This window comes from Talpa occidentalis, unplaced genomic scaffold, assembly GCF_014898055.3.
Source record: "Talpa occidentalis isolate TD23 unplaced genomic scaffold, MPIMG_talOcc4v2.1 talOcc4.10, whole genome shotgun sequence".
Lineage (NCBI taxonomy): Eukaryota > Metazoa > Chordata > Mammalia > Eulipotyphla > Talpidae > Talpa > Talpa occidentalis.
Genome location: NW_023600993.1, coordinates 55,066,137 through 55,353,718, shown reverse-complemented (window position 1 = coordinate 55,353,718; position 287,582 = coordinate 55,066,137). Strand labels below are relative to the sequence as shown.

At 44.4% G+C, this 287,582-nt stretch overlaps 6 protein-coding genes and 3 pseudogenes across 12 annotated transcripts in view; 5 read left to right on the top strand and 4 right to left on the bottom strand.

Moving 5' to 3' along the window:
• Positions 1 to 147, bottom strand: part of ZMIZ2 (zinc finger MIZ-type containing 2) — an 18,178-nt gene extending 18,031 nt beyond the window's left edge. Inside the window, exon 1 of one of the 3 annotated variants that reach the window (XM_037493119.2) lies at positions 108 to 147. The gene's annotated coding sequence lies outside the window, so the exon portion shown is untranslated. The remainder of the gene's footprint in view (positions 1 to 107) is intronic. The other 2 variants (XM_037493110.2, XM_037493092.2) reach the window with 2 other exon arrangements.
• Positions 148 to 18,622: 18,475 nt separating this feature from the next.
• Positions 18,623 to 96,692, bottom strand: OGDH (oxoglutarate dehydrogenase). 2 transcript variants are annotated; one of them, XM_037493072.2, is made up of 23 exons: positions 96,597 to 96,692; positions 84,580 to 84,830; positions 70,632 to 70,823; positions 68,980 to 69,070; positions 54,762 to 54,877; positions 49,076 to 49,230; positions 48,747 to 48,893; positions 46,501 to 46,591; positions 45,983 to 46,162; positions 42,212 to 42,340; positions 26,850 to 27,029; positions 26,417 to 26,569; positions 25,572 to 25,674; positions 25,244 to 25,372; positions 24,761 to 24,911; positions 24,078 to 24,205; positions 23,755 to 23,933; positions 23,277 to 23,348; positions 22,291 to 22,419; positions 21,668 to 21,740; positions 20,168 to 20,331; positions 19,881 to 20,035; positions 18,623 to 19,739 (listed from the first exon to the last, which is right to left on the bottom strand). In XM_037493072.2, exons 2-23 carry the CDS (start codon positions 84,799 to 84,801, stop codon positions 19,619 to 19,621), a joined length of 3,060 nt encoding a protein of 1,019 aa, XP_037348969.1. In that variant the 5' UTR covers positions 84,802 to 84,830; positions 96,597 to 96,692; the 3' UTR covers positions 18,623 to 19,618. The 2 variants fall into 2 exon arrangements, with proteins under 2 accessions (XP_037348969.1, XP_037348960.1); XM_037493063.2 differs by lacking the exon at positions 68,980 to 69,070 and adding an exon at positions 68,755 to 68,857.
• A 12,886-nt stretch (positions 96,693 to 109,578) lies between these two features.
• LOC119253164 (glyceraldehyde-3-phosphate dehydrogenase-like) lies at positions 109,579 to 111,361 on the top strand (annotated as a pseudogene).
• A 1,131-nt stretch (positions 111,362 to 112,492) lies between these two features.
• On the top strand, positions 112,493 to 115,568 carry TMED4 (transmembrane p24 trafficking protein 4). Its single transcript, XM_037493052.2, has 5 exons — positions 112,493 to 112,696; positions 112,871 to 112,971; positions 113,128 to 113,253; positions 113,510 to 113,656; positions 114,072 to 115,568. The coding sequence occupies exons 1-5, from the start codon at positions 112,537 to 112,539 to the stop codon at positions 114,219 to 114,221; spliced, it is 684 nt and encodes a 227-aa protein (XP_037348949.1). The 5' UTR covers positions 112,493 to 112,536; the 3' UTR covers positions 114,222 to 115,568.
• Positions 115,569 to 118,854: 3,286 nt separating this feature from the next.
• On the top strand, positions 118,855 to 130,736 carry DDX56 (DEAD-box helicase 56). 3 transcript variants are annotated; one of them, XM_054695587.1, is made up of 14 exons: positions 118,855 to 118,926; positions 119,037 to 119,198; positions 120,891 to 121,051; positions 121,173 to 121,343; positions 121,466 to 121,556; positions 122,438 to 122,682; positions 123,272 to 123,391; positions 124,012 to 124,125; positions 124,231 to 124,334; positions 125,932 to 126,005; positions 126,143 to 126,232; positions 126,852 to 126,957; positions 128,601 to 128,671; positions 129,076 to 130,736. In XM_054695587.1, the coding sequence occupies exons 1-14, from the start codon at positions 118,867 to 118,869 to the stop codon at positions 129,148 to 129,150; spliced, it is 1,644 nt and encodes a 547-aa protein (XP_054551562.1). In that variant the 5' UTR covers positions 118,855 to 118,866; the 3' UTR covers positions 129,151 to 130,736. The 3 variants fall into 3 exon arrangements, with proteins under 3 accessions (XP_054551562.1, XP_037348928.1, XP_037348937.1); XM_037493031.2 differs by having other exon boundaries at positions 129,073 to 130,736; XM_037493040.1 differs by lacking the exons at positions 126,852 to 126,957; positions 128,601 to 128,671; positions 129,076 to 130,736 and having other exon boundaries at positions 126,130 to 126,210.
• A 15,067-nt stretch (positions 130,737 to 145,803) lies between these two features.
• NPC1L1 (NPC1 like intracellular cholesterol transporter 1) lies at positions 145,804 to 173,598 on the top strand. The gene is made up of 19 exons (XM_037501588.1): positions 145,804 to 145,899; positions 146,802 to 148,324; positions 150,817 to 150,917; positions 151,340 to 151,512; positions 151,745 to 151,873; positions 152,288 to 152,470; positions 153,015 to 153,129; positions 153,297 to 153,424; positions 153,853 to 153,990; positions 154,280 to 154,369; positions 167,455 to 167,645; positions 167,825 to 167,934; positions 168,469 to 168,589; positions 168,734 to 168,789; positions 169,480 to 169,630; positions 169,822 to 170,053; positions 170,208 to 170,321; positions 170,397 to 170,559; positions 172,656 to 173,598. The coding sequence occupies exons 1-19, from the start codon at positions 145,804 to 145,806 to the stop codon at positions 172,829 to 172,831; spliced, it is 3,990 nt and encodes a 1,329-aa protein (XP_037357485.1). The 3' UTR covers positions 172,832 to 173,598.
• Positions 173,599 to 182,800: 9,202 nt separating this feature from the next.
• Positions 182,801 to 277,583, top strand: NUDCD3 (NudC domain containing 3). Of its 2 annotated transcripts, none has more exons than XM_054695577.1 (6): positions 182,801 to 183,049; positions 188,268 to 188,578; positions 233,173 to 233,305; positions 252,990 to 253,133; positions 268,620 to 268,808; positions 274,124 to 277,583. In XM_054695577.1, exons 1-6 carry the CDS (start codon positions 182,858 to 182,860, stop codon positions 274,148 to 274,150), a joined length of 996 nt encoding a protein of 331 aa, XP_054551552.1. In that variant the 5' UTR covers positions 182,801 to 182,857; the 3' UTR covers positions 274,151 to 277,583. The 2 variants fall into 2 exon arrangements, with proteins under 2 accessions (XP_054551552.1, XP_037348904.1); XM_037493007.2 differs by having other exon boundaries at positions 272,340 to 274,166.
• Positions 210,918 to 211,751, bottom strand: LOC129146464 (60S ribosomal protein L37a-like; annotated as a pseudogene).
• On the bottom strand, positions 247,162 to 247,588 carry LOC119231279 (28S ribosomal protein S18c, mitochondrial-like; annotated as a pseudogene).
• Positions 277,584 to 287,582: the final 9,999 nt, after the last annotated feature.

Below are 287,582 nucleotides of genomic sequence, written 5' to 3'. Positions count from 1 at the left end.
GCTCCCGGGCGACAGCACCTGCCCGCCGCCCGCACCTGCCGCCCGCCGGCACCTGCGCACCTGCCGCCGCCCCCGCCCGCCCGCACCTGCCCCCCAGGCCCACTCACCTCGGCCCGCCCCGGCCCCTCGCCGCCGCGGCCCCCAGCCCGCGCTGCTCCATGCACTCAGCCCGCCCTCCGTGCCGCCAGCGGCCCCGGGGTCGCAGCCGCCCGCGCCATCGCGCCGCCGCCCGCTCGGAGGGCACAATGGAGCCTCCGCGCGCCGTTCATGCATATGCATGACGCCGTGCCGCCGGCCCCGCCCCCAGGCCAGAGCAGTAGAGCCCCGAGCCGCCGCTTCGGGCGGCAGCGCCTGCCACCCTGCGCGGGCCGGGCTGGGGCGCTGGGGTCCGGGAGGGTGGGGTGGGCGGCTGCGCGGGCTGGGGGCGACCTGCACCCCATCCCCTCGCCCCTGCACACCTTTCGGAACGCGGCGTTGGCGTAGCCACCTGCGCTTCCTGCTCGCTCTCCGCCGGGCGGGGCTGGGGGCGCGGCCTGGGCGGGGGGGGCGGGCCGGGCGGGGTGGGCGCGCCACTTCTGGGAGGGGGTTTTGTGGAGAAAACCACCCTGAACAAAACAAGTCACTTCCCTCCCTGCTCTTCTAGCTTCGCAGAGCCGCCCCCATTAAAGCTCTTACCGTCGCTGTCGGCTTACAGCCAGATGAAGCGGCCTCTCTGATCAGATGGCACCTTTCAAAAGCTATTGTCACCCTTTAAGCTAGGCTTCTTCCCACCTCCGTTTAGGAACACCACATTCTCTGATTATTCACTTTTTTAAATTGTGATAAAACACTTAATATTTACCATTTCAATAATTTCTCAGGGTCCCGCTGAGTGGCACTAAATACATTCACGCGGATGTGCAGCCATCACCACCATCGAAATCCACAGTTTTTCATCTATTAAACTAACTCCCTCCTGGCAACCATCCTTTTACTTTCTGTCTATGAATTTGACTACTCTAAGTACCTCCTATGAGTAGAATCATACAGTATTTGTCTTTTTCATAGCTGATTTAGTTCATTTAGCTTCGATGTTATGGCGCCTTTCAGAATTTCCTTCTTTTTAAGGCTGAATAATAATCCATTTTATGGATAGACCCTATTTTGGTCTATCCATTTTGTAGGGTAAATGATTTTCAGTCTTTTCTGCCCTCCTACTATTAGGATTGCCCTGCCTGATGGGGCACCTACATTTGTTACATTGTTATAAGTTGCGTTGTTTACTTCTGTGGGCCATGACTGCAGTTTTGATATATTCTCCAAGAGAAACAGAGGCAGGAGACAGAGGCAAGAGAGGCAGGAGGGAGAAGGGGAGAAAGAAGCCCAGAGTGAAGACTTGCGGGAGGCTTGGAGGCCTCCTGGCCTCCTTCCCCCACCCTCCCAACCCCTGCCTGCCGTGTACCTGGTTGCTGCACTACATGTAAAAGCTCATAAAAGCACGAGCAAGCCGGGCTTCCCCGGGGGCCCGGTGGTTGAGCGCTGGATTGCGAGGCTGCCTGCAGCCTCTGTAGCGCCAGTTTGATCCCCGGCTGCTGGGCGAGGATCCCACATGGCACGCAGACCTCTCCTGCTGCCCGCTGCTCCCCTCAGCAGTGTACTTCGTCGGTCTGCCTGCTCTGTTCCCCGCACTGGCTCTGGTGAATTCTCTCTCCCTCCTGCGCTTCTGACTGTACCCAGTGCTTGCATAAATAATTAAATCTTAAAAAAAAAAAAAAAGGAGGCATGAGCAAGCCACCGAGGGCTCCAGGACTCCTCCTTTACCTGGTCTGCATAGGATCACAGAAAACCAGCTCTGTGCCTTCCTGGTGCTACACATTTATTGGTCAATGAATGCGCTACAATTAAATTCTAATATTGCTACGATTTCTTCCTTCAAGGTTGTCTGAACCCTATGTTCTGTTTTGCTCCAGAACCATTAATTTATTGAACTGTATGGCAGGCCTGCTATGTGCCTGGGATGGTATGGGCTCTGAACATTCGTCTGTCTCCAATGACTGCAACATAAGGCCTGTAGAGAAGAGAGAGGTCTTACTTTACTCACCAGGTAGCAATGTGTCTATCAGGACAAGTTGGGAAGAAAAGTAAAGCAGGACTAGAGGGTAGGGAACAATAGGCAGTGAGGGAAGGATTCCCTGGAGAGCTAGCCCTGCAGAAGTGGGGGTGGGAGGCATTACTGGACTCTGACCCTCTTTTTTTTTTTTTTTTAAAGAAGCAGAACAGGCAGATTGACTGAAATACACTGCTGAATAAGCAGCAGGTGAGACAGGAGAGGTCTGCTGCGCCACGTGGGTTAGCTCCCTGGTCGGGGATTGAACTTGTTCTACTTTGGTTGTCAATAGCTTCATAGCGCTGCGTCTTAACCCCTTGTCCTACCAGGGAGGCCCCTGACCCTCTTCTACCTCCAGGAGCCAATAGTTTGGGGTAGCTGTAGGCAGAGTCACATAGGAGGCCAGAAACTGCCACACCTAGTTGTCAAGTCAACGCAGCAGGTAGCCCTGCCCCTCAGTGCAAGGCCTGCCCCAGTTCTCCTAGGAGACACCATTTAGCGCCTGCTCCCTTCTAGACAGTGTTTTCATCTTTGACTATATGGATTATTAGAAAAGTATTGCTTAATTTCCAAAAAAAGATTGCCCTCACGAAACCTTCCTTTAAAGTTGAGTACATGAGGGGCCTCCCTGGTGGCACAACAGGTTAAGCACAGCACAGTGAAGCAATCTGTAGCCTCTGCAATAAGAGTTTGATCCCCGGCTGGCCAGGGAGCTATCCACATGGTGCAGCAGACCTCTCCTATCTTGCCTGCTGCTCCCCTCAGCAGTGTGTTTCAGTTAGTCTGCTGTTCTGTTCCCCACTGTATATGGTGAATTCTCTCACCTCCCTCACCTCTGGCCTGTACCCCAGTTCTTGTATGCACATATAAATAAATCTTTAAAAAATAAATAAATAAATGAGAAGCTCATCAAGTATTGGAAGAAACTTCTCATTCCTTTTGGATGTTCTGTCAGAAAGAATAAAAATGCCCAGTTCAACATGATTGTGAGAAGTCATACTGGTGGGCCACTCTCATTTAGATGCACACAGGTTAGAAAAAATGTAACATGGGGCCTCCCTGGTGGTGCAAGAGGTTAAGCACAACACTGCAAAGCTATACGTAGCCTCTTCATCAAGAGTTCTATTCCCAGCCGGCCAAGGAGCAACCCACATGGCGCAGCAGACCTCCCCTTTCTCACTTGCTGTTCCCCTCAGCAGTTTATTTCAGTCAGTCTGCCTGTTCTGTTCCCCACTCTGTCTCTGGTGAATCCTCTCCCCCCCACACACACACTTCTGGCCTGTACCCCAGTTCTTGTATGCATAAATAAATGAATCTTTAAAAAAATTAAAATGTAACACAAAGAAGGTATACGACATGCCAAATTTGCCTGCCTAGCACAGCACCTTGGGGCTTTTGTGAATTTAGTCTCTCTCTTGCAGGTGATGTGGCCTAAATTTGATTTTTAACTGGGACCCCCACTTAATATGAGTGACTTAAGTGATACAGGGCAGCAAGGAGCACTAAAACTGGCCAAGGACAGTGCCCAAATAGTTTATCGGTACAAATAGTTTATACTTGTGCACACAACTGCAAGACTACTCAGGTTCAGAGAACAACAATAATGGGACTTATTTAACAAACCAGGGAAAAACAAAGAGTCACTGAGGCCAGAAATGGCCACTTACCTCACCTGGAGCAGTGTCCAGTGTTTTAAAGTCCTAAACACAAACGCTCCCAAGATGGCATCCTCCTGCCACTGAGGACCTGGAGCACGCGGCAGCCCAATTATAAACTGGGATCCAACTCATGAAGACAGCAGAAGATACAACAGGAGATGCTCACTGGAGCTGCCAAGATGTGCCAGTACAGCACCAGACAAGTGACACTCAAAACAGCAGCTGCAGCAGCCAAACTGTTATAGGACAGCCCCGATATTGAACGGGTTCCTGGCTGTGGGTCCTCACCTGCGCGCTTAAAAAGGAGTTATTAATACTCCACTACAGGCACACACAAAAGGTTAATAAAAGGTTTATTTACAAGGGAAAAGGAAATAAGGAAAATGTACAACTCAGGGAGAAAACAGGGAAATAAAGTCTTTAATGCGTCCTACCCGATCCGCCGACCTGGAAACCCAAAGTCACTCTCAGAGCTGGCCGGACGCTGCTAGCTGGTGGAGAGCCAAAATGGGGGACCCCCCCAAAGCCCACGTGTCTGCCTTTATATCAACCTGGCTGCTTAACCCCACCCTCAGGTCCCAGCCACCTTCCCTTTGGTGGTGATGGGATTTGGAGATCCCAGTGTCTTTTGGCTTTGGCCTGGGGTGGGGGTGGAGTCCACAAAGCCTGTATGGAATTAGCTTTAGGACATCCTTTTCCCCCTAATAAAACTACTCCACAAACGGCCACACTTATGTAGCTCAGGGAGGCGCCAGGCTCTGGGTCTTCACCTTCCCTGCCAGACTGTAACAGCAGCAAAACTGGGAACAATTTTCAGTCACTCAACTACTTGCAAAGCCTCCGAACTTTTCCTCTCTGAGGGTGGCTGCTGGAAGCCTATGTTCTTCAAAGGCCCACGAGAGCCTTCTGGAAGACAGGCAAGGTGGGGACAGAAATCACTGACACCATAATCCCTGAAGATCTGAAAATGCTGAAATCCAGAACTGTATCCCAAACATTAGATAATGAGGGCTGCTTCCTCAGTCCCTTATATTTCTTATCAGGGTTTCCACCCCACTGATACTTTGTTTGCATTTTCCCTGGGGCTATTCCTCCTCACCAGCAACCCCCTCCAAGGGGTACCACTTGTAACAGTCTTTGGCTTAAGACCCCCCTCTACCTCTCCATTACATAATTACACATAGTTATAACTATTTTCTCCTTGCAAAAACTAACTTTAAAGATTTATTTTAATTTATTTATGCATAGAAGAACTGGGGTGTAGGCCAGAGGTGCAGAGAGTGAGAGGATTCACCAGAAACAGAGTTGGGAGCAGGGCCTCCCTGATGGCGCAAGGGGTTGAGTCGCAACACTGTGAGACTATCTGCAGCCTCTGCTGCATGGGTTTGATCCCTGGCCAGCCATGGAGCTGCCCACATGGTGCAGCAGACCTCTCCTATCTCACCCGCTGCTCCCCTCAGCAGTGTATTTCAGTAGATCTGCCTGTTCTGCTCCCCACTTGGTCTCTAGTGAATCATCTCAGCCTCTGCACTTCTGACCTATACCCCAGTTCTTCTATGCATAAATAAATAAAAATAAATCTTTTAAAAAATAAAATGAAAATGCTTCTTTATGTACAACTAATATCTTCTAATTGTAGGAAAATTCAGAGTAAATCAAAACCTTCCACTATCCAAATATTACAAGATAATCCTTATTAGTTCTTGGTTCTATTTTCTCCCAGATGATTCTCTTTGCATATTTTTATGGTTTGGCAATTAGCATATACATGGTTTCCATATCCTTATTCTTTCACTCTATTGACATAAACATTTCCCTTCTTATAAACATTATCCTCATAAACACTGTGAAGATTTGTATGCAAGGATGTTTGCTGTGGCATTATCTGTGAGAAAGTTTGTTCAATAAATGGTGCTGGGAAAACTGGGTCGCTACATGCAAAAGAATGAAGCTTGACCACTACCTCACACCATACACAAAAATCAACTCAAAATGGATTAAAGAACTAGACATAAGACCTGAAACCATAAAATACATAGAAGGAAATATAGGCGAAACACTACATGATTTGCATATCAAAGACATCTTTACAGACACATCACCCAAAGCAGTGATAGTGAAGGCAAAGATCAACAGCTGGGACTACATCAAATTAAAGAGCTTCTGCACAGCAAAAGAGACAATAACAAAAACAAAGAGAAACCCCACCAACTGGGAGAAAATTTTTGCACACAACACTAATGATAAAGGACTGATCACAAAAATCTGCAAAGAGCTGATGAGACTCAACAACAACAAAGAAAATAATCCAGTCAAAAAATGGACAGAGGAGCTAAAAAGAAACTTCTCTGAAGAGGAAATGCGAATGGCCAACAGGCATATGAAATGTTCAACATCACTTGCAATCAGGGAAATGCAAATCAAAACTACCATGAGATACCATCTCACACCAGTGAGAATGGCACATATTAAAAAAACTAGCAACAACAAATGTTGGCGAGGTTGTGGAGAAAAAGGAACTCTTCTGCACTGTTGGTGGGAGTGCAAACTGGTCCAACCACTATGGAGAGCTGTGTGAAGATTTCTGGACCTACTAAACATAGAGCTTCCACAGGATCCAGCAATTCCACTCCTAGGTATTTACCCAAAGAACACAGAAACATCAATTCCAAAGAACACCTGCACCCCTATGTTTATAGCAGCACTATTTACAATAGCTAAGCTTTGGAAACAGCCCAAATGCCCAAAAATAGATGACTGGATCAAGAAGATGTGGTACATATATACCATGGAATATTACTCAGCATTCAAAAAAGATAAACACATGCAATTTGCAGCAACATGGATGGCGCTGGAAGGGATCATGCTCAGTGAAATAAGCCAAAAAGAAAAAGAAAAATACCGGATGGTCTCACTCATAGCAGGAATCTAGAAAACTTAAATAAGGGACCAGGAAAATGAATAACTATAAGAAAGTGAAAATCAAAATCAACAAAAACTATGAACCAGAGACACTTTTTGGGGGGTGGGGGGCGGGAGGGGAGGGATTGGGGTCAGAATGGGGGGATTGCAATTGTATGGGGAATATAAAAATAAAATTTATTAATTAAAAAAAAAAAAGAAAAATTAGACACATACTGTATTCATTCATTCAACAAATTTTGGTTGTACTTGTGCCCTTTGCCAGACACTCTTCTCTGTGCTGGAAATATGGCAGCAAGTGCAACAGACCTAACGCAGTCATGGGGCTTTCATTAAAGCTAATGATTTAATTCTGTAGTTGACAGTTAAGAAAAATACAATTGTAGGGTCTCCCTGGTGGTGCAGCGGTTGAGCGTCGTGCTGTGAAGCTGTCCCCAGTCTCTGCAGTGCCGTTTTGATCCCCGGCCATGGGCGAGGGTCCCACATAGTGCAGCAGACCTCTCATGCCACGCCGGCTGCTCCCTTCAGCAGTGTATTTCGTCAGTCTGCCTGTTCTGTTCCCTGCTCTGGCTCTGGTGAATTCTCTCACCCTCCCGTGCTTCTGACTATACCCAGTGCTTGTATAAATAAATAAATAAATCTTTGAAAAAAAAAAAAGAGTACACCTGTAGGTAATAATTTATACAACACCAAAAATTACATTTTTGAAGGATATTTACTGGTAAAAGAAGATTTTTACAACTTGTTAAATGAAAAACAGGATAGAAAGTTGTATGGTGCTAACATAGTTACTAAAATATATATATATATATATTTATGGAACAGATGGTTTCCCATTAGGCCACTAACTCATTTCAAGCTGGGAAAGTTACCATTACAATAAAGACATCAGTTAGATACCACCTTAAACAAACAACAAGTCAGTATCACCAATCACAGGACCAGACATCCTGTGCCTGTTGTGTGATGGTCAGAAAAAGGACACAGAACTCCCCCACATGGAAGTTCCAGACAGGAATGTTGGACCAGAATCTAATCATGACAAAACCACCAGATAAATTCACACAGGGTGTCCATCTCCAGAACTGACTGCTCCTAGAAAACACCAGGCCTGGAGAAATGGTCTTCATTAGAAGAGAACAGAGATAGCGAGAGAGAAATGCAAAGTCCTGAACTTGAGTGGACTTTGGGTGGGGAAAGACAGTTTTGGGCCATGGGGAAATTTGCATACAGGCTAGAGATGAGACAATAGTATTGAATGGGTGTTTAGTCTCCCAAGTATGATAACCACGTGTTGGATTTGGTAGAATGTCTTTGTTCTTAAAGCTGTCAGAAGTGGGACTCCCTGGTGGTGCAAGGGGTTAAGACACAACCTATGAAGTGGTCTGCAGCCACTGCAGCACAAGTTTGATCCCTGGCCAGGGAGTTACCCACATGGTGCAGCAGACCTCTCCTGTTTCGCCCATTGCTCCCCTCAGCAGTGTATTTCAGTTGATCTGCCTGTTCTGCTCCCCACTCTGTCTCTGGAGAATCCTCTCAACCCCCACACCTCTGGCCTGTACCCCAGTTCTTGTATGCATAAATAAATAAATCTTTAAAAAATAAAGACTGTCAGAAGTATTTAAGAAGTGTGTTGTATGTGGTATGTGTGTACATATATGTGTGGATACAGGGAGAAATAAGGAAATGTGTCAAAGCATTCGTAGGGGAATCTTAAAAGTAGTTTATTTATTTATTTTAAAGATTTTTTTTTTTTATGCATACAAGAGCTGGGGTACAGGCCAGAGGTGTGGGGGTGAGAGGATTCACCAGAGAAGAGAGGAGAGCAGAACAGGCAGATTGAGGAGCAGAGAAACAGGAGAGGTCTTCTGCGCTATGTGGGCTGCTCCCTGGCTGGCCAGGGATCGAACTCGTGCTGCAGAGGCTGCATATTGCTTCACAGTGCTGTGCTTAACCCCTTGTGCTACCAGGGAGGCCCTTAAAAGTATTTTAAAAGGCATTAAGAAATGATTGTCAGGAAATCCACCAATTCACAAATAAGAAAACACTATTTGTAGATTTGTTACAGGGCAACCCCACTCTAAAACTGATTGCCTGACTGTGGGTCCTTACCCACGTGCTTAAAAGGGACTTATACCGCAGGCACACACAAAAGTTTAAGAAAGGCTTATTTACAAGGTAAGGGGAATGAGGAAATGTACAATTCAGGGAGAAAAGAGGGCGATAAAGTCATAAATGCCACCTACCCGTTCTCCGACCTGTAATCCCAAGTGACCCGCTGTGACCAAACCTGCCAGGCCAATTGCCTGAGACTCCACTAACACGGCTGGTTTTTATTTACTAACAGAGAAAATGGCTGCTTAACTCTGCCTTAGGTCCTCGCAACTTCCCTTGGGGGATCATGGGATTTATAGTTCCCAGTGTCTTGATGGAGTGGGGGTAGCATCCACAAAGCCTGTATGGAGTTTTCTCAGGACATCCTTTCTCCCTAACAGAACCACAGTGGAAACTTTTTTTAATAAAAGATTTATTTAATTATGCATACAAGAACTGAAACTGGGGTATAGGCCAGAGGTGTGGGGTGGGGGGTGGTGAGAGGATTCAACAGAGAGACTGGGGAACAGAACAGGTGGATCTACTGAAATACACTGCTGAGGGGATCCTCAGGGTGACAGGAGAGGGCTACTGCACCACTCTAGCGCTGTGTCTTTAACCCCTGCACCACCAGGGAGGCCCCACTGTGGAAACTTATTGCCTATTTGAACGTGACATTCACATTGATCTTTTATAAATATTGATCACCACCAAGTAGAAAAGAAAAGATTTATTCTTGGAAGTCAAAATTGATCATTGACCCAGAAGGAACAGATCAATGGAAGAGGGGTCCTAACCATCTGCTTCTTGCCTGCGCCCCCACTCACCCAGATAGGGTCTAGTTATCTAGCACTAGGAGGGAGGGGGTTCTCAGTCATTAGGAGGAGTTGCATTGTTACATTTAAGGCAAGGATATTATAGAAACAAGGAACTGTTTATAGGGCATCATTTTTCACAGATACATTTTAATCTCCTAACAGAATGTCTGCATACTTTAGACTCAGGAGATCATCATCTCTGGCAAATAAAATTTGTATGTAATAAAGCCAAGGACTTAGGAGATAACAATCTATCACAAGGAATTGCTCATTCGGTTGGGAACAGAGGGTCTGTGGGTCATGGCAGGGGGGATACTCCTGACTTCTAGCCCGGGATTCCCTCTGGTAGATGACATGAGGCTTATCACTAGGGCTTATGATAGTAGCGCTCTTCACAACAGTTCTCTTTGTTCTATTGACACTGCCTCTGCAAGTCCATTCTCCTTTGCCCCAAACTTGATCTTTTTTTACCCTGGTGGGAATACGTCTTTGTTGTTGTTGGTGGTTTTTTTGTTTTGTTTGTTTTTTAAGATTTATTTATTTATGCATACAAGAACTGGGGTACAGGCCAGAGGTCTGGGGGGTGAGAGGATTCACCAGAGACAGAGTGGGGAGCAGAACAGGCAGATCTACAAAAATACACAGCTGAGGGGAGCAGTGGGCAAGGCAGGAGAGGTCTGCTGCGCCATGTGGGTAGCTCCCTGGCCAGGGATTGAACTCGTGTTGCAGAGGCTGCAGATTTCTTCACTGTGCTGTGTTTAACTTGTTGTGCCACCAGGGAGGCCCAGGTGGGAGTGTGTACTTGTAATACAGGTGTTTGGATGAGCGAGTATAGACACCATCTCTCCTGCACCTGTTGAAGTTAGCTCACCGAAAGATCCACATTCTGTGGATGTGGGTGCCTGTGGCCAAAAAGGGACTAAGGCTATGGGGAGTGGTTTTTCCCTTCTGTGACCAGTAAACAATATCTGGGACACAACTGACTTTTGTCCTCAACCTCCAGATGTCAGCACCCTGACTGACCCTAAGGGTCAAGGGCTGTGGAATCATTTTAAGTGTGCTCCCAGGTCCTTTAAGTCCCCCTCCACATGATGACACCATCACCCTGGCTCTTGCTTATACCACCAGCTCTGTTTACCTTCTTATCCACAGTGACACTCTTGGCCCTGTTCTAGATATCATCCACTGTCCTCATCTCTTCCTCCATCTCCAGTGGCTTTGCTCCTGATTTCACTGAGAAAATGGAAGCTATGGGAAAAGCTTCTGTAGGTGCCCATGTCTGCCAACCTGTGCTCACACCATCCTTTGCTGTCTCTTTTTGCCCCCGATGTTGTCCCATGCACATAGAGTCTGTGACTATCACTTCACGTCATGCAAAAGGTATGACTGAGTTATGGACTGTGAGAGCACTTTATCCTGGATTATCTGGGTGGATCCTAAAAGCATAGGTGGGTCTCCCTGGTGGCACAGGGGTTAGTCTCAGCACTATCAAACTATTGCCAGCCACTGCAGCATGAGTTCCATCCCTGGCCAGGTAGCTACCCACACGGCACAGCAGACCTCTCCTGCCTCGCCCGCTGTTCCCCTCAGCTGTGTATTTCAGTAGATCCACCTGTTCTGCTCCCCACTCTGTCTCTGGTGAATCCTCTAACCCCCAGAACCTCTGGCCTGCACCCCAGTTCTTGTACGCATGAATAAATAAAATAAATCTAAAAGTATAGGAGAGAGGAAGAGGGATAAGAGATGTATGCAGTCAGCCATGGGCCCACAGAACAGCCCCTAGGGAGACAAGGTCACCAAGCAGGAAAGTTGGACATGCAGGGAGGGATGCTGCCTTGCAGCCTCCAGAGGGAATGCGGCCTCTCCACAACTTAATTTCAGATTTTTGGCTTTCAGACTGTGTAAGAGTGTATTCCTGTTGTTTTAAGCCAATTGGTTTGTGGTAATTTGTTACAGCGCACACTCCTGCAAATGCTTGGTCTGGTTTTCATTATATCAAATGTTTCCTGTCCTGTGTAGGGGCATCAGCATCTCCCATCTAGAGCATCCAGACTACCTTCCCTGGACTGCAGGTGTTTTGGGACCACTGCCCCTCCTCTGTGACAGTGATATGCTGTCACTCCTTCCTGGACACCTCACTCACTCTGCATGGAACAAATCAAGGGCAGTCGTGACCTTCTGTGAGGCCAAGCCTCCACCCTGAACTGTCCTCCTTGCCTTCTCTATTTGGGCTTGGTGGCCAGTGCTGGACCTCTCACTGTCCTCTTTCTTGAAGTAATGCTCCAGCAGCTGGTGTGGTCCTGTGTCTCTGTCTATGTGAAAGGATCTCACACATTCCTCCCCTGTGCCCTGGCTTGCCTGGCCTGTCACTTCTTTTTTCTGATACAAATCTCAGCATGTTCAAAATGGAATTCTGGGTTCTCTCCCAGGTCTGCTGACCCAGTTTCTCCTGTAGGCCTCCCCTGGTGTGCTAGCAGCCTCCCCTACATCTCCTGGACACCACTCTCCTCCTGCATACATTCCTGTCCCTGACCTCAGCCGACCCAAATTCAAACTCTTCTTACCACCAGCTACTGCTGCGTGGATCCCAGCCCTACCAGCTCTTTTTATTCTAGTAGTATCTTAATTGAGAAAGAACTCACATTCCATACAATTCACCCATACAAAGTGAGTAACCAATGATGTTACATTTATCTAAAATCATGCCAGGCCTTCCTGGTGGCACAGGGGTTAAAGACAGCTCTGTCAAGCTATCGCCAGCCATTGCAGCACTAGTTTGATCCCCAGCTGGCCACATGGCGCAGCAGACCTCTCCTGTCTCACCCACTGCTCCCCTCAGCAGTGGATTTCAGTAGATCTGCCTGTTCTGTTCCCCACTCTGTCTCTGGTGAATCCTTTCATTTCCGCCCCCTCCACACCTCTGGCTTACACTCCAGTTCTTGTATGCATAAATAAATAAATCTTTAAAAAAAAATAAATTATTGGGCCTCCCCGGTGGCGCAGCGGTTGAGCGCTGGGTTGCGAGGCTGCCTGCAGCCTTTGCAGCGCCAGTTCGATCCCCGGCTGCTCCCCAGCCACCAGAGGAGGGTCCCACATGGCTCGCAGACCTCTCCTGCCGCCCGCTGCTCCCCTCAGCAGTGTACTTCGGTCCTTCTGCCTGCTCTGCTCCCCGCTCTGGCTCTGGTGAATTCTCTCACCCTCCTGCGCTTCTGACTGTACCCAGTGCTTGTATAAACAAACAAATGAATAAATAAATAAATAAATCTTTAAAAAAAAATAAAATTATTCACCTTCACCACAATATGTTTGTGTTTTCATCACCCCCAAGTGAAATCTATACCTTAACAATCACTCCCCATCTCTTTTCCAGCCCCAGCAACCAATAATCCACTTATTATCTGTGTGGATTTGCCTATTCTGGACATCTCACATATTTGGAATCGTAAAATGTGTTTTTTTTTTTAATCTAGCTGCCTTCACTTACAGGTTTTCAAAGTTCATGTTGTAGCATGTGTGAGCACTTTGTTCCTTTTTTATGATTGAGTAATATTCCATTATATGGCTGTACTATGTTCTGTATGTTTATCCATCAACTGATGAGCACTTAGGTTGATTCCAATATTTTTTGCTATGTGAATAATGCTGCTGTGCAAATGTTCATGTACAAGTTTCTGTTTAGACATATGTTTCCATTTCTCTGGGTATATACCTAAAAATGGAATTACTGGTCATATGATAATGCTGTGTTCAACCTTTAAAGTCATGCCAGGGCCTCCCCGGTGGCGCAGCAGTTGAGCGCTGGGTTGCGAAACTGCGCGCGGCCTCTGCGGCGCCGGTTCGATCCCCGGCTGCTCCCCGGCCACCGGAGGAGGGTCCCGCATGGCGCGCAGACCTCTCCTGCCGCCCGCTGCTCCCCTCAGCAGTGTACTTCGGTCCTTCTGCCTGCTCTGCTCCCTGCTCTGGCTCTGGTGAATTCTCTCACCCTCCCGCGCTTCTGACTGTGCCCAGTGCATGTATAGACAAAACAAACAAACCAGCAAACAAATAAATAAAAAAAAAAGCATGCCTCTATTAAAAAAAAAAAAATAATAAATAAATAAATAAAGTCATGCCAGAATTTTACAAAGCAGCTGCACTATTTTATATTCCCACAAACAATGTGCAAGAGTTCCAGGTTTCCCACATCCTTTATATTTTTTATTTATTATAGACATCCAAGTGGTTAAGCAAAGAGATTTTAGATTGGACAGCAAGAACTTGATTCATATTGATAAGTTATACTTTATCAAAAATAAATTTTTTTTGTCTATTGAAGTCTGGGTTAAGGGGATAAAAAGACAAACTGTAGCTATGGAAGATATTTGCAAATGAAAATCTCAACATGATTTTTTTTGGGCTGTTACATTAATATCTTCTGGTGTGTCTTGCATTGTAAATGCATCTTTTAACACGTGCACTATTTTGTAATATCATATATTGGTCATCTGCGATACGTTGAGTTATATAAATCATTTAAACTTTGGCACACTTCCACAAATGATCAAAAAATTACATGTTAATGTCAGAAAAGCTGTAAATACTGGGAAACTGTCAAACTCATGGTGACAGATACAAGTTTTCCAAAATTCTTTTTAAAAATTTAATGAAATTAACTAATATATTTATTTTTAAAAGATTTTTTTTTGCATAGAAGAAGTGGGGTGTAGGCCAGAGGTGCGGGGGGTGAGAGGATTCACCAAAGACAGAGTCGGGAGCAGAGAAGGCAAATTTACTGAAATACACTGCCAAAGGAAGCAGCAGGCGAGACAGGAGAGGTCTGCTGCACCATGTGTGGGTCAGCTCCCTGGCATAGGATTGAACTCAGGCCATCATGGTGACAGTATTGAGACTTAACCCCTAGGCCACCAGGGAGACCCCAAGTTTTCCAAAATTCTAATTTTCATACAAAATATTTTTTATCAACGTATCATTATTAATATCACAAATACTAACAATTGCAGGTTTACTTCTTTTAGTTTAGACTGATGGCAAAGTGCCCTTGTGTGAATATGTGTAGTTTGTATATGAGTTGTTCTTTCAAGTCAGTGAGATGCAATGTGAGAAAAGTTGCAAATTCAAGACAAGTAACCACACCAGAACCTTTCCTGGAGGCAATCTTCATGTTTCAGTACAGGGCATTTGTCATGTAGAATATTAAAAGGACATGTCCCTAAGGGTAGAGATTTAATAAAAATTAATTTTATTGCTTCATCAAGGGCATTCTTAAGTGAACTGGTGGTTTTATTTAACGTTCCTTGAGGGCAGGGCTGGCAAGGGCGATGGGGCAAAGCCAAACTGTTTCAGTTTGGCGTCCAGGGCCAGGAGATTCACTACTGTTGTTTTGTCACTATCAAGGCAAATGTCCACACAGACCAAAAGGCAAATATGGTTTTTTGTTTACAAAATAGTTTTGAGCTCACTGATCCCTAGTCGGGCTTCAGGGAGCGCTGAGGGTCTGTGACCCACACCTTTGAGAATCACTGCTCTGGGTCTTAGTTTCACTGGTAGGATCAGGGCCGGGCCTTCCCTAGCCACCTCAGGTGGGAATGCTCTGGGCAATCCCAGGACAACTGCACTTTGGTGTGCAACCTGGCCGCCTGAATCCCTGTCCGGCCCAGCTGTATACCTCCCGAGGACACAACTGCTCTCTCCACCCCTCACCTGCTCACAGCGGAGTGTGCAGAACTGTCTGACTCAGACCTGTCAACTGCTGGGCCTCAGGCCAGCACCTTTCCACAGGGCATAGCCCTTCCCGACCTCTGACCTCTGATATTTGTCTTCCGCAGCCCCAGGTTTAATCTCACCTGCCTGACCTGTTTATGCTCCAGGAACTTCCAGGGCCTTCTGACTTGCCAGCTAGTCACACAACTGCCTGGCTTCTGGGATAAGATGTCACCCTGTAGGAAGACCTCTGGACTACCCACCTGTTATCCTGCACTTCTGACACTCACATCTCTTCTCTGGAACCAAGTATAATGCACCTGGATCTGGGCCTTCCTGGTGGCCTAGGGGTTAAGTCTCAGCATTAGCACCCCGAGGGGGCCTGAGCTGGATCCCAGCCAGGGAGCTAAACCACATGGTGCAGCAGACCTCTCCTGTCTCACCCACTGCTCCCCTCAGCGGTATATTTCAGTAAATCCACCTGCTCTGCTCCCCACTTTGTCTCTGGTGAATCCTCTCTCCCCCCACATCTCTGGTCTACACCCCAGTTCTACACACAAATAAATAAAAATCTTTAAAAAATAATGCACACAGATCTATCCAGTATCCTTCATGGAACTTAGATACTAACTAAGCGCTCTTTTTTTTTTTCTTTTTTTTTTTAAAGATTTATTTATTCATGCATACAAGAACCAGGGTACAGGGCAGATGCGTGGGAGGGTGAGAGGATTCACCAGAGACAGAGTGGGGAACAGAACAGGGAGACTGACTGAAATACACTGCTGAGAGGAGCAGCGGGTGAGTCAGGAGAGGTCTGCTGGGCCATGTGGGATTCTCGCTTGCCTGCGAATGGAACCAGCACTGCAGAGGCTATTGCACTTCACAGTGCTGCGCTCAACCGCCACCAGGGGAGGCCCTAACCGCTCTTCTTAAGGCTAAACTTAAAGGAGCAGAGGAAGCAGCAGGGCAATCAGAACCCAAAGTCAGGAGAGGAAGGGCCTAGCATGGAGAGGGTTAATTTAGCTACAACACCCCTTAGGTGGTACACCTTACCAGGGTGAGTTGGGATATTGAGTTCCCTGGGTCTAGGCACAGATGGTGTTGGGGGCAGGGAAGGGATACTGGGGTCTGCATGTTTGGGCAAAAGGTCACCAAGGGCAGGGGACCCAGACTGGGGTCCAGCTCTGGGCCGGGAAGATAGGGCCTTTGCTGTTCACTGGACTTCAGCAGGTGGGCAGATGGAGGGGAAAGGTATTCCAGCTCATCCGACACAGGCATTCAGGGTTAACAGAGGGGCTTGGTGGGATGGGGGTGGCTGGGAAGGTGGTGTAGGCAAGATGGGGCGGGATGTCAATTGAAGGAAGGAGTTCCCCTGGGGGTGAGGGGCAGGGCAGCGCCTGCTTGTCCCAGGAGGGTAACGGACTCTCCCACCCTCATGTCAGGATGCCAGGAGCCGGGTGTGGTAGGTGGACTCTGAGGGGACAGCAAACTGTGGAGTTGGGAGTCCCTGTGTGGAGACTGTGGAGGTGAGGTGTGTGGCTAACACCGAGGGGTTTTCTATGGTCTACTATGTTCAGTGTACTCCCAAATGAATACCCCAATAGGGAGCTCATCATTCCACCTCATTTGGGGCAGAAACAGGTTAGATGTTACTTCCAATTCTATTTTCACTAGAGAATATGGAGTTCCCCAGTGGGCGCAGCCTTTTCCTCCCACATAGGACACCTGCCCCAGGGCTTGCCCACAATGGAGGGAAACTTGAGCCTCACTTGAGCCCTGCAGGGAGGTGGGGGCATGAGAGATGGCCAGGGTGGTCAGGGACCCCTGTTGCCACTCCTGGGGCCTGCAATCTCCTTGTCTTGGTCTCTCTGGCAGAGTCGGCAGGCCCTCTCCCAAATGCTTTCATAGCTGCTTCTATGTTGAATGGGTTTTACATCTGGAAAAGACCCCCAGAAACTGCATCGTCCAGCACACAGGCTCAGGTGCTCACCCACTCGTATCCACAAGCACCCATTCCCACACCCATTGGTTGGGTCAACTGAAGGCACATCTGGGCACACAGGATGCTCTCCTAGACCACGAAGTGTCTTCCTTCTCATAGTTGTTCTTTCCCACTTTCAGGAGAGGGGCAACTGCAAACTGAAATGTAAAGCAGCTAACCAGACAACCATCTGCTCGGCATCCAGTCTGAAATCCATTCTTCTTGGATGGCACATGGCTGCAGACCCACACTCAGAGCAAAGGGAAAGGGAGAGGCCTCTGCGGCTGCCTCCCAGTTCCTGTGGCCCCAACGCCCAAGGGAAGGGCTGGTGCTGGATGCCCTTGACACCCTCAGGTACTTCAGGACCTAACTCGAGTCTGGCCTCCACTCTCAGAGTGTGTCCCCAACTTCGGCTCTGTCCATGGGTAGAGAGGAAGCAGTCTGAGAAGAGGTCCTAGCTTCCTTCTCATATCTCACCCCAAATGATCTCCAGATTGGGGTAAAAGTGGACCCCTAACTCAACATGTAAGTGTAGAACCTGGATAGCTGCCCAGATAGAGCCAGAAATGTCTCCATGAAAGGTCCTACCACTAACTTCTTGCCTTTTAGTTCTACTCCACCCTGGCCGACCACATCAGATACAGTGAGGGCAGGTGGGACCGGGAGTAAGCACACACAGAGCCCCCCGCCGTACCCGACCCACTTGCATGATGCCCCTGCACACCAGACTTGTGGGGAGATCCAGGGACCACACAGGACAAAATGAAGAGATCCTGAGGCTTCAAGGACAAGGAATCCAAATGTGTGTGGCCTGGAGGACAAGGAGATGACCATCAGGGTTTGGGGGCCCCTCCTACTAGAGGGTACTCCATCTCCACCCCCTGGTCTCTCCCTGAGCTCTTTCCCTCATCACTGGGATCCACTGACCCCCAAGGACGCCAAGGCGGTGAGGCTTTTGGCCAGAGGGTCACTGGGCTCTAGGGGCCTGCCAGTACGGTAGGCTCACCTCCAGAGGTCCAATAAGCTGCCTGAGCTTTGGGGTGCTAATCCACCAGGCACAATGGTTCAATATAAAAGCAGACTTAGAGCCCTTTTTAGGTGGAGTGGGGAGTAGGACCTAGGAGCAGGGGAGGCTCAGAAATTAGCTGCACCAGGGATGATCTGCAGAGATGGCAAAGCCAGGCCAGAAGGAAGTGAGTACTGCACACGGGGGCACTGCTCAGCAGAGCAGGAAGTTATCCCACTCCCTCCAGTGAGAAGGGGCTGCTTCCCAGGCAGGGTAAGTAGGGAGAAGCCTAGGCCAGTCCATTTTTCTCAGGGGAAAAGGTAAATGGGGAAGAATGACACAGCAGACAGGCCCATGGATAACTTAGTTTATGGGTCAAGCCAAATGCAATGCAAAGTTGTTTTCGTTCTTTTTTTTTTTTTAACCAAAATAAATAAATCAGATCCATCCCTGTGACAAGTGTGGGGAGCTGGCCCCGCAGCCTCGTGTTCTCATCCTCTTCCCTCCTCTCCTCTAACCAGCTTTGGCACAGCAGAGAACGCTCAGTCTCCAGTGTGTGTTGAAGGGAAGCAGGAGAGAAGAGTGGGCTGGGCAGGGTGGGAGGCCAGAGGGGGATGTGAAGGGAGAGCAGAACCCAAACAAGCAGCTGGTATACCAGCCGGGAGCCTGGAGATGTGCTTCCTGCCCACAAGCACACCTGGTGGGCCCCAGGTGGGTGAGCATGTACAGCCCCCACCACGGCCTGGGATCCTTTTGAGATGCAGAAGTGGACACTGCAGAGAGTGAACCTGCCATCTCTGCCAGGTCAGGCTAGGGCCGTCTCCTGACAGCCACCCCTCAGTTCAATGGGTACTAGGGGCCTGCCAAAGCCCCATGCACCCCACAAAGACTCTGATGTCTGCTCTGAGAAATCTAGGGCTCAGCCCAGGAAGACAAAGTCACCCTAGTCCAGGTGCAAAAGCCCCCTCGATGGGTGATGAGGACTGCCAACATGCGGGGAAGCCACATAAGGCTGGTCCTGTGGGGTGAAGCTGGTGGGGTTGCGGGATGGTTGGGGATGGGGCAGAACCGACTCTCCCAGGACACCTTAAGGGCTCCATCTCCTCCTCCCACTCCCACTGCCTCCGAGAAGGCTGCTGGCCTGACAGACATCACAGAGCCCGGAGAGTGTCTGGCATGGGGGCAGTCAAGTGCATGGGGAGAAGAGTAGCCTAATTCCTAAGCGAGCGAGGGGGGAGTGTGTGGTGCAGTAGACGGGCAGAGGTGTGGGCAGCGCTGAGGCACGATTCTTTAGTTGAGAAGCGAGGAGCAGTCGTGGATGAGGGCAAAGGGCCAAGAAGCCCCAGGCAGCATCTACGAGAAGTTCTTGAAGGCGTCTAGGTCGAAGGCCGTGTCCAGGAGGCGCTGCAGCTCGGTGAGGTGAGTCTTCTTATTGCCGGTGGCTGGAGCTGCTGCTGGGTCCCGACCAGCATACCTAGGGTGGCAGGTGGGTATGTGTAGTACTGAGTGGTGAGCATCAGTGAGAAGTGACCGTGAGGGTCACCGAGAGGCTCAGACCTCATTTTTCTCCCTGGCCCCCAGCTAACCGTCCACTAGGCAGGGCTGCAGGTCTTACCACACGGGCTTGGCGCGGTTTATGGTGGTCCGAAGTCTTGGCTTCACATAGTCATAGTAGCCTTGGTTCTTGTGCTCTTCCTGGCACCAGGCTAGTTCGGCATTGGGGTACTTCTGTACCTCCTGCAGCAGGAGGTCAAAGGGGAATGGGGACAGCTGGGGAAAGAACAGGAGTCTTGTTAAGAAAGGACACTCAGAGCAAAGGGCCAGGCTGGTACCCAGAAAGGAGTGCTGGAATCTCTGGGAAGGAGGGGCTCCACTGTACAGTTACATGCCCCCTGCTCTCACCTGCTCAATCCTTGTGATGGCCACCTGCTCCACCATGTCCCGTGCTTTGCGCTCTCGGGTGAGGTCATAATACACCTTGCCAGTACAGAAGAGAAGTCTCTTGACATTTTCGGGGTTCTGAGCTGCAGGACCATCTTCTGGGATCACCCGCTGGAAGTGGGTTCCTAAGAGGGAATCCCCAGGGCCGGGGGTTCTCTTAGTGCTTGGTTGAGGACACCCAGGGCCCTCCCACTGCTGTTGTGCACCAGCCAGAGTCCCATGAGGGCTATAGCATGGCGGACACCAGAATGTACAGTTTCTGAGGGTTAGAGATGCTGCTCCTTCCAGCCAGCCTCTGATGCCCTTGAATTCCTCCCGAGAGAACATGGTATGCAGCAGGCACAGTAAGCACGTCTGCCTCAGAGAACAAGTGACACCACTTCATTCTTCAAATCAGCCTGTGCCAGATTTCAGGGGCAACTAAGTCTACTAAAGCATCTATGACCACTCTGCTCTGACTCCTCATGAGTTTACAAATAGGAAAACCTTCCAGGCAATGGAGTAAATACTCAGATGCTTGTGGTTGAAGCTGTGCCTCCAGGAACAAGGCTTCCCCCAGGAAGCCATGTCCAAAATGAGGGGGCTCACTTCATGAAATGAATGCAACATCCAACATGCTTACATTCATGACACACAAGCAAAGCACTAGGATTAGGAGGAGCAACTTCAGGAAAACGTGTCTAAAACAAGGGTTCAAATTAATGATAACACAACTCACTCACATTTGTGACATATGCATATAACAGACTCACACTCATTATAAACACACACAACACACTGGGATTAGAAGGAAACTGCCTCTACAAGTTAAAGCTGTTGTGAAAAACCCAGTGAACATCATTCTTAAAATAGTCAAAGACTGAAGGTTTTCTCAATGAGATTGAAATAAAACCAGGATGCCTGCTTTCAACATTTCTTTTTTTTTTTTTTTTTTTTTTTTTTAAAAGACTTTATTTATTTATACAAGCACTGGGTACAGTCAGAAGCGCAGGAGAGTGAGAGAATTCACCAGAGACAGAGGGGAGAGCAGAGCAGGCAGAATGACAAAGTACACTGCTGAGGGGAGCAGCGGGCGGCAGGAGAAGTCTGTGCGCCATGTGGGACCCTCGCCTGGAGGCCGGGGATCGAACCGGCATTGCAGAGGCTGCGGGCAGCTTCGCAACCCAGCGCTCAACCGCTGCGCCACCAGGGAGGCCCTGCTTTCAACATTTCTATTCAATCCAGTGCTAGAAGTTATATCAGGAACAATTAGGCAATGGAAAAAGGCACATAAATTGGAAAAGAAACAAAATTAACTCTATTTGCAGATGGTAAGATATAAGCATAAAATCCTTACAAGCATACAATCCTAAAGATTTTACAAAAGAGCTGCTAGGTCTAAAAGGGTCTGAAGGCATACCCAGGCAAAAGTCACAGACACTGGGCGGAACATGAAACATGGCGTTTCACACTCATACCTACCTGGAAGCATCTCATCAAAACTGGTTCTGGCCTCAGGATGCCGCAGCAGGGATTTGGGGGTAAAGATGATTAACTGAAATACAGAACCACAGGCTCATGATGGACTAGATTCTATGGAATCAGGTAAGAAGTTTTATAGCAAGGGCCTCATCTTCAGGTGGTGCCTGGTGCTGCCTTCTGAACTCTGCAGTCAAGAGCCTCACACTGGAGGCAGAAAGAGGAGAGTGGGGATGATGCCAAGTCTCCCCAAGTCCACTTCTCTGTACAGAGAAGTTGGGCCCTATTCAGGTGGGCATCCACACATTCCAGCCTGCTATGAACCCTAGGTACCCTAAGTCTGAACAAATGCCTCTACATCCTGTTTCTGCCCCTAGAAAGGGCTGTCCAGTCCTGTGCTCCAGATGGCCGTTAATGGGCCTAGGCCCTGCAGAGCGCTGTTCCCTGGACCTTCACACTTACTCCTACTTACCCTTCAATACTGGCCCAGGAACCCACCAGGGCTCACCTCTCTTTCAGTGTGCTACCTACAGCCACCCACTCACATGTCTGTCCTCCCACTTGGCTGGGGCCCTGGACTCCTCAGATCATGTAGGCCTCTCTGAGCAGGGACACCCCCAACTGACCGGCTTCCTGAAGGGCAGGAGAATCTGGCGGCGCAGCACATGGAAGAAGTTGCCAGGGGAGGAGCAATTGACAACCACCCAGTTGCAGTCATAGAGCTGGTTTATGTCGAAGTTGGCTTCTGCTAGGTCCTGCAACAAGGGGAAGATGGCCAGAGGCCAGGCGGCACTGAGCACTGCCATGGGAGGCGTGGGAGCAGAGGGCATCAGAAGGCACTCCTGGCCCTAAACTCGGTGCCACCAGCGTCACCTGGAGATGCAAATATGAAGGGACACTGACAAGAACTAAAGCAGCCCCTCAAATGCTGTGCATCGGATGCTTAGTTCCACATAATCCCTCCCATTTCTCTGTAAACCACTGCCCGGTTGGGACAGACACGTCTTATCTAAAACCCATTCTGATTTTCCTGAGAAATGGACTTCCAGGAAAGAAAAAATGCTGCCAATTACAGCAAATGGCAGTAGTTCAAAGAAATTATGTGTAGTAAAGCAAGTCAGATTGATAAGCCAAATAGTGGACGTTCAGCAACATATAATACTTATGAAAATGCGTGGTCACAAATAAACAAGGTGAGGGCTTTAGGATAAGAGGGAAGGGGAGGGAGAAAAGGTCAAGGGGATACAAAGGATGGTGATGGGGGGTGGGGAAGAGCATTGAGTTCAAGAAAAGAAACAAAGTTGATTTACAGTAAAATTCTTTCAGCTCTGAAGTTCATTAAATCTCCCTGGAGCTCTTGCCTCTAAAATATTTACCTGAATCAAAATACAAACAATATTACTTCTAAAAGTTTTTGCTGCAGCTTTTACACTGCTCCTCTGCTTTCACAGCAGGTGTCAGGAGGCATCATGTACTCTCTCCTGTGCTCGGAAGGCCCTTGTTTTGGGAAGAACCGCAGGCTGTGGCCTACCCATTCAACCCTCAGAGAGTCCCCCTCCCTTGGCAACTCCTGGGAGGGACCAGAGTACAGAGGGGTAGCTGCTCCACTCACCGGCAGGACATCTGGGTCATCATTGCACATCTGCAGGAAGCGCTCTGGCCTGGCAGAGGAATGCTCGGGGCCCTGGAACCAGACATACCAAGTTACATTTCAGGAGCTTCAGACTCAAGGCTTTTCTTCCTGAACTCATTTCTTGTTTGAAAAATGCTAATTATCTTCTTCCCTGATGCCAGTTCAACTCCTTCCCTCCCACCCAGTGTGGAGGGGCACTGCTCACATCAGGACAGGGCTCTGCTCCTAGCTCCCTTCTGGCTCCTCATGGAGGAAGGCAAACAGGGAGCCTGGGAGCATCTACATTAGCACCACTCACTTCTTGAGGAGAGGCAGGATGGAGGGATAGCACACTGGCTTCCAGACAACCTGCCATCTGCCTTCACAGAAGGGTGCACCAGCAGATCTCTGCTGTGCTAGTTTGGAGCAGGTGCTTCCCCTGTCCTAAGTGTGGTAGGGAAGGTGGGTGGGGGCTCACCATGCCCTCCATGCCATGGGGCAGCAGCAGCACGATACCATTCTGCCGCACCCACTTGGCCTGTCCTGGGCAGATGAACTGGTCAATGATGCACTGGGCAGTGTTGTGGAAGTCACCAAACTGCGCCTCCCACAGGACCAGGGCATTGGGACTGGCCATGGCGAAACCCAGCTCAAAGCCTACAGAACAGAGGGAGGGAGAAAACCACGTTCTGGCAGGTAGGGAGGGCAGGGGGAGCAATGGGAAGGGGAGGCAGCAGGGGCAGAACATGTGCAGGGTGGGGACAGTGAGCTCAGAGGGCCTTTCAGGCTTTGGGCACTCACCTAGGACCCCGTATTCAGAGAGTGAGCTGTTGCACACCGTGTAGGGGGCCTGGTTGGGCCAAAGGTGGTTCATGGGGATGCAGGTTCTCTTGTCCACATTCTGATCATGCAGCACATGGTGGCGGTGGCTGAGGCAGAACAACACACATTGGTAGGTCCTGTGTTCTGCTCCCACAAGCAGATCCATAAGGGGAGAGGCAGAGCACAAAGGTCCATTTTTAACAGAAATGCCCAAACCAGGGAGGGGAGGGGCTTCTGGGTCTGAGACAGCAGAGGCCTAATCACTATTTTCTGGAAGTGATTTTCTTCTGGAAGATAAACACCAGAGCCCTCCCTATCTGTCTCCTACTCTTTTTTTTTTTTTTAAAGATTTATTTGTTTATTTATTTATACAAGCACTGGGTACAGTCAGAAGCGCAGGAGGGTGAGAGAATTCACCAGAGCCAGAGCGGGGAGCAGAGCAGGCAGAAGGACCGAAGTACACTGCTGAGGGGAGCAGCGGGCGGCAGGAGAGGTCTGCGCGCCATGCGGGACCCTCCTCCGGTGGCCGGGGAGCAGCCGGGGATCCAACTGGCGCTGCAGAGGCTGCGGGCAGCTTTGCAACCCAGCGCTCAACCACTGAGCCACCGGGGAGGCCCTGTCTCCTACTCTTTAGACGGTTAACAAGAACACAAGAGCGTTACCTAAAAGTGCCCCGCTCCACATCCTGACCACTCAGCCGGATATGGATGCCCTCCTTCAGAAGGGAGCCGAAAGCCATGTACTCCGCCAGAGCCCAGTCCACTGTCCTGTTCTTCACCAGCTCTCCTCGGGTTTTCAAGATCCGGCTCAGCCCTGCAGAAACAGGGTGCTCACTAAAGACCAGCCTGGGTCTGTAGGGCCACCCTGCCCTACCCCCTGACAAGAGCAGAGTCTTCTTTGGTCCTAGCTTCTGGGTGTCATGAATAACCAGAAGGGTGGAGACCAAGTCAGAGAAAGGTGGTGACAGCTCATCCTTTCCTCCGCTGCTTGGCCAGCTGAGGATCACATCGGGGTGAAGTGGGGGCACACAGCGGGAGGCGAGGTAGGCGGGTTGGAGGGGAAGGATGAGGAGACCACCAGGTCCCAAGCAGGAGCAATGTCATCACTGGACTCGCCCATTTCCAAACGTCAGTGCAGCTCTGTACCTCCGTGAATGGTGAAGTTCTCCACAGGCACGGAGCTGGCCACGTTCCCAATATGTGTTAGAATATCTTCCTCCAGACCCGTGGAGGGGCAGGACATGCTCCGGGGCTGCCCATCCAGGGTGAAAAAGCCTAGGAGAGGAGGGACAGGCTGAGCACGGTCACACTTTTCCAGGAACCAAACTGTGGCCCGCATGAATCATGAAGGGTCAAGCAAGACTCAACCCAGCCTGGATTGCATCCCCTAGTTATTCTTAGTTCAGGATCCGAATCCAGGTCCCACAGAGGGGGGGTTGTGGGGATAGAAGGAGTCACTTTGTCCCTCACTCACCAGGCCAGGGGGAGTCCAGCCAGTGCTTGATGTGCAAGATCTTCTCATCCTTGGACCTGGTGAAGGCCTCCTCGCAGATCTTGTCATACTTGGAGATCTCCTCCTGGGGGACAAGCACGGCACAGGTCACGATGGCTGTGCGTGCCCCACTCCTGCGACTGCCAAGCACCTCAGACTCTATCACTTCCAAGCCTTTTCCCAACATGCACAACCTCTCTGAGAACTGAGAAGACTACCACATTTTATTTTAAATCCCAGTGTTTTCTTCTCCTTATTCGCTGGCTAGAGATCCTGCTCAAAGTTTGAGCCCATATCCCTGCCCATCCTCTCCCTTATTCTTTCCTACAAAAGGGTCTGATTCTCTGATCCCAGTACTGTCCCAAGGAGGCTTGATCCATAAAGTTCCACGGCCAGGGCTTGCACCTGAGCTTGGCACTACCCCCCTTCTGTACTTCTGATCAGCCTGTCACAACCAATCCTTCCCTCTACTTTCCATCTGAGCACCCTGCCTGGCCTTCCCACTTGCAACAGCCAGAACTGACCATTCAGCTCACACTAGGCCATCACCAAACTGATTCTTCATGTGCCTTTCACCCCCTACCCTGGACTCAGGAGAAAGCCTGCAGGGTGGCAGCCGCCTCATACCAAGATATGGTCAGGTTCCCTCTTCAGCATGAACCTCTCAGTAGCTGGCTCCACCAAGGAGCTGTGCATTGGAAGTGCAATGGTGGTAAATATCTCACCCATTCTACCCTACATCCTACTAACTGCAAAAGTGAGAGCTGACTCTGTGGCTGGCCTTCTCTCTCTGAGAGACCTGCTGGGATGACAAACTCAGAACATACCTCATACTCAGGCTGGTTGACCACGCCCTCTGACACCAGCAGCTCTGCATACTTCTGCAGCACTGGCTTCTGCTTGCGAATCTGCTTGTACATGAGTGGCTGCGTGAACATGGGCTCATCCATTTCATTGTGGCCATTACGCCGGTAACACACCTGGGCATGGAGGAAGACATCAGTATCAGGGGCTGCGCTGGCCAGACTTGGGATGCCTCAGTCTACTCTCTCTAGAATTAGGGGCCTATTTCTCCTTTACTATTTTTCCTTTACTATATTAAAGTCACTAGAGTGACCTGGGGATATTCCAGAATGGGGCCCCAAAGATCTTGACCATGGTTCACCCAGGCCCAAGCACTCAGGAGCTCTCTGGAGGAGTGAGACCCTTACTAAGGAACCATGAGGCCCTCTCACTAGGAATAGGACTGAGGTCACTCACCAGGTCCACGACCACATCCTTGTGAAAGGTGTTCCTCCACTCAGCTGCCACCTTGCACACGTACATGACAGCTTCTGGGTCATCTGAGTTCACGTGGAAAATGGGGGCATTCACAACTCGAGCCACGTCGGTGGGGTAGGGAGAGGAGCGGGCCATGCGAGGGTCCGTGGTGAAGCCAATCTGCAAGGGACATGCAGTTCGGGCATGGGGCTGGGGGGTCCGAAGACGAGGGCAGGGCAGCACTGAGAGCCACTTGCTGGGTCCCTTGACTGCACTTGTCCCTCTGAGTAAGTCTCCAAGTGACTGTTTCTAAAAAAAATTTTTTTTTTCCTATTCTGGTAATAAAACTGTGCTAAACACAGAGGATCTGGAAGATAGTATACAAAATTAGTGACCTAAAATTCCACTGGGTGCAGTATAAATATGATGGTGTCATCCTTTCCAGATGATTTTCTTTGCAAGCATCTACATGCAATATATATTTGAAATTTCAGATTCTATTACTTATTTTTGCACTTTATTCACTTAACATTATAAGTATTTTATCTTTGAAAAGAAACTTTAAAGAATCCATAATATCCTTACTATTTAGATGTTCTAAAACTTAAAATGAAAATGTATTCATTATTTTATAACCTGCGTTTATTTTTATGACGTACTTCAAGCATAAAGTATACCACTACATATGGTTACTCATGGACTTTTAACTCAACAGGAAAAAACCTTAACAGTTTCAGGCCCTCTCACATTCCTCTGAACAAAACAACACATTTTTGCCACAGCAGGCCATCACATGAGGAGGAGGCAGAGGACAACATTTCCAGGTGTTGCTATGTACATTTGTATACAAGATACAGCCTTCTGAGGCATGCCGGTAACTTTAAAATTTTGGTATAATTTCAAACTTATGAAACGTTGGAGGAATACAAGAATGCCCATGAAATCCTCACTCATACGCATCAGTTCTTCACATCTGCCTTTTTTGTTATTACGCACATAAATCCTTTCCTTAACCATTCAAGAGTAGACCATGCCTACTTTTTAAAATGATGACATTCCGGGCCTCCCTGGTGCCACAGGTGGTTGAGAGCAGCGTTGTGAAGCTGTCCACAGCCTCTACAGCGCGGGTTCGATCCTGGCTGGCTGGGGAGATAGCTATACGGTGTGGCAGACCTCTCTTGTCTCACCCACTGCTCCCCTCAACAGTGTATTTCAGTCAGTCTGCCTGTTCTGTTCCCCGCTCTGTCTCTGGTGGATCCTCTCACCCTCCCACACATCTGGCCTGTACCCCGATTGTTATGTGCATGAATAAATAAATCTTTGGGGTAAAAAAATGACATTCCCTCACTAGCCACAGTACAATTCTCAGCTTCAAAGCAATTCAATACTATAAACTACTGTTGTCTAATCCACATTCTAGATGCACATTTCATCAATTGTCCTAATGATGTTTGGTCTTTGTATTTAATGCAGGACTTTACGTTGCATTGTCACTTCTCTCTAGTCTCCCTTAATATGGAAGGTTGCCCTGCCTCTCTTGGTTTTATATGACATTGATATTTTTGAAGAGCATGTCCATGATATTTATTTATTTGTTTGTTTGTTTGTTTATTTATACATACATACAAGCACCGGGTACAGTCAGAAGCGCGGGAGGGTGAGAGGATTCACCAGAGCCAGAGCGGGGAGCAGAGCAGGCAGAAGGACCAAAGTTCACTGCTGAGGGGAGCAGCGGGCGGCAGAAGAGGTCTGTGCGCCATGTGGGACCCTCCTCCGGGGGCCGGGGAGCAGCCAGGGATCGAACCGGCGCTGCAGAGGCTGCGGGCAGCTTCGCAACCCAGCGCTCAACCGCTGCGCCACCGGGGAGGCCCCTGTCCATGACTTTTAAACCATGTCAATAAACACTCTATGATATGGTACCATACTCGAAATACCCTGCAAATCCTTTGCAACTTTTTTTTTTTGTTCAACATGTTTTTAGAGTTCATCCAGATTGAAACATGTACCTGTACTTCCCGTAGTACCACCTAATAGTGAAATTTAAGTAGCAAGTAATATCTGTCACAGCCCTTTTATCCATTCTGTTGGTGATGCAGTTACAAATAACTGGTCTCTAAGAATTAACAAGTTTGTCTTCCCCCATCTCTTGCAATTTCCCCCTTATTTGACAAGTTTGCCTTCTTTATGACGGTCTCCCAGTTAAGCATTAACAAGTTTGTCTTTCCCAAATTTCTTGCAATTACCCCCTTGTTTGACAGGTTTGTCTTCATGCATTCTAAGGAAAAGTAAGGATATCTCTAAGAGGATAATAAGGAAGCTAAACATCTAAGGAAGTTAAACATCAGGTGTTAATAAAGCAAGCTGTTTTCCGTGTGTGCCTACATCAAAAGGACATGCTGACCCTTTCCATCTCCCTTTTGTTTTACTCCTTTGTATAAATACCCCTGCCCTCTGCCAAAGAGCAGGATGGTTGTCTTTCAGACATGAGTCTGCTGCCCTTCTCATTTTTTGACAAATTAAACCACTTGCCTTTTCCTCAAACTCTGTTTCCTTTTATTGGCTGAGGAAAACTGAGGCCAGCATTCAGTATCACTGGTGGACATTTGTTTCTAATTTGTGGTGAATACAATGTTACTGTATACATCATTATACAGGTGTTCTCTCTGAAGCACTAAATTTATCACTAATATATGCCTAGGAAGGAAAAACTCAGTTATAAGCTACAAGCATCATCAACTTTTCTAAATTCTAGCAAACTGATCTCCGAAATGGTTGTGCCACTCCAAGGAGCAGTATTTGAGTCCCCTGTATTTCTATTGACCATATTGTGACTATTTCCCTGGGATTTAAAATTTTTTTTTTAAGATTTATTTATTTATGCATACAAGAACTGGGGTGTAGTCCAGAGGTGGGGGAGGGAAGGGGGAGAAAGGAAGGTGAGAGAATTCACCAGAGACAAGAGTGGGGAGCAGAACAGGCAGATCTACTGAAATACACTGCTGTGGGGAGCAGTGGGCAAGACAAGTAGTGGGCTGTGCCAAGTGGATTAACTCCCTGGTCTGGCAGGGATCAAACTCATGCTACAGTGGCTGGCAATAGCTTGACAGCACTGTGTCTTTAACCCCTGCATCACCAGGGAGGCCCATATTTAAAATGATTATTAATACTACATTAAAAAAAAAAAAAGATTTATTTATTTATTTATATAAGCACTGGGTACAGTCAGAAGCTTGGGAGGGTGAGAGAATTCACCAGAGCCAGAGTAGGGAACAGAACAGGCAGACTGATGAAATACACTGCTGAGGGGAGCAGTGGGAGTGGCAGGAGAGGTCTGCGCACCATGTGGGACCCTCTCCAGCGGCCAGGGATTGAACCGGCGCTGCAGAGGCTGTGGGCAGCTTAGCAGCCCAGCACTCAACCGCTGTGCCACCAGGGGAGGCCCTAATACTACATTTAAAAAAATATATATTTATTTACTTATGCATAGAAGAACTGGGGTAAACGGCCAGAGGTGCAGGGAGTGAGAGGATTAACCAGAGACAGAGCAGGGAGCAGAACAGGTGGATCTACTGAAATACACTGCTAAGAGGAGCAGTGGGTGAGACAGGAGAGGTCTGCTGTGGCATATGTGGGTTAGCTTCCTGGCAGGGGATCAAACTCAGGCCTTAGTGGTGATAGTGCTGAGACTTAACCTCTACGCCACCAAGGAGGTCCAATAATTGTTAATACCCCTTCTAATGGTTTTGCCAACACTTGTGCCAAGACTCTTCTATTACTATTACGGGCATTAGGCTTATTTCCTAATTCCTTAGTAGTATAAATATGGTTTTGACAAACTTTATTTTTTAAAGATTTATTTATTTATGCATATAAGAACTGGGGTACAGGCCAGAGGTGTGGAGTGTGGGGTGAGAGGATTCACCAGAGACAGAGTGGGGAACAGACCGGGCGGACTGACTGAAATACAATGCTGAGGGGAGCAGCAGGCAAGTCAGGAGAGGTCTGCTGCACCACGTGGGCAGCTCCCTGGCTGGCCAGGATATCGAACCTGTGCTGCGGTGGCTGCGGATAGCTTCACAGTGCTGTGCTTAACCCCTTGCACCACCAGGGAGGTCCTGGTCTCAGTATTTTCAAGCTATCGCCAGCTACTGTGGCATGAGTTCTATCCCTGGCCAGGGAGCTGATGCACATGGCACAGCAGACCTCTCCTGTCTCACCCATTGCTCCAGTGTATTTCAGTAGATCCACCTGTTCTGCTCCCCACTCTGTCTCTGGTGAATCCTCTCACTCCCCCCACCCCCATATCTCTGGCCTATACCCCAGTTCTTATATGCATAAATAAATACAAAATAAATCTTAAAAAAATAAAAGATAGCTGCTACCCCGATGTTTATTGCAGCATCTTTTCAATAATCAAGACACAGAACCAACCTGTGTCCATCAATATATCAATGGGAGAATATGTAATATTCACATGAGATATGTAATTTCACAATGAGATATTATTTAGCTATAAAGAAAATAAATTATGTCATTTGCAATACATGGACGGACCTTAAGAGCATTATTCTAGGGCCTCCCCGGTGGCGCAGCGGTTGAGCACTGGGTTGCGAGGCTGCCCGCAGCCTCTGTGGCGCCGGTTCGATCCCCGGCTGCTCCCCGGCCACTGGAGGAGGGTCCCACATGGCGCGCAGACCTCTCCTGCCGCCCGCTGCTCCCCTCAGCAGTGTACTTCGCTCCTTCTGCCTGCTCTGCTCCCCGCTCTGGCTCTGGTGAATTCTCTCACCCTCCCGCGCTTCTGACTGTACCCAGTGCATGTATAAACAAAACAAACAAACAAATAAATAAATAAATAAAGCATGCCTCTATAAAAAAAAAAAAAAAAAAAAAGAGCATTATTCTAAGTGAAATAAAGCAGACAGGGACAAATACTACATGATCTCAGTATGTGGAATCTAAAACAAACAAACCCAAACTCACAGATATAGAGAACAGACTTGAGGGGCAGAGGAAATGGGTGATGGTGGCGAATAAAAAAAGATTCCCCAAATTCATCAAAACATAGAAATCTACAATACCAAGTCAATTCAATGGGGAAAGATAGTCTTTTTCCACAAATGATTGGGACAATTGGTATCCATTTGCAAAAGAACGAAGTTGGGCCCTTCCTTGCATCACGCATACACAAAAGTTAATTTAGAATGGTTCATAGATCTAACAACTAAAATCACAGAATGTTTAGAAGGAAAGAAGTAAATCTTTGTGAACTTGGATTATGCAAACCTACTTGCATATGACATCAAAAGGATAAGAAACGGGGCCTCCCTGGTGGCGCAAGAGGTTAAGCACCGCACTATGAAGCAATCCACTACCTCTGCAGCACAGATTCCATCCCCGGCAGGGCCAGGGAGAAACCCACATGGCGCAGCAGACTTCTCATGTCTCACCCGCTGCTCCCCTCAGCAGTATATTTCAGTCAGTCTGTCTGTTCTGTTCCCCACTCTGTCTCTGGTGGATCCTCTCACCCCTGCATCTCTGGCCTGTACCCCAGCTCTTGTATGCATAAAAAAAAACAAATCTTTAAAAATAAAAAAGAAAGCACAAGAAAAGAAAAAAACATAAAATTGGACATCGTAAAAATTAAAGATTTTGTGCTTCAAAAGACAACATCAAGAAAGTGAAAACAACCTGTAAAAAGGGAGAAAATATTTGTGAATTATTGTTTAATAAAGGATTTGTGGTCAGAATAGAGAGAATTCTTACAATTCAATAGTAAAGAGAGGGACTCCCTGGTGGCGCAAGGGAGTAAGATGCAACCTATGAAGCTATCCACAGCCACTGTAGCACTAGTTTGATCCCTGGCCAGGGAGCTACCCACATGGCACAGCAGACCACTCCTGCCTCGCCCACTGCTCCCCTCAGTAGTGTATTTCAGTCAATCTGCCTGTTCTGTTCCCCACTCTGTCTCTGGTGAATCCTCTCACCTCCCCCCACCACCTCTGGCCTATACCCCATTTCTTGTATGCATAAATAAATAAATCTTAAAAAAAAATAGCAAAGAGAAAAAATCAATTAAAAGAAAGGGCAAAGGATCTGAACAGATATTTCTCCAAAGAAATACAAATGGTCACAATAACATTAGTCATTAGGGAAATGTAAACCAAAAATGAGGTACTACTTCACACTCACTTTGATGGCTAAAATAAAAAAAGACAGACAATAACAAGTGTTAATATGAAAAAACTAGACTATTCATACAGTCCTGATGGGAAATGAAAGGGTGATGCCACTCTGGAAAGCAGCCTGGCAGTTTCTCAACGGTTAAACAGAGTCATCATATGATCCAGCAATTCTACTTTCAGGAATATATAATGAGAGAAGTAAGAATGTGTTCACATAAAAACTTGTACATGAAAGTTCACAGTAGCATTATTTATAATAATCAAAATGCAGAAACAATCCAATATCTCTCAATTGTGAATGGGTAAATAAAATGTGAAACAGGCATATAGCAGAATATTATGAGCAACGGGGCCTCCCTGGTGGTACAAGGGGTTAAGATGCAACCTATGAAGCAATCCGAAGCTACTGCAGCACGAGTTCGATCCTCAGCCAGGGAGCTACCCACGTGGCACAGGAGACCTATCCTGACTCATCCGCTGCTCCCCTCAGCAATGTGTTTCAATCTGCCTGTTCTGTTCCCCACTCTGTCTCCAGTGAATCATCTCACCCCCCACACCTCTGGCCTGAACCCCAGTTCTTGTATGCATAAATAAATCTTTAAAAAATATTATGAGCAATAAAAAGAATATTATGAGCAATAAAAAGAATGATATACTTGGGCTTCTCTGGTGGTGCAGCGAGTTGAATGCAGCACTGTGGAGCTGTCCGCAGCCTCTGCAGCATGCATTTGATTACCGGCCGGCTAGGGTGATACCCACATGGCATGGCAGACCAGTCCTGTCTCGCCCGCTGCTCCCCTCAGCAGTGTTTTTGATCCATCTGCCTGTTCTGCTCCCTGCTCTGTCTGGTTAATTCTCTCACCCTTCCACACTTCTGGCTTGTACCCCAGTTCTTGTATAAATAAAATAAATCTTTAAAAAAAAGATATATTATAACACTGAAACATTATGCTAAGTGAAAAAAGGCCTTCCTGGTGGGTTAAGACTCAGCACTTAAGTCTCAGCATGTAGTGTCACCATAATGGCTTGGGTTCAATCCCCAGCCAGGGAGCTGACCCACATCGCGCAGCAGGCCTCTCTTGTCTTACCTGCTGTTCCTCTTAGCAGCTCCTCTTTTAGTAAATCTACCTATTCTGCTCCCCACTTTGTCTCACCAGGTGAATCCTCTCACCCCTTCCTGCACCTCTGGCCTATACCCCAGTTCTTCTACAAAATAAACAAATACTAAAAAAATCAACAAAAAAAACCCCATTATGTTGGGCCTTCCTAGTGACGCAAGGGATTATGTCTCAGCGCTACAAAGCAATTCGTAGCCACTGTAGCACAAGTTTGATCCCCAGCCAGGGAGCTGACCCACATGGCACAGCAGACCTCTCCTGTCTCACCCGCTGCTCCCCTCAGCAGTGTATTTCGGTCAAGCCAACTGTTCTGCTCCCCATTATGGCTCTGGTGAATCCTCTCACCCTCCCGCACCTCTGGCATACATCCTAGCTCTTGTATGCATAAATAAACCAATCTTTAAAAAAAGAAAACATTGCTAAGTGAAAGAAGCCAGTCACAAAGGATGTTTTATGTCACCCAATTAATATAAAATGTTCAAAATAGAAACCTTATAGAGACCCCCGGCCACATGGCCAGTTAAATACTCAAACAGAGAACATAGCTGCTCAACTCTGCCCTCAAGTCCTCGCAACCTTCCCTTTGGGGATCATGGGATTTGTAGTTCCCAGTGTCTTGATGGAGTGGGGGAGGAGTGCACAAAGCCTGTATGGCGTTTGCTCAGGACACCCTTTCCCCCTAACAATTCTAAAATATATAAAAAGCAAATGAATGACCAAGGATAGCTAAATAATTTTAAAGGGCCTCCCTGATGGCCTAGGGGTTAAGTCTCGGCGCTATAACTGCTATGGCCTGAGTTTTGGCCAGGGAGCTACCCACATATGGTGCATCAGACCTCTCTTGTCTCGCTTGCTGCTTCCCTCAGCAGTGTATGTCAGCAAATTCGCCTGCTCTGCTCCCTACTCTGTCTCTGGTGAATTTGCTCACCACTCCCGCCCCCACCTCTGGCCTACATCACAGTTCCATATAAAAATAAATAAAACCTTAAAAAAATCTTTTTAAAGTTACAAAAAAAGTTTACTTGGAAAAGTAAAGTTTCCTGAGATTTGACACTAAAACCATGACCTAGAAAAGAAAAAATTCATAAACAGAACTTTATGAAGATGAAGAAATTTTAATTCATGAAAGATACTGGTAGGAATAAGATAAGTTATAAAATGAAGAAAATCTTCATAAAACACATCTCTTATAAGGGACTTGATCCAGAATCTATAAAGAACTCAAACTTTAATAGACAATCAGCTATCTCTCCACCCAACAAAGCCTTCACTAAGATAATATACAGTTAATATGCCCAGTAAAAGATGTTCAATACCTTGAGTCTTTAGGGAAATACAGAGTAAGCCACATGAGACACTATACACATATTAGAACATAAAAGTTAAAATGCAAAAAACACAGTATCTTGAGCTAGCAAGGAAGAGGAGCAACGGGAACTCATTCACTGCAAAGTAGTATAGACATTTGGGGTAATAGTTTGGCAGTTGTTTTTCTTTCCTTAAGGTTTTCTTTCTTTCTTTATTTTGAAGTAACAATGCAGAATATTATGTAAGTTTCAAGTGTTCATTGTTTCCAATCAACATGTGTACATGCTACATTAAGTTCACTGCTAAAAGTCCAAATCTATTCTTTGCTATACCATTGTTTCTTCTCCCTCCTCTCTTCCCTTCCTTTCTGGCAACCATTAATTAGTCTGATAGGGCATATGAAAAAATGTTCAACATCACTTGTAATCAGGGAAATGCAAATCAAAACTACAATGAGATACCATCTTGCACCAGTGAGAATGGCACATATTAAAAAAACTAGCAACAACAAATGTTGGCGAGGGTGTGGAGAAAAAGGAACTCTCCTGCACTGTTGGTGGGCGTGCAAACTGGTCCAACCACTATGGAGAGCTGTGTGGAGATTTCTGGACCTACTAAACGTAGAGCTTCCATATGACCCAGCAATTCCACTCCTAGGTATTTACCCAAAGGACACAGAAACATCAATTCCAAAGAACACCTGCACCCCTATGTTTATAGCAGCACTGTTTACAATAGCTAAGCTTTGGAAACAACCCAAATGCCCAAAAATAGATGACTGGATCAAGAAGATGTGGTACATATACACCATGGAATATTACTCAGCAATCAAAAAAGATAAGCACATGCAATTTGCAGCAACATGGATGGCACTGAAAGGGATCATGCACAGCGAAATAAGCCAGAAAGAAAAAGAAAAATACTGGATGGTCTCACTCATAGCAGGAATCTAGAAAACTTAAATAAGGGACCAGGAAAAAGAATAACTATAAGAAAGAAAATATCAAAATCAACAAACAACTATGAACCAGAGACACTCTATGGGAGGTGGGGCGGGGAAAGGAGGGCTTGGGGTCAAAATAAGGGGGTTATAATTGTATGGGGAATATAAAAATAAAATTTAAATTAAAAAAAATTAATCTGAAAGTCCAAAAGTTAATTTTTGTTTTATTAGGTTCATCTGTATGTTTATTTTCTCTATATACCACATGTGAGTGAAATCATATGGTGTTTATCTTTGTCTAGCTTATTTCGTTATATGCATAATTCCCTCTGGATCCATCCATCATAATGCAAATGGCAGGAATACATCTTCAATAGTGCTACAGTAAACATGGAGGTGTACAGATCTCCTCCAATTAGGGTTTTGTTTTTAAATTTTTCAGGTAAATACCTCAGAAGTGGGATAACTGGATTATATGGGACTTCTATTTTTAATGTTTTGAGGAATCTCCTGCTTCCCATAATGCCTATACCAATTTACATTCCCACCAATAGTGCCTAAGAGTTCCCTTCTTTCTACATTCTTTAAAAAAAAAATTATTTATTTTTGCATAGAAGAACTGGGATACAGGCCAGAGGTGTGGGGGAGTGTGAGAGTGTGTGTGGGGGGGGGGAAAGGGGGGTGCGGGGGCGGGATTTACCAGAGACAGAGTAGGGAGCAGAGGAGGCAGATTTACTGAGCTATACACTGCTAAGAGGAGCAGCAGGAGAGACAGAGGAGGTCTGCTGCACCATATGTAGGTTAGCTCCCTGGCCAGACATCAAACTCAGGCAGTCAAGGTGGGCCTTTGCCGTGATAGAGCTGAGACTTCACCTCTAGGCCACCAGGGAGGCCCGCTTTCTACATCTTTTCTAACTAGTTGTTTGTCTTTTGGATAAGAGCCAGTCTCACAGAAATTAAGTGATATGTAATTGTTGTTTCAAATTGCATTTCTTTAATAATAAGAGATGATGAGAAACTTCATGTGCCTACGAGTTGTCTGTGTCTTTGGAGAGGTATGGCAGTTTCTTGTAAAGGATAACATATAGTTAACATACAGAACAGTTCCATCTCTTGGTATTTACAGGTATTTACACAGACTAAGAAAAACTGATACATGTACCAAAATCTGCATGGGGAGTTTTCCAGTGGCCTTAATTATAATTGCCAATAGCAGAAAATAACCTAAAGTCCCTTCAGTGGGTGGATGAATAAACAAATCACAAGAATAAAGATGAATGCAAGTGGGAAGCCAGACTAAAAAAGCCACAGACTGGTTTCTATATATCAGAGATGGTGTTTTCCAGGGAGTTTTTTTCTGTAATGATTAAACTCACACATTGATGATGGTTACATGATTGCATGCATTTGTGAAAATTTAAAGAATTACATCCAAAATGGGTGAATTTATAAAGTATAATAAAAAAATAAAAATTTTATAATAAAACAATAAAAATAAAAGTCCTGTTGATTGTACCTCAACCTTCTGGACTGAGAGTTCTGAATCCTGATTCTAAATGTGCATCTCAGCTCTCCCTCTAAACTCTGGGTCATCTCTAAATGTTACTTCCTCAGTTTCTCCTTCTGTCACTGATAAAAGTGTGAACCTGACAGTGTATGCTACTATCACTAACTCATTAACCAGGAATTTCTGATAGGCATGTTATAATTAAGAGTCACACAACCACAACATTGTTCACATTACACTTCTCAACCAAGTGCACAAAAATGAAGGACTCGGTCAAGGGCCTGGGTGGCATACTATATTAGTGACATGTCCTTTGTTTAGGTTAAGAATCTATTCTGGTCTTTTTAACGGACTCTCCTTTCTATGCCTTCAAACAAAAATTTAAAATGTCTTTGGCACCTCATCTGGTTGCCATGATTTATAAGCCATTACTATGTAGGTTCTGCCATCAAATTAAATAATCTACGTATGACCCTTAGATTGAATTCACCCAAGTCTAGATATTTTACTTGTGGGAAACTGTTTTCTTGAGTCTGGGAGTCCAATTTCTCTGAATGATTTCTGCTGGCCCTTTTCCAATGTTAGTTCTCCTGCTAACATTTCAGTTCTACCCACAAGCACTAAGTCCATTCTGTACTTAGTCACTGATTTAAAATACAGTAGTAGAGTAATGGTCTTTTCTTTATTTTTAAGGCTTTTCTCCTTGGCTCTTTTTTTTTTTTTTGAAAGTTTCCCATAATCACTTTTTTAATTAAAAAAAGTTTTTTAATGAAAAGTATGAAGTACCATTGTTTACATCCTTGTTAATTTTTTTTAAAAGATCCATCTATTTATGCATGCAAGAGCTGGGGTACAGGCCAGAGGCGTGGGGGGTGAGAGGATTCACGAGAGACAGAGTAGGGAACAGAACAGGCAGACTGACCAAAGTACTCTGCTGAGGGGAGCAGTGGGCGGGCCAGGAGAGGTCTGCTGCGTCATGTGGGTTGCTCCCAGCTGGGAATTGAACTCGTGCTGCAGTACTGCAGACAGCTTCACAGGTTGCATCCCAACCTTTGTGCCACCAGGGAGGCCACTCCTTGTTAATTTTTTTTTTTAATTTATTTTTGCATAGAAGAACTGGGGTATAGGCCAGAGTTGCAGGGGGTATTTGGATTCACTAGAGACTGAGTGGGGAGCAGAACAGGCAGATTTACTAAGATACACTGCTAAGGGGGGAGCAGTGGGTGAGACAGGAGAGGTCTGCTGTGCCATATGTGGGTTAGCTCCCTGGCTGGGGATCGAACTCAGGTCTTAGAGGTGATACCACTAAGACTTAACCCCGAGGCCACCAGGGAGGTGATGACATCCTTGTTAATTTTTGACAGTACAGGATTTCTCACCTCAGGTGTGGTCACCTTACTTCACCCAAAGCACCATAATCCTTCACCATATTCCACTGTGCTGTCCCCCCATTCTGTTCACAGCCCTCGCTCTCCCACTCCTTCTTTCTCTCTTGGATGCTTCAGATATATGGTCAGCTTTCAAGGGTTGTGTGGTTTTTTGGTTCTTTTTTTAATATTCAGAAGGGCAGGTTTATTATAAAAAGGGAAGGGAAGTAAAGGATGCTTGCACAGACATAAGTGGGCAGAAAGAGCTGCCTCTGCTGCTTTGCAGAGGGAAAGGTTGGTGAAGAAAAACACCTGCATAGTCACAGGTGGGCAGGAGAGATGCTGCTGAATGGTTAGTTTTAAAGTTTGTCTTTGTGTGAGTATTTGTTTAGTTTCTCTATATTACACATGTACGTAAAACCGTTCTGTATTTATCTTTCTCCTTCTGGCTTATTTTGCTTAGCATAATCCCTTCCAGCTCTGTCCGTGTTGCTGCACTATTGTGCAAGTTTCTCTTTTAAAAACTTTTTTTTGGTATATATTTTGTATGAGTTTATCTTTTTTGCATTACCAAGTAGTATTCCACTGTGTATACACCACAGCTTCTGTTTTTTTTTTTTTAATTTTTAAATGCCACATCTTATTGAACCATTCATCCGTTTTGAGATATTTAGGTTGTTTCCATATCTTAGCTATTGCATATAGTACTACAATAAACATAGGAGTGCAGGTTTCCTTTTGAATTAGTGTTTTTGTGTGTTTTTGGGTAGATGGAATATTGGGTCATATAGCGGATCCATTTTTAGTCTTTTGAGAAATCTCCATTCTGCTTCCCACTCTGTCTGGAGCAGTCTATAGTCCTACCAACATTCCTACATTCCGGTGTAAGAGGGTTCCTCTATCTCCACACCCTCACCAGTATTTATTGTGCGTTTTTTTTTTTTTTTTTAATATGGCCATTTTCACAGATATGAGGTAGTATCTCATTGTGGTTCTGATTTGCATTTCCCTAATAAGTGATGAACATTTTTTCATGTCCTTGGCACTTTTTCAAAATTCTTCTTCATATTGGGCCTACCTGGCACAGGGGTTAAAGTCTCAGAGCTATCAAGTTATCACCAGCCACTGCTGCATGAGTTCAACACACAGGGTGCAACAGCCCTCTCCTGTCTCCCCTGCTGCTTCCCTCAGCAGTGTATTTCAGTAGATCGGCCTGTTCTGCTCTACTCTGTCTCTGGTGAATCCTCTCACTCCCTGCACCTGTGCCCTATACCCCAGGTCTTACATGCATAAATAAATTAAAAAAAAGTCTTTCAAAATTCTTCCTCATATTATGTGAAGGAAAGATGATCAAACACTGGTTCTCAAGCAAGTTATTCACTCTGCTCAATTTTCTGCTCTGTAAAATGGGAATTAACACCACCTAAACCATAGGTAGCAACTGGATTAAGTCTGGGAAGTACCTAATTTAATGTCTGACACTTAATAAATAGCTGTTATACTGTGTGGATATCCATGCTTGATACTATTCTTCACTCTTTTGTATCTGACCAGATTCTTCAGCAGTTACTATACAGTGAAAACCACACTTACTTCAGTGTTAACAATTTCCCTTCTCTACTTCTTGCTGGGATAGGTACAACTGTTTCTCTGCCCTCCTCATTCTGTAAGTGGCAACCAATCATCTTTATAAATCAAACTATTTCTTGTCCCCTTGCTTCAGTTTCTCTGGATTTGGAACAAGATCCTCTTTACTTGGGGGCCTTGCAGAAGCTGGCTGATGAGGGCTGCCTCTCATACAACCTACACATTAGCTGGGATGACCTTGCCTCCTCCTTGGACACAGGGACCGTTTCCTTAGCTTGATCCATGCTCCCTAATATTTGTTCACTTGACCTTTAATCTTCATTTAATGGTCAAATCTTCAAAGAAACATTTAACCCAGTATCTCACAGACCCCTTCCCCTGCATTAAACTACAGACTTTGTGAGGGCAGGGAACACACCCTTTCTTTGGTATCAAGTGCAATGCCTGTACTTAAAAGGCACATGAAAGCTCACATAAGTTAGTGAGATGTACCCTAAGACACCTTCAGTTGACTGAAGATATAACAGTGACATGTGTCAGAGATGGGCAGAAGTATTAACCTATAAGACTATATATCACAGCATTATTTAAAACAGTGAAAATGAGACTCCTAAAGGTCTAACAACATGGAAATGTTTATTTTCTCAAGTAACCTATAATGGATATTTCCATTAAAATAGTAGTTGAGACTATGACATGAAAAATGATGTGGTAAGGAAGCAATGGATATGAAATAGTTATGTAGAACTTGTTTCTTAAAAAAGAAAAGTTATCTATATGTTCAAGAGAAAAAGTTCTAAAACACCACCACTACCTGAAGTGATGTAATTAAAATCTCTCTACTTAAAAAGTTTCCTGTGGGACCTCCCCTGGTGGCTCAGCAGTTGAGCGCTGGGCTACCAAGCTGCCCGCAGCCTCTGCAGCGCCAGTTCGATCCCCGGCCTCTGGCGAGGGTCCCACATGGTGCACAGACCTCTCCTGCCACCCACTGCTCCCCTCAGCAGTGTATTTTGTCAGTCTCTCTGTTCTGTTCCCCGCTCTGGCTCTGGTGAATTCTCTCACCCTCCCGCGCTTCTGCTGTACCCAGTGCTTGTATAAATAAGTAAATCTTAAAAAAAAAAAAAAGTTTCCTGTGTCCATATTATTTATAATACACATAAAAATTATATTTTTATAATTAAAAAACTACAAATATTTTCAATAACTAAGAAATGTCATTCTTAAGTAAGAGTGATATGAGCATAGAATCCTCAAGAGAAAAAGTGATCAGGTACTGATCTGATTCTGTGGTCTTGGCCTTTCACAACCAAAAGACCTCATGCCTGCCTGTTGCTGGAAAAACCCAGTTACCTGGTTGTTGACAACCACATGGACGGTGCCGTGAGTTGTATAGGATGGTAGGTCACTCAGGTGGAAAGTCTCGTACACGATGCCCTGACCAGCAAAAGCAGCGTCTCCATGCAGAAGGATGGACATAACCTGCAGATACATAAGGGAGACCCTAAATCCAACACAATCTTGACTGCCATGCCCATAAGGTACACTAGTGATTAAGTCACAATCTGCTTTCAAAATCTGTTCTGAGATCATTTCAAATTTAGAAAGTGACAGGAGAGCACAAAGATGCCCAAACCTGCCCCAGCCCCAGACTTGCCAGCAGCCCAGCGTATCTGCTCCATGTCTACACACCCACCATCCCACTATCATGGTCTGCTCAGAGCCAATGTCCACCGTCCCTGAACACACCACTCGGGACTCTGACCAGGAAAGTAGTGCTGGCTCAGACCTGCACCCACCCAAACCCTGGATTTGGGCTGTGGCGTCATAGGTTCAAGTCTCTTCAGTTCCTTCAATATGGAGCAACTCCTTATCTCTCCTGTCTCCACATCCTTGTGTACTGAGACTCAGGGATGGTGCTTGAGCTGGCCTGCCCCATGCTGGTGAGGTTAACTTCAGTTACTGGTGTAAGTAGCTGTCTGCTGTTTCTCCTTTTAAATTCACTATTTTCTCCTTGGTGTGAGATCAGTGGTAGTATTTATGAGGAAAACCCCACCAAACCTCTGCCCACGAGCCTCAATGACCACCTCCTGCATGCTGCCAGGTGTCACTCCTACATTGATTTGTTGGTGTCTTCTGCAAGGAAGAAACTTCATTTCTTTCTTGCCTTTTATTTATTTATTTATATTAGATGTACCTGTGGATCCCATTTTACTCGACAGGTTATAACTGATTCATGACAGTAGTTATTTTGGTGCTCACATATCCCAGATGTGGTTCAGACTCATCACTTTCTGGAACAACAGATTTCGGCCTCACGTTGAGCTTATCCTGCCCACTCCTGAAAGCAACCATTTCTCTAAGGGGGCTAGTTCCTTCAGTAGAGAATGGCACTTATCACCAGTATTTGGGTGCTCATCACTAGTAAGATATTACCACTTCCAGGACTTTCAACATTAACAAACTGAAAACAGATGTATATCCATTCACACACATAGATGTTTCTGTATCTTTGAAATATAGCATAGCTACACCTTTCATTCCAACCCAACTTTTTTCTGTTTTCTTCCATATTTATAAACACCTCCTATACTGTGAGATCCTTAGTTCCCATTGCCTTCAACACATTATACATTTGTGCAGTGTCCCCCATGTCCCAGCCACCCCTACTCATTGATGCCTTCTTGACATGTCTCCTTGGCTCCCCACGTTTCCAGTCTTTGATGGATGCAGGGACATTCACTAGCTCAGATGGACAGTAAACACAAGTGTCTGGTCTGTTTAGGGGCCTCCTCATGGGTGGTCCCAGCCAGGTCCCAGCTTGGTGCCCTGGTGGGTGGGAAAGTAACTAGAAGATAGGCTGTTTCTTTCTGATTGCCATGGTGTGTCATTTCCTTCTTACAGAGCTGTCTCTGCACAATCTTCTGTTGTCACGTGCACTTCAGGGTGGCCTTTTCTCTTGATCTTTCTGTGACGTCATACTGCCTTCATTACAAGGCTGCACAGCTGTCCCTCAGGTTCCTTCAGCACAGGGCTGGCTGCTGGAATCATGTACTCCTATGCTCCGTTTGTCTGGCTTACTCCAGTGGCCCGGCCTGAACCCTGGCTGGAGCTGGTCTCCATCTGCTGCAGGTCACCCTGCCACACCGGGGAGCTGCTTGCCCACATCAACATCCCAAAGGCCACATTACCTCAGAGCCACACTAGGTCAGTTTCAACCTTGCACAGGGTTACTGAATAACCTCAACCACATTTATAAAAATTACGTAATTTTCCTTCAACACTAAAAGTTATGTAACACATACTCCAGTTCCCTAAATTCTGGGTTGAAGAGAATCAAATTACCTGGGGTTTTTGTAAGATTACAGAGAGGCTGAGAGAAGGGTGGCCTGGGGGTTTTGGGCAGTGTGACCACTCTCTACAACAAGGTGGTGACCAGAAGGCTAACGAGGTTCTCTGACTTCACAGCTCGCAAGACTAGAGTGATCATTTTAAAGCACTTCATATTTTTTACTACTTTTTCAAAATTATTTTATTTCATTTCAGGACATTTACAGCATTCTAAGCAAGCACTGCTTGAGTGACCTTTCTCTATAATTTATGAATGTGGATGTCACATAAAGTTTTTGGTAATCTCATTCCTTCTTGTTCTACTTGTCTCAAAATGTCCACAGCCAAGCATCTTAACCAGGAACTTACTAGCTCAAGTGGATGGTAAACACAAGTGTAAGGTCTGTTTAGGGGCAGAAGTACTGGAGTCACTGGTCACCAATGCTGACTTCCTCCCTGTCCCATCCTAGCCATCCGTCTCACTGGTGAAGGTACTACATGGGCGGCCCCTTTCCATTGACCTGGCGTTTCTATGGCAATGTCCAGCCTTCAAGTTCATGCAAATAACCTCCACTTCCTAACATCTTCCCCAGCAGTCATACTCTTTCTTTACTGCAGGTGTCAACTAACGCAGGAACTATGTTTTGTTCCCAACATCACCTCTGGCCCAGACTCTATCACCAGCAGTTATCTTCATCTTCCATGTATAACTGCATAGTATCAGTAGACTTACAGAATTTTTAAATTACAGAATGCTGTAAACTAATACTTGGTTCCACCTCTAAAAAGTCTGATCTTTGTCCAGGGCATTCGTGGACCAGTTCTCTCTGCCCCAGCTTCTTTTCTGCTCTGCCCACAGGGCCTCCAACCCATCCTCCAACTTTGCTCCTATCTTTCATCTTCAGAGTACTTTCTTTCCTTCCCACCTACCTAAATCTTGCTGCTCCTTCAACAAAATGTGATGACTGCCTGATGTCTGAGGCTTGACTACCTTTAGGTGCATTGCCAACATACACCCGTATAAATCTGCCAGTAACTAGCAGATCTATTATCATACTGTGTATAGTCTATCAGATTCATTACATATGGTCTTGTTTCTAGAAAGTGCAAGAAATCCATAAGAGGAGGGTGGTGAAGCTGATGTCACAGACACATTACAATAGCTTATGATCTTTCTGATAGTTTAGATTTGATGTCATCATTGAGTAATAAAAATTATATAACTAGTTTCAGACCTCTATCCTCAGAGCAGGCAAGGACAAACAGCTGTAATCAACTGAGGATTTCTAAACACATGCAGGCTGGCCAATCAACACCGAGTGTTTACCATCAAACAACTGGAAAATGCCAGCTCCAGGGCTCTCTGTCCTCCATTTCTGAGAGTGCCATGAGCTTACCTCCCTTACAATGATGAGGGAGCTATTCTCACATCTGCCAGTTTTACAGTTTCTCCTTTAGACTTACCCACACTTTTTCCTTAAGATTCTCTCCTCCTGTTCAGTGACACATTATTTGGCTTTTCCAGAGATGTGGTTATGACAAAAGCAAATCATTTTCTGCCTAGCTCTGGTGGTCACAACTTGGGAGAAAGCTTATATGTAATAGCGACTATTTTATTATTGCTATTATTGTATTTCAAAGTCTATTAGAAACTTTCTGTTAGCAACTGTTTGAAATATTTTGTTAAAATTGGGGGAGGGGAGAAAAATCAAAGATAAGAATATTTTGTTAAATTCCAGAAACAAAGTCTGAGACATGCCAGGACCTTCCCTGGCCAGGCTCCAGCAAACTTACCTTCTTCCCCTCGGTGTCCCCACAGTAAAACTGCTCAGCTTTGGTCTTGCCCATTACTACAGGGTCAGCGGCCTCAAGGTGGGAAGGGTTTGCCACTAGCGACAGGGTGATGTTCCTGTCTGTCACACGGTTGATTCGCCGGTGATACATGCCCAGGTGGTACTTCACGTCTCCAGAACCCTGGCAGCACAAACAGTGTGTCTTTATCCTGGGCAGGGGGAGGCTTACTTTGCACAACAGTCCTATTGTGTGTTATTTCTACTCCCAGAATTTCCATTCCTGGAAGGATGGGAAAGCTTCTTCCCAGAATTGCTCCCACCCAAAGCACAGGGTAAAGGTTCTGTGGTCAGAGGGACAGGTCCTCACTCCAGTGGGGAAGCCTCTGGGGGTGGCCAGGTATGGGGGTGAATGGTATGGAGGATCCCAGCTCCTGATAAGTATTTCCAGAGAAGAATGTGGGGTCAGGGGTCTTGAAAGGATTGAAACCATGCTGGAAGTTTCTAATAGAAATTAGGTACCTCATCAGCTGCTTCCAGCTTTGAATCGAACTGACAGAAAATCTGCTCCAACTCCTTCCTGATTACATTTGCAAGCACGTTCAGCCGCCCCCTAAGATGCACAGGGGTGAGAAGGTCATTAACGTGGCACTCTAGATAGCAGGATAGCTGGTCATGTTGTTCAATCTCCCTTCCCTGTGGTACAAGGCATCTAGCTTCTTTTCATCAGCATCCAAGGCCACATGAGGTAGGAGGAAGAAAGGCGAAAACAGAAAACGCCACTGCCCCATAGTCTCTGTTCTGACCTCTGGGCTAAATATCCTCTGTTGTGACCTGATAAGACATTGGGCTTACTCTGCATAGTGAAAGAAACTATCGATTAAACAGAAAGACATCCTACTAACGGGAGAAATTATTTGCATATATCTGACAAAGGGCTGATGCCCAAAATATATGAAGAACTTATACAACTCAACAAAAAGAAAACAACCCAATCAAAAACTGAATAGAAGAGCTTGCTAAATAGCCATCTCCAAAGAAGACAATAGATGGCCAGTAGGCAATGAAAAACTGCTCATCACTTATCAGGAAAATGTAATTCAAAACAAAGAGCTACCATCTATGCCATGAGAATGGCCCACATGGAAAAAACCAGAAACAACAAGTCTTGGCAAGGATATGGGGGGTGGGGGGGAGGAACCCTTATAAACTGTTGGTGAGAATGTAGACTGGTTCAGTCCCTATGGAAAACAGTACGGAACTTTGGGCCTCCTTGGTGGCCTAGGGGTTAAGTCTTAGCACTATCACCTCTAAGGCCTGAGTTTGATCCCAGCCAGGGAGCTAACCCACATATGGCGCAGGAGACCTCTCCTGTTTTGCCCGCTGCTCCCCTTAGCAGTGTATTTCAGTAAATCTGCCTATTCTGCTCCTCATTCTGTCTCTGGTGAATCCTCTCACTCCGTCCCCCACACCTCTGACCTATACCCCAGATCTTGCATGCATAAATAAATCTTTAAAAAAAAAAAATATGACTCAGCAATTCCACTCCTAGGTATCTACACAAAGAATACAAAAGCACTAATTTAAGGGATGTGTGTACTCCTATCTTCACTACAGCCCTATTTACAATAGCTAATTAAAAAAACAGGCTAATTGTCCATGGATAGGCGTGGATCAGGAAAATGTGGTATATGTGTGCTGTGTATAGATACACACACACACACACACACACAATGGAACACTACTCAGCTATAAAAGAAGATAATTCTTGGGCCTATAGCTAAGCTTTGGAAACAACCCAAATGCCCAAAAATAGATGATTGGATCAAGATGTGGTACATATACACCATGGAATATTACTCAGCATTCAAAAAAGATAAACACATGCAATTTGCAGCAACATGGATGGAGCTGAAAGGGATCATGCTCAGCGAAATAAGCCAGAAAGAAAAAGAAAAATACCGGATGGTCTCACTCATAGCAGGAATCTAGAAAACTTAAATAAGAGACCAAGAAAAAGAATAACTATAAGAAAGAAAATATCAAAATCAACAAACAACTATGAATCAGAGACACTCTATAGGAGGTGGGAGGTGGGGAAAGGAGGGCTTGGGGTCAAAATAAGGGGGTTGTAATTGTATGGGGAATATAAAAATAAATTTAAATAAAAAAAAAAGAAGATAATTCTTGTCATTTGTGATAACATGAATGGAACTGGAAAGAAAAATGCTAAGTGAAACAAGACAAAAACTGGGTATTCTCACTCATATGTGGTATATAGAGAAACAAAACAAAGTGTCAGTCTAAAACAAACCAATAATAAACCCTTGGCATCTGACTGCAAAATTAAGGCAATCAGAAGGGGAGGGTGGCAGGGTAGGAATGGGGGAATAAAGGAAGGGCCAAGAGAACATGGTGGAAGATTATTAGGGCATTCACATTAGATGTGAAACCACACATTTGTATGGGTTTAAACCTATAACCCACAAAGCAGATACACCAATGTAAAGCAACTTTACTTCAATAAACATTATTTGTTTAAAAAAAAAAAGGGAGGGTATTGGGCTTAATTTTTGTGAGGCTGAGCACAAGACCTAGATGCCTGTCTGAAACCACTTGTGGCCATGGGTGGGACTGTGCCTGTGGACTGATGCTGTGGCAACAGTTACCTGGGGCAAGAATGGCACCATTGCATGCAATGAGAACCCAGTTCACTGCCTGCTCAGTGTCCTGTCCAATATGAACAGGTGGGAGGGCCAGGCAGGTACCTGTGTGGCATCCCCATGATCACATAGTCTACTCCATTCTCGCTGGACTTGTCGATGATGGTCTTGAGGGCAGGGATTAGCACCTCACAGCCTTCCAAGCCAAAACGCTTCTCAGATGACCACTTCCGCTGCAGAAACTCCTCAAACCTGGATGGGAACAATGACACCTTCTAGGGCCATGTCACCAGGACCAATCACATAATCCGTGAGGGTGTGCTCACACCCCAAACACCCACCCATGGTGGACAGGCCGTGCTCAATAGACATTGGAATCACTTTTTCCCTGGAAGTGCACATTCCATATCCCGCACCCTGAGTGCAGCCTGTACCTGGTAGAGCGCACAAGTCTAGCCAGTAGAGTCCGCTTCTCCTCATTTGTGAACTGCATGATCCCAGGGGTCTCAAATTTCTGCCGGATCCACTGGCACTGCTCCAGGTCATTGATGAACATGAACTCCACCCCAATATGCTGACAGTAGGCCATCTGTTTCACACAACAAGCAGGAGGATTTTCACCCAGATTCGCTGACTGCCACTTAGGAGGCTGGGGACTAACAGGTGGCCTTCATTTCAAATGTACCAAGAGCTACTGTGATAAGGGTAGAGATCTAGTATGGCAATCAGGCCTGGCCCCTCAACCTTCTCTGACTCCCAACACAGTCATGAAGTGCTTCCTCCAGGGACCCAGGTTGCACAAATCCCAATGGACAAGGAGAGGATGGTGAGAAACCTGGGCTGAGGCATGACCCACATGTTTAATCCATTACTTAACAATGGGAGGATGGACAACAGCAGCTGGGGGTCTGGAAAGCTCCCAAGGGAGGCAGCTGCTCTGACGTTAAGGTTAGACTTTGTGCCCCACACTGTGAGAAAGAAAAGCCCAGTGCTGGTAGGAGATAACACAGATCAATGACACTTAAGGTTCGTTGGCTTTTAGATTATAAATTATTCATTTTAGTAACAGACTACTTTTAGGAACTTTAGGTCCCACAGAAAAGCACAATCATATATATATAATAAAATAAATGGTCCTGAATAGATCAGATGCTTCCTAGGTCACCACTATCACAATGAGAAGTGGCCATGTGTCCTGTCAAAAGCTTAAGGTGAGAGGGCAGTGTGTGGGTCAGCTCTGATGAGCAGGAGAGGCAGGTAGGGCTCAGTGGAAAGAGAGGGAGAGACTAGATAAACCAGAGAGTAAGGCAGTCAACTCTGTGGACACCCTCCTGGGTTCCAGGCAGCATTCTGTAGGAGCCATGACTTTCCTGAGCCAAGTGACCAATGCTCACCTTCCTCTTCCATCTGCCAGCAATTCTGGTATCAGAACAAGAAAGCAAAACTGAATCAGCAGTGGAGTTAAAAGCTGAACAAGAATTTAAGAGTCTGTGGCCTCTGGTTCTCATAACAGACATGGAAACCAGCTGGCATAGCACAGAGAGGGGATGTGTCCACAGTCCTGGCATCAGGTTCTGGACCTGACACCAGATCCCTCTTCTCCCATTGCCTAAATCCTGAAGCCGGAATGGGTATTATTGTACCTCTGCTCCATAAATGTAAAATCTGCCAGAACTCAAAATAATGGCCAACAAAAATATTGTCATCCTAGCCAAGAGGAGGACAATCTGGCCTAAGACAAAAGGGAAACTGGAGCTCAGAAGGAACTTTGTATATAATTACAGTTCACCCTTAAATGACATAGGTTTGAACTGAGCAGGTCCACTGATATGTGGATTTTCTGGTAAACAGACAAATCAAATTTATGGTTTTTATAAATATATTATGTAGTGCTATAAATTTTCTCATCCTTATGATTTTCTTAATAACATTTCTTTTCTCTAGCTTACTTTATTGTAAGAATGCAGTATAAAATACATAGGATATAAAAAATATGTGTAATCAATTGTTTATGCCATTTGTAAGGCTTCTGGCCAATAGCAGGCTATTAGTAAAGTTGTTTTTTTTTTTTTTTAAAGATTTATTTATTTATTTATACAAGCACTGGGTACAGTCAGAAGTGTGGGAGGGTGAGAGAATTCACCAGAGCCAGAGCGGGGAACACAACAGGCAGACTGATGAAATACACTGCTGAGGGGAGCAGGCGCGGCAGGAGGGGTCTGTCGTGCCATGTGGGACCCTCGCCGGTGGGCAGGTATCGAACCGGCGCTGCAGAGGCTGCGGGCAGCTTCACAGCCCAGTGCTCAACTGCTGCACCACCAGGGGAGGCCCTATTAGTAAAGTTTTTGAGGAGTCAAAAGTTATATGTGGACTGTTGACTGCTTGGGGACTGGCACTCTTATCCCCCAAATTGCTCAATATTCAACTGTATTTTCATTAACTCCACCTACTATTTCCCTAATAACATCCTAGATGGTCAAGCTGGAAACTTTTAAATCAGACACACAAGCAGCCCAGGAAGGGCGTGCAGTCTGCCTGCCTTCCCTTCAGCACCAACATCTACCTGCCATTCCTACCTCAGCACTACTGCACCTTGATCCACTGACCTGTAGAAGACAGTACATTTCTTCATAAATATGCTTGAGAAACATGGTCTGGTTATAGTGTGTGCTAACAATCACTTTCTTTCATTAGCTTAAAAAAGGACACAAATTCCTTGTGGCCCAACTCTGGCTGCAAGTCTGGTAGAGGGGACAGGAGGTCTCTCCTTATGACACCTCACACCTGGAGGTTAGATAACTTGAGAATGCTCCTTGCTCTCTGCTCCTGATGCAGGCAGGGGCAATGTTTCCATTACTGAACAATAAAAAGCTCAGTGGAAACTATTAGGTCAAAATCTCTAGAAATCAGTCCATCTCCAATCTTACCAGTACTAGTTTAGCTATTAACTTGGACATGGAGTTGTAAGGCATTGCATCATGTTTTGCTTTTTCTGTTCTTGGCTCAATCCCCAGGAGAAAAGGGCAGTGAACTTTAGGCTGACTCATCACTTCTCATTCTACTGGGATCAAGAGAATCTCTAAAGCTCTATCAGGTCACACCAGCAATCTGGCGTACACATATCCATACCAAGTTAATGCAGCATTATCAAACAAGTTTACTCAAGTATCTGTAACCTGCAAGAATGGGGTATTCTCGGGCCTCCCCGGTGGCGCAGTGGTAGAGTGCTGGGTTGTGAAGCTGCCCGCAGCCTCTGCGGCACCGGTTCGATCCCCGGCTGCTCCCTGGCCACTGGAGGAGGGTCCCACCTGGCGCGCAGACCTCTCCTGCCTCCCGCTGCTCCCCTCAGCAGTGTACTTCGGTCCTTCTGCCTGCTCTGCTCCCCGCTCTGGCTCTGGTGAATTCTCTCACCCTCCTGCGCTTCTGACTGTACCCAGTGCATGTATAAACAAAACAAACAAACAAACAAACAAATAAATTAAACATGCCTCTATAAAAAAAAAAAATTAAAAAAAAAAAAGGGGTATTCTCAGTTGGGACAAGGAACGTTGACCCAGAATGAGTGGCTCTCTCTGAAGAGCCCTGGACACGAGACATTTTGGGAATAGAGGTGCTATGGTTGGGACCCTTGGAATGCAGATTCAACTGTCCCAGACAACTCCTGGGCTTCAGCATTGGCCCCGACTGAAAGTAAGAGGCTTGGGGCTCCTTAACCCTATTCAAAGGCCAGGGTCAGTAAGACTTCAGATTCAAGATTCAGAGAAGTTTACGCATAGGAAGGCTTTCAACAGCCCCCCGGCCTTGATTCTGCTCTCTGGAAAGAATAATGCTGAAGGGTGAATTTGAGAGGAAGAGGAGATATTTGCCGTGGAAACAATATCCACTGGGAGTTAGGGAGGAAGGTTTTACTATGAGAGGCTGAGCTCCTCACTGGACAGTCACCTGCATTGAGTAAAAGAGGTGCTGGCGCCCAGAGTAACCTCTAGTGCAGACAGATTTAATTCCACTGCTGTCCAGATAGAGAAATCTGAAAAAGCCGAGGGAATGGGGTGGGATCAGTGAGCCTGGGTACTTGGCCTGGAGGTCTGACAAAAGGAAGTAAAGTAACTTTGGGGCTGGGTGATCTGGAAATGTTCTAGTCTATATGGGGTACCATTTGTGGATCTAGATAACATGAGAATGCCTAGACCAGCAGCATCCAACAGGAACATAGTGTGAGTCATATACATAATTAAAATTTTTCTAGTATAAATTAATTCTCATATTCTGTTTGATCCAATATATAAACACAGTGCCTTTTCTATACTTAAAAAGTTATTCAGATACTTTGTACATTTCTAAGGCTCTATGGTCACGTGTAGCTCCCTGATGCCTACCTATCCCCTACATCTACCCCCCCACTGTCACTGATGCCCACTCCTCCCAAAAGCTCTCCCCTCCTTGCCTAACCCTCCCAAAGCTGACTCTTCAACATGCCCACATCCACCTGATGCTAGTACCAGGTCCCCAGATTTCCACACTTTTCTTTCCCCTCAAGCTTGAAAATGAGGAAGGGAGCACACCAAGTTGGACGCTGACAACATTGTAGGATATATGACACAAATTAATGCCAATTAACAAATGTTGCCAATAGATGATCAGATCTTTTTACTCCACTCTGAAGCCAAAAGTGGACCATTAACAAGAGAATTTTAAAACAGACTTCACTTACTGGAGCTCTTAGTTACACAACTTACTCCCTCTTAGTTACACAACTTACTCCCTCTTAGTTACACAACTAAGTCACAAGCACAGGAGCAAGGGTCTGGCTTGGTGGACTGGATCTTGAGGGGTGGTTCCAGTGCCTGAATCAGGGAGGGAGCCCCCTCGGGGAGCCCTGTTACTCCCAGGACTTGTTAGGAATACCTGGTGTCACAATGATTCAGAGTATGCACATTAGGAAGGGTTCTAGGTGACTGTACAGTCAATCTGAAGAGTACTGTGCCTAAGTTTTCTCAGTCTGTGTGACTGTTGACTCTTGAGATCCAAGTGCTATGGATAGCACTGAGGAACAGTTAATGGCTGAGAACTGGCAGGCAATCCCATCAAATGTTATCAAGCCGGGATGCCAGAGAACCAGGAAGCAAATGGTTAAGGCAATCGTTTGACTGATTTCTTTTCAGGAAGGCAGTTAAATGCTTAACTGATTTATTTCAAACAATGCCTCAATTTATTTTACTAATCAGGTTCCAACCACCTCAGTTCAGTTTGTGCAGCCTGCAAGAAGGACGAAAGCATGCATAGTTTTGGTCTTGAATGACCTAAAACCGCCAAAAGTCCCATTTACTAAAATCTCTGCCCCAGGAAGACCTAAACTGCCATTTTGTGAACATGTAACATGATGAAGTATATAGTCTTCAGTTCCTGCACAGATGCCCCAGAGTTGCCTAGTACTCTAGCACCCAAACACGAAAGACTTCTTTGATCTACTTTTATTCTTCTCCTTTTAAAAAACTTTCAAATCTTCTACCTGGGAAGGCAGTCTTTGGAAATCTATTTCCATAGCTCTTACTTGCCACAAGTAATCAAACAGTTCTTTGACAAACTTGGATCTGCTGTGTTTGCATATGGTGATCCCTTTTATTGGGTCACACAAGGGCAAGTCATCCTCATACAGAGTTTGGAAGCGATGCCAGTCAGTGCAGAAGGGGACAGACACAGGTAGAACTTGCTCTACAGTGTGTACAGGAGTGTCCTGGCAGGCTTAATATTAACCAAGTCCAGAAAGGAGAAGGAAAAACAGAATAAAAAGGGAAAGGATGAAGGACAGAGAGAGGAGGAAAAGAAAAGGTGGGGAGTATGAGCCAGGGAAGGCCCTGCAGCTGGAATGTATGTGTGCTGGGGACCTCACACATCTGAAATAAACTCCCATTAGGACTAAAATGCAGAGAATTTTTTTGTCCTTACTATAGTTGATTGTAAAAACATGGATTTCTATTTCCAAAACAGCAAAAAAATTCCCTTTCCCTTACATTAAAAAAAGATAAAGAAGAAAAAGACAAACTAGTCTGGAGGCCTTCTGTCAATATAGGTTTTTAACAAGTCCACTAGATTTTTCTGGAGATGGAGATTGTTTCTTACCTCTAGTCGTCGGATGATCTCCCGCAGAGGAAGTGCAGACTCCTGCCCTCCTATGAACGTGGTGGTGGGTAGGTGGAAGACCTTGTCCAGATCAGACTCATCTAGGCCATAGAACCCTGGAGGGTGAGGAAAGATGGGCATAGCCAAACAGGAGCCACAGTTTATGAAAAGGGGAAGGAACTCCCCAAGGGAGAGAAAAGAGAAGAGAAAAATCATAAAAATATCTGATACATATGAAAATAAATATTTCATAGTCAGAAACACAATGTCAACAAATGGAAGCTGAGATTATTACTTGGTGTCATTGGTAAGTGAAAATAAAATTCATATTATGCATATATTAGTCCAGTGCACCAATTATCCATAATTTAGAGAAAAATGTATTTCAAAGACCCAAAGAAACAAATCAATTTGGGTTTGAAAAGACACTAGGTAAGTCAATTAGAAAGCAAATGGAAAAAAAGTTAAGGAGAAAATTTAAGTAGAAAATGAAGAATTGGAATAGAATAGGTCATTTATGCTTTATATGTTATTGACATAGGTATGTGTTAAATAACAGGCACTGGGGAGGCTTAAGAAGTGAAGGGACAATCACCAAGTTGAGTGGTTTGTTGGAGAGCTTTTGTCAGCAGAACAGAGGATTAAATGACTGTCCTTTGATGATGGATGGTGCTCTTCTAAAAAAACCTCACAACTGAACCCATTCTTGAGACAACACTCTACAGAAATGAATCTAATTCTCCCTCTTCCAATACTAAGAAATATTTACTGACTGATCACTAACTCACTAATTAACCAACTGATTGCTAATAATTTCTGGAACATTGACTGTATGCAAGGAGCCTCTTCATCTGAAAGCATATTTTAAACTGATAAAAAACATGACAGAAGGGCTCATTACTGGGCATTATAAGCTTTATACAAGAAGAATATATCAAAGGGGAAAAGAAACTTGGAGGAAAACTATCAGGTGTCATTGTAGGTTGTGGCTATCAATTACCCTGAAAGCGTATAACTAAAATGAGGTAAAGGGGCAGTTCATAATCACTAGGGCTCCAACATTTCACACCAATAACCCAGTCAGGTGAAAAGTAACATTGAAAACAAGTATGCCATTGTCTCTAACATTTCACTGCACAAAATCAGATACTTTTCCTGGCTTAATTGAGCATAAGTAAGAGCAATTGTGACACATAACAACCCAGTGTGGGACTACAGCAGTAGCCTGCAAACCTAAGTATGTATCTGAATTTCTAGGAAATTTGTAGAAATGCACACTTCCAGTTTTCATAAGTGAGTCAAGTGGTCAGGCATAGGCCAGTAATCTACCCAGAGGCTCCTATTCAAACCAGCTTAGGAGTCACAGCCTTTAATTATCTAATACTTTAGGGCACACATTTAGTCTTAAAAGCAAATTTTATATTTTTGAAGTTTTATTTTATGAAAACAAAAGCAATATGATGTTCTTCCCTGGGGGTGGTGACAGCAGCAGCAGCTTAGTTAAGCCTGCGCATGCTTTCCTGCTGCTACTCTATTAAGATGGGGACATGCCATCATGTGGGTCTGGGCAAATCACTTGGCTGTGGTCATTCACAGGGCAGCTCATGGTGTTCATGGAGAAAGCCACAATTGATTTGGGGATATTTTTCCTAGATAATGAAGGAGGATCAAGGAACCAGAATATCCAGAGTGTATACTCTGTTGGGAACATTTTGACCCTTGAGCTGACCAGTGAGGCATTTCCCCACAGAAGAACCTGGGCTGTGTGATTTTTCGGTATGAAAACCCCTGGGGCTCACTTTGTGTGTGGTTCTTCACTTTGTTGCCCTGAACTGATATTCTTAGGCTGTTCTGCTGAACCTCAAAACCACTGGCCTGTTTCTGGGTTCTTCAGTCATTTGAGAAATGAAATGTACAGATGTCCTGGGAAGGTGGAATAGATGTATTCTTCCCTACCCTATTACTCCACTAAGTGCCCATAACTATCCTAGACATCATATGTGAAACAAACATAAAATAATTCTGAAAGATGGAGAAGGGGGGTGTAGCCGTCAGTGAAGCCTGAGAAAAACAGCAGGGAGGCCCCTGGGTTTCCTTTGATCATCCATATCCCTGACAAAGCAAAGAACTAGCAACCCAGAAATTCCCACAGGTGCAAACAAAAATGTCCAAACAAAAGGTATTCTCTCTAAGAGGTAAGGAAAATTAGCTTATCAGAACAGAAAACTTTTATACAGTAACTACTCTATCCTACTCAAACACACAGAACAAACTGTAGCCCCCCATATCACCCCTCGGCCAAAGGGCTATAAAGGATTCTAACCTCTGATCCCAGCCCAAGGTTTCAGAGAGGGTCCAAAGAGAGAGCCCAAACTTTCATTCCCTCTAAGAGGCAATGTGCCAGCCCACTCCCCAACCCCAATGTCAGTAGAGACCTCAGGGCACCATCCCCACCTGAGAGTAACTAGGTGGGCCTCTCCCCACCACAGCAGTGTTCAGAGGAAATCTGCTTTAACAGATTTAAATGGGATTTCAAGTGTCATGATACCCCAAATGCCTTGGTTTCAATAAAAAAGTCACTCATAACAAGAATCAGAAATATCTTAGATTGAATAAAATATCAACAGATACCAATACCTAAATGACAGATGTTATAATTACTTGACTAAGATTTTGAAGAAGCCACCATCAAATGATTTCACTAAGCAACTAAAACATGATAAAGACAAAAGGAAAAAATAGGTCTCAGCAAATAAAGTGCCAGCAAAACACTGAAGGTACAAAGGACTACATGGAAAATTTTGAAGCTGCTTAACATACTAACCAGAATGAAAAATGTAATATAAATGGACTCAATGGCAGAATCAGGGACTATAAGATCAAAGAACTTGAAGGCAGAACAACAGTATTAGCCAGTCTGAAGAACAGAGAGAAAGCAAACTCAGGGGAAAAAATGAAGAGATACCCCGGGAAACATGACAGTACAAGGAAAGATTTCACATATGTGTCAATTTCAGAAGGAGAGGGGGAAAAAAGGTGGTTGAAAATTTCCAAAATACAGCAAAAGTATTAAACTAAAGAAGATAGAATAAACACAAAGAAATGCATGCCAAAACATGCTGTAATTTGTTACTTCTGAAAATTAAAGACAGATAAAATCTTGAAAGCAGCCATAGTAAAATGACACCTTACCTACATGGAAAACAAATAATGACAGTAGATTTCCCATCAGAAACCACGAAGGCCAGAAGGATGTAGTACCACACTTTCTAAGAGCTGAAAGGAAAGAACTGTCTACTGGAACACTGTATTTAGTGACAATATCCTTCAGGAATGAAGGGGAGATGAAGACATTCTCAGATGAAGGGAACCGAGAGAGATTATCACCTTAAACAAAGGGCTAAAGGAAGTCCTTTAAACAAAATGGGAAGGATGTTAGATGGAATCTCAGATATCAAGAAGGAAGAATGAACATGGAAAACAAAAAAATGGGTAAGTAAAAACACTTTCCTTTTCCTATTGGGTCTTCTAAATTATGTCTGTTGGCTGGAACAAAATTTACAACACTGGGGCCTCCCTGGTGGCGCAAGGGGTTAAGCAACGCACTATGAAGCTGTCTGCAGCCTCTGCAGCAGGAGTTGGATCCCCGGCCTGCTGGGAAGCAACCCACATGGAGCAGCAGACCTCTCCTGTCTCGCCTGCTGCTCCCCTTAGCAGTGTATTTCAGTCAGTCTGCCTGTTCTGTTCCCCACTCTGTCTCTGGTGAATCCTCTCACTCCCTGCATCTCTGGCCTGTACCCCAGCTCTTGTATGCATAAATAAACAAATCTTAAAAAAAAAATTTACAACACTGATGTGGCTCTAAATATATGTAGAGAAAATATTTAAGACAATTACATTATAAATATTGAGAATGAAGGGGTATAAAGGAAGTTATGATTTCCATACTTTACCTGAACTAATAAAACAATGACACCAATAGATTGTGATGTTATGTGATTACATAATGTAATATCTAGATAGCTACAGAAAGGCTACAAACCTCTAAACATAATGAAATACGGATGAAAAATGCTCTCTATAAATAAAAATGGAATTTCAAAATACATTAAAAACCCCCACAAGAAATGAAGAAAAGGCAGAGAAATGAAAAAGACAAGCAAATATGCAGATTTAAACCCTAACATATCAATAATTCATTAAATACAACTGATTTAAACATATCAGAAATTGGCAGAGCAGATTAAAAGAACAGAACTCAACTATTTGCTTGTCTATAAGAAATCCCCTTCACAGGCTTCCCTGGTAGCGCAAGGGGTTAAGACATAACCTATGAAGCTGTCTGCAGCCTCTGTAGCACGAGTTGGATCCCCCAGCTGGCCAGGGAGCAACCCACATGGAGCAGCAGACCTCTCCTGACTCGCCCGCTGCTCCCCTCAGCAGTATATCTCAGTCAGTCTGCCTGTTCTGCTCTCCACTGTCTCTGGTAAATCCTCTCACCCCCCACACCTTTGGCCTGTACCCAGCTCTTGTATGCATAAATAAATAAATCTTAAAAAAAAAAAAAAGAAATCCCCCTCAAATATGATGATACAGTCACAACAATAAAGAGATAGAAAAAAATAATGTTAACACTAATTAAAGGCAGGAGTGGCTATATAATCAGGTAACATAGACATCAGAGCAAAGAAAATTATACTAGAAACAGTAATGAGCAGTACAATGAGAAGATATAGTAATCCTAAATGTGTGTGCACTGAACAACAGAACCACAAAATACTGTAATCCACAATTACAGTTGGAGACTTCAAAATCCTTATCTCAATAATTAAGAAGTATATAGAGAGCCAGCAAGGATATAGAAGGTTATCAACCAACAGGATCTAATGGGCACATATAGAACACTTTACACAACAGCAGCAGAATATACATTCTTTCCAGTGTGCATGGAACACATGCCAAGGCAGACAATAAATTGGGCCATAAGAAAATCTCAAAAATTGGCAGAATTGGAATCAGACTGAGTACATTATCTGACCTTAATAGAATCAAATCAGAACTTAAAAACCAAAAAAGGACATGGAAAATCTCCAAGTTCTTAGAAAATGAACAATACATTGATACTTCTAAAAACTTACGGGTAATAGGAAATAGTAAAGGTCAAATAAAATAGTTCAAATATTGAAATGAATGAAAATGAAAATACAAATTATCAAAGTTTGTGGGATAGCTTAGGTAGTTCTGAGAGGGATTTATAGCAGTGAATATACACATTAGAGAAGGAAAGATTATAATCAGTAATATAAGCTCCTACAACAAAAAACTAGAAAAAGGAAAAGAAAACAAGAAAACTTCAGAAGGAAAGAATAAAGAGTAGAACTCAGTGAAACTGAAAATAGCAGAACAGAGAAAAATCAATGAACCAAAGAGCTAGTTCTTTGAAAAGAGCAATAACATTGAAAAGCCTTTTTTCTTTGTAGAAAAAAAGACACCAATTACCAATATCAGAAATATGAGATGGTATATCTCATTGCAGATTTTCAAGAATAAGGGAAAAAGCATGAACAATTCTATATACTACATTTGACAATTTAGATGAAATGAATTACCCCTAGAACAACACGACAATTACCCAATATGAAATAGATAATTTTAATAGTTCTATGACTATGAAGAAGTTGAATTCATAAATAAAGATTCTGAAAGAGAAATCTCTGACCCAGATAGGTTTGCAGGAGAATTCTATCACGTACTAAGAGAAGAATTAATGCCAATTCTATACAACAAAGAACAGGAAAACTTCTCAACTCCTAGAGAACAGGAAAACTCAACTCACTTTACAAAGCTAGAATTACGCTGATACTAAGGGCAAACGAAGATAGTGCCAAGAAAGAAAATTACAGTCTGATCTCCTTCATGAATATAGTTGCAAAAAATATAGAAATACACAAATATAAAGAATTAAGTACCAAGGCCAGACCAGGCATGTGCCAGTATGCAAGGTTGGGTCAATATTTGAAAATCAATGTAATCCACTGTACAATTAGATTCTCAGAAGGATAAAAACCATATAATCATATCAACAGATAAAGAAAAGGTATGTGGCAAAATTTAACACTGACAATAAAAACTATCACAAAAAACAGGAAAAGAGGAACTTCCTCAATTTGATAAAGAGAACCTATAAAAAAAATCTACAGCTAATATATTTAATGGTGGAAAGACTGAATGTTTTCTTCCTAAGATAAGGAACCAGGCAAGGACGTTCAATGTGCTTAAACAAAGTACAGGAAGTTTTAGTTATGGCAATAAAAGGAAAAGAAATAAATGTTTCTATATTCAGATGTTGACACAAAAAATCCTTAGGAATCTTTTAAAAAAAAAGTCTTAGAGAGAGCTCATTAATTTCACAGGATACAACAAACACAAAAATCAATTGTATTTCTAGATGTTAGTAATGAATAGGAAAATTAAAAAGAAAAATAGGTAAATTAAAATGCAATTTACATGTAAATTAAAAAAATGTACAGAACTCATGCAAACACTACAAAAAACTAATGAAAAATCAAGAATATCTAAATAAATGAAAAGACATACTATGCTCACGGGTTGGAAGGTAATATAGTAAAGATATCAATTCCTCCTAAATTGGTCTTTAGGTTTAATATAATTCTTATCAACATGAGAGCAAAGCTTTTTGTAAACATTCACCAGATTATCCTAAAATTTACATGGAAAGAAAAAAGTCCTAGAATAGTGAAGACAATTCTGAAAAAGGAAAATAAAGTTCAGCAGCTATAGTAATCCAGACAGTGTGGGGATGGAGGAACGAACACAGATCAAATAAAAGGAAGAGCATTCAGGAATAGACCTACTTGAGTAAGACTAACTGATTTTTGACAAAAGTGCAAAAAACAATTCAATGAAGAAAAGACAAATGTTTCAGTTAATGATGAGAGAACAACTGGGCATAATAGACCAAAAAAAGGTTCCTTGACCTGGACTTCAAATCTTACACAGAAATGATTCCAAAATGAATCATAGATTTAAATATAAAATACAAAACTAGAAAACATTTAGAAAGATATGTAGAGAAAATATTTGATCTCTAGAGATAAGAGCTCTAGGAAAGTTCTTAGAATTGACACCGACAGCATGATGACCAATAAAAGGAAAAATGGGTAAGTTGGACTTCATCAATATGTAAAAACTTTTGTACTACAAGAGATCCTACTAGCTGAAGAATGTGTTTAACACAAATGTCCTTCAATGAGTAAATGATAAAAACAACTGTAGTACACCCAAGTCAAAGACTACTACTCAGCAATAAGATGAAATTCTAGAACATCATGCTGATTGAAAAAATACCAATTCCAAAAGGTTACATACTCTGATTCCATTTGCATAACATTCTTGAATGTTGTAACATTCTTGAGTTGCACACAAGGTGGAATGGAAGGGAGCAGGTATGGCTATACAGGGGAGCAGGAAGGACTCTTGGGGTAGTGGAGGCATCTTATTTTGCCTGTTGTTGGTGTCAGTATCCTAGTGTGATGTAATATGGTTCACAAGATGTTACTTTGGTGAAAATGGGCTAAAAGGAACATGGAATCTGCTATTTTTTTACAACTGCTTATCAAGGTACAATTATCTTAAAGTAAAAAGTTAAATCAAAACTACAGTACTGCAGATACACATAAGATGGAAAAAAAGAGAACTTCTCAGAGAAGCCTGGTGTGGAAGGAAGACTGGTCACTGGGGGAGATGACAATAGGCAGATGACCCCAGCACTTCAACTCTGGATTCCTCAAATGTGTCTTGCCTAGAACCCTGGGCCATTAAAAATTTCCAGTAAGTTTTTATTAATATTTTAGTTGTCTATCAAACATGGGAAGATCACTGTCGAAAATGCCCAGGAAACAGAATCTGAGAGAATCCAGAGTCCAGTCAAAGGCACAGCATAGATATAGAGGCGAGGATGTGGCAACATGCAAAATGCAGTGTGGCCTCAGGTCCCTGCTGGTTATAGCAGGGGCTCGAGACACACTGAAGATGGGAGCAAAGCGATGGGAAACACACTTGAGTGAAGATGCCCTTCAGAACACAGAAGGGACAGAAACAAAAGTGACATGATAAATATGGCTCTACTATTGATTCATAAGTAAATGACAGAAACATTTCAAAACAATAAACTTCAAGACACTTGACAGAAGTTGCATCAACTTTCCCCAAATTACATGCTAGGAAAAGTTGCCCATTGTATCCAAATGAAGTCCTCAGCTGCAGAAAGGTGAAGGCTTGTTATTTTCATACCTCCTACTGTTAGCATTCGAAGTCGTTCCTTGAAAACTGCAAGATCTGAGAGGCAGAGTGGGGTAGCATGAGTGAGCGCAGAAGGAAAAAGACAGGTGAGAGTTAGTTAAAAAAACAAAAAACAACACAAAAACTAAACAAACACCAAAACACCCAAACTATACCATTACCGGTCACAGGTGACACAGACAACATCACACAGACATACACACACGCCGAAGGAAAGGAGGGAGGGTATGTCACTTTAGTAACATGGTCACTGTTCCTAAACAGCTGGAATAAGGTGAATGTAAGGGAGGGAGCTGCTCCCCCACATTTAGAAGCCACCAGGTGGCAGTGATTGAGACTTTCATTCCCTACAGAGGCTAACAGATCTCGGCTGAAAAGTCAAATCCACCCAATCTAGACTACTTTGGAATGAAAACACAGGGAAAGAAAATGAGAAAGCTTAATTTTTAGTGTACCATTCCTAACAACAGGAACAAGAGTCACACTAGATTCCAAACCTCAAGATTATGACAGATTCTAAAGAACAGAAGGAGGGTGCATGATCTCCCTTGAAGGCAGAACGAGGACAGAAGCACTGAGTTGCTGAGAACACAATGTAGCTGAGAGCTGCACATACAGCTGTGCATTTTCCTTTGTCAGACAGCTCTGCAGAGCATTTACCACACCTAGCAGCATTCCTGGCCATGGGTGGTATCTGGATACAGTGGTCACTGAGTGGATGATCACAGTGACAGGCTCACAAGGGCCAATGGCAGATGGGCAGAGCATGGTCCCTGGTATTGGGGTTGCTCTCTGCCCCTGGAGTGCAAAGAAAGCCATGCCTACACTTCCGAGAAAGGTGAAGGTAAGTGACTCCGAGAGGATATACTCCTAAAGGCTCACTGGGTGAGTACAGCTCTCTTTTTTTACAACAGCAGCACTCACCAAAGATTTCCGAGCTAGTGGCTCTTAAGACAACAGAACATCCAAATTCTACACAAAAGTACGAATGCTTTGCTCAAGGAAGAATGAAGAATTTACATTTTTCTACTTCAATCCTCAAAAGTCAAGACACAGGACTATGTCAGGCAGTCATCTTTGTTGTCTGTTGCCCTCCTCTCACACCACGAGAACTACAAAGGCTTAAAAACCTAAAAATTAAAAAATTTAAAGGCAACATGATAAAATGCTTACATTTGTTCTCCCTGGATACTGGGTATGTGGATGCTTTTAGTTTTATCTGTACTTTTCTGTATTTCTAAAAGAAATACAAACAAAAGATACAAACCAAAGAAAAAGACAGTGAAGAGAGAATGGAAGATGTTCTGGCTGTCATTCATAGAAAGCACCTGAGTGACTTAAACATTAAAAAAAATTACTTCTTGATGAGCACAGAAGGCTCTGCTGCAGAGATTTGGCTATGGAACTGCTGGCTTGAAGCAGGAAGATAACCAGAGGGCCTAGGTGTGACCCAGTCTGCCAACTTCTGGGCATCCAGGAGGGAGAACAGAGTCAAGGATTCAGGTAATTCTAGTCTTATCCCACCCCTGCAGGGAGATATGCCTCATCTGGGTTGCTTTCCCAAGTCATCTATGGAACTTGCCACAGTTCTTCACTTATCTGGTGCAATACCTGCTGTGCACAGCAGACAACATACATTAGACAAACTGCTCTCTATCACTCTGAATTATCGAAGTTGCTTAAAAAACAACTCTATTTTCAGCTTATCCTTTAGTCATCAAGGGAGCAAATCTCGACTAGGAAAACCTCGAGGATTCTGAGAGGTCAGGAGGAAGGACAGGGAGACTTTACCTCCTACTCTGCTGGGAATGAACTCATTCAGTTAAGTCAAGTCATAATTTTGGGTTTCTGAACTGATTTGAAACTCTAACTCAAGTTTATTTCCTATGACTAAAATTTGCAAACAAAACAATCTCATGTTTTCCTCCCTTTTTATTGATAGAATTCATGTTTTGAGTGTATGTTTCTTCAATCTTACATAAGTCTCACATGAAATGATCTCAAATTATTTTACCAGTGTGAAAAGTTATACTATAGAATTTATACAGAAACCATAGACAATGGCATCTTAACACTGGAATCTAATTTAAATACTACACTTGAAAGTGAAGAGAAACTGAGGGCATGAGTTGATGGGAATTTTCTCTAAACTTCCAAACAAGTCAAGGGCAGCTCTCTTCTCAGGTTAGAAATAAACCGTTAAACCCCTCCATACCCCACCACCACCAAAGTAAGTGCTGGATGCCAGTAGAGGACAAGAGACTGGGTTTAATTCATAGTCAACTTGATTCTAATGAAGATACAATAATCCCACAGGACCCACTGTGTCAACAGTTACATCCTGACCCTTCTCAGGGCCAATCAGGAAAAGTCTTGTGAGGAAACCTGGTCCTGCCTGGAGATCTTCCTCCAGCTTCACCACGGACACAGGCAGAATGGGTGCCCGGATATCTCATGTTGGAGTTTTCAATCCTTTTCCTTAGGACAAGGAGTTGACAGCATAATTCAGCACAAATTAAGATGAGCTTCTGAGGCCCACTTGGAAATTAGTCCCTTCATAGCCCACACCTATTTGATAAATGGTTTTGACTTTAACCTGGCATTCTGGGACTGTCCGGGAGCCTGAATGTCTGCTCTGGCAGGGAAGAGCTTGCTCGCTCACCTTGCTCACTCCACCCACTATTTCAGGTCCAGAAGAATGTCTGAGATACGAGGATACTAGAAGAGGGGTGATAGGCCAGCATTTCCCAGCCTTTTTATTACTGACCAGCAAAGGTCAAGAACTCAGCAGAAACTATTTCACATACTCCACTTTATAAAAAAATTATGAGCAACATAAGCCCTGCTTGCACACAGACCAGTCCTGGCTGTCCTTGGGGATGGCTTGCTCGTTATGTTGGTGGTCTTCCTGCCTCCCCCACCCTCCCACAGTGAAGGCTTCCCACAGCACCCCTCAACCCTCATGTTTTTCAAAAACAGCAGAATGTGCTTTCCAACCTGTGGGTGTACAGTGTTGAGTCTCAGTTTCCCCCATAAGAGAATGGAAAAATTGTGCCTGTATCCACAGGCAGGAGAGAAGGGGAGTTCAGAGAAGCTTGGGGAAGAATGCTGTGTGACACAGGACACCACAGAGGGCAAGTACGTACCCCAGATCTACACCTGTTTAGGCAGGTTCCTGTACCACAGCCACTACTCAGGTAGCTCAGTCTTCATCACTACCAACTCTTGTGTGACCTAGGCTACTGATTAAATATCTGTTTCTGAATTCATCCATTACCAGAGAGCCTGGCAATTCTGTATCTCAAAAGATTATCAATAATTACAAAGCAGTTCACATTTGGCCAAAGTTAGTAAGCTCCAGGCACTATTGCAGGAGTTTGTTTAATTTTGAAACAAGCTTACAGATGAGGAGACATGAAGATATGGAAAGACAGCACTTGGCAGATTCTGGAATCCAATCTGGGAGACAGCTCTGAGGTTCAAATGAAATAAGAGGCATGGAAATACTCTAGAAACCGCAGTGTCTATCTACAAAGTAGCTGAGCTGGACCTGTTGTTCTTTGAAGACCTGCAGACCTCAAGAGTGAGATAATTCAAGACAAACTTTCCTACAGATTCAAATACATAATAAGCTTACGCAATTTCCATTTTTTTGCACCTAAAGAAACAAATGATTACAAATTTAATGTGACACTACTTCAAGTTCTCAAAATAAAAACGTAAATAGAGGGTCTATTTCCAACTTTCTCTTGGTGGTTCTGAGGGGCTCTCGTCAGAGGATGCAAAAATCTCCCCCTCCAATGAGTATAGGGGGCTCTGGACTGCCTGGTTCCTGACTCCTCTGCCATTTCACCTGCACTGTGTTGATGCTGAACCTGGACTGCATATCTCAGACAAGCACAACATTCAGGGACACTATTCCAGAGGCAAGGCCCCTAATGGCGTAGAAATGCAGAGATCCTACATCTGTCATTGACAAGTGCTGTACATTCAGGAGCTAGGTGGTGTTATAGGCCTGGTTTCTCACCCTTCAAGGAGTAGCTTGGTAGGTGTTGTCTGGGGGGACTTTCAGGAAACCTCAGCATCTGCCTGTCAGCTCTGGGTCTCCTGCTGACCTGACCAGTCTTAAGTGGGACAGAAAAGAGTACTAGGTTCACCAGGCAGTTCTAAGAGTTGAGAATCACATAGAAAGGTATGCTTTCATCCCGGCAAACTGCCAACCTAGGATATTACTGGAGAGGGGGGCTGAGGAGATACAGTTTCAGCTAGGGGAGACCCTGAGCTCCTGTATGCTTTTCTAGTATGTTTTGCCATGTATGAAACACTAGCCTCTGTAGGCCAGCCCCTGACTGGCTCAGCAGCTGGGCCACTCTTTGGAGATAGTCCCAGTCTGCTGGCCTCTCAAGCAGGAAGCTCTGCCCAGCCCTAAGCATGGAGGCTTGAGAATAAGTGAGGAAGGGCTGTATTAGGTCTGGATGGTGAGGTGTGCCCTGCAAGTGCCCTTGGGGACTTTGCAAAGAGAAGCCCACTTTTGTGATCACAAGGTGATCACCATTGAATAAAGCAGCAATACTCAACTCAAACTCTACCATCTGAACTGGTCCTATTCAATCACATTCAGGAGGGTTTCTCCAATCTATTTTCCTAAAACCATTAAGGTACAGGTACAAAGAGAGGAGACCCTGTGTTATCTAGGAATGGTTTTGAGATGAAGACAAAGGACAATTACAAACCATTAACACTGGTCCAGAGTCAAGGCTGTTTGCAATCTAGTCTTGCCTAACTAGTGCCTCACCCCCATGCCATAACTTGATAATGCCTATATAGGCATTTGGGCACTGCAGAGTGTTAACAGACCATGATCCAGAGGAGGCTAATTATTCTCCCTCCCAAAGAACAGTGTTAGGCAGGTAGGTAATCATCAGTTTTATTAGCATGCATAGTGTTTCTTGTAAAAACCTGGCCATTTCAAAATTAGTAACGTCATCATTTCTTTAGCACAGGTTAGCAGCATGGTGACTTAGAGCAGATTAACTTGAGAAAGCAACTGCAGGTGTGAGCCCAGCCATGGCCTTGTGCTCCCGCCAGCAGTGGATGTGACAACAACTGCCTGAGCTCCACATATGCCTCCTTGCTCACAGTGGGGACGCCTTCCAAAGTTTCCTCAGTGTGATCACCAGCATTTAAGAATTAAGACGCCCAAACTGCACAACTTACTCTGGAATTCACCCTGGTACACGGCAGACCACACTGTGCTTTGGAGCAGTGTGTGACAACACTGATGAGCAAGGCCTCCTCTGGGCAAGGCCTCCTCAAGGCAGCATTGGCACTGATTTGGAAACAGAAGCCAAAGAGCTGGTGGTCTCTGAAATATCTTCTGACCCACTTGGGGCATCTTTTTTTCCCTGTGCCATAAACCTTTCCTGCCCCCAATTTTACTTTCCAATTTTGAGACTTAAGACAATTGAACTCATACAATCTGGCTGAAAAACTGAGATAAAAATAACTTGCCCAAAAAACACACTAAGGCTGTGTTACCAATAAATTTCAAGTGATCAGAACGAAGGAAACTTAAGAGTCTTTCCCTTCTATCTGTGGACATCCTGGCTATCACAAGCTGTGACACAGAGGAGCTCAAGCAGCGCAGTGCTGACTGCTCTCAGACCCTCACCAAGTTTGTCTGTGGATGAGATAATGTCAGCGGGCACGGAGGAGTCCAGATCAGCATCCAAAATTCCCAGGGGGTCCAGCTGTGCTACATGGTGCCCTCGTATCTACGAATGGGCCAACGGTGGGGAGGGAAGGACACACACAAAAGGACAGGAGAAAAAAAAGAGGGAAGGGGTAAAAAAAAGTAAAATTACATTAAAATTATCATTTACAGATTAATTCTCACCCACGTTTGAAGAAACAGTTACTGGAGCATCATCAAAATTTACACAACTAATTCCGAGAGGATCAAGTTTTGCAATGTGGTGACCCCTGACCTGGAAGCAATAACACAAGCAAATTGTTAAGCAGGGCTATGGGTGTGTGTGTGTGTGTGTAAAAGTTACACTTGGTTAGCCTTTCCCCTGAGAACGTCAATGAACCCAAATAACAAAAATAGTTATTTTTTTAAAAAATCCTAGGATAGTTTACTTTAAAAGCATTATTGTGGATAAATGCACTTTTACTAAAAAAAAAAAAAAGACTCAACGCAGGTCATGATAAATGTGGCTGTCTAAAAGAGTCATTTCTTGGGATTGTGACATATTTTTCCTGGATTAATGGAAATGGGATGTGCTGGGGATTTTCACTCCAGTGTGAGGCCTACTTAGCTTGGAACAAAGAAATGTACCTAAGGAAGAAGGGAAGGTGAGGGGCTGGTGGGAGGGGGTAAGGGGTGTGTGGCTGCTGAGTAGGTTGGGGCACAGTGGTTAGAACAAAAACACTCACAACAAAGACTTCAGCATCTGAGCTAACTGTTTAAAAAACAAAAGGAGAAAGCCTGTTCCATTTTTAAGTTGCTTTAGGTCTTGGGAATTTCACCCAAAATTTCTTGCTAGTAATTTGAGGAGGGGAAGGGATGCTGAGAAGTCACTGAGATTAGTTGAAGTTGTTACTGGGGCTAAATAAGGGCGGCCCTATATAGTTAACACACTGAGCCTCTTTCTTAGGGCTATCCCTCATGGACAAGCACTTTTGAGTACATCTTCTTTTTGACCTAGGGTGAGAACCTTACTTGTCAGACTCCAGCAGGCTGGCTTCTGTCTTAACCTGTACTACCTTGTCCTGATACCAGAGGAAAACACCCACTTAGCCTTTTTCAGCAAACAGGAACCAGAGGGTTGGAGAGAAAGAACTCCCCTTGCCACACTGCAGCGATGCAGGAAGAGATAGGCAGCAGGGAAGTTCTCAGAGACTCCCAGAAGGGACACTGTAGGGTGCTTTCCTCCTCCTCAAAACTATGGGGTGACTAGGTTTTAAGGTCTGAATTCTGGGCTCTTTCTTCCCCATGTGAGGTGGATGTCCTGAAAGAGGTTTTTGGGCTCTGAGAAAGGTCAAGGACCTTCCCCCTGAGAACATCTATGAACCCAAATAATATTCTGCCTGACCCTCCTCTGATGGGGCAGATCACTCCAAAACCATCTGCTTTTGGAGAGATCTCCCCTGCCTCTTGCTACTCTCTTCAGACTTAAAGTTCCTTCTCACCTGCTGCTCCTTATTTACAGAGATTCTGTCCTGTCCCAAATGCTACAGGTTTATTTTCTCTCATAGTATTTGGGTATTAGGGAGGGCAGCACCTTCTGGGGGAGCATGCCCCTATCAGTCACTGCTCGCCCTGGTGATAGGCATGTTCCCTCCCTCCATGCCCAGGCCATGACTGGGTTTTCCTATCCACAATCTTTCTTATGGAAAGAAATAAGAAGTTATTTCCATCAGGCATTAAAGGTGGCAGAGATTGCTCAGAGTGAGAGCACCTATTTTTGTGGGGGTGAAAGTTAAATGACAGGATTCATGGCGGTGGGGGCGGCGGGGGGGGGTGGCCTGAAGAGGCTACCTTACCTGGTAGGCTCTGATGAGAGACTGCACTGCCAGGTGATCCTCCACCAGCTTATCCACGTTGGGCTGGGTATCCACCAGTGGCCGTGCTCCAGCTACAGCAGACAGGGAACGCGGGCTCAAGGGGAGTGGGCTCTGGTAGGCGGTGCCTGGGGGTGCTCCAGCATTGGTGTTTCGGAAGAAAATGTCCCATGACTGAAGACAGAGAAGGAACACATGAGCTATTCCACTGCTCATCTAAGGTCTAGGATTCATTTTTAGCCAAAGAGAGAACTTCTGTTGGCAGGCAAGTCGCATCTTGGTTATTATGTACCAGTAAGCCAGTTGAGTAAACTTTCTCCTACTCTGGACAGTCCACCTCCCTATCAACCCTCAAAGGGTGTATTTCTCTCAGAGATTAGGCCCTTGCTTTTATCATTCCCCAGAATAAGCCTTCTAAACCCCAAGTCCATGACACAGATGCTCTGTGGCTTCCTTTCCATCAAAACCCCCAAGGCTCAAGGTCACACAGTGCTGCTCTTGAACATGCTGTGAACAGTGCAGGAGGCAGGTGTCCGGAGGCCCTTTCCATCCCTTTTCCCAGTCAGCCACCTGCAAGGTTGTCTGTAAGTCAACAGCAGTGCCAGATCCTCAAACCCTGATGCAACCACCTGAGCAGTACTAAGTAGATTCAGAGTGTCTCTCGAGACCCCAGAACCTGGCTTAGTTTCTGAGGAGCCAGGGGCAGTTGTTCATGCTCTTACTCTAGGATGCAAGACTGATTTGTGGCTTTTGAGTGGGAGGCCCTGGGTTTGTTATCTGTGAAGCCTGAAACATTCTTTCACTGACTTGAGACAGTCTTGCCTATACTCCAGGAAGGGTCACTCAGGAGCTAAGGATTCAGGATGTGGGACTGGAGACAGACATTCACAACTCTGCAATCCTATTGAGTTAGCTAACTTTCTGGGCTTGGTTTTTTCACCTGTAAGAGAAAGACAATATTCTATACTATATTTTTATAATAACTCAATCATATAAATAAAGGCACTCAGCACACAATCTAGTCGGCAGAGAGAACTTAGTAAGAGACAGGAATTACTCTATTTCAATTTCCTTTGTGCTAATATGAACTAACTCCTTTACTTTTCCTGTTTTTGGTTATTTCACGATTGAATGATTCAATTATAATTTGTATGGATACACTGAACTTTAAGTTTATTCATCTCATACAAGATATGTTTAAAAAACAAATATTTCAGGGCCTCCCTGGTGGCGCAGCGGTTGAGCGCTGGGTTGTGAAGCTGCCCACAGCCTCTGCAGCACTGGTTTGATCCCCTGCAGCCAGGCGAGGGTCCCACATGGCACATGGCGCGCAGACCTCTCCTGCCGCCCGCTTCTCCCTTCAGCAGTGTACTTCGGTCCTTCTGCCTGTTCTGCTCCCCACTCTGGCTCTGGTGAATTCTCTCACCCTCCCGCACTTCTGACTGTACCCAGTGCTTGTATAAATCAATAAATCAATAAATCTTTAAAAAAAAAACCAAACAACAAATATTTCAGGGGCCTCCCTGGTGGCGCAAGGGGTTAAGACACAGCTATGAAGCTATCCGCAGCCACTGAAGCAGGAGTTTGATCCCCAGCCAGAGAGCTACCCACATGGCGCAGCAGACCTCTCCTGCCTTGCCTGCTGCTCCACTCAGTAGTGTATTTCAATACATCTGCCTGTTCTGTTTCCCACTGTCTCTGGTGAATCCTCTCACCACCCCCACCCCACACCTCTGGCCTGTATCCCAGTTCTTGTATGCATAAATAAATAAATCTTAAAAAACAAACAAACAAATATTTCAGAGGTGAGAGACGCTAAGTCAAAATTCTTAGGGGGAAAAAAACTGATTGGACTTCTTGAAAAGTCTGGAGAGAATTTCCCGAGACTTCTGGGTTCACCTTCCAAGTAAGCACTTCCAAGATGCTGTACAGATATGTTCCTCATCTGGGTCTTGAGGAGAAACCTTACGGTCTGCCCAGGCTTCACAGAAACCATGAGAATGACCTACATTTTTTCAGACAGGTTCTTTTAAAGTGCTGTGCAGGGTGTGGAAGTACCTGATTGGCGCAGCTCCCATGAGAATATTGTTGCAAGGCGCTGCCTCCATCAAACTAGAAAACTCACAAGTGCAGGCCTGGCACATCTGTCTCATACAGGGCAGGCTGACCTCTCATGAAAACTGTTTCCCAGGGGCGCTTTGTGAAATATGTAAATTCTTCTACAATAAGAAGATAATCCTTTTATATTCAGAACATTAATTTTTAAAAATCAAACTTAGGCAGATAATTATATGACATGAATATATATGACTAAGTGACTAAAAAAGTTTACACTTCATGTTAATTATGCCTCAATAACAATTTTTGAATGTTTTACTAAATTTATTCAAGATTTTACCTTTCTGGTTAATTTTCAGCGTGTCAGCTGATGGTAGAAAGATTTGGGGTTCTCTTCTGACACTGGCCATAAAATGGACTGTAAAGCACCTTTTACTATGTTACCTGATATCTGGAGCATTTCTTTGTAATCCAGCCCTAGGAACCTCAAGACCATCCTCTCCATTGTCTTCCACTGACACTGAACCCTCCTCTGACAGGGGTAAAAGCCAGCATTTCCACCAGAGAAGCTATGGCATTATTTTTGTAAGGAAAGGAGAGGGCATCTTGGACTAATTAACTCATCTGGTTCTTTACAAAGATGTAAGGAGCTGACACACCAGATACTTACAAACCCCCATGTACCATGGAGCTGATACATCAGGTGTGAGTGAGCTCCTCTCATTCTGGGAATGGCTCTGGCACAGGGCTCTCTGTGATCTCTATCTAGGCCTCCCAGGGCCAATCCTCAAAGAAGCCCCTCTAATGCAGCAGCAGATGCTTCAGGAGTCCACCAAGCCAGGCACAGCAAGAACCTATAGCAATATGCTCTTGCCAATTAAAACCTACCCAAGATTCATTTTACCCCAAACCTGCCCCGATGCTGATGTTTCTACCTTCACCTGTGTCCATACCAAGTCCTGCTCTGGACACATATCCTAGGGTTGTGACAAGATTAAAGGTATGACCCTGAAACCAAGTAGCTGCTGGAGAGCAGGACATAGACCCAAACTTCCTTCAATTCTAAAGCAGAGAGCCTGTCTTCTTTCTCACAGAACACACAAAGATGTTCAGAAACAGTGGCAGATGCCCAACAGCAAGACCTTGAATAGAGGGTCTTCCCAGCTGCACACTGACCCCTCATTCTGATGGGAACCAGCTGCTTATGGATCCAAGCCAAAAGATATTGCAAAAATCACAAGTTCACCTCTCTTTTGGGAAAATCAGCTTTGACTAAGAATAAAAATAGTAACAAGAACAGTACTGGCAGCAACAGAGGTACATATACTCTGAGCACTTGGCACACCAACCATATCCTGCTGGGGAGAGGTTCAGGCAGGCAGGACAGATATAGCAGTCACAAACAGGGGTACTGATCAGATTAATTAAGAGAATAAGGTTAAATGAATAAGAGCAGGCAACCCTTACACAAACACATCCCTTATTCTGGCTGACCCTTGTCAAAGCATGGGACAAAAAAATGAAAGGAATTTCTGGGCTGACGTCCAGAAGCTGGGGTTTGATCAGAGGCACTCCCAAGGGCACAAGTTGGAAGCAAAAGGCTGCAGGGCCCCCTGACTGGCATGGACGAAAGAGGGTCCATGTCTTGGACCTTATATTTTACCAGGATAAAACTCCAGGTGATTTTCAATTGGCTAAGAACAACTGCACAGAAATTCTGCTGCTGGAGGCGGTCAGAACAAACTGGTTTATACTGTTATTGCAGATATCTAGGAACAATCTGAAAGACTACGCCAGAATGCACCTACTGCCTTTCCTTTGTTTTCACCCCTCTCCCTTACCAACATACAAACCACCACTTTGCTTTCCTGAAGTTCAGTCAGTCCCTGCCTCCCATGTCCTAGGCAAAGGTAGGTACCTGCATTCAGGTGAGCACTGTCCAGTCTTCAGAATAGGAGCCCACCGCCCAACGAGAGCAAGCCCCCTTCCACCATGGGTGGTAAGATTTTCACACTTGAGTGACAGTTTCAAGCTACACCTTTCCTCACTCAGGCCCTTGATATGTGGGAGGGCGAACTTCTAGCAACTTCTTGCACAACACCTGCAAAGCCCTCTCTGTCCAGCACTTACCCTCCATGTCCTCTTTTCACCTGCTGGCCCATGTTATCTTTGACATTTGGCCTTGAGAAGGTCTCTCCTTTTGATAATGTATATAAGACCTTATACACATTTCAACTTGAGGTTTTGGCTATGTTTGTGTTTACCTGCTGCTGGGTCTGGTTCTCGCCCCAACAGTTTCCCTGCTGTCAGACGAAGTGTCTGCAATCCAGCTGCAGGGATAGGTCAGCACAAGGTTAGTGACTGATCAGTGGCCAGTCAGGGAACCCCTTCACAAATTAAGAGAATATGTCAAGGAGAGAGAAAACTGGGAAGGTAGGGCTGGGACAGGTGGTTTGTGCTCAGGGAGCAAGACCTGAACCAGCCAGTGGGGAAGAGGTTGATATATGCAAGGAGGGCAACTTCCCACCAGCAGGTTTAAAGCTGTCAAAGCGTTTTGTGAAACAAAAACACAATAGATTTCAAATGTAGATAACTGTAACATCTGATTGAAACAAAATGAGATTATTACTTACAATTTAGATAACTGAAAGTATTTAACTATAGTATGTGAAGATTTGTTTTCACTCTCTTATACTCCCTCTCACCACCACCAACTTTCCCTTCTTCTAAGTAACCAGGACTGACTTTCCTTGAATTGTCAGAGCTTTCCTCCATAATTAGAGGAAACACTTTAAAGGTGGCAAACATCCTCTACCTTTCCTGTACCATGTCCTTGGGAAGCTAATCAGTGCTTTGTACACAGTAAGTACTCGGCGTACCTCTTGAGTGAAATTCAGACTCAGGCAACCGCCTGTGAGGTGTTGTGTCAGGCATTGTGCTAGGAGGTCCAGTGCTAGGTGCAGTGTTAGGCATATTGTCAGGTGTGATTACAGAGGCAAGATGTCAGTGTGGTGCTCGGGGCACATCAGTGTGGTGCCTAGTCCACAGTCCAGAAGCTCCACCTTATCAGAATGGGTGCTGACCTTGCAGTGTGGGATTACCAACTTCCAGGACACATGGCCTCTTCACACATGGGTGTGAGCAGTTCAGTGAGCCAAGCAGACTTTGCCCTATTTATTGTCAGCTGATTAATTATCTTAGGAGTCACATTTCTGGTTGTGAAGGTCACAACAGAGACTATTCATGGAATGCTTCAACTTCAGAGTGGTGGGCAAACACACCACTTGCACTTACCTATCTTATAGGCCCCCAGTGTGTGTTGGATGCATGGGTCAATGCAGTGCGAGACCAAACTGTACCAGGAACATGACCAACTTTATCATAGCAGGCGGGCCTGCCTGCCATAGTCTCACAGGATTGGGAAGCCCCAATTCTGCCTATGACAGACTGTCAAGGGTTAAGGGAATTTACTTCAGCCTGATTTCTTTTGTATAAAAGCAGGGAGCACAGCCTATTGTATTGTAGCCTATTGAAGAAGTATCTGCATTTGTATTGCCTTTTACACCTTAAAAAGCAACTTTAGGTATGCCTGTTTAAGAAGCTAATGAGCAAAGCTTAAACTAGGGGTTACTAATTCTTATTCTAGTTGCCAAATTCTCTGACTCTAGGTTCTGCGCTGACCTGACCAAAGTCTCTTTCAGATGCCACTCCTGTGGCCACCTTGCAGTCTTCACTTAAGCTGTGGAACAAGCCCCACCCCTCACCCACAATATGCACCCTCATCTATGTCATGAGGTCACCTGATGGCCCTCTGTAGGGTGCCCTGCTCAGCACCCTGAAGTAAACTGCAGAGGAAGCAGGTGGGGCAGCCTCTGGTTTCTCTTTAATAGGGCCAAACCCATGCTCAAAGGCCATCACATAATTGATAAACTAATGACTGGTAGGTTGGGTATCAGAACCCAGCTTGTCACAGACAATCATATTATTCCTTCTGTTACTAACTACCACAAACATGAAATTCACAACAATGAGTGATCAAGAACCGGTGCATGGCCATTCTGAAATAAGGCCATTCTGAAATTAAGTGGTTTTAATTCAGTGAAGTGGGCAGGTAGCAGCTCCCCAAGTACCCTGGTGTCCTGAAGGGAGCCACCGTTGCTTTGGGGCAGCACATCTCCCCCAGTCACCCTGCACAGGGGTTCTTCCCCTTAGAAAGTATGCTGGCAAATTCACACCATTTCCAATGCACCCCAGATTACTGTGCAAACCTGTCTAGCTACAGTATGGATTCATGTCCTCTCTGTGCCTACACAGGCTGCACTGGGCAGTCCCACAACCTTCTAATGAATCATAAACATATCAACTGTCACACCCTGCATGACTGTCCTGAATATTCTAACAAGACATGCGGAGGCCTGTGGTGGGCTGACAATTCCCACAGAACCTTCAACAAAAGATTCCTACTTTAAGGCTAAGTGGTCTCAAAGAGAGCACCATAGGATGCCTATGGACTTCAGATTCCTCCACCCAAAGCAGGGCTGTGCCCAGACCCTATCCCAAGCAAGGCCTACCATCTAGTTCAGAGGCAAGAGCTAGCAATAGTCAGCCTTTATACATTGGAAACAGTTAAAATTAGGGGTTCCACTTGGGTATTTCTCAGTTATAAACCCAAGCGAATTTATGCTTGTTGAGAGAGCACTGCTATTGTTTTTATAGCCACAGTATAGCACAGATGAGAGAATGCAGCAAACAGCCTCTACAATTTTCTCTCTGTGGGTATGTAAATAAAATGCCAATACACCCAGATAAACAAAGAAAAGCTGCCTCAGCTCTGCCCTGTGAAGCCTGTTGACAGTGGATAGTTGATCCTCCTAGGACAGACTCTGTCCTAGACTAAAGGTCTAAGTGGCCAGCCCATCAGACCAGGTGGCTGTCCAATGGACACACATCCTCCTGTGCCCATTCGAATGCCTCACACTGTAGCAATACAGCTCCTCTCTCAGAGACGAACCCTTGGGGGCTGCTCTGAGAAAGGATACGGAGCAAGAAAGGCAGTGTGCAACTTCTGGCCCAGGCATCCATAGCCCACAGCCTTTTTTCCTCCTGGAGCTACCCTGTGGCCTTGTGAAGAGTCCCTCCACTATCCTAAATAATGGGCAGGGGCCAGAGAACAGCTAGCACCACACCAGACATGAGGGAAGCTTTTGCCATACTCCAGCCCAGCGGAGCCTCAGCTACAGGAGTCAGAATCATCAGAATGCACTGGTGTTCCAAGTTGCCAACTTTTGGGGTGGTCTATTATACAAGTTTATGGAAATCAGACTCTCTCTTAATCCCGAAACTTAACCTAGAAATCCGCACACAGACAGCAGAGTCAAGGGCACCAAAGACCTTCAGGTTCCCTCCAGAGGGGCCCTAAACAGGCAAGGAGCAGGGGTGCAAGTTAGAAAATGATGCTTTCCCTCATGTATGGCACCTTTCCAGGAAAGGCCAGAACACCTCTCCATTGACAAACTCTGCCCCCTTACTTTCTTTGGGTTACAGCCTGCTGTTCTTTACTCAGAAACTACCTGTCATCTAGAAACAACCCGTTTCTTTTTTACTCCTGATGTTCACCTTCATTATGTTTATTTTCTTAATGTCTCTCCCATTCCTTTAATCACTGACATTAAAAAACTTACTTTTGCTTAAAATATAGTACCGATGATTGAGCATTAAAAAAATCACTCTCCCTAAATACAGCAATCCTTGACTCCAATCCACAACTCCTCCCATGGCAATTTCAGATAGTTCTTCATCAGCGTCAGGAGCCCTGTCAGCCTGACACCCTCACACTCTCCTCTCCTAAATGCTGAGGGGAACACTTCCAAATCATTTCACAAAATAAACAAATGCCCCTTAGCTTGATCTTAAACCCTTTCCATTCACATTGCAGCCCCTACTTTTGGTTTTCACTTGTTTGTGGCTGCTGCACTAAGCCCCATGCTCTCTGAATGTACTCACCGCGCCCTTCACACCCTCTCCTGAGGCCTCTGTCTGCCTTCACCTGTGATGTCCTGAGCACACACTCCTTCCCATGGTGGGACCCCTTCCTTATCATCAATGTTCAGTACAACTGGCAATTCTCTTCAGAGGCTGATCAGCTTCTCTGTATGGCAACTGCTGGTCAGCTCACCCAATTCCCCACTGTCTGGCCTGTGAGCTCAAGGGTGTCAATATGCAGTACACCTGGCAGTCACTCAATAGGGTCCCCCAACAAAACCACTGTGAGTTGCCAACTGCTACACAAATAAGTGACGGTGCTGCTTCACAGTGCTTATATTTTTCAAAGGTGTTAATTTTACCTTCCTAACTGAATTATATAAATGCAAACCCCTTAACAGCAAAATACAGTACTGAAGTTAGGGAAAATCTCTCAATTGTTTAGCTAATTTAACACGAAAGTCACCACTATCAAATTTCCTTCTGATGGAGGAAGCTGAGTATCATTGAAGAGCAACTTCAAAATGCTGTTGAACAGCTTGATCAGTGAAATCCCATTAAGCGTACCAAGAACCTTAAATATATGTATGTTCCTCCAACTCCTTGTAACTGGGACAAAACTGGGGGTGATTATGGTACCAAATTTTCAAGGTGCAGCCAAGCCAGTCTCAAAGTTGCAGAGTGAAACTGTACATGTCACCTCACACTGGGGGATGATGTATATCAGTTTTTCCTCCACTTAGCTGGTTCACTTAGAGGAAATAACAGGATTGTATTTCATGAGCATGCATTCCAAGAAAAAGCACAACTATCTGGGTCAGAAAAGCAGTGTGTTCAAACCAAAGAGGTGGTTTTGAATCTAAACCTTAAATGCAGACACAGAGAACTTCCTGCAAGTTTACAGTGGGCCAGAAAACTGTTGTTACATGTATGAACTGGCCAAGAAAAGCAGGGGAAAAAATGGACACTGGGTAACTAGAACAGGAAGATAGGCTTCAGGAAGTAGGCAGAGGTCAAAAACAAGGTCTGGAGCAGGAGCAGAAAGCACTGAGGCACTGAGATGGTGATAAAGAGTCCAATGACCATGGGGCCAAGAAGGTAATGCAAGGCAGAGGAGGACAACAGACACTTCCAAAGCTCCAGTGCAGGATCCCCTGCTGGGTACTCGAAGGAAGAGCTGACACGACTCCACATCTGTATGTGGGCACCTGCCTCCACTGCACAAACAAGGGCTAATGAGAACTTGCTAATTCTCACTGACATGCTTGTCTTAAACATTAACAAGGACAATCCAGTTGTGACGTGCCCCAAATGGCTGAGACCCTAAGAGAGGCTTCTCTTGCTGACTGAATGGGCCATGGTTGAAAGCTCCTATGGGGTCAAAGGATACACTGTACTTGACAGAGACCAGACTAGAGAAATGGTGGGAAAGAGACAACTAGTGGTGCAGAAAGGAGGCACAGGAGCAACCAGGTGCTTGCAGCTTTGAATCACTTGATTAAGTTACAACAAATATAATGCTGAAACATAATTTTCACAATTAAACAGTTTAGAATAAAATTTTTCTTAAGAATTCAGATATAACCAGCTGTAAACTATAAACCAATATAAAAGGACAGTTTAAGATAATAACACATATCTGAACATACAATAAGAATAAAATTCTATTAGATAAAACATTTTTTAAAAGATTATATTAGAGAATGATCTTAACTTTTGTTGGGTGTAGTTAAGAAAACATTTCTTTGTTAGTCAGAGCCACACTGATACATTTATGGCAAAAATGACTCAGATCTGGGATTTGCCTTTCCAGTGGTCCAGGCCTAAAACAAACCAACAAATAGAAAGGCAAGTAGGGAATGGAACTGATTTTAATTTTTTTTTTAAGATTTATTTATTTATTTATTTATTTATTTATTTATTTATTTATTTATTTATACAAGAACCAGGGTACAGGCCAGATGTGCGGGAGGGTGAGAGGATTCACCAGAGACAGAGTGGGGAACAGAACAGGCAGGCTGACGAAATACACTGCTGAGGGGAGCAGCGGGCGAGTCAGAAGAGGTCTGCCGCACCATGTGGGACCCTTGCGGGCCGGCCAGGATCGGACTGGCACTGCAGAGGCTGCAGACAGCTTCACAGCACGGAGCTCAACTGCCTGCGCCACCAGGGGAAGCCCTGGAATCGATTTTTAAAGAGCGCAAACTGTAGAGAGCTGTAAACATGGCAATGGATTGTTTCATGGAGCCTTCTTCATAATAAATGCTTTCAAGTTTGAAAGCATCATAATAAAAAGTTAAAAAAAATAAATAACCGGGAAGAGAGTACAGAAGGGCAGGGACGGAGAGATGTTAACTTCATCTGGTTTTTGGTCGATAAAACAAAAATTCTGTCCTAGAAATTCCCCATGAACTCTCTGAAAAGTGGGAGAAGAAAGATGAGAGAATCAGCCCTTAGGACAAGAACTCAAGGTCGGCTCTGATACAGAAATAGGAGATTAAAAAAATCATCAGTCTAAATCTCAAAATCTAATGTTAGTTATCTCTACCTACACTATTTATCCCAAAATAAGAACACAAATGAACCAACTACTTGTAAGACCTTTTGTGGTTCACAAGATATCTCTGAAAAACAGATAAAAGCTCTGGATCACCTCTCTCATAAAACAAAAGAAAATAAAAATGAATTTAGATCAGCTATCAGGCCTAATTCAACTTGGAGAGGTGGTTAAGTCCCAACTTGCTGGATAGCAGAGATGGGGACAGAGGACACAAGAAATGATATAGAGTGCCTCCACTGGAGAATCCCAGCAACAAAACTGGTGGAAAAGCTGGGTCAAAGAAGCCAAGCAGAATGTATTCTCTTATAAAACAGAAAAATCCCTTTTTGAGATTCTCCACCCATATTCCCACAGAATCTCTCAATGAGGCTCTCTCTGACCAACAAAGTGAAGGACTCAATCTATCTTCTGGAGTCATCCCCAGTAGGTTGCATCTGTGCCTGTCAGGAGACCTTTCAATGTGCTATCTCATTCCCAGGACAGATACTGTGACACCCCCCCTTTCCCAGCCAGAGAACCCCCAAGTGCCTTCTAGTCATTATGTTTTACCTTCCTTAATTCCACTCAGTAAAAATACTTTTCCAGGACAGGTACTTCTGAAGTTAGTGAAAACACTGTGCATGATGTATAATGGTGGATACGTACACATTTGTCCAAAACCTTAGATTGCATAAGAATAAAAACAAACCCCGATGTAAACCATGGACTTTGGGAGACAATGATATGAATAAGTGATATTGTGAGTTATAAGAAGAAATAAATATATAGGACTCTGCCCGGGTTCCTGACGCAGGGCTCCTGAGACCCTGGAAAATTCTGGGTGATAGTAATGTCTTCATTCTAATGAGGTGCCTCGGCTCCTGAATGGTGGTTGGTCACCAGAAAGACTGAGCCAAAATTAAAGCTTGGATTTTTCAGCTGTGTTCCTCCTCTCACCTCCTGAGAAGGGATATAGGAGCTAATAATGGACCCTATGTGATGAAGTGTCCACAATTTCCAAAAATAAGGGTTTTGGGAGCTTCTGAGCTGATGACCGCATGAAGGTGCTCACACACCTGGAGATCCCATGATAGTTCAGAGCCCTCTTCCATACCTCATCCTACCCATCTCTTCCAGTTAGATGTTCATCTGTATCTTTTGTCATATCATTTTATAATAAGCCAGTAAATATAATTAAGTGTTTCCCTGAGTTCTGTGAGAAGCTCTCACATATTAATCAAACTTGAGGAGAGGGTCATGGGAACCTCCAAACTATATCTGGCTGGTGAAGTACATCGGTCACAATGTGGGTTTGTGGCTGGCATTTGAAATGTGTGTGAGGGAAGAGTCTTATGGAACTGAGTTTTTAACCTGGGGGACCTGACTATCTGTGGGTAGATAGTATCAGAATTAAGTTAAATTGTAGGACATGCAGTTGGTATAGTAGAAAATTACTTGGTATGAGGAAAAATGACACATTTGGTGGTGAAGTGTTTTGTGCAAAAGCAGACACATAGGGAAGAAACCCACAGTAGGAAAGAACTGGGTTTTTCCCTAGATAGAGAATGGAAAAATTGAGATTTTCCCTTTCCATGTGTCATGTGGGTTTACCATTTGTAACAAATGTACCCTTTGGTGGGGATGTTCATAGTGGGAGAGGCTGTACATGTATGAAGTCAAGGGTCACAGTGGGAAATCTCTATGTCTTCTTCTTTTATTAGGACCCTAATACAGCTTTAAAAGATAAAGACTTGATTGAAAAAAAAAACAACAATAATATTGATACAAATACTAACGACAATGGTAATAAATCTGAGGAACTGGAAAAAAAACTTTTCAATGAAAATTATCATTTATGCATCACTGGTATCATACCCCATGAAAAAACTTCCTCATAAAGCTTCTGCAGGAGCAACTAGAAGGGTTTCAATTCCACTTTTCAGAGCTCTGTAGCCACAGAGCAATAGTGTGCTTCTCCCATGGCAATCCACTGCCATCACACTCAGATCCCTCCCCCCCTTACCTTACGAAAAGTTACTTTCTCTAAAAGCAAATGTAACTTAAGAAGACTTAGTTCCACAAAAGGATTATGCTGGGGGAAATTCAAGCAAAGGGACAGGCCTGGGAAGAAGATAACAATCTGACTTGGAACTCTAAATTAGGTTTACTCTAGAGATAATCTATCCCACCTGCCAGGGACCAGGGAAAGAGATCCGAGATCTCCTCTTAGGGAGACGAGGTCTTATCCTGCTCAGGGAGTGAAGTGACGTTTAGGTTGCCATGAAAACAGGGAAGGACCAGCTAGATGTCCCCCTCTGTTGAGCAATGAGGTTCAGAACAAGAGGCAGTATTCCCAAAGAAACAGGGCTGGTGGTTCCTGCTGCCAAAGAAGTTTCCAGTTTAAAATGTTACTGCCACTTCAGGGTAGAATTTATTCACAGGGGCCCAAGGGAAGCGAACTGCCTTTTGATGATAAGACCCTACAACTCAAGAGTAAAGAGGCCAAATTAATGGTGATGAAAACCAACCTCCACTGAGTATTCCCTTTGTGCCAGACACTGAACATTACGCACAAACTGAGATTTCCCTTAAATCATCCACAGCCTTACAAATGAGGTTGAGTAATTTAGGTATCCACCTTTTAGCACCTGCACTGGGGCAGCTGTCTGACCTGAAAATCAAGAGTGGTTATCAAATCCATAAATATTCACTGAATAAACACCATGAAGAAATTCTGCCTCTAGGCATACCCTATGACAAGCAATAGCATAGAGAGAGGTGCTAAGAAGGAAGTGCCATCTAGGTAACACAGAGAAATCAGAAAGAAGTCTTTGTGGAATTTACTCTCAAATATAGAAGAAAAACATGAGTGTAATGCTCTAAAAGGTCATTTATACAGCAATTACATGAGATAATTTTAAGGTGTTCTTGGGGCTGTGGGATGGACGGGCGTGCTTGGGGTCACTCTTTCCATGTGTATTCTTTCTCCAACATCTCCATCAGCAGCAGGTTTGCAGACATCCTGGAAGCGGTGTGACTGTGTTTTCATATCCTAATGGGCTTCATCATGTAGTTGGCGCAGGAACCGAGATCTCAAGTATGTGGCACATCAAGCAAGAGGGGAAGGCCCCTCTGAGGAAGGCAGCTCCTGCTGGGTCTGGTTCTGATGGTCGAGCTGGGACTGTTACATAGGAATCAAGTTGGTAGGCGCTCCCAGCAGCTGCTCTGCCTGTGCGTCTGCTTCCTCGGGGCTTGTCGGAAAGCCTGGCATGCACTTACCTGGGACAGTCAGCCCACATCAGGCCACAACACCAAACACATGATGATGATGCCCACTCCTCCAAGTCTTACCTTGTGTACACTTTTTGGGTTTTCCAACCAGGCATAGTACATTTCCTCCACATAGTTTGAACTAGTTCCACTGAGGAAGGGCTCTGCAGCAACGGGGGCAGAATAGCACCGAATCTGCCGAAACGTCCTAGCTGCTGCTGGTCTGTTTTGTGAAAATGTCTTAACAGTCTGGGAAGCCGTCAACGGCCTCAATTTAACAGCACAAGTCCTTAAGTGAAACATTCTGGAGTCCTGAAGTTTCTCACGACAGGCTGTACAAAAAAAAAAAAAAAAAGTTAAACCATTTAAAGTTAAAAGCTAAAGCATTTTAGCAGTAAGACTACTGAGAAGAAACTTGCAGGAGGAGAAAAGATAGGTGGGAAAGTATGAAGAAACACATGGGAAGAACAAGAATCATTTGATACTGGACAGGAAAAGGAAGGGTCCTGACTATCACATATGGAGTCTGGCCACTTTCATAAGCACTAGAGAACCAGAGGAGGTTTTAAAGTGGTTAAAAAGGAATGTGCACATAGCACATTTGCCCTGTACAGCTCTACTGTCAGCAACTTGTTAGGACTTTTTATGAGGTCCACAAATTCCTTAGCAGGAAGAGATGAGGTTCTTTTGTTTTCCAGACCGCATTTCTCTGTTTCAGCTTCTTTAAAGGTTCCCCATGGTCATAGGGCCATTAATAGCACAGCCAGGATCTAAGAGGTCTTTCTGACAGCAAAGTCCCAGTTCTACCTACCAGGAACTGTCTGGCTCTTGAGCAACAGCATATGAAGGCTGGAGAGGGAGGGAAAAGTCAGAGAGACTAGACTAAGGTAGAGGGGGAAGAGTAGGAGTTGGGGGTACATGAAGAAGGAGAAGGTGGGAGAGGAGATGGGTTCCATTTACTTACTTCTGCTTTGACTGGAGTTTATACTCTATGATCTTGACTAAACATAATCTATGGCTATCAAAAACTGTTCTTTTATAAGAGAAAGTGATGTGCCTGTCAGAATAGAACGAATTTAGATGTTCCCAGAGGATCTTAAATCACTTCCAAGAATCCAGCATACCCTTGGGCTGTCAAGAGGGGACAAGGACACTGCAGGTCCTCTTCCTTAAAGAATCCCAGCTGTGGGCCTCCCTAGTGGCCTAGGGGTTAAGTCTCAGCACTATGTGTCTCACCACTGTGGCCTGAGTTCTATCCCTGACCAGGGAGCTAACCCACATGGCACAGAAAACCTCTCCTGGTTCTCCCGCTTCTCCCCTCAGCAGTGTATTTCAGTCAATCGGCTTGTTCTGCTCCCCACTCCGTCTCTGGTGAATCCTCTCACTCCCACACCTCTGGCCTGTACCCCAGTTCTTCCATGAAAAAAAAAAAAAATCCCAGTTGTCCCAGAGCACTTTTGTGTCACAGAAAAGGGGCCCTGGGGGACCCTTAGGGCCAGAGGTACAGGGCTCATGGCAGTCCTCTACCCAGGATAGTGTGCTTTATGGTCTAAGACATGCTTGCTCATGAATTCGCCTTAAAGCAAGTGTCCTGTTTGTGAAGGTGGACTTACCCCTTACCTCCACACCTACTTGAAGCTTTGAAACAAGCTGTGAATTACCCAGAAACAGTGCATACAATATCTTCTGTACTGTTTATAAGACCCTTTCCTCTTGTGCAACAAGATCAGAATGAGTACAAAGGACAAAAAGGAGAGACTTCAAGAGTGTGCTGCCTGCTCTGCTGCTGGGAAAAACAGGCAACAAGGGGGAAAGCAGAATATATGCTTTAAAAACAAGCTAAAGGACAAACAATTGTTCCTTAAAAATGAACACATAGGGCCTCCCTGGTAGTGCAAGGGGTTGGGACACAGCCTATGAAGCTGTCCGCAGCCACTGCAGCACAAGTTCAATCCCTTGCCTGCCAGGGAGCAATCCACATGGCGCAGCAGACCTCTCCTGACTCTCCCACTGCTCCCCTCAGCAGTGTACTTCGGTCAATCTGCCTGTTCTGTTCCCCACTCTGTCTCTGGTAGATCCTTTCTTCCCCCACATCTCTGGCCTGTACCCCAGTTCTTGTCTGCAAAAATATCTTTTTTAAAAAATGAACACATACCTTTCGTATATAGTTACAGAATGCAATCTTAATCCTTATGACTTTTTTTTACATTAAAAGTAATCTATTTTAGGGCCTCCCTGGTGGCACAAGGGGTTAAGACACAACATATGAAGCTTGCTGCAGCTACTGCAGCAAAAGTTCGATCCCTAGCCAGGGAGCTACATACATGGTGCAGCAGACCTCTCCTGACTCACCCACTCCTCCCCTCAGCAGTGTATTTCAGTCAATCCGCCTGTTCTGTTTCCCACTATGTCTCTGGTGAATCCTCTCATCCCCCACAACTCTGGCCTGTACCCCAGTTCCTGTATGTATAAATAAATAAATCTTTTTAAGTAATCTATTTTAAGTAAATTTGGTAATTCTTAGGATCTTCAACTACACTCCAATTTTCCCCATTAATAAATTTAAGGCAGACAAAGTCAAAGATATTGAGGGCAAAAATTACTATTACTGATGTTGCTTTCATGTTAATTTCTAAAAGTTATCCAGGTCCAAAGGAAAATGTTCATTCCCCCCCCACCCTTTCAAGGTCATTATTATCTAGGCAGGTTGAAATATTCAATCATTTCTTGAGTAAGGTTTTTCTCCTAGAATATACATCATTATCAACTCCATTAACTATCTGTTATTATTCAGCTGCAAGTCCCAAAATGGAGTCACTGTGTAAGCCCAGTAAGACAAAATATCTAACCTAATTGCAGCTTCAATCTCCTCCAGCAATGTAGTCTTAACTGCCCAGTACGGAATTTTCTGGTCAGCACCACTGAAGCAATTTTTTCCATTACCCAAAGAAGATGAGATAATCTGTCACAAGACCTTTTTCATTCCCCATGGGCAGTTACCTAAGCCTGAAATAATTCCCTGCCCCCTTATCTTGTCCTTTTTCTGCCTATAAAAACCTTTCACATTATACAGTATTTCAGAGCACTTTCCTACATGCTAGATGGGATGCTATTTGATTTATTAATCATTTAATAAAGTCAATTAGATTTTAAAAATTAACTCCATTAGATTTTTGTTATTTAATAATCCCAATCAACAGGACCTACACTGAAAGACACAAAACTGCCCATTTTATCTATTTTTCCCAAAGTTGTCTTCCCAAGATGATACTGCAAGTAAACCATGTCCTCTAGCTACTGGCAGTCATTGAATTTGCAAATAACTCCGTGCTGCCCAGTACTACAATCAAGATAGGTCAGCTATTTTCAAACTTCCCTGAAGATGACTCATCAAAAAAGTTGTCCTTTAGCAGAAGGTTCAACATCCCCTATCTTCTACCCTTGATGGCCGGAACAGCTGTTCTCTGTTCATGATCTGATGGACCCAGAGAACAGACACTAACTTTACATTTCAGATTTGGGTGGATAGCTATCTTTCCAATTCCAGAGTCGATTTTAGGAGTATTTGCATCATTTGGTAGAGATATTCAATTATTCAAACACTTTCATGAAAGTCTTGTATTTTCCAATAAGTTCAAGTATTCTCGTTTTTGGTTTAGAAGAAAATATTTGACAAGGAGTCAAAAAACCTTATGGGGGGGGAGAAACAGTCTTTAATATGGTGATGGGACAGCTGGAGTTCCATATGTAAAAGAATGAAATTAGACCCCTACCTCACACTTTCTACAAAATTAACCCAAAATGGATTGACAACCTAAATGTAAGACTGAAAACTCTTACAAGTTTTGTACTTCCAAGTTATAATGGAGTAAATCATTAACTCAGGCAATAGATTCTTAGGACACCACAAAAATACAAACAAGAAAAAAAAATCAGACTTCATCAAAATAAAAACTTCTGTGCTTCAAAGGACACCATCAAGAAAAGAGAAAAACAAAGGAAATATCTGCAAGTTATATAACTGATAAGGGACTTTTATACAGAACATACAAAGAACTCTTATAACTCAACAATGAAAAGAAAAATAACCCAATCAAAAATAGGCAAAGGACACGAAAAGATATTTTGCCAAATATATACAAATGACCAATAACATGTCTTTAAAAACGTAAACAAAAACCACAAGCTATCACTTCATGCCCACTAGACTAGACACAAACAAAAAAAAAATAACAAATGTTGGTGAAAACACATAGAAATTAGAACCCTCATACAATTCTGGGTGGAATATCAGCTTGTACAGCCACTTTGGGGAAAGTTTGGCAATTCCTCAACAAGTTAAACATAGATTTTGGGAGACTGTGGAGTCCTGTTGGGAGCAGACTTCTAAAATATGGCTGGAAGGTTGTGGTGGAGGTCATTTTTGCTGGCTACAAGAGGTATCTCTGGAACCAGAGGGAATAGATGGCTCTTCTTAAAATTGAAAATGTTTATGCTCGAGATGAAACTGAATTCTATCTAGGGAAGAGATACACTTATGCATACAAAGCAAAGATAACATAGTGAATAATACTAGAACAACCTAGAGAAAGGTAATGTATACCCATGGAAACAGTGGCATGGTCTGAGTCAAATTCCAAAGCAAACTTCCTGCTAAGGTCACAGGACACAGACTCCATGTAATGCTGTACCTCTCCAGGGCTAAAACTACTGAAAAGCCAATAAATAAAAGTGGATTTGTTCTCTTGTTAAAAAAAAAAAGTTAAACAGAGGACCATATGACTCAGCAATCTTACCCCTAGGTACAAAACCATGAGAAAATAAAAACATGTCCATACAAAAATATGTACATAAAAGTTCACAGCAGTGTATTCAAACCAGTCATAAAGTGGAAACAACTCAAATGTCTGTCAAGTGATGAATGGGTATATAGAATGTGTTATAATCATATAACAAACAGAACATTAAGCAATAAAAAGGAATGAAATACTGGTAAAGTCATTCACAAAAACAATGTATGATTTCATTGATAATGAAATATTCAGAACAGCCAAATTTATCTACATAAATGTAGATAAACTACATTTATGACGACTAGGGCTGGGGGCAGAGGTATAAGATGAGATTATTAATGGCAGTATGGAGGTTCTGTTTAGGGGTGATGAAAATGGTCTAAAACTATATTATGGTTGCACAACCTTCTAATATACTGAAAACATTCAACTGCACAATTTAAGTGGGTGAATTATATGGTATATGAATTTTATCTCAAAATTGTTTAAGAAAAAAATATGTAAGAAAAAATTTGAGGGCCTCCCCTGGTGGCGCAGTGGTTGAGTGCTGGGCTGCGAAGCTGCCCGCAGCCTCTGTAGCGCCGGTTTGATCCCTGGCCACCAGCAATGGTCCCACATGGTGCGACAAACCTCTCTTGCTGCACCCCCTGCTCCCCTCAGCAGTGTATTTCGTCAGTCTGCCTGTTCTGTTCCCCACTCTGGCTCTGGTGAATTCTCTCACCCTCCCGTGCTTCTGACTGTACCCAGTGCTTGTATAAATAAATAAATACATCTTTAAAAAGAAAAAGAAAAAGAAAAAATTTGAGAACCTATCAACACTGATAGAGTCCAAAAACAAACACTATTTGTAACCCATTACTTTCAAGATGAAAGTATAAACCTATACATTTGAGAAAAGATTGAAAACAAGTAAAAACCAAAGCAAAATGTGTTTTTAAAAGTTCAGTGCCCTGCTCTTTGGAAACTATAAGCTGAAATAAAATAGAACTTTTTTTATCTGTTCCTGAACCTTCATGAGTCAGGCAACACACAACTCACCACCTCCTTATACACAGAATTGTATCACCTGCCAATGTAATGTTGACTAGGCAGAGGGATAATTAAAGAGGCAATGTCTAGTAAAACCACCCTGTGCAGATACACAGGAAATGAGTCTGAAAGAAAACAGCACACACCAATAAGTGATTGTTGTCTGTCTGTTGCCTGACAACTTTAAAAGAACTCATCTTGAAAATATTTTCCATTTTTTTCTTTTTTTTTCCTTTTCTGACTTATTAAGATCCTTCTGATGAATCTAGAAGACAACAATTGCTATACACCTGTGGCTATTACTCCATATCTGCAATTATTTTAGTTTCAGCAGTGATACCAAGTACTTACATACAGAGAGAGCACAGATTTCAGCTCATCTTATTGATAGGGAATTTCAAAGATTTCAACATCTTTCACTTTTTTTTTTTTAAGGTTTATTTATACAAGCACTGCGTACAGTCAGAAGCGCGGGAGGGTGAGAGAATTCAGCCAGACTAGGGAGCAGAACAGGCAGACCGACGAAGTACATTGCTGAGGGGGGCAGCGGGCGTGGCAGAAGAGGTCTGCATGCCATATGGGACCCTCGCCAGAGGCTGGGGATCGAATCTGCGCTGCAGAGGCTGCGGGCAGCTTCGCAGCCCAGTGCTCAACCTCTGCACCACCAGGGAGGCCCAACATTTTTCACTTTTGATGCCTCATTGAAAAAAAAACTGTGGGGTAGGGAGGTAGTGAGGATTTTTTTTTTTTTTTTTTTTGAGGATTACTTTTAAATTGCAAAGGAATTTTGCCATTACTAGTTGGAAATGATGGTTGAGCCTGCAGGGCAAACAGGCTGTGACAATGACTGTATGAGCCTTAAACACATTACTAGATCTGGCTTTGGTTTCCCTCACCATAAAATGAAGACAGCAATTCCTCCTGTTTCCTTTGTATAAAAGCTTTTTTGAGGGGAAAAAAGAACTATCATACAAACATGAAAGCATTTGGCCCACTTTGAAAGTATCCCCATGACTAAAGAATTACAACTTAAGAAAAATCTTTTTTATAAAGCTCAAGTTCCCAAGTTTCCAAACTTAAACATGAGTTAATATGGAGTAGAATGACAGCCAGATCACGGACTTTATCTTTGGTTGGGAGGGACTTCTACCTCAGAATCAGAACCCTGAACAAGCTTCAATGCCTGGGTCTGAAGGCAGATGTAGACCTCACCCAGAGCAGCATCATGTGACCAGAGGTGCCCCAGAACACAGTCATCTAAGCGTGGGTAAATAGAAACTTATGAAAAGCATTGGCTAGAGTACACATTATTAAATCTTTATTGCTAGGAAGGATATTTGTTAATATTTATTAAAATTTTAAGATAACATATAGGACTTCCTTCTGCCAAATGCTGTTAAAAACGCGAGATGCTACTTTTAAAAGAAAAGACTCTGAAATAAGAGAGCCTGGGAAAGGACTTCAGTGCCCAAAGGAAAATACAGGGAAGGGAGGGAGAGAGAGAAAAGGAAAAAGAAGAAGGGAGGAAGGAAGGAAGGAAGAAAAAGAAAGAATCACAGCATTGAGTTCTCTATTTTCTTTTTGCTTCCTATATCCCAAGCCAGGTCCTAGAAAAGCTGGCAACCAAAAATGCCAAGTAATTCAAACAAAAAAAAGATACAACAAAATGCCTGCTCTCTCTACCCAAAGGATGAGGATGGGCAATCTGGTGGGACAGAACACTTTTAGAAAATAACCACACTACTGCAGTGAACACAGAACACACTATGGCCCATCCCCACCGTAGCTGGTCTCAGAGAGCCGGGACTTTCATCACTACTAGCTGACAATGAACCCCACCTCTACTGCTTACTCCTGATACCAGTGGAGACCAGAAGGCGAGCCTAGATTCTACTCCCACCCACAAGGAACAGGGAAGCACCCCTCCCTACCCAGGCAGGATAGTATTACAAAGTACTAATGGGGAACTTACACCCACAAAGCAGTAACAAGGAATCCCTCTCCAAGATACCAAGAAGACCGGGTGGGGAGGCTGGATTCCACAAGCTACAAAAGAAACATGGCAGCATCCCTCACCCCCAGCAGTGTCAGAAGAAACCTATTCTGCTCTACTTGGATTTACATAAAATCCAAAGTCTCATAAAACAACAACCAAAATGTTCAATTACACTGAAAGATAGTCATTACATCAAGATCCAGAATGATCTCAACTGAAACAAACAAAGACAATCTATAGACACCAACAAGATGACAGATGTTAGAGTCATTTGGTAAAGATTTTAAAGGAACCATAATCAAAATGCTGCATGAGCAACTAGGAAGATGCTTGAAACAAATGAAAACTAAGAATCCTTACCAAGAAACAGAAGATATAAATTATCAGAACTAAAAATACAATGATAAAAAAACAAAACAAAAACACACTTCCCCCAAATTGGTAGATGGGTTAAACTGCAGAACAGAAGAAACAAGAAAAACAAAGAACATGAAGATAGAACAAAAGAAGTTACCCAAACTGAACAACAGTGACAACAGACTAAAACACAAACAAACAGGGCCTCAGGAATATTTGGGACTATAACCAAAGATGTTATGACATGAATATGTCATTCTTGGGCCTCCCTGGCAGCACAAGGGGTAAGTCTCAGCACTATGAAGCTGTGGGCAGCCACTGCAGCCTGAGTTTGATCCCCGGCCAGGGAGCTACCCACATGGCACAGCAGACCTTTCCTATCTCACCCGCTGCTCCCCTCAGCAGTATATTTCAGTTAGTCCACCTGCCCTGCTCCCCACTGTCTTTGGTGAATCCTCTCACCCCAGTACAGCTCTGGCCTACCTCTGGCTATTGTATGCAAAATAATGAAATAAATCTTTAAAAAAAAAAAAAGGTCATTCTAATTCCAGGAAAAGAAAGGGAGGGGCTAAAAAAGTATGCAAATAGTAATGGCTGAAAATGTCCCAAATTTGGCAAAAGTTATAAATTGACAGATTCAAGATGTTTAAGCAAATTCCAAATAGAATAAACCCAAAGAAACCCACTCCAAGATACATCATAAGAAAGATTTTGAAACTAGACAAAAAAATTTAATAGCATATAGTGTATTTCTTATCAGAGAAACTATGGTTGCCAAGAAAAGTGCTAAAGAAAACTACAAGTGGGCCTCACCTGGTGGCGCACTGGTTGAGTGCTGGGGTGCGAAGCTGCCCACAGCCTCTACAGTGCGGGTTCAATCCCCGGCCACCAGCGAGGGTCCCACATGGCGCAGCAGACCTCTCCTGCCGCGCCCGCTGCTCCCCTCAGCAGTGTACTTTGTCAGTCTGCCTGCTCTGTTCCCTGCTCTGGCTCTGGTGAATTCTCTCACCCTCCCGCGCTTCTGACTGTACCCAATGTTTGTATAAATAAATAAATAAATCTTAAAAAAAAAAAAAAAAAAAAAAGAAAACCCATTCAACCTAGACTTTACACTTTATATAGAAATTAACTATAAATGGCCCCCACATTTAAGTGTATAACACAAAACTATGAAACTTTTAGAAAGGTATATGCGTCATCAGGAACAACAACTGGGCAAAAGGTCTTTAGACTTGATACCAAAAGCATGATCAAGACTAAACTGACAAATTGGACTTCAACCAAATTAAAAACTTTTGCTCTGCAAAATATCCCTTTCAAGAAGATAAATAGACAAGCTATAGACCAGGAGAAAATATTTGCAAAACATATCTAACAAGAGGATCAGTATATCTAGAACATAAGGAATACTCAAAACTCAAAACTTCTTTAAAAAGACCCAATGACAAAATGGGCAAAGAACAGGCATTTTACCAAAAAGCATACAGAGATGGCAAACAAGCAAATGAAAAGATGTTCAATATACCAGCCTTCAGAATAATGTAAATTAATACCAAAAGACACCACTACACATAGATTTGGATGACTAAAATAAATAGAAACATCACCAAATGCTGGCAATGATGTGGAGAAACTGGATCACAAATACATTACTCTTGAGAACGTAAAATGGTACAGCCACTCTGGAAAATCTATCAGCTATTTCTTAAAAAACGAAACATGCAACTACCTATGTGACCTAGTGAAACTATCGTGTGACTAATGATTGCAATCCTGGCAGTTTTTCCCAAAGAAATAACAACTTAGGTTCACATAAAAACCTGTATATGAATGTTTATAGCAGTCTTATTCATAATAGCCAAAAAATGGAAACAACCCAGATGTTGAAATCAATTGGCACAGTCCTGCAACGTACAGGACTTTTAGGGCATAAAAAGAAATAAACTACAGATACAGACTTTAACTTGCCTGCATCTCCAGAGAATTATGCTGGGTGGAAAAAGCTAATCCCAAAAGGTTACACACTATATAATTCTCTTTATACATAGTCTTGCCAGGCTAAAATTATAGAAATGGAGAACAGATTTTGTGGTTGCCAGGAGCAAAGGAGCTGAAGGCAGGAAGGAAGTACATGTGACTAAAAAGGCAAGGAGAGATTCTTGTGGTGATAAAAATGTTCAGAATCTTGACTATTATCAATGTCAATATCTGGCTGCAATATTGTATTACAGTTGTTGCAAAATGTTATGAGAGGGAACCTGTTAAGAAGATACTGAGATCTGTGTATAATTTGCTATACCTGCAAAAAATGGATTTCTCTAAATTGCACAATCCTCAAAATAAATTTCTCAACAATTGCAATTATCTCCAAAAAAGTACCTGACTATTTAAGAGGTAAATGGTATGATATTTTTTTCAAGTGGGTCATTGAAGAGTGAGATTTTTTTTTAAAGCAGGAGCATATATGCATATATACAATTATGTGATATACATATAATATATATGACATTTGGTATTTATAAACTGCATTCAAGTTTAAATGAAACCAACAGATTTTCAAACTTCTGAAATTATTGTTAGTTGTAAAAGTAATTGATTTGTGGTAACCATTGCATAATTGTGACTACACACAAACCACTTGTTTACTTGATGGTATACTTTGAATGAGTGAATTGTATGGTACCTGATGATGTAGCTCAAAAGAGCTGTTAAGAAGGAAATAATAGTTGAAATGTGGAAATTGTTAAAAAAAAAAATCAGGATATTCTGACCTTTTTCCCACTCTCCAAGATCTTGTACTCAGCTAATTTGCGAAGCCAGAATAATATGATTTATTTTCACATGAGGTAGAGCTGCACAGGAAAAACTACAGTTTGCTGCACATCGTACAACAAGTGCAAACAAAGCTAGGAGCCAGGGCACTCATTCTATGTTGCGGAAAGCAATGTAAGCATTTTAGCAATAGTCCTACAGTCCTTACTTCAACGTACAGGACTGCAAGAACAAGTCACGGAGAAATTCCAATAGAGTTCACACCTCAGACATATCTCTTCAAGGTAAAAGGGAGAAGAGCAGGTTCTTGTCGACTCATAGCCTCGCCACCAATTTTCTACTAAGTTGAGCTACACAACGTACATTCGCGACAGATAACTGCCAAAGAGAAAGGTGCACGATTAATGTGTTCCTCCAGGAAACATGCTTCACCGCAACAAGGGCAATGAAACCTTCAAAAGAAGGTCGAACACAGCGGGGATGGTGCAGGGTCATCTGTTCATCAAGGGTGTCATACACTGGGAGAAGGATGAGCACGACAGGTACTGAGTATGGCGGGGTGCTGGATACAGCACGGTACCAAGTACGGGGGAACGCTGCAGGGCAATCTACACACCAGGGCGTCACCACGGGGGCGCAGGGGCGGCCAAAACAGACCCGCCCAAGTTGTGCGTGCCCGGGTAGCGGGGTGGCCCGGAGCCCCAGGCCGCTTTATCAAGGACGCCCGGGAACCCCGGGATCAAGTGGAAGCCCGCAGAGGACACGACCTGGAGGCCACCACGTGACACCTCCCGACCTTGGGGGTCACTCTGGCGCTGGCGCCCGTTCCCTCACATCCGCCGCGCGGCTCGGCCCCGGGTCGCCACAACCAATGGCGCGCCGCTCCGCGCCCCGCGCGACCCCCGCCCCCGCCAATCTCCGCCTGCCCGGCGGCGCCCGACGCGCCATTGACTGCCACGCCCGTCTGTCAGGCCCCGTCCCGCCCACAGCCCCCCTCCGCCAGCCCCGCTCTATCCAGCTTCACTCCCTGTCACTGCAGCGCCAGGGATAACAAGGGCATGGACGCTTCGTCCTCTGCCGCGACTCTTGACCCTGCCCGGCGGACACGGAGTCCCCTACACCGAGCTGGGCCGGCGGCAGCTAGCGCTTACCTGTCTCCCGCACAGCTCCACCCGAACCAAGCGCCGACACCCCGCTCCGGGGCACCAAACTCTCGGCCCCGCCCCGGCGTGTGGCGTCAGCACGCAGATCCGCCCCGGGAGGGGAAGTGCGCCCCTGGGCTGTGGGCGGGGCCATGACGTCACAACACCGCGCCAGTCTCGCCCGCCCAGTGTTCTTCAGGGCAGCGGAGCCCCGCTATTCAAACTACCTGGGGGCGGGTTATACCCGGCAGAGGGCTGTAGGGACTTTCACAAAGAGAGCGGAGCAGACCTGCGCTGTGTTGCCACACAAAGGGAGCTCCTTGGTCCTCGCTGCATGTTAGGGCTCCACGGGTGGTGGCGGTTGGAGGCCAGGGGGTCTCCGGCGTCCCGCGTGGGTGTGTAGGCCACAGTGCGCCTTCGGATACTAGAGTGGGCTCAGCGGTCGCGCGGACTGCGTGCCATGCTGTTCATAGACAGCCAGATTTTGTCTTGTATGCTACGAAAAACGCTGCTGCTAGCAGGTATCCCTATTATGAAATGGGAGAAAAGGTATCTCAGTTGAAGAAATACGGTAAATCACTTTCGGAGAAAGTCCGCTGCAGTTCCTCGGTCTTCAGTAAAGCAAGGAAAGTCTCATTTATGCTAATGTGTCTTTAAATCCATTCTTTTTCTTTCTTTTCCCTTTTTTTAAAAAGATTTATTTATGCATACAAGAACTGGGGTACAGCCTCTCAGAGGTGGGGGTGGTGGTGGTGAGAGGATTCACCAGAGACAGAGTGGGGAGCAGAGCAGGCAGATTGACTGAACTACACTGCTGAGGGGAGCAGCAGATGAGACAGGAGAGGAGTGCTGCGCCAGGTTGGTCAGCTCCTTGGTCGGGGATGGAACTCGTGCTGCAGTGATTGCGGATAGCTTCATAGTAACCCCTTGAGCCACTAGGGAGGCCCTTCTTTCCCTATTTGATGGATCATACCTTGGCCTTGAAAATTTTGGTGGGCTGTAACCAAAACTATAACTTAAGCTGCTTTGTCTTCATGATTTCTGATAGTTTATCTTTGTTGTTTGTGGCAAATAGTACAGTTTTTCCATTTACAGTAATGACAAGTTTTCTTTTGTAGTTCCATTTAAACGCCATTAACTAGAAATTAATTTGAAGGTGGCATCCAAGTAACTTGACCTCGGGGAAACGCTGTTACAGACTCTCGTGCTAGGTATGTTCCCAACAACTTAAAGACATGGACTATGTCATGAGGCATAACAGCAGATATGGAGCGAATGGGGTAGCAATCTGACTGCAGGCTAGTTCATAGAGGACACAAATACCCATTTGGCTAGGAACTCAGACATAGACTTACCACCCTCTTGTGGGGGATAATACAGAATTAGAGCAATTTCTAAAGGAAAAGACAGGTAAGATGGTTAAGTAGGGAGTGTTAAGTACTTGCAAAGGCACAGTTGGGCTGATGTGTCGGACAAGTATTTGGATATGGAGAAACCAAGGAACAAACATCAGTGTATTTCTTGTAAAATATAAGAAAAAAGTTTGGTCACTTTAACCTTTTTAAAGTACAGTCAAGTGATGTTAATTATTCATGAAATTATATCATGAAACCACTATAAGCAATAACTTCCCATTCCCTTCCTCTCTCCCTTCTCTGTTGGTAACTCTACTATCTGTCTTTAAATTTGGCTATTCTAGCTACTTATAATAAGAGAAATCACACAGTATTTGCTCTTTTATGTTTTTTTTTTTTAAAGATTGATTTATTTATTTATACAAGAACCGGGGTACAGACCAGATGCCCGGGAGGTGAGAGGATTCACCAGAGCCAGAGTGAGGAACAGAACAGGCAGACTGACGAAATACACTGCTGAGGGGAGCAGTGGGCTCCACAGGAGAGGTCTGCGCACCATGTGGGACCCTTGCCTGCGGAGGCCGCGGGCAGCTTTGCAACCCAGCGCTCAACCACTGTGCCACCAGGGGAGGCCCTCTTTTATGTTTTCTATTCCACTCAACATAATGTCCTCAAGGTTCATCATTATGTTATAAGGTGTCAGGCATTTCCTTTTTTATGACTGAATAATACCCATTGTCTAGATATATTCACATTTGTATGTTATACCACATTCATCCATTGATAGATGCTTGGGTTGTTTCCACCTTTTGGCTGTTGTAAACAATGCTACAATGACTAAGTTTTTAATAAGTGTTTGTTGACTACTACTTTTATTTTGGTAATTTGTATATAGTTGACCTTTTGTATCTCTGAGTTCCATATCATGGTTTCAGCCAATCACAAATTGAAAGTACCTACCATGTAGTTAGGGCATACATTGGTTGCATTTATATTAAACATGTACCAACTTTTTGTTGTCATGTTCCCTAAATAATACAATGTAAAAACTATTTGCATAGCATTTATGTTGTTATTATCTGTAAACCAGAGATGATTTAAATGATATATATAGTTTATGGGGCCTCCCCAGTGGCGCAGTGGTTGAGTGCTGGGCTGCAAAGCTGCCCACAGCCTCTGCAGCGCCGGTTCAATCCCTGGCCACCAGCGAGGGTCTCACATGGCACGCAGACCTCTCCTGCCGCCCTCTGCTCCCCTTAGCAGTGTACTTCATCATTCTGCCTGCTCTGCTCTCCCCTCTAGCTCTGGTGAATTCTCTCACCTCCCGCGCTTCTGACTGTACCCAGTGCTTGTATAAATAAATAAATAAATCTTAAAAAAAAAATGACCCTGTTCAGGTCATGAAAACTTTAAAAAAAAAAAGATATATATAGTTTATGTGCAAATACACCATTTTATATATGGGACTTGAACATCCTAGGATTTTAGTATCGTTGGAGGTCCTGAAATCAATCTCTGGAGGACATAGAGGGACCAACTGTACATACCTAGAAATGAAATTGGTTGGTCATATGGTAATTCTATGTCTCGCTTTTTGAGGAAGCACTAACTGTATCCCACAGCAGCCATACCATCTTTACCCACAGGCAATGTACAAGTGTTCCAATTTATCCACATCCTTGTCATTAGTTGTTTTTAGATTCTTATTATCATCCATTGTTTTTAGAATCTTACCATCCTGGTAGGTTTGAGGTGATTTCACTGTGGTCTTCATTTTCATTTCTTTAATGACTAATGATGTTGACCATCCTTTCATGTATTTACTGGCCAATTGTATATAATCATTCTTTGGAGAAAAGTCTATTTGACCATTTTTTAAATATATTTATTTATTTATATATATAGAAGAACGGGCATGTAGGCCAAAGGTGAGGGGGGTGAAAGGATTCACCAGAGACAGTGGGGAGCAGAACAGGAAGATCTACTGAAATACACTGTTAGGGGGAGCAGCAGGCAAGACAGGAGAGGTCTGCTGCGCCATATGTGGGTTAGTTCCCTGGCCTGGGAGCAAACTCAGACAGCAGGGGTGATACATGGTAGTGCTGAGAATAACCCCTAAGCCACCAGGGAGGCCCTATTTGCCCATTTTTTGAATTGGGTTGCTTGTCTCTTTGCTGTTGAATTGGAGTAGTTTTTAAAATTTATTCTGGGTTTTCTAGCTAGAGGATTTGCAAATATTTCCTATTCCTAGGGTGTCTTTTCCCTTTTTTTTCTTTTGGCTTAAACAAAAGAAATGTTTTATAGGCCTCCCCGGTGGCGCAGCGGTTAAGCGCTGGCTTGCGAAGCTGCCCGCAGCCTCTGTGGCGCCGGTTCGATCCCCGGCTGCTCCCCGGCCACCAGAGGAGGGTCCCACATGGCGCGCAGACCTCTCCTGCCGCCCGCTGCTCCCCTCAGCAGTGTACTTCGATCCTTCTGCCTGCTCTGCTCCCTGCTCTGGCTCTGGTGAATTCTCTCACCCTCCCGCGCTTCTGACTGTACCCAGTGCATGTATAAACAAAAAACGAACAAACAAATAAATAAATAAAGAAAACATGCCTCTATAAAAAAAAAAAAAAAAAGAAAAAAGAAATGTTTTTGTTTGTTTTTCACACAATTCTGGAGGCAAGAATTCTGAGCTCAAAGTGTTGGCTATGTTTTCTTTTCACTTTCTTTATAATTTCCTTGAATGAACAAGTTTCTGATTTTGATAAAATCCATTTGATTCATGTTTGTTGATCTTGCTCTAATTTTTTTTTAAGATTTATTTATTTATGCATACAAGAACCGGGGTGTAGGCCAGAGGTGAGGGGGGAGGTGAGAGGATTCACCAGAGACAGAGTGGGGAACACAACAGGTGGATTGATTGAAATACACTGCTGAGGGGAGCAACGGGGAGACAGGAGAGGTCTGCTGTGCCATGTGGGTCAACTCCCTGGCCAGGGATCAAACTCATGTTGCAGCACTGTGTCTTTAACCCCTGTACTACCAGGGAGGCCCAGATGTTGCTCTACTCTTATCTGAGAACCTACTGCTTAATCTGAGATGTGAAGATTTACCTCTCTGTTTCTTCCAAGAGTTTTATGGTTTTAGCTTTTATACTTAGGTGTTTAGCCATTTTGAATTAATTTTTGCATGTGATGTGCAGTAGGGTCCAATTTTATTTTGCATGTGGAACTCCGCTTGCCTAAGCACTATCTGTTGAAGAGATGATTCTTTTCCCATTGAATGGAATTAGTACTCTGAAAATCAGTTGACTGTATATGTTGGGTTTATTTATGGACTCAATTCCACTCTGCTGGTCTATATGCTGTCTTTGTGTCATAACAACACTGTTTTGATTACTGCAGCTTTGTAGTAAGTTTTGAAATCAAGAAGTTCTCTGGCTTTAGTGTTCTTTTTAAGATTACTTTGGTTATTTGGGGCCCTTGCAATTTTGTATCACTTTTCTACTTAGGAAAACAGGGGTACAGGCCAGAGGTGTGGGGGGCTGAGAGAATTTACCAGAGACAGAGTGGGGATCAGAACAGTCAGACTGACTGAAATACACTGCTGAGGGGAGCAGTGGGCAAGACAGGAGAGGTTTGCTGCACCATATGGGTAGCTCGCTGGCCTGCCAGGGAATTGAACTCGTGCTGCGGAAGCTGCAGATAGCTTCACAGTGTTGTGCTTAACCCCTTGCGCTGCTAGGGAGGCCCAGTATTGACATTTTAAGAATATTAAATCTTCTAGTCTATGAACATGGGCTCTATTTCCATTTATTTGTGTCATGTTTAATTCTTTTTTTTTAAGATTTATTTATGCATACAAGAGCTGAGGTACAGGCTAGAGATGTGGGGGGTGAGAGGATCCACCAGAGACAGAGCAGGGAACAGAATAGGCAGATTGACTGAAGTGCACTGCTCATGGGAGCAGCGTGCGAGACAGAAGAGGTCTGCCTTGCCATGTGGGTTTCTCCCTGGCCAGCCCAGGATCCAACTCGTGCTGCAGAGGCTGTGGATTGAGTCATAGTGCGGTGTTTAATCCCTTGCACCACCAGGGAGGCCCATGTTTAATTCTTTTCATCAGAGTGTTTTAGTTTTCAGTGTAAGTGTATATTTAAGTCTTTCATCATCTTGGTTACATTATTCCCTTTTTTTAAAAAAAAATGTATTTGTAGATGGAATTGCTCTCTTAATTTTCCTCTTGGGTTATTCATTATTGGTGTACTGATTTTTATGTATTGATCTTGAGCCCTGCAGTTTCACTGAGTCCTATTACTAATTCTAGTAGCTTTCTTTTGGATCCTTTGGGACTTTCTATATACAGGATCTTGTCATCTGTAGAGAGAGACAGAGTTTTTTTCCCCTTCCTGTTTGTATGCCTTCTAATTTTTTTTTTTCTTTTCTAAGTCTTCTGCTAGACCATCCAATTCAGTCCTGAATAACATGGTAAAAGACATCCTTGGTTTTTCCCTGATCCTAGAGGAATGGTTTTTAGTATTTCACTATTGAGTATGTTTTTGTGGGATTTTTGCAAATATTCTCTATCATGTTAAGGAAGTTCATTGCTACTTCTAGTTTTCTGAGTCTTTTTTAGTGACAAAATTGTGTTGGTTTTTGCCAAATACTTTTTAACGCATCAGTGAAAATAATCATTTTCCCCCCGTCATCTATTAATGTGACCTATTACATTGATTTTCTTATATAAAACCACCTTTGGGGCCTCCCCGGTGGTGCAGTGGTTGAACGCTGGGTTGCGAAGCTGCCCGCGGCCTCTGCGGCGCCGGTTCGATCCCCGGCTGCTCCCCGGCCACCAGAGGAGGGTCCCACATGGCTCGCAGACCTCTCCTGCCGCCCGCTGCTCCCCTCAGCAGTGTACTTCGGTCCTTCTGCCTGCTCTGCTCCCCGCTCTGGCTCAGGTGAATTCTCTCACCCTCCCGCGCTTCTGACTGTACCCAGTGCATGTATAAACAAACAAACAAACAAATAAATAAACAAATAAATAAAACATGCCTCTATAAAAAATAAAATAAAATAAAATAAAACCACTTTTGTATCCTGAGATAAAACTCACTTGGTTATGATGTATGTAACCCTCTTAATTTGCTGTTGGACTTGTTTGCTAGTATTTCTTGAGGATTTTTGCATCTGTTCATAAGAGATAGTGATTTGATTTTCTTTGTCTGAGTTTATTATCAAGGTAATGCTGGCTTCATAAAATGAGTTATGGTTACCACAGTTTGTGTCAGAGTGTAAGGTTTTGTTTTATATTGTTTATTTGTTGTTTTTCTTTATGTTGCACAAATAAGTGAAGTAGTATGGTATTTGTCTTTCTCCCTTTGACTTATTTCACTTAGCATAACCCTCTCAAGGGCCATCCATGTTGTTGCAAATGGCATGATTTTGTCTTTTTTTTCCTGTATGGCTAAGTAGTAGTCCATTATGTGTGCGTGTGTGTATCACATTTTCTTTATCCAATCATTTGTTATTATGCACTTGTGTTGTTTCCATATCTTGGTTGTGAATAATGCTGATGAGCAAATTAGTGTTTTTTATTCTTTGAGCAAATACTCAGAACATAATTACTGGATCATATTGTAGCTCTATTTTTAATTTTTTGAGGAACAACATACTTTTTTCTATAGTGGCTGTAAAGTTACATTTCCATCAACAGTGCATAGGTGTTCCTTTTTATTCTCATCTTCACCAACACTTATTATTTTTGACTTCTTGATAATAGCTATTATAATTGGTATGAGGTGAAATATCTTTGTGATTTTGATTTGCATTTCCCTAGTGATAAGTGATGCAGAATATTTCTTCGTGTGTCTGTTTATCTTCTTTGGTGAACTGTCTACTTAGATTCTCTGCCCATTTTTAAATTGGATTATGTAAGATTTTTATTTTGAATAGTAGCCTCTTATGTGATATATGTTTTGCAAATAGTATCCCTTCCATTCAGAAGGCTGCCTTTTTGATTTAACAATGTGCAAATGCTGTGCAAATGCTTTTTACTTTGATGTAGTCCCGTTTGTTTGTGTTGTTTTGTTTCTTTTGCTATTGGAGATGAATTTAAAAGGCATCACTAAGACTGATGTCAAAGAGCTTATCTATATTTTCTTCTGTGTATTTTTATGGTTTCAGTTCTTATATTCAAGTAATCCATTTTGAGTTAGTTTTAGTATATGGTGTAAGATAGCTGTCTAGTTTCATTATTTTGTATAATGAATACTTAGGTTTTCCCAATACCATTTGTTCAAGAGACTTTCCTTTCTCCATTATATGCTCTTGACTCCTTTGTCATAAATTAGTTGTCATTTTATTTATGGTCTTATTTCTGGCTCTCACTTCTATTCCATTGATCTTTGTGCTTACTTTTTTTTTTTTATCACAATACTATACTATCACAATACACTATACTATACAATATTATACTATCACAATACTATACTATATTTTGATTACTGTAGCTTTGCAGTATTTTTAAAGACAGGGTACTTAATACCTCCATTTTTATTCTTTTTTTCTCAGGATTGTTTTGGCTATTTGAAGTCTTATAGTTCTATATAAATTTTACAGAAATCTTCTATTTCTGTAAAAAATGCCATTGGAATCTTGGTCAGTAGTTCAGTGAATGTATGTATTGGTTTAAATAGAATGGCCATTTTGACAATATTGGTTCTTTTGATCCATGAACACAGAATATTTTTTCTATTTTTTTTTTTTTTGTATCTGCAGTTTCTTTCAATGTATAGTTCCTTTGTTTCCTTCTGCTAGCTTTGGGTTTAGTTTGCTTTCTTCTCCATTTTCTTAGTGTCGCAAAGTGTAAAGTTAGATTATTGACAACATCATTTTTTTTTTAAATAAATTTTATTTTTATATTCCCCATACAATTGCAACCCCCTTATTTTGACCCCAATCCCTCCCCTCCCCGCCCTCCACCCCCCATGACAACATCATTCTTTTTCAATGTAGATGTTGACAACTGTAAATTTCCCTCTCAACACTGCCTGGCTGCATCCCACATATTTTGCTCAGTATGCTTTCATTTTTTTATTTAAAGATTTATTTATTTATTTATTTATTTATACAAGCACTGGGTACAGTCAGAAGCGCAGGAGGGTGAGAGAATTCACCAGAGCTAGAGCGGGAACAGAACAGGCAGACTGACGAAATACACTGTTGAGGGGAGCAGCGGGCGGCAGGAGAGTTCTGCGCGCCATGTGGGACCCTCGACCGGCTGCTGGGGATCGAACCGGCGCTGCAGAGGCTGCGCGCAGCTTCGCAACCCAGCACTCAACCGCTGTGCCACGAGCGAGGCCCTCAGTATGCTTTTAAATTAAAGTAAATCTTCTGCATTCATTCAAAAAATATTTATGCCAATACAATTTCATTGTAGGTGGTGGGGATACAGAGATGAACACAACAGAGAGACAGAATCTATGTTTTCATGGAACTGACATTTTAGGGTAAACCACAAAGATAGCAATTGATGGTTTAAAATCCATAAAACGGAGTACTATGATAGAAAATGGTGGTGACACTGCCACCATTTTAAAAAATTTATTAATTAGGCAATACATTCAGAAACGAAAAAGATAGTAAAAGGTCTAGTTTGCAAAGTTTCTTTTGCACCTTTGTTACCTTGCACCTCATTTTTTATTGACCTGTGAGACTCCCTTCCCTACTCTGCTACAGCTACTTTATTTGTTGGCGCATAAGGCAATTAGGTTTCTTGGTATGAGAGCAGAGATGGAGGAAATTCAAGGACTTGGAGAGTGGGCATTTACCAATTGGTACAAAAGTATTTCTGTATTTAACCAGTACAACCTTGCTAGAGTATATGGGCTAAATATCTGTGTTACACATAAGTGACCACTTATACTAGTTTGATATACATTCTTCCAATGTTTTTCCTGCAAATACAAAAGATTGTTTACTACAAAAAGATTGTTTACTACAAAAGATTGTTTACTCTTCTGTATTTTTCTTTTTAAAGTGAGTAAAATAGGGCCTCCCTGGTGGCGTGAGGGGTTAAGACACAACCTATGGAGCTATCTGCAGTCACTGTAGCACAAGTTCGATCCCCAACCAGGGAGCTACCCACATGGCGCAGCAGATCTCTCCTGACTCACCCACTGCTCTCCTCAGCAGTGTATTTCAGTCAGTTTGCCTGTTCTGTCCCGCACTCTGTCTCTGGTGAATTTTCTCATCTCTGGCCCGTACCCCAGTTCTTGTATACATAAATAAATAAATCTTTAAAAAATGAAGTTAGTAAAATATCCTGGAAACCTTTCTATATTGGTTCATAGAAAGCATCTTCATTTTCCCCCAGAAGCAGAATTGCAGGGTGGCTTCAGTAAGGATAGCTCATCTTTGTTCCATGTGGTATTGGCTTGGGCAGCTCCTCTGGAGCTGAAAGATCCAAGATGGCTTCATTCCAGTAACTGGCAATTCATTTGGGTAGACTGGACCTCATGTCAGTCTAGCTTCCAAGAAAATGAAAAGGCTTCCAAGAAAATGAAAATGGAAGCTGCAGGGCCTCTTTTTAAAATTTTTTTAAAAAATTTATTTTGGGGGCCTCCCCGGTGGCGCAGCGGTTGAGCGCTAGGTTGCGAAGCTGCCCGCGGCCTCTGCAGCGCCGGTTCTATCCCCGGCTGCTCCCCGGCCACCGGAGGAGGGTCCCACATGGCGCGCAGACCTCTCCTGCCGCCCGCTGCTCCCCTCGGCAGTGTACTTCAGTCCTCCTGCCTGCTCTGCTCCCTGCTCTGGCTCTGGTGAATTCTCTCACCCTCCCGCGCTTCTGGCTGTACCCAGTGCATGTATAAACAGAACAAACAAACAAATAAATAAATCATAAATAAAAATAAAAATACATGCCTCTTAAAAAAAAATTTATTTTGGCATAGAAGATCTGGGATGTAGGCCAGAGATGCAGGGGGTGAGAGGATTCACCAGAGACAGAGTAGGGTGCAGAACAGGCAGAATGATTGAAACACACAGCTAAGAGTAGCAATGGGCGAAACAGGACAGGTCTGCTGTGCCATGTGGGTTAGCTCCCTGGCCGGGGATCAAACTCTGGTCTTAGAGGTGATAGTGCTAAGACTTAATCCCTATGTCACTGGGGAGGCCCTCATGATGTCCTCTAACTTCTAAATTTCCTGTAACCTGCAAGATGGAGCAAAAGACTCTATTGGGGTCAAATCAAACATTATTTGCAAAAGTATTTTGTACCTATTGATGATCTTTATATATCTTTATGTATCTTTGACCATCTTTTGCCCAGATAGGAAAATAACTTTAAAATCTAAGTCATGGGCTTCCCCGGTGGCACAGTGGATGAGCGTTGGGTTGCGAAGCTGCCCGCGGCCTCTGCAGCACTGGTTCGATCCCTGGCTGCTCCCCGGCCACCAGAGGAGGGTCCCACATGGCGCGCAGACCTCTCCTGCTGCCCGCTGCTCCCCTCAGCAGTGTACTTTGGTCCTTCTGCCTGCTCTGCTCCCCGCTCTGGCTCTGGTGAATTCTCTCACCCTCCCGCGCTTCTGACTGTACCCAGTGCTTGTATAAATAAATAAAATAAATCTTAAAAAAAAAAATAAAAAAAATAAAATCTAAGTCATATTAATCACTCATTACTCAACTCCACCCCCAAAAATGTTCTTACTCGTTTGTCAGTGGTCTAAAGGTTAACTTAATCCCCATCCCTGCTGCCATCGATGACATCATTTGCTCCTTTCCCCTTTTCAACCCTTTTCTCCATTTGCTCCTGTCTCTCTTATACCACATTAGCCTCCTTCCTTTCCTTAATTCACGAGCCATATGCCATCCTTGGGGCTTTCACTCTATCCTCAAATGTCCAAGCGATCTGCCTGTTAGGGCCTCTCTCACATAGGACTTTTTTTTGGTAATTATATTTATTTTCTTGCATCATTGTTCATTTTTGTTCAGTATTTGATTTCTCCCCTCCGGTGTGGTCCCTATAGTTCTCCCACCCCCATAGCACCCATGAACCACCACCATAGCTCATTGTGCTCTTCCCTCCTCCTTTTTTTAAAGATTTATTTATGCATACAAGAACTGGGGTATAAGCCAGAGGTGCAGGGGGTGAGAGGATTCACCAGAGACAGAGTGGGGAACACAACAGGCAGATCTACTGAAATATACTGCTGGGGGAGCAGTGGACCAGTCAGGTGAGGTCTGCTATACCATATGGGTTGCTCCCTGGCTAGCTGGGGATCAAACTCGTACTGAGGTGGCTAGCAATAGCTTGATAGCCCTGCTTTAACCCCTGCACCACCGGGGAGGTCCTCCTCCTCTGTTTTAACCCCTCATCTGTCCCTCCCTGTCTGGATGCCTCAGATCTATGGTTATCTTGCAAGCTTTGTCTTTTTCATGACCCTTTATTTGGTTTCTCTGTATTCCATATTGGATATTTATCTCTTTCCTTCTGACATTTTGCTCAGCATAGTCCCTTCCAGCTCCACCCATGTTCCATGAATGGCATGACTTTATCTTTTTTGATTGTTGAGTAGTATTCTGTTGTGTATATATATTGCATCTTCTCATATAGGACTTTCTAAGTGGGCCTTCCTTTCCTCTCTAAATTTTTTCTCGATGCTACCGCTAGCCAGACACTTCCTATCACAGTTTCCTGTGATTGCCATAAAATACCTTGTGGTAGATTAATACAGCAGATTTATTCTCTTGCAATTCTAGAGAGCAGATGTTTGAAATCAAGGTGTCAGCTGGGTTATACTACCTGCAGAGACTCTGGGAGAGATTTTATTGTTTGTCTCTCAGTTTCTGGTGGCTCCAAGCATTCCTTGACTTATGACTGTACCATGCCAGTGTGTGCCTTCATACATGCACATATTTCTGTGTGCATGTACAGTTCAGGGGCATTAGGTACAGTCTCAGATTTGTGAAACAAATCACAACTTTTTCATCTTGCAAATCTGAAACTCTGCACTCATTCAAGAACTCCCCATTCTCTCCTCCTCCAGTCCCCAGCACCCACCATTCTACTTTGTCTCTCTGGTTTTGACCACTCTAAGAACTTCATGTAAGTGGAATCATATATTTGTCCCTTCATGACTAGCTTATTTTACCCTGTATAATGTCCTCAAAGTTCATTCATGTTGTAACATATGTTGGGCATTTCTTTTTAAGGCTGGATAATCAAGACTATGTGTATTTTGTTTATCCCTTACGTATTCATTTGTACATGAGACTTGGGTTGGTTATTGCAAATGGTGCTGCTGTGAACATGGGTGTGCAGATATCTTTTGAAGACCCTGCTTTCAATTCTTTTAGAAATCGACTCAGAAGTGGAACTGCTGGGTCATAAGGTAATTCTGTACTTAGTTTTTTGAGGATCTTCCATACTATTGGGTTGTCGGAAAAATCATGACGTAGTTTCTAGTGCCATCTGCAGCAAAAAGGCATCATGACTTTTCTGACAACCCAATATTTTCCATAGTTGCTGCATCATTTTGCAATCCCACCAACAGTTCACAGGGTTCCAATTTCTCCACAGGCTCACCAACATTTGTTATTTTCTGATGACCTCCAAGTAGCTATCCTAATGGGTATAAGGGGTCTTAAAAAGCCACTGTTAGGCTCTCCCAGTTCAACAGACAGCCACTTTCGCATGCAGTTCAAGCCGTGTCTCTGAGACACCATGGTAAAGGTTGGAGTGAACGGACTTGCCAGATTGAGCACCTGGTCAACAGGGCTGTTTTTAACTCAAGCAAAGTGGATATTATTGCCATCAATGGTCCCTTCATTGACCTCAGTACATGGTCTAATGTTCACCCTTGGCAAGGGTGAAAATGGGAAGCTTGTTATCAATGGAAAGCCCATCTCCATCTTCAAGGAGCGAGATCCCACCAACATCAAATGGGATGATGCTGGTTCTAAATAGGTTGTGTAGTCCAACATTGTCTTCACTACCCTGGAGAAGACAAGGGCTCACTCGAAGAGTAGGGTAAAAAGGGTCATCATGTCTGCCCTCTTTGCTGATGCCCCTTGTGTGAGGGGCGTGAACCATGAAAAATATGACAACTCCCTCAAGATTGTCCGTAATGCCCACTGCACTACCAACCACTTGGCCCTACTGGCCAAGGTCATTCATGACAACTTTGGCATTGTGAAGGGACTCATGATCACAGTCCATACCATCATGGCCACCCAAAAGACCATGGATGGCTCCTCTGGGATGGCCACATGGGGCTGCCATGACACTCTTCTGCTGCTGCTACCAAGGCTGTGGGCAAGGTCATCCCTTGTGGGAAGCTCAATGTCATGACCTTTTTGTCCCCAACCCAGTGTGTTCATTGTGAGTCTGACCTGTTGCCTGGAGAAAGCTGTCAAATACAAAGATGTCAAGATGGTGAAGCAAGCATCACAGGGCCCCTCAGGGCATCCTGGAATACCCCAAGAACTAGATTGTCTCCTGCAACATTGACCCCCACTCCTCTATCTACAATCCTAGGGCTGGCACTGCCCTCAATGACCACATTGTCAAGCTTGTGGCTATAGCAACAGGATGGTGAGCCTATAGTTTACATGACCTCCAAGAAGGTAAAGCCCCATGGACCACCAGCCTCAGTGAGAGAACAAGAGGAAGAGTGATGCCCTCAGCTGCTGTTCACTCAGCATGCTGAGAATCTTCTGAACTCACCAGAGTTCCATCCCAGACCCCTTGGAGAAGGGGAGGGGCTTAGGGAGCTCTAACTTGTCAGATACCATCAATAAAGTACATTGTCCACTCAAAAAAAAAAAAAACCCATAACAAAGAATAAAAAGATATAATTGGATTTAGGACCCACAGGGATAATCCAGGATTATCTCATCTCGGGATCCTTGATTACATCTGCAAAGACACTTTTCCAAGTAAGGTCACATTCATAAATTCTTGAACACTACATGTCATTTTGTGGGTTACCTTTTAACCCACTACTCTCCCATCCTTTTCCTGGCCTTATATTTCTCGACACATCTCCATTTTATGTGCCATATATTTACTTGTTTATTTTGGTTGAAAGAAGGGGTACTCAATTTAGACAATGGCAAAAATTACCCCACCATCTTTGAGAGGAAAAGTTTTGGGACTTGGGCAATTACATTACCTAAGGTAAGTTTTCTCTAGCAGTGAATGCAGTCTCTTTAAGATTAACCATAAATTAGGACAAATTTCATGGCACTCTATTATGGAAAAAATACAAAATTAAAATACCATTTCCAAGTAAAGTGAATCTCAGAATTTCTTCTTAGATAACTGACTTATTTTGTGTGTAGGGAAGGAAATGCACAAAACAGAAAAAGGAAGCCTGTAAAGCTACTAGTGTGTGTCAAAAGGACAAATGAGAAATGTTTTAGGAAACTGAACATTAAGAATTATTATGATGGATTGAAACACATTTTGATTTACTGTAAATCCTCCCTACTCATCTACATAAGACAAGAGACAGAAATATTAAATGACATGAAGATAGTCAAATCCAGAAAGTGGGGAATTATATTGGTCAAAGGGTCCAGTTGCTTCAATTTGTAAATGGTGTCAATGAGTCCTAGGGCAAGTTAGGGTTAATTAGGCAGCTTCAGGGACAGTGCAGGCAAGAACTTTGGGAAAGTTAAAAAAAGCTTCTGAGATAAGGACAAAGAAATCCAGGAGGGCTAATGAGGGCAGTAAATTTTAAGGCTAATAAGGATGGTAAATTTTAAGCGCTTGGACAGGGGCAGTGAAAGAAAGACTGTAAGAGCTGTAAAACTGGACAGAGCTGCCCAGGGAAGCACAGCCAGACAGAGCCAATCACAAAGAGGATGAAGAGATTTTAGAATAGAGGGAAAAAGGTTTAAATATGCCCTAGACACAGGCCCATTCGGCTTCCTTGCCCCTTCCTGGCCACCCGCCTGGGAGTCCCACTTTATTTCTGTTCCTTTTCTCCTCGATAAACCTTTTCTTTCTCCAAACAAATTAGCCTTTTCTTGCTTATCTGAGCGGCAGCGAAGTTCCTGCTGAGTCTTCCTGAGACACCAACCCTCGGTGGTCCAGCTGGGACTCAGCGCGGCTGCTGCAGCCTGGGATCTGTTCCTGGCTGGGAGACTAGACCTGAAAATCTGAAATTACGGTATCATCAAAAACAAAACTGCTGGGGCTGGTTCCTGATGTCCACCCGCCGCCCCGGCATGTCACCCGACCCCACCTGCTCTTCTGCTAGGATAGGAAGTCAAAAGTAACGGTCACGTGCAGCGACGGCGGCCCTAACGTCACACCGCACTCGAGCCCTATCAGAGCCCTATCAGAGCCCCTGAGGGGGTAGCGCGACACACCCTCCACCCTGCGGGTCCACGTTTCCAGATTGCCAGCGCGGGGCAGACGAACAATAAGCGTTCCCCGGAGGTAAAGGCCAAGGGAGAGAGGAGCACCTCTGCGCACGCGCACACTCCGCAGGCGTGCGGCCTTGCCTGAGGACGTTAAGGACGCTGGCGGGCGTTTCCGCACATGCGCACTTTCAGCTCCGCCTGCTGCGTGGCCCGGGAGGCCGGCGCAGGCGCGCTCGACGGGGGCGCGCCATGGCAGGTGTCTGGGAGAGTCGGCTGCAGGTTATGGGGCAGCAGGTGCTGGTGTTGATCGTACTTTGCGTGACGGGAGCCCGGGGCCTCTACTTCCACATTGGCGAGACTGAGAAGCGCTGCTTCATTGAGGAAATCCCCGACGAGACCATGGTCATCGGTCAGGAGGGCGCGAGGGTGGAGAGGGCCCTGTGTGTTCCATGACGCACCCGTGTTCCCCAGCCCGCCGGACCGCGACGACTGAGCCACGGCCGGAGCCCCCGGCAGTGGTGCGCTTCTGGGCTTGTGGGCCGTGCGGATAAGGCGGGTTGTGAGGATTTTGTATGCTTCACAGGGAACTACCGCACCCAGATGTGGGATAAGCAGAAGGAAGTCTTCCTGCCCTCGACCCCTGGTTTGGGCATGCACGTGGAGGTGAAAGACCCCGAAGGCAAGGTAGGCTCCTAATGGTAGTCTGAGCTGCCTCAGACTATGGCACAGGTGACTTGCAAACTGCTTCAACTGCCCTTCCATACAGCTCAGAGGATGTGAGCTCGAACCTGGAAGAGGTCAGAGTAGAGGTGTGACCTTTCACTGACCGCTGTGTTGCAGGTGGTGCTGTCCCGGCAGTATGGCTCCGAGGGTCGCTTCACCTTCACTTCGCACACTCCTGGTGACCATCAGATATGCCTGCACTCCAACTCTACCAGGATGGCTCTCTTTGCTGGTGGCAGATTGGTGAGATAGTTTTCTTTTTGGCCACAACTTGGAATCTCTTGCTTGGTTCCAAAGTTTTGATTTATGACTGAGCTCATTTGTGACACTTTGTGGTATAGTTGCATTTGGAGGACAGATGTTGCCCTTCTGCCCCACAGCCCAGGGACAAGAGTGGGTTGCATGGCCTCAAATGGTCAAGGTGCTTCACTACCCAGACACCATAATGTCACAGTGTTTCTGACCTGTGGCTCTTGGCCTCAACCACATTTCCTTCTAGCGTGTTCACCTAGACATCCAGGTTGGGGAACATGCCAACAACTATCCTGAGATTGCTGCTAAGGATAAACTGACAGAACTGCAACTCCGAGCCCGCCAGTTGCTTGATCAGGTGGAACAGATCCAGAAGGAGCAGGATTACCAAAGGGTAAGAGCATCTCCCTGTACTTGGGATGGCAGTTGACTATTAAACTCACTACACCTGCTGGAAGTTCTGCTTGGGACTTTCCCAACTTGGGAGATGAGCTGTTCAGTGAATGGAATGGAGAGTTTCAGTCTAGGTGGATGCTTTTAAGCTCCATAGAACAAAGTGAACAGAGGACAGTTCACAGTCTAGAACTAGCTGTTGCCCGCTTTACTTGGGATCTTGCTTGAAATGGTAGGAGCATGATTTCTATCCTAGCAGAGATGCTTGTGGAAAGATAGGACATCACTTCCTTAAGGCACTCCTAATGGTAGCTGAGGCAGTATTCCAGAAGGCATTTGTTTCCATAGTTACATAAGAGGGAGGGGCCTTATACCAGCCAGGGGCCATTTAATCCTGGGTCCATTGTCTCACGCAGTATCGTGAAGAGCGCTTCCGTCTGACCAGCGAGAGTACCAACCAGAGGGTCCTGTGGTGGTCCATTGCTCAGACTGTCATCCTCATCGTCACTGGCATCTGGCAGATGCGTCACCTCAAGAGCTTCTTTGAGGCCAAGAAGCTGGTGTAGTGTCCTCTCTGTGTGACCCTTCCTTTTCACCTCAGTTGTTTGGTACTTTTCCCACCCAATACTCTAGCCATCTGGATTTCAAGGGGAGAAAAATGAGAAAAAAATTTAGGCCTCATTGGTTCCATGGCAACAAAACATTCAGATCAGTCGCTTGTTCACACTGGTTCTCAAGGACATAGGACGTTGATCCAAACTTTCAGAGGTCAGTCCTGGGGTTTGTGAAGAGTTGGAACTGACCTTGAATAAGTCTTACAACTTTTGCCTTCATCCTATCACAAAATGAGCAAATGAAAATTCTCTCCGGTTCCTTTCACCTCTTTGGATCTGCTTATGCAGTTGGGGGCTAAAATAATTCACTGAGACTCCTCTCTTTGTTCCCCTGCCAGTCCTGGGTTTACTCAGTGACTTTGTGAATGTAAATAAGGGGCAGGTCTTGGCCCCAGAGGATTGAAATGTTTTTCTATATATTAGAACTATTTTTGGATAAATTATATATTTTCCTTCCTAGTTGAAGTGTTACTGCCTGTATATGACTAGTTGAAAATACAAATGCAGTCCACACATTTTTGGTCACTACAATGGCAGCTCTCAGGATTTCAGTGGGCTGTTGCCCAGAAAGTGGACATCACCTCTGCTCTCAAGGCTTCATCAGAGGGCTGAGCCGAGAATTTTCTGGAACATCTGTGATTTCCATCACACAGGGCCTCAGAGTAAGAGTGAGGTAGTAACAACACGAGACAGCACCCTTACCTTCCCTCGTCCCTTAACCCTTATTTAAGCTGTGGTAAACGTTTTCTCCATGGGAACCAGATTTGGTTCTTTATACAGATTTTTTTTCCAGTGAAATAAAACATGTTGTAGTAACTGTGTTTGAAATAAAGTAAGAGGTTGTGGGTAGAGGTGAGGCACAAAGAGAAACAGGAGAAAGGCTCCTGGCCTAGCTGCCTCTGGCTGACCCAGAGTAGATTGTACTGTTTGGGCTTGTGTTACTAGGACTTGTCCTGACATTCTCTTGTGTGTGGGGACAAGCAGGATGGTTGTGCAGTCATTTAGAGGCTGATGAAGTAGACCCATCAGCAAGGAATTGTGAGGAGATTAAATACCTGTTTCTCTGACCCCCAGAATCATAAATTCAAGCAGATTTTACTACACTTCCCTCCTGCCTTTCTGCTTTGTATAGCTTAATAGGACTACTTGCCCATTCTTGACATTTTGTTTCACGGTTTTACTTTTATTTAAAATACCTTTTTTCCTACTTATCTGACTTACAGAACTAAATTTTTCCCTTCTTGTTTTCCTCTTCATGTCCTATTCCATTCAATATATATCCATTTTTGTTTTAAAAATACGTTAATTTAGTTTCATAAGCTTGGTTGTTTAATATTTTTGTAAGCATTTAAAACTTACATACTCCTCATTTCTTATTCTGAATGGCTGTATAACAGTCTGGTGAGGTAAGATTTCAGATTTTGAAAGTTCCTAATTTTTTTCATGTTAGAATTAACACAATATCAGAACTAGTTTGGAACTAGTTTGCTATGTGGCCCTCTGGACTTGGGGAGTATGGGACATGTCAGGAAGGGGACACATTTCTGCTCCATGGCTATCACTAGAAATCTGGTCAGCAAAGCAGAGACCGGAGCCTGGGCTGTGGGAGAAAGGGACACTACAGATAGGAGCTGGAGCTGGCCTTACCAGGTATGTTTAGTAGATAATCAAGTGCATTCTGATTATGCTAATAGGTTATATGCATAGATTTCTTGTGAAATTTGATAGGAAGGGGTGGAATGCAGGCTAATGTGGGGATGCAGTACACCTTTATACTGACGGTGTTGTGGTAGGGACGGGTACGTGATGGGCTGACAACTGGTGACTGTGGGAAAACAAGGATTTCCATACAGGTGTGTAGTTTTCATAGACATAAAAGAAAGTTAAAACATTTTAGCTGTATCCAGGATACTCTTGGTGACTTTTCCCAAGTACCACCCAATTCCATTCTGAAATCTGCTTTTCTACACTTTATAACATCCTTACCAAAACGTCTTCTACTACCTTACCACAGACCCCCCCAAAAATAAATAAATAAAGCCAGGGGCAGGAGGGACTATTTTATTTATCCCCTATAATCATCTGACCTACTCCCCCAACTCTCACTGGGTACCCAGTCTTCATTTTTTAGCTCCCATCTCACTTTACCATAGTGTGTGAACTGGGCCCACATCAGTGGATGTACAGGATGATCTGGGCAAATCCTCAACATAGATTCCTGGGCAGCATTCAGGTTCAGTCTGTGTGGTATGGCAGACAGAATAATGCTTCCCCCTCCAGCCCCACAAGATCCAGGTCCTAATCCCTGGAGCCTGTGAATGTTACCTAACATAGAAAAAGGGAATTAATCTTGCTAATTAGATGATTTTAAAATAGGGAGACTGTCCCAGAGTAATAAAAGTGGACTAGAGAGGCAAAGAAGCTGTCAGAAAAGAGAGATGAGAACTCAACTCACCTTCTGCATTGAAGTTGGAAGAAGCAGCCATGAGTCAAACTGGAAAGGCAAGAAACTGTCCATTTGGTCTCCAAAAGTGAGACCTGTGTTGTATTTCTACTCTACAGAACTGTAAGGTAACAAATTTGCATTTTGCACCACTAAGTTTACAGCAGCAGTAGGAAGCTAACATGGGTGGAGACCAAGAATCCTTATTTAAACCAAACTGCAGTAACTGATGGTAAGCCAGGTTTGGGAACCTCAGACTAACTACCTTCCTCCTTCTTGCTACTTATTCTTCCACCCCTCCTCCTTATACATTTCAATTGTTGTAGCCTGGCCTTTGCAATGCCTATGACCTTGATGGTAACAAACCCTCCTCACTGACCTCTGCAATATTCAGGTACACCCAGTGTCATTTGTTACTCTTGCTAGTTTGTTTTACCTGTTTTCACTGTGCTGCCTGCATGGCTGTTCCTGAAGGAAATTACCAGTGCACCGTATTGCTTGTGGTGGGTGGCGGTCAAGGCAGTACTGCACACAGTAGACTTCACTGCACAAGGCAGGGGGTACAAGATGCACCCGGACAGAATCTGTTTTTAGGGAGCCACAGACGAATATCCAAACATTCATGTGTTTTGTAACTGGAAATAGTCTCAGTGATCATTATTAGGGTTTATTAGATAATCAAAGTTAGGATTCATACTGGGAAGCAGTCTGACAGACATTACTCTAAGAGTTGTTCCAATGAACACAAATTTGAATTTATACAGGTAGAAAATGAGTCTACCTTAATTTTTAAAAAATATTTATGCATACAAGAACTGGGGTACAGGCCAGAGGTGCAAGGGGGTGTGAGGATTTACTGGAGACATAGGGAACAGAACAGGCAGACTGACTGAAACACACTGCCGAGCGGAGTGGTGGGGGAGACAGGAGAGGCCTGCGCTGCCATGTGGGTAGCTTCCTGGCAGGCTGGGGATCGAACTTGTGTGCAGAGGCTGTGGATAGCTTCACAGTGCTGTGCTTAACCCCTTGCGCCACCAGGGAGGCCCACAATCAATTTTTGATAGGAGAGGCACTTGTTCTATTTTGTCCTCTAAAACTTAAACACAGCCTGATGCTAGAGGAAGGCAATGCAGGGTTTAATTTCAGCATGCACTGTAGAGAAACAAAGGCTGGGTATCCAGTTAAGTTTTCTTATTTATTTATTTTTTTAATAAAGTTTTGTTTCTTTTAATAGGGGCATGTTTGTTTTTATTTATTTATTTATTTATTTATTTATTTAATTTGTTTGTTTGTTTATACATGCACTGGGGTACAGTCAGAAGCGCGGGAGGGTGAGAGAATTCACCAGAGCCAGCAGCGGGCGGCAGGAGAGGTCTGCGCGCCATGTGGGACCCTCCTCCGGTGGCCGGGGAGCAGCTGGGGATCGAACGCCGGGGATCGAACTGGCGCCCCAGAGGCCGCGGGCAGCTTCGCAACCCAGCGCTCAACCGCTGCGCCACCGGGGAGGCCCAAGTTTTCTTATCTTTTTTATCTGGCTCCTTGGTCACCTGTTGGTGTGAAAAGATTGGAAAAGAATTCCTGCATAGACTATATGATGGAGCCTGTTGTCACTTCTAAGTCATGAGAATGACTTCGCTCTCCTACCTGCAAGAGGGGTGGGTATCCCCACAAAATTTTACATGTTTACAGTTGTGAATCTGAGTGTACTTAGTGTGAGCATATTGTGAGGCCAAGGCTACTACTGAAAGGAGAGCTACGTGAAAGTTAAGCCCTAAATTTCGGGCAATCCATCAGTCAGGATGGGGGGGCCACACCCCGCCTCCACTTAATTCAGCTGTCGCCAATCACGCTATCCCTGCACTGCCCGCAATTCCGGGTGGTCAGTGCAGAACCACAGGGCGGGGTATGGGCACCCAAGCGGCCGGGAGACTGCGAAAGGCACCAGGGTCCCGGGCAACCTCCACGCAGCCGCCCCGCCGCCCGCCCACAGAACTCCAGCAGTCGCGCCGCCTTCAGAAGACAGGAAGCCCAGGCTCCTGCACTTCCGGGAAGCACAGCTCCCCCGACGCCGATTGGCTGCTGCTCTGACCCGCCGGCACGTTGTGGCGCACTTCCTGTCTCGCGCGCCTGGTGGCCCGGCGGAGCGGCGGCGGCATGGCGGACCCTGACGTGCTGGGATTCCAAGACATGGGGCTCGACCCCCGGCTCCTGCAGGTACCCGCTGGGCCGAGCAGCCCGGCCCATGGACCCCTTGGAGGGCAGGCTCGTCGGGGACGGGGGCGGGGTGGGCAGGGCGCCGCCTGAGCCCGCCTTGTCTTCCCTAGGCCGTCGCCGACCTGGGCTGGCAGCGCCCCACGCTGATTCAGGAGAAAGCCATCCCGCTGGCCCTGGAGGGGAAGGACCTCCTGGCGCGGGCCCGCACGGGTTCCGGGAAGACGGCAGCTTATGCCATTCCGATGCTGCAGCTGCTGCTCCAGAGGAAGGCGGTGGGTGCTGCTGCTCGCTGGGGAATTCGTGCCCCTCCCCTAATCTGGTCCAAGAACCAGGTCTTCTTTTGACTCTTACCGGGAAGGCTGGCCTGGAAGACCCGGGGCTGTGACTAACGCTCTGCACTGCTACTGGGTCCTCGGCACTCGTTTCTTTTCACTTTCCACTTTAAATAGGTGGGATCGCCTTCTTCTTCCCTCCCCCTCCCCCCCCACCCGCCTTATTTATAGAATTTCTGTGAAACTCCACCCCCATCATCCATACGTTTTAAATGTCTGGGGAAAGAATCCTCTGGTTTACTTTTGAGGTGGGTAGAAGTAAGTGGGGTTGGGGTCAGAACACAGCTAATTTGTACTTTTGGGTTGTTGGGGTTTTTTATGTTTATTATCTTAAGTTTGTTTCTGTTAACACCAAAAGCGTGCTAGTTAATATATTATATGTGAAAATGATACTAAACCAGATATAATAGCTACTACGTAACTTCTTTTTCACTGTGCTCCACAGGCTTCCTCCCACCACCACCACCATCCCTTGATACCCTTTTGACCATTTTGGCGGTCTCCCTTGTTACTTCAGAAACATCACTGTGATTATGAATGTCTAAGCTTATAATTATTTTGCTTTGTCAATTCATCCATGTTTTATTCACACATATGAAAATGTCTTTTTTGTTTGTTTGTTATCTTTCTGACTTGCTTTACTACATATGATTCCCCCGAACTCCTTCTGTTTTGCTGTAAATGGTAACTGTTCATCTTTCCTTATGGCTGACAAGTATTGCATTATGTGGATAATAGTAAATCTTTATCCAATTCTTTTATTAGTAGGCACTAAGGTTGTTTCCAAGTCCCAGCTACTGAAATAATGCAATAAACATCGTGGAGCCTGTAATTATTTGAGTTGATAGTTTCATGTTCTTCAGATAGATGCCCAGGAGTGGGCTTGCTAGGTCATACCGTATTTCCAGGTCATTTTCCAGAATGACTGCATCAGTTTCCCATCTTAACAGTTCCTTTTCCTCTACATCCTTTCCAGCACTTGTTGGGCATCTTTTATAATATATGCCATTTTCATGAATGTGAAATACTATCTCATTGTCATTTTTAAAAATGTTAAATATTTCCTCACCTATGTGTTGGCCTTTTGGCTATCCTCTTTGGAGAGTTGTCTTCAGATCTGTTGCCATTTATTGCTTGGGTTGTTTGGGGTTTTTTTGTTGTTAAATTGAAAGAGGTTTTTTTTTGTGTGTGTCTTAAATATTAACTCCTTGTTGGTTGTATAATGTGTGGATATTTTCTCCCTTTCAGTAGATGTCTTTTTTTTTTTTTTAAGATTTATTTATTTATGCATATGAGAACTGGGGTACAGGCCAGAGGTGAGGGGGTGAGAGCGTTCACCAGAGACAGAGCAGGGTAACAGAATAGGCAGACTAACCAAAATACACTGTTGAGGGAAGCAGTGGGCGAGTCAGGAGAAGGCTGCTGCGCCATGTGGGCAGCTCCCTGGCAGGGGATCCAACTTGTGCTGCAGTGGCTGCGAACAGCTTAATAGGTTGCGTCTTAACGCCTGCACCACCAGGGAGGCCTTCAGTAGATGTCTTTTTAAGTCACAAGATGGGGTCAGATTGCCTGGAAGAGTAGAGAAAAGCAACAGGGGGCTACAATGACACAAAGTAATTCCTGTTTTTGCAGACAGGTCCTGTGGTAGAACAAGCAGTGAGAGGTCTTGTTCTTGTGCCCACCAAAGAACTGGCACGACAGGCCCAGTCCATGATTCAGCAGCTAGCTGCCTACTGTGCTCGAGACATCCGGGTGGCCAATGTCTCAGCCGCTGAAGATTCAGCCTCTCAGAGGTAGGTGAAAGCAAGACTGCAGGGCAGTGAAGCTGCCCAGAAATGTGGGACTGGGTTTTTGTGTAGCTAAAAAGATGGCTGGTCCAGGTTGAGGTCCTACTACTGCTGCTTCTACTTGTAGAGCTGTGCTGATGGAGAAACCAGATGTGGTGGTAGGGACCCCATCTCGCATATTAAACCACTTGCAGCAAGACAATTTGAAACTGCGAGACTCCCTGGAGCTGCTGGTGGTAGATGAGGCTGATCTTCTTTTCTCCTTTGGCTTTGAGGAAGAACTCAAGAGTCTTCTCTGGTAAGGAAGAGGTATGTGTGGGTTGTGAATAGACTAAGGACTAGAGCCAGGTGGCCAGAGTTCAGCTGACATAATTAGAGATCCTTGGAGTTAGAGTCTGATGGGGCTCTGTTTCCTTTTAGCCACTTGCCCAGGATTTACCAGGCTTTTCTGATGTCAGCTACTTTTAACGAGGATGTGCAAGCACTCAAGGAACTGGTACTTCATAATCCGGTAAGGGCTCTATGGATGTGGAGCTGCTGACATGGGATACTCAAAGGAGTTGATCCTCTCTCTATTTTTTATTTTTTTTTATAGAGGCATGTTTTTATTTATTTATTTGTTTGTTTGTTTTGTTTATACATGCACTGGGTACAGTCAGAAGCGCGGGAGGGTAAGAGAATTCACCAGAGCCAGAGCGGGGAGCAGAGCAGGCAGAAGGACCGAAGTACACTGCTGAGGGGAGCAGCGGGCAGCAGGAGAGGTCTGCGCGCTATGTGGGACCCTCCTCTGGTGGCCGGGGAGCAGCCGGGGATTGAACCGGCGCCGCAGAGGCCACGGGCAGCTTCACATCCCAGTGCTCAACCGCTGCGCCACCGGGGAGTCCCGATCCTCTCTCTAAAGGAACCCTTTGGTGTTCTGGGAGGGGCGTGGGGGGATTGTTATTTAGCATCCCAGATTCTGAGCCAGTGGAAGCCATTAGTCACCAGTGCTCCAATCTAAAGTAACCACTTTGTTCCAGATGTTCTCTGTAGGGTTTCATATTTTTCCCAATGGCCAGAACAAGGACTGCTCTTCAAAGGGCAGAAAGGCTGCCTCTGCAGTAGGAACAAGGTTCTCACCTTATGTTAATTTTAGAAAGGTTGTGGCTGTAGGACTTTCCTCCTCAGTATAGTCATTTATTGCCTGTTTCCTCTTTGTTCTGTGCCCCAAATGATTTATGTGTGGTTTCACGGCATCTGTATATACTGTAGTAGTTAGAGTGCTTTGAATTCTTACATTACACGTTGGAAGGACCCCAGGGTTTCTTGCATTATCATGTTTCCACTGTGGTTGCCAAGCCAGTGGCTTGCATTTCCGTCTCCTTTTCTGACCACAGATCTATCTTCCTCCAGGTTACTCTCAAGTTACAGGAATCCCAACTTCCAGGACCAGACCAGTTACAGCAATTTCAGATTGTTTGTGATACGGAAGAAGATAAATTTTTGTTGTTGTATGCCCTGCTCAAGTTATCCTTGATTCGGGGCAAGTCTTTGCTGTTTGTCAACACTCTGGAGCGGAGTTACCGTCTGCGTTTGTTCCTGGAGCAGTTTAGTATTCCCACCTGTGTGCTCAATGGAGAACTCCCACTGCACTCCAGGTTTGCCTCTTCAATGTCTTGGTTGAGAGAAGTAGAAGATGGAATTACAAAAGGAAGGTTCATTTTCTGTTTCTGTTCCTTAGCATTTAGTAGAGGGAGGCTTGGGATTTGACTGGTATTCATTTACTTACTCATTTTTTAACTCTGAACTAGCTACTACTTCATTTCTCCCTGAGGAAATGGAGGCAGGAAGATTAGGTAGGGAAATAGTTTTTTTAAAAGATTTATTTATTTATTTATGCATGCATGCATAGAAGGACTGAGGTGTGGTTGAGAGGATTCACCAGAGACAGAGTGGGAAGTAGAAAAGGCAGATTTACTGAAATACACTGCTGAGGGGAACGGCGGGCAAAACAGAAGAAATTTACTGGGCCATGTGGTGAGCTCCCTGGCTGGAGATCAAACTCAGGCCACAGTGGTGATACCATGATAGTGCTAAGACTTAACTCCTATGCCACCCAGGAGGCCCCAGGGAAATAATTTAAGAAGAGAGAAAAGTACGAAAGATGGTTTCTGCGGTGGTGAGGTGGGAAAGGGGCCTCCAACTTGCTTGTTGGAACTAATTTTCCATTCTGCCTCTGTGCCACAGGTGCCACATCATCTCACAATTCAATCAAGGCTTCTATGACTGTGTCATAGCAACTGATACCGAAGTCCTGGGCACCCTTGTCAAGGGCAAGCGAAGGGGCAAAGGGTCCAAAAAGGACAAGTAAGTTTATATTTCTGTCCAGCCCTCCCTAGAGAAACTTGATTTTCAGCCTTTTAGATGATGGAAACCAGAATGCCTGAGCATGGAACCAGATATTCCAGGCCAGATTGGCAGCAAAATCCATAGAGCCCCACAGGCCCTGATTTGGCTGCCTAGGTGTGGAGAAGGGGAGTGAAGGGCTCATTTGTTCTATGGGCATCACGAAGGATGAGGCTTCTAGGTATCTAGTGCACTGTCCTGTGAGGGAAGATACCCAGCTTCTACTAGTTATGCAACTGTGACTTGTGGAGAGATATTTCTAGGGTGAGGGAAGACCCCAGTCTCTGCCTGATAGGCCAGTTGACCCAGGGGCGCTTCTCAGAGGACCCTGGGGGTCAGTGAGTACTGCTCTTGCCCCAGAGCTGAGGTTGGCGCAAGGGTTTGGCCAAGTGTCAAAGCTCCGGCCTCCCCTACCACCCAAAACCTCTGGAGTAGTTCTCACCCTGCAGAATCTTACATGTGTCAGAGTTTTGTGGTTTCATACAAGGCTCTGTTTAGAGCTCTTGGTGATCAAATAAACATGAGAACATCTACCTGCAGGAGAGAAAGGGTCTGTCTGATGGTAGGGTGTTTCCCTGCAGGGCTGCTGATCCAGAGGCAGGTGTGGCCCGTGGCATAGACTTCCATTATGTTAGTGCCGTGCTCAACTTTGATCTACCCCCAACCCCTGAAGCCTACATACATCGAGCTGGCAGGTAGGAGAGCTGGGGTGTGGTGGGCCAATCATCTGGATCAGGGCCTTGGGAGGGGACCCTGAAGGACTCTGGCAACAGACACAGATGGGTTGTCTCTGCTTGCAGGACAGCACGTGCCAACAACCCAGGCACAGTCCTGACTTTTGTACTGCCTACAGAGCAGTCCCACCTGAGTAAGATCGAGGAATTTCTTGGTGGTTTCAGTGGAGGTAAGTGCCTAATTCACTTTGGCCTAGGCCAGGCCAAGCTTTTGTCATGACAGCTTGAACTAGTGCTGGTGATGGCAACAGGGACTCTGGTATAACCAATAGCCACCCACTTGCTCTCATCACCATGTGCTGCATCCCACTCTTCATCCTTGTGCTCTGGGTGGTAGCCACTGTTTCCCTTCACAGATGAGCAAGTGGGATCCAGAGGTGTCAGGTAATTACCTAAAATCATATTATCTGGCTCAGGAAACAGAAGGGTTGAAGGAGAAGGGGTGGTTATGGGAGATGGGGAAGGGATTGGTGCTATCTGAGGAGATGGCCCTAAGAGGGGACTGCTTGAGTGGATGCTTTACCAACTGAATAGCAAAGCACTGGTGCCTTCCAGAGGTGAAGCCAAACTCTAGCAGTATAGCTATGGTAGCATTCTAGGCTTAAGAAGAGGACAGTGGGGCCTCCCTGGTGGTGCAGGGGATTAGGTCTCAGCACTATGAAGCAATCCATAGCCACTGCAGCACAAGTTTGATCCCTGGCTGGCAAGCTGGCCCACATGGCACACCAGACATCTCCTGTCTTGCCCGCTGCTCCCCTCAGCAGTGTATTTCTGTCAGTCTGCCTGTTCTGCTCCCCACTCTGTCTCTGGTGAATCCTCCCTGCCCCCGCACCTGTGGCCTGCACCCAGCTCTTGTATGCATAAATAAATAAATCCTTTTTTAAAAAAAAGAGGACAGTGGAGGAGTGCTAGGTGGTTATGGAGAGAGGATTCATACAGGGATTTTTCAGGGGACCTGACTCTTGTCCTTGGTAGGGGACCAGATAAGGACACTTCAGCCTTTGGATTCTGTGTAGAAGGTGGCCCAGAGACACCACTGACTGGGGAGATGGGAGAAGTCTCTATGCCCTAATTCTCTTTCTCTCTCTTTTTTTTTAAAGATTTATTTATGCATACAAGAACTGGGGTACAGGCTAGAGGTGTTGGGGGTGAGAGGATTCAACCAGAGACAGTGGGGAGCACAACAGGCAGATGTACTGAAATACACTGCTAAGGGGAGCAGCAGGTGAGTCAGGAGAGGTCTGCTGTGCCATGTGGATAGTTCCCTGGCCAGGGATGAACTCATGCTGCAGTGGCTGCGGCTAGCTTCATAGGTTGCGTCTTAACCCGTTGCACCACCAGGGAGGCCCTCTATGTCCTAATTTTCTTATTTGGAGTGGGGATACCTATCCTCACATTGTCATTTGTTGTATTGGGTAATCTTTTACACTGCTTAACCTTAGTGACAGTGCTTAGAACAGTTACTGACTTGAGGTGCTGGTGCTTCTCCCCCTCCTGTGGTGGTTGTCATGGGGTCCCTTTGTGGCCAGAGTGGCCTTAAGGGAGGAGTGTAGTCAGGTGGTCAGATCCTGAGGCTCAGGGACGTGAGGACAACAATACATTGTCCATGGCATTGTGGAGAACCCCTTGAGAGCACTCCATGATAATCAAGTGTTTGGCTACATGTGAGACATCAGTCCGGGGGACTTGGGGGAAGGTAGGGGAGTTCTCTAGCACACCCTGTCTTGAACCTTAGTCTGTGAGACCCTCCTTGCTGCTTCTCCACAGAGGACAGGGTGCCAATCCTGCTTCCCTACCAGTTCCGCATGGAGGAGATCGAGGGCTTCCGCTATCGCTGCAGGGTGAGCAGGACACAGGGGCAGGGATTGGTGGGAATTCTTCTAGGACCCCAGGGTTGGACCCTTGCTGTGCACATCTAGCTAGGTATAAGGGAGAATTCGGGCAGCCTCCTTTCTTGATTTTCAGTGTCTACCTCCAGGATGCCATGCGGTCAGTGACTAAACAAGCCATTCGAGAGGCAAGATTGAAGGAGATCAAAGAGGAACTTCTGCACTCAGAGAAGCTCAAGGTGAGGGGGGAGGGACAAGGGGAAAACTTTAGAGCTTCTCTCTTCTTGAGGATTGACGGAGTGTTGAGTGGAGAGGGACAGCAAGTGGGAAGGAATCAGGCCAAGAGCAATTGAAGGAAGCCAGCATGTTTTTATTTTGGAAGGTGAATGGGCGCTGTCTCTGGTAGACAGTTGTGATGTCCAGCAGGGTTACAGCTTCTGTATTTCCTTGATATAATTGTGAATACACGTAATCACACATGTCCAAGTTTGACACAGCATTATTACCCAAAGGTAGAGATGTGCTAAACACGCTTAGAATGAGGATAGACAAAGGAACACGGAGGTTGTGTGTGATGCAGAACAGTCTCCAGGATGACGTGAAATGAGGAAGGGTATGGTGTGCTACTGTGCCTCACAGAAAGGCGAGAGTGAACCAGAGCCGGTCTCGCTACCTGTGCTGGGCACCCACAGGGGAGCAAGCCAGCATCAATAGCTGACTCTGGCTAGAAGTGCCTGTGGACAAAGATGTAGAAAAACCTCCTGCCTCTTACCTTCTAAAACACACATTTAAATGCTCCCTTGTGAAGTTACAAAAGAGAGACTGACCCTACAGTGCTGGCATCTCTTTCCCTATCAGACATATTTCGAAGATAACCCCAGGGACCTACAACTGCTTCGACATGACCTGCCCTTGCACCCCGCGGTGGTGAAGCCTCACCTGGGCCATGTCCCTGACTACCTGGGTGAGTGTGGGCTTAAGAGCCTGGTCTTTGTTCCTCAGCTTCACACACTAATGGAAATGTAAGCCCTCACTTAAGCTTGTCTGTGAGTCCCACTGGCTAAGTGTTGCTATCTTCCTCATGGAGATGAGGAAACTGAAACAGCATAGAGACGGCCATTGTCTCACTTGGTGGCAGATGCAGCATTTAAGGCCAGGTGGTCTTGTTCCAGAGCCTGACCCAGTGAAAGAATGAACCAATAATTGGTCAGGCAGCCACCGTGAATGGAAGGGTGGGCTGGCATAGGGTTGGTAGAGGCTCAAGGGAACCAGTGCTACCTGTGCTGGAGGAGACGAATCAGCAATCAGGTGGTGCTGCAGTGGGTGGCTAGAGTCTAGAACAGTGGGCAGGGAGAGAGAATGCCACTCTCCCAGAGCCTTATGGGAAGAACAGGACGGGGGTAGGGAAGATTTTGGGGGGTAGAGAACAGTCAGTCATGGAACCAACTCGTTTCTGTGATGCTGATAAGGCTGAAGTCTGAGAGAGGTTCCCTGGTATCATGTTCCCTTTATGTATCCTTTATGCCACACCACTGGGTGGCAGCATCTTTTATGAACACCTGTGACTTTCATGTTGGAGATGCTTAAAATTGATTAAGGGAAAAGAGTGAGGAGGGCCCCCTTTCTGCAATGTCTCTGAGGAATGGGAGTGATCCAGCGGGTATGGTGGGAGACACTTGAATTAAATGAGAAGGATCCCAAATAGATGGGGTAATTAAAAATGTCAGAGCGAGTGGTCAGGTTTCCCAGTGACTGAATGTCGGGGACACCAGCTGGGGTCCTGGTGTCCTGGGAGAGGAGCAAGGGAGTCAGATATGGGGGGAGGGTCATTTTTTCTGTCAAATAGGAGCAAAGTTGCCTACCAAGAACCTGTGGCTGGTTGTCCCAAGAAGTCAGGGTGAGGTAGAAGCATGCATTGGGCGTTTGGAGGCTTGTTGGGATCCAGTGTGACCTGATAGATAAATTTGTAGTGGTATGCAACATATGAAGAAATTACACAGGCTTTTTCTGTTTTAGCTGTATCTCTCTTTTTTTTTTTTTTTTTTTAATAGAGGTATTTTATTTATTTATTTGTTTGTACATGCACTGGGTACAGTCAGAAGCGCGGGAGGGTGAGAGAATTCACCAGAGCCAGAGCAGGGAGCAGAGCAGGCAGAAGGACCAAGGTACACTGCTGAGGGGAGCAGCGGGCGGCAGGAGAGGTCTGCGCGCCATGTGGAACCCTCCTCCGGTGGCCAGGGAGCAGCCGGGGATCGAACCGGCACCGCAGAGGCCGCGGGCAGCTTCGCAACCCAGCGCTCAACCGCTGCGCCACCGGGGAGGCCCTTAGCTGTATCTCTCTTTAAAATGTATATATTTTTCTTCTATTACATGCTTATGGCAATAAACTTGAATACTATAAAAGTATGATTTATACTAAGTCCCCATAGTCCCACCTGTGGGACTATGTCTTTTGTGTCTGTGATAAATAGTTGTGTGCTTATTAGTACTTTAAATATGGAACTGGAGTGCTGGCACTGGGGTCAGAACTGGAGCACTTGCTGGGATCTCAGAATGAGGAAAGGGGTTGGGAGACTCACTGCTCCTGATAGCAAATGTCTTTTCTAGTTCCTCCCACTCTGCGAGGCCTTGTCAACCCTCATAAGAAACGGAGAAAGCTGTCCTCGAAGAAGACCAAGGTGGGTCCTCTAGGGGTCTTGACAACAGCTACCAAAGGATCCCCTTCCACCTTGTCCCTGGAAGGAACAAGGAATGTGCATGCACTGGGAATGTGCATGCACCTTGCCCTTGGGAGGGACGAGAGAGGCCCTTGGAACTGGCCTCCGAACTCTTGGCTGCTTGTCCAAGCTAGAGTTGTCCAAGCTCCTTTTGTGCTCACAGATGACTTTGAGAGCAAAAGAGGACCTGCTTTTTTCCCCATTGCTGTGGGCTGGGAAGAAGATGGGGGCTTGGAGGGCTGCCCTATATGATAACCTCAGTAGGACTTTACCAAGTAACACCACCCAATTCCTGTAGCTATTTCAGTTTGGGCAGATAGATATCCAGTTCCTCGAACTAATTTGAGATTTTGCTCTTATAGAAGATGAAGACCCAGAACCCACTGCGTAGTTTCAAGCCCAGAGGAGAGAAACCCAGAGCCCTGGGGAATCCTTCCTGAGGCCATCTGGGCAGCCTCAGCTGTGTTCCCAGACCTTCCCCAGGGCTGTGCGTACAGAGTGTGAAGCAGGATTCTCACTCCTGGAGCTGTATTCCTACGCTGACTGGATTGCTTTTGCGACAGGCAGAGCTGTGATCCTCCATATTTATGCCTCTACACGCTGCCATTTTGTCCCTTAACAACAGAATAAAGATTCCAGGTGCCCTGCTTTGTGCTTCCCGCATATAGGAAGTTGCTGTCACCAGTATCTTGGGAATTTGGAAACAGCTTCCAGGGGGCAGGGACAGGCTTTGCCTGCTGCGTGTAGTGCCTCCTTGGCTGGCAGACATCAGCTATGCCACATCATGGGGCCTTTGGACCCTGGGAAACACCCACTTTCCACCATTGTCTGGCTGAGCCCATAGTCACTCCAATGGCTCTACTGTCAGATCAGGCTGGCTGACTAACCAGTCTGGCCTCCCTCCCCTGTGGTTTAGAAACAGTGTTCAGCCTGTAGGGAAAATGTACCTTACTGCCTACACCTCTCCCTCCAAATACAGCCCGCTGTAAGTTTAGCCTCTTGGCTTTTCAGGGGCAGCCAGCTAGGGCCATTTCCAGAATTGTTCCTGTCAGCATACCTATGCATGTTTTTTTTTTAATAAGATTTATTTATTTTTATACAAAAATTGGGGTACCGGCCAGAGATATTGGGGGGGGTGAGAGGATTCACCAGAGGCAGAGCAGGGAACAGAACAGGCAGACGGACCAAAGTACGGTGCTGAGGGGAGCAGTGAGTGAGACAGGAGAGGTCTGTCCCACCATGTGGGTTTCTCCCTGGCCTGCCGGGAATTGAACTCATGCTGCAGTGGCTGTGGATTGCTCCACAGTTTGCGTCTTAACCTCTGCGCCACTAGGGAGGCCCCACCTATGCATGTTTTAAGGCACATGATGGGCTGATGTACACACATTATGCCTTTGTTCCTTGCTCAGCTGCTGGGCCTCAAATAAGAGGGTCCCAGCCTGTAATCTGGGCTTCCCAACTTCTGTTACTGTTGGAGGAGAGAAGGGGTCTTGACAACACTTGGTACTCTTGGTTGCCTCTACTGATCAGTCTTACTGTCACCAGTTTATCAGACCTTACTTGGCCTGGCCTGCCCTAGCCAGGTGAAGAGAACTGGGTGAGAGGAGGCAGAGGTGGGAGGAAGCTGGAAAGCCTCAGTATTTTAGAAAATGCAGCTGTCAGCATAATGGGTCTGCTGGGAATTGGACCTCTGGTTATTTGTAAGGCATAGGGCTTGAGATTGTTAGGACCTTGGATTTGGAGTCTCTATTACCTTCTTTTGCTAATTTCCAAGTATTGCCAGGGAGCCAACTGTGTTAAGGGGACAGTATTTGGGGATTATCAGAGAGTGGTGCTAATCTGCAGCCAGTAAAACAAATTAAAAAAGTCCTGCAGGGCCTCCCTGGTGGCACAGCGGTTGAGCGCTGGGTTGCGAAGCTGCCCGCTGCCTCTGCAGCGCCGGTTCGATCCCCGGCTGCTCCCCGGCCACCGGAGGAGGGTCCCAAATGGCGCGCAGACCTCTCCTGCCGCCCGCTGCTCCCCTCAGCAGTGTACTTCGGTCCTTCTGCCTGCTCTGCTCCCCGCTCTGGCTCTGGTGAATTCTCTCACCCTCCCGCGCTTCTGACTGTACCCAGTGCATGTACAAACAAAACAAACAAACAAATAAATAAAAAACATGCCTCTATTAAAAAAAAATCCTGCAGTTGGCTGTTATTCAAGTGCAAGTGTGTTAAGGAGAAGTAGGTCATGAAGTTGAGCATAGACACAAAGACAGCCACTTGGTGAGCACCCACTGGATCTCTGGAAGCAGTGCATGTTGGGTGTCACTTCTGTTGTGGAGAGGAGGTGGATTTGGAGAGCATAAGGCTCAGCCAGCCTTCTGACTGGGCTGTAGTCCCTGGTGAGCAAGGAGCTAAGGCCAGGCTGCTGTCTGGTCTGAAGTGGTGCCCCCGCCATGAACTGCAACAATTCATCCCTCTGGGCAGCGTTTGTGGACAGCAGCACAGGCCTGCTCTCACCAACACTGGAGGGATGGGTATATCCTTGACACTTTGGGAGCTAAGCCGTGGCTATGTACTCTACTAGGACAGACTCTGGTACTGGACTCTGCATTGGCTGGGGCAGTGGAGAGATGAGTTGTATTCCCAAGCCCTGAACCTGTAGAGGGAAGGTGTATAGGGACCCTGAATTGTCATATGACCCCCATTTAGCTTGGGGCATTTACATAACAAACAGGGTCTCAGAAGTTGGACTCTATCCTGGAGGGAAACCTTTGCCCTTAACAAACACCTCCAAACAAGAGCCTGGACAGGCTTTTAATGAACATAATGGAACCTGAACGTCTGCCTTCTGTAAACAGGTTCATTGGGCATCAGATAAGTGTGGCCAATTTCCAGGCTGACTGACGCACAGACTCAGTGCAGGGAAGTCAGCAGAGTGCTAGAATCACTTCCACCCTGACTGACACAATCACATCCGTGCGTAGGCAAAAATTGGCTCTTTTCTAGGTTGTGTACTGGGGTCTAGTGGAGGTGAACAAAGCCAAGCATGTGAGCAGCTTTAGGCAGAATCAAGTCTTCCGTGTGCCCCAAGCTGTGGACCAAGAGGCATTTGCCTGCACTGCCAATAGTTGGGGAGTCCCAGGTGGGCTGGAGACGGGAAGCAATGTGGGTAGTGCTCTTGACTAGCACATGAGACAGTCACCCTTTAGGGAGGTCCAGGATGTGACAAATTATACACAAGCCTCACCCAGCAGAAGAGGTCAAGAGAAGCTGGCTTCCTGAGTGGGGAGGGGTGGACTGGACCAGCAATCCTGAGAGGGGACAGAATGTGCAAATGCTGTGGGAGGGAGGGGACCCAGCATATGTGAGGTGAAAAGAAACCCAAGTGGTCATCACATTATGCAGAGGCTGAAAAATTGATTTGTTTTTTGAAAAGATTAATACAGTCGTGTTAAAATTCAAAAGGTGTGGGAGGTTTTTGAGCAGAAGAACACTGTGATTAGATAGCTTAGGTTGTGCTGGTGATAATAAAGAGGTGAACAGAGTGCTTAGAAACCTCTGGACCCAGAGCATAAAACAGTTCAATTGCATTTCCTATTCCAGTTAATTCTTTCTCCACATCTGCTGAGGATTAGTGACTCAGCTTTTGGGGAATTAGTTGTTCTTGGGACTTTGGTCTTTAGGAGCATTGTCTCCAGGAGGTAATGATGATCGAGTCGATTTTGTGCAGGGGAATATCACCACCAAATGCCATCCTCTTTTCCCCCGGGAAGAAGCATTAGGATATCCCCCTTGAGGAAGGGGCTGTGTATCACTCCTCTTGTTTATCAGCTTTTTTTGCATGAAAAAGGAAGACATGGTCATTCACTGGGGAAGGTGCCCAGTCCAGCTCATCTGATGTGTGCCAGGTACATTTCTAGACTTCTGTCTTCATCCACAAACCCACTGAGTAGTAGGCTAGGCTGAGCTAGAGAATGAGCACATCAGGGAATCTTCAGAACAGCCACTAGAACTGCCTTTGCTGTCCAGCTAACGTGGCCTCCAGGGAGCCTCCATGATTTTCTTGGCTTCCTTTGGAGTCTTAAGTGAAGGTAAAAAAAATACCTCCTCCAAATGTTCTGAGGCTGGGATTGGAGGTGTATCATTGAGGCTTGAGAGCCCCCACATGCCCAACTCTATGCGGCGACCTCAGTGCCTTGTGTGGTGATTCCATATAGCTTTAATGTGCAGGTCTCATTCGGCAGTTTGAGGGCAGGGCCTGAGATGGCCACATTTCCAACTACCTTTTAGGGAGGCCAATGCCACACCCCACCCCCATTTTACAGACTGGAAAGCCGGCTAAGAGAGGGCAAATAACCAGGCCAATGCCACCTAGTTAAGTGGTGTGGGGGCTACTGTGCTCAGAGGGTTCCTGAGGTGAGAGAGCTGTGTACAACCTATCACTTCTTTTCTCTGAACCCATCTCCATCTGTGAGGTGCAATGACAGAATGGTTAGCAAAAGTACTGCACTTGGAGTAGTTTTAAATTTCAGATAAATAATGAGTAACTGTTTAGCATAAGTGTATCCCATGCAACACTTGTGATAAATTAAAAAAATGTTGTTTATCTGAAATTCAAATCTAGATGGATGTTCTGCTTCTTATTGCTAAATTTGGCAACCTTTGATTGTGGAAGATTTCTTGCCTGGGCGCAGCCCAGAAAATCTGTCTTAACCTTCAGCCTGGGATGGGCATCCTTGTCTCTGTTCTCTAATATGGCCTTTGCCTCAGAAACTCTGTTTCTTTAGACTCAGTAATAATGCCTCCACTTTCATTTCTGATTTTAGTCATTGGAGATCTCTCTCTTATTCAGTCTAGCTAGTTTTGTCCAATCTGTTAATCTTTTCAAATAACCAATGGTTTCATTTAATTTTTTCTTTTTTTTTTTTAAAGATTTATTTATTTATACAAGATTGATTGATTCATTGATTGATTTATACAAGCACTGGGTACAGTCAGAAGCGCGGGAGGGTGAGAGAATTCACCAGAACCAGAGCGGGGAGCAGAGCAGGCAGAAGGACCGAAGTACACTGCTGAGGGGAGCAGCGGGCGGCAGGAGAGGTCTGCGCGCCATGTGGGACCCTCCTCCAGTGGCCAGGGAGCAGCTGGGGATCGAACCGGCACTGCAGAGGCTGCAGTCAGCTTCGCAACCCAGCGCTCAACCGCTGCGCCACCGGGGAGGCCCAAATTTTTTCTTTTTTTTAATCCCCTATTTTTCTTTGTCCCCTTTATAATCCTTTTTATTTCTGTCTTCCTGCTAACTTTGGTTTAGTTCTTCTTTTCTGTAAGTTGTATAGTTGGGATGCTGATTTGAGATATTTCTATTTTTTTAATGAAGTACATATAGCTATAAAATTTCCTGTTAGAGGGCCTCTCTGGTGGCGCAGTGGTTTGAGTGCCACGCTGTGCAGATTCTCGGCCAGCCAGGGAGACACCCACATGGCACGGCAGATCTCTGCTGCCTTGCCCACTGCTCCCCTCAGCAGTGTCTTTGGTCTGTCTGCCTGTCCTGCTTCCCGCTCTGTCTCTGGTGAATTCTCTCATCCTCCCACGCCTCTGGCCTGTACCCCAGTTCTTGTGTAAATAAATAAAAATAAATCTCAGAAAAAAATGAAATTTCCTGTTAGCATTGCTTTCACTGCATCCCACAAGTTTTGGTATGTTCAATCATCTCTGTTTTCTAATTTCCCTTATCAATTCTTTGACCCACTTGTTAAGAATGTGATATATAATTTCCACAAATTTGTCAATTTACCATTTCCTATTATTGCTTTCTAACTTCATTCTGTTGTGGTCAGAAATGATGCATCATATAATATCTACTTTTCAAAATATCAAGACTAAGCCTTTATTGTATGGAACATCCTATGTGTATTTGAGGAGAATGTGTAATTTGTTGCAGAACAAGAACACTCTTGTTCTGTGTTTGTTAGGTCTAGTTGTTTTATTGTGGTATTCAAGCCCTTTATTTTCTTTTTTGGGGGGGGGGTGCTGGGTATCCTATCTATTATTGAGGGTGGGAAATTGAACTCTCCTATTATTATTATTATTTTTTAAAAGATTTGTTTATTGGGGCCTCCCTGGTGGCTCAAGAGGTTAAGGAGCAAACTATGAAGCTGTCCACGGCCACTGCAGCACGAGTTTGATCCCCGGCCAGGGAGCTACCTACTAGTGCAGCAGACCTCTCCTGACACGCTCGCTGCTCCCCTCAGCAGTGTATTTCAGTCAATCTGCCTGTTCTGTTCCCCACTCTGTCTCTGGTGAATCTTCTCACCCCCTGCACCTCTGGCCTGTACCCCAGTTCTTGTATGCATACATAAATAAATCTTTAAAGATGTATTTAAATCTTTAAATAAATGGGGAGCAGAACAGGGAAATTGACTGAAATACACTGCTGAGGGGAGCGGCGGGTGAGTCAGGAGAGGTCTGCTGCACCATGTGGGTAGCTCCCTGGCCAGGCGTGGAACTCATGCTGCAGAGGCTGTGGATAGCTTCAGTGCTGTGCTTAACCCCTTGTGCCACCAGGGAGGACCTCTCCTATTATTTTTTTTCATAAATTTTTTTTTAATGATTTATTTATTTATTTATTTATACAAGCACTGGGTACAGTCAGAAGTGTGGGAGGATGAGAGAATTCACCAGAGCCAGAGCAGGGAACAGAACAGGCAGACTGATGAAATACACTGCTGAGGGGAGCAGCGAGCTCGGCAGGAGAGGTCTGCTGTGCCATGTGGGATCCTCGCCTCCGGCCAGGGATTGAACTGGTACTGCAGAGGTTGCGGGCAGCTTCGCAGCCCAGTGCTCAACCGCTGCGCCACCAGGGGAGGCCCTCCTATTATTACTCTGTCAATTTTTGCTTCATAAATTTTCATGATCTGTCATTAGATGCTTAAGTGTTTATATACATTATTCTTGCTGTATTAAGTCTTTTATTAATATGTAGCATCTTTTTTTGTGTCTTGCAAACTGTTTTGATTAAAAGTTACTTTTGTCTGATATTAGTATAGCCACCCTCCTCTCTTTTGGTTACTCTCTGCCTGGATTATCTTCTTTAATCTTTCCACTCTCAGTTTGGTGTCTTTGGATCTCAGTGAGTCTCTTGTGGACTGCATGTAGTTGAATCATGTATTTCTTATCTATTCTGTCAATCTCTGTCTAGATTGGAGAGTTTCATCTATTTCCATTAAAAGTTACTGTTGATAAAGAGGGACATCTTTGATTATGCTTCTACATGTCTATGTAGTTTTTTGTCTCTAATTTTCTGTATTACTGTTAGCTGATATTTTGTAGGGTAATGCTTAAATTCTCTTTTCATTTCCATTTGTGTGTATTCTATAGATATTTTCTTTGAGGTTACCTTGGGGGTTATGTTTAACATCCTAAAGTTTTATCACTCTGAATTGAATTTATGCCAGTTTAACGGCAATAACATTAAAAAATTTTGCTCCTTTAGTAGCTTCATTCTTTTGGTTGTGGGTATATAAAATCACACCTATAAAAATACATACAAACAAAATAAAATACACACATACAAATAAACCCTTAATTATGTCAAATGCATTAATCTCATAAATTATATAGAAAACAAGATTTGGAGTTACAAACCAAAGTTACAGTAGTATTAGCTTTTATACTAATAAGCCTTTTCTTTCCATTTATCATTTTGTTTAATCATGTAGAAAACAAAGAATGTAGTGACAAACTGTTGTTGCCATAATACTAGCATTTATAATTGCCCATTTTACTGGGATCTTTACTTCTCCATTCAGCTTCAAATTTCTGTCCAGTGTTCTTTCATTTCAAATTTCTTTTTTTTTTTTTAAAGATTATTTATTTATTTATACAAGCACTGGGTACAGTCAGAAGCGCGGGAGGGTGAGAGAATTCACCAGAGCCAGAGCAGGGAGCAGAACAGGCAGAAGGACTGAAGTACACTGCTGAGGGGTCCAGTGGGCAGCAGGAGAGGTCTGCGTGCCGTGTGGGAACCTCAACTGGTGGCCGGGGATCGAACTGGCGCTGCAGAGGCTGCGGGCAGCTTGGCAGCCCAGCGCTCAACCGCTGCGCTACCAGGGAGGCCCTCATTTCAAATTTCTGTCCAGGAGGAGAGAGAGGGAACAGAGGGAGTGAGGGAGGAGCACAGGAGACTGTGGCGATGATACACGGGTGCATTGGGGAGGGAAATTCTATGGGGACTACACCCCATAGAAGGGGAAGCAAATATCGTTTAAAAATTAACAATGATGGGGGCCTCCCCGGTGGCGCAGCGGTTGAGCGCTGGGTTGTGAAGCTGCCCGCAGCCTCTGCAGCGTTGGTTGGATCCCCGGCTGCTCCCCGGCCACCGGAGGAGGGTCCCGCATGGCGCGCAGACCTCTCCTGCCGCCCGCTGCTCCCCTCAGCAGTGTACTTCGGTCCTTCTGCCTGCTCTGCTCCCCACTCTGGCTCTGGTGGATTCTCTCACCCTCCCGCGCCTCTGACTGTACCCAGTGCTTGTATAAATAAATAAATAAATCTTAAAAAAAAAAAAAGAACAATGATGTAAAAAATTTAAAAAATGGAAAATGAAAAAAATGCATAATGTTAAAAAAATCTAAAATTGCCTAATTAACACAAAAAAATTAATATCCTAATCTTTAATGTCTGGGTCCCCAAAGAGGAAAACATGGGGGAAGAAAGGGAGGAGGGAAATAGAGAACATTGGCCCTTTAAATTTCCTGGAAGTCAGTTTAAGGAAAGGGGATTTCAACAATGAGTGAGTGAGGTGTAACACAATGGATGCTCTCCTCTTTCTCTGTACCCCTGGATCACAAGAAGCAAAAATCCCTCACATTGGAGAGTTGGGTTTTATTTTTTGCTTTGTGTTCGTTCTGGCTCCTATAAGTTGCTCCAGGGATTCTGCCCAGAAGTGCCAAGGGACTGGGGGTGTGGAATTACGTAGCCGTTACTGTGAAGAGCTGAGTTGAGGGGCCTCCCCAGTGGTGCAGCGGGTTGAGCACAGTGCTGTGAGGCTGTCCTTGGCCTCTGCACGGCCTCTGCAGCGTGGGTTCGATTCCTGGCCAGCCAGGGAACAACCCACATGGCAGGGCAGACCTCTCCTGTCTTGCCCGCTGCTCTGTCTGCGGTCCTTCTGCCTGTCCTGCTCCCTGCTCTGTCTCTGGTGAATTCTCTTACCCTCTCACGCCTCTGGCCTGTACCCCAGCTCTTGTATAAATAAAATAAATCTTAAAAAAAAAAAAAGGAGCTGAGTGACCACAATTTATATCCTAAGTCTTCCCCTGGATGTTGCAAGCCTTCCATAGACTCTAGAGTTCCAAAATAAGGAGTCTGCTAGTACAATTGTTGTCTAGTTTGGGAGACTGACTCTTTATGTTTCATACTCTGAAATCTTCCTAGAATCCTCTCTTCCCAATGTGAAGGCTCTTGTCCTCTTCATAAGAAGGGTATATGCAAATGTCATGGTACTATAACCTTCCCTGCTTTTCATAAACCTGAACATAGATGGGATGTGTGGAAGTGCAGTAATCATCTTACCTCATGCATCAGGCATGAAGAAAAAGTTAAGATGCAAAAGGTCACAGAAGGATTGATATCAGCAAAACGGGAGATTAGAAAGCTCTAAGGTGTTGTTTTTCCACAGAAACATAAAAACCCCCCACAGAAACTGTCAGAACCAACTTTGTAGGAGCTCTGGGAAATAGTCAAAGGTCTAAAGCAACCAATCAAGAACCTCCTTGGTGGTTAAGTTTCTGTACTACCACCACGCAGACCCATTGATGGCCTGGGCCAGGGAGCTAACCCACATGGCGCAGCAGACCTCTCCTGTCTCACCCATGGCTCCTCTCAGCAGTGTGTTTCAGTCAATCTGCTTGTTCTGCTCCTCACTCTGTCTCTGGTGAATTCTCTCACTCCCCACACCTCTGGCCTATAGCTCAGCTCTTGTATAAATAAATAAAATAAATCTTTAAAAAAAGTCAGAGATTGGTAAATGACTGGGAGAAAATTTTTGCACACAACACTAATGATAAAGGACTGCTCACAAAAATCTACAAAGAGCTGATGAGACTCAACAAAAACAAAGAAAAATCCAGTCAAAAAATGAACAAGAAGAGCTAAAAAGAAACTTCTCCAAAGAGGAAATGCAAATGGCCAACAGGCATATGAAAAAATGTTCAACATCACTTGTAATCAGGGAAATGCAAATCAAAACTACAAAGAGATACCATCTTACACCAGTAAGAATGGCACATATTAAAAAAACTAGCAACAACAAATGTTGGTAAGGATGTATAGAAAAAGGAACTCTCCTGCACTGCTGGTGGGAGTGCAAACTGGTCCAACCACTATGGAAAGCTGTGTGGAGATTCCTCAACCTACTAAAGAAAGAGCTTCCATATGATCCAGCAATTCCACTTCTAGGTATTTACCCAAATGACACAGAAACATTAATTCCAAAGGGCACCTGCACCCCTATGTTTATAGCAGCACTATTTACAATAGCTAAGCTTTGGAAACAACCCAAATGCCCAAAAATAGATGACTGGATCAAGAAGATGTGGTACATATACACCATGGAATATTACTCAGCAATCAAAAAATATAAACACATGCAATTTGCAGCAACATGGATGGAGCTGAAAGGGATCACGCTCAGCGAAATAAGCCAGAAAGAAAAAGAAAAATACCAGATGGTCTCACTCATAGCAGGAATCTAGAAAACCTAAATAAGGGACCAGGAAAAAGAATAACTACAAGAAAGAAAAAATCAAAATCAACAAGCAACGATAAACCAGAGACACACTATGGGGGTGGGGGTGGGGAAAGGAGGGTTTGGGGTCAAAATGAGGGGGTTGCAATTGTATGGGGAATATAAAAATAAATTATTAAAAAAAAGAAACTAGAAAAAGAAAAACAAACTAAACCCAAAGTTAGCAGAAGGAAGGAAATTATGAAATTTGAGTAGACATAAAAAATAAACAGAACAGAGAAAATAATGAAAGAATTTGTTCCTTCAAAAGAACAGCAAGGGCCTCCCCGGTGGCACAGCGGTTGAGCGCTGGGTTGCGAAGCTGCTGGCAGCCTCTGCAGTGCTGGTTCGATCCCAGGCTGCTCCCCTGCCAACGGAGGAGGGTCCCGCATGGCGCACAGACCTCTCCTGCCGCCCGCTGCTCCCCTCAGCAGTGGACTTCGGTCCTTCTGCCTGGTCTGCTCCCCGCTCTGGCTCTGGTGAATTCTCTCACCCTTCCGCACTTCTGACTGTACCCAGAGCTTGTATAAATAAAAATAAATTAAATTAAAAAAAAACCAGCAAAACTTATAGAACCGTGGCTATTCTAAGGGAAAAAAAGAGACGACACTCAAATAATTAAATGAAAAATGAAAGAAACAACCCAGTTTGAGAGGAATGAAAAGAATTACAAAGAGTACCTGAAAAAATGCACACTAACACATGAGATAAACTAGATGAAATAGATAAATTACTAGAGAAATATAACCTACCAAGATTTAATCATGAATAAATAGGAAGCGCAAAACAACTACAACCAGTAAAGAGATTGAATTAATATTCAAAAAACTTCCTGGTAAAAATGCCTTGGACCTTATTATGCCTTCACTGATGAATTCTACCAAACATTTAAAGAATTAATACCAACATTCATCTAATTATTCCCAAAAAGTCAAAAGGAGGGAACACTTTCTAATTCATTCTATAAATCCAGGACTGCTCCAATACCAAAGCCAAACATCAAAGTATAGACGAAACTATAGACCAACATCCCTTCCATTCCACAATCCTCGACAAAATACCAGCAAATGGAATTCAGCAGCACATGAAAAGGATTATACACTGGAACACAGTGGGCTTATGCCTCAAATAAAAGGAGAAAAGCACAAAAGCTGATGGATGAATATGCCAGATCAACAGAATGAAAGGGGCAAAACCCCATATGGTCATATCAATTGAAGCAGAAAAAGCCTTTGACAAAATCCAACACCCTATCGTGATTACAAACAAATAAACAAACAAACAAAAAACCCAGGATGGAAGGAATACCTCAACATGATCAAGTCATTTATAAAAAAACCCACAGCAAATATAATACTCAGTGGTGAAAGATGGAAAGCAGTAGTCTCTCCAACACCCATAGCAAAGCAGGATGCTTGCCTTCACTTTTATTCAACATAGTACTGGAAATTCTAGGCAGAACAATTTAACAAGAAAAAGAAAAGTCATCCAATTTGGAAAGGAAGAAATGAAATCATCTCTGTTTGTGGAGGATATGACCTTACTATAGAAAATCCTAAAGATTCCACCCATAAAAAATGGTTAGAACTCACAGATGAATTCAGTAAAGTTGCAGGACACAAAGTCAACACACAATAATCACTTGCATTTTGTATACCAACAATGAATCCCTAAAGAGATTACAGAACAAGTCCATTTATAATACCATCATGGGGAATCAAAATACTTATAAATTAACTCCGCCAAGCAGGTGAAAGACTTGTATGATAAAAACTAGAAAACATTGCTGAAAGAAAAGAAGGCATAAGTCAATGGAAAGATATCCAGTGTTCACAGGCTGGAAAACTTCATACTGTTCAGATGCCAATGATACCAAAGCAATCTGTAGATTCACTGCAATCCCCATCAAAATCCCAATGATTCACACCCCCCAGCAATAGAAATGTCCATTGAAATTCATATGGAATCTCAAGTCACCTCAAATAGCAAAGCAATCTTCACAAAGAAGAAAGCATGTCCTGATTTCAAAATTTACCACAAAGCTACAATGATGGAAACAGTGTTGTACTTTCATAAAGACAGACAAATAGACCTATGTACTAAAATAGAGAGTCCAAAAATAATCCCTCACATATACAGTCAAACGATTTTTTGACAAGGGTGTTAAGACCATCCAATAGAGAAAGGACAGTCCGTTCAATAAAAGATGGGAAAGCTGGATATCCAAATATAAAATAATGAAGGTGGACCATTAGCTAATACCATATATAAAAATCAATTCAAAATGGACCAAAGACCTAAACTTAAGAGCTACAATTGTAAAGCTCCTAGAAGAAAACATAAAGAAAAAGCTTTAACAGAATGGATTTGGCAATGATGACTTGGATATGACACCAAAGGCACAGACAAGAGAAAGAAAAATTTCATGGACTTCATGAAAATTAAAAATTTGTGGCATCAAAGGACACTACCAACAGAGTAAAAAGACAGTCAACAGAATGGGAGAAAATATTTGCCAATCATATCTAATGAAGGATTAATACTCTGAATACATAAAGAACTTCTAAAATTCAACTACAAGATCAACAACTTGATTCAAAAATGGGAAAAGTTGAATAGACATTTCTGTGCAGAACCTGCATGAGTGACTAAGCACTTGCAAAGATGCTCTATGTCACTAATCACTGGGGAAATGCAATTCAAAACTAAATGGGATACCAGCTCATTCCTGTTGGGGTGGCTACTATCAAAAAACCAGACAACTGCCAGTGTTGGCAAGGCTCTGGAGAAATGAAAACTTGTGCACTGTTGGTGGGAATGTAAAATGGACAGTCCAATTGAAAACAGCATGGTGGTCCCTCAAGAAATTAAAACTGGAATTGTGATATGATTCAGAAATTCTACTTCTGGGTATATACCATAAAGAATGAAGAAGGTTTGGAATAGGTATTTTATACCTACATTCATTCAACAGTATTCACAAAAGCCAAAGGATGGAAGCAACCATGTGTCCACCCATGGAGGAATGGATAAGTAAAATGTGGCATAGCCATACAAAGGAATATTATTCAAACTTTGAAATAAAATTCTGCAATATGCTGCAACATGGAGAAAATTTGAGGGCATTATACTTAGTGAAATAAACCAGTCACAAAAAGACAACTACTGTATTCCACTTATACGGGGAAATTAGAGTGGAACTTAAGTTCATAGGGACAGACAGTAAGTAGAATGGCGGTTATCAGCGGCCTCAGGTGGCCAAGGAGACAAAAGGGAGTAGTTGTTTAATAGGTAGAAAGTTTCAGTTTTAAAAATGAAAAGACTTAGGAGGGTAGTTGGCCATGATGTTTACACAACAATGCAGATGTATTTTATACCACTGAACTTAAAAAATGTAGGCACAAAGAATATGGTTGTCAGGGATTTGTGGAGAGGGAAGGATGACTAGGTGGCACGTAGGAAATTTTTAGACTGGGAACTTATTATGCTGTCGGATTTATATCAGTGCACTTTTGTCAAAGTCCATAGAATATACACTGCAAAGAGTAAGTTCTAATGTAAACTATGAACAATAGTTAATAATCATATTTCAATATTGGCTCAATTGCAACAACTGTTGCAACATAAGATATTAGTAACTGGAGAAACTAGTGGGGAGAATGAAGTGAGGCTTGTCCTTTCTCTAAGTTATTTTGTAAACATAAGACTCCTCTGAAAAATAAGGTTTATTGGGAAAAAAATCTTGACATTGACCAGAAGATATCACAGGGCCACTGCTAACCACAAAGGTGGCTGGAAGAATAGGGTACAGCACCTTTCATCGGGATGATGTGTGGGCACAATCCTTCCCCAGATGGAATCTGATTCTGAAAGCAAGGAAGATGATGGGTGCCACCAGGTGAACAGACCCCAAATCTCAGCCTGTAGTTTAGGTATCCCAATGAGCCAGGGATTATGACTGACTGCTCACTTGGCACTAGTCAGAATGCTGTACACCCTACTAGCTGTGGCCTGGGCCAGTGACTGACCCAGCTCCTCACCTTTCATCCCAGACTTTAAACCCTCTCTATGCTCCTGGGGAGCGGAGCAAGGCAGTGAGTGATCCTGTCCTGCAGCCCCTCTACAACAGGGCTTACCTGGGCTGACTGGCCTACCAAGAGTTTGGACTTATTAACAGTTAATAACAGCTTGGACTTATTAACAGTTAATAACTATTAATAGTTATTAACATCATACACAGTGAAGGTAGAGCCGGAAACTGGGCACCTTTGTGTTTTATGATCTCAAGAAAGAGTTTCAACCCTTGGGGAATCAGTTGTGTCCATCAACTGAACCTTAGTTGCTAATAAGCAAGAAGCTGATAATTACTCAATACCTGCTAGATTAGGAGAGCTGATGAGCTGTGCATTTATAGTCATGAACTTGGTACTCTTTGACACACTAATCTCATCTCTTGGGTTTTGGTTTATTATGCAAAATATAGCTAGGCACAAAGATGATAACCAAAAACTTACTTATAATAATGAACTGCTGAAAGCAGCCTAGCCTCTGGCAATGGGAGAAGGGAGATTTGTCTGCTTGGTGGGACACAACCAGTGATAACTGTGCTAGTCATAGAGTGAAGGAATCATTGAGCATTTATGTTAAGAGTCCAGAGAAAAAATGGGATACAAGAGCACAGACTGTGGTCCTGACTTAAATCTTGTCCAGAGACGCTGCAGAATCAGAAACATCAGGTGCAGAGGGAGCCAGGTCTCAAGATTTAGGTCAGTTCTTATCTTTTACTCAGACCTGTCTGTGCTCTCACCTGTTTGTTTCATAGCAGACGCTGGAGACCACAAGGCTGTGCTCCCATGCTCTGTGCCTCCCCTGGGACACACCTAGGACCGGCGGGGTGGACCACTGTGTGAATGCCAGAGGGGGCTTGAATTCAAACATAGGGGGAGGTGGGCAAGCACATCTGAAAATGTGTTCCTTGGAGGGGTCCCTCCGGGCTTACTCCCCACTCACTTTCAGGGGACACTGCTGAACCTTTTATATATATATATATTTTATATAATTCTTACATCATTTTTCATTTTTGCACATTGTATGCATTTTCATTTTGGTTATATTCCCCATACAATTCCCACCACCCTTATTTTGACCCTAATCCCTCCACTCTTCCCCTCCACCCCCGTAGTGTGGCTCTGGTTTATAGTTGCTCGTTGATTTTGATTTTTTATTCAAAACTGCAATGAGATACCATCTTATACCAGTGAGAATGGCACATATTAAAAAAAATTAGCGGGCCTCCCCGGTGGCGCAGTGGTTGAGCGCTGGGTTGCGAAGCTGCCCGCAGCCTCTGCAGCACCGGTTTGATCCCCCACTGCTCCCCGGCCACCGGAGGAGGGTCCCACATGGCGCGCAGACCTCTCCTGCTGCCCACTGCTCCCCTCAGCAGTGTACTTCGGTCCTTCTGCCTGCTCTGCTCCCTGCTCTGACTCTGGTGAATTCTCTCATCCTTGGCCTCTGCCTTTCCTTCCTATATTGGGTGGCTTCCCTCTGAGTCAGGCCAGAATCATGAAATACAATGCTTGGGAAGACAGCTGATTCATTCCTACAGCCCACCCCTAGCAGCTCGGCCTTGGCATGGTGGCCATTGTCTGGTTCCTCCTGGCCACAGTGATAGCAAGGGTGGTCTTTAAGTTCCCTATTAGGAGGGAGCAGAAAGTATATGTCCTGCACCTGGGTCCAGGTGGGGCCTAGTAACTTGGTTGGGGTTCCCAGCAACAACCTGTCATCCACTAGGATTACCTGGGGCCAGGTTGGGTAAGGAACAAGAGGAAGGAAGGATGAGGCAGAAGAGAGAGGGGAGCAAAGGAGGGCTGTGACTTTTGTATCAGAGTCTTTGTCTGCTGTCAGACTGAAAAAACTGATCTTTCCCCTTTCCACCTGGAGGAGGAGCCTGCTATCACCATGTCACTCCACCACCACTGTACCTATCAGGCTGGTAATATTAATTACGCTACTGTGTGGGTGTGTCCTAGTGAAAACTGGACTAATCCTAGGAGGAGCCTGGGCATACTGGGGGGCTTGATGCTGGGCTGAGCTAGGGACTGAGTGCTGGGGAAGGGGAGTAGAAATTTGGGTGCTTTGGGAAGAGGGTGAAAGAGAGACCCGAGCACTCCCACCAGCAGTCTCATTGAAGAGGATAGAGTCAAACAGTGGGAGGAACAAGAGCAAAGGTTGTGGCAGATGTAGCCTGATTGGTCCGAGCCTGGTCGCCAGGTTGTCTCTGGCAAGGAGCCTGTTTATTGTACCTGCCCTGGAGCCAGCCGTTGGCTGTCCCCATGTCCTGGCCCAGCTTCATCTCTGATAATTCCTGGCTGGAGATGGCAGAAACCAGCCTGAGGGTCTGGCTACTCTGTGTCCTATTCCTGCAATCGGTGAGTCCTATTGTCTTGTTTCACTCTCCACTGCCTCCCATCAGTGCTCCAGGGCCGGGTGGCAGGTGGCTAACTTGGTACTGACCAGGGTTTTGCTTGGTGACAGTGAGGAAGGGCCTGGGATCTGAGGGCCCAAACTCTGGACAGATGAGGGGATCCAAGACCCCCAAAGGAGGGTTGCAGGTGCTTCTGAACTGTCTAAGTCTCCTATCCCTGATCTAATACAGACGTCATGGCCTGAGGTGGCCAGTGAGGAGTTGAGGGGGATCCAGTCCTGGGGATGCTGGTGATGAAGGTTCAGGGGGACACTTATCCAAAGATGATTTAGAATCTGGGGTAGGGAGAAGATCCAGGGCTCTTGTCTCTCAAGTTTCTGAATTACTTGCATGTCTGAGAGGGTGGGTAAAGGTTTTCGATCCCAAGCATGTGAGATAAGGGGAAGTTGTGCCCACAATCTCCAAGAGGAGCTGGGACTTCTGAATGAGGCCTATAACTTGGACACCACTGCGGCCGACCACATGGCACAGTGCCCCATTGGGCAGATCTCAGAGTAAGTTCCGTACCAATCCCATTCTCCCCACCTGTCCCCCCTACCCTCCAGTGTGACATGACCTTGTTAAATGCAGATCTATCAGATCGCCTGCTCTTCTTCAGTGACCCCAGACTCTCGTGATGAAGGCCTGGTTGCCCTGTCCACCTGTCACCCCAACACCACATGACTCCATGTGCTATCTCAGCACTTTCCCCACTGCTCTTCCGAGGCCCCCCAGCATCCACCCCTCACCTGACACTGCTTTGTGTCTTTCCTAACTCATGCCTTCCCTGGTGATCTGTTTCCCTGTCAGTCACCCAGTGGTGCTGACCAACATGGTGGCTCATGGTAACATTGCCCTGCTCCACAGGCCCTGGGACAGCCGTACACGCCTACACACAAGCCCGGCACCTGTGCCTTTTATGATGAGTGTGGGAAAAACCCAGAAGTACAAACAAATGCCCAAGTGGCCTGCCTGTCCAACACACCTGCCCAACATGTCACAGGTGAACACCTGAAGAAGCTACAGCAACTCTGCCCGAGACTTGTCAAGGACCCCAATAACACCTATGCCTGCTGCACCCTCGGGCAGCTGGACTCCCTAGAAAAAAGCATAAGAACCTTCAAAACCCTCACCGACCGCTGCCCTGTCTGCTCTGCAAACTTCGTGAACTTGCACTGCCAAAACACTTGCAGCCCCAACCAGAGCCTCTTCATCAATGTGACCCGTGTGGCTAAAAGTGCGCTTAACAATGGGACCAAGCAAGCCGTGGTGGCCTATGAGGCCTTCTACCAGCGCATATTTGCAGAGCAGACCTATGACTCCTGCAGCCAGGTGCAGTTTCCCTCGACGGCCTCCACGGTTGTGGGAATCATGTGCGGTGCTTACGGCTCAGTCTTCTGCAATGCTCAGCGCTGGCTGGACTACCAGGGGAACACAGATAATAACTTTGCACCCCTGGATATCACCTTCCACCTATTGGAGTCCAGCGAGAGCCCAGGAGGTGGGATACAGCCTCTGGACAGTGAGGTTCCACCCTGTAATGTGTCCCTCGGAGAAAACCAGCAGGCCTGCAGCTGCCTGGACTGTGCTGCTTCCTGCCCTGTCATCAGTCACCCATCAGCCCTGGATGCCACTTTCCGCCTGGGAAGCATGGCAGGTGGGCTGGTCCTTATTATCATCCTCTGCTCAGTCTTTGCTCTACTTACCGTCTTCCTCGTATGGTCCCGCCTGGGCTCCAAAAGTTGCATGGGTAGGACACCAGACCCTAAGACTGGCACAAGTTTCTCGGACAGGCTCAGCCTCTCCACCCACACTCTTCTTAGCAAGTTCTTCCAGAACTGGGGCACATGGGTGGCCTCATGGCCAGTGACTATCCTGGTGGTATCCATTGCTGTGGTGGTGTCCTTAGCAGGAGGCCTAGCCTTTATAGAACTAACCACTGAACCTGTGGACCTGTGGTCGGCCCCCAACAGCCAAGCTCGGCGGGAGAAGGAATTCCATGATCAACATTTTGGTCCCTTCTTCCGAACCAATCAGGTGATCTTGACAGCTCTGAACAGGCCCAACTATTCGTATGACTCTCTTCAGCTGGGGCCCAAGAACTTCAGTGGGATCCTGGCCACCGACCTGCTTGAGAAGCTACTGAAGCTGCAGGAGGAGCTGCGGCAACTCGAGGTGTGGTCACCGACTGACAAACGCAACATCTCCCTGAAGGACATTTGCTATGCCCCCCTCAACCCACACAATGCCAGTCTGTCTGACTGCTGCATCAACAGCATCTTGCAGTATTTCCAGAGCAATCACTCACGCCTGCTGCGCACTGCCAACCAGACGGTCAATGGGAAGACCTACCATTTGGACTGGAGGGATCACTTTCTCTACTGTGCCAAGTGAGTCCTACACTGTGACTCTGGGGGAGGGGTCCTGTGGGTCTCCTGAAACACAAACCAGGTCCAGAATCCCTGCCTGAGGGACCCCACTGAGTCTCAGTCTCTGGGCTACAGTGCATCATTTTTCTCTATGGTCATTGGCTTATAGAGTATGGTTCTGCTCTCTGGAGCAGATTGCATATGGCCATCAGGGCCTCTCCACCCCAATTTCACTTGGTCTGTAGAGCTCCTGACATAGTAGGGAGCATCTTTGCACATTATTGCTTTGAGTGTTATAAGCTGATGGCCCAGCTCAAATGTGTGCTTGGTCTGTTTTTCTTGCATCAGTGCCAAGTCTGCGCACAGGCCTGTTGGACCATCAGTAACCCATACAGTGCTCTGGGGCTAGGGTAGGGACCGGCTGGCCTCAGGCCCCACGAGCTGAGGCCAGGTATCCTTGTACAAGCTGCTGTCACATGCTCTCACACTGTTTGGGGTTTGGTTCCTGGCTGGTTCCACTCTGCTGTGGTGCAAATAGGATGACAATGAAGCTGTTGGACCAAATGCAAAGGTTCAAGAGCCCCTACCTTGGAGGGAGCAGGTGAGCAGACAGCAGTGAGGCCCTCAAGGTTGGAATGAAGCAGAGGTCTTCAGAAGTTCTAGTCTTAGGGACTCTACACAATCAGACAGAAGATAGAAGAACCCAAAGAGCTCTGCTTTGGGTAAAGGTTATATCCATTGGTATTACCACGTGAGAAATTAAAACTGAGAAATGACAAAATATTTATTAATTCTTTACAAACAAAAATTATGAACCCATTATATGTTGACACAAATAACATATTTTAATGAAAAATCACTATATTTTCTAAACAAAATCACTATATTTTTTCCAAAAAAATATCAGAAATGGGTGGTAATAGCTTGTATCTTTGCAAATTTCTCTGTAATGTCTGAAGTCTATCACTGAACTGTGGTACTCTGTATACTCAGAGGCCAATGAAGGTTAAAAAGACAAACAACATCTACTGTTAGCATGAAAAATACTTTTGAATAGCCCAGTCCACTGAAAGTCTCTCCAGGACCACAGCGTGAGTGCTAGTGAGTTAGAAGAGTCAGGGCTTTCAGTGCCCTCTCTCTGCCCCTTAGGGGAGCCCGAGTTTGGGCTGTTTCCCAGAGTCGGTGCTTCTGGCCCTCAGAACTGACAGGTCAGGGAGGAAGCTCCAAGCCCAGGTTCACAGTCTTCTCACTCAATTTCTTTTTAAAGATTTATTTATTTATGCATACACGAGCTGGGGTACGGGCCAGAGGAGTTGGGGTGTGTGTGAAAGGATTCATCAGAGACAGAGTGGGGAACTGAACAGGCGGACTGACTGAAATACACGGCTGAAGGGAGCAGCAGGTGAAACAGGAGAGGTCTGCTGCACCATGTGGATAGTTCCCTGGCTGGGGATCGAACTCATGCTGCAGAGGCTGCGGATTGCTTCACAGTGCAGTGCTTAACCCCTTGCGCCACCAGAAAGGCCCCTTCTCACTCAATTTATTTACATTTTGGATGGTTCTCTTGGGTGGTTCGAATATCCCCATTTCACAGACAGGAAAACCGAGGTTTGGAGGGGTGTGGTGAGCTGCTCAAGGTCACAAAGCAGCCAGCACTCCCAGGATATTTGGTGACCAACTTGCTCAGAGAACTTCATCCAGGTACCTGAAATGCACTTTCAGAAAGGGCCCAGTTGCAGCATAGAGTCTTCCCCAAGGTCAGGGGCTGGTAAACTATCTACAGGAAAGAAAGAGATCCAAATCTTGGGCCTAAAGAGTTTGGGCTGGCAGGAGGGGAACGCTGAGGGCAGCAGGAGGGCCAACATGGCTTTCTCAGTTGCTGCTGCCCAGGCTGGCCCTGCCCTGGGGGACTCGGTGTGATGATCATCCCCTTCCTCATGTGGGGATGACTTGATGATGGAGTCTGGAGTGGTGGACTGGTGCAAGGGGAGAGAGAGCCCAAACTGCTCCTGGTCAGAGACACTGCAGTCCACTCTGGATTGGGCTGTGAGACTTTGTTGGCAGAAATGGTTCTGACAGGGCCTCCCCGGTGGCGCAGCGGTAGAGCGCTGGGTTGCGAACCTGCCCGCGGCCTCTGCGGCGCCGGTTCAATCCCCGGCTGCTCCCCGGCCACCAGAGGAGGGTCCCACATGGCGCGCAGACCTCTCCTGTCGCCCGCTGCTCCCCTCAGCAGTGTACTTCGGTCCTTCTGCCTGCTCTGCTCCCCGCTCTGGCTCTGGTGAATTCTCTCACCCTCCCGCGCTTCTGACTGTACCCAGTGCATGTATAAACAAAACAAACAAACAAGCAAACAAATAAATAAAGAAAAACATGCCTCTATTAAAAAAAAAAAAAAAAAAAAGAAATGGTTCTGACCTAGGAGTTAGGTGACGGTGCTATGAGCCTGGGGTGGGATGGGGTGCTGGGCCCAAGCCAGCTGGAGTGGCCAGAAAAATACCTCCCTCTTCTCCTAGTGCCCCAGCCTCCTACACAGATAGCACAAATCTGCAACTGAGCTGCATGGCTGACTATGGAGCTCCTGTCTTCCCTTTCCTTGCCGTGGGAGGTTACCAAGGTAAGCTAGATGGCTCCGGGGAAGGCCATTGAGGGGAAGGTAAGGGCCAGGAGTAATGGGTAGGAGGGTAAGAGAGGTGATAGGATTTTCCACTGCCTGGGGGTGGCCAGGTTTGTGGGGGAACTTATAGAAAGCTCATAGACCTGCCCTATCCCACCTCTTTTCTCAGAATGTGCTGCTCAGAATCTGGTTTTGTACCTGGGCCCAAAGGCCTTATGTTTGGCCGGGAGAGGGAAGTGGGGTGTAGGGGGTTATACAATGACTGATGAGGAAAACAGGGAAGGACTTGGAGAAGAGGGGTGGGGGCAATGGAGGCAGGGGTGTGTCTTGAGTGGGGATTGGGTGACAGGGACAGCTGGAGTGGGTGAGTGGAGGCAGGGCTGGAGGGTGACTGGAGGGTGGCTGAGCATTTCTTATACCAGGGAACAACTATTCTGAGGCGGATGCCCTGATCATGACCTTCTCCCTCAACAATTACCCTTCCGGGGACCAGCGGCAGGCCCAGGCTAAACTCTGGGAGGAGGGCTTCTTGAAGAAGATGAGAGCCTTCCAGAGTGAGACAGCTGGCATGTTCCAGGTCGCATTCATGGCAGAGGTAGGGGCTCCAGGGTCCCCGCATCTGGGGGGAAACCTAGGTGCCTTTGGGTGGGTTCCTGTGTTCTGCTCCTGACTTCACCCTTCTTGAGTGACCTTGTGCCAGTGACCACCTGTTAAGGAGAACAAGGTGATGTGACAGGCTAAGCTTATAGTGGGTCATACAATTAATGCCCACTGGCCAAGTTTTTTGAGCTGGACAGTCAGTGGGGGGGTTGGGTGTGTGTCCACAGCGTTCCCTGGAGGATGAGATCAACAGCACCACTGCTCAGGATCTGCCCATCTTTGCCATCAGCTACATTGTCATATTCCTGTACATCGCCTTGGCCCTGGGCAGCTACTCCAGTTGGAAACGTGTGCTGGTGAGAGATGAGAGGGACCCAGTGAGGGAGGGCTGGCCCTTGGGGGAATCTAGAACCTTCCTAGTCAGAGCACCTCAAAATAGTACAGTGAGAACACCCAGAGTGGATCCTCCAGAGGGTAATAATACTTTAAAGTTTTCAGTTTCAAAAGGTCACACACGTTTTCATCCTGTTCCCTTTTCATTCTATTTTCAATTAGTTTCATGCAAAGCTGATTAAGATGTCTTACAATGTGTCAGGTCGTGAGAATCTGCCTTAGGAGACTGATTCTGCGGTGTGGCTTGACCACTGAGTACCAGTATGTGTGGGCACTGAGCAAGTCCACCCTCTGCCTGCTTCCCTCCTCTGGCTTGGAATGAGAGGGTGTATCAGCAGGGCCCTGCGGCCAGGGGGCTGAGCCTGGTTCCATTGCAGGTGGACTCCAAAGTCACACTGGGCCTCGGTGGAGTGGTCGTGGTCCTGGGATCGGTCATGGCTGCCATGGGTTTCTTCTCCTACTTGGGCATCCCCTCCTCCCTAGTGATCCTTCAAGTGGTGCCTTTCCTGGTGCTCGCTGTGGGTGCAGACAACATCTTCATCTTTGTTCTTGAGTACCAGGTAAGAGGCAAGAATTCTGACCCCTTACTCCCAGACACAACCTTGCATCAGTTGGCTGGAATTTTTACAGACTCTTCCCATTTGTTCATCTTTACAAATCTTGTAGAAAATGGAATGCTTTGAGTCTATTTTTTACATAAATGCATTCATACTGTGTATGTCACCTGACTGTGCTAGCCGCGAGCCCATGCGGCACTTCAGAGCCACCTCTAGTCCTTATGCTGCGATGTGGCATTTCATGGAGGGAGAAGTTAGAGTTGATTTAACCTCTCCTGCTAGTGAAGAGTTAGGGTTCCAGTGATGTGTTGGAGTAAGGATGTTATATACTTCCTGAAACACACTAAGTGTTTCTCCAGCCAGACCGCGAGAAGTGGAAGATGTGACACAACACCGTTTGTAGGGTGTGCTGCCAATTGGGAGAGGTTGGGGTCAATTCCCGAGTCCTGGCTGTGTCTCTGGCAATGCCTGGAGGAGCTGCCTGCTGGCCTGTGAGGGATATAGTCTTAGACTGACCCTGGAACCTGTTTGTTCTGTCCCTACACAGCGGCTCCCTCGGAGGCCTGGGGAGCAGCGGGAGGCCCACATTGGCCGAGCTCTGGGCAGGGTGGCCCCCAGCATGCTGTTGTGCAGCCTCTCCGAAGCCATCTGTTTCTTTCTAGGTGAGCCTGGGCAGCCTTCTCCCCACCAGGCGCTGGGAGTCCTTAAGGGAGAGGGCAAGGGCTCCACCCTTTCCTCTGTACTCTGTCTGATCAGGGGGCCCAGGCTTTGAGATTCACGCCTGCCCCCGAAGTCAGAATGCCCTGACAGATTCTCCCCCACATGCCAGGAGCCCTGACTCCCATGCCTGCTGTGAGAACCTTTGCTCTGACTTCTGGCTTCGCGGTGATTCTTGACTTCCTGCTGCAGATGACGGCCTTTGTGGCCCTGCTTTCCTTGGATAGCAAGAGGCAGGAGGTAGGACTGTAGGCAGAATGGGGGACCAGACCCTGGCCCCCTTCTTGGCTGGGGAAAGGGATGGCTTCACTTCACAGAGAAAGCTCAGAGAGTGGGGTTAGGGACGAGAACGCTGTGCTGGAATGTTTGTGCTATGTAGTCCCTAATTTTCCATAGAACAGTAATTTTCCTTTTGGGAGTGTGATCAAACCTCTGAAAGTATATAAGATTAAGAAATAAAAGTTAGAGATTGACAGAGAGCTATTGTTTCTGTGATGGTGAAAAATTCAAAGATATTTAATCAAGATAGGAAATAAAGACAACAGTTTGCCCATGTCTCCATGGTGAGGCATTGGCACAGGCTACCTTTGAACTGTGGCAGTCCCACAGGAGGGAACTGGCTCTTGGGGTGTGCTTTGGGACCAACTTGAGGGGCTGCCTCTCTTCAGGCCTCCCGGATAGATGTCTGCTGCTGCGTGAGAAGCCAGAAGCTCACTCTCCCTGGCCAAAGCGAGGGATTCCTGCTCAAATTCTTCCGCAAATTCTACACCCCGATCCTGCTGCACAGGGTCACCCGTGGGGTTGTGGTAAGTGGGGGCAGAGGAGCTTTTGGGGGTACCTCGCATCACGTAGGGGCAGATGGATTTGCTAAGCATTGAATTTCATCTTGGCCTTCATTGGAGGGGTGGAGCTTGCCCAGGGCTAGGTATGAAGCATGGTGGGAAGGGGGAGTGAGAGGGACTGGGAGGTTGGGATTCCAATCTTCCCAACTCCAGAACACTTCCCATAACACCCCAACACCCTTGTCAGACCCAAACTGGGAGATGGTGAGGGAGCTGTTGTGCAGGGAGATTCACATGGCATTTCCCCCCTCAGGTGCTGCTGTTTGTAGCCCTGTTTGGAATGAGTCTCTATTTCATGTGCCACATCAACGTGGGTCTGGACCAGGAGCTAGCCCTGCCCAAGGTAAGTCATGCCCTGTGACCTCAGGTGGGTGCCCTCCTTACTCTCAGTCACCTGGGATTCAGGGAACAGCATACAATAGGTGGGACTGCATGACCCAGGGTGTGGGGGTGGTGGGAACTATTCACCGCTATGGACCCAGGGAGGGAAGCCACAAGGACTGCAATCCTAGGTCAAATGAGGGAGATGAACAGGCACCAAGAGCTGGACACATGAGATGACTGTCCAGAAAGAGTGACCAACAACTCCTTGAGTGCCTCCCTTCTCCTGGGCACTCCCTTCTCAGACCTGGATGCCACAGCAGCCTACATCATAGCAGGGTCCCCTAATAGATATCCAGAGAAGGAAAGACCCCCATTGCTTGAGGGGTCTGAGATGCTCCTGGGTGGAAGAGAGGTCTTCTGGGTGGAGAAAGGAGGTCTGAGCCTAAGTAGGATTTGCAGAGGAGGGCATCGAGGGTGACAGAACTGACTGGGGGGCAGTAGGGGAGAGTCACAGAGCATTTCCTGGGCATGGGAGTGACCATGGGTGTGGGGCAGGAATGAGGGCTGAGCCAACAGCTGGATCATGGTTTGACAGGAACCACATATCAAGATGATTGGTCTCTCACTGCTGGTCTAATGCATACCTAGAAGTGGTGTGGGCTGGTGGCTAGGGAGAGCAGACAGTGCACAAGAAAAACTATGTGCCCAGGCTTTCAATAGAGAGTACAGAGTGGGAACTTAGACATACAGTTCACCCTGCTTGGGGGATGGAAATGGAGGTGTGAGTGGAGGACCTGAGGACTGGAAGGAGTCCAGGAATGAGCAGCCAGGAGTGGAGCTGGGTGTAACCGGGCATCTCAAGTGGGGTAAGTCCCACAATCTTGGAAGGAAGATGAGAAGGGAGGAGAGAGGACAGCCTGGATGGCACCTTCCAGCCACTATAAGGAACAAGAGAAGGCGGCACAGCCAGCAGTAGTCTAGAATAACTGTGTTATTAGAGTGGTCTTGGGGGCTTCTCAACGGGCCGAGGAGAAGAGGTCCCCAAAGCCTCAGAGAGGGTATCAGGGGCCTGATGGGCTGAGCTGATGAGCAAGAAAGGAGGAGGTGAGGGGCTGCAAGACCCAGCTGACGTTTTATGTTTACCACCTTTTCTTTATCTTTGGGGACATTTGTTTGTTTAAAAAAATTGATTCCTTTCAGTTTTTTTATTATGCTAAAGTATATGTAACTTAAAACTTGCCATGGTAACTGTTTTTTTAGTGACTTTAAGTCATATTAAATATAGTCCCATTGTTGTACAGTCGTCACCACCATCCATCCCCGTAACTCTATTCATCTTGCAATACTGAAACTAGGTATCCTTCAGCAATAACTTTCCCTTCTCTCCCCATCTCCAGTCCTTGGGACCACCATTCTACTTTATATTTTTTTGACGTTGATTTCTTTAGACATCTCTGTAGTAGAATCATACAGTGTTTGTCTTTTGGTGTCTGGTTAATTTAATTAGCGTAATGTCCTCAAGGTTTACTCATGTTTTAACATGAGTCGGAACATCCTTTCTTTTTAAGGTCGAGTAACATTCTATTTATGTCATGTTTTGTCTTTTTTTTTTAAAAGATTTATCCATTTATTTATGCATACAAGAGCTGGGGCACAGACCAGAGGTGCGGGGGTGTATGTGTGTGTGTGAGAGAGGATTCACCAGAGACAGAGTGGGGAGCAGAACAGGCAGATCCACTGAAATACACTGCTGAGGGGAGCTGAGAGCGAGACAGGAGAGGCCTGCTCTGCCATGTGGGCTGCTCCCTGGTCGGCTGGCCAGGATCCAACTCGTGCTGCAGAGGCTGTGGATTGTCCCATGGCACAGTGCTTAACCCCTTGTGCCACCAGGGAGACCCTATCTATTTTTGTTAATGAAAATTTGGGTTGCTGCAATTTGACTTTTATGAATAGTGCTGATATGAACAAATATCTCCCTGAGATCCTGTTTTCAATTTTTTCCCAGAAGTGGAATTTCTTTTATTTTTTTATTTTTGGCTTTTTAATTTTGTATATTTTTTACATCAGTTTTCATTTTTGTACAATATATGCATTTTCGTCTTGGTTATAGCCCCCTTACAATTCCCACCACTCTTGTTTTGATCCTACTCCCCAGAAGTGGAATTTCTGAATCAGATCACAATTCCAATTTTAATTTCTTGAGGGACCACCATACTGTTTTCAATTGGACAGTCCATTTTACATTGCCACCAACAGTGCACAGGTTTTCATTTCTCCAGAGTCTTGCCAACACTGGCAGTTTTCTGGTTTTTTGATAGTAGCCATCCCAATGGGAGTGAAGTGGTATCCCATTTAGTTTTGAATTGCATTTCCCCAGTGACTAGTGACATAGAGCATCTTTGCAAGTGCTTGGTCATTCATGCAGCTTCTGCACAGAAATGTCTATTCAACTTTTCCCATTTTTGAATCAACTCTGTAGTTTCATCTATACTTTGATTTTTGGCTTTGGTATTGGGGCAATGCTGGTTTTATAGAATGAGTTAGAAAGTGTTCTCTCGACTTTTTGGGAATAATTTGAGGAATGTTAGTGCTAATTCTTTAAATGTTTGGTAGTGAAGCTTTTCACTTTTGGGGACATTTTTTGAAAATAATTATAATCTCCTGCTATGTATTTTATGTTTTTACATTCAGATTTTCCATTTCTTCTCCTTTTTTGTTGCTTTATTCTATTCTATTTATTTTAATTTTTTTCAGATATTATTAATTGCTTGTCTTTTATATAACTATACAATTTTGGAGTGCAACTTTTCATGTCATTATATACACATGCTTCAGTTACCTTCCACCTGAACTCCAGTTCTGATGTTTATCCCCTTCCTTCTCTATCCCCTCCTCTCTACTCCTTCTGGTAAGCAGAAGAGTCTAAGAGTTTTTTTTTTTTTTTTTGCTGTGCTTAGCCAGAAGGTGCTCTTTGGTTATTTATATCATACAAATAAGTGTAACTGTCCAGTACTGTCTTTCACTTTCTAATTTCTTTTTTTTTTCTAGACAGCTTAATAGTTTACATGCTACTGAGAAGTAGCTGACTATGTCTTTGCTTTTTTTTAAGATTTAAAAAAAATTATTTTTATATTCCCCATACAATTGCAACCCCCTTATTTTGACCCCAATCCCTCCTTTCCCCCCATCCCCATAGTGCGTCTCTGTTTCATAGTTGTTTGTTGATTTTGATTTTTTTCTTTCTTATAGCTATTCTTTTTCCTGGTCCCTTATTTAGGTTTTCTAGATTCCTGCTATGTGTAAGACCATCCCGTATTTTTCTTTTTTTTTTTTTTATAGAGGCATGTTTATTTATTTATTTATTTGTTTGTTTGTTTTGTTTATACATGCACTGGGTACAGTCAGAAGCGCGGGAGGGTGAGAGAATTCACCAGAGCCAGAGCGGGGAGCAGAGCAGGCAGAAGGACCGAAGTACACTGCTGAGGGGAGCAGTGGGCGGCAGGAGAGGTCTGCGCGCCATGTGGGACCCTCCTCTGGTGGCCGGGGAGCAGCCGGGAATCGAACCGGCGCAGCAGAGGCCGCGGGCAGCTTCGCAACCCAGCGCTCAACCGCTGCGCCACTGGGGAGGCCCCATCCCGTATTTTTCTTTTTCTTTCTGGCTTATTTCGCTGAGCATGGTCCTTTCTAGCTCCATCCATGTTGCTGCAAATTGCATGTGTTTATCTTTTTTGAATGCTGAGTAATATTCCATGGTGTATATGTACCACATCTTCTTGATCCAGTCATCTATTTTTGGGCATTTGGGTTGTTTCCAAAGCTTAGCTATTACTTTCTGACTAATTTCATTTAGCACAACATCTCAGGATCCATCCATTTTGCCCAAAAGTCTCTATTCATCTATTTTATAGCTGGATATATTCCACTGAGCATATTTAGTCCACAATTTTGTTTATCTTGTCATCTGTTGTTCGGAATTTAGGTTAATTCCATTACTTGGCTATTGTGAATAATTGTATAAATATAGGAGTGCATAAATATTTTTATATTAATGTTTTTATATTATTTAGATAGATACCAAATAATGATTGCTGGCTCACATGATATTTTCATTTTCTAAAAAAATTTTTTTAGATTCATTTTATTTATTATGCATGTAAGAACTGGGGTGTAGGACAGAGGTCCAGGGGGTGAGGGGATTCATCAGAGACAGAGTGGGGAGCAGAACAGTGGATATACTGAGATATACTGCTGAGGGGAGCAGCAGGTGAGACAGGAGAGATCTGCTGTGCCATGTGAGTGGCTCCTTGGCCAGGGATCCAGCTCATGCTGCAGTGGCTGGCAATAGTTTGATAGGGCTGAGACTTTAATCCCTGGACCACCTGGGAGGCCCTCATCTTTATTATTTATTTATTTATTTTAAAGATTTATTTATTTATTTATGCATACAAGAACTGGGGTACAGGCCAGAGGTGCAGGGGGTGAGAGGATTCACCAGAGACGGAGCGGGGAACGGAACAGGGTGACTGAAATACACTGCTGAGGGGAGCAGAGAGCGAGACAAGGAGAGGTCTGCTGCACCACGTGGGTAGCTCCCTGGCCAGCCAGGGATCGAACTCGTGCTGCAGAGGCTGCAGACAGTTTCACAGTGCTGGTTCTTAACCCCTTGCACCATCAGGTAGGCCCCCTCATCTTTATTTTTTTAAGGAATCTCCACACCACTTTCTATAGAGGTCACACCAAATTACATTCCCATCAACAGTGGATGAGTGCTCCTTTTTTTACACATCTTTGTTTTTTTCTAGTCTTTTGATATAAGCCATTCTCACAGAGATGAGGTGATTTTTCATTGTGATTTTGGTGTATCTCCCTAATAGTATGTGTTTTTTGTTATTTTAAAATGGATTTTATTTTTTAGAACAGTTTTAGGTTCACCAAAATACTGAATAGCAGGTGCAAAGGTTTTCCATATGCTCCCACCCCTGCACCAGCATGGCCTCTTTTCCACATATCCCCACCAGAGTGGCTTATTTGTTACAATAAATGAATAATATTGACACATCATTATCCCCCAAAGTCAAGAGTTTACATTGTGGTTCACTGTTGGTGTTGCACATTCTATGGGTTTAGACAAATGTATAATGCCATGTGTCCATATTATAGCATCACATAGAGTGTATTTTCATTGCCTGAAAAACCCTCTGTGTTCTGCCTACTCATCCCATCCCTCTCTCTACCTAATGGTAATTTTTAAGTCATTTTAATCTCAATGGGATAATGTCTTCATTACCATTTTATACATTAACATAAAGGTTCAATTCATTTTCTTTTTTTTAAAGATTTATTTATTTATGCATACATAAATAAAGAACTGGGGTACAGGCCAGAGGTGTGGCAAGTGAGAGGATTCAGCAGAGACAGAGTGGGGAACAGAACAGGCAGATATACTGAAATACACTGCTGAGGGGAGCAGCGGGCGAGTCAGTCTGCTATGCCATGTGAGTAGCTCCTTGGCCAGGCATTGAACTCTTGTTGCAGTAGCTGGATAGCTTCATAGGTTGCATCTTAACCCCTTGCACCACCAGGGAGGCCCTGTATAATGGTTTCTATCAAAGTTTCTATACAAAAGTTTTTTGGTTTGGTAGAGTCCCATTTGTTTATTTTTGCCTTTGTTTCCCTTACTGTTGGAGTTGAGTCCCCCAAAACAACTCTGTAACTGATGTCCAGGAGTGTATCATCTGTGTTTTCTTTTATGTATTTTATATTTTCACATCTTATATCCAAGTTTTTAATCCTTTTTGAATTAATTTGTGTGTATGAAATTAAGTATGATGTAGTCTCTTTTACTTTTCTTTTTTGCTTGTGGCTGTCTAGGTTTCTCAATATTTGTTAAAGTGGCTTTCCTTTTTTCCATTGTGTGTTCATGCCTCTTTTGTCAAAGAATAACTGTTCATATTTGTGTGGGTTTATTTCTTGTCTCTCTAGTCTATACCATGCTATTTTGAGTTCCAGCCTTTCACTGTGTTTGTCTTTAGGTTTTTTTTTTTTTTAAGATTTATTTATTTATGCATATAAGAACTGGGGTAGAGGCCAGAGGTGTGGGGGTGAGAGGATTCATCAGAGATAGAGTAGAGTGCAGAACAGGCAGAATGTCTGAAATACACTGCTGAGGGGAGCAGCAGGCGAGACAGGAGAGGTCTGCTGCGCCATGTGGGTTGCTCCCTGGCCTGCCAGAATCAAACTTGTGCTGCAGTGTCTGTGGATAGCTTCATAGGTTGTGTCTTAACTCCTTGCGCCACCAGGGAGGCCCTGTCTTTAGGTTTTAAGTGAATGAGTGTCTTGTATGGAAAATATAGATGGGTCATGCTCTTTAATACAATTTGTTATTCTGTGCTTTTAATTGGTGAATTCAGATCATTCATATTTAGAGTAATTATTGCTATATGAGGCTTTTTTACTGTCATTCTATTTTCTATCTTTCTGTTGTTTTTTTCCCCATGTTTTTCTGTTTGCTTTTTCATTTGTATGTCTCTCAGTTTCTGTGTTTCTTTCCATTCTAAAAAGAAATAGAATTCTAGATTTCTGCTTTGTAGTTACCATGAGCGTTATAGCAAACTTTCTACATCTAAGATAGTCTTTTCTGTACTGGCATTGACTTATTATTTGATTCTATCCTTTTCTTCCTCCCCTGTGTATTTTGCTATTGTCTCTTTTTATTGTTGTTTGCACATCTGTTTCTGTATTACTATTATTACCTTTCTCAAGGTTTTATTTTTTCTTTATTCAGTCTTTGGTAGAGTTTTTTTTTCCATCTCTAGGATTTTGTCTATTTCATCTAGGTTATTCAATTGTTGATGTGTAATTATTTTTTTTGATCAATTTTTTTTAAAGATTTATTTTTATTTATTTTATACAAGCACTGGGTACAGTCAGAAGCGCGGGAGGGTGAGAGGACCCACCAGAGACAGAGCAGGGAGCAGAGCAGACAGAAGGACCGAAGTACACTGCTGAGGGGAGCAGCGGGCAGCAGGAGAGGTCTGCATGCAATGTGGGACCCTCCTCCGGTGGCCGGGGAGCAGCCGGGGATCGAACCAGTGCTGCAGAGGCTGCGGGCAGCTTCGCAACCCAGCGTTCAACCGCTGCGCCACCGGGGAGGCCCATGATGTGCAATTATTGATAGTACAATTTATTTCTCAGAGTTGGTAATAATGTTCCTACTTTTGATTCTGATTTAGTAATTTGAGTTTTCTTTCTTTTTTCTTAGTCAAACTAGCTGAAAGTTTGCCAATTTTGTTCACATTTTTATAGAACCAACTCTGGGTTTCATGGATTTTCAATGTTATTTTCCTGTTCTCTACTTATCTCTATCCTAATGTTATTTCCTTCCTCCTGCTAGCTTTGGGTTTAGTTTGCTCTTCTTTTTCTAGTTCCACAAGTTGTAATCTCAGGCTTATCATTTGAGATCTTTCTTTTCTAGTGTAAATATTTTTAGCTATAAATCACACTTCCATGCTACTTTCACTGTATGATGTAAGTTTTGGTATATTGTGTTTTCATTATCATTTATCTCAGTGTATTTCCTCATTTCTCTTGTAATTTTGTTCTCTGATCCATTAAAAGTATTATGTTAAGGGTCTCCCCCATGGTGCAGGGGTTGAGCGCTGGGCTGCAAAGCTGCCTGCAGCCTCTGCAGCGCCGGTACGATCCAGGCTGCCAGTGAGGGTCCCACATGGCGCGCAGAACTCTCCTGCTGCACCCGCTGCTCCCCTCAGCAGTGTCCTCCGTCTGTCTGCCTGTTCTGTTCCCTGCTCTGGCTTTGGTGAATTCTCTCACCCTCCCACGCTTCTGACTGTACCCAGTGCTTGTATAAATAAAAAATAAATAAATCTTTTAAAAAAAAGAGCATTATGTTAAGACTATTATGTGTAGGGCCTCCCTATCTGCAGCCACTGCAGCAGGAGTTCGAGCCCCAGCCAGGGAGGTGACCCACATGGTGCAGCAGACCTCTCTTCTCTCGCCTACCACTCCCCTCAGCAGTGTATTTCAGTCAATCCACCTGTTCTGTTCCCCACTCTGTCTCTGGTGAATCCTCTCACCCCCTGTACCTCTGGCCTGTACCCCAGTTCTTGTATGCATAAATAAATAAATCTTTAAAAAAAGAGTATTATGTTTAATCTCCACAAATTTGTAAATTTTACTGTTTTCTTGATTATTATTGATTTGTAATTTCATCCTGTTGTGGTAAGAAGTGATTTGTCATACGATATCTATCTTTTAAAATGTTGAGATTAAGATTAAGTAAGACCTAACATATGGTTTATTGTGCAGAATGTCCCATGTAATGAGGAGAATGAATAATTTATTGTTGTTGTACCGAGTATTCTGTGTTTGTCTATTCGATCTAGTTGGTTCATTGTGTTATTCAAGTCCTCTGTTTTCTTACTTACTTTTTGTCTGGGTGTTCTACCCATTACTGAGAATGGGCGTTGAACTCTTCTACTATTATTATAAAACTTTCTATTTCTTCCTTCAATTCTGTCAATTTTTGCTTTATAAATGTCCATGGTCTATCATTAGATACATAAATGTTTCTTCTTGCTACATTGAGTGCTTTATTAATATATAATGTTGTCTGTGTCTTGCACACTTTTGTCTGATATTAGCATAGCCACCCCTCATCTCTTTTGGCTATATATATATCTGTGTGGAATATCTATTTCCATCTTTCCACTTTCAGTCTGGTTATTTTGGATCTCAAATGAGTCTGTTAGATCATGTCTTTAAAACCCATCCTGCCATCTATAACTTTTGATCAATGAGGTTAAGCTATTTACATTCCATGTTATTACTGATAAGAGACTTTTACCATTAAGCTATTTTTTCTACATGTTTATAGCTTCTTGTCTTTCATTTCCTTTATTATCAACTTCTTCTGTATACAGTTGATTTGTAGTAGGGATATTTAAAAATTCCTCTCATTTCCTTTGTGAATATTCTATAGCTGTTTTCTTGGTGGTCATCATGGGGGTTACATTATATGCACTAAAGCTATGAACACTGTAATTTGAATTTATGCTAGCTAACTTCAATAGTTTACATAAAACCTTTGTTCTCATACAGATCTATTGCATCTTTATCCATAATTGCTATCACAAATTTACATCTTTATGCATTGTGTGTCCAAAGAATAGACTAATCAATTCTTAAGCATTAGTTTTTCAAGTCATGTAGAAATAAGAAACAAAGTGCCAAACCAAAGTTACAATAATTCTAGCTTTTATAATTATTTGTGTTTTTACCTTTACTAGATATCTTTACTTCTTCATATAGCTTGGATTTATTGTCTAGCACCCTTCATTTTTTTTTAAAGTTGGTATTTTTAAACAAGATTTATTTATTTATGCATACAAGAACTGGGGTAGAGGCCAGAGGTACAGGGGGTGAGAGGATTCACCAGAGACAGAGTCGGGAACAGAACAGGCGGGTTGACTGAAATACACTGCTGAGGGGAGCAGCGGGCGAGACAGGAGAGGTCTGCTGTCCCATGTGGGAATCTCCCTGGCTGTCTGGGATCGAACTCACGCTGCAGAGGCTGCGGACAGCTTCGCAGCGCTGCGCTCAACGGCCTGTGCCACCAGAGAGGGAGGCTTGCACTCTTCATTTTTAACCTGAAGGACTTCCTTTAGCGTTTCTTGCTGGGAAGGTCTTGTGGTAATGAACCCATTCAATGTTTATTTATCTGGGAATATCTTAATTTCTTTCTCTGCTGTGAAGAACAGTTTTGCCAGAAGTAAGATTCTTGTTGACAGGGTTCCTTTCCCCCCACCCTCAACTCCTTCAGCACTTGATATACAAACTCACTACATTCTGGCCTCCAAGGGATCTGATGATTAATATGCTTATTCTAAGGTCGAGGCCAGGGCAAAGATGGGATAGAAGGGGGGGAGCTTGAAACTGCTCCCATCTGCATCCCGGGACCAGCTCAGCCTGGTTTGCATGGGTCCTGATAAGCAGCATTGAAAGAACAAGTTCGACTCTGCATTCTCCACCTCCCACCAAGGCCAGACAGACCCCCGCCCTGTAAAACCTTGCCCTTATTCCCCTACAGATGCGACTTCTCGCGGGGGTCTGGGAACCTCGCCTGCCAGGGAGCGCAATAAATTTCTTGCCTGTGAGAAACTTAGCCTGGCTTTTCTTTTCTTTACCGCGCCAATCCTTTCACTTATAATCTTTTTTTTTTTCACTTATAATCTTAATGGGGATCCTTTGTATATGGCAAGTTCCACTCGTGTGTTGTCTTTAAAATTCTTTATTGCTTTTTAAAATATTTATTTATTTATGCATGCAAGAAATGGGGTACAGGCCAGAGGTGGGGGTCGGGGGAGGTGAGAGGATTCACCAGAGACAGAGTGGGGAGCAGAACAGGTAGACTGACTGAAATACACTGCTAAGGGAGGAGAGACTAAGACAGGAGAGGTCTGCTGTACCATGTGGGTAGCTCCCTGGCCACCTGGGGATGGCTGCAGGTTGCTTCATAGTGCTGTGCTTAACCCCTTGCGCCACCAGGGAGGCCCTAAAATTCTTTTCATCTCTGTCTTTCAACAGTTGAATTGTGATATGCCTTGGTGTGGTGTCTTTGAGTTTATCCTACTTGAGGATGATTAGCTTCTTGAATATTTATATACTTGTTTCATCAAATTTAGGAATTTGGGGTCTTTATGTCTTCAAATAATCTGTTTCATATTCATCTCTTTTTGGAATTGCCATGGCACATATGTTGGAATACTTGATGACATCTTATGGATTTTTTAGGTTCAGTTCACCTTTCATCCTTCTGTTTTCTTTTTAATTCCTCACTTGATCATTTCATTTGTCCTATCTTCATTTTTGCTAATTCTTTGATTGCTTCAATATGCTTTTGAATCTCTTTGGTGAATTTTTCATTCATTTATTCTGTTTTTAAGTCCCAGGATATTTTTTATTTTCTCTTTGTCAATCTTTGCATTTTGTTCAAACATTATTTTCTTGACTTTGATCATTCTTATTTTAGTTCTTTGAGCATCTTGGTTATTTTAAAGTCTTTGTTTGATACATCCACCATTTGGTCTTTCTCAGGGACAGTCTATTGATTAATTTTTGTTCTTGGGCATGGACCATAACTTGCTGAGTCTTTGCAAGTCTTGCGATTTGTTGTTGTTGTCACCATCATTGTTGAAAAATGGACATTTATGTCTTAGGTGGAAATTCTGGAGATAAGATTCTCTCATTCCCCAATGTTTGCTATTTTTAAAATTTGATTTTTGGTGGTGCCTCTGTGTTGGGGATCAGTCTGAAGTGTAAAGTTAAAGTTTTCTCAGGTCTTTTCTGAATATATGTCTTTCCCTGAGTATGCCTAGTGACTGTCTAAATCCCTCTGTATTCGCTATTGCTTTTGACCGTCCTATTCCTTTTATGTCTGGCTTCCAAACAGGAGAAAAAGGAGGAATTGAAAAGGAAGACAATAAATCAGTTCCCTTTCCTTTAAACAACTGGGAAGTGACTTCATCTGGAGGTGGTAGAGGCTCAACAATTATTATAACCTGCCTCTGTGTCTGAACCACTGAAATCAACAGTAACAATCAGCAATCAAAACATAGATGTCGGACATTTAGGGGATGCAGCACTTGTTGCCCACTCTGGCTTCTCCAAGACAGGTGCAAACTGCTCCTGGAATCTGTGTGTTAGTGTCTGTCAGGGGCTAGAGGAGGGTGTGGATAGCTGCTACCATGCTAAGAGCTGAAATTGATCAAAATTTTTTTTTTGATTAATGGTGAGGATTTTATTTTTCCTCATTTTAAAATTTTATATATTTTTACATAATTTTTCATTTTTGCACAATGTATGCATTTTCATATTAGTTATAGTCCCCATACAATTCCCATCTCCCTTGTTTTGATCCTGCTCCCTCTCCCCCCACTGTAGTGTATCTATGGTTATAGTTGCTTGTTGATTTTGATTTTTACTTTATTATAATTAGTCTTTTTCCTGGTCCCTTATTTAGGTTTTCTAAATTCCTGCTATGAGTGAGACCATCTAGTATTTTTCTTTTTCTTTCTAGCTTATTTCGCTGAGCATGGTCCCTTCCAGTTCCATCCATGTTGCTGCAAATTGCATGAGTTTATCTTTTTTGATTGTTGAGTAATATTCCATTGTGTATATGTACCACATCTTCTTGATCCAGTCATCCATTTTGGGGCATTTGGGTTCCATAGCTTAGCATTATAAATAGTGCTGCTATAAAAATAAGGATGCAGGTGCCCTTTTACAGTCAATTAATCTTTGACAAAGGAGCAAAGAATATGCAATGGAGCAAAGAAAGTTTGTTCAATAAATGATGCTGGGAAAACTGGGTCGCTACATGAAATTGATCATAATTAACCACGATTTGTATCCAAGTCTTCTGCTGGAAACTACAAGCCGTCTATAGAGTCCAGAATTTCAAAAGAGTTACCTTAGACAGATTTTGCCAGTGTAGTTGTTGTCTAGGGTAGGGAGATAGATTCTAGGTGTTTCCTACTCCACCATCTTCCCAGATGTCACTGAGGTTTTATAACAGGAGAAGGAGGCAGTCCATGAAGGTACCTAATGTATGGTCTCACGGGTGTGCACACTATGATCTTTACATATGTACTTGCATATGGGCTGTGGTTATAGACTGGCTTGTTAGACTGTGACTGTGCCATATTGAGAATGACAGGAAGGGGTACAATTATGTGTATGTGCATCTTCATGTGTGCATCTTCATATGTTCATGTCAGGTGGGACATACTGCTTTTTTGCTTGCACCTTCATGAGTGTATTCTGTGTGTGCACCTGTGATAATGCCTGGGTGTGTGTACCTTGGAACTTGTACTTCTGTGCATATACCTCCAGTCATGTATCTCTATAATGATCCTGTACCTCTGTGAGCACATACTTCAGTGAGGATCTGCATCTGGGAGTGGGTACCTCTGTGAGTGTGTACTGCAGTGAGCATGTACCTTGGTGAGTGTGTATCTCTGTGAGGGTGAACTAGGGTGGACACTTTGGGGAGTCTGACCCTAGCTTCATTGACTTGCTTCCACTCAGGACTCTTACCTGATCGACTATTTCCACTTTCTGAATCGCTACTTTGAAATTGGGACCCCTGTATACTTTGTCACTACTGGGGGCTACAACTTCTCCAGCACGGAGGGCTTGAACGCTGTCTGCTCCAGTTCCGGCTGTGACAATTTCTCCTTAACTCAGAAGATTCATTATGCCTCCGAATTCCCGGAAATGTGAGTGTCCAGCCCACCCAGTCTGTGCCCCCTCTCCTACAAGTCCCCTTCCTGCCTCTCCATGCCCACCCTACTTCACACCTGCTACCATGTGCCTGAGAAGGCCCGGTGTGCCAGCGGGACCACAGGGTGGACTTACATCTTTCACCTGCCCCTTGACCTCTTTTTCTAACCCTCAGATCTTACTTGGCCATCCCTGCCTCCTCCTGGGTAGATGACTTCATCGACTGGCTGCGCTGGCCCTGCTGCAGCCTTAATGCCACTGGTCATTTCTGCCCCTCAACTGTCAGTAAGTACAGGATCTCAGGAGGTCATGGCCACCACAGGTTGGGGAAACTGAGGCAAGAGAAAAGAGAGGAATGGCGAGGTTCTCTCATGCCCTTCTGTCCTCCTGCATGGTTGGTCTGGTGGGGCATTGGTTGAGAACACCTGTGTGGGTGAGTGTCCAGTTTACTGCCCAGCACTAACACACTGGTGCCCTCCCTCAGCCCACTTGTGCCTATACTGGCAGGCATACTGGTATTCGGGGCAGCAGGATCCAAGAGTAAGAGCTGAGGTTGGCACATGGCCTTGACCCCCAAGTACCTTTGTTTGTAGGTGGAGTAGGGAGGCCCCCTGGGGACTATTTCTCTGTCCCAAAGTTCCCTTCGTCATGTGCTGGTAGGAGTGAGAGAGGATTGCTTCCACAATTAGAGACAAATGCAATCCCTTTAGAATGACCCATGCTCTGTGCCTGCCATGTGGAAGTGTCTGGGAGACTATAGTAGAAACAGAGGGGAGAAGGGTTGAATGCCATCACCCAGAGATCCCTCTTTTTTTGCAGCCACAATTTGCTTGAGACACTGTGTGAACAACAAAGGTATCATCCGTCCATCAATGGAGGAATTCTATAAGTACCTTCCCTTGTTCTTGCAAGACATGCCCAATATCAAGTGTTCCAAAGGGTAGGCTGAGACAGGCTTCCACTGGGGAGGCTGCTGTGTGGATTCCGGGGGTGGGGGAAACACGTAATGGGGAGGAGGCTATGGGCCTGGTGGCAGAGGGCATCTTGTCCCTGGCTCAGCCTTTGCTCTGCCTTCTCCTCACAGAGGCCTGGGAGCATACAGCACCTCCGTGGTCTTGGGTCCCAATGACACTGTTTTAGGTAAGCACTATCTCACCTGGGAAGGGGACCAAAGGCAGCTTGGGTGCTGGGGGGCCATGGAGAGTCGGCAAGTCCCAGGCAACAGCATCTCAGCCCTGTATCTTGTTTCCTTCCTCCTTCGTGGGGACTTCTGACCACGCTGTGTCCTCAGGTGCCATTCCAACCTCCATGTCCTCACTTTACTCCCTCCTCTCCCCTAGCACACTGTCAGTTGCTGATGCCACCCCCACATCCCTTTCTTGCTATACACAAATCACACTGAGACGTGGGCTGTGGGCAGCTGGTTAGATGAGTGAATATTGTACTTACACAATGATTGCCTAGACCAAGGCCTGACATGTCAACCTTTTGTGTTTTTCTATGTTCCTTTCTGGTCCTTCCTATATGAATGTGCACTTTGGAAAAATAATTAAATTAATGTATGTTTTGAAACCACATGGAATGATTTTGGGCTCTTAGGAAGATCTCTTCAGGCTCCATACATCAGAGTCAGGGCAGGGACTCAGGTCTTGGCCCATTGAAGAGTTTGTAGAGCTAATGCTAAAACCAATATTCATGACCCATTGCTCAAAATTTAGTAAGAATTTTAAAATGGTGGTGGCAGAGCCCTGACCCCAGGAGGGTGCACCCTGGGAGCATCTGGATTGGGTGCTAACCTTTGTTTCCTCTCCCTGACTTTGGGTGGCCCAGCCTCGAGGTTCATGGCCTACCACAGGCCCCTGAAGAACTCCCGGGATTTCACAGAAGCTCTGCGGGCATCTCGGGCGCTGGCAGCCAATATAACTGTCGACCTCCGGAAGGTGCCAGGCACCAGCCCAGACTTTGAGGTCTTCCCCTACACGTGAGGCGCTGGGCACAGGGAGGTGGGATGGAACGAGGGTACCAGCTGGCAAAGGTGACCATGAGATCCAAATGGGCTTCTGCTGAGAGGCTTACCTGTGCCCGGGACTGCCCATCTCTAAACCTGAGTTTTTGTCTTGAAATGACATGGGGTCCACACTGCCCAAATTTTTAGTTCTCCATGTCCCACAGGATCAGCAACGTGTTCTATGAGCAGTACCTGACCATCATCCCTGAGGGCCTTTTCATGCTGAGCATCTGCTTGTTGCCTACATTCGCTGTCTGCTGCCTCCTGCTGGGCGCAGACCTTCGCTCCGGGCTCCTTAACCTGTTCACCATCATCATGATCCTTGTGGACACCGTGGGCTTCATGGTTTTGTGGGACATCAGCTACAATGCTGTGTCCCTCATCAACCTGGTCATGGTAAACCTGCTGGGTGCAGGATCGGGGCTCTGGGGTGGATGGGTGGGCACGAGCCTCATTGGACACTCCCGGTTTTTTCTAGAGCCTAGGTGCCCCTATTGGCACCCCCACCCGCTGGGCTCTTTTGTGATGGATACTCCCTCTCCGCCCACAGGCAGTGGGTATTTCTGTGGAGTTCGTGTCTCATATCACCCGCTCCTTTGCTGTCAGCACCAGAGCCACCCGGCTGGAGAGGGCCAAGGAGGCCACCATTTCCATGGGCAGTGCGGTAAGTGGGCGGGTCACAACTGAAGTCCTCAGTTGGCTGCCCTGGGCCAGCCTGACATCCACCTGTGATCCCTAGGTGTTTGCTGGAGTGGCCATGACCAACCTGCCTGGCATCCTTATCCTGGGCCTGGCCAAGGCCCAGCTCATTCAGATCTTCTTCTTCCGCCTCAACCTCCTCATCACTCTGATGGGCCTGCTGCATGGCCTGGTCTTCCTGCCAGTCATCCTCAGCTACCTGGGTGAGTGTCCAGGTCTCCTGCCAGTGCACAGTCAAGCTTTTCCTGCAGGCACTTCCAACAACTAAGGGACTGTGAGTCACAGGGGAAATGCAAGGAGCACTCAGAGTACTGCTCATCTGGACAGCCACTGCCAGAAACATGAGCGCACAGTACTTCTTCATTTGGAAACTGCAGTTTTGCACTTAATGAGTGTAAACATCTTTGTTTGTCAACAGTTATATGTTTTGAACACTGTGTCAGTGGTTGTATGTTTTTCCACTGCATATTGTTGGACTTTTAGCCATTTAAATTTCAGCAAGAAATTTATTATTTAAAAAAAATTTTTTTAAGGAATTTTTTTTTTTAAGATTTATTTATTTATTTATAAAAGCACTGGGTACAGTCAGAAGCGCAGGAGGGTGAGAGAATTCACCAGAGCCAGAGCAGGGAACAGAACAGGCAGAAGGACTGAAGTACACTGCTGAGGGGAGCAGCGGGTGGCAGGAGAGGTCTGCGCGCTATGTGGGACCCTCTCTGGTGGCCGGGGATCCAACCGGCGCTGCAGAGGCTGAGGGCAGCTTTGCAGCGCAGCTCTCAACCGCTGCGCCACCAGGGGAGGCCCTCAGCAAGAAATTTATTTCACATTGAGAGGTGATGTGTAACAGGCACAGGCTCAGATATGCAGGAATAGAACAAATATTTCACAAAATAATCCTTGCCCCTCTCTCCATGGAGCACTCTTGCCAATGCTGTGATGATCCTTCTTGTGACTGAATCTTTGACCTCGTTTTCCAGTATTTCCTTAGAGAAAGTCTAAGTCTGTGAACACTGATTGTTTATGCCAATTGTTGAGATCCTCCAGAAAGTTTTCCATTTAAACTTCCACAAGCAACACATGCAAGGGTTCTTTTCTCGGTATCCTCCTCCTCATTAAGCATAACCATTTGCTCCCACTCTTACCCCAATGAAGACACTTATTTTTTAATTAAAAAAAGATTTATTTGTGCATAAATAAATGCATTATTTATTTATTTATTTATTTATGGGTGTAGGCAAAAGATGTGGGGAGTGAGAGGATTCAACCAGAGACAGAGTGGGGAGCAGAGAAGGTGGATCTACTGAAATACATTGCTGAGGGGGCAGTGGGCGAGACCAGAGAAGTCTGCTGCACCATGCAGGTTAGCTCTCTGGCTGGGGATTGAACTCAGGCCTTAGAGGTCATAGCACTGAGACTTAACCCACTCCCTAGGCCACCAGGGAGACTCCCAATGAAGAGATTTAAACTGAACCCTCTTTAAAAACAAACAAACAAACAAACAAAACAAAACTGAGCCCTCTGGGGGAGGAGCCCTCTTAGTATAGACAAGCTGGGAGCAGTTCAATTTTGCCTTCTACCCTAGATGGTAACAGTAATGGAATGTTAGAGAAAATATCGGTAGGAAGGTGTGTTTGTGCTCCAACATATCTGTACACGCTTAGGTGATATTATCATTCCCACTTTAAAGATGAGGAAACTGAGACTCCTTTCCCAGTCACAGAGTTGGTCAACAGGGTGGGGTTGGAAGCCACACAGCTCCAGCTCCAGTGCCCCTGCCTGGTGCCACAGTCTTGTAGGAACTTCTTGATCCTCTTTAGGAGAATGTGTGTGTTGGAGATGGAGGGTGGAAAGGAAGAGGGCGCAAGGAGGAGCAGCTCTGGATCATCTTGGAAAGGGAGCTAGAGAGGCCCCCAGGGCATCCTCCCTGCCTTGAATCTGTCAACAGGGTGAGGAGCAGCTTCTCCTAGCAAGGAAGTTAGCTTGCGGTGGAAGTTAGCATAGTTTGTTCAAGGAAGAAAAGGATTCACAGGTCCATGAGGGAGATCTGGGGGCTCCCCTAGAAAAGCATGCTGAAGATGGTAGGGAGCTGCTCTGGAAGGCAGATGAATTTGGGGTTAACCAAAATGTCAGCTGAAATTGCTACTGGCTTTTCAGGGCAACATTGAATAGGAACCCTGGCGAAGTGCAGTGACAGGAACTCAGGGCTCAGCACTCACACCCTAGACCTGCACTACCTGCCAGGGTTCCCCTCTCAGCAGAGGTGCCTCCCTAACTGTGTTCTCTCTTTATCCCTCTGCAGGGCCTGATGTCAACACAGCTCTGGTGCAGGCAGAGAAGGCAGAAGAGGCATCTGTAGCTAGGACAGCTTCCTGCACAAAGAATCCCTCCCCAACGGGCACGACCCAGTCCATCTATGAGAACATTTTTGACAATCACAGTTTTGAACGACCTGTCGACAGTAGGCAGAAGTTCTGAAGGAGCTAGAGCCCCTATGCAGGCCTACCCACATGAAAATGAGGGGACATGATGGTTCCTTGTGAGAGTCCTTGACTCAGCCTCTGGGAGAGACCTGGGAGAGGACTTATGGCCATCAGCCCCAACACAGATACCTGATTTCAAAGTATTCATACCTTTTCAAGCACGAGATTGCCTTCTCATTCTGGGGACCTAGGTCTCAGAGAGTCCAGGAAGGACACACTCCTTACACTGTTTCAAACTCAGAACTCTTCCACAGCTGCCACTTAGTCAGTTTTTCCTTCCTTCAACGCTTTTGGCAAAAACTTCCCAACTTGGAATCATTAAGTCTTTAACACTTTGCAAACAGAAAATATGCCCCCACCCAGGACTGCACACATCAATAGAGGCCGAGGAGAGACATTGGTACTTACCAATGAAGCTCAGTCCTCCATAACTCCTGCTGGTAGGGCCAGCCCAGTGACAGTTCTCAGAAACAACTCTGGTCATGGATTGACCCCCATGGAGAATGTTCTCCAGCTTTAACAATCATATAAGGCTACTGCTGCCAGTCAAAGCCAGTGTGTCTGCAAGCCCATGAGGTCCTGGGGTAAGGTTGGCCAACCCACCTCTGTCCCATGCTTGCAGCCCAGGGCAGGGTCTCAAACCAGCCCATCTAAGACTCCTTAAAGAAGCATAAGTCACAGAGAAGAGGAAAGCAACTTGTTTAGTGCTGTGCACAGTAGTCTGTTTAGCAGAAATAAATGGTATTTCTTGTCACATTTCATATTCTGGCAGCCTCTAGGTTTTGGATTAATTTTTAAAATTACACTAGTAATACATGAGTAGGATGGTGATCTATGGAGACATTATTTTGCTGCCTGGCAAGTAGTACACTGTGATTGTATAGTGGTTAGTACTCTGCATGGCAGAGATAATATTTCATGGATTCCCTCTCCCTTTTCAAGTAGTGAGGAGTGGGGAGCAATTTTCCCCAAACCAGAGGGACAGTGAGAGCTCAGCAGTGCTAAGACTTGTAGCTTTTTCCCTCTTGGTAAAGCTTGTGAGGTAGGCACTGCCAGAGAAGTCAGGGGTGTATTTGGGGGAAGGAAAGACTCACTATGTACCCTACCAGCTCCCGGGAAGGAGCTGTGCAGGGACAGAGGGTGAGTCTCAAGGAACATTCATCCAGATCCCCTTGAGGACATTCTACTCCCCTTTGGGCCCCAGCATCTATACATCCCTGCAGGATTTGGCTGAGGAGCCTCATGTTCTCAGAAGGCCTGTCGGCACGTGAAGGGAGGATATGCAAAAGGGATGGAAAGAAGCTGACATTTTTAGAATCTGCTATCTTCTCTCTGGTCCTCACAAGAGTTCCATGCCCCAGGCATCTTTAGCCCAACTTTGGGAGGGCCATTGATTAACCAGTGACAGGAGCTCTAAGGAGTAGGAGAGTTACAGGGAATATAGGCTGAGGAGAAATCACACAAGTCACCCTGTTGAAGGAGAGCCAGTAGCCTGTTCTAGCTCTTCCTCTCACAGTTTGGCAGCTCCATCTATGCTTGGGACTACTCCCTTGTGCAGCCAGGTTCTGCTGCAGCCAGGCTGATGGCATCTCAGGGGAGGGATGTCCCTGAGGAGCCTGAGGGTCACCTTGTTGCTAAGCATCTGTGCCCTGAGCAAGCTACTCCCCTAGGAAGTGTTCTGGGACATCACCGATACCATCATCACCAGGGATGAAGCATGGGGGGTTCTGAGCATAGCCAAGAACTGGCTATCCTTGGGAGGATTTCCCAGAGGGGTGTCCATCCTGGACAGGCACGTGTGGGCCCTGTCTGTCAGGAAGCCGTTTGTGAACCTGCATAGATCTTTCAGGGATAAAATACATCCCTGCACAGAACATGTCATACCTCGATTTGCAGCAGAAGGTCCAGTTTGCCATTGCCCAGGCTTTTGGCACAAGCAGGTCCTCGCCGTTCCTGACAAAGTTCACATTCTTGTCCAGCACCAACAGTAAGGACAACAGGACCACTCAGGAATACTGGCACATGCATATGACCAGGTCAGGTCTCCTATTTACTTCATGGTAGGAGAAACTGGTCCGCATGGAGAAGGTAGGCTTGGATACCTGCTACGCCATTACCATCACCTTCACTTGCTAGCCCATAGGCAGCACAGCTGACTTGAACTCACACGGTGGGCCCAGCACCTCACAACCACTGCACCCTCTGTCAGGAAGCTCCACCCTGAATAGAAACCCCTTTCATCCTATTTCAGCCCCTTTCCATTGAACAAGATCCCTTATGGATTGTACAAATTTTGGTTTGCTAGTGTTTCAATAGCCTGTCATCTCTCAGCAAATTAAGGGAATCCAAGACAAACTCGAGTTCAGAGATAGGCTATTCCATTTGAGAGACAAGAGAGCTTCTGGCAACAGTGACCTTTCAAATCAGAGGAAAGGCTAATCATTCAACAAATGGTGTAGGCAGTTAGCAAATCATTTCCATCAAAATAAGGGTACATTTTTTTTTAAAGATTTATTTATTTATTCATATAAGCATTGGGTACAGTCAGAAGCGCGGGAGGGTGAGAGCTAGAGCAGGGAGAGCCAGAGCTAGAGCAGGGAGAGCCAGAGCGGGGAGCAGAGAAGGCAGAAGGACCGAAGTACACTGCTGAGGGGAGCAGCGGGCGGCAGGAGAGGTCTGCGCGCCATGTGGGACCCTCCTCCGGTGGCCGGGGAGCAGCCGGGGATCGAATCAGCGCTGCATAAGCTGCAGGCAGCTTTGCAACCCAGTGCTCAACCGCTGCGCCACCGGGGAGGACCAAAATAAGGGTACATTTTTACCACACCATATACAAAAATAAAGGTACAGAAATGTTAAAAGAACTAAACATTAAAATGAAAGAAAGCAGTTAACAGAAGGGAATTTAAAAGAGAATGTTATATCTTGGGGTGATGCTGATCCTGTTGACCTGACCCAGGTCGTGTCTGTCCCCAATTTCCCTGCATAGTTCACACTTAGGGAGGGGAGCTGTGTTCTGCTTCCTAAGAAATATCTACATAAAATATTTGGAATTCTGAATGGAATACAGTGTTTGTTTTTCTCCATTTACTTAGTAATTGAGTATAATATTTTTAATATACACACATCAGTGTGGCAAGTGATATTTATTTTGTGCTGTGTTCTAATATAACACAGCTTTCTTTTATTTTATTTTTACTGAATGCTCAAATTGTTCTAGCCTTAGTCATTGGGAACTCTTTCAGGGGACTCCTCTGTCCTTTCTCAGCAGCACATTTTATCTCAAGGATATGTCCTTTGGCACTTCTGGGAGTAGGGAAAACACAATCTAGGGTACAGTGGGGGTGATGAAGAGCCTCTAATTGTCCAACTACCAGGTCAATAATAGTCATATACTTTTGATTACCTTCTCCAGCATTGCTGTGTTGACATGGATCTCCCTAAAAGGGTCAGATAGTCTTTTCCCAATAAGTCCAAATGAAGGCCTTTTCCAATAAATGTCACCTTGGTATGTGGAATATTAAGATCAGTCAAGATCCTAAGGGCTTCAAGAAGAAACTTACTATTGAAGAATGCAGATTATCTGAGCTGAGAGCAATGGAGACCCTGGAGGATAAGGAGAAACACTTTCCTATCCTCAGTTCCTTGCTTTTTCTCTAAGCAGAGAAGGGATTGTCACTTTCCAAGATTTTGTCCTTTCCCTAATTGAGGAAGCAATCTCTGCTCCTCCTTTTAATGATCTAGATCTGGAAGAATATAGCTTGGGGGAGTATCATCTAGGTGTGACAGAATATATCTGAGAAACTCATCAGTTTATTCATAAAGATAATGTCATGCTCTCCTTATTATGTGAAGACTTCCCCATCTCTCTTCTTGGCACCCTGAGCCCTTTAACTTGGGATTTATATACCTTTCTCCCTGGCTGAAAACTGGACCAGTAAAATCACTGTAGCTCTTCCATGAGCACATTATGGAATTCATTTTCCTTTACTAACCCATCTAATGCTGCTTTGGATACTTGTACAGTCCAAGAAGAACCCAGGGGGTGGGGAATTTTCCCCTGTATCCCGGGAAAGTGGTGGTAGTTAAGACTTGATGCCCTAGCATGTTTCAAGGCGATGACTATGTCTTAGTCTGCTTAGGCTGCTATAACAAAAGTACCACTAGACAGGGTGGATAAGAGAAATTTGTTTTCTGACAGTTCTGGAGTCTGGAAGATTAAGGTGCTACCAGGTTTGGAGACTTACTTGGCCTTTCTTCTGTGAAGACTCAAAGAGAGTGAAAGATGATAGTGAGCTCTCTCTGGTATTTCTTCCTCTTTCCTATAAGGTCACCAGTCCTATTGGATCAGGGGCCCGCCCTTATCATTTAATCTTAATTACCTCTCTAAAGACTCCATCTCCAAACATAATCACATTGGGGACATATGAATTTGGGGATGGAGTGGGAAGAGGGAGTACTACTCAGTCAACACAGGTACCAAACTCACTAGTACACATTGTATGCTATACTCCCTTACACTTGTAGTTTAAAAAATTGCCAGTTTCACTTAAGAATGTTCCTGATGATGCATTAAAATTATTAATTTTATTGTATCTTGACACTTGAGAGCAAAACTTTTAAATATTCTGTGTGATGAAAAGATTTGTACACATAAAATATTTGTTTCATATTGCAGTGTAATGGTTGCTTGAGGCAAAGCACTTGTGAACTTCTTTTCATGGAACACCATTTTTATCTGAAAGAATGATAGAATGAAGTGAGCTTATCACTTCAAGGAAAATAGCACTTATTGCCAATAACAACGTTCAGGTTTTCAAGCAAAATTTAGAATTTTTGAAAACATGCATCCTGTCTCTGTGAGTTTCCCAATAATTAAAGTTTCCATGTATGAGTTCAGCAGTGATACTAAGTTTTTGATCTAACATAGAGAAATGTGTGAACATTTGGTAAAGCTTCATAATTCAGTGGACATTTTCAAATGACGAATGCATGGCAAATGCAAAATCAAGTATGTAAAAGATCCATTCAAAGGGCAGGACAGGAATAGATGTTTGCTGCACCTCCCCCTGCGGTGACCTTTAGGGCTAATGGCTTTCGCCATGGTCCCTAGGTCTGGCTGGGCAAGGAACCAGCGCCCAGGGGGAGAACAGCAAAACTCCCTGAAGCAGGGGGAGAACAGCAAAACTCCCTGAAGACATAGATAAGACGGAAGCCTGTTGAAAGATAACGACCCTCAGGAGCCACTACAGGAATGCTGACCGCACAGAACCTTATCGCACCTTCTCAAGGCCCACAAACTTTATTCTAATACAACTGTCTCTCTAAAATCTTTTCTCTTTCTAAAATCTTTTCTCTTTCTCTGTCTAAAAAGGTCATTGGTTGCTGATTAAAAAAGAACATACGAAATCTAATAACTAGGCTAATTCAAATGAAACGTTACTAAACTCTTGTGTATTAATAGAACTGTTAGCTTAATAATTTCTCTGTTGTATGCTTAGCCTTGATCTTAATGATAAAAATATTACATTGTGAAAAGTAAAACTCACCCGTGCTAATTAATAGTAATTTAGTAGTGAGCAGTTTAAACAAAAAAGTAATCACATAAAACAAAAAAAAAAATTAATAGCCTAACTACTTAGGAATGCGCCTGGGTCCAGATGTAAATCACTGCCCTGTCAATGATAAGCAAAACCTATAAGCAAGCTGATTTCGTTCACTGATGTTCACCATTCCTATGCTCTTAGAAAACATATATATACTAATCACCAACTCAAAGAAAATTACACTCAGATTTTCACTCTCTTGAAGTGTGTCTGTCATTTCTTTCGCCGACGCCCTGACCACCCTGCACGCTTCTCTCAACCCTGAGACGGCCTCATCGTCTACTGCTGTGCTGGTCCGCAGCAATGTTACTATGACAAAGTGCTAGCACGCAACCAAGGGCTACTCAGGGACCCCAATTTGTTAAGGGGTACATACTCTGGAAGGGGTCCAGGCATCTGCCATACAAAGGCAAAGGAAGCAGATTCTTAGTGTGATAGAATTATATTTTATTTATTTATTTATTTGTGGGACCCTCACCAGTGGCCGGGGATCGAACTGGCGCTGCAGAGGCTGCGGGCAGCCTCGCAACCCAGCGCTCAACCGCTGCGCCACCAGGGGAGGCCCAATGTGATAGAATTTTAAAAGAATTAGTGTGCATAGAGAGAGAAGAAAGGATATTTCTAATAAACCTGAAAATTACCCATCCTTGTGGGCAAATGTGCAGCCAAACAGGGTTGGCCTGAAAGCTTGCCATAAGTTTAAGGTATCTTCTGGTGGGAAACATAAGAAAAGGGTTAGGCAGTTCCCAGGGAGCTGGGGCAGAAGGAAAGATGCAAAAATCAAAATCAAAGTGCAAATCAAGATAATGGTTGCCATTAATATCAAAAAACCTAGCAGCAACAAATGTTGGCAAGGATGTGGTGAAAAAAGAACTCTCCTACATTGCTGGTGGGAGTGCAAACTGGTCCAACTGTTGTAGAGCAACCCCGATACAAAACGGGGTGCCTAACACAACCACTATGGAAAGCTGTCAGGAGTTTCCTCAGTCTACTGAAAATGGAGCTACCATATGACCCAGCAATTCCACTCCTAGGGAGCTACCCAAAGGACACAAAAACATTGATTCAAAAGAACACCTGCACCCCTATGTTTATTGCAGCACTGTTTACAATAGGTAAAACCTGGAAATAACCCAAATGCCCAATAATAGATGCCTGGATCAAGAAGATGTGGTACATATACACAATGGAATATTATTCAGCAATCAAAAAAGATAAACTGGGCTTCCCCTGGTGGTGCAGGCGGTTGAGTGCAGCACTGTGAAGCTGTCCATAACCTCTGCAGTGCAGGTTTGATCCCAGCCGGCCGGCGAGAACCCCACATGGCGCGACAGACTGCTCCTGTCTCGCCTGCTGCTCCCCTCAGCAGTGTATTTCAGTCAGCCTGACTGTTCTGTTCCCCACTCTGTCTCTGGTGAATCCTCTCACCCTCCCACACATCTAGCCTGTACCCAGGTTCTTGTATGCATGAATAAATAAAAATCTTTAAAAGAAAAGATAAACTAACGCCATTCGCAGCAATATGGATGGAGCTAAAAGGAATTATGATCAGTAAAATAAGTCAGAAAGAAAAAGAACAACATAGGATGGTTTCACTTATAGGAGGAATATAGGGGAACCAAACAAGACATCAGGGGAAAAAAACAATAACAATACAAAACACACCAAAACAAAAACAAACAGACAATTATAAACCAGAGATATCCTGCAGGGGAGGAGGAGGCAGAGTGATCGGAGGGAAGAAGGGAGGAGCACAGGGGACTGTGGTGATGGTGCATGGGTGAACTGGTGAAGGAAATTCTATGGGACTACACCTGGGGGAGAAAAAAAAAACAAACATTGTTTAAAAATGAACAACGATGTAAAATATATATAAATAAAAAATATGAAAAAAAATGTCAAAAAAGAGCTATTACAACTCAATAAAGAAAAGTCAAATAATCTAATTTAAAAATAAAAAAAAAAAAAAGAAAATGGCTGCCATTGCCTCTGCCAAGTATCTCTTGGCCTTTGTCTCCTCCAAGTCCCTGGGTGCAGTCGAAACTAGAGAGGCAGGAGCATGGGCTGCCCACCTTCCATGTTATATAGTTTATGTGGCCACCTAGTTCTGTCCCTAATCCCTAGTAGCAAACCAGCTCAGGAAGTGTGGTTCATGGCATACTAGGACTAGTACTCCAAAGTGGGAACAGGGAAAACGGTACTTCCGTTTCATGGAGGTGTACCTTTAACAAAAGTAGAAACAGTTTACTGATATGGTCTTAGAGTCCACATTGCAGTTAACCTTTAAGAAATTGTAATTGTGGGCCTCCCCAGTGGCGCAGCGGTTGAGCGCTGGGTTGCGAAGCTGCCCGCAGCCTCTGCAGCGCCGGCTCTATCACCGGCTGCTCCCTGGCCACCGGAGGAGGATCCCACATGGCGCGCAGACCTCTCCTGCCGCCCGCTGCTCCCCTCAGTAGTGTGTTTCGGTCCTTCTGCCTGCTCTGCTCCCCGCTCTGGCTCTGGTGAATTCTCTCACCCTCCCGCGCTTCTGACTGTACCCAGTGCTTGTATAAACAAACACACAAACAAACAAACAAATAAATAAATAAAAATAAAAAATAAATCTTAAAAAAAATTGTAATTGAACTCAATGTCTGGACTGACATTGCCAAGATAGCGTGCATAAAGGACAACTATTTATTTCCTAGTGACAAAAGGAGACAGTGAAAGTAACATTTCCAAAGAAACTGTCTTGTAAAGGGGGCAGCTATTGAAGCTATATAGTATTGTTTAGTGTTAGGGGGTCTTCTGGTTTCTACTCCTTTCAGTCAGTCTCATCAATCATTCCTTACTGTCAACTGCAATAAGACATACCTTTGGGGACATGAAAGTTCATTATATGCATGATTGTTATATCATCTAGGTTTTAATTATGGGCAATTATGTATAAGGTGTATAAGGTGATCTATGCCTTATAACCTGGACCAACAGGAAAAATTCCTTAACTCTTACTAACCCTGTGCTCACCAAACCACCACTTACTGAGTCTTGATGTAGTTTCAAAAATAATACTGACATTCATTTGAAAATTAAAATACTCCTTATTTCCAACTAGTAGCTCTGAGATTCGGTGTTTTCTTATGCTTCAATCAAAACAATATACAGTAATGCAGTGAATGCAGAAACATGCGAGAATCTTTGTATCATGTTAAGGCAGATCGTAATGAACTTTGCAGTAATATAAAACTGTTATCCTTCTCATAAAACTTTTATTGCTTTGAAGAATATTAATTTTTAGTAAAATGTAACATGTAATTGCTTTTTAATAGCTATTTAAAAACGAACATTTTAAAATTTTCTCTCCTAATTTCTAACATAGTAACTTTCAATAAGGATAACACATGTAAACAAAAGTTCTTTGCAGTCTTGAATAATTTTAAGAGGGTAAATGGGTTCTAAATCCCAAAAGTTTCAGAACTACTGTTGCAGGGTAATTTATCTGAGTTTGATTTTATTTATAATTCATTAGAGCCCATACATTATGAAGATATACGTTAACTTGTAGATTTTAGTCCAGTGAGATGCAAATCATTTCTATCCACTAGAAAAGATAACTTTGAGGGATATCAGTTAGCTCTGTATACAACTGAACAATCTTACTCTAATATTTTCTCAACATGTCTGTAAATAGCCAGTTCCTCCAAATGCTCTTTGAAGCAGTTTCTATCACACAACACTATATTTTGTTAAAATGTTGGATAAAATCTAAGGTGTTCATTATACATTTACATGAGTTATATTTAAATTTTTGAAGATTATACTGTGACACTAGGACATGATTATATGACACATATTTGCGTATATTGTGCATATGCATACCACATCCACGTGTATTTCAGGAATGCATACCTGATACTGTGCCTTGCTCTTTCCACTCAATATTCGAGCATGCGCTCACCTCACATTTTCTTTCTTTTACTCACGCACGCACCTTAAACTTAGCCAGACACACAAATGGCAAACACACATTCCCTCTCTGACCACCTGTAGAAGCTGTCCAAAGACGCCCAGGCGGGAATCTATCCACAGAGCGGCGTGCCTGGACAACCACGTGACAGCTCCGCCTGCTCACTCGAGGCTGCCACCACTCTTCCGCCCACTTCCAACATGGCCTCTAGGCGCCCTCAGTCCTGCAGCCAGGGTTGTCCTTCGCCTAGAAGCCCTTGGGGTTCACGTCAGCTCGTTAGTGAGGGCACTCAGGAGCGCTCGTGTGGCCGGGCGGGGCTGTCCAAGCGCAGCTGCGCCGCGGGGGCCGACCCAGCGCGGACCGGAAGTTTCCCGGGTGCGCAGGCCAGCGGAGCCGTTACCTCAGCGCGCCGGAAGTGGCCGCGTCAGACCGAGCCCGCAGTGAGCAAGCTTCCCTGCGGGCGGGCTACGCCATGGAGTCCGGAGCGGCCGAGCTGTACGACCAGGCCCTGCTGGGCATCCTGCAGCACGTGGGCAATGTCCAGGACTTTCTGCGCGTGCTCTTTGGCTTCCTTTACCGCAAGACCGACTTCTACCGCCTCCTGCGCCACCCGTCCGATCGCATGGGCTTCCCGCCCGGGGCCGCCCAGGCCCTAGTGCTGCAGGTGAGGGCTGGGCGGGGGAGGCCCCACCCGCGCATCCTGGCCACTTGTCGGAGATCCCCCACTTGGGCGTTCGGCCGCGACCATCCTCCCTTGGCCTTCTCGGTCCAGTCTCTTGGAGCTCCCACCTGCGTCTCCAGTCCCAGGAGTCCGCCTCTTGAACGTTTTGTCCCTTCCTTTGCTCTCGGCCTCAGTTTCTTTCTCAGGTGCTTCCCTGGACCTGCCTCTTGCGGCCGGCGCTGGAATAAGCTGATGTCGTTACTCTAGTGGGGGAGTGGAACTGGCTTTCGAGCAGTCTTGTCTGACGCGGGAGGTACTTGGGAGTCAGGAGTAGTAACGAGAATCTCGCTTAGGGCTCTGTAAGATCCCCTCAGCGCATAATCCTTCGTGGTGCCCAGGGCTGCTAGTCAGGGAATGGAAATCATACAGGCCAAGGGAGTGGGTTACAAAGACTAGGTGTGTAAGGGAGAGTGTTGATTGGTGGGTGTGGTCCCTTACTTGAAATGTGACTTCCTAGATCAAAGACAGCCTTCGTAGCACTTATTAAATTTACAGTTGACGCCTGTATATCCCAAGTGAAATGTAATATATGCTTGAGGTGCTATTAATCCTTATTCAGTGAAGTTGACTGGGTACTTTGGAATGTAAACAGCAAGTATTACAGAATGTGTTTACACTCTCAGCTGCCACAGGCGTTGGCGATGCATTGGTGATATGCATGGTGAAGTAATGGTTTCTGCCCTTGTTACACTTACGTTAAGAGAGCATGACACAGACAGCAATAGAGGTGTGACAAAACCCAGTGGAAGGAAAGAAATAAAAATGATAGCTGAGAAATCAAGATCGACTTTGTAGGGGAGCTGAGACTTTGATGGGATGGAAAGGAGGTACTCAGTCAAGCATTGAGCCTGCTTCTAAGAACCTGGGAAGATAGAAATGCTAATGATACCTCCCATAGTTCTTCTGGCACTTTACAGTTTATTATGTAGGTTACTTTTGGATGTCTTGCTACAGGTTATGGTTGGTTAGGTATTTTCCTCATCGCCTGCGTGGAGAAACAACGTAAAAATGTGGTCAAATGAGGAGATGGGCTTGGGAGTATATTTTAGAATTTAAGGCTAATCCTCATCCTTTCAGTGATTAATTGCCATCTGAGTGATGGCTTTGAGCAGGAACTTATGGTAATTTAATGCTTTCATGGAAGTTCTTGAGAGAAATCGATATGATTGACTTGTATGGCAGACAAGGGTACCGATTCAGCTTGACTAGCCCATTTGACCAAACTCATCTTAGGACTGGAACTGAAAATTTCATTTTTCTGATTTCAGGTCTTTCTGTTTTATTATTTAACTTTTCCATAGAAGAGTAGGAACTTTTGTCTAAGGTGATTGTAACTTGCAGAAAAGACGTAGAAGAAAAAGAAACCTTTACTTAGTACATAGTATGTATTGACTATTATGTTAGGTGACCAGTTTAATGAAGTGGGACACAGGGCAGAGGGAGGGGAGGGATGAATTAAAGATGATCTAAGGTTTCCAACCTGGGCACCTAGAATAATGGTAGATAATGCGTTAGTTAAACTGTCACCTGAGTTTAGGGGAAATATGGTTTTAGACAAGTTGAATTTGAGATTGCAGACAGAAGCACCTCCCGCCTCCCAGGCTTTTAGAGTCATGTGATTGGATTTTGTGGGAGATGGAGCAATCAGTTTGAGGGAGAGACAAGAGCTGAAGGTGATGATCCCCATGAAGGAATGGGAGCAATGGGGGGGTTGGAGTGAAGTGGATTGGGCTGTAAGTTTCACTGAAACCAAGGACGGTTTCCATCAGCTGATTAAGAGGGGTGTAGTGTTATCTGCAAGTGATTTCCTATCATCAGCCTCACACGAGGAATTTTCAACATTCTCTGAGTTTTCTGACTGGGTAGATCAGGGTTGATCCCAGGGAACTGTTCTCCCCCCCCCCCCCCACACACACAGAAGCCATATGGGTAAAGACTTAAGAGGGTGAATTCAGTACTGTGCTAGAGTTTCATTGTGGCTTTGGATGTTAGGATATTTGTCAGACTGAATGCCTTGATGTGGTACAACATTACCTCTCAGTGGTGTTAGGTGTACTCTTGACCCCACCATTCCTTTTCTCCCTCTAGGGGTTTTCTTCTCTACCCTGACTTAGAGGCATAACGCCCCTTCCTGTGGCCATTACAACTTGAGGTGGGTGCTTGGGGGGGTCTTTTCAGAACACAGACAAAGAGGGTTTGGATGGGAGTGTTGGCTTGATCTTTTCTGGAACTCAAAAGCTTTCCCCCAATATTTTAGGGTTTGGCCTGTTGGCGTAGTATAAGACTTGTCAATCTTTTCTTCCTAATTTTAAGGGTTTCCACAGTGTGTATGCATAGTTTGAAGGGCTATAGTTTGCACAGTGTGAAAGATATATGTGAAAATTGCATTCCATTCTTAATATATTAATATATTTTAAGAAAAAAATAGTTTAGAATGACATTTCATTCATTGCAGTTGATACTCTTTGTTTACATGGAGTTCAGTTTGAAAAGCTTGCTTAGTGGAAGTCCAGTGTATCCCTCCCAACTTCTGCCATGATGTTCAGGAAAGAACTCTATCTGATCCTCATAAAACTTGTTGGAAAATCTTGGAAAGGTTACTTGGAGGTCACAGAGGTTTTGACTAACTCCATAATCCTGTGATTCTAGAGGAAAAACCACAGTGATATCAGAAGTGAAATAGATGGCAGTTTTGAGGAGGCAGGGCCAGGTAAAGGATTACAGGTCCAGAGTCTGAGGGAGGTTCCTAGATGGTAGGTCAGAACCCTTAATATAGGTTTTTTTTTTTATTTTTTTTTTGGTGGACTTAAGATGAAGATCTGGGGCATCAGAAGATACTCATCTTGTCAGCAAAGGGTATTAATATCATTAATATGGATGTTAGAGAGCAGTGAGTTGAGTTCAGGGTTCTGAAGAAGTAGAAGTGGGTCTGGTAGTATAACCAGTTTTTAGCCTTAGAGTTTTATTTATTTCCTTTTCAGTACATCTCCTTTCAGTGCTTGGTGCTTCTTAGAGAATTTTTATTTTTTTCATTGGCTGGTAGGAGGACCTTGGGCAAGTTACTTAACCTCTCTGAATCTTATTTTTCCTCATCTTTGAAATGTGAGTACTGTTTTCCTCATAGCATCTTCTCCTGGTGGTTTTTTGTAAAAATATTTGACATAGTTTAGAATATTAGTATTCTTTTGTTATTTTCCTGATCAGTGCATAGAACATGATTATTTAATATAAGTTTACATTCTAGTTTTTGGAAACTGACTCCTACCCATTTAATCTTTTTTATTTTTAACTTTTATTAAGACTTTTTAAAGAGCATCTTTTGGTTTACAGCAAAATTGAGGGAAAAATAAAGAAATTCTTATTCCCTGTCCCCTTCATGCCCAGGCTCCCTTATTAACATCTCCATGGGAGGGCCTCCCCCGGTGGCCCAGCGGTTGAGCGCTGGGCTGTGTAGTTGTGTAGCTGCCCGCCGGTTTGATCCCTGGCCACCAGCGAGGGTCCTACATGGCATGCAGACCTCTCCTGCTGCCCGCTGCTCCCCTCAGCAGTGTATTTCATCAGTCTGCCTGTTCTGTTCCCTGCTCTGGCTCTGGTGAATTCTCTCACCCTCCCACGCTTCTGACTGTACCCAGTGCTTGTATAAATAAATAAATAAATCTTTAAAAAAAAACAAAAAAAAATCTCCACGGGAGTGGTACATTTGTAACATGGACACATCATAGTTATCCAAACCTGTAGTTTAAGTTAGTGTTAAGATAGTGTTCACTGTTAGTGTTGTTTGCATCATGGGTATGGGCAAATGTATAATGAAAAGGGTCCCTCATTGTGGTATCAGACAGTATTTTCAGTGTCCTAAAAATTCTCTGTGCTCTGCTTGTGCAGTGCTCCCTACCCTGACCACTGATGTTTTTACTACGTGAATTTGAAAAGCTTTGCCTTTACCAGAATGCCTTAGAGTTGGAATTATATAGTTTGTAACCTTATAAGATGAATCTTTCACTTCCTGGTATGCTTTTAAGCTTCCTCCATGCCTTTTCATAGCTTGACAGCTCATTTCTTTTTAGCAGTGAATAGTACTCAATTGTTTATCCATGTACCTATTAAAGGACGGCTTGGTTACTTCAAGTTTTGCAATTGTAAATAAAGCGGCAGTAAATGTGTTTCCAGTTTTTTGTGGACATGAATTTTCAAATATCCAGGAGCATTGTTGCTGGGTTGAATTAAGAGTCTGTTACCACCCACTTTACCAGGTGGATCTCCCAGCTTTCCCTCCTTCAGCTACTCAGGAGCTATTATTTGAGGGCCTTACTTGGAGCTGTGCCATTTCCTCCTCTAGTTTGCGTGGAAGATAAGCCTTTCATTCAAGGTCTGATTCAGAACCCCTTCCCTCTAAGAAATTTCTTTCCCCAGTTAATGTTCAATAGCTCCTTCATTCTGATGGTATTACAGGTGTTCATCACTGTTTGTCCTGTCAGATTTGTCACATGTGTGCCCTTGGATGATGCATGTAAAATGTCATGTTTTTGTGTAGTGTTTGGGCGGAGATTTCTAGTGTTTTCTGGGTTTGACTGTGTCCCAGGAAAAATTAAGGACTAATCCACACACCATAATTGAGTTGTTAGAGGGTGAGTGCTGTTATTTGAACTTTTTGTGATCCATTTGTAGTCAAATGGTGGATGCTTGTTGAACTGAATTTCCAAGCTTTTGAAGACCCACATCTCCTGTCAGTTCACACTAAGAGACAGCAGCAGTCCAGTAAGTCTGCTTGTATTTTTTCATTGAAGTTCAGCTACATTTTCATCTTCCCACTGGGTGCCTTGAGATCTTGGTGCCTTTATAACTCTTAGTGAGGACAGTGTTCTTTGCATGTTGATTAAGACTGGCAGCTGTAAACATGGCAGATGAGACTACTTAGTTTTGCATCCTTTAGACTCAAAAGTTGGATTCATAGACGTGTAAATATCATGAACCTTGCCTTGTAAGTTTTCATTTTTGTTGATTTTGGACTCCTGTTTTGTGCAGCAGCTTTTGGTGAAGTACAGCTTTTGATGAAGTGGAAGTGCTTTTCTCTTTTGCCAATGGAAACACTCTTAATTTACTGCTTCTTCATTCTCTTACTGTGGCGTAAGGAACTCATTGCTGCATTGCTGTTTGATTTCAGGTATTCAAAACCTTTGACCACATGGCCCGTCAGGATGATGAAAAGAGGAGAAAGGAGCTGGAGGAGAAAATCAGGAAAAAGGAAGAAGAGGAGGCTACAGCTGTGGCAGTGGCTCCAGGTGGGCAGGACCCTGTCCCAGTCCCAGTTCAGGAGGTGGAGATCGACTCCACCACAGATGCTGATGGGCCTCAAGAACCTCCGGGTCCACAGGGCACGGTTCAGGATGTGGCCCACCACTTGGGGGAGGTAGCGCCGGCAGGAGCAGATGCTGGTACGGCTGAAGTTCTGAGGGAACCACCAGCTCCTTCCAAGTAAGAATGTCAACTTTTTCGCTGACATCTGGTGGTTGGGTTTGTTCATAAGCATTTCTTTGTAACACCCCAACTCTTTATCTCATTATTTAATTCTTCATATTTGTAAATTGCACACAGAACTTGGGTTACATAGGAAGGGAGGTCAGTTGACTCCATTATTCTATTTTCGCCCTCATAAGGTAAGATGATAATCTGCCCACTGTTGCACAACTAATTAAAAGTTAGCACCAGAATTAGAACACTTGGCTCACGGAGTTATACTTGTCTTCTCGACCTACCTGTATTCATGTGTGGGGCTTAATTTCAGGGTCTTGACTCATGTTTTGTTTCCCTTCAAGGGCACTGTGCAACCATGATCCTCTAGGTCTAATGTATACCTGAAGAGGCCATCTGATAGGGGGAACTGTAGAGCCAGAGCCTCCTTAGACTCTGCCACCTGCTAAATATAGTCCCTTGCACAGATAGTATTGCCTTTCTCTGTCTCATTTTTCTCCCTTGTGAAATGGAGGAGATAATGACAGCTCTTCCTTCATAAGGCTTTTGTGAATATTGAACGGTGCCCAGGCCATGCAGCTAATGAGTGGCAGGTGTCAATCAAGTCCCGTGCCGCACTTCTATTTAAATTTTTTTTTTAAGATTTATTTATTTATTTATTTATTTATACAAGCACTGGGTACAGTCAGAAGTGTGGGAGTGTGAGAGAACTCACCAGAGCCAGAGCGGGGAGCAGAACAGGCAGAAGGACCGAAGCACACTGCTGAGGGGAGCAGCGGGCGGCAGGAGAGGTCTGCGCGCCATGTGGGACCCTCCTCCAGTGGCCTGGGAGCAGCCGGGGATCAAACCGGTGCCGCGGAGGCTGCAGGCAGCTTCACAACCCAGCGCCCAACCGCTGTGCCAGCGGGGAGGCCCATATTTAATCTTTAGAGTTCAGTGTCCTGATGCTTTGAACTAGTTATATGGCCCTTCCCTGCACCTGTTTGCATACCCTTCTGTGGAAGTTGTGGCAGTGTCTGAAAGACAGTGTGATGTTGCCAGCCTGCTTTGTGTTTAGGGAAATCTGCTCTTCCTCTTATCCCTTCTCTGTTTTAATTTCCCTTCTGTTCCTCCTTCTACTTTCCCTCTTCCCCTCATCAGTTTTGGGGGAGTCTTTGAATGTAGTTTCTAGATAATGAAGCAAAGTAAACAGCTTGGAGTGACATAAAATACTGGCGGGGGAAATAGATTTTGTAAAGTAAGTTGGGGCAAGACTGCAGGCTAAGCTGAATGATGGGGTTCCCGGAGAAGAGTTGTTGGGTAGCTGGGTGAACCTAATTGCGATGGTCCCCATTCCACCATGCTTTTAAGGTATTTTTCATTAATTTCAGCTATTTGGTCATGATTTGATTTGGTTTTCTTTGTGTTTATGCTTGCTTGGGGATTTTGAGTGTCTTTCAGATTCTGTGGTTGGTTTTCTTCATCTCCATTAAGTCTCTTTTCATTGTGCTGTCTGTGGAATAGTTTCTGTTGCCTTCAGTGAAATTTACTGTCTTCTCTCTTTTAGTGTCTAATTGTCACTTAAATGCATCAATCCATCTTATATTTCAGATAAAGTATTTTTCAGCTCTGCAAGGTCCATTTGATCCTTTTTTATGTTTTTGAGTTCTGCCCTCATTGATTTCCTTTAAATTGTTTAATATAGTTATAATAGCTATTTAAAATCTTACTCTGATAATTCCATCGTCTCTGTCATTTCATGGTTTGTCATTTTTCTTCATTGCATTTTCTCTTGATTTTGGGTTGCATTTTCCTGCTTCATTACAAGTCAGGTGATTTAATATTGGAAGCTAGACATTGTGAATGTTAGGTGGTTGTGTTTGTGGATTTTGATTTTTTCCTTTAAAGAGTGTTAAGTATTAATTTTACAGGCAGTAAATTTATTTGCGGGTTGGTATGTTCTTTTAGACCTCTTTTTCCTCAAAGATCTCACATTTAGGGCCTCCCTGGTGGTACAGTGGTTGAGTGCTGGGCTGCGAAGCTGCCCACAGCCTCTGCAGCACCGGTTCGATCCCCGGCAGCCGAGCGAGGGTCCCACATGATCCGCAGACCTCTCCTGCCGCCCGCTGCTCCCCTCAACAGTGTATTTTGTCGGTCTGCCTGTTCTTTTTCCCGCTCTGGCTATGGTGAATTCTCTCACCCTCCCGTGCTTCTGACTGTACCCAGTGCTTGTATAAATAAATAAATAAATATTTAAACAAACAAAAAAAAAAAGCTACTGAACTCACATTTATTACTGACCCAGCCTAGGTACCAGAAGCATACAAACAAAGAGAAAGTAATTTCCTAAACATTTGTAAATCTTGGTGTTCTCACTGTACTACGGTAAGATGCTAGTGATCTTGATGAAGCATAAATATGTGCACCATCTCGTGTGTAGTTCTCCTTATAGGCCCAGCTTCTTCAGTGTTTTTTCTTGGAGTTGCACCTGATTTTATTACCAGTTTTCATCCAAAACCATTGGGGTATGGGATGATTCCTCTTTTGTCTCTTGGCCAGGAGTTGCTTGATCCTGAAAGTCTTATGAGATTTTGTTAAGGATCAGTGTTTACTGCTTACAACTTGATAGCAGAGAAAAGGAGAGAAAGATAAAGGGGTGGAAAGACATAACAAAAACTTGTTTTTAAGCTTGTTGGTTGTGTGTCCAGAGTACCTTTCATTCTAGGGCTAGGTTAATCCCGCTCTAAAACATGCCTGTCTGAGCTCTGGGTATTGCTCAGGTTGGTGACCCAGGAGTTTTCTACTGGCCTCATGCGGTCATACTATATGTGCTTTGCAATGTAGTATTCTGCCAAAGACTCAAGGGATTCTGTACAGTTTTCTGAACTCTGTGTGTAGCTTTATCAGTAGTCTTTTTATAAAGTAATTAGATATGAGAATGAAGATTGAATATCAAAATTTCAGTTTCATTTATTCCAGCTCTACTTAATACCAACAAAATTTTGGAGGAATGATGGATTGATAGATTTTCCCCAAGGGAATGGTTAAGTATGCTACTGTTTTTTTAAAAAATTTATTTATTTATGCATACAAGAACTGGGGTACAGGCCAGAGGTGTGGAGGGTGAGAGGATTCACCAGAGACAGAGTGGGGAGCAGAACAGTTGGCCTGACTGAAATACACTGCTGAGGGGAGCAGCGGGTGAGACAGGAGAGGTCTGCTGTGCCATGTGGGTTGCTCCCTCGCCGACCAGGGATCGAACTCCTGCTGCAGTGGCTTCATAGCTTCTTAGCTTCATAGGTTGCATCTTAACCCCTTGTGCCACCAGGGAGGCCCCAATATGCTAAGATTATTAACACAGATATTGTGATGGTCACTTTTATATGTTAACCTGGCTGGGCTATATCCCTATTTACTCAGTCGAATGCTGATTTGAGTGTTGTTGTGAGGGTGCTCCGTAGATATAGTTAAAGTCCATAATCAGTTGACTTTATGTAAGGGAGATTATTCTAAATAATATGAATAGATCTAGTCAATTAGTTGAAAAACTTTAAAAGCAGAGCTAAGGGTTCTCTCAGGTAGAAGAAATTCAGCCCATGGACAAGCAGCTTTGCCCTATTTCTGGAGAGTTCCGCAATGGCTTGCTCTCTGGATTTTTGGACTGGCCTAGTCAGTCTCTGCAATCATGTAAGCCCATTCTCTACATAAATCTCAATATATTTTTGCTGCTGGCTTTGTTTCTTTGGTTGAATCCTACCTTACTCAGATGTTCTGATGATAAAATGTTAAGAAAAGCAATCTTCAAACTAATAACAAATCGGGAAAACACTTAAAATTTATTGTATATGCACAGAGAAGACAATCTGGATGGAAAAAATTAATAGTGTTTATCAGTTATCAGTGTTTTTCATTTTCATCTTTGCCACATAGTATATTTTCTAATTTTTTTACAATGAGTATATTTTACTGATTTTTTTTTTTTTGCACTTTCCATCATTTCTAAAATCTTTATTAAAAGAGGGGATTTGTTTTTATTTCTGAGTATGGTATGTCTTCATTTAACATCAATAGGTTCTTGGAAACTATGACTTTAAGTGAAACTACCTATGTTGAGACCAGCTCTTTGAATAATGTCATTTTGTTCAACATTGGCTGGGATTCTTTTTTTCTCATTAATGTCATAACAAGGTGATATTGAGTAAAGGACATTATCTGAAGACCAGCTATTATAGATTAGAACAGCTGCCTTGGTTGTCTTGTGGAAACCTTGTTTTTCTGCTGTTGAACTGACAAGTCGTGTTTTGGGTTAGAATTGGAGTTAGTTTTGCAAGTTCTATCCAGTATTATTAGAGTGAAGACTTGAATTTAATGTTTCTGGAAACCATAGACTGGTGCTGTAAAACCAACATTTCCAAGGACTGGGTTGTTCTCAGTCTTCAGTTACTGAGCTGGTTTTCTATGAACAAAACAGGTAGTTGTGGTCTAAGTTTCTTCAGTTTTCTTCTGAAATGCACTGATTTGGCAGATTTGAAAATGGAATATAGAAGCCATTCTTTTCCCTCTTCTACTTTTAGTGGTACCCCAAATCCCTCCAATCTGTGTGGAGTATCATTTATTCTATAAACTGTCAATCTTGGATTTTGTAATTTAATTATTTCAGGTAGCTGCTGTGTAGATGACCACGCAGAAGCACTGCCTATTCTAGGCACCAGTTACTTAGAATTCAGGTCTTGGATGGTTGATTTGTTTGCCACACATTTGCTGGTGGTAATGCCTAATATTGGAGAGTAGTGACAGCAGACATTACCTTCTCTCATTCTACAGTAAAGTGACACACTTTAAACAAATGCTGTAAGTGCATTCTTACAGCATTGCTATCTAAAGTCAAGACAGAGGAAGCATCTGTCAGCTCAGGTCCCTGCCTCTTTGGGGTTACCTCTTCCCCCTTCCTGGGCCCTGCCTACATTGGGTCAGTTTTCTCTCTTAAGGTTTTATAATACATAAAACCATTTAATGTTTTGGGGGGTATTTGAGGGGAATTTAATTTGATGTATTTTCCCCATCATTCTGATTTTTAGACAATAAAGCTACAACTGCCCTGAATTATATTCTTGTTCCTGCCCTACCATCTCTGCCAGGACCCTGCAAGTAAAGTCTGGATGTTTATATTGTACTTGACCTGGTAACCAGAACTCAAAGGAATTCTGGGTTTCTGGGAGCTGGTTGATATTTTGAGCACTGCTGAAGGAAAGAGGGACTCAAAAGTGATAGCATCCTGCATCATAGTTCCTAGCCCAGACACCTACTTTTTGGTCTCTGTCTCGGGGATCTGGTCCAGGGTCCCTGATGGATCTGTAGTTCATCCCTCAACCAGCAAGTGTCACTGTAGGTAACTCACTGATAACTGCCTATGCTGGTGCTAGGATGCCTGTGGAAATGCACAAAAGACACTACCACTTCTGAATTTTGTCTTTATAAATGAAAAACAGAATTATTATTTTTTTTTAAGATTTATTTATTTATACAAGAACCGGGGTACAGGCCAGATGTGCAGGAGGGTGAGAGGATTCACCAGAGACAGAGTGGGGAACAGAACAGGCAAACTGATGAAATACACTGCTGAGGGGAGCAGCAGGCGAGACAGGAGAGGTCTGCCAAGCCATGCGGGATTCTTGCTGGCCGGCCGGGATCGAACCCGCACTGCAGAGGCTGCGGACAGCTTTACAGTGCGGTGCTCAACCACCTGCGCCACTAGGGAGGCCCAAAAACCGGGATTATTTTTATTTTTTTAAGATTTATTTATTTATTTATACAGGCACTGGGTACAGTCAGAAGGGCAGGAGGGTGTGAGAATTCACCAGAGCCAGAGCGGGGAACAGAACAGGCAGACTGACTGAAATACACTGCTGAAGGGAGCAGCGGGCGCGGCAGGAGAGGTCTGTCGCGCCATGTGGGACCCTCGCCTATGTCCGGGGATCGAGTCGGTGCCGCAGAGGCTGCAGGCAGCTTCGCAGCCCAGCGCTTAACCGCTGCGCCACCAGGGGAGGCACAGACAGAATTATTTTAAAAATAAGATAAAGAAAGGAAAAAGTAGCATTGAGAATGTAAATTATTGTCTTAAACAGTGTCTCTGTGTTGGGTGCTGAACCAGGGTATCTTGTCCCTTCCTCTGCTCTACCCCAGCAGGTAACTATCCCTCCTCTGAGCATGGGTTTCATCCACCATCCATTTATGGATGTTTATTTCCACCTATTTCAGCTTTGAGGGCATAGACTCACCAGACTCTCTTACTTCCTGGCTCTAGGGAAGGTGAGAATTTCGACTGGTCTGGGAGCATGTGTGAGGGGAAGAAAAAGGCTGGTAAGAACCTCCTGCAGAACTTTTATTCTTGGAAATATGCATTTCAAGATCTTGGGAACTTCCAAACTGCTGCTTTTTGAGATGTATGGTGGTGAAATGCTTTGCTTAAAATCATATAGCTAGAAGATAAGGCCAGAGTTCCTGGAAATTGAAGCTCAGTTGGCTCAGATGGCTCTGTGGGTTCAGAGGACTAAATATGGATATATTTGCTATGTTAAGAAAAGAACAACTATTATCACAGTCATCTGAGAGATACTTAATAAAAACAAAAATCACAGCTACTATTTGAATATTTTTATATAACACTAGGAAAGTATAACTTTTTATGCTAGCTTTTTTCCCCATTGAGCGAGTAATATATACATGTTATTAGATAGAATTTAAATACAAATGAGAAAGACAGAAGAATGTAATGAACCTGTAGGTCCTCATTGCTAATCCAGCACCATCTGCTTCATCCTTCCTGTATTGTTTTGAAGCGTTTCACTTTGTGAATATATTTTTTTAATTAAAAGAATTTTTTTTAAAGATTTATTTATTTATACGAGAATTGGGGTACAGTTAGAGGTGTGGGAGGGTGAGAGAATTCACCAGAGACAGAGTGGGGAACAGAACAGGCAGAAGGACCAAAGACACTGCTGAGGGGAGCAGTGGACGAAGCAGGAGAGATCTACTGTGCCATGTGGGTTTCTCCCTGGCCGGCTGGGAATCGAACCTGCACTGCAGAGGCTGCGGACAGCTTCACAGCACTGCGCTCAACCCTCTGCGCCACCAGGGAGGCCCTGTTTGTGAATATTTTTGACCAGTGTTTAAGCTTCCAGCTTTCTCATGATGTCCCCAATTAATAAAAATAATACTTAATGATTTGTTTAAATTTAAGGTTCCAACAACACATTGCTTATAGTTGACCTTTTACTTCTCTCTCCCTTGTTTCCATATTTTTTATTTTTATTATTTTTAATTTTTTAAAAAGATTTTATTTTATTTATACAAGAACCGGGGTACAGGCCAGATGCTTGGGAGGGTGAGAGGATTCACCAGAGATAGAGCGGGGAACAGAACAGGCAGACTGATGAAATATGCTGCTAAGGGGAGCAGCGGGTGAGACAGGAGAGGTCTGCTCGCCATGTGGGTTGCTCGGAGGCCAGTGGGGATCGAACTGGCACTGCAGAGGCTGCGAACACCTTCACACACTGCGCTCAACCCCCTGCACCACCAGGGAGGCCCTTCCTCATTTTTTAAAAAAAAATTTAAAGAAAATTTGTTCATATATTTAGTTTCTATTGTCTGGATTTTGCTAATTGTCATGTGGTATATAGTAAATTGGCAGTTGGATTTAGAGTAAACATTTTTAAAAGTTACAAGAGTGTGTAATGGAAGTGAGTTCTTCCTAGAAGCAACAGTAGTTACTTTTGTAAAATTTTTATGTTTTATAGAATTTTTAGTCTTCATATTTATATGTACATATTTCCCCTATTACGTATGTTACTGTGAGTTGGGACATGCAGCTGACAGGGACCCAGTCTTGTGGCCTGGTGCCTTCCTGGTGCACGCACAGTTGGTCATTGTCCTCACAACTCCGTGAAGCAGCTTTCTCATCTCCTTTTTCACGGTAAAGGAATAGGGCCAGTTCTGTGTTGAGTAGTGGAACCTGGGTTTGCCTTCCAAATGCCCGCCCTGAGTTCCCCCTGCCCGGTGACCCTCTGTGTCTCCTTGTAATCACTGGGGCTGTCTGTTGATTCCTGGGTCTGCCCCTAAAAACCTGATTTAAATAGCCATGCATGTCTGAGTTGCAGAATCTTTCCAGGTGACTCTGATTGGAGCCAAGGTTTCTCTTGACTAACTCAAAGTATCCTACCCTGTGGATGTAGCCTCATTGTTTAGTGGGTTCCCGTGGGGATGTAATTAGTTTGTTTTCAATCTGCTGCTATTACAAATGATGCTGCAGTGAATATGCTGTCCATGTTTCTTGGAACGTGTGTATGAATGTCTGTTGGATGAATTCCCAGAAGAGGAATTACTGGTCAAAGGGTAAAGTATGTGTAATTTTGATGGATGTTGCTGAATTGGCCCCAGAGAGATTGTACCAGTTTATTTTCTCGCTGCCAGGCTGTCTGACACTGGGTACCTGGCTCACCCCAGTGCTAAATGGTAGCTCCACACCATTCTTGACCACTTTTGTAATTTATTTTTATACTTGGTAGGATGAGTGTTTCATCTCCCCCTTACCCTTGACTTTCCTGGAAAATTAACTTTTCCATATGAAAATTCTGTTGAAAGTTCCATTGGGAATGCATTAAATTTGTGTTTTGAATTAGAATTGGCACCTTTACACCTTTTTGTCTACTTATTCAAGTATGTTTCTTAGTCGAGTCTTACGTGTTTTTTTGTAGAATTTTATTGTTTTTATTCATTAGGTACTGTATACCAATCCTGGTTTTTAATACTAGTTTTTCAGTCAATTTTATAGGGATAAATACTATTTAATATTTATCACAGTATTTAAGAAACAATTATATTTACTAATAAATTACATACACTTTTATCATTTAGAATTGTAAACATAACTCCATTTTCCCTCCCCCTCAAAATTTGTTGCCCTGGAGTTGATAACCTAGGAGAGAACATGGGGAGAGGGTCAGTTCTGGGGGTTGACAGATTTAGCTGTAGTTGATCTGAGAAGCCTTGATTTCAGGTTTGGAGTTGAGAAAGAGCAGACTGGCGGTGGACATTTGAAAAGCATCAGCATATTGATAGATTTAAAATATCGGGCTAGATGAGGTGCTAGGACTGTCAGCGCAGATGGAGAAGACCCTGGAGGACTGAGAGCTGCTGCTGTGTACACCAAGTGGTCGTAGATGAGGAGACATCTGCCTTGGAAACTGGGAGACCTGGGTGTGGCCCCGTGGTGGCCGTCTCTGGTTAGACTGCTCTTTGTGCCTTGGCCTCTTTGCTACTTCTCTCAGCAGAGATATCAGGAGCAGGGACAGTGGCAGAGGAGGACTGAGGGATGGAGCTCCACTTTTCTGTCACTGTGTGCATCTTGGCATTTGTCTTCCCCATTTGAATGCTGACTCTATGAAGCTGGGGCTGTTTTGTTGTCTACCTGTGTTCCAGTGCCTGGAATGTCCTTGGCACACAATTGGCATTCAGTAACCAGCTAAATGAATGAATGATTCAAATTAAAATCTTATTCAAAAATGATAAACCTTTGATTTTTAACATTATCCAGGAATATTCCTTTTTTTTTTTTTTTTTTCCCCATGATTTCAGAGACTTAGGGCGGTCACATTTGTGTGTGTTATGCATATCTCTGTCTTGTATGGCAACTCACTGCCATTCTCTCAGCTGCCTACTCTAGAGTCCTGAGGTCACCTTACCGAGGTCAAACGTAAAGCTTCCCAGGGTGGCATGAACCCCTGAGGGATAGCCCAGGACTCTCATTCTGGAGCCCTGGTCCACATAGGCTTTGATCTCTGTGCGCTATACTCTGAGGGAACTGGAGTAACCCTGACTTTCATGAGTCTTTATTAAGCCTACGAACGTTCTTTTGAAGTGCGGAATCTTTCTGGGATGCCCAAAGCATGGGATAGAACCTCGAGAAGAGCCCGATTCAAAGGGCAGCTTCATCTCAGAGATGCTTTGACAACCAGTGGACTAGGCCACCTCAGTGACTTAGTTCTGTATCTGGTATGTCTGATTGGTTATGAGCTAAGGATTCAGATGTGGAAGCCAAGATTCTGAACACTGAGGGTCTGGTTCATGACTTTGATGTTACAATGGTGTGGAGCTTGTTCTTTCTTAGCTGAGCAAGGGCCTGCATGAACTCTCTCATCAACTCTTTGTTTATTTGTGGTCTTTAAAAACAGACTTTTCATTTTTAGCTAATTCAGAGCTGAATGTTAGCATCTTTTATATATAGACAATGGCTGCCTTAGCTTATCTGAAGACCTTGTTCTGATTTTGTCACTGTTTCCAATAATGTCCTTCCCCTGGCCAGGGTGTAGCAGTGTTGACCTTGCATTAGGGGTACAGCTTGTCTCTGTCTAGGTCACCTCCTTGGTCTTTGTTTCTCATAACCTTGGCTCTTTTAGAATGCCAGCTTTTTATTTTTTTCCTGGTAAGCTGTCAGCTGTCATTCAAATAGTTTTTGTCTGATGTTTCCTTAACAACCAATTTAGGGGCCAAAAGAGATGGTGGTAGTGGCTGCTTCATTTCTTTGCTGGAGTAATTTTCCCTTTTGCATTAAGTGTCTTGTTAGGAGATACTTTGAGACTAGGTGAATACCTTGTTTCTCTAAACATTGATTGGTCTTTTCTGAAACAATGACTCATGCAACAATGATTTTCTTTTTCTACCCTTCTTTCTGCATTTATTTGTTGGGGTTATAATGTAAGGAAGAACTTTTCTTTCTTCTCCTCATTCATGTGTGTGATTTTGTGTGTGTGTGTTTGTGTCTGTCTGTCTAGATGTGTCTGTGTGGATGCTGAGGCCAGTTAGGATCCCGCTGTACTTGTTTACTCCCTTCCATGCCCCTGCAAGTGGACTTGTCCTTTTGACACGTCCACATCATTTTCCAAGCTTCTCGCTTCTTTTTGTATCACTGGTGTTCCAGTCATCCTCTTTCCTGTGCCAGCTCTGATAGTCAGCCTTTTCTCTACACAACCTTGATTTTTGTCTTGAGATCTTAGAACCCAGGATCTGGGCACCTGGTATCCATTTTGTGGTTTGTTTCTTTACCCTCTGACACTGACCTGTTCATCTTTTTACTTCAGATTCCAACCTTTCTTCCTTTAAAATAATTGTGGTATGTATTAAAAGTGAATCCTGGAGTCAGAAACTTTGCATTCATATGTCAGCCCTCATGTTGACGTGCTACCTGACCTTGGACAAATTGCTTTATCTTTTGAACCTTCATTTTTCTATTTGTAAAGTAAAGGTGATAGCTCTTTGCTTAGAGGCTTGTTGTAAGGGTTAAATGTGACACTGTAATGAGAGTGTTCAGTACAAACCTAAGTGCTAGGTTTGGTTCTTTCATTCAGCAAGTATTTATGGAATGAATAAGTGTGTAGGTTTGTCTCAGGGCCTGGGGCAAATGAGGTTTGATAGTGCCAGCCTGGTGGGTCTTCTGGCTACTGTTGCAGAAAGGCTGCCTCCTCCTCTTCCTTGTTCCTTGAGCTGCTTTATAGCTAGTGGCAGGTGGGAGAGAGGAAGGCAGGAGTGATTGCTATGCTGTCCCCAAGGCAAATGAGCAGTCCTGGTTCTAAGTAGGCCCCATGCTGGTCTGTGGGTGGTAGTGTGGTGTCATGGAGTTGGAAGGAACTTCTTTCCTCCTGGCACAGCCTTTCCTTTCTGCCTTTATTGACTGTTTCCCCCTTTCTCTCCTCCTCTCCCCACCCCCCTCCCTCCACACACAGGAGCACTTGTGCTTAGATGGAATCTTCTCTGGGTATGGAAACTAGTCTGTATCTCCCCAGGAGGCCCTGTGCCCCAGGCAGTCTTCTCCCAGCACTGTGTCCCTGTGCTGCCTGAGGGCTCCTGAGAGCTTTCTGAGCTGCTTGGCAGAGCCTTTCAGTAAGTGGGTAGGTAGGGTTAGTTGTGACCTAAAAGCACTTGAGCATTTTCTGGGCATCCCCCGGGAAAGGCGAATAAAGTAGGAGGATGTTATTTCAGATGCTTATGCTCCCAGGAGAACAAACTTACAGGGCCTTTGTTTCCTCTCATTTTGAAGGTGGTGGCACTGACCGTGGTGCCTGTGGGCTGACCCCAGACTTGGTGCCCACTCGCCAGGCAGGATGGGTGCTGCATTTTAATGGGTATAGTGTTGACTGGTTTCTTTTCTTTTCTTTTTTAAAGATTTATTTATTTATTTATACAAGCACTGGGTACAGTCAGAGGCACGGGAGGGTGAGAGAATTCACCAGAGCCAGAGCAGAGAGTAGAACAGGCAGAGTGACGAAGTACACTGCTGAGGGGAGCAGTGGGTGGCAGGAGAGGTCTGCACACCATGTGGGACCCTCGCCTGGCGGCCGGGGATCGAACTGGCGTTGCAGAGACTGCGGGCAGCTTCGCAACCCAGAGCTCAACCCCTGCACCACGGGGGAGGCCCTCAACTGGTTTCTTAACTTGCTTCATGTGGCTGCCCATTCCCTGCTGACTCTTGGGTCCTGAATAAGAGAAACAAAAAGTCTGTTCCTTGCCCCAGGGAAAACAAGCCCCAAATTCTCCAGACAAGGAACACAGCAGAACCTGTTTAAGTACCTCCCAGAGCTCAGAACAAAAAAGAACGGGGACGGTTGCCCATGTGAGGGCCCACAAATGTAGCCTCTCTGTTCTAGCAGGTCATAAGTGCCTTCTATGTGGCATGGGTAGTTCTCACCGTTATCAACAGTTTTCAGGTTCAGGCTGAAATCTCTGATGAGAACATTGGGGAGATCCCTGCTGATGGTGAAGTGAGGACAGGATTCTCAATGCTGGTTGATGTCTTAGATGGGTGACCCTTTGAGCTTTACCTTGGAGCCATGTTGTGTAAGTGCAAGCTCACTGCCAGGGTCTCTAAGACCTGTTCTACTGAGCAAACAGCTCCAGTGGTCATTTCTTTGTAAACTCTGTCTCCCGTGCCGGAGTCTCTGCCTGACTTTGTGCCTTTGTGTTAAGCACCTGTGATCATGTTGCTGCAGCCTCAGCCTATTTATAGATCTGATCCCTCCAACCCTGAAGCTACTTCTTTTTTCCTTAGAAATATTATTTTACTGGTGTTTTGAAAAAAAATGCTGCATGCATTTACTTAAAATGATAAAAATAGTAGAAAGGAGTGTGGTGGGCCTTGAATTGTCCCCTCTTCACAGAGAGGTGCTCCCCGCAAGTGCCTCATTCAGGAGAGGTCTGCGGAAATACACCTCCGCACTCTTTTCCTGCTCCTTTAAAAACAAAATAGTCTGTATTTTAGTGCAGTTTTGGCCTTACAGCAGAAGTGAGCATAGAGCGCAGAGAGTCCCACATGGTCCTGCTTCTACATACAACCCCCCACGTCAGCAGCCCTTGCCCTCTGCTTTCTAACTTAATGTACGTAGTGGTAGCTTGGTAGAATGCACCTGCACTCACCTCTGTGTTGCCCTGTTCTCTTGCTGTGTCACCTGTGTTCAGTGATGGACGTAAGTGTTCCTTTAGCCTCATTTCTCAGGGAATTACGGGAGAATGGTGCCTTGAGGTCTTAACAATCAAAAAGCTAAGGAATGGAGTAACACTTTCAAAAGTTGGCTAGTTCACCGAATAATAAGGAATGGAAGCTGATGTAGAAATTTGGGGGCTAGTTAAGGAGTATGTTTCTGTGACTGATGTTCTATGAGATGTCATGAGTCATTGGTTTGTGTTGTGCTCCCGCAGTGGTCCTGGAATGAGGAAAGGTGAGGTCTAACCCAGCATAGTGACTGGACCATAGACCCCTTTCCTTTCAAGCTGCCTTGAGAGGTTATTTTTTGGAGGAGCCTGAAAGGTGATACTCTATTCCCCTTATTTCATTTAGAAAGTGTATTATTTTGAAGTGTTTTATTTTCACTAATGAGTGGGTACGGTTATTTCAGCCCCATGAGCAGGGTTGCATGTGTGTTGGGAAGAAGGGCAGAGAGTGGATTTCTGTTGTTCCTGCCCTAAACACACTGGCCCTCAGTGTTTGTGGGGAGACCACAGTGGTTCCTCTTTGCTTTCAGAACCTCTTAGACTGGGCTGCAAGCCTCTTCTTTCTTTGGCCTCTTTCCATTTCCTTTAACTTTCAGACAGGTTAAGCCTTATATTCTCTCTGTCTGTCTGACAGACACAGACACAGACACACACACACACACGAATAGAAAATATGTCTACCTAGCCATCAGGCACCTCCCTTATGACTGGCCTTCTCTTCACTCAGTCCTCTGTCCCTGGCGGACTGTTGAGATCACATGCTGTGCTCTGTGCTTTCTCTCCACCCTTGCCCTTCTTTTCCAGCTTCTTATTACTGAGATTGGGCCTCTGCCTTCACCAGTTCGCCTCAGACACTCCTCACCCCTTCTCACCTTGGCAGCCATCCTGGGCTCATTCATGATCTGTGTTCCTCTCTGCTTAGTGTGCATTCCTTCCTCAGCTGCAGAGGTCCCCTCCTGCGTCCCACACACTCCCGTTCTCTCTGCCGCTCACTGAGGTCTCTCAGGGGCCTTTCTCCAGTGCACATCACTTTCTGAGTCGCAGACTTCATTCACATTTGTAACTACAACTTAGGCCTGGGATTTGCGGTCTGTAGCGAATTATCCAGAAACATTTTGTTTTCCTTTCCCAAATAGAAATTGGAAATAAAAAATGTCATTCTGCCTGAACTGTGCTCTCCAAATGGCAGCCTTGAGAAGATTCTGAGGAGAAAAGCACTCTCAGCCACATGCTGGCCACTCTTCATCCTTCTGCTCAGTGAGCAGTCGTTTTAGTACCCCTTTTCCTAAGTGAATGCACCTGTGGGCACAAGGTTTGCCTTCTGAGAGGAAGCAAAGCGTCTCTGCGTACTGCTGAGGTATTCTGGCCCTGCTGTTGTCACACATATACCTAGTCAACTGGCTCTTTGTGTCCAGACGTGTAGTGCTTCTGGAACACTTGGTAAATTTGACTTCTGTCCCCCACACACTAATTAACTGTAAGTGATAGGGTTGATTTCTGGAGCCCACCAAACTCTCTCTGTGCCTGTCTACACATGCCTGATAGTCCTGGCTGCTGCCTTTTGCTGTTTCCTGCCTCCTCTAATTGGGAACTGTATAGAAAGAGAATGTGGGACTCTGGCTCCAGCTTAACCAGGTTGACACAGTCACACATATCTGCTAGTGGGTGCAGTTTTCAAAGTACAGTCTGATATATTTTTACAAACTGAACATTGCCATGAATCACCACCCAGAACAAGATATCCCCAAACAAGAACTAACTGGAAGCTTCCCAGGAACTCCACTCCTACCTCCTCTCCCTATCACCCCTCCCCCACCACACACACACGCATTTGCTGCATATATTTTTCCTTCAGATAAGCAAAGCACGTTTCCCTGCTGAAGGCAGTCCCCTTCTGCATCCCTGCCACAGTGTGTGAGATCTGTTCCTCACAGCTGGGCCAAAAGAGCGTATGCTAGGCTAAGCTTTATTTTCTTCATATATTTAAAATTTTTTTTTTTTAAAGATTTATTTATTTGTGCATACAAGAGCTGGGATACACACCAGAGGTGCGGGGTTGGGGGGGCGTGAGAGGATTCACCAGAGACAGAGTGGGGAGCAGAACAGGTGGATTGACTGAAATATACTGCTTAGGTGAACAGTAGGGTGAGACAGGAGAGGTCTGCTGCGCCATGTGGGTCAGCTCCCTGGCGGGGATCAAACTTGCTGTAGTAGTTTCGGATCGCTTCATAGTGCTGGAGCTTAACCCCTTGGGCCACTAGGGAGGCCCCTAGGCTAAGCTTTAAATTTTTACTCACCTGAAAGATAGTACATGCTGACGTTTTAATGTTTATTTCTTTTTTTCAGTGAAGTTGTGCATAGTTTCATGCATTTAAGTGCCAACAGTTTATCATTTTTCTGAGAGTATTCTGTTTGTCTTTTTTGTCCATTTTTCTGTTGGGGTTTATTTTTAGCTTCAATTTTTAAGAGCATTTGGGGGATTAGTAATGTAAATATTTTCCCTGTAGTTTGTCTATGGACTTTGATTATGAAAGTTTTTTCCTCCAAATATAAATGTTTAAATGCTTTATTTTATAACATAATTTTTTTAAAGATTTATTTATTTATACAAGAACTGGGGTGCTGGCCAGATGTGCGGGAGGGTGAGAGGATTACCAGAGACAGAATGGGGAACAGAACAGGCAGACTGACGAAATACACTGCTGAGGGGAGCAGAGGGCGAGACGGAAGAGGTCTGCTGTGTGCCATGTGGGACCCTCGCCAGCCGGCCGGGATCGAACCAGCGCTGCAGAGTCTGTGGACAGCATCACAGCGTGGCGCTCAACTGCCTGCGCCACCAGTAGAGGCCCTATAACATAATTTTTTAAAGTAATTTTTGCGTTGGAAAGCTTTCCCTCTGTACAGGTTATAAAGGATTTCTCCCATTTTTCTTATAATTCATGTCTGCTTTTTCCTATAATTTTGTGAAAATGACCCTTGTGTGTTATCATTTTCTGTCTTGATGTCTGTGATCCGTTTGGTCTCTTTGTATGTGTAAATGTGAATCTGGTATTATCATTTCTGAAATAACTGTTCTGTGGTTTTAATAACATCTGTTAAAAAGTGTAGGGACTGTGTTTTGAAAGAGGACTTGGGTAATTTTGAAGTGTCCTGGAGTGATTGCTGTTGGCTCAGACTTGGACCTACCTGAGAACAAGGGACCTGGCTCAGGGTGTGTTTCTGTCTATGGTACTGCCATCTGTGATTTTGCCAGAGGGTGGTTGTCACACGGACTGTCTTAGAAGTAGTGTCCACTGTCCATAAGACGTTATGTGTCACGTGGTAGTTTTGCTTGGTGAGAAAATCCTTCCTGTCTTATTTTGAGATGTCTTTGGGGTACTACTTTGGGATACAGCAACAAAGCACCAGAAATCATCATCAGGAAGTCACTGTTTTTAGGTGTACCTAAATGTGAACAGGCTTTAAGGCTGAGCCTGTGTCAGGAATTAGGAAGTGGAAAGAGACCATGTATTTGTGGGCAGGTTGTTCAGACTTCATGTCAGTTCTTTTCTAGATAAAATTAGAAAATTGTCTCAAGTGATCTGAGATCCTTTCAGCCACTTAGTTCTGTAGTGCAGTGAAAATGGTTTTGCATAGAGCAATTTGTCCTGCATTGTGCTGCAGCATTCCTCAGGACTGTGTGTGCACCTGTTCTTTGAGTTTTGGCAAGAGCCCCTCTTTTTGGACACAGGGTCTGGCAGGGGACTTTGTAGGAAGAGCCACATAGCCAGGTACCTGTACTCTTTCTTATGTCCTGTTTTGCTTTTCATACCTGCAAGTTTATCTCCAGAAGTGATTATTAAAGATCTGCTCAGTATCCTTTTATTTACAGTGTGAAAACTAGGATTAGTCAACTCCTGAATGAATTTCTGGACCCATATACAGTATGAGTTTGTGTGGTGGCCTCTCCACACCAAAAAGCAATTCTCAGATACCAGTAGGGTGTCCTGGGATTCAACTCAGTTCTGATACTGGAGATAATGTCAGATTCCACAGGTTAAGGGTTCATTGTCCCAAGACTACCCTAGACTTCAAAGGCAGCACACAAGCCCTAGACTGTTTACCTGTTCTTCTGACCAGCTAGCTACAAATCTGGTTCCCATGACTCCTTCCTAGGTTTGATTAACTTGCTAGAGTGGCTCACAGAACTCAAGAAACTCAGTAGATCATCAGTGCTTATGTAATGAGTAGCTGAAGTCAAAGACTGTTACAGGTGGTGCCCTGGAGGAGGTTGCTGGTGAGGATAGATAACCCCAGGAAAAATGCTAAAATGTATTGCATTTTGGGGTGAAAACTCTGATAAAAAATATAAAGGACTGCAGAAGGAGCCCCCAGGATTCGGTGTTCAGGATTCAGCGTTTGGGATTCAGTGTTTTTGGATCTTCAGCGATTCCAGGGTCAGCGACTTCAGCTCCCACTATGCTGATCTTCCAAAAGTCTGGTGCAGGCCTCAGAGAGGCCTCTAGCAGCCAATCTCAGAGGAATAGTTCAGAGGCTTTGCAAGTAGCCGAGCGACTGAAACTGTTCCCAATTTTGCTGCTGTTACAGCCTGGCAGAAAAGACAAGACCCGGAGCCAGGCACCTCGCTGAGCTGCATGAATGTGGCTGTTTATCGGGTCATTCGGCCACTATAGCTGTTTTGAGTGTCGCTTGTCTGGTGCTGTGCTGGGATATCTTGGAAGCTCCAGGAGCATCTCCTATTGTGTCTTCTGTTGTCTTCGTGAGTTGGTACCTGGCCTATAGCCTGGCTGCCACGTGTGCCAGGTCCGCAGTGGCGGGAAGATGCTGTCTTGGGCCTGTGACCTATTGTTCGGAAGAGGAGCTCTGTGATCTCAGTGGTGGTGTTACAGGGCAGGGAGAGGGGCAGCCCAGACCCCGCAAACCTGCCTATTCTAAATGGGTTCTGCCATCCGCCGCGTCAACACAAAACATGAGACTTTAATGGGAAGGAACTTCAATACAACTAGGAAACAATGCAGGAAAGGCAAAGAATCTAGTTTCTAAATCAAGCACCCAAAGTTACCTGTCCCCTCGTGGGTAAAAGTCTGCCTAAGCGGGATTGGCCCAGAGCAAGGCACCAAAGCCTGCCATAAGTCTAAAGCACTTTCCAGTGGGGACCGACAGAAAAGGATCAGAAACCACCAGACAAGTCTGGAAGGAAAAGAGCAAAATTAAAATCAAGACAAAAACCGCCATGGTCACCTCCCCATGGGTCTCACCCACATCTGTGTCAGTCAGCCCACGAACAAAAGGCAAGTGCAGTTTCTTCACGTGTCTCTCGGGTCCATGTGCCTCCTCCAGGTCTCCTTCTGGCTCCATCCTGCTTCCTTCTTTCCTCAGTCTCCTCTGCAGCTTCTTCTCTCTCTGATCAGCTCTACCCTCCATTTGGGTGGGGCAGGGAACCTGGAACCTCCCCCTTTCCTGGGGACCACCCTGTTATAGTGGGAAGATGCCATCTTAGCTGCTTTTTGTTTAGGACTTGTAAACACTGGACACTGCTTTGGGTGAGGTAAACGGCCATTTGTGGCCTCAGTAACTCTGTTTTCTCTGGTGATTGTTCTCTGAGCCTGAGTAGTCTTGCAATTGTGTGTGGGTGAAGAACTCAGACAGTGACTGGTAAACTATTCGGCAGTGTCCTTGGATGTTTTTAGTGCTCCTTGCTGCCCTGTATCACTAAAACAAAGGAACTTAAGTCCTGGAGCTTAGGGTAGGTTTAAGCCATCTGGCTCCCCACCCTGGAAGTGCTCCAAACCCCTTTCACTTTTGGTCTTTATTAGGAGGCACCCTTACCTAGGCATGACTTATTAATCATTCCCCATTGGCAATTGAACTTCATCTCTATTCCTTCTCCTCTCTTCCCCCCCCTCCAACACACACACAAAGGTCTGAGGGTGGGGCTTGAAGTTCCAACCCTCCAATCAAGTGGTTGTTTCTCCTGGCAACTAGGCCCTATTCTTAAGGATAACTAAAAGGTACCTCATTAACATAACACAGGATACCGTTTTCATGCTGCACTCCGGCTATTCCAAGTCTTTTGGGAGGTGTGAGCAAGGAACTAGATCAAAGACCAAACATGAGAAGTACATTTTGGTCTTCTGAAAAATCAACTATGTATGTTTTATAAGTCACAATATTGCATCTACCTTCTCAGTTCTGTGAAACCAGGCTCCATTATAAGAATTATTTTGTGACATTTACCTTTCTTATTTTGAGGTGAAGGTACACATAAGCAGGCTAAGTGTGTGTGTGTTTTTTTTCCAGTTTTTAAATTATGGTGAAGTTCAAATTTGGTAATTTTCATTTATTGATGATGCTTTTGGTGCACTAGCATAGGAATCTTTACTTAACCTAAGGTCACAGAATCACTTCTTGTTTTTATTTAGAAATTTTAGTTTTTTAACTCTTCATTCTCCGCCCCCCGCCCCAGTTATGTTTATTGAGGTAAAGTTGATTTATATTATTCTATTTGCTTTGGGACTGTAGGTTTAAGCCTCTGCAAATACGCATTTTCATACTATACCCATCACCAATGCCCCAGTAATCCTCCATCATGTTTGATTGGGCTCCCTCCTTCCTCTCCTCCCACTCACATTTACATAATTCATTGAGTTAATTTTTTCTGTATGATATGAGGTGATGGATCAAATTTTGTGTGGTTTTTGCCCATGGTATCCAATTATTTTGGCAACATTCTTTGAAATTATTATATTTTCTCTACTGGATATTATTGTAACCTTTGTGAAAAATTAATTGACTGTAAATGTGTGACTGTATTCCTGGATTCTGTTTTGTTGTCTATATGTCTGCAATGATGCCAGTACCATTCTATCTTGACTTGTATTAACTTTTAAAATCTGGCAGTGTTAAGCTCTCGCATTTCCTTTTCAAAATTCTTTGATTTTTATAGATTCCTTTCTTTCCTATATACGTCTTAGAATTAGCATGTTAATTTCTACAACTATGTGGAATTTCATAGGGATTGTGTTGACTATGTAGCCCAATTTCAGTAGAATTTTATTTGTAAATTATTCACTAATAGATAAAAACACAATTGTCTGGGCCTCCCTGGTGGCGCAGCGGTTGAGCGCTGGGTTGCGAAGCTGCCCGCAGCTGCTCCCTGGGCACTGGAGGAGGGTCCCACATGGCCCGCAGACCTCTCCTGCCGCCCGCTGCTCCCCTCAGCAGTGTACTTCAGTCCTTCTGCCTGCTCTGCTCCCTGCTCTGGCTCTAGTGAATTCTCTCACCCTCCCGCGCTTCTGACTGTACCCAGTGCTTGTATAAATAAATAAATAAGTCTTTAAAACAAAACACAATTGCCTTTTTGTATATTGGTCTTATATCCCATAACTACCACCCCATTGTAACAGGGTGGTCCCCAGGAAAAGGGGGGAGGGGTTCCAGGTTCTCTGCCCCATCCTAGGAAGTGTAGAACTGAGCTGGAAGGGAGAAGAAGCTGGAGAGGAGACTGGAGAAGAAAGGAAGAAAGGTGGGGAGCAAGAAAGAGACCTGGAGGAGGCGCATGGAGCAGAGAGACATGTGAAGAAGCTGTGCTTGCTTCTTGGGTTGTAGACTGGTTGAAATGGATGTGAGTGAGAGACCTGTGGGAGGTTAACATGGTATTTTTTGTCTTGATTTGATTTTGCTCTTTTCCTTCTAGGCTTGTGTGGCTGTTCCTGTTTCTTTTCTATGGCTTTCCACCAGAAGGTGCTTTAGATTTGTAACAGGCTTTCGGGCCTCAGGCCAACCCTGTTTGGCTGGGCATTTACCTATGAGGGGATGGGTAACTTTGGGTGCTTGATTTGGAAACTTTGTTCTTTCCCTTTTTGTATTACACACTACTTGTATTAAAGTTTCTTTCCATTAAAGGTCTTATGCACTAGAGTGTGTTTTGTCTTGATGTGGGGGATAGCAGAACCTACTTAGGGCAGGCAGGTTTGGGGGTTCTAGGGTACCCCTCATCCTGTTAATACCTCTACCCCCTACTGTAATTAGAAGCCTTATACTGGGTAGGTTAACAGAAAGCTGATAAAAGTTAGTATACTTAGGCATCTATGAAATTAATATAATTGGGGCCTCCCTGATGGTGCAGGCGGTTGAACGCAGTGCTGAAGCTGTCCACAGCCTCTGCAGCGTGGGTTCTATCCTGGCTGGCCCGGGAGATACCCACATGGCGCAGCAGACCTCTCCTGTCTCCTGCTCCCCTCAGCAGTGTATTTCAGTCCGTTTGCCTGTTCCCCGCTCTGTCTCTGGTGGATCCTCTCACCCTCCCCCACATCTTGCCTGTGCCCCAGTGCTTGCATGCATGAATAGGTGCATCTTTAAAAAAAAAAAAAATAATGTAATTGCAAGGAGTTAAACATATTTTTAAAAAATATAGACCAACAGTTTTTTTTTTTTATTCCCCTGCCACCATCCCCTGTATCCCTTTACCCCTGTCTCTGCCCCGCCCTCAATCTCAGTGCCCTCAGCATGTTTATTGATGTCTAGTAGTTTTTGAAAGTGTTTTATGTTATCTCACTCTGTTGTATGATGGCCAATATTTGTTTTTTTCTTTCTGATTTCATTTACTACATATACTTTTTTCAGATCCCCTCCATTTTGTTGAAAATGACTGCATTTCAGGGGCCTCCCCTGGTGGCGCAGCGGTTGAGCGAGGCTGCCTGCAGCCTCTGCAGCACCAGTTTGATCCCCAGCCACTGGCGAGGGTCCCACAAAAAAAAAAAAACAAAAAAGAAAAGAAAATGACTGCATTTTATCCTTTCTTGTGCTGATGTAATATTTCATGCTATGTATGAGCCACATCTTTTTGATCTGTTTGTCCATTGAAGGAGATTTAGACTGCTTCCTTGTCCTAGCTATTGTAAATAAAACTCCTGTAAATATTGTGGAACATACAGGTTTTTTGTTGTTGATGGTTTTGTATTCTGTGGATATATGCCTAAGAGAGAGTGGGACTGCTGGGTCATAACAGTATTTCTATTTTTAATTTTAATTAATTTATTTTTTACATAAATTAACCCATTTATTATAGGCTGGCAATGTTCCAAATTGTAGAATTTCTACTGGTCTTTCAATTCCTTCAGTCTTCCTTTTTTTTTTTTAAAGGTTTATTTATTTATACAAGCACTGGGTACAGTCAGAAGTGCGGGAGGGTGAGAGAATTCACCTGAGCCAGAGCGGGGAACAGAACAGGCAGACAGACGAAACACACTGCCGAGGGAAGCAGCAGGCGCGGCAGGAGAGGTCTGCACGCCATGTGGGACCCTCGCCGGCAGCCGGGGATCGAACCGGCGCTGCAGAGGCTGCTGGCAGCTTCGCAGCCCAGCGCTCAACTGCTACACCACCAGGGGAGGCCCAATTCCTTCAGTCTTCTGATGGCAGACTTTACTGTGACGGTAGAAGTGGTGTAGGTCCAGGCACCACCAGCCACTGTTTTCATGCAGGAACCACAGTGCTAGATCCCCACAGCTCACCTCTTCATCTTGGTTTTGCCACCAAAGGAGCAAGTGTACTTTGTGTGCTGGCTGATTTCAATTTTCTTCACCATTTTCCTAAGGGAGGCACCATAACGGGTCCCGTATTTACCGAGGATCCCCACCTTCTTGGTTTGTTTGGCCATGTTGCTGTAAACTAGGTGAGCGCCCAGAGAGTCTATTTTTAATTTTTAAAGGTAAATCCAGACTGCTTTCCATAATGGTTTTACCAGTTCACATTTCCACCAGCAATGCAACAGGGATCCTTTTTCTCTGTAGTCTCTCTAGCACTTGGTGGGAGTCTTTTGGATAGGTTCCATTCTCATGAGTGTGAGATGATTATCTCATTGTAGCTTTAATCTGCATCTGTCATTAGGCGTGATCATGAACATTTTTTTAATGTCTTTTGGCCTTTTGGTATTGGTATTATGGTAATGTTGGCATCATTAACTATATTAGATTCCTTTTGTATTTTGTAGTGTAGATTCCTTTTGTATTTTGAAAAATGATTTGAGCAAAGTTGGCATTAGCCCTTCTTTAAAAGTTTTATAAAATTCATGTGTGAGGCCATCTGGACCTGGGCTTTTGTTTTTTAGAAGATTTGTTTTATTACTCTATTTCTGTGTTTTTGATTGGTTTGTATAATTCATCTTTTCCTTCCTGAGTTAGTCTTCCTGGGTTGATTATGTTGCTCTAGAAAATTTATCCATTTTTTCAAGGTTATCAAATTTATTGGCATATAGTTTTTCATAGTAATCTCATATTCTTTTGTATTTCTGCACTGTCTGCAGTGATTTCTCCCTTTCCATTTGTGATTTGGCTTATTTTCTCTCTCTGTCTCTCTCTGTGCCCCCCACCCCTCTTCTTGGCTAGCCTAGTTAGTGGTTTATCTATTTTGTTTATCTTGTCAAAGAGCCAAGTCCTGGTTTCATTGATTTTTTTTTTCAATTGTCTTTTTGATCTTTTTGATTTAGATTTCTTTTCTTTTATTCTTTCCTTCTAACTTTAGGCCTTATTTGTTCCTCTTTTTCAGGATGCTCTAGGTATGACATTAGGTTATTTGGGATATTTCTTACTTTTTAAATGGGCCTGTATTGTAGTTATCATCCCCCTTAAGACTGCTTTTGCTGTGTCCCCTAGATTCAGGTAACTTGTATCATCATTTTAGTTCAAGATATTTAAAATTTGTGGTTTGATTTCCTCATTTATCCAATTGCTATTAAGCGGTATGCTGTTAATTTCCTTATGTTCATGTTTTTCCAGGTTTTTTTTCCTTCTTAAAGTTAATTTCTATTTTTTATGACATCCTGGTTCACAAAGTACTAGGTATAGTTTCAATAGTTGTGGTTTCATTAACAATTTACCTATATCCCAGGATATGTTCTATTCTAGAGGATATTCCAAGTATACTTGAAAGGAATATGTACACAGCAGTTTTTAGGTGAAGTAGTCCATAGATGTCTGTTAGGCCTGCTTGGTCTGGCTCCTTGTTTTAAGTTGTTGTTTCCTTATGTGTACTTTGTCTTGTTGATCTGTCCATTGTTGTAAGGTCCCCCAGTATTACTGTGTTGTTATTAGTTATCTCTCAAGTTCTGTTATTGTCTTATATATCTTTTTATATATATATATATATTTATTTTACATCATTATTCATTTTTGTACAATGTTTGATTTCTCCTCTCAGTTTTAGTCCTGGTAAAATACCCACCACTAGGTTACCTTGAACCATCACCATAGTCTCTGGTGCATTTCCCGCCCCTGTTTTAATCCTTCTCCCTCCCACTCCCCTGCCCATTGGCTCCAATTTATAGTTACCAGCTAGTTTTGTCTTTTTTTTCCCTGATCCCTTATTTGGTTCCCCTATATTCCTCCTATACGTGAAACCATCCAATAATTTTCTTTGCTCAGTGAAAGAAGTCAGAAAGAAAAAGAATAATATCTTATGTACCTTGATGTTTCATCATTTGGTGCATATATGAGTTACTTCTTGTTACATTAGACTCATAATTGTAATATAGTCTTTTTTTCCCCATCTCTTTTTTACCTTTTTTTTTGGATTTGCATTTTTTTTCTTTTTTTAATCTTTCTTAATTCAGAGTCTTTTTATCGGATGTAACTGTTCCTGATTTTTTTTTTTTTTTTTGGTTGCCATTTGCTTGTATAATGTCTTCCAGCCTTTAAATCTAATTCTGTGTTTGTCTTTGTTGGTAAGGTGAGTTTTTTGTGAACAGACAGATGGTTGGACTTTGTTTTGAAACCCATCCAACCACTCTGCATCTTTGGAATGGTGAGTTCAAGCAGTTAATACATTTAAGGTGATTATTGAGATACAAGTGTATGTTGCCATTTAGTTATGGTTTTGGTTTGTCTTTTTTTTATTTTCTTGAGAACTTCCTTTTATGTTTTGTTTATTAGGTTCCATTTCTGTTGTCTTTTGTGTTACTTCTATTAATTTTTGTTTGACCGTTCTAGTGAGGTTAGTTTATTTATTTATTTATTTTTAAAGATTTATTTATACATACAAGAACTGGGGTACAGGCCAGAGGTGTGGGGGTGAGAGGATTCACCAGAGACAGAGTGGGAAACAGAACAGCTGGATTGACTGAAATACACTGCTGAGGGGAGCAGTGGGTGAGTCAGGCGAGATCTGCTGCGCCATGTGGGAAGCTCACTGGCTGAGGATCAAACTTGTGCTGCAGAGGCTGCGGATAGCTTCATAGGTTGCGTCTTAACTCCTTGCACCACCAGGGAGGCCCAGTTAGTTTATTTTGGAGTGTTTGTTTGACACATTGGGTGATTTGGTCTCTGACTGGATTAAAAAAGGGTCCATTATTATTTTCTACCTCCTCTTTCATGTAAACTAATTTAGGTTTATTTTGCCTTTATATTTGTTGTTCTGTTGCTTTATGATAACCCCTTTGATATTTCTTTCATATGTGGCTTGGTGATGATAAATTTTTTTAGTTTTTGCTTTTCAGTGCAGCTCCTTACTTTTTTTTTTTTTCTATCTTGAAAAAGAGTCTTGGATAGAGGGCTCTGGGCTGGAAGTTTTTCTTTAAGTACTTTGAATATTTCTTTATTATCAATTTGTGCTTGTAATGTTTGTTGAAAGTTTTTCTGGTAGTGTGATTGGTGTTCCCTTATAGGTTACCCTCTTTTGATAATTTTAGTCTTCTGCCCTTATCACTCATTCTCAACAGCTTTATTATGTGTCTTAGTGTATACTTGTCTGGTATTATTTTTTTTTTTAACTCTTTGGGCCTCTTGGATCACAACTTCTGGTTCATTTTCCAGGGTGAGATGGTTTTCAGATATTAATAAATGAAGTGAGGTTTTTTTATGTTAAGAGGGAAGTGGGAGAAAGAATCAAGAGAATATAAGGGCTGGTTAGAGGGGCGATAGCTTTAATTGAACGTCTATCAAAATCATATCAACCAGTAGAATTTAACTTTTTTAATTATGCAACACTAAGTACTGTCAGATACCATTCTAAAACAGCTGTAAAAATTGAGATGTCACTAAAATGGAAAGCTTATTTATAAGTACAATTTTGTTATTCCAGCACAAATAATCTGATTATATCAGGTACTGTTATGCCTCTAACCTTAGAGTTTACTCTCAGTGGTGGAGACAGTGTATATGGTAGATATCGATATAAAGAGATATATCGTTGTACCAGAAAATGCTGATTCCAGAAATTGCTTTTCCATCACACTTTCTACATGAAAATAAATAAGTACTTGTGGTCGAGTTTGATGTACTATTTGCAGGTAGGCCAAGTGCCTATTACCTGTGAACAGTGGGATAGGCCACCTTTAGAATTGTCTTATTACTCTGCTTTCCTGTGACAGGCCCACTTGGTCTTCATGAACAATGAGCAGGATTGAAAACTTCAGTTAAAACATGAATGGTGATACATAACACTTTAATTTGCATTTCTTTAATCATAAGAAAGATCGCATTTTCTATGCAGTGTTTTATCATTGGTGTTTTCTTATGTTAATTAACTCGAGTAACTAGACTCTGGGTGTTGCTCTTCTGTAGAATTTTACAAATAAAAATTAACATGTCTTATTCATGGCTTTTTCCAGTTGATTCATTACATTTTGTGTGGGTATTTTGTCACATCTTTCTTGTAAGTTAATTCCTTTATGTTGTTAGATTCTAGAAATTTCATTCTTTAACATTGTAAGTGAATGTACCGTTCTGTTTCTAAAGGATGATTTCTGTAAATATTTTGAAAAAACAACTATTAAGGGGCATATCTGGTCTGATCAAGTTCTCTTGTACCCTTTTGGGTCTTTAATTGATACTATGATGAAGCTGTTATAGAGCAACCCCGATATTAAACGGGTTCCTGGCTGTGGGTCCTCACCCGCGCGCTTTAAAGGGACTTATGAATACTCTACTACAGACACACACAAAAGGGTTAATAAAAGGTTTATTTACAAGAGGAAAGGAAATAAGGAAAATGTACAACTCAGGGGAAAAATAGGGAAATAAAGTCTTTAATGCGTCCTACCCGATCCGACGACCTGGAAACCCAAAGTCACTCCCAGAGCTGGCCGGAGGCTCCGCGCTGGCCGAGCGCCCCAAAATGGAGAGAGCCCCAAAGCCCACGTGTCTGCCTTTTGTATCCACCTGGCTGCTTAACCCCACCCTCAGGTCCCAGCCACCTTCCCTTTGGTGGTGATGGGATTTGGAGTTCCCAGTGTCTTTGGCTTTGACCTGGGGTGGGGGTGGAGTCCACAAAGCCTGTATGGAATTAGCTTTGGGACCGCCTTTTCCCCCTAACAAAACTATGTATTTTCTTGAAGATTCAGTTTTACTGTCATTGGTTTTTAAAAGCAGGTATATCTTTGCATTTTTCATGGTTTTCTTTTCCTTTAAAGTCTATTTAAGAAAGTTGTCATGAAGATAATTATATACACATTTCATGTTTCTTGAGTTCCCTTAATGCCCAAATAAATTGCTTTTTAGGAATGGTATCTTTCCCACAATGTGTTACAGCTGTGTGACAGTTAGGAAAGCAGTTATTTAATTAATCATAAAAGTAATTACAGCAGGTTTTAGAAAGTTTGGCATATAGTAAAAATTATTCAAAATCTGTATCTTATGTTTGTTTACAATTAAAAAATACTATATTTGTTATTTAAAATAATAGATCATTTTAACTTTAGAAAATACTTGTCCACTATACCAAGTGAATTACAAACACATATAAAAATAAGCCCTCTTATTCCCTCCTACTTCTGTAGCTGATGTTAACTTATCCTGGAGTATATATCCTTGCACACTTCTCTGTATATTCATGTAACATACACACTGAGATTTTCAGAAATGAGAGATATAACTCACATATCCTAAAATGCCTTTATCGTATACATTCCTGTATTTTTAGTATACTTACAGATTTGTGCAGTCACTGCTTCTATCTAACTCCAGAACATTTTCATCACCCAAATGAACTTTGTACCCATTACCAGTCACTCTTCATTTTCTCTCAGACCTCCTCTGGCAACCACCAGCCTACTTTTCTGGCCTCAGAGATTGTCAGTTCTGACATTTCAGATAAGTGGAATCATACCATATGTGACTTACTGTTTCTGGCTTTTTTCACTTAGATAATGTATTTTGGGATTTTCCATATTTTAGCATGTATGAGGACTTCATTCCATTTACTGTCTGAGTATAGGACTTAGTTATATGGATGCACCACATTGTGTTATTAAATCATCATTTGTTGGGCATTTGTGGCATCTATGATGAATAATAGTTCTATGAACGTTTAAAGTTCGTATACAAGTTCCTTCGCGGACACATTTTCTTTTCTCTCGGACTTAGGAGTGGGATTTCTGGACCCACATGGTAACTCTTTCATTCTTTGAGGACTTTGGTAACTTTCCCACAGCAGCTGCACCATTGTATACTGTATTTATTCCAGTTCTCCACATACTACTATCACTTGTTATCTGTCTTTTTTATTCTAGTCATCCTAGTGGTTTCAATTTTCATTTCCTAGTGACTAAAAAAATATGCAAAGTATTTTTTTCATGTGCTTTTATTAGCCATTTGTATATCTTTGCAGAAAGGTCTATTTAGATCCTTTACTCATTTTTTAAATTGGGTTAATTTGTAGAGTTTTTTTTTTTCCCCCTTAAATTCTGGATACTATTCTTAATAGATAAATGATTTGCAAGTATTTCTCCCATTCTGTGAATTATCTTTTCTTTTGATAGTGTCCTTTTGAATTCGAGGGCACCTTAGGGATAATTAGGCAGCTTCAGGAAAGTTAAGGAAGACTCCAGAGATAAGGGTAACAAATTCCAAAGGGGACTAATCAAACACCCCAGGACTAAGGTCAACAGGACATTCCAAATAGAGGACAATGAAGAAAAGAAGATAAGGGCTGGGACACAGAGACTTAGTTCTGGGCACAGAGACATTTAGGCAGTGAGGCAGTGAGTGCTACCACCGAGAGAACTAACCAATCAGAGAGACTGGTGGAGCTTTAGAATAACCAGGGACAGAAGGTCTATATTCCCTGAGAAGGCTCTGCTTCGGCTTCCTTTCCCCTCCCTGGCCAGGTTCCATGGCCTGGGAGTCCCACTTTCTTTCTGTTCCTTTTCTCCTCAATCGACTTTTTCTTTCTCTAAACAAATCTGCCTCTCCTTGCTTGCTTGCCTGAGTGTCTGCAAAGTTCCTGCTGCAGCTTCGTGAGACACCGACCGGTGGTGGTCTTGTGGCTGGTACTCAGCACTGCCCCTGCAGCCTGAGGTCCGTTCCTGCCTGGGAGACTAGACCTGAAAACCTACAATTCTGGTATCACTGTGAAGCACAAAAGTTTTTAATTTTGATGAAATCTTGTTTACCTAGTATTTTTTAAAAGATTTATTTATTTTTTGTTTATACAATAGCCGGGGTACAGGCCAGAGGCACAGGAGGGTGAGAGATTCACCAGAGACAGAGTGGGGAGCAGAACATGCAGAAGGACCGAAAGCACTGCTGAGGGGAGCAGCGGGCGTGACAGGAGAGGTCTGCCGTGCCTTGTGGGAATCTCCCTGGCTGGCTGGGAATTGAACCCACGCTGCAGAGGCTGCGGACAGCTTCACAGTGCTGCGCTCAACTTGCTGCACCACCGGGGAGGCCCTACCTAGTATTTCTTTGCATATGCCTTTTGTGTTGTACTTAAGAAACCATCACCTAATGGAAGATTACAAAGATTTTTCTCTTATATTTTCTTCTAAGATAATTTGAGCTCTTATATTTAGGTCTTTGATTCATTTTGAGCTGTTTATGTGTTATGTGAGCTAGTAGTTTACCTGTATTCTTTTGGATATGGATATGTAGTTGTCCTAGCAGCATTTGTTGAAAAGACTGCTCTTTCCCAGTGAATTGATTTGACACTTTTTTTTGAAAACCAGTTGACCATTAATTTGATAGTATATTTTATTTTAAGATTTATTTATTTATGCATACAAGAGCTGGGGTACAGGCAAGAGATATGTGGGGGTGTGTTTGAGAGGATTCACCAGAGACAGAGTGGGGAACAGAACAGGCAGATTGACCAAAGAATACTGCTGAGGGGAGCAGTGGTCGAGTCAGGAGAGGTCTGCCGCGCCATGTGGATTGCTCCCTGGCTGGCCAGGCATCGAACTTGTGCTGCAGAGGTTGCGGATAGCTTCATAGGTTGCGTCTTAACCTCTTGTGCCACCAGGGAGGACCTTGATAGTCTATTTTAGACTCTTGGCTCTGTCTTTTTGATTTCTGTGTCTTGTCCTTAACACCAGTACCACATTGTCTTGATTACTGCAACTTTGTGAGTAAACTTTGAAATTTGGAAACTCTGTGAGTCCCCTGACTTTGTTCTTTTTTCCAGAACTGTTTTGACAATTCTGAGACCTTTGCCATTTCCATAAGGATTTTAGAATCAGCTTGTTAGTGTCTGCAAAGAAGTTAGGGGGAGGGAGGAGGATATTAGCAGGTATTATATTGATTTTGGAGGACATTTTCGGGAGTATTGCCATCTTAATAGCATTTAAATCTTCAAATCAGTGAATTTAAGACTATTCTTTTTACTTAGCTCATCTTTAATTCTTTTCTACACTTGTTTTGTTACTTTCAGTTAACTAATGGAAAGAAAGGCTTCCCATGCCTCTCAAAGCACCAGTATTCTGGTGATACTGACTGGGTGTTAGCAGTGTTCCTTGTGATGCGCAGAGAGCACTAAACTCCATTTTGTGCTTGCTACACCTGAAATTGAGACAGAGTACAATGAAGTAAGTGAAAGACTCCCATGAAGGTCATCCAGGATGGAGACTGAACTCACACACAGACAGCAGTCTCAATTTGTGTGTCAGGAAACTGAAGCACTGTGAGAGCAGCATGTAGGAGTGGGTGGCCACCTGGTGGACTACTCGCCTTGAGAGCCAGAGGGAAGGCTTGATTTTAATTTAGCTGCTTAGGAATATGACTGAAAGCCTCTGATTCTTGGACTTTGAAGGTGAGGTTGCTGATGATCCCCTAGGGCAGTGTCCTGTGTGTGAAGATGGCAGGCAGTGCTCGGCACACTGTAGAAACTGAGGCTTGACCCTATTCTTTCTTGGATGCTGGGTGTCTCACAGTGATGTCCTGTTTTGGTAGTCATCCATGTGAGCATGGTCTTGAGGATGACTAGTCATAGACTGGCAGAAGCCTGTGTTCCCTTTGGAAGTGATCACAGAAGACTTTGTTTTGGTGTTCATGCCACAAAGAATAATGATTTTGGTAGGTGCACTTGTGGCAGTGGAACTGGTGTGACTGCCAGGGCAGTCCTACCCCAGGGCAATGCAGTGTACCTCCTTGTTAAAGGTTCTTTTTAAAGTAGGGACTAATTGCCTTTCCTTAGCTAAGTAAGTGTACTGTTGTTTGAAATGCTGTCTGTCAGAGATACCATTCTGACGTTTGTTTCATATGTGAGTGTTCTTATTATAAGCAGGACCTTTATATAAGTCACTAAATAAAATTGTCAAATCTACTTTGCTGAAAACTGGGCTGTATTCCTAAGGCATTGTTTTTATTTCCTTGCTTTTCAGATTTTTTGTCCAATGAGAAGATTACATTTGATAGTGCATCTAGTTCTGCTAATTTAAAGGATAGTGGTATGGGGATTGCTGATTTATACATTAGACCAAGATGTTCCTCTGAAGCACTTTTTTGGGGGAGGCAATGAAAGATAATTGTTTATATGCTGCATGGGGATGGGCAGCGGAAGCAAAACAGCATGGTGATTCTGGGTGTCACTGATTTCAACTCACCATCTAGGGCTGCAGGAGGACCTGGGAGGACCTGGTCAGCTGTGTGGCCTGGATCATGCCCATCTGTCTCTGCAATCCCTCGCAGAAGGGGGACTGAAGGGTCTCACTCCATTTATATGCAGAGGGACCATTAGGGTGGATCATTTGGCTTATGCAGAGACTTTATAAATAGTAGGAGTGTTTCTGCAGCCTGTCTTCATTCTGTTCACAGCTAAAATTCCCTGGCAGCCTGTAACTAATGAGAACGGAAAAGTACTATTAGCAGACTCTAAAATCCAGGAGGCTTTAGTGCTCCCATGTTATATTGTTGCTTTGACTGTTCTCTTGGGTGGCCATCTCTTTCAAGTTGAGCTGTTGTCAGGCCATGAAAACGGCCATGTTCTTACCAAGCCCCCGAGGTCTTTTGTTAGCATGAGAGTCTGATCATGCTCCCTCAGGGCTTGTGTGGCCAATCAGATGGTGCCTAAGGTCACAAGCTGGTCCTGGCATTGTCTGGATCTGAGTAGTCCAATCTGCTGTGTGTAAATTGGGGGTGAGGACTGGATCAGCCAACACCTAGGTAAACGCTTGCAATGTTAATCAGTCATTTTGCTCACTTGAGTCTGTGCTGTGAGTGCAGTGAGGCTTAGTGAACTGAGCAGCTTGTATAAGATTCCTTTGTATTCCATGGTGAGCAGGTTCTTTTGACCCCAGAACACTAAATTATATTACTTTATCTGAAATCTTTCAAAGCCGTTCCTTGCTTTGAAGAGATCTGATATGTGAATCCTTTGCCTGGTTCTTCACTTTCTTGCCAGGGAACTCATAGCTTCTTGAAGCATTAGTTTAGCTCAGAGCTGATACTCTGATTCTGGTGCTGCGTGTGCCGTCTGTGCTGTGCTAGACTACCCTGTTAAACACCTTTCACCTATGCGAATGCATGCACACACAGCAAAGCCCTCTTCCCCCCCAAAAGAACGCCAGGGATAATTCAGAAACAGATTGTGGGGAGAAGTCTGCCAGACTGTGAGGAAGAGGTGTGGAGGTCAGTTGTGCAAGTAAATACTGGACTTTCAGGAGACTTGACAAAGCATTGATGTACTCTCTCATGCTGAACAAGGGGGGATTGTTTTAGAGAAAATGAGGTAGCTTATTTCCAGTTTAAGGTACAGTAGATGAGATGAGGCATATCCCACTATTGGTATGCATCAAGGAGGAGTATGTGAAAGTAACAGGATTAATATGATGTTCCCTGGCATTTACAGGTGGTGTGGAGGTCGAGGGGTGGGCATGGAGAGAGGTCAGCCAAAGGCAGCCAGGTAGGTGGGGAGTGTGTGTGTGAGAGAGAGATGGGAGGGAAAGAGAGGGACTGTGGCTTCAAGATGGGGCATTGAATCCATATTTTGTGAAGGGATTATAGGTTCTGAAACTACAAAAAGGCAAACTTGAACTTAACTTGGAAGCCACTAGAACCAGAGCGTTTCACACAGGGTGTGCTGAAAGATGAGGTGGAGAAAAAAAGATGCAGGACATTTGGACATTTCGCTGGGAATGAAAGGGAGAAGGTACTGGTTGCCTGAAAAGAAGACTGGTTGGGGTTATGGTTAGGGTTAGGGTTAGGGGCAAGGCAAATACAGGTTCTAGTTTTTAGGATGAATTATTGATGGATATGTGAGGGCAAGGAGTCAGCGGTTAAGAAGTCTCAAGGCTGCAAGATAGGAGGGGATATTGATGGTACAGACTCCTAGGAAGGGGACAGTGTGTGAGCAGGAGCCTGCTTAGGGACCTCTTGCCCTTGGCAAGAAACAGGAGCACTTCCCATACCTACTGGGTTGCCAACAAATGTCAAAACTCTTGTGTAAGTGTTGGGAGTGGAGCTTTGCTATTCTTCATCTCAGCAAAAGCATTTACTGTAAGATTCCATTGAAGAGTGAGCTCCTTAGCCATAACTATGTCAAGATCATTAAGGGTTTGGTTTGTGCACCTTCTTTCAGGAGGAAGCACTTCCATGTTCTTGTAAGCACACCCTTTCCTGGTGCCAGATGTGGGCAGAGAGTGGAGGCGTTGTGGAGGGAATGAAAATTGTGCTTCCCTGGCTGCCTTCCCTGGGGGATGAGGGCAGAGGCCTACTTTACCTTTACTTTCTCTGTTTGGAGTTCTGTCCTCCTGAGTAATAGAGAGGAGTGGGAACTTGGTGTAAGAATGAAAGAGAACAGATTAATTCCAACACAGGCACTTGCAGGCAGAGAGAATGTAGAAATGGCTGGTTGGGCCTGGGCCTGTGCCTGCCCTCTGCACTGCCTGTATCTACCTTAATGCCCATGATGTATCTCAGTTCACTGGTGTACCTCTTGGATTGAATTTTACTTTTGTCAGAATTTAATAGCGTTTACTCCTGAATTCCTGGTGCACAATTTTGCTTGCAGTCAGAGACGTTTTAGGGTATAATGAAAGGAAGCTGGTGCATGCAGACAGCTTGTATTAGGGCTTACCATTACAGAGGAGAATTTTACTCTGGGCCTCAAACTGCAACAGAGACCCCTGTCAACCCAGTAACTCCCATGGTAGCAGAAGGCTTACCCATAATAGTCAAAGAGAATGGACTACACAACAGTTGGGCTTAGAGTTCTTCAGGTGTTCTTGTAAAATTGAAAGTAAAACTTAGATGTTGGTAACTTGAAACTTGTTGACTGGATTTAAGGGAAATGAGTGGAAAAGTCTTCTATAAGATTAATGTATAGCTTTTTATGTATATATTTTATGAGTTCTGTTGTTTACATTGAATTTCTTCAAAGCTTGTCCCAGTTGCATTCCAGTGTGTTAGATAACATATTAGGTATGGTTTGTCCTCCTAGAAGGTTGTAATCACAATTGGGGACCCATGACAGTAGTCTGTGTGGCTGCATAAATAAGCTTGAGATGAACACATGAGTACATACCTACTCTGTGTGTGGCTGCCATGTCACCTGTGTGCGGGTGAAGGCTTGGCAGTGAGAGGAAAGAATTAGATGAACAAGCTGAGAAATGGAGGTTGGCAAGGTGAGGCATACCATGAACAAGGATGCCACCCATGTTCACCTTCAGCCCCCAGTTCTGAGTGTTGGGGTTCATCCTGAGTCCACTGAAGTTCATGCCTTCCTCCCACTCCTGCCATTCCTTCCCACTGTGCTCCAGTGCACTTGAAGGCCGGTGCTCTCAGTAGCCTCTGTTCACACGTCCTCACATCACTTCCATGGCTCTTGCCACACCTAGTCCTCTCCAACAGCTGACCAACCTCCTGTCTAGTCCCTTGGGCATTTCTGCTGTCCTTTTGTCTCCACAGGGCAGCTGTGCAAGATCCTTTTAAAATAGTCAAATAATGTCATTCCCTGTTCCAGCCTGTATTGACTGTTTAAGTTCTGAACCCTGGTCTAAAAATCCCTAATGATCTTGCCTAGGCCAAAAGCTTCTCTGACAGTAACAGTGACAGTGTTTATAGTATTGATGATCCAGATCCGTGATGGCACGGATGATGGTCTAGGGGAGGAAAAGTTTCTTTTGGCTGGTCTAATAGTTAAATTGGCACAAGGCAGATCAATAGAAGAAAAGCAAATTTAATTTTGTGTAAAAAGAGACCCCACAATAAGGTACCTGCAAAATGAGCAAAAGCAGTCAGTCAGTATACCTTTCAGACAAAGAAATAATACATCTGTGAAGAACTGACAAGACATTAAGTCTTATGCTTGAGTACCAATTAGTGGAACTAAGCAGTTGGTTTACACAGGCCTTTCAATCCTGCTTTTGGTGACAACGATGCCTTTCTATCTCCTCGTAAGGGAGGACACCATTCACATGGGAGATTTAGAGAGGAAGGGGGCCACACTGCTCTTTCTGTGCTTTGTCTTTCTCAAGCAACTTTAATTCAGAATAATCCATGGCATTTTGGCATCTTTTAGGGCAACCTGCCCTGAGCCCCAACAATAGTGATGATAGTAACAACAGCAAACATTTACAGAGCTAGGATCTTTTCCAAGTGCTTTATGTCTTTTGACTCATGTAATTCTAATAACCTCCCTGAGGTAGGTACTAATACATTTCCATTTTATAGATGAGGTGATTAGGGTGAGTCCCACGGTTACATGATGAGTCCATGCAGAACTGAAGTTGGTACCAGCGGCCTGGCATCATGGGCCTGTCTTCTGACGTTCCTGCTCGCCATGGGTGGTGGGTACTCACTGTCTCACCTGCCCTGCCAGGCCTCTGTTCACCTCCCTTCCTGAATACACATCTTCATGATTATTTTTGGAGCAAGCACTGTCCTGTTATTTAGCAGATCTCTGTGTAGAGGCTCTCTAGGGCCACTGAAGTCTCATTTAGTTAACTCTTTGCACCACTAGCCCACATGGTATGAGTCCCACGTGAGCCCACAACCCCTTTTTGTGCCTTGGCACCCAGAATGTGCTCATCCAGAGCTCTCCTGTGTTGATAGCCCCAGGCAGAGCTCAAAGGGGAGCCTGAACAGAAGGCAGCTGGGAGACCCAAGGGCACAAGGATTCTGTGGCAAGTCCTTCAGCCATGTGGGTGACAAAGCAGTTTGCCATTGAGGACATGGAGGTGGGCTCTGTTTCAGTGCAGACTGGGTGGCTCTTGTGTTGGAAAACAAAGGATCTTCTTCCCGAAGCCATATTGGAATGAGTCAGTCCAAGATTCCTTAAGATGGCCACACTGAGTAAAGTTTGGCAACCAACACTGGTGCCTTCCACATACTGCCTATTGTGCAAACATACTTTATTCTTTGTGAAACGCCCTCTTGGTGGATTGCTAACATCTTCGCCCCCCCAAACAGGGGGACCAATAAATAACAGGACCAACAAATAAGAACCTTTTAGATAAAGTAAATGGGAAAATATTGCCAGAATTCACACTGTCAAGTACTGTGAACAGTGGCAACCAATAGAGAAGTAAGCAGAGGAAAACAATTGCTTTTCAAAATTGGTGGGACTGGGAAAATATAGAAGATGGGGAGGAAAAGGAAGAAAAAAAGAGTAGATACAGTAATCTGAAATTGAAAATGATGCCAGGTCTTTTTACCTGGGACTCTCAAATTCAATATCAAGGGCAGGAAACTGTTAACAGCTCTGTATTATTAATAATCTCATGTTTGTGAAGGAGATTGCTGTGTGTGAAGTACTGCATAGGACCTATTTCTTACCAACCCTCTGGCCATTGTATAGATGACTGAGAAATTCGCTCAGCTATACAGCTAGCACAGGTGAAAGCCTTGAATTCAAACTTGAGCTGGCTTGAACCTCAGGTCCTGAGTTCTTGGCTACTACGAGTTGCAGGGGTATAGTTAATGTTTTGGGATTTTTCTGGTTTTCCCCACTAGCTAGTGTCCCCTTTTTGTTTCAGAATCCAGGACACCACCTCGCATGTAATTGTCATGCTCTTTAGGGCAGTCTGTGACAGTTTCTCTGTCTTTTATTATTTTTTTTGTGACCATGACCCTTTAGGGGAACACTAGTTAGGCATATCATAGACTATTCCTTAGTTTGGATTTGGTGTTTTCTCATGATCAGACAGGGATAAGGATTTTGGAATGAAGGTTACAGAGGTGACATGCCCCAATCACATCGTACCAGGGTTCTGTCATAGAAACGTGACTCTAAGCTATGAGTTAATTGGATCATCTGGCTAAGGTGAGTCTGCATGTGTCTCCATCTTACTTTACTGCCCCGCCCTGTTTTCTGTCCAGTGGTCACTAGGTCCCTTCTATCTCCTGTGAGGATGGAGGAATTTCTAAGAACTTTTATACTTTCTCAACATATGTTAAAACCGTGACAGGGCCTCCCCGGTGGCGCAGCGGTTGATCACTGGGTTGCGAAGCTGCCCGCTTTCTCTGCAGCGCCGGTTCGATCCCTGGCTGCTCCCCGGCCACTGGAGGAGGGTCCCACATGGCGCGCAGACCTCTCCTGCTGCCCGCTGCTCCCCTCAGCAGTGTACCTTGGCCCTTCTGCCTGCTCTGCTCCCCGCTCTGGCTCTGGTGAATTCTCTCACCCTCCCGCGCTTCTGACTGTACCCAGTGCATGTATAAGCAAACAAACAAACAAACAAACAAATAAATAAAAAACATGCCTCTATTAAAAAAAAAAAGTGACAGTGTTTGAGAAATATTTTTGGAGGATACTTTAAAAGCATTTGTAGACTGTAAAACCAACAAAGAATTTTTATAAAAATATAGAGAAAACGTCTACAAACAGGGAAAGCACAAATGAAAGACAGGAATTTCACAGAAACAAGATCATGTGGTCAGTAAACACTAAATCCGGGAGAAATGTGAATTGATACTGTATGAGATGCTATTTTTATGTGTATTTAAGTAGTAAGACTTGAGAAAGTCTGACAGTGTTGTGACTGCGGAGCATGATCCCATGGATTGACAAGACCCTGTACTTGCTGCTGGGGCTTGTGACTAGGGCATCACTTGAAAGTCAGCTAGCATTAACTTTTAAGTTTAAAGTGGGATGCTCTACACCCTTTGGCCCAGCGGTTCCACTCCTGGGTGCATAGCCAAGACAAATCCTTCAGATTCTTAAAATTTCATAAAGGAGAGAATAGCGCAATGAACTTTACCTCTACTTTATCATAACAGCATTTTGTGATTCTGAGTTTGCCTTTTCCTAGCCCCCAGACTTTGTTTTTGCTAGGACAAATGGCAGAAGTAAAAAAAAATTTACCCAATAGTACTTCAAGAAATAAGGACTTATGTAATATAATCATTGTAACATACACATTTACAATAATTCCTTATGATCATCTAATGTCCACTCTACACATTTTCTCTCAAATGTCCTTTTACTGTTAGTTTTTTCAAATTAACATTCCAGCAGGTCCAAATATGTATTTGGTTGCTATTGTCTTCTAAATCTCTGAACTTAGAATGATTTTCCAATTCTCTTTTTATCACATGCCATTTATTTTTAACAGAAACCTGGAACTTTGTTATAATTTCTCAAATGCTGGTCTTGGCAAGTCATTTAAACAGTTTTGATGAATATGTTGTCTGCCCCTGTGCTCACGGATCCAGCAGACCTGTGGGATGGATTTCAGCCACAGTTTTGAGACAGGATTACTGCCAAGGTGGGCCTTCTCAGGAGTTACCTGAATCTGATTGTGGGTACATTGGTGATGTTTCACATTCTTCCTTTGGCTGATCCTCATTAACCTTTCACCTAGCGTTCAGCAGCCATCGAGGAATGTTGCCCAGAAGCTTCCTTTCCATTAGCATTTATGAATAGGAATCTTGTTTTGTTACACCTTCTTCATTTATTATCTGGAATCCTTATAGAGGGGCTTGGATTTCTGAAAATCTGGTTCCTGGGGAATCATTTTACTCTTTTTCAGATTGAGTTGTGGTCACCAGAGGTAACCAGAAGACTTTTTGTTTTATGAGCTCATGAATCTTTAATATAGCATGTGTTTCAGTCCATTGTTGACTTTGTTGATGCTTGAAGTGTCCCATCTTTGACTTGTTGGGATCCTTTGTGGGCTCATTTATCCCTTTTATGGGACCTTCCTTGTTGAACTGTGTTGTTGATTAGGCTGACTGAACCTGTCTGCCTCTCCAGGGGCACTGATTGCTGTGGGTGAGGCAGACCCACTGCTGTCCTGGTGAGACAGGTAGTAAATGTTAAACTGGTGATACAGGAATATATAAGAATTACTGACGTTAAGTTTTTTTAAAAAAAGAAACTTAAGGGTAAAAGTATAGATTTATTAGGCAAAATGCATAACTTATTTCCCTAAGTGTCTCAGAGGGCACCCCTTATTCATAGAAGTTGCCTAGTGAGCCTTCTGTTCTAACCCAGTTAGAAAGTTTGAACTAACCCTGAGACCTAACCCTGAATGTTTCCTATGTTGAGGGCCTGTTTTGGCCATCTTACATGTTTATCTCATTTATTCTTCTTGGACACCATTTGGGTAGATGCTGTGAGTTCACAATTTACATTTGGGCCAAGGTGTAGAAGATTGACCTACTCAAGTTTGTGTGGTTGGCGCCTTTTGAAGCTGGGTTGGATTTTGAGCATACATCATTTCAGGTGACAAAACACCACAGACTACCCAGGTCTGATGTGAAGGGGTCTGAATCTAGCGCTTATGACCCTGTGGTGATCCAGCTCTCATTGCCTGAGAACCTGGTTATTTCCATACTGGGGAGAATTGCAGGCATTTAAAAGGGGAGAGGGGTTGGCCTTCAGGAGGTGCTCCTGGAAAGGGAGGGCCCCTCTCCTGGTAACAGGGGGCTGGTGAAGATGTCCTCTTGGGGCCAGCAGTCAGGGGTCCAGGCATCACTGCTGTCACATTGTGGTGCTGATGTGCCTTCAAAGAGTGCTGGGGCCAAAGGACAGTAGGTGTGGAGAGGGCACCGTCCATGCCAAGCTTCTAAAAGCAGGGTAGTAGACCCCAAAAGTTGGGCAGGTTTTATAATGATGCTTATTTTAGCTGGGAAAATGCAGAGGTCCAGGAAAATACTCAGCCGATTTCTGTTGACTGGAAAGGAGCTTCTGTGCTTTGTGTCGAGGTGTGGCATGTGGTGGGATTAATGACAAGAGAAGGAAATTTGTAAGAGATGAGAGGGTCCCTGAAGGGAGAGAATCAACTGCTTTATACACATCACACACAAACTCACAGCTACACATGCACACACCACATATGTACAAACTTGCACACATAATCTGCACACCACACGTGCGCCACACACATTCTCAAGTTGGATGCAGACCACACACATATAACAGCACAGTGTACACACCTACTTACCAGACATGCACAGGCACATGAGCATACACCATAGATACACACAAGCCTTGGTCCCTCCCATTGGTGCAGGGGCAGTAGAGTCGTCGATGGGTGGCGAGGTGTGGTCTGAGCTCTCATACCTGGACACCACTGAGGACGAAGCAGATGCACAGAAGTGGCCTTTGCTTTATATTGTGAAAGTGATTGTAAAGGTTTGGAGACAGGCTGTCCTCAGAGTGGGGAGCGGCTCCTCTTCCTTTTCAGAACAGCCCCTCTGGACATGCCCACAACCTGTTGCCCACTGAGTCATAAGCATTCTGTGTGTGGGCTCTCACCATTCTTTGTGTGGATAAAAATCGTATGTTGGTCCCGTAACCCTTTTTATTTGCTACTTTGGTATTTACCACTAATTGTTCTCACCTTGGGAGAGTCACTAATCTGAAAGGAAAGAGGACTTCTGGTTCCTACAGCAGCACAGGAGGCCTGAGCAGAACTCGCACCAATGCAGATGATGCCAGCTGCCCACAGTACAGCTGCCCACAGTGCAGGGTGCAGAAACCTGACCCTGCTTTTCCTTTAGTATGTTAAGACCTTGCTATCTGGGCTGATTTGCTCATCAGGCGTGGGCACTGCAGTGAGGCCTGACTGCTGACTCATGCTCCTTCTCCAGCCTTCCCCCCTCCTGCCTTCCCTCCCCCCTTTCACCCCAGCACTCAACCAGCAGCTGCAGGGGTGGCAGAAAGGATGGACTGTCGCTGGGGAGGACGGGAGGATGCGAGCGGGGGCCCATAGCACCTGCACATGACAGGAGGCTTATTTTTACACACTGTTGGCTGGAAATAATCAACTTTATTTAAAGAGAATGTGGATTCAGAGTGTTTAAAAAAAAAAGCACCCAACAGTGTGCTAGGAGTGACTTGCCTGACTCCCTTGGGAGGAGACTGCTGGTCCTTATAGGGTAAGTGCCCCTAGTCCAAGCAGAGCAGCTTGCAGGCCAGAGCCCCTTCATGAGCACCCAGATGCCCATTCTGTTCTCAGGGGTCATGTGGACACCAGCAACAAGGATTCAGTCATGTGTCATGGGAAGGAGCTGTCCTCCACTTTGAGGGGGTTCTTGGTGTTTATTTCCTGTTCTCATCCAAGTGCCAGGACCATGTTGGTTTTCATTTGTGTATTTTACTTATATTTTCATAACTGTATTTTGAGTTGGTAGCATACACACGTGATTCAGAAGACCATACAAAAAAGGCTGTGCAGTGAGAAAAACCACCTCTCAGCCACCTGCCTGTGACTCAGTGTTCATTGGGAGGTACTCCCTGTACGCTCAAGCACCTCTGTGGGCAGATGTGTAGGTGCTGGAGTGGGGAGCAAAATGCATGGGTGGGTGATGCAGATGACCCACTATGCCCTTGTACCCTGGACCCTGTTTTGGGGTCAGAATCTGAACAGACTAGTATGGACAGATTGCTGCCTCCTGTCCACTCATTCTTAGAGAGCTGGTAATATCTTGATGTTAAAGGTATCTGTATACTGTAGGAAATCTGCATAATAATTAAAAGTACAAAGAAGAAAGTCAAATTGCTGGTTACACTGCTGCCTAGAGATAACTGTAGATTTAATGCCTGTCCTAGTATTTCTTAGAAAACTGCATCTATAATAGACAAAAGCTGTATATCCTTAGTCAGTTTTATTGCACGTTGAAAGCATTCCCACAACCCTCAACAGTCTTTGAATACACTTACACTGGTCCGTGTCCAGGCCTTGACTCCGTCATCTCCTTGCCTCCCCCTCACCATGCTGTCTCTCTGGCTCTTGGTCCCCACGGGGACTGACTGTCTCTCCTTTGCTTCCCCTGCTGGCAGTTTAGGGTAGTATCCTTTCTGATTGGTCACTGCGTGGCCCTCCTGATATTGAGTGCTGATTTTTACTATCATCAGGGTCTTTTTTACTTTATCATCAGGATTTTTTACTATCAATTTTTTAGTACTGTGTTTCCTGTAACAAAGTACCACATATTGGATGATTTTGATCAACAGAAATTCATCCTGCTCTAGTTTCGGAGTCCTGAGTCCGAGCTTGGGTATAAAGACTCTGGGTGGAATCCTACCTTGTTTCTTCCAACTTCTGGCCACTGCTGACAGTCCTCCATGTTTCTGGCTTGCAGCTGCTTGCCATCACCACATAAGCATCTTGTCCCTCTATCTCTCCACAATATTGTCCCCCTGCATGCGTCTCCATGTCCAGATCTTCCCTTTTTTAAGGACACAGTCATTTTGAATCAGGGCCTAACCTAGTGACCTCATTTCCACTGGATTGGTTCTATAAAGACCCTTTCTCCAAATCAGGCACATTCTGAGGTGCTATAAGTTAGGACTTTAACAAGGGAATTTTGGGGTGCACAGTTCAGCCCATATCAGCCATCATTATTAGCTGAGAGATCATGGCCTATAATCAGCTGCACGATGCAAGTTGTGCCTGTCATACAGAGTAGTAAATTTGTTCTGGTCCTGAACTTCAGCCAGAAAAGAATATCCTCATTAACTACCACTCCTGACCCCTTCCTGACCAAGGGTGAGGGGCTGAGGGGATTCACACCACCCAGCTCATTTCTGTGTGTTTTCATGTGCACAGATGTAAGCATGTACAGCTAGTGTCACCCCACAAGTGGAGTTGTGTATCAACTCCAGGTGCGTCTGTTGGGTGCTCTGAGACTTGGGAAAGTCGCTGAACTGCACCTGTTATTGGGATGTTTGAGCTCATCTGGTGTTGCCTTCCCTGTAATTAGGCTTCTGTCTTTAATTTAGATCCCACACTCATTATAATGGACTTGCGACTCTAAACTTACATAGGGTTTTTACTATTATTAATGCTGCTAAGGTTTATTAAGGTAAATATTTATTGTATTTTTTAACATCAGCTTCTTAGCTAGGCCTGTCCACGTCTGTGCTGGGTTTGTGAGCATGTACAGCAGGGTCTGGCTGACGGGGTTCTCTAGGCTACCTTATAAGCTCACTGTAATGCTTACAGTACCTTGGTTATGATTTATTGGTTCAAGAGAAGATGGGGGTGCATCGGGTTAGGACTGAAGCTGAGCAGCTGTGGGCTGATGTTGTTTTGCATTTTTAAGATAGACTTGCCAGTCAGTGTAATGAAAAACTGCATTCACAAGCCCCCAGGATTTATAAGGACACTTGGATTAGTTGATTGGTCTGAGTTATAAACTCCAGAGAAGCGCAGAGGAACAGGCTGCTCTGTAGACTGCTGTGGCAGACTTCCCCAGACTCCAGGGTGTTGCACTCAGGGTTTTCTCTGAAACTTTTCCCCTTTTCCCTATGATTTCCTGGGAGGCCTGTGGAGGAGGGTCAGAAAGGACTAGAGGTGGAGTTTGAGACACAAAAGCAGGTAAGATTTAGGTAGAACTTGTTTAGACCTAGAAACTGTGTGTGGTTAGTATCTGTGGCTCCTCTCCTGCATGTTCGCCTTGGCTGTTATCTCACGTCTTGTTCTTTCTTAGGAGACAGGAGCAGTTCCAGAGAAACCCTGACAGCTACAATGGTGCTGTGCGTGAGAACTACACCTGGTCACAGGACTATACCGATTTGGAGCTCAAGGTGCCCGTGCCCAAGCACGTGGTGAAGGGCAGGCAGGTAACCACTGGGGGCACAGGTGTCAGCTGTGGACTGTGCTGGAGACCAAACTGGCCTGTTTCTCTGTCCTTAATCTCTCTCTTCAGCCACAAACACAAAACCACTCTTTCCTTCAGTCATCAGCATGCCTCCCACCCACCTTTTTTCTTTCTTTTTTGTTTTAAAGACTTATTTATGTATTTATACAAGCACTGGGTACAGTCAGAAGCACAGGAGGGTGAGAGAATTCACCAGAGTGGGGAGCAGAACAGACAGACTGACGAAATACACTGCTGAGGGGAGCAGCGGGCGGCAGGAGAGGCCTGCGCGCCATGTGGGACCCTTGCCAGTGGCCGGGTATCGAACCGGTGCTGCAGAGGCTGCGGGCAGCTTCGCAGCCCAGCGCTCAACTGCTGTGCCACCAGGGGAGGCCCCCATCCACCTTTTAAAGCCATATCAAATCATGTATGTGACCATCTCAGGCCTAATAGGCTTTCCTGTGCTGTGTGAACAGCCCCTGAGCTGCTTTTTTTTTTTTTTTTAGTTACTATATTCTTCATATCATTGATTGCATTTAGTTTCTACAAAACACCCCCCACCCCCACCCCAACACCCAACACAGAAACATTTGCAGAGTCGGCAGCTTCTTCCTGTGCTCTTGTACAGAGCAGGGAGCCACCTCAGGTTGGAGCTGTAATACTTACTGCTTGATTGAGTTCTGATACCTCCTTCTCAATGAGCTTCACTGGGTAGAAATTTAACCTTTTAATGGGGGAGAGGGATTTACTTAAGAACCTTGTCGAGAATAACATGATTGTAGGTCACTGTTAAAAGGTAGGCTTTAGAGAAAAAAAAATTCTTCATGTAATGAGTGAAATGGGACATTACATTATTAAAGTCTTCAACGTAAAAAATTCTGATATATGTCAAAACTGTGTCTTTATGTCAGTCTTCATGAGAACCTATAACTTGCAAAGGAAGTAATATCCTTCATATTTTATAGATGAGAAATTGAAGCTGAGAGAAGTTACTCAGTTACCAAGTTGACATGGAAAATTTACTGTTTTGTCTCTCTTGTTCTTGTTTTGCCAGGAGCAGTGAGCCCTCTCTATATGTTTTGGGGTGAATGAGTGGCTAGATGAAGTGGCAGATCTGTGTTTTGACTCAACTGTGTCTGCTTCTAAAGCTCATGCCATTCTCCCTGCAGCATACTCTTCTCTTTGTCAAGATAGGGCCTGCTGGTTTTTAAAAAGAGAACATCCTCAGAGTGTGCAAATGGAACTTGGTTTGTGTGAGCATGTTTGGGGGATGATGGCCATGTAAAGTGGTATAGCTGGTTTCTGTCTCAGTGATGTTTGTATTGGTCTGGGTATGTATGTGAATCCAGGCTGGTTAGTCTGAGGCTCTCCCTGACTCTTCTGCCTCTACTTAGAACAGGTATGCCCAGTGCTTGGGAATTTGGATAGGGCTAGGGCCGCCTTTAGAAACCTATGCATCATCTTACCAATGTCAGATGATTGCTTTTTCTAAGAAGAGAGCCCGAGTCTTTGAGGCTCCTTGTAGACATGGATTGGGAAGTTGTGGGCACTCATTGTTGACTGAGGCAATACTGTCCACTCATTTTTTTTCCTTTCTCCCTTGACCCACTCTCATCCCAATAGGTCTCACCAGGGTTCAGTGGCCCCTGGCCATGTTGACTTTAGAACCCCAGTTGGACAGGGTAACGAGGGGTCATTCCCATAGAATCCTTCAAATGAGCACATTCGCTCTAGTTCTGGTCGGTCATAGGAATGAAGGCTGATTACTTCTTTCCTTCCTTCCTTCCTTTCCTTTCCCTTCCTCCCTCCCTCCCTCCCACCCTCCCACCCTCCTTGTCCTCCTTCCTTCATTGATTATTTTATATTATTTTATTTTTTCAAGATTTATTTATTTATGCATATAAGAGCTGGGGTACAGGCCAGAGATGCAGCGGGTGAGAGGATTCACCAGAGACAGAGCGGGGAACAGAACAAGCAGACTGACTGAAGTACACTGCTGAGGGGAGCAGTGGGCGAGATAGGAGAGGTCTGCTGCACCATGTGGGTTGCTCCCTGGCCGGCCGGGGATCGAACTTGTGCTGTAAAGGTTGTGGATTGCTTCATAGTGTGGTGCTTAACCCCTTGCGCCACCAGGGAGGCCCACATCATTGTTCATTTTAAAACAATATTTGCTTCCCCCCCCACCCCCTCAGGTGTAGTCCCCAGAGTTTTCTTCACCAATGCACCTGTGCACCATCACCTCAGTCCCCTGTGCTCCTCCCACCCTCCTTCTGATCCCTCTCCCTCCTCCTCCCTTGCAGTGTGTCTCTGATTTATAATTGTCCGATTTTGCTTTGTTGTGTTTTGTACTGTTATTCTTTTTTTACACTGATCTCTTATTTGGTTCCCCTATATTCCTGCTATAAGTGAAACCATCTGGTATTTTCTTTTTCCTTCTGGCTTATTTCACTGAGCATAATCCCTTCTAGTTCGATCCATGTTGCTGCGAATGGCATGAGTTTATCTTTTTTTCATTGCTGAATAATATTCCATTGTGTATATATGCCACATCTTCTTGATCCAGTCATCTATTTTTGGGTATTTGGGTGGTTTCCAGGTTTTACCTATTGTAAATACTGCTGCAATAAACATAGGGGTAGAGGTGTTCTTTTGAATCAATGTTTTTGTGTCCTTTGGGTAGATCCCTAGTAGTGGAATTGCCGGGTCAAATGGTAGCTCCATTTTTAGTAGACTGAGGAACCTCCACACAGCTTTCCATAGTGGTTGGATCAGTTTGCACTCCCACCAGCAATGTAGGAAAGTTCCTTTTTCACCACATCCTCGCCAACATTTGTTGTTGCTGTTTTTTTTTTTGATATGTGCCATTCTTACTAGGGTAAGAATGTGGTTTTAATTTGCATTTCCCTGATTATATAAGGGATGTTGAATATTTTTTCATATGCCTATTGGCTATTTGCATTTCCTCTTTGGAGAAATGTCTTTTAAATTCTTCTGCCCATTTCTTGACTGGATTGTTTATTTTGTTTTCATTGAGTTGTATGAGTTCCTTGTATTCTTTGTGATCAGTCCCTTATCAGTTGACAGGGGTGCAAAGATTTTTTTCCAATCAGTGGGATATCTCTCTGTTTTGGTTAATATAGCTTCTGCTGTGCAGAAGCTTTTCTTTTTTTTTTCTTTTTTAAGATTTATTTATTTATTTATTTATTTATTTATTTATTTATTTATACAAGCACTGGGTACAGTCAGAAGTGCGGGAGGGTGAGAGAATTCACCAGAACCAGAGCGGGGAGCAGGGCAGGCAGAAGGACCGAAGTACACTGCTGAGGGGAGCAGCGGGCGGCAGGAGAGGTCTGCGCGCCATGTGGGACCCTCCTCTGGTAGCCGGGGAGCAGCCGGGGATTGAACCAGCGCTGCAGAGGCTGCGGGCAGCTTTGCAACCCAGCGCTCAACCGCTGCGCCACCAGGGACGCCCAGAAGCTTTTCAGTTTGATGTAATCCCAGGTGTTTATCTTTTCCTTGACTTTCTTTGCTTTGGGTGATGAGTCTTTAAAGATGTTTTTGCAATGTATGTCTTGTAATGTTTTACCTATATTTTCTTCTATATATTTTTTGGTTTCAGGTCTTGTGTCCAGTTCTTTTATCCATTGTGAGTTGATTTTGTGCACAGTGAAAGGTAGTGGTCTAGTTTCATTTTTTTGCCTGTGGTGGTCCAGTTTTCCCAGCACCATTTATTGAACAAACTGTCCGTGTCCAACTTCATATTCTTTGCTCCTTTGTCAAAGATCAGGTGTCCATATAAGTGTGGTTTTATTTCTGGGCTCTCTATTCAGTTGCATTGGTCTTTGAGTCTGTTTTTGTTCCAATACCAAACTGTTTTAATTATTATGGCTTTGTAGTATAGCTTGAAGTTTGGAAGTATGATACCTTCTTTCTCCTTTGTTTTCATCAGTAGGACTTTGGCTATTCATGGTTTTTTGTGGTTCCATATGAATTTCATTAGTATTTGTTCTATTTCTTTGAAGGATGTCATTGAGATTTTTATTGGAATAGTGTTGAATCTCTATATTGCTTTTGGTGGGATGGGCATTTTAATAATGTTAATTCTTCTGATCCATGAGCAGGGGATGTCTTTCCATTTCTTTGTGTCTTCTTCTGTTTCTTTTAACAGTGTTTTATAATTTTCTTTGTATAGGTCTTTCACCTCTTTTGTTAGGTTTATTTGAAAAAATCAAGTATTTGATTTTTTTGCTTTCAATTTTAAAAGGGATGGTTTTCTTGATTTCTTCAGATTGATTGTGTATAGGAAGACTACTGATTTTTGTATGTTGATTTTGTATCCTGCTACTTTACTGAACTGGTTGATTATTTTGAGTAGTTTTTCTGTGGAGTTTTTAGGGTTCTCTATGTATATTATCATATAGTCTGCAAATAGTGATAGTTTTACTTCTTCTTTCCCTATCTGGATTCCTTTTATGTCTTTCTCTTGTCTTATTGCCCTGGCTAGGACTTCCAGTATTATATTGAAGAGCAGTGGTGAGAGAGGACAACCTTGTCTTGTTCCTGATCTTAAAGGAAAGGCCTTCAGCTTTTCACCATTGAGAATAATGTTGGCAGTGAGTTTGTCGTATATGGCTTTTATCATGTTAAGGTATGTTGCTTCTATCCCGAGAATTTCAAGGGCCTTCATAATAAATGGATGTTGGACTTTTGTCAAATGCTTTCTCAGCATCTATTGCTATGATCATATGGTTTTTATTTTTCTTTTTGTTGATGAGTTGGATTGCACTCATTGATTTTCATATGTTGAACCATCCTTGTGCCCCTGGGATGAATCCTACTTGATTATGGTGTATTTTCACTTTGATGCATTGTTGGATTCTGTTGGCCAGGATTTTGTTGAGGATTTTTGCATCAGTGTTCATTAGGGAGATTGGCCTCTAATTTTCTTTTTTGTGCTGTCTTTGCTTGGTTTTGGTATTAATGTGATGTTGGCTTCGTAGAACATATTTGGTAGTATTCCTTCTTTTTCAATTTTTTGAAAGAGTTTGTGTAGGATAGGCAGTAATTCACTACTGAAGGCGTTTGGTGGAATTCATTTGTGAAGCCATCTGGACCTGCCTGGACTTTTGTTTTAGGGGAGTGCTTTGATTACTGCCTCAATTTCACTGCTTATAATTGGTCTGTGTAGGTGTTCTCTCTCTTTGTCCAGCTTTGGATTATTATATCATTCTAGGAATTTGTCCATCTCTTCTAGGTTGTTGAATTTGTTAGCATATAAGTGTTCATAGTAATCCCTGATTATTCTTTTAATTTCTACTGAGTCTGTTGTGATTTCTCTTCTTTCGTTTATAATCCTATTTATGTGTGTTTTCTCCTGTTTTTTTTCTTTGTGAACCTGGTTAGAGGTTTGTCTATTTTATTTTTTCAAAGAACCAACTTTTGGTTTCATTGATCTTTTGGATTGTTTTTTTAATTTCTATTTAGTTTATTTCTGCTTTGATTTTTATTATTTCCTTTCTTCTACTGGCTTTAGGGTTTTTGTTGTTGTTGTTCTTTTTCTAGTTCTTTGAGATGTGAAATAGGTTGTTTCTTTGAGTTCTTTCTTGTTTCTTGATGTGAGCCTGTATTGCTATATATTTTCCTCTTATTACTGCCTTTTTTTTTTTTAAAGATTTATTTATTTATACAAGAACTAGGGTATAGGCCAGGGGTGTGGTGGGTGAGAGGATTCACCAAAGACAGAGTGGGGAACAGAACAGGCAGACTAACTGAAATATACTGCTGAGGGGAGCAGCAGGTGAGACAGGAGAGGTCCGCTGCACCATGTGGGTTTCTCCCCAGCCGGCTGGGATTGAACCCACACTCAGAGGCTGCAGACAGCTTCACAGTGCAGCGCTCAACCATCTGTGCCACCAGGGAGGCCCTTTATTACTGCTTTTGCTGTATCCCAAACATTCTGCAAAGTGGTGTCCTCCTTGTTGTTCAACTCAAAGTATTTTTTAATTTCTTCTTTGATATCCTCATTCCCCAAGTGGTCTTCCAGTAGTGTGGATTTCAATCTCCATGAAGTGGGAGGGTTCCTTGTTTTCTTTTCATGATTTATTTCTAGTTTGATACCTTTATGATCAGAGAAGATAGTTGGAATGATTTTGATCTTCATGTATCTGTTGATGGCCCAGTTTGTGATTGATTCTGGAGAATGATCCATGTGCACTTAAGAAAAATGTATACTCAGATTTTTTTGGGTGCAGTGTCCTATAGATGTCTGTTAAGTCCATGAGTTCTATGTCTTTATTTAGGGCTCTAGTGTCTTTATTTATTTTTTGTCTCGTTGATCTGTCCATTGGTGAGATGGGCATAGCCGGGGTACAGGCCATTGGTGAGATGGACATAGCTGGGGTACAGACCAGAGGCATGGGAGGGTGAGAGGATTCCGAGTGGGGAACAGAACAGGCAGACACACTGAGAGCACTGCTGAGGGGAGCAGTGGGTGCGACAGGAGAGATCTGCCGCGCCATGTGGGAATCTCCCTGTCGGGCCAGGAACCGAACCTGCGCCAGCTTCACAGCGCTGTGCTCAACCTGCTGCACCACCAGGTAGACCCTATTATATAAGAAAGCCTGACACAGTGCACGGTGCTTGGTGTGCAAACAAACTTTGTTGATGCTCTTCATGGCCACACCACTCCTGGATGGCTGTGAATCTGTTGACTTTCATTGCCTGGACCTTCGCTCCAGAGCAGCACTTCCTGGGTCCAGGGGACTATCACATACAGGCTCAGATCTGGACCTGAAGCAGATGGGATGGTCTGTCCTCAGTGACAATAGATAAAGGGCAGGAAGCTGAAAGCACACTCCTTGTGGCAGAGCAGAATCTTGAGATTGACAATCCCAATTTCCAGCAGATACACCTGAGACACCTTTTTCAATGGGAAGATTTCCCTGGTGGCTGTAAGAAGTAGGATGACAGCCATCAGGCAACCTGGGTCTCGTAAGTCATAGAGAAAGAAAATAGTTTTTGGTTGGGCCAAATACCATTCCCTCCGGAGAAAGCTCTAGAAGTTCATGGAGAAGTTGAAAGACATATGCTACACCAGGAAGTTGCAACAATTTTAGCCAAATAATGAAACATGGTAACAAACATTTTTTAATAATTTATTTACCTATACACACGGCAATCCTACTAAAAGCTAAATATCAACACCACACCTACTACAACCTAGAAGATGGTGGGCAAACTACTCCAAAAGAAAAATCAGCCTGATTATTAAAAAATAAATAATAATACATCCAGAAATAGTGCTCCCATTGCCTGGACATGTGTGGAGGAGCTGAGTGTTTGCCACACCAGGATTAAGAGACACAGACTTCTACATAAGTCATTGGCATTTTGTGACACCCGCTGACTTAATTTGCATTGGTCTTCCATCATCTCCTACATGGTAGAATTTCTTTTTCTCCTTCAACAATATTTTTTACCCATGTCATTCTTATTATACTGTAACCTCTTAAAAATTCCTGTTCTTTCAGTTTCTTAGTGATCCAAGAGTTTTAATCATGGCTCACTTTACAATTTGAAATAAGTTTATTTTGCATCTTACTTTTGCTGGTCTAAGAGTATTTTCTCAGAGTTACCACTTTCTTTCTGGACTGGCTCCTTCCCAGCTGCTCCCAGAGGTACCTGTCATAGCCACCCGTCAGCAGTGTTTATTTTTGGTTTCTGTCTGTGACACCTGTCGGATGTCATCATGATGGTGGCTGTGATTGTAGCACTTCAGCTAACTAGGTCACAGTGGTTCTAGGTTTGAGGGCAGCTCTGTATGTGCTGGTTGGAGATGGATTGGGAGGCGCTGAATGCTAATGGGAGGAGGGTCCTGGCTCGGTCTGCTCTTCAGTCAGTCTCCTTTCTCCTTGAGGATCCCTTTTTCATTGTAGTGGGGACAATAAGAGAAGTACATGATGCTTTATGGTTAAGTGTTCTTAGTTCACATACAACTTTAAAAAAAATTATTTTGCTGGTAAAGCTGAAGAAAAGTTTCTCAAAATGAACTTTTGGTCTTGGCCTTAGTGAAACTTGGTTAGGTCTTTTCTTTACAATGTCCTTTGCTTCCTCCACTGTATAGATGTGTCATTGTTAGTGCCTGTGGGCACGTTGAAAGTCGGCATTTCATTTAATCACAGAATTTTATTTAATGCTAGGATATGAACTCAGATTTTTAGTCTAACCTTTCATTTTTCAGATGAGATGTAAGCCATTGAGACCCCAGACCTTAGGTGAGAGACCTGGACCCTGGCCTCCAACCCTACCCTGTTTAATTGATTGCCTTTTGAGTGGAAAATGTCATGATAGTGTTGCAAACGAAGTCATGACTGGATGACATTGAATGACAGGTGAATTATTTCCTCCTCATTATTCTCTTCCCTCTCAGAGATTGTGGGTGGTCTTTGCTGACTGATGAGGTCCTGCTGCCTGTTGTGCTCCTGACCATGCTGCATGCTGCCTCTGTCCCCACCTTGACAACCTTTGGGAACAGCACAGTAGCCCTTGGAATTGTCTTGTGCAATGATGTTTTGCCCCAGAACTTGATGCAGCTGATGAAATCTGTGCTAAAAGCTCCTTAACATGGTGTTCCCTTCATAGAACGAGTTTAGAAACAATGTAGGAAGACTCTTTATTATAGGAAACTTCCATAACAGAAAAGGCTAATAGACTGCATTTATCTACTTTATTTTTAAATTTTTGAATGCATAGCACATTTGCTTGTTCAGAAATATAAAAATGTATAATAAAGTCTTTCCTGCCTCTGTCCTTTTTCTATTGTGTACCAATTTCCTCAGCCTAAATCATCAAGTAGCAAGTTTCTGGGATATTTTGGCAATTTTTTCTTTGGCATATAGAAAGTGCAAAAGAATATTTTGTATATATAATGTTTATTATCACATTCCCACCTTTAACGTGGATAATGTGTTCTCATTCCCATTTCCAGCATCAGTCGGACAGGGCAGTCTGCTCTCTTCTGCTTGCTACTTCAGGGTTTATGCCACCCAGTGGGTACCCTTTTTAAAGTCTTGGTAGACATAGGGTTTTCCATGTGTTCTGGCTCAGGCTGTCAGAACCCTGAGAATGCAAGTGCACCAAAGTCGACCAAGCCCCAGTCTTTGCTTTGGCCCCCTTGAGGTGACAGACTTAATTACTAAACTAGTCCCTTGGTAATTGGTGTTGTTTCCAATTGTTTGGTGGTGTTTCCAATCTTTTGTTATCATAGACAGTAAAGCAATGAATGCCCTTTAAGAAATTTCACTTATACACATTCTTTATAGAATAAATTCCAAGAAGTGCAATTGCTAGGTTGAATTGTATATGGTATTGAAAGGTATTTCTAATTTCTATAGGTACTGCTAAATTGCCTTTCATAGGGGCTGTATTAATTTACAGTTCCCATCAATGATGTACAATACTGTGGTTTTTACAAACTTACTGATGGTAGTATATTACTATACTATCAGACACTTTAAAAATTCTTGGCTTTTTTAAGTTAGGTGAAAAATAACATTAGGGCTAGTGTGAATATATGTTTTCATATGAGTCATTCGAACATTTTTTACATGTCTTTTTTTGAACTGGTTATATCTTTTGCCCATTTTCTGTCAGGTTGTTCCTTCTTACTGATTTCTAGTAGTTCTTGTTTATTGGAGAAATCGGTCCTTTGTCTTTATTTATTTATCTATCTATTTATTTATTTATTTATACATGCGCTGGGTACAGTCAGAAGTGTGGGAGGGTGAGAGAATTCACCAGAGCCAGAGCGGGGAGCAGAACAGGCAGACTGACTAAGTGCACTGCTGAGGGGAGCAGCCGGCGCGGCAGGAGAGGTCTGCGCACCATGTGGGACCCTTTCCGGGGGCCAGGGATTGAACCGGCACTGCAGAAGCTGTGGACAGCTTCGCAGCCCAGCGCTCAACCGCTGTGCCACTGGAGAGGCCCTTTTTTACTATTTATTTATTTTGTAGAAGAACGGGGGTATAGGCCAGAGTGTGGGCGGGTGGGGGAGGGGGTGAGAGGATGCACCAGAGACAGAGTAGGGAGCAGAACTGGTGGATTGACTGAAATACACTGCTGAGGGGAGCAGCGGGTGAGACAGGAGAGGTCTGCTGTGCCATATGTGGGTCAGCTTCCTTGCCAGGGTTCAAATTCAGGCCATAGCATTGATAGCACTGAAACTTAACCCCTAGGCCACCAGGGAGGCCCCTTAGCCTGCTTTTTAAATTGGATTTTTTTATTGTTGAGTTGTAAGATTGGTTTTAATTGTAGATACTAGTCCTTGTCAGAGAAATGATTTGTAGTTCTTAGCCTGATTTTTTTTTTTTTTTTTTTGAATTTATTTATTTATTTCGTAGAAGAACTGGGGTGTAGGCCAGAAGTGTGGCAAGGGAGGTAGCGGAGAGTGAGAGGATTCTTTTTGATTCATCTGTATAACCTTATGCCAGTTCCACACTGTTCTGATTATTGTATCTTTTTTGAAAATTTTTTGTCCCATTTTTGTTTTTCTGTTCTTCTATTACTACTTTGTTTTGTGTTCTTCCTAGCTTAGTATTTTAATTCCCTCATATGTTTTTAAACTTTATTTTTTGAAGTTCTTTTCTTAATGTTTATTCTGGGGATTACAATGTACATTGTACAGATGGTCCCCAATTTACAATAGTATGACTTAAAATTTTTGACTCTATGATGGTTTGAAAATTATAGAAAGCCCATTGTGCTTTCAGCCGTTCTTCTTAATGGTGATAACCCATACAGCCATTCTGTTTTTCACTTTTAGTACAATAAATTGAGATAGTCAGTAGTTTATTATAAAATAAACTTTGTGTTAGGTGATTTTGCCCAGTTTTGGGCTACTGTAAGTATTCTGAGCATATATAACGTGCATTAAGCTAAACTGTGATGCAAGGTTGGTTTAGGTATGTCAAATACATTTTCAACTTAGGTGTTTTAGATATATGATAGGTTTCTAAGGATGTAACCCCATTTGCAAGATCTGCACACACTCTACTTCAGATTAATACCACCTTAATTTCCATGTGTACAAAATATTGACTCCCATAAAATTCCTGTCTTTGTGCTTTTGTGCTATGATTTGTGAATTATGCAGTTGTCTTTTAAGAATAGGAGAGGAAAAGAGTTATAAATAAGTTACATGTATGCTTTTATTTTTACCTTTACTAGCACTTTTTTTTTTCATTATATGGATTCAGGTTTTATATCGTATCCTTTTATTTCAGCTTGAAGGACTACTTTTAGTTTTTCTTGTAGGATTTTTGCCAGAAAAGATAGGCCTATGAGGGATGAATTCCCTTAGGTTTTGGTTATTGGGGAATATCTTAATTTCTCCATTTTTGAAGGATGGTGTTGCCGGATATGACATTCATAGTTGACCGTTGTTTCTCTTTTATCTGTTGAATTCTTCATTCCACTGCCTTATAGTTTTCATGTTTTCTTTACCCAGTGGTTTTCTAAAGAAACCAACTGTTACTGAGGATCCCTTGTATATGACAAGTTGCTTTTTTCCTTTCTGCTTTCAATGTTCTTGCTATTTTAACAGTTTGCTTTTGATGCATTTAGGTCTAGATCTCTTAATTTATTCAATTTGGAATTTACTGAGTTTCTTGGATGTTAAATTTTTTTGGGGGGGTTAAGTTTAGAAAGTTTTAGCCATTATTATTTCAAATATTCTTTCTGTCTTTTCTTTCCTGTGACTGCCATTATGCATATGCTTAATGATGTCACTCAGATTTTGAGGCTCTGTTCATTTTTTATTTTTATTTTTTAAAAAGGTTTATTCATGGGCCTCCCTGGTGGCGCAGTGGTTGAGCGCTGGGTTGCGAAGCTGCCCGTGGCCTCTGTGGCGCCAGTTCCATCCCCGGCTGCTCCGGCCACCGGAGGAGGGTCCCACATGGCGCGTAGACCTCTCCTGCCGCCCCCTGCTCCCCTCAGCAGTGTACTTCGGTCCTCCTGCCTGCTCTGCTCCCTGTTCTGGCTCTGGTGAATTCTCACCCTCCCGCGCTTCTGACTGTACCCAGTGCATGTATAAACAAACAAACAACAAACAAATAAATAAATAAATAAAACATGCCTCTATTAAAAAAAAAAAATTGCTGAAAAAAAAAAAACTTAAAAAAAAAGATTTATTCATTCATGGATACAAGAACTGGGGTACAGGCCAGAGGTGTGGGGGATGAGAGGATTCACCAGAGACAGAGTGGGGAACAGAACAGGCAGACTGACTGAAATACACTGCTGAGGGGAGCAGCCGGCAGGATAGGAGAAGTTTGCTGCACCCTGTGGGCAGCTCCCTGGTTGGCTGGGGAATTGAACTTGTGCTGCAGAGGCTATGGATAGCTTCACAGTGCTGTGCTTAACCCCTTGCGCCACCAGGGAGGCCCTCCTCTGTTCATTTTTTAAATTCTGTTTTCTTTCTGTGTCTCAGGCTGAGTAATGTCATTTGACCTATCTTTACATTTGTGAATTCTTCTAACTGCTGAAATTTGCTTTTGAGACCTTCTAGTGGATTTTTCACTTCATTTTTTTCTCAATTACTTTTGAATTCCTAACTTTCGTATTTGATTCTTTTTCAAAAACTACCCATCTCTTTATTGATATTTTGTATTTATGAGACATTATTCTCAAACTTCCTGTAGCTCTTTATACATGGCTTTCTTTAACTCTTTGAGCATATTTAAAATAAAAAAATTTATACATAATATAACATTACAGACTTTCTATTAAGTTTATATCTAAACTCCCTCATGGACTGATTTTATGATTGCTTTTCCAAAACCCTTATCTATGGGCCATCCTTTCTTATTTCTTTGTGAGTCTTATAATTTTTGCTGAAAATTGGTTATTTTATTTTATTTTATTTTATTTTATTTTTATGGCACCATTTTTTTTATTCATACATGTAAAAAGTAATAACATTTTTAATTTTTTTTTTAAGATTTATTTTTATACAAGAACTGGGGTACAGGCCAGAGGCGCGGGAGGGTGAGAGGATTCACCAGAGACAGAGTGGGGAGCAGAACAGGCAGACTGACCAAAATACACTGCTGAGGGGAGCAGCGGATGAGACAGGAGAGGTCCGCCTCGCCGTGTGGGTATCTCCCTGGCCAGCCGGGAATCGAACCTGTGCTGCAGAGGCTGTGGACGCTTCACAGCACTGTGCTCAATCTGCTGCGCCACCAGAGAGGCCCCAAAAGTAAGAACATTTTAAATTACGTTTTCTTAACATTCATTGGTATGAAGAGGAAGCTTCACTCCTGATACATTTTTTCCTAAGTTTTCAAATTAAATTAAAAACTTAGTTTGAGTTTGATGACTGGATCAAGAAGAGGTGGTACATATACACCATGGAATATTACTCAGCATTCAAAAAAGATAAACACATGCAATTTGCAGCAACATGGATGGCAATGGAAGGGATCATGCTCAGCAAAATAAGCCAGAAAGAAAAAGAAAAATACCAGATGGTCTCACTCATAGCAGGAATCTAGAAAACTTAAATAAGGGACCAGGAAAAAGAATAACTATAAGAAAGTGAAAATCAAAATCAACAAACAACTATGAACCAGAGACACTCTATGAGGGGTGGGGGGTTGGGAAAGGTGGGCTTGGGGTCAAATAAGGGGGTTGTAATTGTATGGGGAATATAAAAATAAAATTTAAATTAAAAAAAAAACTTACTTTGAGAAGATTTAGTATACTTTCTACGCAAAGCTTATTAAATCTTAGACTCTAAATTATTATTAGCCTCACACAACCTTTCATGTTAAATTTTATTGATAACATAATTCACTCCCTATATTTGATATTACAAACTTTAGGGTCCTTGAGATATGTAGGATCCTTGTATGTAACTGGCATAATTCCCATTATTTGAACTCTCTTTATTGCCTTTGTGATTTCTTTTTGTTTCTTCCCACAAAGACCTGTTATGTGCCTTCCATAAATGCATCCAGTAAATGGAGAAATAACCTGGGACAAAAGCTGTACATTCTTATAATCTACACATTTCCACACAAGATACATTTTTTAAAAGGCTCCTTATAAGGGTTTTCCATTGGAATTGGCATGTCCTCATTACTTGTTATCTGTTGATACTTTGATAACTTTTCCAAAACACCGTGTGAGTCCCCGGATATGTGAGAGGAACAGTAGTCTTTAAAAAGTGCGTCCTCCCTAGACCACTACAAACAGCAAGCACAGACGCCATGTTTTTGAAAATTGGTTATTTTAAATGACAATGTGGCAACTCTGGAAATCAGATTCTCCCTTTCCCCCATGGTTTGCTGTTTTTGGTACTTGATATAGCTGTTCTTATATGTGTGATGACTTTTCTGAACTACCCTTTAAAGCCTGTATTCTTTATTATGTATGACTGGTGAAGTTGCTACTTGGTAATAGCTTATTGGTCAGGTATTGATTGGACAGAGATTTTCTTAAGCACCTACCTTAAGTCTCTGTCTTTGCTGAGGTGCTCCATGTACATGTTGGAGCATGCTTTCAACACTGTCTACCAGCTGAAAATTCTGTATCATGCAGTCTCAATGTCCTGCTCATGCAGTCTCAAAGTCAGTTAGTGGTGAGAGCTGAGGGCCTTCTTAGTTTTTTTCTGCATAGGTGCACAGCTCTGCACATTCCTGGGTCCTTCTAGATTCCCAGGAAAATTTCTGAGTGATTGAAAGCCTCAAGGTCTTATATTATGTTCCTCAGCATTTCCTTTTGTTCCCCTCAGCTGTTATCCACCATTTCAGTCAGCTGAAGTTAAAATTCTTGCCTGTAATTGTTTTCAACAGACATTCCTTAGTGGTGAAAACAGCCTTGTCAAAAACACCCTTTCAAGTGGTGTCTTCCAGGGAGGGAACCATCACTTAGGTCAAATAATGACACTTCTTTGGGAATTGAGCTTTGAAAGAACTACAACTCCTAATGTTCTCTATAACGGATACCAGGGTACAATGGAAATGTGAGCTAACAAGAAGCTGCAAAGTGAGACTATGTCTTGGGCAGGTTAAAATGTCATGAAGTGTGCTATACTTACTGATATAGTCTTTTTTTTATTGCATAAATGATCCCTGGTTTCCTGTAAACCTTTGGTTCATTTCCAGAGTTCAGAAAAAGTTGATTTTGACAGTTTTGCCAATGATCTTGTTACTTTTTTGGGAAGAAAGCTTTTTTGGAGGTATTTAAGCCATTATTTTCACTAGTGTCTCTTTGTATCAGAACTTTCATGTATAGTTTTTTTGTTTCCCTGGAGTTTCTTGCTACCTTTTTATTTTGTCAAAAACAGCACACTTTTATCATAACCAAAATTATCCAAGCTCTCAACAATACTATATTAAGTGTTGTCTAGAAATTGCTTCCGTCCTCAAGCCCTCTAACCTCTGCCTCTATTCTGGACTGATATTTTCCAGTTTTGCTATACAACTTTCTTCTTGGAACTTCCTTTCACTATACTTCTAGATTAGATTCATTTTAGGGAGGATCACAATTGGATCCCCTTTTTTCCAGTTTTATTGAGACATAATTGACCTACGAAATATTGTATTAGTTTAAGGTGTACAACATAATTATTTGTAATATGTATATATAAATATGAAATGATTACCACAACATATTTGGTTAGCATCTATTTTTTTTTTTTTGTGGGACCCTTGCCGGTGGCCGGGGATTGAACTGGTGCTGCAGAGGCTGCGGGCAGCCTCGCAACCCAGTGCTCAACTGCTGCGCCACCAGGGGAGGCCCTGGCTAGCATCTATTATCTCATGTACGTAAATTTTTTTTCTTGAGATGAGAACTTTTAAGATCTACTCTCTCAGCAGCTTTCATATATACAATACAGTACTGTTAGCTATAGTCTTCATGCCATACATTACAGTTCCAGGACTGACTTATCAGTAGAAGAAGTTTATATCTTTTAACTTCTTTCAATCAAGATCTTCCTTTGAAGTTTTAGTTTTCATTTTCATTTTGTTGTAGTATATCCTCAAATAATTTGCTTCACAAATTATGTGATACAGAGTTCTTGAATGTCTTAAAATTTAGCTATTTTAATCTCCCACTCCTATTATAGTTTGGAGATGTACAGAATTCTGAAAAAAAAAAAAAAAAAAAAAAAAAAAAAAAATGCTTTCCTGAAATCCTGTACTGTCAAAATGTTAACAAGGATGTAAAGCAATGATACTTCTTTTTTTTTTTTTTTTTAAATTTATTTATTTATTTATACAAGAACTGGGGTATAGGCCAGATGTGCGGGAGGGTGAAAGGATTCACTAAAGACAGAGCGGGGAACAGAACAGGCAGACTGAAGAAATACACTGCTGAGGGGAGACGTGGGCACGACAGGAGAGGTCTGCTGTGCCATGTGGGACCCTCGCCGGCCAGCCGACTGGCATTGAGCCAGCATTGCAGAGGCTGCGGACAGCTTCATAGCATGGCGCTCAACCGCCTGCGCCACCAGGGGAGGCCCAATGATACTTTATTAAAAAAAACTTAAAAAACTAAAATTAGTCATTATGTTTATTAAAACACATGCAGAGGTATTTGATATTTTATTTAGTTTTTAATAAAATAATATTCACCCATTATATTTCCTAGATTAAACAAATTTTAACATATTTTCATCTAATCTGTCCCTCTCAAAATAAAACATTATAGATAACCCTAAAAAAGAAATTAAAAATAAAAAAATTTCCCTGAGAAGATTGAAGGCATTGTTCTCTCATCTTTACAAACAGTGTTATGGTCTAGAAATTATTCCATTTAGGATATTTGTGAATAAACTTTTTCTTTCTTTGGAACTTTTAAGACCTTATTTTAAATACACAGTATTAGTAAATGTCATGAGTTTTTTTTAAAGTCATCTTTAATTTATTCTGCTCCAGTCCTCACAGCTTTCAGTTAGAAAGCAATCTTGCTGCTGTCATAGTTTCTGGAATGTCATATTGATTGTATGGACTGGTTTTTGTTTCTATTTTCTTAGACTTTATCTCCTTTTTTTTTTTTTTAAGATTTATTTATTTATGCATACAAGAACTGGGGTAGAGGTGTGGGGGGTGAGAGGATTCACCAGAGACAGAGTGGGGAACAGAATAGGCAGAATGACTGAAATACACTGCTGAGGGGAGCAGCAGGGGAGTCAGGAGAGGTCCGCCACACCATGTGATTACCTCCCTGGCCGGAGATCAAACTCATGAGGCAGTGCCTGCGGACAGCTTCATAGTGCTGTGTCTTAATCCCTTGCGCCACCAGGGAGGCCCCTCTCCTAACCTCTCTATTGAGAGTTTTATTTTGGCTGATGTATTTTAATTCTAAGTGTATTCCCCTCCCGCCCCAATATTTTACTTTGGTTCTATATGGCATCCTTTCGTTTATCTGAAGATAAGTCTGGAATGTTTTAGAAAATCCCGTTCTCCTCTGTAATCTTTGTCTTCTAACCTGTCTTCATGCTGCTGGTTTTTCTCCTTGGATGCAATACTTAGTTCCCTGTCAGTTTTGTTGTTGGGTTTTTTGTTTGTTTCTAAAAAATATATTTCCTCCATTCTTTTGAGTATGTGATGCTGTTGATGGTTTTCTCTATTAATGTGTCTGAAGTCTGCTTCTCTCACCACTGCTGAGATCTGAAGGGTCAGCTGGTCATCCAGTGTGTAGGGTGGGTGTCCTCACTGCCTCAGACTGCTGCTCCCTCCTTGCCCCGCGCCCCCCCACCCCCATTGCTTTATGCCAGATAGTAGGTTCCTAGTCCCTCCTGATGGGGCTTCTACCAGCCCAGCTGTTTCATGGACTGATTCATGGCTGTGGGTTCCCAGATCCTGACCTGTCATTCGTTCCTGCTCTGTACTGTCTGTCCCCATGTGCCTTTTCTTCCATTTCCACAGAGTTGTTGAAAGCTTACCGATTCCCAGCTTTCTACTTCTTCTTTTGTTGTCCTTCTGCTTTGTTCCTGTCAGCTCTGTGAGTCACAGTAGATCAGGAAATGGCCTATCCCAAAGTGACATCTTGCACTAGCTCCTGGAAACACCTCCTGTCTGACTTCCCTCTTGGTTTGGCTCCTCCCCCTGTTGTGCAAGACACTGCAGTGTGAGGTACTTGCCCAGATTTGGAATTATCATGTTATGTAAGACAGACTGGGAGAATATTATTTGTTAAAATGAGCCTGAGGGACTCTCTCAGGTGTCCACCGCACACAAACTTCCAGGCAGGGAAACTTGATTGGGCCAGTAAGTGTCTGGGTCTGTTTGCACTGGACATTGGCATGTTTGCTGGTATTTTGTTGCCTTGGACAGCTGGGGTTGAAATTGGGTTATGCTTTACCTTTGTAGAACTAGCCAAGTAAATAGCCCTCCTAGAAATTGGGTGCAAGTGGAGCTATAGCTCATAGGTAGCCCCTCAGGGTCCACATATGAAACCTGTTGTTAAGTCCCTGGTCACAGAATCTTTGACAGTAGGGCACATGTATGTGTGTATGACCACTTTTCCTGTGTGGTAGCTCTGCCTCAGTCTTTCCTCCCCTCATGTCACAGCTCAGGAGTTCCTCTGTGAAGCCACCTAGTGATGGTAACTTGGGAACACCATCTCTCCTCTACCCATCTTTTATTTATGGATATTTAAAATACAGTTAGGTTACAGAATCAGATTCCATGGGCAAACAACTTCAGTTTGAAAAATGTGTTACTGTGAATGTTTTCTTTTCAGGCATTTAATAAACATTTAATGAGCATTGACTTTACCAAGCAACATGGGAGGGCCATCTCCAAACTGTTTTGACCCCACACACCAGATAGAAAGGCCTAAATTCTCACCTCCAAAGTCTATTACATTAACAATGTAGTATGTAAATACTATTATAAAAAGATTTGTGTATTCTAGAATGCATAGATTTTAGAATTTAAAAAGAAGTGAAACAAAATATAAGCAAAACTTGTTTTCTTTCCTTTTCCAATTACTGATCTGATGAACCTCTTGGGGCACATGTGCTACGGATCCTGCTGGCTAGGGCATATGGCATGAAGGAACAAACTCCTTGGTCCAGTAGCTCCCAGTGCAGCAAGGAGGAAAGTGTCCCAGAGGAAAGCACACAAGCTAAGGCTAGTAAAGCTGACTTCTCAGAGAACAAAGGCAAGACATAAAACTAAGGGAACTGGCTTGGCTCTCCTGGGTAAGACTGAACTGTGGCCATAGGGACAGTGTGGCAAAACATGGCAGGAAGCACCCAAGGCTAACAGTGTATGTGTGCAGTCACTGTGGACAGCAGGATGGGACTGAGGGGGCCACACTCCTTTACTACACTGGCCCTGCCTTTGCTCTGTTGTGGGAATCAATCTTCTTTGGCTGGAAAAGGGATATTGATACAAAGCCAGCAGTTTCCACATAGCACCCTGTGTTACCAATCCCTATGTCAGAACTTTACTTGAAGGAGATAGTAGTGCTGAATGAAGGCTGCTCAAGTTTAAATTGGTTGATACAATTTTCTTGGTTGAGAATGACCCCACTAACAGTTTTGCATCTTGTTGTCCTGCCATGTGTGGTCAGGCCCCTTGGCAACCATAGACCGCTCCTGTTTTGGAACACTCTTGTTGCCACCTTTACAACATGAAATGACTCCTATCTTCCAGGTCTCAGTGGCTCTCAGCAGCAGTTCCATCCGAGTGGCAGTACTGGAGGAAAGTGGGGAGCGTGTCCTCATGGAAGGGAAGTTCACCCACAAGATCAACACTGAGAGTTCTCTTTGGAGCCTGGAGCCTGGAAAGTGTGTCTTGGTAAGTATGGGTCTCTGTGTCTGAGCCCCCAGGGAAGTTCTAAACCCACCTTGATACTGTGGTGACCAGTACACCCACTTTGTACTCAGTAATGAAGTTGTGGGTTCCAGAAGATGGGCAGCTTCCCAGGCAGTTTGTGCACCATTCCCACAAGGGTGCCTTTGTGGGCATTAACTGACTGTCACAGGTGCAGCTATAGTCTTGGCCCCATGAATCCCACCACCTGGTTTATTTGCGGGACTGGTGTCAGCCAGAACTTTGGGACTCTTGAGTGCTGTGGATCCTGCTGGCATATGGCATAAAGGAACAGACTCCTTGGTCCAGTAACTCCCAGTGCAGCAAGTAGGAAAGTGTCCCAGAGGAAAGAACACAAACTAAGGCTAGCAGAGCTGACTTTTTAGAGAACAAAGACAAGACATAAAGCTAGGGACACTCGTCTGGCCACATGTGGTGACCACAGATGAGATCTTGGAATGGAGGGTCATCCTGAGAGTATGATGTGTCCAAGCAGGCTATGTCCTCTTAGTCTCTTAGGAGCCTCTGGTGGTCTGTTACAGTCAAGGCAGAAACTAATAAGTTAAATATTAGGTTTAATTTACCAGGATTAATTTTAGGGATATCAGTGTAGAGGATGCCGGTTAATAAGTTCAGACAGGCATATGGACAATGAAGTGGTTCTCAGTGGACTAGGCACAGTTGAGGGGTTGAACCTCTGTGAATGGTGTACATGCCCTAGTTAGAAAAATCATTCTGTGTGCCAGCTCCCGCCTGTCAGAGCCTTGGCCTCATCAGAAAACAGTGTCTAGTGGAGGCTTCCTATGGCATAGGGGGGCTCGACAGGTTTGGATCAACTTCTTTCTTCTTCCTGCTGGGGTGCTTTCTTCTTCCTGCAGAATGTCTCTGGTTTATAGTTGCCTGTTGATTTTGATTTTTACTTTATATAATTACTCCCTTCCCTCCCATCCCTTATTTGGATCCTCTGCATTCCTCCTGTAAGTGAAACCATCTGATATTTTTCTTTTTCTTTCTGGCTTATTTCACTGAGCATGATCAGTTCCACCTATGTTGCTGCAAATGGCATGAGTTTATCTTTCCTGATTGCTGAGTAATACTCCATTGTGTATATATACCACATCTTCATGATCTAGTCATCTATTTTTTGGGTATTTTAGTTGTTTCCGTAGCTTACCTATTGTTAATAGTGCTGCAATAAACATAGGGGTGCAGGTGTCCTTTTGAATTAATGGTTTTGCATCCTTTGGGTAGATACCAAGGAGTGAAATTGCTGGATCATATGGAAGCTCCATTTTTAGCAGATTGAGGAACCTCCACACAGCTTTCCATAGTGGTTGCACCAGTTTGCATTCCCACCAACAGTGTAGGAGAGTTCCTTTTTCTCCACATCCTCGCCAACATTTGTTGTTGCTAGTTTTTTAAATTTGTGCCATTCTCACTGGTATAAGATGGTGTCTCATTGTGGTTTTGATTTGCATTTCCCTGATTACAAGTGATGTTGAGCATTTTTTCATATGCCTGTTGGCCATTTGCATTTCCTCTTTGGAGAAGTTTCTTTTTAGTTCTTATGCCCATTTTTTGCCTGGGTTATTTACTTTGTTTTTATTGAGTCTCATCAGCTCTTTGCAGATCTTTGTGATCAGTCCCTTATTAGTGTTGTGTGCAAAAATTTTCTCCCAATCAGTAGGGTGTCTCTGTTTTGGTTAATGTCTCTTCTGCTGTGCAGAAGCTCTTTAATTTGATGTAGACCCAGCTGTTTATCTTTTCCTTCACTATCATTGCTTTGGGTGATGTGTCTTTGAAGATGTTACCGAAGTGGATGTCATATAGTGTTTTGCCTGTATTTTCTTCTATATATTTTATGGTTTCAGGTCTTATGGCTAGTTCTTTAATCCATTTTGAGTTGGTTTTCATGTTATCTTTTTTATATTTTGTGCACTTGGTCTGAATGTGGATGTGGCCAGAGCATTAATACCTTATAATATGGCTGCCATTTACTGAACACACAGGGCTGGGATCTGTGAAGCACCTTGGAATGCTTTTTAACTCTTTGTAAGCTCTTTGTGCAGACACTGAGGCCACAGGAGGATAAGTAGCCTGCCCAGGATACAGCCTGACTCCGAGTCCACTCACCTCATTCACTTCCCTTCTTCCTTCCAGCTGAAAGGCTCCCTGAAGAGGGGAGTGAGGAGAGAGGAGAGTGTGGCTGGCATGTGAGAAGCGGCCCCATTGAGTGGATATCTGGAAACAGATGCATGGTTTTCTCTTGCTGGTCTTATTGAGCAGGCCTGTGTGGGTTCTGTGGCTAACTAACCTCCTCTGGTGTGCCCTCACTGCCTTTAGTTTTCTGGTTTGCTTTTGCCAACAGCTTGCTGCTTGAGGATAAGTAGGCAGAACTGACAGCAACCAGAGGTGCACCTGCTTTTGGTTGCCCTAAGTGTGGCTTCCAGATATCCTCCCTGCTTACCCCATCAGGCCTGCACAGAGCCCTCTCAGAGTGCAGGTGCTGCACAAGTTCTTAAAACATTCTCTAGAGTCATTTTGATCATGAGTAGATGGCATTTCATTTCTAACACAGCTTTTCACCACTTGTAAAAGGAAGACGAATTAAAAGCATCCCAGTCCTTTTCTGGAGATTTCCTGTCAGCACAAACCCTGCACAACAAAGCAGAGCTTTTCTTTCCTGACCCAGCCTCTGTTTAGTGAATATATGTGTTACAGAAACATTGCTATTTATGAAACTCAAATTTGGTACGTTCTTGACTTAGTTATTGGTGACATTTCGGAGCAAACTTTTCTTCTGCTCATGTATCTGAGGTGATAGTGTAGTTCAGCGAGCATATTGCTTTGATATACAAAGATAGTGTTTATATTTGCTGTGAGGGACAGGCTCTGCTTCCCTCAAGTCTCTGGTGGTGAGAGCGTGACCACCAGCCTGGCTTTCTACCTCAGCTCACATTCACTGGCCACTTGACTTTAGCCTCCCAGGCTCTCCTTATTGTTCTCAGTTGAGACTGGGAGCTGACTCTCAGACTTACTGTTATGTGCCAGATTCCTGGGTGGTTAAGGAACCAAATCAAGGGCCCATCTTGCAATCTTTGCAGATGTGATTAAGTGAAGGATTTTGAGATGAAGAGATCATCCTGGATTATCCAGGTAGACCTGGAACCTGGTAACAAGTGTCTTTGTTAGAAAAAATGAGGGAGAAATTAGAAGAAACAGGCACATCTTCACTTCAGAATACAGGCAAAGATGGGGGTGGCGTGTTCATAAGCCATGCCCTACAACCTTCAGAGGGAGCATCACCCCATAACACTGATTTCTGGCCTCCACACTGAGAAGACACATTTGTTGTCTGTAGTGCCCAATATGCCATGGTTTGTTGTGGCTGTCCTAGGGTCTCTTGCACAGGCCTCATGTGGCAGGCTCACCATGAGTGCCATAGGAAGAGTGACTCAGGGCCTGTCAGCCTCTCCAGAGTCCTTTATCTGAACCTCTGACCTCCTGACCACCCAACAGACCTGTGCAAAGATGCCACTCGCTTCGTAGCCATCTTCCCTCTTCCTGAACTGTGGATCCACATCTGACATGACCGGGCAGGCTTTCAGAGCAGGCAGGGGTGGCAGCTAAAACCGTGTGACAGTCTCGCCTCCCTCCTTCCCACACTGAGAATGTTAAATGAGGCTCTTGACTGTCAGGCAAGCTCCTGTCTTGGTTACGAATTCGTGAAGTCAGCCGTGGCAACAGCCCCAGTCCCTTCTCCTGTGCCTCCCTCTGTCCCAGAGGTCCCAGTGTCTGCTCATTGTCCTTCAGGTGAGGCCGCTGGCCTCTCACAGCATGTGGTTTATATGAGCCTGTGCTTGTATGTGGCATAGCTGATCCATTTGTTGACATGATACACACACAAGTCGTTAAAATCAGCATGGTAGTTGCTGAGTTCACCTGACCAGTCTGAGCTCACTCCAGTGTGTGACAGGTTTTTGAACCTGTATTTTTGTGAAAATTTTATTTAAATTATTTAGATTATTTCCTTAAGTTAATAGTTCTCAAAAGTGGAGTTGCAGGCTGACTGAAGTTCTGAGTATTTGCTGTGGACTCTCTTGGAAGGATGCTGTCTTTCTGTGGTATCCCTAGATCCCCATGTACCCACCAACACTGGATTTGTTCATCTCAGCTTGACTTTGCTGGTTTATCTCTTTCTTTTGGTTTTCTAGTGAGGATGTGCGCTTCCCCCTGAAGTGGTTCACAGTCTGCATATTCTCACTGGTGAACCATCCCTGTGAGAACATCATTATGCATTACCATCCTTCTTCCTAAATTCAGAGTGGAAGCTACAGGCTAATTGTGCTAGCATTTTGCCAAAAACCTATGCCCTGGGTATTAGTCCTTGGACTGAAATATGAATCCTTCACCTTTTATCCTGAATCTCCAGGCATGGACAGGGTCCTTGCTACAGAAGTCATCTAGTGACTAGAAGGGGTATGCTGAGCAGAGCCAGAGCATGGTGCTCCCAGTAGACAGAGCATTTCTCAGCGCCACTTGGTCATCTCATGCTTGGAGTTTGTGGCTTCTTCTGCCTTCTGAGGAAGAGAGGCCAGTGGGGCTTCCTAGCCGTGTTCACAGCAGGGCATGTCTCACCCATGAGCACTTCAGTTTTTCAGGTTAAAAAAAAGATTCGACAATGTCATTAACCAGGAGACTGCCTAGTACTGCCTCTGGTGGGTCCTAGGAGGTCTGTTGTCTGTTCCAGTGGTTCCATGTCCTCCCTAGAAGTTCCTTCTTCAACCCTCAGCATGCCTCTTTGGCCCCACACTCAATTCCATGAGCAGCTGTAAGGAGCCATTGTCTTTACCAGGCACATTGCCTCCCTGAATAGAAACAAGGTTCTGTGACTAAGGAAGGAAAGACATGTAAATGTTGGTGAGTCATAGCACAGATTGGGGGTGCTGAGGTAAGTTTATTCATGTTGAATTTGAAGTTTGTGTGAGGACATTTTGGGAAAATTATTCAACCAGCAGTCTGGGAGATTCTCTGAGAAACCAATTGTAGGCCTGGAACCTGGCCATTAAGTGGAACATTTAGTGACTTATGCCAAAAAATGAGGGAGGGTCAAGGAATGCAGGGGTGTGCCCCCAGGTCTTAGTGACCCCCAACTGAACAAGTCTGCAACACTGCACACCATTGTAATCGGGGACCTGAATGCATGAGAGCCATTGATATGTTTGGCTTCCAGGAGCCACTGTGACTACAGAGAGACAGGTGGCCCCATCACAAAAGAGAAGGCCATTTCTGGCAGTGCACGGTGCCTGCTGGAGCTGGCCATCAGCATTACTGTAGCCTTCATGGGAAGATGGGATTAGACAGAAACCCTTGGTGGACACTGCACCTGAGGATTATGAGCAAGAGCAGTACGTGGAGGTCTCAGAATGTCCTTACAGACTGCAGGGTAAAAGGTGCGAGACCACTACCCTATATGAAGTCAGGTGGAAGGCATCCCATGTGCATGTCTCACCCTAGATTGCATGGGTTCCTATGTATGCCTGGGGAAGGGTGGTGAGGCACAGCATCACCTATGAAGTGTCCCACTGGCATGCTCCCAAGTTTAATCAGGAGGAAATACTGGGTGAACCTAAAATGAGGCCAGTCTTTGGAAAAAGAATTACAAAAGACAGTGACTGTGGGATGTTCCAGATTAAAGGGAACAGGACCACTAATGTAGCTGGGACCTTGGACTGGATCTTGTGCAGGAAGGAAGATGAGCTAAGTTTGTTACACTTAAGTATTGGATTGGCTTTAGAAGAAGGTGCTCACTGGAATAGTAGGTATAAAAGTGGTAAGAGGTTTCAGAAAAGCATTTGTGATTGACTGAACATTATACAGGCATTTGCACATACAGAGTGAGGGTGCAGACACATTCTGTTACATGTGTGCTTGCACACGGAGTGAGAATGCAGGCACTTACTGTATGATACACATGTGCTTGCTTGTACAGAGTGAGAGCATGCAGACTCAGGTAGTAAGCAGTGGTAGAATGCCGGTGTTAGGTGATCTAGAAAAGGAAGTGAGGGGTATTCTCTGTATTTGAATAATTGCAACAACTTACAGGTTGAAATTATCTCAAAATGTTTCTTAAAAATGAGTTAGCAAAAAGTGCAGTAGAAGATTCAGCATCATTAGTCATTAAGAAAGCTTGAATTTATTTTTATTTTTATTTTTTTTATTTTTATATTCCCCATACAATTGCGACCCCCTTATTTTGACCCCAATCCCTCCCTTTCCTGCCCCCCACCCCCCATAGAGTGTCTCTGGTTCATAGTTGTTTGTTGATTTTGATTTTCACTTTCTTATAGTTATTCTTTTTCCTGGACCCTTATTTAAGTTTTCTAGATTCCTGCTATGAGTGAGACCATCCGGTATTTTTCTTTTTCTTTCTGGCTTATTTCGCTGAGCATGATCCCTTCCATTGCCATCCATGTTGCTGCAAATTGCATGTGTTTATCTTTTTTGAATGCTGATAATATTCCCTGGTGTATATGTACCACATCTTCTTGATCCAGTCATCTATTTTTGGGCATTTGGGTTGTTTCCAAAGCTTAGCTTTTGTAAACAGTGCTGCTATAAACATCGGGGTGCAGGTGCTCTTTGGAATTGATGTTTCTGTGTCCTTTGGGTAAATACCTAGTAGTGGAATTGCTGGATCATATGGAAACTCTATGTTTAGTAGGTCCAGTATTTCTGGATTTTCTATTCGATTCCATTGGTCTGTGTGTCTGTTCTTGTTCCAATACCATGCAGTTTTGATGATTATGGCTTTGTAGTATAGTTTGAAGTCTGGGAATGTGATGCCTCCATTCCCTTCTTTTTTTTTCAGGAGAGCTTTGGCTATTAGGGTTTTTGGTGATTCCATATGAATTTCATCAATAATTGTTCGGTTTCTTTGAAGAATGACATTGTAATTTTTATTGGAATAGCATTGAATCTGTATATTGCTTTTGGTAGGATGGCCATTTTAATAATGTTTATTCTTCCAATCCATGAGCAGGGGATGTTTTTCCATTTCTTTGTGTCTTCTTCTATTTTTTTTTAAATAATAAATTTTATTTTTATATTCCCCATACAATTGCAACCCCCCCAATCTGACCCCAATCCCTCCCCTCCTGCCCCCCACCCCCCAAAAAGTGTCTCTGGTTCATAGTTTTTTGTTGATTTTGATTTTTCACTTTCTTATAGTTATTCATTTTCCTGGTCCCTTATTTAAGTTTTCTAGATTCCTGCTATGAGTGAGACCATCCGGTATTTTTCTTTTTCTTTCTGGCTTATTTCGCTGAGCATGATCCCTTCCATTGCCATCCATGTTGCTGCAAATTGCATGTGTTTATCTTTTTTGAATGCTGAGTAATATTCCATGGTATATATGTACCACATCTTCTTGATCCAGTCATCTATTTTTGGGCATTTGGGCAGTTTCCAAAGCTTAGCTATTGTAAATAGTGCTGCTATAAACATAGGGGTGCAGGTGTTCTTTGGAATTGATGTTTCTAAATGGGATCCTCGCTGGCGGCTGGGGATCGAACTGGAGCTGCAGAGGCTGTGGGCAGCCTCGCAGCCCAGCGCTCAACCACTGCACCACCAGGGGAGGCCCTTCTATTTCTTTTAACAGTGTTTTATAGTTTTCTTTGTATAGGTCCTTCACCTCTTTTGTTAGATTTATTCCCAAGTATTTGATTTTTTTGTTTCGATAATAAAAGGGGTGGGTTTTTTTGATTTCTTCTTCTTCAGATTTATTGTTTGTGTATAGGAAGGCTACTGACTTTTGCATGTTGTTTTTGTACCCTGCCACTTTATTGAACTGATTGATGAGTTGAATTAGTTTTTCTGTGGAGTTTTTGGGGTTCTCTATGTATGTTATCATATCATTTGCAAATAGTGATAGTTTGACTTCTTCTTTTCCTATTTGGATTCCTTGTATGTCTTTCTCTTGTCTTATTTCTCTGGCTAGGACTTCCAGTATTATATTGAAAAGCAGTGGTGAGAGTGGACATCCTTGTCTTGTTCCAGATCTTAATGGAAATGCTTTCAGCTTTTCACCATTGAGAATGATACTGGCTGTTGGCTTGTCATATATGGCCTTTATGATATTGAGGTACGTTCCTTGTATCCCAAGAATTTCAAGGGCTTTTATCATGAATGGGTGTTGTACTTTGTCGAAAGCTTTCTCGGCATCTATTGATATTATCATACGGTTTTTATATTTCTTTTTGTTGATGTGTTGGATGACGTTGATTGATTTTTGGATGTTGAACCATCCTTGTGCCCCTGGAATGAATCCTACTTGGTCGTGGTGAATTATCTTATGGATACATTGTTGGATTCTGATAGCTAAAATTTTATTGAGGATTTTTGCACCAGTGTTCATTAAGGAGATTGGCCTGTAGTTTTCCTTTTTTGTATTGTCCTTGTTCGGTTTTGGTATTAGTGTAATGTTGGCTTCATAGAACGTGTTTGGTATTATCCCTTCCTTCTCAATTTTTTGGAAGAGTTTGTGAAGGATAGGCTCTAATTCGTCTCTGAACGTTTGGTAGAATTCATTTGTAAATCCATCAGGTCCTGGGCTTTTGTTTTTGGGGAGGTTTTTGATTACCATTTCAATTTTGCTGCTTGTAATTGGTCTGTTTAGGTGTTCTGTTTCTTCTTTATCTAGCTTTGGGTGATTGTAGAGTTGTAGGAATTTGTCCATCTCCTCTAGATTGTTGAACTTGTTTCCATGTAACTGTTCATAGTAGTTACTGATTATTCTTTTGATTTCTGCTGTGTCCGTTGTGATTTCTCCGCTTTCATTTATGATCCTGTTTATTTGTGCTTTCTCCCTTTTTTCCTTTGTGAGGCTGGCTAGGGGTTTGTCTATTTTATTTATTTTTTCAAAGAACCAGCTCTTGGTTTCATTGATCTTTTGGATTGTTTTTTTAGTTATGATTTCATATATTTCTGCTTTGGTTTTTATTATTTCTTTTCTTCTACTGGTTTTGGGTTTTTTTGTTGTTCTTTTTCTAGATTTTTGAGCTTCGAGATTAGCTTGTTTCTTTGAGTTCTTGTTTGTTGATGTGAGCCTCTATTGCTATATATTTTCCTCTTATTAGTGCTTTTGCTGCATCCCATACATTTAGGAAATTGGTGTCTTCCTTGTCATTCAATTCAAAGAATTTTTTAAATTCTTCTTTGATCTCCTCGTTAGTCCAGTGGTCTTCCAGAAGTGTGGTTTTCAATCTCCATGAGGTAGGAGAGTTCCTTGCGTTCTTTGTATGGTTTATTTCTAGCTTGATGCCTTCATGGTCAGAAAAGATGGTTGGTATGATTTCAATCTTGGTGTAGCTGCTGATGTTTGTCTTGTGTCCCAGTATGTGATCCATCCTGGAGAATGATCCGTGTGCGCGTGAGAAAAATGTGTACTCAGATTTTTTTGGGTTTAGTGTTCTATAGATGTCTGTTAAGCCCAAGCGCTCTAAATCCTTATTTAGAGCTTTAGGGTCTTTACTTATTTTTTGTCTCGTTGATCTATCCATTGTTGATAGTGGTGTGTTGAAGTCTCCCACTACGTATGTGTTTTCTCTGATGTCTGCTTTCAGAGATGACAATAGTTGTCTGATATATTTTGGTGCTCCTTCGTTTGGTGAATATATGTTAATGAGTGTTATTTCTTCTTGAAGTATTGTCCCCTTGATCATAATGTAGTGACTGTTGGGGTCTCTTTTTATCTTTTTGAGTTTGAAATCTGTTTTATCTGATATAAGTATAGCTGTTCCTGCTTTCTTTTTTGGTCCATTTGCTTGTAGAATTGTTTTCCATCCTTTAACTTTGAGTCTATTTTTATCTTTTGTAGCTAAATGTGTTCCCTGGAGACAGCAATAGGTTGGATTTTGTTTCTTAATCCAGCCTGCAACTCTGTGTCTTTTTATTGAAGAGTTTAGTCCATTTACATTTAGAGTTAATATTGATATGTTAACATCTGTATTTGCCATTGTGTTTGTCTTTCCTTTGATTTTATTTATTTATTCTTTTAATAACTTTTTTTTGGCCTTCTTTCGTTGTTATTCGTCCCTCTGAGGTTCTGGCTTTAGGACTCCTTGTAGTATTTTTTGGAGTGGGGGTTTAGTTGTAATGAAATTCCAGAGTTTCTGTTTGTCTGGAAAGGTCCTTATTCTTTCTTCATAGAGGAAGGAGAGCTTTGTGGGATAGAGTATTTATTCTTGGTTGGCATCTGTTTACTTGGAGTCTGTTGACTATGTCCCTCCACTCTCTCCTTGCCCATAGTGTTTCTTTGGAGAAGTCTGATGTCATTCTGATTGGTTTTCCTTTGAATGTTATCTGTTTCTTACCTCTTGTCAGCTTCATTATTTTTTCCTTGTCCTGGATTCTTGGGAGCTTTACTATTATGTGTCTTGCTGTATTTTTCCTTTCGTCATGGAAGTTTCGTGTTCTTCTTGCTTCTTGTATGTCAATTTTCAGCTCCTTCTTCACGTTTGGGAAGTTCTTTTCAATTATCTCCTTGAATATTTTCTCTGTTCCTACATCTCTCTCCTCTCCTTCTGGGATTCCTATAACTCTTATATTTCCTTTCCTCATGGAGTCAGATAGTTCCCGAAGTCTTTCTTCGGTCTTTTTCCTTTGTACTTCTCTTTCCTTTTCTGTTTTGGTTCTTTTTATTTCTGTGTCTTCAAGAGTACTTATTCGTTCTTCCATTTCATCTATTCTACTTTCATTGCTTTTCCCAGAGTTCTTTAGCATCTCCATTAATTCTTTGATCTCCTGCATTTCTTTTACTTCCCTGTTTATGGACCGAATTTCATTCTTCTGATCATTGATTATTTTTCCCTTATCATTGTTTTCCTTTATGACTTCTGTCAGTTTTTTAATCACGCCAATTTTAAATTCTCTTTCTGGAAGGCTCAGAAGTTCTTCCAAGTTACTGTCATTGCAATCTGGGGGCTGGTTTTCTTTTTGTGGTGTGCTTTTTTCCTGAGGAGTTGCTAGGTTGCGTGTGGTTTTTCTACTCCCTACTGTCTGTTTTCTAATTTGCTGTATGCATTGGGACACTGTGTTGCTGGTACTGGCCGGCATCCTGGGCGAACTTCCCAGCTCACCTCTGGCTTTTCCAGGAGCCATCTGCTGGTTTCAAGCAGGCTTTACTGAAAAAGGTCCCTGTTTTAAAAAGGCGATGCTGGTTCACACTCCTCTGCGTACTCGGTCTGCCCCGGTCTTGGGTGCCTGCTCCCCTTCTGGGCTCGGACTGCAGGCCAGAAGGGGCCTGGCGTGGGCGAACTTCCCAGCTCACCTCTGGCTCCTCCAGGAGCCAAGAAAGCTTGAATTTTAACCTCAGTGATGTATCACTTCATACCTGTTAGAGTGCCTGCTGGAAAGATTTTGCACTGCCAAGTGCAGCCAGTTACTTGGAGCCACTGGAATTTTTCATGCATTCTGTTGGGACTTCTGAATGCTGAATTAATTGGAAAATAATTTGATGGTTTTTTATAAAGCTAAACATACACTTCCCATAGGACCCACCAAGTCCACTGCTGTGTATTTATTTACCCAGGAGAATGAGAATGAGTGTTCGTACAGAGGCCTGCACATAGCCTCATAGTTAACCGCTTCGCGGGTGCATGACTAGTGAGCCACGGCCCACCATATCAGGAATAACTCCTCACACCCATGCAGTGTGGCTGGACTTAGGAACCATCACATGGAGAAAGATTGAGGCCATGTGATTCCATGAACCTCAGACATTTTGGACAGAGACCAGCAGATGGCAACAGGAGTGTTGGGGGTGAAGGAGACTGCAAATGGGACAGGAATTTTGGGGGGTATAACTTGATTGCAGTGGTGACTGCATGGCTGCATATTTTTCAAAGCTCATTGAATGTATCCTTAAAAGGTTGACTTTTACTCTATGCAAACTATGCCTCCAAAAATCTGATTTTTAAAAAGTAAGAAGATAATTAAACTAAAACCAAATGTTAGCCCATCAGACTACTTTATCGAAGTTGTTATTTTTAGGTGTGGCTCCTTGAGCTCCATTCTGTATTAACCAGTCTGAAAGGGGTGTGAATTTCTTCATGTTCTACCACATGCTAGATTTTGAGGACATTCTACTGAGTTCAGAAAGCTGGCACAGACAGACAAATATTTCATGATTTTTTTTTTTTAAAGATTTATTCATTCATTCATTCATTTATACATACATACATACATACATACATACATACAAGCACTGGGTACAGTCAGAAGCACGGGAGGGTGAGAGAATCACAAGAGCCAGAGCGGGGAACAGAACAGGCAGACTGGTGAAGTATACTGCTGAGGGGAGCAGCGGGCGGCAGGAGAGGTCTGCGTACCATATGGGACCCTTGCCAGTGGCCGGGGATCGAACCCACGCTGTAGAGGCTGCAGGCAGCTTCGCAGCCCAGCGCTCAACCGCTGCACCACTGGGGAGGCCCTATTTCATGATTGTTTTTGTGAAAGGTCCAGACGAACAAATGACTAACGGTTGCCAAGGGCTGGGAATAAGGGAAAGTTTAGAATAAAGTGGGGAGTGGGCCTCCCCTGGTGGCGCAGCAGTTGAGCGCTGGGCTGCGAATCTGCTCGCAGCCTCTGCAGCGCTGGTTCGATCCCCGGCCTCTGGCGGCGAGGGTCCCACATGGCGCAACAGACCTCTCCTGCCGCTCCCGCTGCTCCCCTCAGCAGTGTATTTCGTCTTTCTGCCTGCTCTGCTCTCCGCTCTGGCTCTGGTGAATTCTCTCACCCTTCCGCACTTCTGACTATACCCAGTGCTTGTATAAATAAATAAATAAATCTTTAAAAAAAAAAAAAAAAAGAATAAAGTGGGGAGTGACTGCCAGTGTTCATGGATGTCCCTCTGGGGTGATGAGAACTAGATAGAGTTGGTGATTGTACCAACACTATTTGTATTGTATGCTAAGTATACTGCATTATTCATTTTAAAGTGGTTAATTTTATGTGAATTTCACCTCACAAATTGTATAAAGGTAGTGTTGAATTCTTCTTGGTTTTTTTGGGTGTTTTGTTTCCATTTCAGCATATCAATAAACCAATATTTTGTTTGGGCTGGTCCTTGTGCTTCTTAGGATTTCAAGATGCTCTTCAGCAATAATCTTTAGCAAACTTAAAAAAAAAAAAAAAAATAGGGACTCCCCGGTGGCCTGGGGTTGAGTCTCAGCGCTATCACCTCTATAGCCTGACTTCAGTCCCTGGCCAGGAAGCTAGCCCACATACGGCACAGCAGGCCTCTTCTGTCTTGTCTGCTGTTCCTCTTAGTGTATTTCAGTAAATCTACCTGTTCAGTCTTTGGTGACTCCTCTCACTACCTGTGCACCTCCACCCCAAGTCTTCCAAGCAAAAATAAATAGAATTAAAAACTTGTGGCCACCCGTCAAGGTTGCTGGGAGAGAGAGGAGCACATGAGTACAGACTTGGGGGTTCTTCTGTCATTGTGGTTGAGGGCGGGGGTGGGGGTATAGGGTTTTATGGACTCTATTGGTGATTTTAAAACGTTAGAACTAGAAATTTAAAACGCAGATAAAAAAAAGAAAACCATATGACTTCCCAAATGGTCAGTTATCTAAATCAAGGATCTGAAAAAGAAAGGCACCTCAGTGGTGTGAGGTGTCTTGACCCTTTATCAAGTCCTGTGACTGGTAATGTGCTTGAGTTAGCCCCTTTTAAAATGGATGCCTTGGTATCAGAAAGCTTAAGTCAGGCACTTGTGTTACAGGAAGAAAATCCAACTGTCAGGGCCTGCAGAGTGCATGTATGGGGTTGCTCCTTGGACACAGGTATCATGGCAGCAAGTGTTGGGTTGTGTGTGTGTGTGAAAAGGACCTATGATGGAGCCCCTGGGCCGTGTTTGGGTTGACCCTTGGGGGCACTGTTCGGTGGGCCGTTCGCCTGAGTAGTGTGCTGCCTGCAGCACTGGATGATCCATGCAAGACGCGCTGATTTCTGAGGTTAGAAATACAAGCCTCCTAAAATACATGTGATAGAGATCCGGGCAACCAGAACAACTAATGAAGACCCAAGTAAAATAAACTTTAAGGGTCTCTTTTTCCAGAAATTTATAGTCCTGTATCCTCTCCTAGAATAGCAAAACCAGAATGTGTTTCCCACTTGGAAGCTTTCTACAGCTCAGTAAGGACAGAACCAAATTCTTGATGTTGGAGTCTCCTAGGGCCATGTCAGACTCCACACGCTAACTAAAGAGCAAAGTCAGCAAGAAGCTGTCTAAATGGCATCCTCAAACCATGCACTGGCAGGGTAGAAACTATTCATCTGATGGGATGAGCAGTAGGGGTACTCAGAAGCTGCCAGTTCACCCTATCCCTGGGTTCTTCACACTACATCCACCTGGGTGAATCGTAAGTGGGGCGGTTGCTTTTGTAAGAAGCTGAGATGTTGATGTTAATGCCACGCTTGCAATTTTCTGGAGGTTCTGTAACCCGGCCCTCTGGAGTGCTTAGGCTCTTGAAGTTGTCCCTGGGCTGAGCCCTGCTGAGCCCTACTGAGCCCTCTGGGCAGTAGGCTCTGGCAGTAGTTTGCAGCATGAAACTGTGCACCATAGCTAGTGAGCACTGGCCCTGATTGCTTCTGACTGGAGTGATACCTGCCAGGAACATGCAGGTTATCACAGGTGTTACCTGTGTGGGCCCATTCCAAGTCTACTTTTTCACAGTTTCCTACCAGCCACTAAGTAACTTCCTCCTCATGGCACACATGTGAGTGAACACTGCTTTCCATGGCTGGCTCTTTATCTTCATGTTCGCTCCCTGCTAACTGAGAGTCATGACTGAGAGTCTCATCCCATCATAAAGCAGACAGTGCCAGCAAGGATGGGCAACTGGGAGGGTATCACAGAGCTCAGAGCCAGCCTGACCAGGGCAGGTAGCAAGACAGGGTACCTGAGTGTCTGGTTGAGGGGAGTTCATCATGGGGCTGAGCACACTGTTCCTCAGGTTCCAAGAGGCAGAATGACTGCTGTGCTAGTATGCAGGAGGGAGGGGGGATGTTGACAGATGCTCACATTCGGGGTTAAGCTTCCCGGGGCTGCATGGGTGACCATGAGGCCAGTATTGGGTGGATATCTTTGAGCTCTTGGAAATGGCTCCCCTTGCTCTGAGTGGGCTGGGATGCTGGTGGCTGAGTGGGTGTGGAGTGGTGATGCCCATTATAAGCACTGTCCTCTGAGAGGGTCTGGCGGAGAAGACCCAGATGCCATCAGATCATTCTTGGGGTGTTGGGTCCTTGATGCAGTGTCCTCCTGGACTCCATCCCCTGTGTCCCAGTGTCCCTCTCTGGGATCTCTTCTTTATGTCCTCACACTCCTTTGGGAACCCTCATCCTTCCGGGCCCACTGAATAGCACTGCCTCCTCCTCACCTGTGCCATCCCTGCCCCTCTGTCCCAGGTGAGCCTGAACAAGGTGGGCGAGTACTGGTGGAGTGCCATCCTGGAGGGTGAAGAGCACATCGACATTGACAAGATCAACAAGGAGCGCTCCATGGCTACAGTGGACGAGGAGGAGCATGCTGTTCTGGACAGGCTCACCTTCGACTACCACCAGAAGCTGCAGGGCAAGCCACAGAGCCACGAGCTGGTACGAGCTCCCTGTCCGTCCCAGTCCTTCCCAGTATCCAAGCTGGCACAAGGCTGCTGGGAACCTGCTGTGTGAGGTGTAGACAGCCTCACTGAAAGGCACAGTTGCTTGCTGGGTTCTGATGTGGGAAGTCTCCTGACTGAGAGCTCAGGTGGCAGGGCCTCTAGGCAGTCATTTAGTAACACTGTGTGTGTTCCTGCCTCCCATGTTGGAACCATCCAGATCAACCCCTCCTTTGACCCCCCTGCAGGGCCTTTGTCATAAGAGGGGAGACCCAGGCCCACTCCTAGTGAAGAACCTGTGCAGGTTTGACCACTGAGGACATGCGGGAAGAATTCACTTCCAACTCACTTTCAGATATCAGAGCCCAAAGAAGTCAGCATGTGTGGTGACTGTGAGGCGGTAGGAGGACGTTAGACTCAGGAGGAGGAGGTTTACTCCTGAGCAGCCAGAGCCTGTAGTAGAGAAGAAGAGTATTTAGATGTGTACTTTTTCTTTCTGTTTTAATCCCCGGAGTGGATATTTAGGGAAGAAAGGGTTGCTCTTTTCAGGTTATTTTTAACTCCCTGTGCCCCACACTGTAGTGTGCATGTAAGACCTTTCTAAGCCCTAGCCTGGGGGAGAGTGGATTGCTGGACACGTGGATTTCATGTTAAAGGTTAAGCACAGTACCACCACCCTCCATCCCATCCCCATTCATATCCTCATGTTTCTCATGCGGGGAAGGGGGCTTAACTTTGCAGTTCCTGTGAGTGTTCATTCCCACAGCTGCTGAGTGCTACTGCCCCCTCAGCTCTATGCGTCTCCCCCTCCCCCTGACATTTCTGGTGTGCCTATTCTTCCATCCTTCCCTTCTTCATTTTATTCACATGGCACATGCTCCTGTGAGGCTTAAGGAGGTGTGGAGGGGAGCACTCAGTGAGTCCTTACTGCACTCAGCTCAGCTTGGGCTGACTAGGTCGTGGACTCTATGGCTCTCCTGAGAAGAGGGCTTATTTAATTTTAGATGTTACAGAATGTTGCTGGTCAAGCAGCAGGGGTGGGTTTTGATCCCTGAGCTGATTCTAGGAGTCTCTCTCATCCCTCCCTCAAGTTCTGAATCTTCTCCTGATCTGGCTCCCTGATCACCAGACTAGAGGCCAGGACCCACCAGCCATCAGGGAAGCTCTTGGGCCTCTTGCTGGTTGTTTCCTTGGAAAGTGGTTTCTGCTTATAATCTCTGAGTTCACAGGGTATGGGACGTGGAGAATGTTTGGGCACCAGTTTTACCTCAGTTACACTGCATGTGCCTATGGCCCCGGATGAAAGAGCAGTCTGAACAGTGATTCAGGAGTGGGGGGTGGGGAGGTTGTACATTCTTCAGAAGCCCAAGTGGGTGCAAAAGGGTCCCTGCTCATGGGGTTGGGTGCTCAGGAAGGCTCTGAAGAAGAGCTTTGAAGACTGTGGCCTGATGGAAAGACTTCTGTGGTTTGAGTCAAAGGATTCTGGAAGGACTGACCCTGTGCTGGGCAGTATACTGACCTGAGGGAAGGGGGCATCAGTGCACACACAGGAACCAAGGGTTGGCAATGCATGTGGCCAAACCAAAAAGTAACCCTTTACCCAGTGGCCTGCTCCTGGATGACCCCTTACTGGAGATAGTGAAGGCCAATGTTTCAGGGCTCTGGTGATTTGGAGACGAAAGTATGCCCTGTGGCCTAGCCTGGAGTCAGCACTGCTGTCTGGCACTCGTGGGCTTAGAGGATTCAAGGAGGAGCACCTGTGAATGAGGTCTGATCACTCAGGAATGTTCCACGTGGAACATCCACAGCGCACAGGCCTTGAGAAAGCCCAGTATGGGGAGCAAGTTTGGGACCAAGAGAAGAGTGTAGAGGTGTGAGGAGCTGCATGAGGAGCTGGTGCTGGTGGCGAGGGAGCTAAATGGGGTGGAGCTTGGTGGCTGTTATACAACCACGGATGGTTTAACCTGGAGAAATAGGTCCCCAAAAGAAAGGAGATTGGGAACCAGAGGGGCATCAGAACTGCCAGTGGCCTCAGATGAGGGCTGCAGGGAGGAAAGGGGCAATTTAAGAAAGTAGGTGATTTCCTGAGGGCCTCTGGGTCAGGACCTGTCGGGGGATCAGGCTGAGTGCTTTTTTTGGCACTGGAGTGCCTGTTAGACCACCCATGAGACTGGACAGATGATGGGGCTGAGAGTGGGAGTGTCGTGCAAGAGATGAGAGGGGACCACAGAGACCAAAGGGAACTGGGTGGGGGCTCAAAGTGGTACCAGGCAGGAGCAGGAGGCCTGCCCTTTTTGGTCCTTTCATGCTGGGTTGGCCTCCTAACCCATGGCATGAGCAGCCAACCTGCAGGGTGGCAGTGCCCCATTCAAGTGTTTTCCCCAAGGTCATGGGGGGTATGCTCTCTGTTCCAAAGTGGGAGTAGTATTGATTAGTCCCTAACATGTACTACAACATGCTTGCTGCTGTACACTTAGGTTTAATAATACGGAAAGAAGGTCCCTGTCGGGCCTCCCTGGTGGCACAGGCGGTGGTTGGGCACTGCGCTGTGAAGCTGTCTGCAGCCTCTGCAGCGCTGGTTTGATCCCGGCCGGCCGGTGAGGGTCCCATATGGCACAGCAGGCCTCTCCTGTCTTGCTCGCTGCTCCCCTCAGCAGTGTATTTCCTCAGTCTGTCTGTTCTGCTCCCCACTCTGTCTCTGGTGAATCCTCTCACCCTCCCACGCATCTGGCCTGTACCCCAATTCTTGTATAAAAATAAATCTTAAAAAAAAAAAAAGAAGGTCCCTGTCAAGAGGGAGAGTACTGCAGCCTTGTCAGACACCTGGAATTTTCCCCACCTCTCAGTCCGTTCACTTTCAGATGAGAGGTCAGCAGAACTTTGTGTCAGAGGGTGGCCAGGTGAGGAGGGCAGATACGGGGAAGTGGGCAGGAAGGAAAAGCCTGTGGCACAAAGAGACTCCCTCATAGGCACCTGCAGTCCCCTGACCTAGGCCACACATCTTGGCCTGTTGCTACTCTAGTGGCAGATGGTTTGGTCTGGTCACATGCTGGCACCACTAGCCCAGCAGCAATGATCCTGCCTCCAGGAACTACAGATCCTGGTGGGTTTCTCCCTGTCAGTCGTTAGCTGGGTAACTCCCAGATTATCTGAGGGTGTAGGCCTCAATGCTGCCAGCCTACTCCCTGGAGAAGGGGAGCAGGGAACCCTCTCTGCACCTCAGTCAACCCCAAGGGGTAGAGATAACCCCCGTACCCCAACACCTCAGTCCCATGGTCTCTAGGCCCCTCAGGCATTTGGAATTCCTGGTGAGATGGGATAGCAGCTGAACATGAAGATGGGTAGTGCTTCACTGGTGGCAAGATGGGGGTGGGGGGTGGGGGTAGAGTTAGCATGTGGAAGCATAGTTTTGTGGAGGGTCTGTAGTCACCCCAGATGGGGTCCTCCTGAGGAAGCAGAGCGTATCCTGCTTGAGGATACACAGGCTTGGTGACTGTGGTTAACCTCTCTGTCTATTTTCTGTTTGTAGAAAGTCCATGAGATGCTGAAGAAGGGGTGGGACGCTGAAGGCTCTCCCTTCCGAGGCCAGCGATTCGACCCGGCCATGTTCAACATCTCCCCAGGGGCTGTGCAGTTTTAATGACCGAAGGAACCGAAACCCTCGCCAGTGGGGAGCCAGGGGCCTCAGCCATGCCCCTTGGCTCCCTGCCTGCTAGGGACTGTCTGTCTGGTTCACCGCACCATCCTTTCTTTCAAGGGGAGAACCAGGCCTTTACCCTGGCCTTGCATCTCCAGACTGCTCCGGAGAAGGGGGGGTTGTTCGGCGATGCTGAGCATGGGTGTTGGAAAATAGGAGGGACGTTCCAGCAGACCGCCGGGCCGGGCCTTGCAGCCCTTTGTTGCCCTGCTCTCTGCTTGCTGCTGTTAGACCTCTGCTTGCTTTTCTCGTGCTTGAGGGCAGGGAGTGGTGCCGGGTTTGGTTGTTGAAGCACGGGCAGGTGTGCAATGGTGGGCCACGTGCCTGGGCTGTTTGGGGAAACTCCTTGCCCCTTGATGGCTCACATGCAGTCGTGCTCTTCCTTGTGTAAATGTGCGCCGCCTCCCTAGCCTTGTCCTGTAGCAGAGAACACCAAGGTCCTGCTTGCTGGTTCTGGATGTTGGGAGAAAGTTCTTGCGGCCTCAGTGCGTGTAGGAGGACATCGGTTCTCTTCCTGCCTGATTAGTGCTTTCCTCTTGTGGGCCCATTCTTATCAGTGAGCCGACTGCGCTGCTTGGATGCTCTCAGGCTGGTTCTGGGTGCACTGATGGCTGGGCACCCTCAGGAGACCAGGCATATTAGCAGCCCCTTGGCAGTGTGCAGCCTTGGTCCCTTCCGGCCATGAAGTACAGCATCCCATTATGCTGAGCCAAGATCACTCTGCAGGGAGCTCACAGCTCCTCCCCTATGCTCCAAGGACCTGGAGACTGTGCCCCAGTCAGGGCCCTTTGTGCCTGGCACCAGGACCATGGGGCCGCTCTGTTGGGTGGTTACCTCGAAGATCTCCACAGCCTGCCATTGTGGACTTTGCCCACTGCACTGGGGGAGGAGGACCCATGTCTGGGTAGTGGTCCTTCTGGAGACTTTCATCTTCACCCGGATAGATGGAAGCTGGTTTATTGAAATAATTTGGGGGTAGGTTTCTGACTCACAGGCAGTAAGTGACAGTCCTGTAAGAAGCATCCCCTGTCCTCTAAGAAGCATTTGTTGACTGATGCCATCAAGGGAGGCACGGGCCACAGGTGACTGGTGGGAGCACTGTCAAGGAAATATGGAAACCTGTTATTTGCACTTGTCACCTACTCTGGTTGTGGGACAACCAGCACCCCTTTTTAGGGCCCCAAGATTTGCAGGTCTGTCATCCCATCTAACAAAAGGTCTCATGGCTGGCATCTGGGCGAGAACTGCTCTCCGCGTGTCTCTGTCTCACTGCTCCCTTGGCCATGCCTGTGGGGTTTCCCGAGTGACGGGCTAGGGTGTGCCACCTGCATCTCAGTTATTTGGGAGACTTTGGAGCTGTGGACTCCCGTGGTCAGTTGTCTTCCTTTCGCCTGATTTTATTTTCAGTGTTGCATTTCCCTCACCCTCACCTGCTGTAACAGTGGCACACAGGTGTTGGGAGTAGCAGATTCGGGGGCGGCAGAGGTGTTGGTTATACACACGTGACTGACCTGTGCCATCCTCACTGTCATCTGGTTGCCCTGTGCTCCTTGCTGCCACCCATGACCAGCCCAGCACCCTGGAGTAGGTGCCCTCTGCCTGTTTTCTCTCTCTAGACACGACAGCAGCAGAATGACCACTGAACTCCATCAGCTGAGGTTCGAGGAAAGTGGGGTATCCGCCTGTGACGTCGTCTTCGTCTCCGGTGTTGGTTTGCAATAAATCTGTATTTAAGCACTTCTGGGATCTGTGTGTGATATTTGCTACTGAGAGAATTCTCTGCGTGTGGTCATTATGTGACCTCTAATATGAAGTTGCTGCCCGCATTGCAGAACATGCCAAAAGGGAGAATTCCTAAATGTCTCCTAAAAATGTTTCCCATCTGGCCTGCACAATGGTTAGCCTTCACTCAGCTCAGAAGACTGATAAGCTTTTGACAAGGAAAAAAGAATGGTACCTGTAGCGCTTACATTGATTGCCAAATGGTTCTAAAAATCCGGGATGGATGCAGGATTCAGGGGCTTCAGCCACACGCTCTCAGGTGCCTCACTTACTTCCTCGCCCCAAAACCGAGGCCAGGTGTCTGGCTGCCCCTCTGGGCACAACAGAGGCACCCCTTCCTCCTATCAGGCTCTCCCACCTCCCACCTCTAGCCCTGCAGATGCCCCGTGGGTATTGCAAACATCATGAGTGAATGAAGAATACTTCAGTGGCTCAACAGTGGCATTACCAAACCAACCCCGAGGGCCAGAAATAACCTGCCCCCTAAATTGTGGGGGAGGAAGAACAGATAGGACTGTTCTGTGTGGAAATGTGTTTGGGAGGTGGCAGTTGGGAAACAGACCCTCACCCACTTCCAGTCTGCTCCCGTGGTGGGCCAGCTGGCCGAGAGCTCAGCCCAGGGTGGGATAGCGCCTTTCTGTGTGTAAAGAGAGTGGGGTTGTTGGAGCAGAAACTGACCAGCCCTGGATAAACACGCTCTCTCCCTTGGTCAGAGGGTGGCCACTGAAGCAGATCGCCTACTCCGCCAGTGCCTTGGACATGAAGCCCATGCCGAGGGGGTCTGGGAGGCAGGATTTCTGAGTTTTTTCCTGCTGGGTTCTGTCACGCATTTCCCTGGGTACTAGGGGCAGTGTTGCTGATGCTCACGTGGCATGGTTGGTAGGAAGTCTGGGGCCCTCACCTGCCAAACCCTGTCAGAATTCCAGGACTACAGAAAAAGTTACTCTATCAGACTCGGCTCAGTCCTCAGGCCGTCTTGTTTTTTGTTTTTGTTTTTTTTCTTGATTTTGTTCTGTATAGCTGAAAGCTGACCCGCCTATAGTAGGAAGAAAGTAAGTGCTGAGACTGTCAGATGCCTCCCTGCGTGCTGCTCCCCTGCTGTTCCCCAGTGCCCCCTGGCCTGTGGGGTCTGGTGGGCTGCTGCCTGCTTGGAGGACATCAGGAGGGACGGGGGCCCATCCTGGGAGAGCCTGACTCCTGGTGACTTGGTCTTGCTGGTGCTGAGGGGGTCAGTGTGTTGGGACATTGTTACACGCCCCCTGTAGACAGCAAGCCTGGTGGGCCTGAGGAGGCCTTAACAAGGTGGAAGTCTCCTGCTGAGAACACCTCCATCTTCCCTGAGGAGGAAGGATTAGGAGACTGTTGCAAGACACAACTGCACCTGGAGTCAGTCACGGGTTCTCTAGGGAATTCATTTGGGGCTCTTTTTGCCTTAGTTCTGACTCGCAGGAGGAAATCTTAAGCAGAGCTGGATGGGACCTCATTGGTCCAACCCACTCGTGGCGGGCATGTGGTACCCCCAAGACTCCAACTGGGCCCATAACCTGCCTTGTCTAGGAGAGCGGGGCAGGGGTGTGGGGGTAGGCCCAGTGGGTTCCTTGTGTCCCCAGTCCTGGCAGGATTTCCCTGACCTCTGCTGTCCACATCTTCCCAGAACAGGCCTGGTACTGGGGGACCATCCTTGGGTAAATAATGGGATAGAGGGAGGCCGCCAAACGTCATCCACTTACCGAAACCCTGGTGACCCAGAAGTTCTAAGAGAAGGATCCTGGAGGGCGCTCGGCCATTTCTTAATGGGTGTGGCCACTGATCTGCTGAGCACTCCTCCGAGTCCCAGTGATGGGGGTGATTCATCCAGGGCAGGCCAGGGCTGCCAGAAACGAGCTGCTGCGAGGAAAGTCGGGCCCCAGGGATGGTGTGCTTGACCCACAGTACATATGCCGCGGTTGTGAACAAAGTTTGGTGTAAATACAAACGGGAAAACCCCGGGTACTTGCTGGGGAGGGGTTGTGGACGAGCTAGTGCCTCAGGTGGGGAAGATTGACAGCAGCACCCTCAGGGCCAGGAGGGCTGCAGAGACAGGAGGTCACAGCCAAGATGCCGCAGAGAGCTGCCGAGGGAGGCAAAGGCAAAATGGGAAGGAGGAACTAGAACACTGTGCTCTTGCAGTCCTGCTGAGGGTCCCATATGTTCTCTCTGTTCTCAAGATAAATGTCTCCATTTCTGTGTCTTGGGAGCAGAAAGAGCATTAACTAGGGACCCCCTGAGTCGCTGGTGTGGAGTTTGTGACGACGCCCACGGGGATGCCAGTGGCTGATGTTTCTGGAGCACAGACGTCAGTGGATGTCGGGCAGCATGTGCACCATGAGGGTGCAGTCCACAAGGCCAGAAATGACAGGTCTGTTGCTCTGAGAAGTACCCACTCGCGTGACAGCTGGGGAAACCGAAGGTACCGGCGCTCCACAGCAGTGAAGCAATGAGTTTGGGGGTGAGGATACTAGTGTGTTGGCCTTTCATGTGAATGAGCCGCTTCAGGACCGTGGACGAGCCCCCTGAGTCCCACACCCCGCCCAGAGAGGGGCCTGGGTGGTGCCCCCAATAAGTCTCTTGCTACCCAGAAAGGGAGGCTGCTGTCTCGTGCATTTGAACATGAAGACTGGTGTTCAAGAGTTGGGTAGGAAAGGGAAATAAGGCATTTGGGGATTTTGTCCACCTTATCTCTAGGGTTTGGCTGTGGGGGTCCTTGGGGATACTAGCAGAGAGCCCCTGGTCAGGGGAGGTGACAGGATTCACTCTCCCCATCACCGGATGCTCACTCCATCCAGTCTCATCCCACCTTCTGTGGAGTTGTCTTCACAGGATTCACCTGGCAGTGGACTCTGGCCAGGAGACCCGACCCCAGGCCTGGACTGCGCCTCCCAGCCATGCTTGATGGGCTGATCCATCCCTGCTAGCAGAGGGTCTGCACATGGTGGACCTGGGCACTCATTTACCCCCTTTGATTAGGGGAGGCAGGCTGTGTTTCTGCAGTGTCATGTCAGAGGTCAGGGAGAACACTCCAGGTACCCTCTCAGAGTCAGCATGGACCCACACCCCCAGTGCCAGTCAGACCACACTGCCCACCCTGTGTTGCCACTGATGTAAAGAATAGGGATTTTCAACCGGGTTAGTGATCAGATAGAACACTAAGATGGTGGACAGATTTGAGGATGGACTCAAGGGCCAGGCAGTGCTTGCAGCCCCCACCCCCACCTCCAGGACCCAGAAATGGAGGGACAAGGGCAGGTCTTGAAGGCTAGGGTCGGGTTTTGGATTTAGACCCCAAACCTGGGGACTCCAGGAAGAAGTTTGGGCCTGTACCTGTGGAGAAGACAACGGGGGGCGGGGGGGGGGGGAGGGGCCAGGAAAGAGGTGCACAGAGACTGCACCTACAGAGGGCTGTAAGGTCGAGGCCCGGGCAGAGATGGGGTTCAGAGTGGGGGAGCTTGAAACTGCTGCCACCTGCATCCCGGGAGCCAGCTCTGCCCGGTTTGCAGGGGCCTTGATAAGCAGCGTTGGAAGAACAACCAGTTCTGAGAGAAAAAACTTTGAAAAGCAACTTCGACTCCGCATTCTCCACCTCCCTCCAAGGCCAGACCCCACCCTATAAAAGCTTGCCCTTATCCCAGCACGACCCCGACCCTCGCGGGGATTGGGGTGGTTGAACCTCGCCTGCCCAGGAGCGCAATAAATGTCCTGCCTGTGAGAAACTTAGCCTGGCTTTCCTTGTCTTTACTGCGCCAGTCCTTTCAAGGGTCAGTGCCACAGAGCCCCTCCTTTACCTCCTTCCATCCCTGCTGAGTTCCTTCCCTCCCTGGCTAAGCCCTACCCTGCCTTGCACCACCCCCTCCCTCCCTTTGGTCTCCCCAGCCTCAAGATGGGAATCTTGAGGTCCAAGAGCAGCCATACAGCCTGCTCTTCTGCAGACCTGAGGCACTGAAGGGCAGTGCCAGGCGGAGGCCCCAGCCCAAGTATGTAGGGTGGCAGTTCCCACCAAGGAACCTATTGGTCCCTGCGTCTCTCATTGTCACCTCCACCGCGGGCACAAGCATACCAGTGGTCTCCCAACCTCCCCCAGAGCCATCAGTCTCCTTGGCTGCGATAAGACCAACTTTTGGCAGGATGTGCCCATCAAAGTTTGCAGCCCTCTCTGGGTGTCCAGCGCCATAGAGGGTCAACAGAAGGGGAACACCGCTGACATTTCACCCATCTCCCAAGTTAGGAACATACCTGGACCCCTGCCAGCCTTGGCTGCATCCTCAGTGGTGGCAGCCACTGGAGATCCTGACAAACAGCATCACCCTAACCTCCCATCAGGGACCCCCGGCCTCTAGAGGATGTTTCTGGGCCTAATCCACTCTTTTCGCCTCTCCCCCTTCTGATTCCCCTCTTGCCTTCCCCATCCTTGCCCTTCTGTTCCTTTCTCTCTGGTCAGTGGGAGATACAGGTTTACAGTGCCCCCAGGCAGGCTCTGGGGTTCAGATCCTCCATAGAGAGAGGGGCTGGCCAGAGGCAGGTAACTTATTAGCAAGGAGGCCCCTCTGTGAGAGGGGAAGCTGGGAGCTCCTCCCCTTTAGGTGGCTTCTCATCCTAATCTTTCCACCCAGGAAGGGCAAAGGGATGCCCAGGGTGAAGTCACTGGTGGCCCTGTCTTCTCAGCCCATTGGATGGGAGCTTTGGGAAGGGGCTTGGGCCTGGGGAGTATCGGTGGTCGAATAATGCATCCCTTTCAAGACGTCCTGCCCTTCTCCCAGAGCCTGTCAGTGTGTCATTTGACATGATAAAAGTGACTTGACTTTGGAGATGTGAATGACCCTGTGGTGGGAGACAATCCTGGATGATCAGGTGGGCTCATTGTCATCACAAGGGTTCTTAGAAGAGGGAGGCAGAAGGTTGGAATCAGGTGTGATCATGGAATCCAAAGTCAGGGTGATGCATTTTGAAGATGGAGAAAGAGCCCATGAACCAAGGAGGACAGGCAGCTTCTGGAAACTGGGAAACGCAAGAAATGGTTTTTCCCTGCTTGATTTTAGACATCTGACCACCAGAACTAGAGATGATAATTTTGTGTTGTTTGAAGCCACCGAGTCTGCAGCAGTTGAGTACTCCTTTGGGCGTCAGCACTTGTGACCTAGACAGCACTGACAATCCTGTTTGCCTGGTGGTAGTGGATAGATTGTCCGCAGGACATTACTGCTGCCCTGGCCTGAGTCTTGCCCAGTAGTGGGCTGGCGTGGCCTGTATGGTCATCTGTACCTTTTCCCTGACACAATATGACTCATGAGCCTGAGTTCCAGGTTCCAACCTACCCTGTCCCTCCCTCCCTGTGTGACCTTAGCCAAGTCCCTTCTAGTCCCAGCCTGCCATGCACTCAACTTGGAGAATTTGTTTTTGTAAAGATTGATTGATGTATGCATATAAGAACTGGGGTGTAAGCCAGTTGTGCGGGGTGGGGAGGGGGTGAGAGGATTCACCAGAGACAGAGTGGGGAGCAGAACAGGCAGATCTACTGAAATACACTGCTGAGGGGAGCAGTGGGTGAGGCAAGAGAGGTCTGCTGCGCCATGTGAGTAGCTCCCTGGCTGGCTGGGGATCGAACTGGTGCTGCAGTGGCTGTCTTTAACCCCTGTGCCACTGGGGAGGCCCAATTGGAGAATTTGAACTGTGTTCCATCAGGTCCTGGCAGGAAGATGTGCCATAACACTTGAGTTCTGAAGATTCCGAGGACCCCAGAGCAAGTGTTGCTGGAGGTATGCTAGGTCCGGGAATCCACAGGGATGATGAGCAAGAGTGTGAGCCTGTATAGGAGGGGCTTATCCAGGGGGGCTGCAGGCACATGGGGTCCCAGGGCATGGAGGGAAGGGTGCCCTGAGCACCTTCTTATCTTACCCTATTGGCTGACACCTCAGGAAGTTTGGAGCTCGGGTGTGGTCCAAATGGGCTTGTCTGGAGGACACAGAGCAGAATAAAGGCAGGGGAGGAACTCAAGAGGGTTTTACATAGATTAAGACAATTATGCTTCCCTGGGATAAATTCCACTTAATCATAGTGTGTGATCCTTATGGTGTAGAGCTGAATTTGATTTGCTAGTATTTTTTTTTTGAAAATTTTTGCATCGTTCTTCAGGGATTTTGGTCTGTAATTTTTCTTGTGCAGATTTTGTCTGGTTTTGGTATTAGTGTAATGTTGGCATTATGAGATGTATTAAGGAACATTCCTTTTTTAATTTTTAAAACAATGTGAGCAAGGTGGGCATTAGTTCTTTAAAAAAATTGGTAAAATTCATTTGAAAAGCCATCTGGTCCTGGGCTTTTATTTTTCACATGATTTTTTGTACCTGTTTCAATTGCCATGGTTGTGATCAGTTTGTTCATTTCATCTGTTTCTTTTGGAGTTAACCTTGGTAGACTAAATTGAGGTTAAAAAATGTATCCATTTCTCCAAGGTTCTCCAATTTTTTGGCATAAAATTCATGTTACTCTTTGACAGTCTTTTGTATTTCTGTGCTATCTCCTTTGTCCATTGTGATTCTGTTTATTAACATTTTATCTCTTCTTTTTGTATTCCTATCTTCCCAAGAACCACCTCTTCATTTCATTGACTTTTTTGGGAACAGTCTTTTTGATCTCTGTTTATTTCTGCTCTCATTTTTTGTTATTTCCTTCCTTCTACTAACTTTGGGTCTTGTTTGTTCCTTTTATACAAGTTGTTTTGAGTGTGTTATTAGATTGTTTATTTGGGATTTTTATTCTTCATGTGGACCTGGATTGCAATTATTTTCCACTTTAAGACTGCTTTTATTTTGTCCCATAGATTCTGGTAGCTTGTGTCATTTTCATTTATCCCTTTTTAAAAATTTATATTTTGATTTACTCTTTATTCAGTTGCTGTTAAACAGCATGTTGTTTAATTTTTGTGTATTCATAATTTCCTTTTCCCCTCTTCTAGTTGCTTTCTAGTTTTGTGGTATTATGATTACTAAGAGTAGTAAGTATAATTTCTATCTTTGTTAATAAAACATTTCTCTTGTGTCCCAAGATATGGTCTATTCTTGAAAATGTTCCATGGTCACTTGAAAAAAATGTGTATGGAGTAGTTTTGGGGTGGAATATTCTGTAGATGTCTTTTGGACCTATTTAGTGAAGCTCCTCAATTGAAGCTATTATTTCCTTATTTATGCTTTGTCTTATTATCTGCTCATTGTTGTAAGTGGAGTATTAAGGGTCCCTAGTATTGTAACAGGGTGGTCCCCAGGAAAGGGGGAGGTTCCCTGCCCCACCTAAGGGAGGGTGGAGCTGAGCAGGAAGAGGAGAAGCAGAAGAGACTGAGGAAGGAAGCAGGATGGAGCCAGGAGACCTGGAGGAGGCGCATGGAGCCTAGAGACACGTAAAGAAACTGCGCTTGTCTTTTGGTCGTGGACTGGGTGACACAGATGTGGGTGAGACCCGTGGGGAGGTGACAATGGCAGCTTTTATCTTGATGTTGATTTTGCTCTTTTCCTTCCGGGCTTGTCTGGTTGTTTGTGACCCTTTGCTGTGGGTCCCCACTGGAAGATGCTTTAGACTTGTAGCAGGCTTTGGGGCCTTGTTCTGGGCCGATCCCATATGGATGGACTTTTACCCACGAGGGCACGGGTAACTTTGGGTGCTTCATTTAGAAACTAGACTCTTTGCCTTACCTGTATTGTTTCCTAGTTTAATTAAAGTTCCTTCCCATTAAAGTCTCCTATGTTTTGTGTTGATGCGGCGGATGGCAGAACCCATTTAGAATAGGCAGGTTTGCAGGGTTTTTGGGCTGCCCCTCTCCCTGTCCTATAACAGAATTACTGTGTTGTTATCAATATCTCTTTTAAGTTCTGTTATTTGTCTCATGTATCTTGATGTTCCATCATTTGTGCATATATGAGTTTTATTTCTTCTTTATGTATTAGACCCTTAATCATAATCGGGTACATCTCTTTCTCTTATTACCTTTATAATTGGAGATTTTATCAGCTATAACTGTTTCTGATTTTTTTTTTTTTTTGGTAACTATTTGCTTGTATTCCAGTTTTTAACTCTAAGTCTGTGCATGTCTTTGTTGGTCAGGTGAGTTTATTGTGAACAACACAAGCTTGGACTTTGTTTAGAAATCCAGTCACTACTCAATATCTTTGGTAAGTTCAGACTATTTACATTTAAGGTGATTTAAAAAAAATTATTTGTTTTGCATAGAAGAACTATGGTTTAGGCCAGAGGTAAGGGGGTAAGAAGATTCACCAGAAACAGAGAGGGGACCAGAACAGGCAGATCTACTGAAATACACTGCTGAGGGGAGCAGTGGGCCAGAAAGGAGAGATCTGCTGCAACATGTGGGTAGCTCCCTGGCTGGAGATCAATCTCAGGCCATAGAGGTGATAGTGTTGAGACTTAACCTCTAGGTCACCAGGGATACCCCATTTAAAGTGATGATTGAGACATAAGTTCTCATTGCTATTTTATTTTATTATTTTTTTAATAGGGATAGATTTGCAGACGGTAGTCTTTGCACCTGTTGAAATAATAGGAGCGTAGTACTGGTGAGGATTAGTATATGTAAAAGAGGACCTGGGCAGTAGGGCACCAAAGATTCACTTCCAGCAGATTCTGAAATTAGAAATTCCTACTGTGCTGTGGGTGCTAGAGTTGTGTGATGGGATTCATACTGATCCCCTCCTCTAGGCTAGCCCCTTGGTCTTAGTGTCTCTTAGAGACTTGTGTCTGCTTCCACTCCAGACAATTTTTAAATACTAGATGCAGCACTGGACATGGATTGTAGCTTATGTGGGGTCATGAAGCCAGGATTGTTCTCTTTTCCCACACAGAGTCTTATCCTGGGGTGTTTGCTCCTATTACTGATAGGTGCTTGAGCTCTAGTTTATTCAAGCCTTTCTTTGGGTGGGTGGTGGCAGGTGTTTTGGATATCTTAACATGGACTTCAAGTAGAAGCCTCATCTGGGAGGAAACCCAGGAGCTCTTACCCTATTTGGGTGACAGCTATTCTATGAGTTCCATCCCTGGCCAGGGAGGTGACCCACATGGCGCAGCAGACCTCTCCTGCCTCACCAGCTGCTCTCTTCAGCAGTGTATTTCAGTCAGTCTGTCTGTTCTGTTCCCCGCTCTGTCTCTGGTGAGTCCTCTCACCCTCCCCCCCACATCTCTGGCCTGTACCCCAGTTCTTGTATGCATAAATAAATAAATAAATAAATAAATATTTTTAAAAATAAAAAGAACCTCAGCTTCAAGCCAGCTGTCCTTGTTCTGTGCCTCCACCCCTACAGCTCTCTTAACAGTGTGCCCTCTGGCATGGGTGCCTGCTGTGCATTCTCTTATTCAGTGACATGCTGGGTCTCAGGAGCCCCTTTGCAGTCATGTGCTGAGTCAATATCCACAGGGGGCCCTGCACAGCAGCTGCTCCTCTCTCATGTGGGTGTACTGCCCCTTACCACTTAAACCTGCTTGTTTCCACTTTACATTTTCCCTGCCAAGCAGATTTAAGTCCACTTTACATTTTCCCTACCACTTCCTGCCTGAGGATGCTCTTAGTGTGTGCTGTCCTCTGTTTCACCCTCAGAGGTTTTTGGCTTTGTTTTATAGCAGTTTAGTTGTGAGTATCTGGAGGTGGTATCTTCACTTCCATCTTGCTGGACCTCCCCTGCATCATATGTTTAAGTGCATGGGTAACTTGGTAAGGAAATATCAAACAATTTTCTAGAGTAATTTACATCTTACATTCCCACCAACAGTATAGCAGAGACCTGGCTCTCATCCTCTATATATTTCCCTCTCAGCCCTGCTTAGGATACATTTAGCAACTTCTGATTTTTTTTCATTCAGTTTTATATATATTTTGATTTTCTTGAACACTTCCTCTTTCAAAAATATGTTGTTTCCAAGCAAGTGTTTGGATATTTTTCTATTGTCTTTCTTTTAGTGATTTCTACTTTAATTCCATATTTTCAGAGGACATACTCTGTGAGATTTCAATTCTTTTAAATTTGTTAAGGTTTGTTTTATGTGCAAGGATACGGTCTATCTTGGTGAATGTCAATGGGTACTTGAAAAGAATGTACCTTCTGCTGTTGTTAGGTGGAGAGAATGTTCTATATTTTTTGATCTTGTTGGTTGATAATTGTGTTCAGTTTTCATATCATTTTTATATAGTACCTTTGTCAATTGTTGAGAGTGCCCATTTTTAATTATAGATTTGTATATTTCTCCTTTCAGCTCTACTAGTTTGCTTCTTGCATTTTGAAGTTCTGTTGTTTGGTGCATATACATTTAAGGTTGCTACATGTGTTTGGTACACTGACCTTTTTGTCATTATGTAATGTCCACCTTTGTCCCTAAGTGATTTTCATTGCTCTGAAGTTTATCTTTATTTAATGTTCCCACTCCTGCATATAAATAGTAAAAATAAAAATAACTTTTTGATTAATGTTTTCATGATATATCTTTTGTCATTCTTTAACCTTAAATGTATTTCAAAGTGAGTTTCTTGTAGACGGAATGTAGTTAGGTAATTTTTTAAAATCCTTTCTGTCAGACTCTATCTTTTAACTGGTATATTAGACTATATACAATTAATTATTGATATGCTAGATTTTACTCTGTCATTTTATTATTTGTCTTCTGTTTGTTCCTTTTGTTTCTCATTTCTCTGTTTCTTTTTCATTGCCTTCCTGTGGATTTCTTGAAATTGTTTTTGCAGTTTTATTTTATTTGTAATGCTTTTTAAAGGATATTGCCTTGTATAGTTTTTTAGTGGCTTGTATACTAAAGTGGCTTGTATACTTGTATACAAGGCTTATATTACCTGGTATAGTTTTGTTTTTTTTTTTTTAATCACTTTGAGTGAAGTAGAAACCCTACTTCTGTTAATATCCTTTTATCCTCCCAAATTTTAAAATATGATAATCTTAGTTTTTCCTTTACATTGAGGAACCAGTCAGATAATGTTCAGTTTTTTGCCTAGCCATAAAATATGATTAAAGAAATTCATGAAGTAAAACAGTCAGTGATCCTTATTTTTATTTTCACCCTTTTATTGATGGAGGTCTCACCCTCCTCATCATCTTTTTGTTTAGAGAACTTTTAGCTATTTTATAAATATAGATCTGATATTAACAATCCCTTTAGTTTTTCTTTATCTGAAAATATCTTAATATCTCTTGCATTCTTGAGGATAGTTTCACTGAGAAAGGAGTTTGCAACTGACAGTTCTTTTAGTACTTGAAAAAAAAATGTGTAACTCACCTTTGCCTGCCATGGTTTTGAGTGAGAAATCTGCTGTTTCAAATGATGTTCCTTTCAATATTGTGTCATTTCTCCCTGGCTGTTTTTTCTTCTTTGTCTTCAGTTTTCTGAAGTTTATACATGTTTCTTCCTGTATATTTCTTTAGGTTTTCCTTAAGTCTTTTGTTAAAATTTAAACTTTTGCAGATATTGTTTCTTTAATTATTTTTTCCTCCACATTCTGTCTCCTGACTTCTGAGAGTCTGGTAATATGAATGATGTATCTTGTGTTACTCTTCAAGTTTGCTGACTGATTCTGTCTTCTTTCATCTCCACTTATACTATCCAGTAATACTTTGGTTAGTATATTTTTCAGTTCTATAATTTTTCCTTTTTTTAATAAAAAAAAAGAAACTTGTAAACTGCTGTACTTTTCTACTTCATTTATTTGAGGAGGATTTGTGATTGCTTGGTGAATACTTTTTGATCACTGCTTTAAAATCCTTGTCAGATAATACCAACATCTGGTTTATCTTAGCACTGGCATGAATTGTCTTTTTTCATTCAAATTGGTATGCTGAAGGATTTTCTATTGTGTTCTGGAATTTTTTATTATTATATTAGGAAACTCAACTTTATTTAGGCCTTCTGTTTTAGCAGGCAGTCGTCTTTTTCAGGTTTACAGGTTGGTTCTGGCTTACTTTTGTGAGTTGTAGCCCCAGTGATTAGTTTTCAGAGTCCTTGCAGTAGTGGCGGTGCCTGCGAGGGCAGATGTGCTCTGTGATGCCGGTACTCCATGTGGTGCTAGTGGAGGCTGGGGAGACACAGTACTCCCTCATCTCAGCATCTGGTTGCCAACTCTGTTGGGCCTCTCCTCTCCATCCTCTTTGGCCTATAGCATTCCTGCTATTTGTCTCTTTTGTCAAAGCTAGTTTGCTAGCCTGGGCTTTGTGGGAGATAAAAAGGCAATGCGGGAGATGTAGGGCTCTGTTATTCCCAAGTTCTCAGGTCCCTCACCTGTCTGTCCTCTTCTTTCCCACTTTCAAGATCTTTTTATGGGTGACTGTTAAGTTATCACCAAGAGGGAGGAACTGGCCATTGTTGTGGACCTGAAAGTCCAGTTCTGGGGCTTTTACCATCACAATGTCTTCTCTATAAAACCAGAGGCCATAGTGACTCCTATGTGACAGCTTGACAGGTGGCAGCCCACACAAAAGACACAATGGCTCTCAGCCTCCAGAAGGTTCAAGTCATCGTGAGGGTGGTAGAAAGGAGGCAGAGAAGAGTGGGGACAAGTGGGGGCAAGTGGTGCTAAGCATCCTGAAGCATCAAGAGCCTTTGTGTACCCACAGGGAACATGGACCCTAGCCCCACAAATCCCTCCATCTCATGGGGCATAAAGTGCAGGGACTGTTGAGACCTACCATGGAAATGCCCGGGCTCTAGTATATGGAGCCAGAAGGATGAGGGGAAAAAAAGAGTGGAGGAAGGAGTGGAAGACAGGCTGACTGGGGCCTCCTCAGGGACCTACCTGGGTGCTGACATTTGTCTCTGGAGCTTCTCGGGGACACCTTGCCTCACTCAGGACTTTGGGACCCCTACAAGTGACAGGGGAAGGCAGTGCTGGGCATAGGGCCAGGAGGAGTGTCTGGGGTTATGGTCTTCAGGTGGTACAAGGACGAAGCCACTTTTCTCAGCTGTTATAGTCTTGGTTAAAAATACCCATTTGCAAAATCAGCTTCTAACCTTGTTGCTAGGTGGAGTTCAACCCCAGAATTGCCATTTTGTGCTAAGTTGGCTAAGCAGTTTTTCCTGAGAATCAGACTCTCAGCCTCAGGCCCAGGCATTCACAGAGGCACAGGGAGACAGGCACTTTCTCATTGCTTGAGGGGACAGATAGGGCGCGTATCACATCTGAACTGCAGGAGGCTGGCAGCCTGCAGATGGCGGTCCATGCTCCATGGAGAATTTGCAAAGGTAGCACATAGGGCTGGCATTCCCA

Excerpts from the sequence above, each read along its gene's own strand:
- NUDCD3 (XM_037493007.2), top strand. The coding sequence starts at position 182,858 with ATGGAGTCCGGAGCGGCCGAGCTGTACGACCAGGCCCTGCTGGGCATC. Across the intron at positions 183,050-188,267 it reads CCCAGGCCCTAGTGCTGCAG|GTATTCAAAACCTTTGACCA; the intron begins GTGAGGGCTGGG and ends GTTTGATTTCAG. Across the intron at positions 253,134-268,619 it reads AGCCTGGAAAGTGTGTCTTG|GTGAGCCTGAACAAGGTGGG; the intron begins GTAAGTATGGGT and ends CCTCTGTCCCAG.
- DDX56 (XM_037493031.2), top strand. The coding sequence starts at position 118,867 with ATGGCGGACCCTGACGTGCTGGGATTCCAAGACATGGGGCTCGACCCC. Across the intron at positions 118,927-119,036 it reads TCGACCCCCGGCTCCTGCAG|GCCGTCGCCGACCTGGGCTG; the intron begins GTACCCGCTGGG and ends TGTCTTCCCTAG. Across the intron at positions 126,006-126,142 it reads GCTTCCGCTATCGCTGCAGG|GATGCCATGCGGTCAGTGAC; the intron begins GTGAGCAGGACA and ends GTCTACCTCCAG.
- OGDH (XM_037493063.2), bottom strand. The coding sequence starts at position 84,801 with ATGTTTCACTTAAGGACTTGTGCTGTTAAATTGAGGCCGTTGACGGCT. Across the intron at positions 25,373-25,571 it reads GCTGGACTCCCCCTGGCCTG|GCTTTTTCACCCTGGATGGG; the intron begins GTGAGTGAGGGA and ends CTCCTCTCCTAG. Across the intron at positions 23,934-24,077 it reads CTCTGAATACGGGGTCCTAG|GCTTTGAGCTGGGTTTCGCC; the intron begins GTGAGTGCCCAA and ends TCTGTTCTGTAG.
- NPC1L1 (XM_037501588.1), top strand. The coding sequence starts at position 145,804 with ATGTCCTGGCCCAGCTTCATCTCTGATAATTCCTGGCTGGAGATGGCA. Across the intron at positions 151,874-152,287 it reads CCAGTTGGAAACGTGTGCTG|GTGGACTCCAAAGTCACACT; the intron begins GTGAGAGATGAG and ends GTTCCATTGCAG. Across the intron at positions 153,130-153,296 it reads AGCCATCTGTTTCTTTCTAG|GAGCCCTGACTCCCATGCCT; the intron begins GTGAGCCTGGGC and ends CCCACATGCCAG.
- TMED4 (XM_037493052.2), top strand. The coding sequence starts at position 112,537 with ATGGCAGGTGTCTGGGAGAGTCGGCTGCAGGTTATGGGGCAGCAGGTG. Across the intron at positions 112,697-112,870 it reads CGACGAGACCATGGTCATCG|GGAACTACCGCACCCAGATG; the intron begins GTCAGGAGGGCG and ends TATGCTTCACAG. Across the intron at positions 113,657-114,071 it reads AGGAGCAGGATTACCAAAGG|TATCGTGAAGAGCGCTTCCG; the intron begins GTAAGAGCATCT and ends TGTCTCACGCAG.